This window comes from Hyaena hyaena, unplaced genomic scaffold, assembly GCF_003009895.1.
Source record: "Hyaena hyaena isolate Hyena2069 unplaced genomic scaffold, ASM300989v1 scaffold_474, whole genome shotgun sequence".
Classification (NCBI taxonomy): Eukaryota; Metazoa; Chordata; class Mammalia; order Carnivora; family Hyaenidae; genus Hyaena; species Hyaena hyaena.
In genome coordinates this window covers 715167-970320 of record NW_024081104.1, presented here as the reverse complement: position 1 = coordinate 970320, position 255154 = coordinate 715167, and the positions used below count along the sequence as shown (strand labels likewise).

Genomic DNA, 255154 nt, shown 5'->3' with positions numbered 1-255154 from the left:
GGCTCTGTGCTGACAGCTCAGAGCCTGGAGCCTGTTTCAGATTCTGTATCTCCCTCTCTCTCTGACCCTCCCCTGCTCACGCTGTCTCTCTCTCAGAAATAAACATTAAAAAAAAAAAAAAAGCTGACAGCTTTTTCACCATTTGTATATTTCCTTAGGAGAAATGTCTACTCAATAGTTTGCCCGTTTTTATTTTTTAATTTTTATTTATTTTTATTTTTAAAAATGTTTATTTATTTCTGAGAGACAGAGAGGGACAGAGAGAGAGAAAGACACAGAATCCCAAGCAGGCTCCAGGCCCTGAGCTGACCGCACAGAACCCGATGCGGGGCTCAAACCCACAAGCCGTGAAATCTGACCTCACGGCTGATCTTAACCGACTGAGCCACCCAGGCGCCCCTAGGTTGCCCGTTTTTAAAGGAGGTTGTCTTTTTACTGCAGAGCTGAACAAGCTGTTTACGTACTGGGGATGCAGTCCCTTATCAGATGGCTTGTGACCATTATCTCCCATTCTGTGGATTGTTCTTCCCTTTCTTCGCAGTGTCCTTTAAGTGCAAACGTTTCAGGGCTGCCTGGGGAGCTCAGTTGGTTTAAGTGTTCAACTTGATTTCAGCTCAGGTCATCATCTCAGTTTGTGGGATTGAATCCTGTGTCAGGTTCTATACTATTAGCACGCAGCCTGCTTGGGATTCTTCTCTCTCTGTCTCTCTGTCTCTCTCTCCCCTCCCTTCCCTTGCTCGTGCACACACACACACTTTCAAAATAAATACACATTAAAAAAATAAAAGTACAAAAGCTTTTAATTTTAATGAAGTCCAACTTATCTACTTTCCCTTTTGTATGCTTTTAGATGGTGAAATTTTATTTCTATGTTTTCTTCCAAGAATTTCATAGTTGCAACTCTTAAATTTAGCTCTATGGTGTGAATTAATTTTTGTACATGGTGTTAGGTAGGGGCTCAATTTCACTCTTTGGCTTGTGGGCATCCAATTGTCATGGTACCTTGTCAGAAATCAAGTAACTTTAAGTGTAATGTCTCATTCTGAACTTCAGGGTCTGTTTTATTGACCTGTGTCTATTCTTACATTGGTACCAGTACTGCCCAGTCTTTTTTTTTTTTTTTTTTTTTTTTAAAGTAATCTCTGTGCTCAACATGGGGCTTGAACTCATGGTCCTGAGATCAAGAGTCACATACTCCACCAGCTGATCCAGCCAGGACCCAAGTACTGCCCAGTCTTTTTTTTTTTTTTTTTTTTTTTTTTTTTTTTTTTTTTTTTTNCATCTTCTCCCATCTTTTCCTGCAAGGACCCAATTACTCCCCTTTTTTTTTTTTTTTTTTTTTTTTTTTTTTTAACGTTTATTTATTTATTTTGAGAGAGAGAGAGAGAGAGACAGAGAGAGAATCTGAAACAGGCTCCGGGCTCTGAGCTGTCAGCACAGAGCCCAACGCAAGACTTGAAATTAGAAATGCGGAGATCATGACCTAGGTTGAAGTCAGACATTTAGCCAACTGAGCCACCCAGGTGCCTCTGTTTTTATTTATTTTTGAGAGAGAGATAGATGGAGAGAACAAGCGGGGGAGGGACAAAGACAGAAAGGGACAGAGGACCCAAGCAGACTGCGCTGACGGCAGCAAGAGTGGGGCTTGAACTCACAAACTGTGAGATCATGACCTGAGCTGGAGTTGTACATTCAACCGAGCCACCCAGACACCCCAGAAAAAGGCAGAATCTTAACTCTTACACAAATACAAAATAAACATAAAATAAACACATGTTAAAGATCTTAAGTCCTTTTAAAAAAGAAATTCAGGAAGTTATAACTACTTCAAAATCCATACAGAATAAAGAAATGTTGAAGTTAATGTATAAATGGATACAAAACTTGGCTTTTTCCACAACTGGAGGAGGGAAATCACTTGAACTTCCATGGGGACAGAATTTGTTTTCAAGTCTATGGAAAACAATTATTTATATTGCTACTAATTATCTACGAAGTTATAAAATGGATTGCAAACAAGAGACACCCACCTCATAAATCAGGGACCTTGGGGCTGCTTTAAACAGAGCATAGCTTTCCTCAGACACCAGTATTCCACTCTGCTCATTTTTTTTAAAAAATAGGGTTCACACCCAGCATGGAGCCCTGCTGAGCCCTGAGATGAAGTGTCACAGACCTGAGCTGAGATCAAGTGTCTGACGCTTGACCAATGGAGCCCCGGCACCCCTGCTCATCGTCCCGAACTTCTTCCATCCCAGACCCCGTTCCCTAAATACCTGATTCCCAGACTCCCAGTCTCTCCCCAAACCCTGCTCCAGTCTGTCCCAGCACCTCCCCAGACCCCAAGCTTCGTCTCCTGTCACCCCAGTGCCTCATCTCCACCTGCCACATCCTCAGGCCTCAGTTCCTCAATGTCTTGGCCCTCGGACCCCCCACTCAACTCTCCCGTTTGCTGCAGCACCAGCTCTGATGGCAGCTCCCAGGCACTGGAAGCCAGACAGCCGCCCACCCAGCCTAGAGCCCCGCTGCTTCTGGCACATCCGGGGAGAGGGGAGGCCCAGTGATGGGCGAGCTTGGCTGACCTCTGGTGTGGTAGGTGGATGGTGACCCTTCGTTCAGAAAAATAATGTGTGATGTGATGTTCTTCATGTCAAGAGTCCTGGAGCCAGGTGCCATGACACTGGCGGTCCACCCTCAGCACAGTGGACCCTCGAGAAAGGTGAAGCCCTCCCCCTCCCCCCGCCATGCTCCGTGTTGAGGAGGGCTCAGTGGGAGGGGGTGAGTGGCTCCGGGCTCCTGGCCCCACACTCCCCTCAGCACCAGCTCAGCCCACCCCGAGGGTCGCCAGCCACCTCACCATCTCCCTCCCCTCTCTGCACTGCAGCAAAGGCTTCTGGGGACCTTTCTTTCCCTCTCTGCATTCTTTGTTTGGCCCGGATGTGAACACCTTCTCTTCCCTGACCTGTGTTCTCATGCCTTCTGGAGGCTGGCATGGGAGGCCGGCTGGAGGCCTGCCTCCCCCAGAGACTAGCAAGCACCCGCCCCTGGCAGCCACACCACACTCTCAGCGGGCACCACCCACAGAATGGCTTTTCGGAGGGAACATTCGGAAGGCTCAGGGGGTGTCAGGCGGCGCCGGGCAGGAAATCTCTCCCAGTCTGCTTTCAGAACTAGCTTAGTTTTCTCACTGCCCTTGCAAAGGGGTGGAAATTTCAAGGTTGGTCGTTGCTTGTTTTTCACCAAGTTAAAATGCTCATACTTTTTTGCAGACCAAAACAAACAAACCAAAACACCACCAAACAAAAACCTTCCCTGGGAGCAGGCTGGGGAACTAGCCTGGGTAGTCAAGCTGAGGAAGTCCCCACCTGCCACCTGCCTGGCTCGGCTTGGCTCCGGGTGTTCTGAGAGTCAGGTGCCCAGGGAACTCTCCCTTGCCCGTCAGGAGAGGTCAGGGAAGCGCTCTGCTAAGGAGCGGGGGACGGATGTCTACTAGAGGAAAAAGGCATGGGAGCTGTGACAGGGAGAGTGGCCAGAATGACGGACTCTCCCCCAGGCAAGGAAAGGCGGACCACTGCTGGGTGTCCGAAGGTCGGAGCTGTCCTGAATGCTTCAGGGAGGGATGAGGGAGGCTCCCACGAAGCCCTCGGCTGGGACAGACCGCAATCTGCTCCCCTTTGCTTTAACAAGCAAGAAATCGTGGGCCCACGTGACTTAGAGGTCCAAGGGTCTGGCCTCAGGTGCAACTGGATCCAGGATGTCTGGGTTCTTCCTCTCTTCACCTCTCCCCGGCTGCCTCCAGGTGCCTTTGCTCTCAGGTGCTCCCTGAATAGTCTGGGTGCTCCCATAGCTCCTGGCGTGACAGACATTCTAGGGCAGATGTCACTGTAGACCCTAACTTGCTCCACAGGCGTGATGGCACTCAGTTCGGTCACCATGGGCAGGAGGCTGGGCACCCTGACTGGACCATCTGGGTCACCCACCCAACCACAGGGTGGGGGCAGGCGGTCCCGTGATGAACACCCCACCAGAACCCCCTGGAAGGTGCAGTGGAGAGAACAAAGCCAGTGCTTGGAGTAGGGGGCACCCAAGTGGCTTATAGTCTCAGGGTATGTCCACCCGAGATGGGGTGGACACGACCACAGCAGCTGATTCTGGAGACCCAGATGCTCCCACGTTCCCAGTTTCTGGTGCCACAAAAGCCTAGAAGGCCCCTCTGAATCCCATGGAGGAGAGGAAGCCCCTTAGATGATCACCCTGCGTCCCCAGTCAGGCAGGGGGCCCTGAGCAGACGCTGATGGAAGAACACGAGCACCTTACTATCCGGGTCTTGCCACACCTCCCCAGGGACCCTGCGGGGCTGAGGACAGCAAAGGCTCTACCTTTGCTCATTCCACAAAAGCCAGGTGAGGCTCAACCGGACATTCTGAGCATGGTCTCAGGTGCAGTGGCCACTCGCCCGGGAAAGGGGGCTGCATGGGGCAGGCCACACCACGGTCGGCCCTTCTCTCGTTCTGAAGAACCGAGGAGCCTGCTGCCGGTGATGGGACAGGAAACGGTGGCCCTGAAGCTCAGGCCTCGCTCTTGCCCAGGGAGTGCCCTCTGGGGACTGCCAGGCGCCAAAGGTCCTGTCTTGGCCACCGCTTCCCCTCTGGGGGCTCCTTCAAATTCCCCCCAGCCCTGAGTTTGAGAGAGCCTTTGGGCAGGGCTGTGAGCCCGAGTGGCCGGCTACCTGCTGTCCGGCTGGGGGTGCGGGCGCCCTGGCAAGCAGCCTCAAGTAGGAAGGGCGTGCGTGGCAGCTCCCTCCCCTAGTTACTTCCTACAAGGCACTAATGGGAAGGCCCTTGAAGGCTTCCAAGGGCAGTGGCTTCCTCAAATTGTCTACCTCCAGCCCGGGCCCCCAGCCCAAGGTCACCTGCCCTCTCTCTCCAGGAGACCATGCACGTCCCCCAGGGCCTTACTCCTTTGTGGCCCTTGGGCCTGGCACAGCCGGCACAAATGCACATGTGGGCAGGGAGGAGGCTCTTGCAAACACCTCTGACCGATGCCTGGAAGACAAGGCAGGATGGAACTGGGAGGCACCTCCACCAGCGCCAGCCCCCAAGGTGGGCAGGGGAGGGTGCTGACAGAGGATGAGGGCAGAGTGTAGGGGGAGAGGGTGTGCCGAGGCCATGGCCACCCCCCACCACCCCACCCCGTGTGCATATGCTCCTCGCTCTGAATCTCTCCTCACAACCGCCAAAGGCAGCTTCCGCAGCTCACACCCCACCTGCCAGCCCCCATTCCCAAAGGTAAACAGCCACGTGAACCCCTCCCGCCGCTACCCCTTTTCTAGGCCATCAGCATCCTGGGAGGCTAGGGCTGGGCTGTGTCTGAGCTACTTGGGGGCCTGGCTACACCCGATACTTGACGCAGCCCCAGACCAGAGGCTCAGTGGTTAGGGCCTGGGGTCCGTCCCTCCCTCCTGCTCAGCTGGTCCTGTTAGGGCGGGGAGGAAGAGGAGAACTTCAAAGGCCCACGTGTAGGCCAAGTCAAGGACAGGCAGCTTCTGAAGTTTAGAAAGGGCATGCGGAAACCAGAACAATCGTGGGAAGGCGCTGGGGCAGCAGGGGCAGGAGCCACTATTCCCAGCCCCTACGGTCATTCGGGTGACACCCTCGAGGCTACAGGCTCCCTGCTGTGGAAATGGGGCCCCTTGTCTGGGAGAATGAGATCTCAGTGCCACACCAGTCACATGAGACCACAGCTCGCACGTCCTGCCTCCCCTGGGGAGCTGCGTCCTCTGTGGGTCTCGGCTTCTTGCCTGCCTAGGAAGCCGAGAGGAGGCGGCAGAGGCCCCAGCCCTTGTTCACCGCAGCTTCCATCCACACGTCGTCTCCTGAGCCCCAGCAGGCCTCTGTGCAGGAGAGCCGTGCGGCCTGGCACAGGCTGCGGTCAGGGCTACGGCTCTTCTCCCTGGGGATGCAAGCCAAGCAGGGGCCCAGACCACCGTCCCACGGCTGGGGCAGATGTCGGTTGCTCAGGGACAGAGGCCGTTTACCAGAAGCCCAGGGAGAAGGTGGTGGCCGCCTTGTCTGTCTGAGTAAAAAGTTTGGGGTAGTTACAGGTTTGATCACACAAGGAGCTAGAAACTAGAGGCTCGTGGCTTAGGGAAGGAAGCAACACTTCTGACTGGAAGGACCCCAAGGCTGGCTGAAGCCTTATACCCCAGTCTCTTCTAAGCCCTGCTCACTGACCCCGTCTGCGCCCGCACCTGGCGAGAAGTCCCTGGCAGGGTGCTCCCACAAAGGAACAGACACTTAGATTGCTAGATCACAAAGGGACAGCCCGTCCTGCCTGAGCCTCCCAGCAGCTGGCCCAGCACGGCCCCAGCCTAGCCGTGCTGGCTCAATAGCAGCCCTGACGGAAGGGCTCGCCACACGACTGCAGGTCCTGGAAGAACTGGTACTGGGTGGGTGCCACGCCGCCTCTGACCGCCACTTCCAGAAAGCAATGGGGCGGGGGGGGCAAGAGTTTGGGACTCAGAGGGCACAACCCAAGGATCTAGGAAAGCAGCCGGCCGGGGGTGGCGAGCCCCTGGCAGACAGTCCAAGTCACCACTCCAGCTCCCCAGAGGTCTGTCTGCACAGAGAAAGGTGCCACAGGAGTTCGCTACTCTAACCCCCAAAACGACGATTTATTGTGCGAATCCCACACAGGCTCCAGGCCTGGACCAAGCCCAGAGCTCTGGCTGGGCCCTGGCTCTGGGCCTGTTCTGTGGTCCCCAGCCTGGCCAGTGTCTGCTGTGGAGTGTGCAGGTGTCCGTGAGAGTGCCCGTGTGTGAAGATGCCCTCCTGGGGTCATGGGCACACGGGCGCCGTGGCATCCCAGGCTGAGATCAGGTCCCCATCTGCCCAGGCTTAGGGACCACACTGGTCCACGCAGTCCTTCCCGCTGCGGAACACGTGATAGATGCTGGTGAGAGGAAACATGGCGACAGCACCGAGCAGGGAGCCCGCCTGGATGGCCACGCCTGCCGCCAGCAATGCCGGCCGGCCGCCACCATGCAGCAGGGAGCTGGCGGCCACCTTCACGTACGAGAACACACCCAAACACAGCACCCAAGACAGCACCTGGGAAGGCGGACACGGGAGCGGGCTAAGCGTGAGATGTCCCCGCTCTGGGGCGGACCCCCTCCCCACCGCCACCCTCTTGGCTTCAGTGTCCCGGAGTACTTACCACAAGGACCACCCCTGCAGAGGCGCCCACCAGGGGTGGGCAAGGACTCAGGATCGCTAACGCCACCAGGTAGGCCCCAAAGAGCACGCCCAGCATGGAGAGACTTCCCAGCCCTGCCAGAGACCTGCAGGGGTGGGGCAGAAACTCAGGGCTGGCTCCAGGACCCGGCCCCCACCCCTGAACTCCACCCAACACGGCCTGGGCACCCACGTGTACCTGCACAGCACGCCCATGGCCAGGAAGCAGGCGAGGGGGTTGGCGGCGCTGCCCAGTACCACTGCCAGGTGGTAGGCCAGGCGCCCGTAGGGCAAGGAGGAGAAGCTCTGCACGGCGGGCAGCACGCCGTTGGTCAGCGCGCTGGTGACGGCCAGCAGGCCCAGCAGGCAGGCGCTGTGCGCGGAGAGCAGCCGCTGGGCCTTGGGGTCCGGGCTAGCGGGAGCGCCTGCTGCCTGACTCGGTGACTCCTGCAGCGGCAGGGCCTCTTCCTCCTCCTGCTCCTCCTCCACTCCGGGGGCTCTCACCGGCAGGCCAGACCCTGGACCTGCTGTGGGTACAGACGGCAGTGACGGCAATAGCAGCAGCAGGCCCTGGAAGACGGCAGCTGAAGTGACCAGGAGAGCAGTCAGCATCCAGAAAAAGGTGCTGGCGGGAAAACGCTCTGGGAAGTCGTGCGGGAGCCAGAGGGTGGCATTGGTGGAAGCCGGCAGACATTCAAGGTGACCTACGCCCTGCACCAGGGCCAGCACGCAGGGCAGCAGGGCACTGAGGCCCTGACCCAGGAAGAAAGAGCGCAAGAAGGGAGGCGGCAGGTGGCTCAAGAAGGGCAAGAAAGTGACGTTTGAGGCACAGCAGGACAGCGCCAGCACCAAAGCCAGCGTTAGGAAGGCCACAGAGTGGAGCTGCCCCGCCACTGGGGTCACATAGTGCCACAGCGGGGCCAGGAGCGCCATGCCCACCACACTCAGCGCCTGCACCACCTGGATGGGGGCCTGCTCGCTCTTCCCGGGAGCCAGCCGCCTCCACAGGGTCACCACCAGCAGACCCAAGTTCCCCAGCGCTACAAGCACAGAGAGGTAGGAGGGGAGGCTCCAACCTGCAGGGAAGGAAGATCACGTCAGGGGCTAGGTGCTCAGGGGCAAAGGGCAGCTGCAACCCACCTCACCTCAGACGTGTGTCCCCCCACTTCCCTGCACACACGCACTCACCCTCGGGGAGGTCTTTTACTACGACAGGCAGCTCCACCCAGATTCCGTTGATGGCAGCCCAAGAGCCCATGCCAAAGAGGGCCACCAGCAGGTGGGTCAGCACCAGACGGCACAGCGGGGGTGCTGCCATTCGGCCCAACGCTGGGCTCTGCAGGGCAGGGCAGGGTCACAGTCTGCTCCTCTTTCGCCACCTAGGTCCGAAACAAACCAACCACAACCACGCTTCAGTTCTTCTGGCAACTGATGACTTCTACCTTGAAAGTAGCAGACCCGTATTCGGGATCACAAATCAGAGACACAAAACTGGACTCTGAAGAGAACCAGACCGCCTAGAGCAGGAAAACGGGAGGGTGCCCGGGCGTGGGGGCGGGAGGAGACGGCCAAACATACCAAACAGCACGGCTAGGTTTGCAGGCAGAGAAGCAGGAAGCCGAACCCAGGGCGCCCCCGAGGAAGATGAGGAAAGAAGGATCCGATCTTCGGGTCTCAGTAGCCCAGACCACCACCACCCTCACTCCAAAACGGACACGGACTCCAGCACACGGACACCCCTCGGGCGCCGCGCACACCTCCGCGGCTTCTGCGCCCAAACGGGGAGCCCGAGGCTTCTGCAAGACCCGGGGCCGCAGGAATGAGGACCCGCTCCGCGGGGAGGGGCGGGCCTGGCGCCGCCCCTCTTCGCGTCAGGCGGGCGGCGAGGAGCCGGCCGGCGCGCGGGGGTACTTGCGTCTCCTGGTCCGGCCCTTGCGCGCTCCCCGACCCGACGGCCACGCTACGAGGGCGCTGCCTCCAGCGCAGGATCGCGGCCTCAGCCCAGAGCCGGCGGAGCTGGGAAACGCTGCCCGCACGGAGGGAGAACTCCTGCTCACCCCGCCAGAGAGGAGGGACCCGCGGGTGCCGGCAGCCTGCATGGCCCGCCGCCGGAAGTCCCGCCTCGCAAGTCAGGGCTGCGCCGGCGCGGAGGGGTGGGCCCGGGGCTCAGGCCCCGCCGGACGCGGGCACGCCCCGCCTCCGCGCCGCGGCCTCCCCTGTTCCGCCGCAGGCTCCGCCCCTTCCGCTCCCCTGGGGCGGCCCTGGAGTTTGGCGGGGAGCTATGGCTCCCGCGGCGGCGCGGCGGGCTCGGCGGCGGGCCCCGCGCCGTGTACGGGGCACACAGCCGGCCGGGGCGCGGGCTCGCTCGGCCGAGGACTGGTGGTGGGAGCGGCTGGCCCCGAGCGGCTCCGGGTACCACCTGCTGCAGGCGGACAGCATGCTCCTGGTGCTGCCCGGCCCTGGGCCCGCCCGCACTCGCGTGCAGAGGCGTGCAGCCCGCCGCACTCAGCGGCCAGCGCCGCCAGCGCCCCGCGCCCCGGCGGTCAAGGCTAGGCCTAGAGCTGCGCCGGTTTCGGAGCCGCAGCAGGGGCCCGACCCGGGCTGGGGCGACCGCATCCCCCTGGAAATCCTGCTGCAGATTTTCGGGCTGCTGGTGGCGGCTGATGGGCCCGTGCCCTTCCTCGGCAGGTACCCCCGGCCCAGCGAGCGCAGCAGGGTGGCTCAGGCTGATCTCTTGCCCGCCGCGCGGGTGGCCGAGGCGAGGGCCGAGGGCGAAGCCGTCTGAGCGCTGACACACGCAGGCGAGAGAGCACAGTCTCCCACGGGGTCCGGTTAGCTTTGAGCTGAGGTGTCTGCAGCGTTGTGAGAGTAAAATGGGATAGGTTCCCCCTCTTAGAAAACCCCACAGCAGCGGCTACGAAAGGCCCAGCCCCTCAGCAGAGACTTTCTCCCAGGGCTGCACGCGTGTGCCGCCGCTGGCACGAAGCCGCCTCCCAGCCAGCACTCTGGCACACCGTGACCCTGTCGCCCCCGTTGGCTGGCCGCCTCGCCAAGAGCGGAGCCAAGGCCGAGAAGAAGCTTCTCGCTTCTCTGGAGTGGCTTATGCCCAATCGGTGAGACGTTCCCTCTTTTCTTTATCCCCTCATTTCATCTCTGAGGCTTGTCCAAAGCCCCAAGCCCCTTCCTGTCTCCCTATACCAATGTGATGGGTGGGGAGGATGCTGACAGAGGGGCACCGTGGGAACACTGCGCAGCTCTGCCTCTGCTGTCGGCCCAGGTTCTCACAGCTCCAGAGGCTGACCCTCATCCACTGGAAGTCCCAGGTACACCCCGTGTTGAAGGTGAGAGCTCCAGGCTGCCCTGCACACCAGCCATGACACTTTGGGGGTGCCCAGTACTTCCAGGGAGTGGGCCAGGCACATGAAGCCCAATGTCGTCCCATGGGGATACCTGCCGGCTTCTCTTTTCCCGTCGTTTCCTTCAGGAGAGAGGTGTTAAGAGGTGGGAGCACCCACGTTGGCCTGGCATGGGCAGGAAAGTCATGGTTGAGTCCGTCGAGAGAGTGTGGTGTCAGCCACTGGTTACCTTCCACAGCTGGCCCGCCCCCAGTCTTTGCTGGTGCTCTGTCTTCCGCAGCTGGTTAGCGAGTCCTGTCCTCGGCTCACTTTCCTCAAGCTTTCTGATTGCCACGGTGTGACCCCTAATGCGCTGATCGTGCTAGCCAAAGCCTGCCCCCAGCTCCACAGCCTGGATATACAGCACTCCATGGTGAGCTCTGTGTCCCCAGGGGTCCTGAAGAAGCCTGGGCCAAGGTGACACGTACCCATGTACTGGGTTCCCAGGTGGATTCCACAGCCGTGGTGAGCTTCTTGGAGGAGGCAGGGCCCCGAATGTGCAAGCTGTGGCTGACTTACAGCTCCCAGACGACAGCCATCTTGGGTGCACTGCTGGTAGGTTGGGGACAGGTAGGAGGAGAACGAGACGCTGAGCCAGGGACTGTCAGGCCGCTGACCCTGCGCTCTTCCATTCTGTAGGGCAGCTGCTGCCCCCGGCTCCAGGTCCTGGAGGTGAGCACCGGCATCAGCCGCAACAGCTCTCCTCTCCAGCTGCCTGTCGAGGCCTTGCAGAAAGGCTGTCCCCAGCTGCAGGTACCTGACACCCCTCTTCTCCCGCCTGCCACCCTCCCTCCCCACCTGCAGCCTGGGCCTTGCTCCAGGTGCTGCGGCTGCTGAACTTGGTGTGGCTGCCCAAGCCTTCCGGGCGAGCGGTGGCCCCTGGCCCCGGCTTCCCCAGTCTTGAGGAGCTCTGCCTCGCCGGCTCCGCCTGCAGCTTTGTAAGCAACGAAGCCCTGGGCCGCCTGCTCCACGGCTCCCCTAAGCTGCGCCTGCTGGATCTTCGTGGCTGTGCCCGCATCACCCCTGCTGGCCTGCATGATCTGCCATGTCAAGGTCAGCTTTCCCTGGGCAGGAGGGATGTGGATACCCTTGCCCGCCCCGAAGCTCATGCCTCGTTCTTTATTTCCAGACCTGGAGCAGCTTTACCTGGGTCTTTACGGCACGTCCGACCGGCTGACTCTCGCGAAAGAGGGCAGCTACTTGTTGACCCGGAAGTGGTGCCATGCTCTGCGGGAGCTGGACTTGAGTGGCCAGGGCTTCAGCGAGAAGGACCTGGAGGAGGCCTTGGCCGCCTTCTCAGTCACGCCTGGGGGCTCACACCCAGCCTTGTGCTCTCTCAACCTCAGGGGCACCCGGGTCACACCGAGCACAGTCAGGTCAGCATCCCTTCCCTCAGTCCCTGGAATCGATATGGCTTGCCTCCCTGACAAACCTGCCTGGTTTGGAAGCTTCAGGGGTCGAAAAGGGGAGCAAATAGGGGCCAAGCCCCTGCTTGGGGTTGGCCTTAGGGACACCAAGGGCACTGGGTTTGGGCCTCAGTGGCTGTGGGTGACAAAGCCAGTTGTGCATGGGCAGAGAGGGCTCTTTGCCCTGGCCTAGCCCTGCCAGGGCCTGGGTCTTTTGGGAGCCAATGGCTCAACTCCCCACGGCCTGCCCGCACAGCTCTGTGATCCGCGGCTGCCCAGGCCTGCTGTACCTCAACCTGGAGTCCTGCCGCTGCCTTCCTCGGGGCCTGAAGCGGGCCTACCGAGGCCAGGAGGAAGTCCAGTGGTGCCTGGAGCAGCTGCTCACCAGCCTCCCCTCCTCCAGCTAGGCAGTTCCAGACCTCAGACCCCCAGGCAGCCCCAGCGCGCTCCACCCTTTTCCAGTTTGAGACGTTAGAATGTTTTGTTACAATAAAACGTTTTTAGGAACTCTGTGTGGTCCTTGGGGTGGGGTTGCAAGGACATTGCTTGCCTGAGGGACCATTCAGGGCTTGCGTGGTGAGGGTGGGGGGGGGGGATCTGCCAGGGCTCTTGAGGCTGCCTGTGTTCCTGCCTTGCTGACTCACTGCTGGGCAGGAATCTTGGACTGAGTGTGCACATCCTGTCCTCAGGGACACTGAAATGCATTTGTGTCCTTGGTTGTGTTTGAAGCTCTGCCTGGGCACAGTGGCCCTGGGGGGCGGGGCTGCTCAGCCGTTGGGTTTGGTGTGAGGTGCTTGCCTGCAGATACCTACCTCCACAGCTTAGGCCTGGGACATCCATCGTCCCCTCTGGTGAGGACTGTGAGCCGGGCTGCTCAGGGAGGCCGATAGCGGTGTGGGGACCGGCCAGGAAGTGCAGGCTCACTCCAGGGCCGGGCCTGAGGACTCCCCCACAGAAAGGATAGTCAACAGAACAGCCCCTTCTAGAATGCGCCGTGCAGAACTTCTAGAACCCAGGCCTCCCCTGGCCTACACCACCACCGGGTGTCTGTCCTCTGCTCTTTGTCTGAAAGCTGCTCCTTCCGGACCGCAGCCCTGGAGCCTTTCTTCTCCCAGGTAGAAGTGCAGCCGTGAGGCTCCGGGCGGTGCCAGCCCCCTCGCAGCCCAGCTGACCCTCTGTGCCTCCCCCAGACTCCCAAGGGCCGGGTTAGCGGCCTGCCCACCACCTCCGGCGGCAAGCGCTTCCAGCTCTGGGCCCTAGGCCTGTTCTGCAACGAGCGGCACCTGGCCAAGCGCCTTAAGGACAACAGCTTCTACCCGTTCACCCAACAGCAGCCCGACGGTGCGCGCGGACCCGGAAGCGGGCAGGGCGGGCGCGGGCGGAGGAGGGGCGGGTCTGCCCCCGGGATCGGGGGGGCGTGGCCTGGAGTCAGAAGGGGCGGGGCCGAGCCCTGCGCTGGCGCCAGAGCGGCTGCGCGCGGCGGGCGGGGGGCGGGGCTCCCGCGCCACCACCCGCGGCTGCGCGCGGCGACAGGCCGTGCTCACGCCCCGCCCCCGCGCTGCCCCCAGTCTTCGTGCTTGAGTACTACCTGGACACGCTGTGGAAGGGGACGCTGCTCTTCTTCGTCTGCCTCTTCCTGGTCAGCTTCGGCCTCGTGAGCCAGGTCTGCGCTCCCGGGGCCGCCCCCGCGGCCTTCCTCCGGGGGGGCAGGACCCCCTCTCGGTGCCCCGGCCCCCGCGCTGCTCAGGGCCCTGTGGCTGCCGCAGGTGCGGAAGCAGGAGACCTGGGGCTTCCCTGCGTGCGGCGTGGTCATCGGCCTGTGGCTCATGGTTTCGTCTTTGCCGCGGCGCCGCCTGGTGCTGAACCACACGCGTGGCACGTACCACTTCTCCATCCAGGGCCGCACCGTGTGTCAGGGCCCTATGCACCTGGTCTACGTGCGCCTGGCGCTCAGCTCCGACGGTGAAGCCCGGCGCGGCCACGGACGGGGTGGGGGAGGCCGGGGAGCCCCCGGTGCAAGGGAAGCCGCTGGGGGTTGTGGCGGGGCGGGCGAGCCGGCGCACTGCCCCCTCCCCTCCCCCCGGCCCTCGGAGCCGCACGCACGCCCCCTGCCCCACCCCCACCCCGAGCTCTCGCCCCACCAGAGCCCCCATCCGGCAGAACCTCCGGGCTGAGCCGCTTGCCCCTCTCCAGCCTACGGGCGGTGCTTCTTCCAGCTGGTTCTGTGCGGCCACAAGCTGGAGCCGCTGGTGCTGGTGCAGCTGTCCGAGCGCTATGAGGTGGGTCCCGCCCCAGGCCATCCTGGGGCCCCAAACACACCCCCCTTCCCTCCTCGGTTCCACAGGAGGCCTGCCACTGCTTAGGGTCTTCGGATGGGGGCATTTCCCAGGCAGAGCGTGAATCCACGTGGTCCCTGGCTCTGGCCTCAGTGCTGGTAGCTGGTGGAGAGGGCGCGCCAGAGCCAACGTCCTCTGGGCCCGGGCTCACCGGCACCCATCCCCACAGCAAATGGAATACCTGGGCCGTCACATTGCCCGGAAGCTCAACATCAATTACTTTGACTGCTTGGCCAAGTCATACCGGCACGTGGTCCGCCACTGGCCGCTGGGGGCCACCTTCAGCCCCGGCATCGTGCAGCGCCAGACCCGCACTTACAGCAAACAGAGCCTGCAGTCTGACCTGGACGTGTGATTCTGAAGGCGGGCGCCCCAGCGCTGCCCCCGCCCCCAGGGCTACAGTCTCCCTTTCCCTGTGATCTCCCATCTTCACCCAACCTTCGTCTTCCCCTCCATAAAGCTGCCTCTTGCTTCCAGGCAAGTGTTTCCTCTGAGGGGCAGGGGATGGGGGGCGGGGGGAGACGCAGCTCCCAGGGCCTCAGGGAGCCAACCTCGGAGTTTGAGTTGGAAGGTTGGGGGTAACGGGAAGAGCAGGGTGGGTGATGAGCAGCAGCGCCTCCAGGGCTTGCAGTCCCCACTGCACAGCTGTGGGACACACGGCCTCCCTTGAGCACCAACACTCAGCTGGTCCTGTCCGACCTCAGGGCTGCAGGACAGCGGGCAGCATGCGGGAGTCAGAATCTGACCCATCAGCCTGACTCGGTGCCTAGTCCACCCATTTACCAGAGGGTGGGGCACAGCCACAGGCCCGGTCTTGTGCCCGGGTACATCTCGGCTTGGACAGTCCCCAGAGTTGCTGCTACAGTGCTCCTGGGGAGTAAGCTGTAGGGCCCTAAACCGGGGCTCAAGGCCTGCTGTGCGGGGCAGAGCCGTGTGTCCCTGGCGCTTGCTTCCCCACGCCTGCTGGAGTGCCAGCCCCATATGCCCCCACCTCCTGGGGCCTGGGAGCTGCTGTGGGTGCAGAGAGGGCAGCATGCCTTTGGGGACCCAGGAGGTGTGGCAACAGGCGCTATCCGCGTGGCTTTCCTGTCAGCGTGGAAGTTCCCTCAGGGCCGTGCTGGTGACCCGAGTCTTTGGGCATCGTGTCAGTGAGCATCCCTGGAATCCAAGCTGTCAGGGCCCATGTAAACTGAAAATGCAGAGCCCCTTGTTAAAAGTTATTGGAGGGGCGCCTGGGTGGCTCAGTCTGTTGGGCTGCGGACTTCGGCTCAGGTCATGAGCTCACGGTTCGTGGGTTCGAGCCCCGCGTCGGGCTCTGTGCTGACAGCTCAGAGCCTGGAGCCTGTTTCAGATTCTGTGTTTCCCTCTCTCTGACCCTTCCCTGCTCATGCTCTCTCTCTCTCAGAAATAAATAAAAAAAAAATTTTTTTTTTTTTTAAGTTATTGGAGTGCCTGGTGGCTCAGCCGGTTGAGCATCCAACTATTGATTTCAGCTCAGGTCATGATCTCAGTTTGTGGGATTGAGACCTGCGTCAGGCTCGGTGCTGGCAATGCTGAGCCTGCTTGGGATTCTCTCTCTCCCTCTCTCTGCCCCTTCTCTTCTTGTGTTCTCTCTCTCTTTCTCTCTCTCAAAATAAATAAACAAACTTAAAAAAAAGTTATTAAGAACTTCCAGGAGGAGACACTAGAGGATCAAACCCAGTATGGGGATGCCTGGCTGGCTCAGTCAGTAGAGCATGTGACTCGTTCCTGGGTTGTGAGTTCAACCCCCACATTGTTGTTGAACAACAGAATGGGCTGGGATTGGGGCCCTGTGTGACTGACTGCCCGGGTCACAGGCCATGAAACTGGTCCCTTCTGGAACCATCGCTCAGAGTCACTCACTGATCAACTCCTGATCCCAACACTGGTCAACCCCAGCCAGGGCACCCGCATTCCTGCCTGTCTCTGGCAGGGTCCAGGGACGGCTGGGTTGCTTGGGCAACCCCAGGGAGCGGTTGTTACTCATGCCACAAGTGCAGGGTCCTTGCCCCTCAGAAGATAGGGTCTAAGTTGTCTCCAGACAGTGCTCTGTTTTCACCAGGGGGACAGACTGGAGAGGGTGGACAGAGCCCAGCAGTGACAGGGTTGGGACAGGTTGGGGGACAATGTTATGGGGGAAGGTGACGAGTGTAGGCCATGGGGCTAGGCTCACTGGGTGAGTGCTGTGTGACTGGGACGTCCAGGCTGCCTGTCAGATTTGGGTGGGTTAGAAGGGCATGCCGGTCCCTTGGGCGCTGGGAGGCTGCTCAGATCTCTCAAGGGTTCAGGTTGGGGACTCAGTTTCATCTAGGAAGGCAAAGTTCCCTCCCTCCTGGAGCTGACAATCATAAGAGACATGTACATTGAAGAACTAACTTCTATACTGCCAACATGACTGGAAGTGGGGTGGTGTCCCTCTAGCTGGTGTGTGTGTGTGTATGTGTGTGTGTGTGTGTGTGTGAGGGAAGACCTTTCCAAAGACAGCATGTGGGCAAGGGGACAGGAAGTATAAAAGATATGATACAGGAACAAATTTTTTAGCCGGGCAGAAGAGGAGAGGATTGGGGAAACATCGTGATTGTAAGCAAGCTCTCTTTGCCCATCCTCCACGTGTTCGTTAGAAAGAACCTCTCATGTTTACCTAGGAATACAGTCCCACAGAGTGAAGACTGCATTTCCTAGTCTCCACTGCAGATACATATTTGTGGTCTTGAGACTAATTCCTGGCCAATGCAATATAAGAATCAGTATGTATAAGTTCCAAATGTGTCCTTAAAGGGAGGGGTTTGGCTATCTTTGCCATTTCCTTTTTTTCTTATGGCCTGGAATGAACCCACCATGACTGGAGCTCAAGCAACCAACTTAGACCATGAGGTAGAACACGTGTGTTGAGTATAGCAAAGCAACAAGATAGGATTGTGGAACTTGAAGACTGTGCAACTGATGTAGAACTCTGGGTGGCTTATGCAGAACTCTATGCAAAAGAGAAAGACTTGGGGCACCTGGGCGGCTCTGTTGGTTGAGCATCTGACTCTTGATTTCAGCTCAGGTCATGATCTCACGATTTGTGAGTTTGGGCCCCGCATTGGACTCTGTGCTGACAGCATAGAGTCCGCTTGGGATTTACTTTCTCTCCCTCCTGCTTTCTCTGCCCCTCCACTACTCGCCGCTTGTGCTTTCTCTCTCTCAAAATAAATAAACTTAAAAAAAGAGAAAAAAACTTCTATGGTTTAAGCTATTGTTATTTGATATTTTCTAACTCTTGCAGCCAAGCCCCTGATTAAAAAAAAAAAAAAAAAAAAAGATTGTTAGCTTCAAGAGGGGGTGAAGTGGGTGGAGATTGGGAAGCATCAAGGAAAAATGGCAAGGTGTGAACTTAAAAAAAGAGAAAAAAACTTCTATGGTTTAAGCTATTGTTATTTGATATTTTCTAACTCTTGCAGCCAAGCCCCTGAATAAAAAAAAAAAAAAAAAAAAAGATTGTTAGCTTCAAGAGGGGGTGAAGTGGGTGGAGATTGGGAAGCATCAAGGAAAAATGGCAAGGTGTGAAACAGTCTTTGCAGAGGATGAGGGAGCACCTGGCTAAGGAGAGTGTAGGAAGATGTCCTTGCAGTGGGCAGAGCTCACTTGGAGATGCATGTGGTAAATTTCAAGGGTGATGAAGTCAGTTAGGCGACCGACTTGATTTCAGCTCAGATTATGATCTTGAGGTTCATTGCTTCGGGCTCTACATCAGGGACACTGTTTCTTGGGGATTCTCTCCCACTGTCTCTTCTCTTGTGAGGCCCTCCTTCCCCTGCCTCTCTCTCTTTCAAAATAAATAACATTTTAAAAAGTAGGGACACATGGGTGGCTCAGTTGGTTGAGTGTCCAACTTCAGCTCAGGTCATGAGCTCATGGTTCTTGAGTTCAAGTCCCACATTGGGCTCTGTGCTGACAATTCAAAGCCCAGACAGCCTGCTTCAGATTCTGTGTCTCCTCTCTCTGCCCTTCCCCCTGCTCACACTGTCTCTCTCTCTGTCTCTTAAAAATGAATAAACGTTAAAAAAAATTTTAGGGGCGCCTGGGTGGCTCAGTCAGTTAAGCGTCCGACTTCGGCTCAGGTCATGATCTCACGGTTCGTGGGTTCGAGCCCCGTGTTGGGCTCTGTGCCGACAACTCAGAACCTGGAGCCTGTTTCAGATTCTGTATCTCCCTTTCTCGCTGACCCTCCCCTGTTCAGGCTGTCTCTCTCTCTCTCTCAGAAATAAATAAAACATTAAAAAAAATTTTTTTTTTAAATTTAAAGTAAAGGATGGGGCCACCTGAGTGGCTCAGTTGGAAGTGTCCAACTTTGGCCCAGGTCAGGATCTCACGGTTCATGGGTTTGGGCACTGCATCGGACTCTGTGCTGACAGCTCAGAGCCTGGATCCTGCTTTGGATTCTGTGTCTTCCTCTCTTTGCCCTTCCCCGTTCGTGCCCTCCTTCTCTCTCTCTCTCAAAAATAAACATTAAAAATAAGTAAGTGAGGGGCGCCTGGGTGGCTCAGAGGGTTAAGCATCCAACTTCAGGTCATGATCTCACAGTTCGTGGGTTCGAGCCCCGTGTTGGGCTCTGTGCCGACAACTCAGAACCTGGAGCCTGTTTCAGATTCTGTATCTCCCTTTCTCGCTGACCCTCCCCTGTTCAGGCTGTCTCTCTCTCTCTCTCAGAAATAAATAAAACATAAAAAAAGTAAGTAAAGGATGAGTATGGTTTTGTGTTTTTCTCTAGCTAAGTTTTGTGGCTTGGATGTAGGTGTGGAGTAGGCAGATAGTTTGGTCTACCAAGGGTTGGGGATTAGCAAGGACGGTATTGTAGGAGTGTGGGGTTCAAAGGAGTGATTATAATTTTGGACCAGGGGATGTGAGCTGGGAAGGCAGGAAGTGAGGACAGGGGTTGAGGGGAAAGAACAGGGGCCTCAGTTCTCTATTGCTACATAAGCAATCACTCCAAACATAAGGGCTTAAAACAGCAGAAACCTACTCATGGTTTTGTGGACTGGGTGGGTGCAGCTGTGTGATTACTCCACTGCATTAGCCGGCAGCTCAGCTGGGGCCCAATATCCAAGTTGAACCCCATCTTCCAGGGCCTATTTTCAAGTGGTGCCTGATCATTCAGCAGACTGTTTTGCTGCTGGTTTCCAAGACAGAGCTACGAGAGGACTAGTCCCAGTGGGCTACAATCCCATCAGGCCTCTGCACGCATCACTCGTGCTGATGTCCCAGGGGCCAAGCAGACCACAGGGCCAAGCCCAGGAGTCAGTGTGGAAGCGGTCTATCAAGCCAGAAGCTTTATGGGGGGTCAGGAATGCAAGCAGTCCATGACAGACCACCCTCTGGCCCCTCCAAGATCCCCTAGTATGTCATCTCAGCACCCAGCTCAGACCTCAAGTCTGGGATCTTGCATCCAAGTCAGGACCAGGTGCAAATGAGGTTTCTCAAGGGTCCTTCCTTGGGTGCAACCCAGCTGTGTGTGCTCAGTGCAGGGACCTATGAACTGAAAAATCCAGATTCTCTTCTCCTCACCCCATGTGCATTAATGAGACAGACAGAATATTTTCAACATACACTTCTATGACAATATGGGGGAAGCCTTGAGTGTCATGTTGACCTCATATACCCTCTGTTGTGACACAATGAGAACTATGTCACCTCTGTGATCTCCCCCCAAACCCTGAAGTCCAGGCTAACTACGGGAGAACCTCATACAAATCTCAGTCGAAAGACATCCTACAAAAGTGACCATACTCCTCAGCACTGTCAAGGTCATGAAAAAGAAAGACTGAGAAATCGTCAGACCACAGGAGACCAAGGAGACTAAATCCAGTGTGGTGCCTTGAATTGGTTGCTGAAACCAAGAAAATATTAGTATGTAAAAAAGGGGGGAGGGGACGCCTGGGTGACTCAGGCGGTTGGGCATCCGACTTCGGCTCAGGTCATGATCTCGCAGTTCATGGGTTCTCGAGCCCTGCTTCGGGCTCTGTGCTGACAGCTAGCTCAGAGCCTGGAGCCTGCTTCAGATTCTGTGTTTCCCTCTCTCTCTGCCCCTCCACTGCTCATGCTGTCTGTCTCTCAGAAATAAACAAAACATTTAAAAATTTTTAATAATTTTTATTAACATTTAAAAATTTTTTAATAAAAAATTTTAAATAATTTTAATAAAATTAAAAATTTTAAAAATTTAAAAAAAATTAAAAATTTTTAATAATTTTTATTAACATTTAAAATTTTTTTAATAATAAAAAAATTTTAAATAATTTTAATAAAATTAAAATAAAATTTTTAATGTTTATTTGTTTTTGAGAGAGGGAAAGCATGAGTGGGGGAGGGGCAGAGAGAGAGGGAAACACAGAATCTGAAGCAGGCTCCAGGCTCTGAGCTGTCAGCTCAGCCCAGACCCGGATGAAGGGTTCAAACCCACGAACTGTGAAATTATGACCTGAGCTGAAGTTGGATGCTTAACTGACTGAGCCAACCAGGCGTCCCTGAAGTAAAAAAAGTTTATTTACAAAAAAGGGGTGGAAAGTATGCAGCAATCATGGTCAATAGAAATTCTGAAATGCAATTCGCGTATGTTGCTAGTCGTCTGCTCTAGCCCAGGAAACCTGCCTTGATAAGGGCCCATCTGTGCTCTCTGGTAGTAATTGCCTAGTTGCTTGTTCTCAGGGGCTGTTGACTCTGCTCTCTCACTTCTTGGCTCCCTCCTGAGTCATCCTTTCTTTTCCATGGGAAATGGTCCATGTTCCTGACTTAGTTTCTGCACACAGAAATTTTGAACCCTAACGGTCCTTTTTCATTTTAAACAATCTCTGTCTCTTTTAATCCAAGATAGTATGATTCCTTTAAAAACCCAAGTAGGTTTTCTATGTATCAAATTATAACCCAGTACATTGTACAAGATTTACATCAAGAGGTCTCTTCTAGGAGGCTCATTTTACTTGGGTTGCAAATCAGAGTGTTGCTGGGTTTTTATATAATTTATTTAAGTAATCTTTATTCTCTACACCCAACATGGGGCTTGAACTCATGGTCCCGAGATCAAGGGTCACACCTCTCCTGACTGAGCCAGCCGGAAGCCCAGAGTGCTGTTGACAGTGTCCTTGAGATTCTTAGAAGCACTTTCTCGAGCTGAGAGGGTCTACAAGACACTGCTTTATGTCTCTTAGGGGTCGGAATGAGAAGTCTTATGGCCCCACTTTTAACTTAGCCTCTACTGAGAATGCATTTCTGTGGTGGTGCTCCGGACCTGATCTTCACTCAGAGGCCATTTCTTAGAGTACGCTCTGCAGGCTGGAGAGACTGGAAATGAAAATATATTTTACTTTTCAATCAGCAAGCCCTAAGTACGAAATATTTTCTCTAAATTCTTCGTGACAACTAAACAGTTCTCTCTCCAGCCCATTCATCACTTGTGATATCATTCATTGTGAAAATAAGCCAACTGGCACCGCACTGCTTGCCCTCGGCTGCTGGGCGGGTTAGAATAACAGCACTTTATTTTCTCGCGCTTCTGGAGACCAGCAGTCTGACGTCAAGGTGAAGGCAGGGCTCGTTCCTGCCGGAGTCTCCGAGGGAGAATCTGTTCCAGGCCCCTCTTCCAGCTTCTCATGGTGCTGGCCGTCCTTGGTGTCCCTTGGCTGATCTCCCTCTGTCTTCTCATGCATCTGTGTCTTCGCACGTCTTGTGTGTGTGGTTTGTTTCCTCGTAAAGGCACTGGTCCTATTGAATGAAAGGCCCCCCCACTCCAGTTATGACCTCCTCTTAACCACATCTGCATGACTTTATTCCCAGGTGCGATCACGTCCTGAAATACTAGGGGATAGGATGTCAACAGAGGTTTGGTTTGGTTTGGTTTTGCAGGTGACACAGTTCAGCACATGGCAGGCGTTCTCACCGTTTTCTTGGAAATCTCCTTGCCCAGAACCAGTTCATTAAGTACATTTTCTATCTCCACATGATGGTAGGCAACCGTCTCACAGGTTTTTCTGCTCACGTGGGTCCACTTTCTCCAGCCTCTGCTAACAGTCTCCTCAGTCTGAGTGCCCTGGGAGCCACCGTGGCCGCTGAAGCTGAGCTGAAGCTCAGTGGGACTGTAGCCGTGTCCCTGGCCGAAGCGCCCATCCTGGGGACTGGCCCTGGAGCCGTGAGGACGGGTAGGCCAAGCTCCCAGTGATTCGCTGGGGGGCTGGTGGGGAGCCACTCGTGCTCTGCAGTTCCTGGACCCATGTGGCCCTCAGGCAGGGACAGGTGTGTCACATGTTAGTAGTGCACCCCCTCCTGGACATTTCTTAAGAACACTCTAACCCGCTGTAGCTCCTTTGGGGTTCAGCGCTTGCTCCCCTTTCCATGCCCACAACATGTGCTGGGACGGTCAGGCTATGGCTTTCATTCGAGCCACAGGCTCTGAGGTGGGAAGTGGGGACTGACCCCGAGGGTGTCTCTGAGGTCCGGAGAGGGCAGCCTCCCTGTACCTCTTCAAGGAGAGGAAGCCCTTCCACAGGCCCAGATCAGGGGGGCTAGGAATCCAAGATGTCAAGCTGTCCCCATCCCACGTGTCAGGATGTCATTCATTCCCAGCCAGGCTGTGGTCCTGGCACAGCTTCGGCCGTAAGTTTAGGCTTCTTTGAAATAACCCTCTCAATCCTGGGCAACATTCTTTATTTAGAAATCTGCTTTGTCTGGTATGGACACAGCCACTCCTGCCTTCCTCAGGGCTTATGTGGCATAACTTTTCCCATCCTGATTCTAACCTGTCTTTATGTTCACGATGGGCTGCGTGGTGGCGGCCCACAATTGGGCCCTGCTGTTTCCATGCCTCGGCGCCACCTCTGCCTTGCAGTTGAGGTGCTTGGATCATTTACATGTAATATGATGACTGACACAGTTGGCTTCGGATCTACCATCTTGCCGTGTGCTTTCCTTTGCCTCTTTCTCTGCCTTCTGGATTTGTTGAGAATTTTCTATGATTTCTCTTCCTTGTTGGCTCATTACTTACCTATAACTGTTGTGCTGTTTTCATTTCTTTACTCTTTACAGATACACCATTACCTTAGCACAGCCCAGAGCCAGTGACTCTGGCACGTTGTTTATGCTGTAAGAACTTTGCCTCCTGTCCTTCCATTTCCCCGCCTGAACACTATTCTTTTTTTTTTTTTTTTTAATATTTTTAATGTTTTTATTTCTGAGAGAGAGAGAGAAAGAGAGAGAGAGAGAGACAGCGTGAGCAGGGGAGGATCAGAGAGAGAGGGAGATACAGAATCTGAAACAGGCTCCAGGCTCCGAGCTGTCAGCACAGAGCCCGACGCGGGGCTCGAACCCGCGAACCATGAGATCATGACCTGAGCTGAAGTTGGACGCTTAACTGACTGAGCCCCCAGGCGCCCCACCTGAACACTATTCTATCTAGTATACACTTTACTTCGATATGTGTTATAAATCCCACATACACTGTTAATTCTATTGAATCATTTGCTTATCTTTTAAATAAAAAGAAACAAAATTTTTTTTAAAGTTTTATTTATTTACCTAATCTCTACACCCAATGTGGGGCTCGAACTCATGACCTCAAGATCAAGAGCTGAGTCTGACCCAGCCAGGCACCCAGAAACAAAGTTATTATATTTACCTACTTGGTTACAATTTCCATGCTTTTCATTTCTTTGTGGAGATCTAGATTTTCATTTGGTGTCACTTTATTCTGTCAGACTCTCTTTAGGATTCTTGTGTGGGTCAGCTGGTAATGAATTCTTACAGCTTTTGGATGTCTGAAAAGTCTCTTTATTCTGTGTTTTTGAAAGATATTTTCATTGGGTATAGAATTCTAGGTTGGCAATGTTTTTCTTCCAGCACCCCCCCTTTTTTTTTTTTGAATATTTTTTTATTTATTTCTAGGAGAGAGAGAGAGACAGCGTGAGCAGGGGAGGGTCAGAGAGAGAGGGAGTCACAGACTGAAACAGGCTCCAGGCTCCGAGCTGGCAGTCAGCACAGAGCCCGACGTGGGGGCTCGAACCCACGAACCGCGAGATCATGACCTGAGCGCAAGTCGGACGTTTAATCGACTAAGCCACCCAGGTGCCCCGTTCCAGCCCTTTTTTTTACTTAAACAATATTTTTAATGTTTACTTTTTTTTTTTTAGTTTTTTTATTTTTAATGTTTTTTTATTTATTTCTAGGAGAGAGAGAGACAGCGTGAGCAGGGGAGGGTCAGAGAGAGAGAGGGAGTCACAAACTGAAACAGGCTCCAGGCTCTGAGCTGGCAGTCAGCACAGAGCCCGATGCGGGGCTCGAACCCACGAACCGCGAGATCATGACCTGAGCGAAAGTCGGACGCTTAACCGACTAAGCCACCCGGGCGCCCCATTAATGTTTACTTTTTTTGAGAGAGAGGGAAAGAGAGCAGGGAAGGAGCAGGGAAAGAAAAGGAGACACAGAATCTGAAGCAGCTCCACGTTCTGAGCTGTCAGCACAGAGCCCGACGTGGGGCCCGGACTTGTGATCATGACCTGGGCTGAAGTCAGACACTTAGCCACCTGAACGAGGCAGGCGCCCCGCTTCCAGCACTTTAAACTCTTGCCCCGCTGTCTTCTAGGTTAGCTCTTGCTTTATTTCCATGAGGAATCTGTTGTCACCCTTATCTTTTCCCCTTTGTACACAGCATGTGTTGATTTCTCCCCCGCCTCGGCTGTTTGCACTTAATATTTTCCTTTATCCTTTGATAATGATGTACCTTCCTGTGGTTTTCTTCCTATAACATATGCTTAGGGCTTGTTGACCTTCTCGGGTTTGTAACTTTATAATTTTTATCAAATCTGGAAACATTTCGACTATCATTTCTGTATTTTTCCCCCAATCCTCCTCCCTCCGGGGACCCCATCTCATATATAGTAGGCCACAGCCCACAGTCCTGCTCTTCCTTCTTCTCTTCAGTCTTTTCTTCCTCTGTGTTCTATTTTTTTTTAATATTTTTTTAATGTTTTATTTATTTCTGAGAGAGAGAGAGACAGTGTGAACAGTAGAGGGTCAGAGAGAGAAGGAGACACAGAAGCTGCAACAGGCTCCAGGCTCTGAGCTGTCAGTACAGAGCCCGATGTGGGGCTTGAACCCACAAACCATGAGATCATGACCTGAGCCGAAGTCGGACGCTTAACCGACTGCGCCACCCAGGTGCCCCTGTTCCTCTGTGTTCTAGAGCAAATGTTGAAAGTGTGCAACCCCATGGGCAGGTCGGGGAGGTGGGGGAGGGAAGGTCCCCGCTGGATTAAGAACTACAAAGTTGCCAGGTCACCCCATGCCAAGCGTCCAAGGAACACAGCCTGCTCACTGCTCCCAGAGCCTCTAGGCTGGTCACCCTCTCTTCCCTGTACTCCCTCCCACTCAGGGCTCACTCACCTGTTCCCCCTCCCCTCTCAAGTTTCCTTTAAAAGTCCCCCAAAGAACTGTCCTGGAGGGGGATGGAAGTGTCCTGTGTCTTGATAATAGGGGCATTGGTTAAAAGAGCAATTGTTTGTTACAACTGCTAGAACTCCACACTTAGGGCATTTTACTGCACAGAAAATCTATCTCAGGCTTGAAATGAGGCCAAAGGGTCTGAGCAGATCAGGCAGTTAGACCCCTTGGAACAAAGTAGGACCTGGGTCGCTTAGGGCTGCTGGCCTCTCTGATGGCCCTAAACACAGGCGGCTGAGGGCACATCCTTCCTGAAGCAAGAAGGAGGCGGTGCCCCAGCATATCTGGAGCCCCAGCTGGAGCTTCATCAACTCAGGGCAGGAGGCAGAGGCCCTTCCCACAGCTCCGGGGCCACTCTGTGCTCTCTGGGTCATTGTTTACGTGCTAAGAGAAAAGTGGCATTTTGTGATATGACAGCAGGGATTTGAGGGAGGGAAGGGGGCAGGAAAGAAACCAGACTGGCTGTGAGCCGGCCTTGGGTGAGGGTGGGGACGGCTACATGTGGACCATCATTATCTGACTTTCTACACTGTTGTGTACACCTGATATTTTCTATAATAAAAATATTTTTTTAAAAACCCTGACATTTGCATCTTGTTTAATTTGCATTTTTTTTTTTCTGACAAGGTCTCTTATTTATTGTGTAGTAAATTGCCTGTTAACCCCTCGAGGGTCTCAGCATAGCAACTACTCCATAATCAGAATATTAATTCCTTGTTATACAAATACTTTATTTCCTGCTACTTTGATATTTGCTCTTTGTTTCAGTAGACATTTTTAGTTGCCTTGTGGTCTCACCTCTTCCCCGTAGCTCCAAAGCTCCTCCCCCAGCAGGCACCCGTCCTGCCTCATGCCCTTGACCTCATGAGCCTCACCTAGCACACATCACCTGTTCTGGACTCCACTCAGTCACCAGCAACCCCTCCCACCAATGACCTCAGCCCTGTGGCTGGGCCTTCGCGCTCCCTTGGGAGCCCCAGCACCCCGGCACCCCACTCCCTTCCCACCAGCCTTCTCTCCCCAACCTCAGTCCCCTTTCCTTGCTGTGGCCTGCAGCCCCCTCCCCACTCCCCTCTGTAAGAGTCCGAGCTGATGGGAGCCATCTGCTGTGCCAGCCACCTGCACCAGCCCTTGCTGTGGGCACCACCCCATCTCCGCACCAGGTCTGAATTCCTGGTGGTCTCAATACTCTCGTGACCACCTTCCAGGCCCTGCCCCTCGGTCTAACCTCCCATCATCTCAGCTCAACACCACCATCTCAGACCATCACCTGCCAGCTCAGTCCTGCAGAAGCTGGTCCCAGCACTCGAGAGCCCCCAAGCTGTCATGTCCTCACCTCTTTCTCCCTGTTTAGAGGCCACAATCACTGCCGCCTCTCCCTTGCACACCCCCTTGGCTCAGATGCCCCTTTCAGAAACTCACTTGGCAAAAGCCCAAACCTGGATAAACCCAACCACTTTGCTTATCCCCACTGGGCTCCCTGCTGCTCCTCAAAGATATGCAATCCCATCTCCTCTGGAATAGAGGCCAAAGCACACAACTGTCTCCCAGGCCTGGTCTCTGCGCCTTCCTGCTCTCACAATCCAGGCTATCACCTGGTCTACTCCTCTTTCTGATTGGCATCTGTGTCCTGGGCTGGACCACCGGCTCGAGGAGCAGGTGGAGAGTGGATGCTCGGAGCTGTGAGTCTCTCCTCACAGATGGGAAACTGGGGGTTGAGCCAGACTGAGCAGGTCAAGGGCAGCCCACTATGCACACAGGCTCCAAACTGGCTTCCAGATAGACATGACACCCCTCCCCCATTCTACAGAAGAGAAGGCTGCGAAAGGGGGTTTTGGGTGCCAAGGAGCCAGACCGAAAGCGGCTCCTAACCAGGGTGGGATCTTGGCAGCGGGGAGAGGGGTCCTGAAGGAGGAATGGGCTCTCTAGGCTACACTGGCCTGAGCTCGCCTAGAGTGGAGGCAGGTGAGAAGGTGACCACGGGGCCCACAGGTGAACACACACAGGGCCCCTGGCTCTGCTGGAGAGGAGCGTGCTGGGGACATAACACCGAGTCTCTCCTTTGAAACCTGGCCTTTTGGCAACATGGGACCTGCACAGGGCTGGAGACGGCACACCCAGAAGCAGAGGGACCTAGAACCAATCCCACATCCCCCCGTCCCAGGTAGGTAAGAGGCCGGAGGTCAGAGGGAATAGAGTCTCTGGTCCTCAGAGACGCTGTGGGGACAGGGCGGAGAGACCAAGCACGCTGGGTGCTAAGGCCCTGAGGGTCAGAGTATCCCTCAACTGGCTGGGTCCTCTGGGAGCCAAAGCAGCCTTGCCTTGGACCCTGTCCTCTCCTGCAACAAAGCCCCCCCGCCCCCAACTCTCAGTGGGAAATTCAGGGTGACCTCCAGTGCAGGAGAGCTGAGACTTTCCACAAGCGTGAGAATCACCGTCTCTCCTAGCTGGACCTCAGGACTGGGGCACGGTGACCTTGGGGGTGTCGGTAGGGGCGGGAGGGGTGCCAGAAAGGAGATGGAGCGAGGAGGCCCCAGTAATTGAGCCTGGGCCGCATGTGTGCTCTACACCCCGGCCACTGCGGACTGATGGCCAAGGCCTGGGCCCACCTGCCCCTCCCCGCCAGGCGCCCCGAGGGGCTGCAGACTCCACCCAAACTAGCGGATCAGGGGCTGCCCGAATCGTCCCCTCGGGAGCACGCGGCCGTGGGACACATGTGTCCGTGCTCTGACGCCTCGTCCGTCAAAGCTTTGGAGCCAAGGGGGCGGGGAAACTGACAGAGAGGCAAGGACGCAGACAGCCAGCTAGGGCTGGAGGGACGGCGAAGTCGGAAGAAGAGATAGAAAAATGACGAGAAGTGAAGGAGGGGCACAGAAGACGTGGGGGGACAGGCAGCTGAGTGGAAGAATGAGGGAAGGGGTCGGGGAAATGCAAGCACAAGGCTAGGGCGACAGGGTGGCTAGGACCGGCGGGGGGGACCGGGATGTAGTTAGAAAGGAAGCAGGGGCGGGTCGTCAGGGAGAAGACGGCCGGGGGGGGGGGGGGGGGGGGGGGGGCGCGCTGGTGATGGGACTGCGCCGGGCACGTTCCTCCAGCGCCCGGAGGGTTTGCCCGGTAATTAGGCCTCGGTCCAGATGGGCCCCCAGTCCCGCAATCAAAATGCTAATTGGCCCCGCGTCTCCGGCTGTGCCTCGGCCCGGCGCCCCCTGGGAGCGAGCGGGGACGACAGTCTCGACCGAGGGGGGGGGGTCCCCGTCCCCGCCCCCACTTCGGGGCTCGCCGGCTGCGGCTCTGCGATAAGAAGGCGGCGGCACCCCGCCCCCGCCCCTCGGGGACTCCTGCCACGCAAGATGAATATCCAGCCGCGGCCACCGCCACAAAGCGAGCCTGTGGTCTCCGCCGCGCCCCCTGCGCGGGGCCAGCTCGCTCACGCCCGCACTCGCTTGTCTCCGGGGCGAGGCGCGGGCGGAAGCGGGGCGCGGGCAGCAGCGGCGCGGCTCCCGGAGCCGCACTCCCGGCGCGCCCCCGCACGCACGCTCCCGGGGCGGCCCGCCCGCCGCGCGCTCCCGGCCGGTGTCCGCGGCCCCGCCGAGCCGCCCCGCACAAGGTCACTGCGTGCGGCGACGGGTGCGCGCGCGCCCCCACCCTGCACGCGCTCCCGGCTCGGCCGCGCCCGGACCCTCCCCGGAGCCACCCTGCGACCTTGGTCCTCAGTGACAGCGGGCGGCGCGGGGGCGCGCTCCGGGAGAGCGTGGACACCCGAGCCGTCCGGCGCAGGCGAGGGAGGGGACAATGGCAGCTCCGGGTCCTAATTGAGGACATATGTCCCCGCGAGCGGCCATTGTGAGGCCTGGAGCCCCCGACACCCCCGCTCCCGGCCATTGGCGGCTGGGCCTGACGTCATGGGGGCTGCAAACTCGGGGCGGGCGGCCGCGGGAAGGGTTATCCGCCTGGTTGCGGAGCCGCCGGGGGGAGCTGCAGCCACGCGGGAGGGTGTAAAACCACCAGTGAAGTCGAATTTCTAGAGCAAGGGCATGGCAGCCCCTCTCCCCCTTCACAGCCCGCTCTCTGCGTCGCCGCCGCGCCCGACATCCCCCCCTGGGGAAAGAGGCGGGGGTGGAGGGAGGCCTCTCCGGCGGGCACGGGGTCAGCCCGGGTGACCGGGTGGCAGGGAGACACTGCGGCACGGGGCGCGCGCCGCGCTTCCACACTGCGCTTTCGCTGCCTCAGCATTCGCTCCTTCGCCTCCCGCCTCCCCCACTCGCCCCCGAAGATCCCCAGCCTCCGTACCCGAGAGCCAGGCAGGCGGACCGGCCTGGGATCCGCCCTGCGTTCCTCCCCCAGAGATCCCCGGTCCGGGGCGCAGGAGTCCCAGGCCTGTTTCCGCCGTCCCCCCCCCCCCCCCCCCCACGCACGGCAAGGCCGCAGACCACTGGGCCTCCGTTCCCCAAGCTGCCTGGGGAAGTCCACACATGCGGGGGCCGCGGCATCCCCAAGACCCCTCCCAGGAGACCCGGTACGGGCCCGGCCCGGCTCAGCCATTTCCGCCGGCCTCTCCCCCCTCCCCTCGCTCCCCCTCCCTCAGCTTCTGGGCTTTAAAAGCCGGAGGCTGGGCCCGGCCGCAGGCAGAGGCGGCCGCGGGCGCAGGAGGCCGGGCCCCGGAGCTGTCCGAGCGCCGAGCCCCGCCCCCGGAGCCCCCGTCCCTCCCTCTCCCCTTCCCTCGGCCCGCCTTCCCTGCGCACCCCTCCCCCCGAGGACCCCCGCCCCCCGCTCGCCGCCGCCGCCGCCGCCGCTCGCTCGGGCTGCAGAACAATAAAGCAAGCCTCCCAGAGACCCCCGCCGAGGACCCCCGCCTGGCGGCAGAGCCCCCGCGGCCCGCCCCTCGCCGCCCGCGCCGGCTGAGCGCGCCCGGTCGCTGGCCGAGGTGCTGGCCGGGCCGGCGCTGGCCGCGGTGCTGAAGCTGCTGGCGCTCCCGCCGCCGCCGCCGCCGCCGCCGCCGCCGCCGCCGCCGCCGCGTTCCCCGGGCCCGGCGCCTCCACCCCCGGGGGCATGGGGGGCCGCTGACTGAGGCTCCGCCGCGGCGGTGGGGGGGAGGGGAAGGGGGCCGCGGAGCCGGGCCAGCCCTGCACCCACTCGCAGCCTCCGGGCCCGGGACGGAGCCGCTCCCCCCTTCCCCACCCCCCACCCCCCGGCCTCCTCCCCCGCCTGTCCAGGGGCGGCACTGCGGGCTGGGAAGCCGGGACCAGAGGAGGGAAGGGGAGAAGGAAGGAAGGAAAGAAGGAAGGAAAGAAGGAAGGAAGGAAGAGAAGAGAAGAGAAGAGAAGAGAGGAGAGGAGAGGAGAGGAGAGGAGAGGAGAGGAGAGGAGAGGAGAGGAGAGAAGAAGGAAGGAAAAGAAGAGGAACCCAGAGGAGCAGAGGAGGAAACGCAAGGCAGCCCGGCAGGCGAAGAGGACGGCACCCCGGCGGCAGCACCGGGAGGCCAGAGTGGGGACCCGCGCTGCCCCCGCCGCCCCTCGGATGGTGACGGGGCCCCGCCGCGGCCGCAGCCCCCCCGCGCCCCGGCCCCGCAGGCCCGCAGCGCCGGAGCCCCGCAGGAACCATGCCCAGGTCCTTCCTGGTCAAGAAGGTCAAACTTGACACGTTCTCCTCGGCGGACCTCGAGAGCTCCTACGGGCGCGCCCGCAGCGACCTCGGAGTGCGGCTGCACGAGAAAGGTGCGAGCGGGGCTGAGTCTGGGGGCAGCAAGGGGCCCGAGGCAGAGCCGGAAGGGGCAGAAGGCCAGATCGTGGGGACGGAAGGGTCGGGGACCCCAGCAGATGGACCCGAGGGAAGCAGAACCAGGAGGAGGCAGTGGCTGCAGCCGGACTGTGGAGGAGGGTGGGGAGAGGCGGAGGCAGAGGCAGGCCAGATCAAGGCCAAGACCGCGGCAGGGAGCGTGTCCGTGCAGGAGAGAAGGAGGGGAACAAAGGTCAGGAATAGGAAGTACCCCACACCTTGAGCGTGCGAGGACATACACGGTCATACGGGCATCTGCTGACATGACAGGACCTGCCGTGCATGCAAACCCACGCCCAGAACCTGGGCCTCCCTCAGTATCCTCCTCTCTTTTCTGGCTGTGGCTAGCAGGATGCTGTGAGTTCCAGAGAGCAGGCAGGGTGCAGTGGGGGCCGCCACCTGTCAGGACTAAGGTACCAGCAGAGGCAGCAGCGGTGCTTCCCCTGTAGCCAGGGTCGGGGAGGACGACGTGAGCAGGAGGGAGCAGGAGGGTTGTAGGCAGGGAGGCCCACAGTGCTGGAGTCGGGGGAGGCCCTTTGTGTAAGGGTGCCCAAGTTCAAGGACAACTGTTAGCATGCGGGCGAGAGAGCTGGGGGGTGCCAGCAGCGTGGGGTGGCCGAACAAGTGTGACCTGAACCTGTGTGAGCACGAGCCTGTGTGTGAGCCTGTGTGCGCCCATGTGACTGCGTGCAGCCATGTGACTGTGTGCGCTTGTGTGTGACCCTGTATGAGTGTGTGCCTGCCTGTGTGCCACTACATGGGACCATGTGACTCTGAGGCTGCTGTGCACCCATGTGACTGGTGACCCTGGCTAAGAGTGTGTCCAGGGTGGCCGCATGTGTGACCCTGCATGAGTAGGTGGTTTGTGCAACCCACCCTGTGAGGGCACTCCAGGGTTGACCGTGCCTGCGAGGCTGGGTATAACCCCGAAGAAGCCAGAGGCTGCATCGTGTGGTGTGTGCACTTGTGACTTTGAGGCTGTGAGATTTGTCTTGTGCCTTGAGAACAACTGCAGTTACCGGCATGAACGGTGCCGTCCCTCTGATGGTGTCCCCTTGTGGAATGCCCCGGCATTCTCCAGCACAGCGGCTCCCTGGTCACTTGTCCTGAGGCTTGTGGGGAAGGCCCCCCGCAACGGGTTAGGGACTGGGGGAAGAGGGCAATGTGGAACAAGGCAGGACCCAGGGGTGCAGGATGACGGAAGGGAGTTGGGGAAGACGAGTGGGTGGAAGAAGATAAGGCTGGCGCTGGAAGGGGGTCAAGTTCAGCGAGCAGCAGGAGACCTGGGAGGTAAGGAGGAGATGCTAGAGAGGGTAGGAGGGCTTGCCGGAGGGAGAAGTCTTTAGGGCTGGTTGGGGGCCCCGAGGACCAAGGAGGGGCAGCGTCAAGGCTGGGCTCGAGTTCCAGGTGCCGAGGGGAGGAGCAGGTGGGAACCTCGAGAGGCGGGAGCGACGGGGTCCCTCGGTGGGCGGTCCTGGCTTTGTGCGCTGCGGGTCCGCAGTGTGTTGCATAATCAGGGAAAACTGCTGAAGTGGGGAGAACCCGAGGGGGAGGAGGGGTGGAGGAAGGAGGGCGAGGGAAGCGCCGCCCCTCCCCCCTGACCTTGAGGCTCCGCGGGAAGGGGGGCAGCCGCGCCCGAGGATGCGCCTCTTCCCCCCCCCCCGCGAGGGTGGGGCCGGCGGGCGGCGGGGGCGGAGCCGGGGCCCGGCCCGGTCTCATCTCTCCTCTCTTCTCTTCCCCTCCCTGCCTCCTCCATCCCCCCTGCCCCGCGGTACCCCGGCCCCTTCTCCTTTGTCCTTTTTCTTGTCGCCTCCTTCCCGGACCCCGTGTCTCCCGCCGCCTGCCTGTGTGTGTCCCGCCCGCCGCCCGGCTCCCCTCCCTCTGTGTCTGCCTGTCTGTCCGCCTCGGCCCTCAGGATACCTCAGCGACTACGCGGGGCCCGCCTCCGTCTACGATGGCGATGCCGAGGCGGCCTTGCTCAAAGGGCCGTCCCCAGAGCCCATGTACGCGGCGGCCGTGCGCGGAGAACTGGGCCCGGCGGCCGCGGGCTCGGCACCGCCGCCCACCCCGCGCCCAGAGCTGGCCACGGCCGCGGGCGGCTACATCAACGGCGACGCGGCCGTCAGCGAGGGCTACGCGGCTGACGCCTTCTTCATCACCGACGGGCGCTCGCGCCGCAAGGCCGCCAGCGCCGCGGCTCCCTCCACGGCCTCCGCCGCGGCCGCAGTGGCTCCCGACTGCGACGGCGGAGGCGGGGCCGGGGCGGGCGCGCGCGGCGCGGGGTCTGGGGCCGCGGGCCGGGGCGGCGCGCGCGCGGGGGTGAGCGCGGAGGCGCGCGCGGGGCCCGGGGCCGGCGGCGCAGGGGGCCGGCACGCGTGCGGCGAGTGCGGGAAAACGTACGCCACGTCGTCGAACCTGAGCCGCCACAAGCAGACGCACCGCAGCCTGGACAGTCAGCTGGCGCGGCGCTGCCCGACGTGCGGCAAGGTGTACGTGTCCATGCCGGCCATGGCCATGCACCTGCTCACGCACGACCTGCGCCACAAGTGCGGCGTGTGCGGCAAGGCCTTCTCGAGGCCCTGGCTGCTGCAAGGCCACATGCGCTCCCACACCGGCGAGAAGCCCTTCGGCTGCGCGCACTGCGGCAAGGCCTTCGCAGACCGCTCCAACCTGCGTGCGCATATGCAGACGCATTCGGCCTTCAAGCACTTCCAGTGCAAGCGCTGCAAGAAGAGCTTCGCGCTCAAGTCCTATCTCAACAAGCACTACGAGTCTGCATGCTTCAAGGGCGGCGCTGGCGGCGGCGGCCCCGCGGCCCAGGCGCCCGCCGCCTCGCCGCAGCTCAGCCCCGTGCAGGCCTAGGGCGGCGGGGCCTCCGCCAGCCCAGCCGGGTCGGCTCTCAGCAGCAATACAGGCCCCCAGGGAAGTCTCCGCCAGCGCCCGGGCGGGGGGGCCGGAGGGCGGGCCCCTCCTCACAGCAATAGAGGGAGGGGGCCCGGCCCCGCCCCGCCCGCCAGGGGCCTTGTCGGCCCCTTCAAGCAATAGGGTCCTGAGGGGAGACCCACCCCGAACCCCCTCCCTTCCCCTCCAGGGTGCCCCAGGCTTTTTCCCAGCAATAGGGTCGAGGAGACCCAGAACCGAACCTCATCTCCGAGTTAGGTCTCTGAAGACGGGGGTGGGGTGAGGTGGGGAGCACCCCCCTCCTCCCTCCTCTGCGCCCCTGGATCGCGTCGCAGAGACTCAGGTCTTCCCCACCCCTTCCCCAAGCCTTCCAAGGGCCAGGCCTGCGGCCTAGACGTCCAGGGAGCAGACCCGGGGAGGAGCAGGAGGGAGGGGCCTGCAGAGGCATCCCTACTCCTCGGTCTTCGCTGAACCCCAGGAGTGATAGACGCGTTGGGGGTCGGGGAGAGAGGCGGACGGCGGCACCCCTCTCCCTCGGGTTCTTTCTGGGGCCTCAGTCCAAGCCGCTCTCCCACCCTCGCCCCGCATCCTCTGCCAAATCCGAATTCTTCCAGCCCAGCTTCCCGGGCTCTGTCCTTCATAACGAATAATAATGACGCATATCGAATCGCATGGACTTATCCGACCTCCTCAGACCCCACTCCCGCCCTGCCCCGGGGCCCCTTCCCTCGTCCCCGGGCATTCGGTGTTGGAGGACGGATCCTGGGGCCCGGCAGGCAGGCCTGGGCACGGCCCATTACACACCTCTCTGTATTCGCTTTGCGGGTAAAGCCCCCTGGGGGGGTTGCGGATGCGTCGGGTTTCTTTCTTTCTGTATTTGTACGTTTTACTTATGAACGGATTGCACTCGGGTCAGGGAAGGGGGCGCTGAGGCCCCCATCCTTCCCGCCGACGCCCGGGGCTTGGGATGTCCGGGATCACTTTCCCCGCCCCCGAACCCCGCCCCCACCTGGGCCCCACCCTCGAGCCCCAGGCCCCGCCCCCACTCTGTTGCCAACTTTCGCCCGTCTATGCCAAAGCCTCGGCGGCGACCCCGCCCCAAGGGCCCGCCCCATTGGCCGCCGCCTTTGTGACGTCACTGCATGCAGCCCCAACCCTCCTCCGGTCCCTTCCCGGGGCTGCCCGCTCCCTCTCCCTCTTAGTTAGTCCGATGCCGACTATAGAGCAATAATGCGCACTGCATGCGAAGCTGCCGCCGCCTCTAGAGTTACTGAGAATCAGGTATCCCCCTGCCCTACCCACCCCATAGGCCCCTAGATCAGGGACATTGCGCGGGGCCGGACGCGCAGACTTTCTTCCCCTCCTCCTCCCTACTCCCCCACGGCAGAGCCCTGCGGGTGTAATGGTTCCAGGGCAGGGGCGGGGTGGTTGCCCCCAACACCCCTCCTTCCGTCATCCATTACCCACCAACCGTTCATTGGGCACCTACTATGTGCCAGGCCCGCTGCAGAGTCGGCGCGGCTGCACGCTCGTGACAGGCGTCCATCAGGCTTGGGTGGGCCCAGGAGGGCTGCACATGCAGAGAAAGGCCTGGTCCCTAGACCCAACCCTGCATCCCCTTCACCTCTTCCTCACCCGACCCCGGGTCCAGTGCTGGGTGCAGTTGGGCTCTACCTTTGACTTGGGCCTGGCGTTCTCACCTCAGGTGGCACAGACCCAGGGCCCCCAAGGCCCAGTGCGACCAGGGCCACCCATACTGACTCTCAGCCCTTCCATCTCCTGGCCACTTGGGCTCTGCTGTGTGGGGTCAGGGCCCCAGGCCAGACAAAAGGTGCACACTGCAGTGCATGACCTGGTCAGCGCCATCCCGGTGGGCACCGAGCTGCTGCCGCGCCGCACCTGCGGGAGCAGACGGAGGGCCCAGCACAAAAGGGCCCATATCCAAAACCCTCTATACCACAACTCGTGTCCACACAGCTCCCAAGCTGGGGCCTGCCCTCCTGTGCTGGGCACACCCGCATGCACACGCACACACAGGCGCCCCACCCAGCCCCCACACGCCTGTCTACCTACCTAAGGAGAAGGCCAGAGGGCCATGGGCCGGCCAGGGTCTCCCGCTTCTCCCTACACCCCGCCGCCGTGGAAAGCCATGGGCCCCCTCCCGCCCCCATAACTAAGCAGCACAATAACCGACTTAGCGAATTCAGGTAGAAGGAACGTTTAGGTAGCACCTATTTTGTACTGATTCTACGAGTAGGGCCCGAGATGCGGGGGCCCTCGGGTGGGGGTTGCGGCCGCCGGCCCGCCCCGCCCCCACCCCCGCCTGCGCCCCGCCGCCTTGTACATACTCCCACCCGGAACAGGCCGGGATTTTTACTCGGGCCGCGCCCCTCTTCCGCCCCCGTTTGGGGCTGGGCCGGCCGGACAGACGGACGGACGGACAGACCTCCTTCCTAAGCACAATAGCACCAGCTCCCCGGAGCGCCGCACCTCCACGAGGAGAATAAATGCCACTCTTGATAGAACTTGGAGTGTTGGGTTGATGTATCCAGCGCTGGGTCCACGCCACAGGGGGCGCTGGGATGTCTGGGGGGCATCATCCCAGCCCTGCTGCATCCCAGAGGCAAGGCTGGTGCAAGCCCAGTGCTGGGAGTGGCAGCCTACCCACAGAGCTCTGGGGTCACATCACTACCTTTTGGTAGGGTGTGGCACTGTCTCCTTGCCCCCGAGGGCTATCTTCTTCCCCATGGGAGGGCCAGCTTGGCAAGCCTAGACTCGGGAGAATCATCCCCACCCCCCCAACAAGGCAAAGCAGCTGGCAGGCTAATCTGCTCTGTGCCAGGAACTGGGGGAGCTAAGGACCTCCAGCCTGAATTCCAGCCCAGCCCAGGAGTGATCTAGAATCACCAGAGTAGCCACAGCAGGGCCTGCAGAGGTACGTCTACTCTTCTTGTAGGAGCTCCTGCTGCTCCTCAGGCTTGACAGCCACCAACAAACCCGCCTCAATGGCAGTGGAGAAAATGGGGACAGCAGAGGGTGCAAGGTCTGGCCTCTTCCTGCTGCCCACATCTTGACCCCCATGTCTGAGGAGGCCTCCGTGGACAGCTGACTCGTGCTGCTTCTTGGGAGGGGCCACCCAGGGGACAGAGAGGCTTCCATGGCCACCCACAGTCCTCAAGCTCTAGACAGGATGAATCAAGTTGAGATGAGGGGTGGGACTGCGCTGGTCAGGGACAGGCCAGGAACGGGGACCCCCTGCCCCAGCAATGCCCCCTGATACTCACTCAGGTTGGTAGGTATGAGCTGAGAGGCCCAACGTCTGCGAGGTCATCCCAGAGCCAGCTGTCTGAACCCCATCAGGGACAGGTCTGCCTAGACTTCATCAGGGTGGACGGCAGGGGAGCCTGACCTTCAGAAGGGTGTCAGCTGGTAGGCTGCTCAGGGTGGGGCTCACACGGAGGTGGACACCCTCTTCTGGGGAGCACTGTCAGCAGTAAAAACCTCAGCAGTGAAAGCCCCTATTATTGGTAGAGGTCAGGGATCCTTGAGTCTCACTGTCCCTAGGCTGGGGAAAGCATCTTTGCCACATTTGTGTGTGAAGAATCGGTGTCTGGGAGAACAGCCGATCCAAGGCCTGCCTTTGATACAAGCTCTGTCCTAGTACCTCACTGACCCTCCACCTGGAGTCACACCTGGGTGGGTGCCAACGGCAGGGAGAATGCCCATCGCTTCCAGCTTCTGGGTCCAGACTCCTGGTTCCTGCTTCTGCAGGACCCTGAGGGGCAGTGGGAGTGGAGGGATGAAGGCGGCCTCCCTGAGGCCTGGAATGAGTCCACCCTCAGTCTTCACAGATGTCCACAGACAGAACTTTCTATCCCACAACTGGGCAGCATAGTCTGCTAACCACCATGTCCTACGTCACCCTTCACAGGCCTCAGTGGCCTGTGGCACCTCGGCCACAGGTTGAGGTTCTAAACTCTGAACCTCTTCCAGCCAGGCCTGCAAGGGTCCTGGCCTCTAGTCTCTTAACCAGTTGCTGCCCCTGGCAGAGAAATCTCCACTGACCTCTCTTCCACGACCCTCTTGTATGCCTTTGTCACCAAGCAACCCCACCTGCCTTAACCTTTCTTTCTCCTCTCTGGCATCCTGGGCCTCATTTTGCCCTGGATCCTAAGGCAACTGGAGCTTCCGGGGGAGGGGGAATTCTAAAGCTGCTGCGTTGGCCCATTCTCCCTCCCAAGGCCTGGCCCACGCTCTCCCACAGGCCATTGTCCCCTCCAGGCCCGGTCCACGCCTGTACTGAGGCTCTTCCTTATTGGTGTTCTCACGGCCCATGCCTGCCTCTTAACTTGATGCCTAGCTTTCCTCTCGCTCAACTCCAGTGCCAGAACCTTGGCTGTCCCACCGGTTACCCACCAGACTGGTCCTTCCTGGTGATCCCTTGTCCACTCTGGTCGCTTCACTCCCACTGCCGTTTGCCAGCTGACAGCTTGGAGCCGGGACATGGGCACAGGCAGCCGCCTCCAACATGACTTTTCATTCATTACTGACTACTGCACTCAGCCTCTGCAGGCCTACTGGAAGCCTGAGTCCTCAATCTCTGCCAGCCTGGGCAGGCCCTCTAGTTCTTGGCGCTGTACTGAAGGGTGGCACGGCCAGAAGGGATGCAGAGACACGTGGGCACATGTGGCAGAGCTCCCAGGGCTCACTCCTCTATGCTGGGCTCCTGAGAGGACCCTCTCCTTTGTTCGCCCTCCCTTGAGATCAGTACTCAGAAAGTCCTAGCTCTGCCTGGCCCAGGCCACCCCATGAACAGATGAAAGTTCTGAAAGACTGGATAGGAGACGGGTTGATCCTGACTCACCGAGGTTGAGCTGCGTGGACATGTGGGAGCAGCTCTCCTGCCCCAGGCAAGGCAGCCCCGTTAGCACGTTCCTCGAAGACAACCTGCCAGGTAGCTCCAGCCTGCTAGGTAGGGATGCCAGGCCGGTTTCAGTCCCAGATGGCTCAGTGGTGACAGGAATGCGTCACTAGGGGGCCCAGGCACTGTGGTGAAGGTGGTGGAACAGGGGTGTGCCGGGAGGAAAGGCAGTGGCCAGTCCACTGAGAGGCCACTAATCTGAGGCTGAACCTTTCAGTTTATTTGCTTCTAAGAGGTGCTCTTCTTCTTCCTGCTCACCTTGGGAGTGAATGGCTAATGCATTTTGCCGCTGGGTAAACCCTCCCTGAGTCTCCAGTGAATGCTCACTCTGAAATCCAGGGTGTTCACACCCCATGCCCTATGTAAAGATGCGTGTTAAACTAAGGTGGAAGGCGCACTTGTTTGCCAGCGGGTTGCACCGTGCAGTTGTGCAGACTTGGAAGCCTCTGGGTCCCCACAATCCGACACTCCAGGCACCACACGCCCTGGCAAAACCAGCCCGAGTGCAAATGAGGGAGTCCCGGCCGGTCTGCGGACGTGGGCGCAAGGGGGGCCGGGTGGAGGCGGGGCAGACTGGCCGCCTGGGGAGGGGAGTGGGGGGTTGCACCTTCCCTGTCCTTGCTGTGGGCACTTTGAGGGAGGGTCAGTGGGCGGGGCGGGCGTCCGGGGACACCGGGCCTGGGAGCTTCCTCCTGCTCCATCTTTTGGTCTGGCGCTTGTTGAAACAACCCAGGCCGAGGAAAAGAGGGTGCTTCTGCGGTGGTTACCAGAGGGCCCGTGGTGCACAAGTGCGCCGTGACGTGTGCTCCGGAACCAACCCGCTGGGTGGTGGGCGAGGCGAGTCCCCAGGGAAAGGGCCTCGGCAGCCAGGCGGTAGCGCAAGAGGCATTTCTCCGTAAGGTGCCAAGCCCACACTCCGCGCCTGGGCTGAGGGATGACGAAACCCCGTGTTTACAAAAGCGGTCGGGGCGGCCCGCAGCTGCCAGGAAGCCTGACGAGTTCCGCAGAGGCGCTGGGGCCCGGTCTGCACACGCCCGCAGACACTCTACCTCCCGAGCCCGGCGACGGCCGACCGCAGCTCCCAGCGTGCGCCGCGCGGGGCGGCCGCAGCTCCCAGGGTGCCGCGCGGGGGGAACCACGACTCCCAGAATGCCCCTCGCGCCCGCGGACTACAAATGGGCGCGCGCCGTCGCGGCTGGGCTGTTAGAGGCTCCCAGAGCGAGCCGAGCGCGGTCTTCGGGCGGCCTGGAGGGCGCGCGCTGATTGGCGGCCCGGCCTGCGCGCGGGCTACGGCGTCCGGCAGGGGGCGGTGGCGGCCGTTGGCCGAGGGTCCGGAGGCGGGGCCGCGGGCCTCGGGCGCTGCGAGCCCAGCGGGCCACGACTCGGCCGGGACAGGGTGCGGACTGAGGCGATGGGCGACCGCGGCGGCGCGGGCGGCTCCCGGCGCCGGAGGACCGGTTCACGGCCTTCGAGCCAGGGCGGCGGTGGGCCCGCAGTGGCGGAAGAGGAGGCGCGGGACGTGGGCGCCGGGGGAGACCCTCCGGCGCCGGCAACGGCCCCGGACAAGGACGAGGACGGAGACTCCGCCGTGGGCAGCGGCCACTGGGACCTGAGGTAGCCAGGCGTCTCACCCTTAACCCCTGCCCGACACCCTCCCCAGATCCCCGGGCGTGACCACAGCAGCGCGGGCTCCGAGTCGGAGAGCCTGGCTCCCGGACTTGGCTGGACAGGTGTGCCCCTTGGGCCCCTGCGGGGAAACTGAGGCATAGGAGTGGAGAGTCACTGGTCAAGGTCACCCACGTGCGGGCGCAGAGGGGAGCGGGCGACAGTCCAGCTTTCAGACCCCCACGCCTCTGTCTACACATCCTCAGGCGGGTCCTTAGGCTCTTCCTCAGGGTAACCCAGGACGCTGACCCCGCGGCGCGGGCTTCTGCTCTGCGCAAGTTTTCCGTGTGTGGAAGGAGAAGGATGGGTTCAGGTGGCTTATAATTAAGGAGGTCTCTCCTGAGGGCTACGAGGGGTTCCTTGTTGGTAGGCGGTCTCCCCGAGGAGGAGGGCGGGCCTGTGCGGGAGGCAGCCAGCAGGAGCCTGGCGGTGCCGGAGCGTGGGCTCGGGTTCGGGGCAGTCTGAAGCTTTCTCGTCCCTGCAGACCCTCCCAAGAGTTGTCTTCGCGGGGGTCCCTTCCTCCTTCCCTGACCCACGGGTCCGTCCCTTGCCCTGGGCTGGGGCCCTGATTACATCCTCAGAACAAGTTGGGTCCTATATTGGGACTCTCCCCTGCTGGTTGGGGTACAGGAGAGGGGTCTGAAGTGCCCACGGGTGGGCACCCTGTTTAGCTGAAGGTCTGGCAGGAAGCGGGTGGGGGAGCAAGCCTGGCTGATGGGGACGGCCTGGAGGGACGGGAAAGGCTCCCTCCTTCAAGCTGCCTCCAGCCTCTCTCTGGCCTTCAGTCGGGCCCAGGTGTCCTCGGGGGTTCTGGGTTTGGAGACACCGGTGGGGCTAGAGGTTATCAAGGAGGAAGTGGGCAACTGGTCAGTCTGTTGGCAAGGATCTGCTCCCTCAGTAACCCAGAGGTTGGTTCAGCTTTCTTCACTGTGCTGAGAGGATGGGTGAAGGCAGCTGGGGTCCTTGCCCTTGGGGTGCGCACAGTCCACCTGAGAGATAAGATAATCTCAGCACTGAGCAGTGCGAGCAAAGGTCAGGCGCAGAGTCCGTGAAGGCGCCGTGGCAGAGGAGGGCGCTTTTACTGAGGGGGTGCTTGCTTCTTGTGGGCCAGGGATGGTGCTGAGGGAGGCTGCAAAGGACAGGAGGGTTCTAGGGTCCCCTCTGCCACTCTGGAGGCAGGGGCATGGCCGGCATGATCTCCTCCAGAGGTGGCAGGAGTTGCGTCCTTTTGTGTAAGAGTGCTGGCTTTGGGCCAAGCTGCCACTCTGGAATGGGCAGTCACTTCGCTGCTCTGCTGGGCCAGCTGTCTAGAAGCGCGTCCTGTGTTCCTGAGAGCTGGGCCCCGCGAGCGGAGCCTTCACGTCCGGCCTCCCTGGGAAGAGGAGCCAGAGCCGGAAGGGACGGGCCTGCCCAAGGCAGAGGGAGCTGGCAAGGACCACCCTCCCCTGGTCCCCAGGTCTTGCAGGCCCTGTGTGCTTGTTTCTCAAACTCCGATGACCCAGGCCCGGAGGGCCACCAGGGTCAGAGCTTGCTCTGGCTGCCGTCCTGGGATTCTTCGGCCCCCACTCACCTCCTTGTCAGCCTCCTGGTGCCTGTCTCCCCTCCCTACACTTCCTGCTCACCTCGCCCTGGGCAGGTGGATCAGGCTCTGGGTGTGAACACATTTCTTCCAGGCCATGGCAAGGTGTGGCTGTGGGGCAGGAAGGAGGGCACCTCATACACTACCGGTTCCCAGGCCGTCTGGACCCCTGCTCATGGGCACCAGGCAGGGCCTTCGAGTCCCAGGGCTCTCCTAGGGTGTTTGTTCCTGGGCTGCCCTCTGTTTCTTCCTCTCCACCAGGGTCTTCCCAAGGGCAGAGCCTGCCTGCTTACCTTGCACCCTGGGGCTCGGCCCCCAGGCCGGGTGAAGGAAGTGCTGCGGCAGTGGCAGCTGGGAGGAGAGCTGGCAGCCTGCCCCCTCCATGGTCCGCTTGGCCCTGGAATTGGACCAGGTGGTCCCCAGTTGTGACCCACACTTTGCCTTGCCCTTGGGCAAGCTTTGAACTTTGGCAAGACTTAGTTTTCCTTTGCACTTACCTCCCAAAGCTGATGTGAAGATTAAGTGAGATAACACGATGCGTTACAGCGACCCTGGCGAGTAGGCGTGGGACCGCTGGAGGGCACAGAGGTGTGGGTGGCCCTGAGGCAGGGGAGAGGGTGATAGAGTTAGCTCTGGGGAACTATGGCCACATCCTGCCTGCCCTCTGGTCCAGGGCTGCTGAGCGTGCCGGGCCGGCAAGGCTGGGCCCTCTGGTCCAGTGCCGCTAAGCACGCCAGCAAGGCTGGGCCTTGTGGGTTTTGGTGGGTGGTGGGCTTCCTCCCCTGGGCCTTTGACCTGTGTGGAAATGGGGGTTGCCTGCAGTAGGCGGGTGGCCAGGAGCCCTGTGGAGGGACCTAGGGTGTGGGTGTGAGCAGGTTGGGGAAGGCTGTAGGAGCGTGACAGAGGGATCTGGAAAAGCTTTTATGATATTATTTGGTGTCAGACTTGGAAAATAATACCCATTCTCAGCCCTGTTTTCATCTTAGAGATTGCTGAAAATAAAGCCAGCATGGTCTTCCTGGTAGCCCAAAGTGGGCAAGGGGTCACATTGTTGTGAAACGTTGTGCAGATGGGGGTTGTGGACCGGGACCTCTGGGACACTTCCAGTGAAAGTGGACGGACTCAGACTTGGCGGAAGGGCTGGGGAGGCCCCGGTCTAGCGGGCAGGCCAAGACGGTCCCCTCTGGGGAGTGAGGCCCTGGAGCTGTGCTGGCCTCACAGGGAAGCAGGTGCAGAGACTGGAGGAGAAGAGGGCCTCCGGTGGCCTCACCTCAAGGCCCAGAACAGGCCGGGCAGGTGGACACGAGGAGGCCAAGCCTGTGACTGGCAGAGGCTGGTGGGCCGGGGGGTGCGGTACACACCCTGCCGCTGCTCTCGTTGGAGAGTGCCGAGTAGCCTCTCAGCCTTCCCAGCCCCTCACTTCCCGTTGAGCCCGACCTTGTCAGCCCTGAGAAGACAGATGTGCTGCACTGGACACCTGGGCCCACTTCTACCTGGGTGCCTCAAGAGGTGGAGATGTGTGTCCCTGGCCTCATGTCTTACGAAACTGGAGGCCTTGCTCAATGCTGTGTGGGGCTTCCTGGTGGCATGGCAGGTGGGGGTGGGGTGGGGCCGCAAACTGAGAGAGCCGGGAGCTGGCTCTGGGCCTTGCCCCAGTCATGTCTACCTCTGTGTCACCCTGAGGCTCAGGCAGGGATGTGAAGATCTACTTATGTGTCACCCACCCCAGCAGTAGGTGGGAACTCTCATGGGTGGGCACCGAAGTCACCTTTTTCTGCTTCTGGGGGAAACCTCTCTGCCATTAGGCATCTGGCATCTGGTGGGCTCCTCTGGGCCCCCTCGCTCTGGGCAGGAGCACAGTGCTTACCCTGTGGCCGAGCTGGGACAGGTTATAATTTTTTAGAAACAGTTGGAGGCTACATGAATGTATGAGGGCTGGGCCCCTGATACCATGCACCGGGGAGGTGCATGCAAGTCCAGGTCCTCGGCTGGCCCTTGGCCTGAGTCCCTGTGCGCACTCAAACCTGTGTGGGCCAGATGTAGGGAGGAGGTTGTCTGAGGTGGGCGCCCCCTCAGTGTGCCGAGTGTAGGATGGGCTGACTCAGCGAGGCCCTCACTTCTGTACAGCATTGCCAGGTGGGCCTGTAGATCCCTGCGGTGGGCCCATCGCCACTCCACCATTCTGTAGCCGGTGTGCATGGTGGCAGCCAGAGGCCTCTGGGGAGCGAGGCCAGGCTCGGGGCTGGGGTGCTCCGGCTCCACGCAGCCCTGGGCCGGCCAGGGCCAGCCGTGCTGTTCCTGTTCGTGGCATGACCCCGCCCGCTGCCTGGAGGGCAGGCTTCTGGGTGGTCCTGAGAGCCCGTCCCTGTCTGGCCCTTCTGTGGTGGTAGATGGGGAGTAGGATGTGTGGGCAGAAGAGAGGGCTGGGTGGGCACGGACCATCCTGCTGGGCCAGGATGCTGAGAGCCGCTCAGAGGAAGGGGCTGGGGTCTGCCCTGCCCTGGGCCCTGAGGTTGGCTCCCGAGGCGCCGAACTTGGCTGGGCTCTTGGGCCCTGACCTGCCCCTGGACGTGGAGGGGTAAGCCCGCTCTTGGTCCTGCCCAGGGTCCTCATAGCTGGGGGTGCTGGGGTAGGGCCAGCGCTGCTTAGGGGGCGTCTGTCTCCCGTCCTACCAGGTGCCACCGCCTGCAAGATTCTTTGTTCAGCTCTGACAGTGGCTTTAGCAACTACCGTGGGATCCTGAATTGGTGTGTGGTGATGCTGGTGAGTAGGATGGTATCTGGGAGCCGGTAACCCTGTGGTCAGGGCTCCGCCCTCTGGGGGAAAGGGGCCAGAGCTTGTGTGGCTGGACTGCGTGGGGCACTGGGCTGGCGGGGGGACAGTTGTGGTGATGGTCCTGCATCAGCCACACACTCAACTCTCGTTCCTGTTGAATCCCAGGAACGGCACGTATGAGGGGTCTTGGGGGTCCAAAAAAGAGTTTCTTCCGCTGTTCTGAGTGGCCCTTGTGGGCGTGGAACCCTGGCAGTCCTGGGGGGGGGGGGGGGGGAGCCAGGGTCCAGCAGCTGGCTCCTGGGCTCAGCTTGGCAGCCCCGGGCCCGGACTCTGAAGGCACCCGGCCTCTCTCCCGCAGCCTGGTCCTTGGTGGCCCCCAGGAAGGGATTAGAGCCCTGGCTTCCACCTCCCCGCGGCCTGGCTGTAGCCCCTGGCTCTGGGGCGCCGTTCCGTTCACCTTGTGGGGGTGGGGCCAGCAGTCCTGGCCCAGAAACAGCTGGAGCCAAGCCCGCAGGGTGGGGCAGGGGGCAAGCTCCTGTCGGGGCCCAGCCCCCACCTCTCAGACTGATGTGGCCAGAGGCCTTTGCCCTTTGCCCTGACATGGCTGCCTCGGTCTCCTTGGAAGGGGCTTCAGGCGCACCCACACACCCCCTGCCTGTGGCCCCAGGAGGCTCTCCAGGGAGCTGTGGGGGGCAACGCCTCTGTTTGGGTGGGGAGCTGGCTAGGCAAGGGGATGGCGGGCCAGACGCCTGCCTGATGTCACCTCACGAGGTGTCGTGTCCTTGTTCTCTGAGGGCCGTGCCTGGGCCGGGTTTGTGGCGGCAGTCTGAGCAGCAGTGTGTGTTCCCTGGAGCCCTCAGGGCCCGCCTGGCCCTTCGGCCCAGACCCAAAACCTTTCCCCTGCGTCCAGTGCCTCCACCGCCCCCTTGCTGGAGACTGTGTCCCGCCGTGGCCTGGGCCTGGAGGTGCGCGCTGCCCGTTAGCAGCTCTGGCCCCTGCTGGCCGTAGGCTCTCAGGACAGGCCACTACCGGGCGTGGCGGCAGCACGTCTGTGCCAGGCGGGAGGTCAGGGCACTGGTGTCTCTGTTTGTCACCTCCATGTGAAGCCCTTACCTGGTGGCCAGGGGACCCATGAGTGTCCCCTTGCTAGCATCACTTTCCCACAGGGCCTGAGCTTGGGGCCCTTGGCCGGGTATGTGTGTTGGGGGTGGAGGAGGAGGCCCTCGGGCTTGCAGAGGGAAGCCATGCCCCAGCCCCAGCCCAGAGCCTAGCTGCTCTGGGGCCACGTGCCCAGGCTTGGAGTGCTACGGGGACAGTGGGAGAGGGGCAGGGGCCCTGAAGACTCAGGTCAGCTTCTTCTCCCCACACTCCCCAGGGTGTGGGTGCCCGTGGTGTAGCACTTGCGGCCCACCCGGGCACTGCAAGGACGTTCTTGGGCAGGTTTGGGCCTTGAGGGCCGTCACCAGCTCAGTGGGACAGATGAGGGCTTCTAGGCGTCAGGTCATTTTGTGCCGCTGCAGATGCCAGTATCTGGTGTTGGGGGGATGGGGGCAATGGTGAGACGTGCTGTCCCTGCAGCAGCATGGGGGGAGGTGGATGGTAAGCCTCAGGGCTGGCGTGGAGGTCACACAGGGCTTGCATCCTGGGTTTGCAGGTGCGGGTTGCCACCCGGAACCGGGGCTCCTGCCCCTGCAGGTGCTGGGAGGAGCTGGGGTGGGTACCCTGTGGCCAGGGCTAACGGGGCTGTGCCCTCCTTCTCTCTTGCAGATCTTGAGCAATGCCCGGTTATTTTTAGAAAACCTCATCAAGTGAGTGTCTTGCCCAGGGCCCCAGCCCCGCCCCTGCGGCCCCTCCCCCCCATCTCTCCCGAATAAAATCAATTAATTTTAAAAATACGTTAAAAANCCCCCCCCCCCCCCCCCCCCCGCTCAGACCCTCACCCCCCGCCCCCCAGGTACGGCATCCTGGTGGACCCCATCCAGGTGGTGTCCCTGTTCCTGAAGGACCCCTACAGCTGGCCCGCCCTGTGTCTGGTTATTGGTGAGCCGGGAGCCTTGGAGGGTTGTGGGTGGGGACAGGGCTTGACCTGGGACTGAACCGCCCTACGGCACTTCCATCCTCAGTGGCCAATGTCTTTGCCGTGGCTGCATTCCAGGTGGAGAAGCGTCTGGCAGTGGTAAGCAGTGCCCTCACGACCCCTGCCCTGCCCACAGCGCTGCTCTCCTCATTAGGCCTGCGTTTCGGGCTGTGTGTAGCTCTCCTGGGGAGGCCTGTCCCCAGGGAGTGGGGGTGTTGGCTGAGCACGCTGCCCCCGCCCCCACCCCCCAGGGTGCCTTGACGGAGCAGGCAGGCTTTCTGCTGCACGTGGTCAACCTGGCCACCATTCTCTGCTTCCCGGCTGCCGTGGCCTTGCTGCTCGAGTCCATCACTCCAGGTGTGCCCCTTCCTTCATCCCACCCCTGTCCCAACCTGTCTCGGGCCCGAGGGAGGGACCTCGGTTCACCACAGGGGCTGTGCCTGTGGCGGAGGCTCTCCTGTGCGTGATGTGGGAGGGCTGTGGCCTGAGCCTGCCTCTCCTGCAGTGGGCTCCGTGCTGGCTCTGATGGTGTACACCATCCTCTTCCTCAAGCTCTTCTCCTACCGGGACGTCAACCTGTGGTGCCGAGAGCGGAGAGCTAAGGCCAAGGCCAAGGCCACGTCTGGTGAGGGGCTGCCTGGGGCTGGGGCCTTAGAGCCTGTGCCACCTGCCACTGGGCCAGACCTGGGCCGCAGCAAGGCCTCATGCCATGCCCCCCCCCCCCCACTTGCTTGTAGCTTCTGCAGGTAAGAAGGCCAACGGGGGAGCTGCCCCGAGCACCGTGAGCTACCCAGACAACCTGACCTACCGGGGTGAGGACCCTTCCTGGGACGCGGCTGGAGGGCGGCGGGGGGGGGGGACAGCAGAGGCCTGGCCTCCTAGCCCCACCCTGCCGTTCCAGATCTGTACTACTTCCTCTTGGCTCCCACTCTGTGCTATGAGCTCAACTTTCCCCGTTCTCCCCGCATCCGAAAGCGCTTCCTGCTGCGGAGGCTCCTTGAGATGGTGAGGATGGAGGCGGGGGTGGTGGTGCCCCGAAGGGTTGGGGTCTGCCCGGAGCTGGGGACTCAGCCTGCTGCTCTCTGCTTCCTCCCTCAGCTCTTCCTGACTCAGCTGCAGGTGGGGCTGATCCAGCAGGTACGCGGGGCCAGGCCGGGCTGGAGCGGGAGCTCAGTGTAGCCAGGGAGCTGACGCTGTGCCCTCTTTTGCAGTGGATGGTCCCCACCATCCAGAACTCCATGAAACCTTTCAAGGTGAGGGCTTGGGTTCTCCTGTGGCGGGGCGGGGGACGGGTCGGGGTGCGGCTCGGGCGGGGGCCAGCTAAGCTCTGTCTCCGCAGGATATGGATTATTCACGCATCATCGAGCGCCTCCTGAAGCTGGCGGTGAGCGGCACGGCTGGGCAGGGTGGGGGGGCGAGCAGGCCGGTGGGCGGGGTGTTCTGGAACCTGGCACCTGCCTCCCCCCCCAACCACAGGTCCCCAACCACCTCATCTGGCTCATCTTCTTCTACTGGTTCTTCCATTCCTGCATGAACGCCGTGGCTGAGCTCATGCAGTTTGGAGACCGGGAGTTCTACCGGGACTGGTGGTGGGTGGCCTTGGGCGTGGGGCTGGGGGCTGGGCTGGGCCAAGGTGCCAGCTGGTCACTTGCTGCTGCTGTCCGTCCCCAGGAACTCTGAGTCCGTCACCTACTTCTGGCAGAACTGGAACATCCCTGTGCACAAGTGGTGCCTCAGGTGGGCGCGGGCAGGGGTGTGACTGGTGGGCGTGCAGCTTCGTGTGCGCACCCGGGCACCCTTCCCACGGCCCCCTCCCTCCACAGGCACTTCTACAAGCCCATGCTTCGGCGGGGCAGCAGCAAGTGGGTGGCCAGGATGGGGGTGTTCTTTGCCTCGGCTTTCTTCCACGAGGTCAGTGCTCCGCAGGCACGACGGCCTCATCCTTAGGGTGGGTGTGGCCTGACAAGGTGGCTGACCCTCTGTCGCTCCCCCTGCAGTACCTGGTGAGCATCCCCCTGCACATGTTCCGCCTCTGGGCCTTCACGGGCATGATGGCTCAGGTGAGCATTCCCTCCTCAGCCACCCTCTGCCCCGGGCCCCGGGCGCCACCGGCCCTGTGGTCACTGTGGCCAACTGACCGTAACCCTGTGTCTCCAGCTCCCCCTGGCGTGGATAGTGAGCCGCTTCTTCCAGGGCAACTACGGCAACGCGGCCGTGTGGCTGACACTCATCATTGGTCAGCCCGTGGCCGTGCTCATGTACGTCCACGACTACTACGTGCTCAACTACGAGGCCCCGGTGGCCGGGGCCTGAGCGGCTCCACAGCAAGTCCTCACTGCCACCTCCTCTCACCTCACTGCCCGCAGCCAGAGCCTGTCCCCTACCTGTGTGCTAGGGAGGGGGCTTGGCTGTCCATTGCCTCCTCCCAGATACCCCCTGCACCGGAGGCCCTCTCTGCCCCTATGGGGCTCCTTCCTGCCCTGCTCAGGGATGGCAGACCAGGCACAGGCCGGTGCTGGTGGAAGGTGCCAGCGGCCCAAGACTGTGCCAGTCCTGCCCAGGGGTCTGAGGGAATCAATAAAGTGCTGTCCAGAGTGGCTGTCCTCAGCCTGCTGGGGTTGTGGTTGCTAGTGGTGCTCTTGGGAGAGGGATCTGGGTCCCACTGGCCTTCCTGGTGCCCATCCCCAGGTCTCCTGGGGTGCCGTGTCCTGGAACAACAGTGGGCAGGGCCCGGCCCCAGTGACGCAGAGGCTGGGGCCGGGCGCAGGTACGGGGGTCAGGCAGACTTGCTCCCTCCACACGGCTCAAGGCACCTCCCATTTGCCTAACAAGGCTCAGCTGAGGTCACACTTCCTGTCCTCGTCACCGCCCTTGTTAACCTTGTGTGTTTGTGGCTGGGAGGGTGGTTAGCTCAGAGCTCCGCGGTCCCTGTGACAGGGACTTGGAAGAGGTCTTGGACTTCCCAGCAGTGGACCTTGGCTTGGGGCCGAGGCCGGAGACTGGGGTGTGTAAGTGGGTCAAGAGTCAGGAGCAAGCAGGGGGCTGGTGGAGCCACGTGTCTGGTGGAGTTCTCAGACAAGGCCGAGTCTGCCGGCCCCTGGGGAGCTGCCCCTGGAGCAGCCACGTGCTGGGGTGCTCACCCGGGGACAGTCGCAGAGCCTTGGGGGGCGGGGGGCTTGGCTTGCCTCTTGGATGAGGCAGGAGGCCTGGCCCAATTCTTGACCCGGGTCTCCCTCACGAGTGCATGCACCCACGCCCAGCTCCGCACCTCCCGGGTGCTGCTGGCGCACGGCCTGGCCCTCCTCCATGCTGTGAATCCCGAGGCCCTGGCGGGTCAGATGTGCCCTGAACCACAGATGTGGCCTGACGGGCAGGGGTCCTGAGCAGGTACCTGGGCGGCAGCCTCAGCAGCTGCACTGTCCCACTCTGCATCCTCACCCCCTCTGGCCGTGGCAGAGTTGGGGGTAAGGCTCCCTGGGGAGGGTACCCTTTGGATTCCAGGGTGGAGGCAGCATCTCCCCGGCCCCTGCTGAGGATGGTGAGCAGGCAGTGAACGGGGGGGGGGGGGGGTCCCCTGGGAATGTAGGGGGGCAGGATCTGGAATGGGGAATTCTGGTCAATACATTACAGCTCTAACTGATAAACTCGCTAGCTGATACATGGGCNAAGAGCAGGGGGCCTCTGCCGAGATGTGTGCGCCCGGCCTGTCCGTCCGTGCCCCACCTGGTGCCCTCGTGGGGAGGCCTTGGGCAGGGCATTTCTGTGGGTCCATCCCACAACCCCCGCCCCCGGGCCTTTAATAAAGAATTTTGAGCACCCACGGGTCCTGTGGAGTCCGGCGTGCACGACTACGCCCTGGACATCTACCTTCCCTCCAAGGAGACCATCACGGCCCAGACTTCCAGCGCCCTTCTGAGACGGCCTCCCCGCCCCCCTCGCCATCCTGGGGGGCGGCAGGAGGAAACAGACACGAGAGGCCACCGTGTAGAGCCTGTCGTTTATAGGTCTCTGCCAGTCTCGTCCGTCCGTCTGTCCGTGTATGTGTTTATCTCTACCGAAGGGGCAGGGGAACTCTTCTGTAAAAATCCAAAATACGATCCTGACTGTGAACACCCGCAGCGCAGGGCAGTCCAAGCGTGGCTGTAAAGCCTCAGGCAGCCATGGCCCATGGGGCTGGGGCCTTTGCTGCTGAGCGGGCTCCACGCCCAGCCCCTTAGCCAGCCTTCGTCCTGGGGCCTCTAGGAGACAGTGGGGTCCTTGGCTTTGGGGGGTTCAGAGCCCGTCAGCAGGGAGATGGTGGGGTCATCTGTGTAGTCGTCCCCCTCCGAGAAGTAGGACCCCTCCCCCAGCTCGAAGAGCACGGGCAGGTCGCTGCTTCCCATGTCGACGGAGCCCGGGTCCACCAAGAAGAGGGGTTGCGCCGTGTAGTGCACCAGCTGCTTCCCTGGGGGTGGTGGCTGGGTCAGGGCACTGGCGGGTCAGGGCACTGGGCTGGGGCAGGGCAGGGGCTCAGGGCTTGGCTCACCTGAGTCGGGGCTGCTGCTCTCTGCCTCGAGAGGCCTGGGGGGCTCCTGGGGAGAGAGGAGCTCCTGGATCTGCTGGGACAGAAGGGGGCAGAGTGAAGGTTCCTGCGTCCTGCCCGCCCCACGCCCCCCCGCTCGCCCTGCCCCGCCTACGCACGCTGGCCAGGCTGCTGTCAAGGTCGGGCAGGCTCATGTCGGGCACTGTCACCGAGGGGCTGAACAGCTGCAGGGAAGGGAGGGCGGTCAGGCTGCGCCTGAGGGCTGGGAGCAGGGTGGGGGTAGGGAGGCACTCACGTCCAGCAGTGCGCTGGTGTCCACGCTGAAGCCGTGGCTTGTCAGCATGGTCTGCAGGTTGTCCAGATTGGAGTCCATGGCATCCAAGTGGTCACTGAGCTCGGTCCTAGCCAGAACGAGGGGAGCAGGTAAAGTGGAGCCCTAGGCACCCCCAGCCAGGTGCCCTCCTCTGGTGATCACACTCACCATCCAGAGAGGGGCTGTCCTCAGCTAAACCCCCGCCCCGCTTAGGCTCACGGGAGGCCCTCCGAGGTGGGGGCCCATCGCACACCCGGTGTGGGCCCGGGGGACGTGTGTGGGGAAGGGCAGGGTGCTTGGCCACTGGGACGAGAACAGCTGAGGCCGTGCCAGCCGGTCCTGTCGCTGTGAGGCCCAGTAAGGCCTCTGGCAGCACAAAATGGCTGAGTCAAGGTGGCCGGGGAGCCAAGGAGGGGTTTGGTGCTCAGGATGGGCTGGGGGCAGTTTTTCAGGCTTGGCAAGGTCTTGTCTCTATGTCGGAAGACAGCAGGGAGGGGGAGAGAGAGGTGCAGGCAGGGTCTAGAGGGCTGGTCTCTACGCTGGGGCATGCCGGAAAAGAGACCTGGGTCTGGAAGCTGTGGCTGAGAAGGCTCTGGGCCACCGGGTGGACCTGTGCCATTGGACGGGTGGCCAGGCTGGCTCTGGGAGGTGTCCACAGGGCCAAGCCCCAACCTGAGAGGAAGCCAGTCAGCACAGCAGCCAGGGGCCTAGCGGCACCCCTGGCAGTGCCAGGCTGGGAGGCCCATCTGTCAGTCGGTGACCTGGGGCACGGGCCGGGGGCTGCTCCCTGCTGCAGAGGGCCCGGGACGCCCGTTCACCAGGCAGGGCCAAGTGCTCATGGCCAGGCCAGGGTCTGGTCCGAAGCTGGGGAGGGGCCTGAGCTCTGGCGGAGCCCTCCTCCCTCCCCAGTGGGGACAGCGCTAACCCTGGCTGGACTCGGCCATGCAGAGAGGAGGGGCAGGGGAAGAGGCGGGCGACCCCAGACATCTGTGGAGCGCGAGCCAAACTGCAAGATACAAAGACAAGAGCCCCCCGATTGCAGGTGGGGGCCAGGTGGACTCCGTGGCCCCCGCCCTTGCTTGCCTGGCCTCTGGGGCAAGCCCTCTGAGGGGCAGGGCAGATGCAGCGGGCCGTCATGGGAAGGGGTGACGGCGGCAGCCAGAGTAGCTCAGAGAGCGGGTGAGAAGCCTGCAAGGCCGCACGCCCTTGGCTCCTGAGGCATGGGGGATGCGGGGTAACAGGCTCTGAGCTCAGGGCCAGGTCTGCTGGCTCAGCCCCCAGCGACTCCTGTGCCCACAGCCCGACAACCGCCCCAAACCAGCCCTCCAGGACAGTCCTAGCTAGAGACCCGGATGCGCTTCCAGAGGCTGTGGCGGAGGTGGGGGGCGGGGGTGGCGGCACTCACTTGTCCAGGCAGGCTACGCTGAGGCACTTCTCAGGGGCCGAGGCAGGTGGGGGCGAGGGTGAGGGGCGACGGCCCCCCGCATCCGTGAGGGGTGCGGCCGGGGCAGGCTCGCTTTCCCGAAGGATGGAGTCAATGAGGGCGGTCGGGGACAGGGGTATCTCCACGACAGAGGACGGGCGTCCGGGACTGGCCTCCTCCACCCGGGGGCTCCGAGGAGGACTGGGCGGCTCCTCCTTGACGCGTACCAGGGGGCTGCTGGGCAGTGGCCTGCACACCGGGGGGGGGGGGGGGCNGGGGGGGGGGGGGGGGGGGGGGGGGGGGGGGGGGGGGGGGGGGGGGGGGGGGGGGGGGGGGGGGGGGGGGGGGGGGGGGGGGGGGGGGGGGGCACACATGTCAGCAGCCGCCGCCTCCATGGGCCCACCCTTCTGACAGTTGGGTGATGTGGCCCCCACCTCTCATCTACGCTTCTGCCCGGGGAGGCCAAGGGGCTGCTGGGGGCCAGCTCGGTGATGTCGGAGATGATGGGTCCGGAGCTGGCGACGGCGTCTGCGGAGTAGAGGCTGGAGCTGCTGTAGGCCGGGGAAGGAGCCTGCCATCAAAGGGAGGTGGCCCGTGTGGCAGGAGCTGCAGTGGTGCCCGCCCCGCCCCGGCAGCCCTGCCGCCCCCGGCGCTCACCGAGTAGGGGCCCGAGCCGTGGATGTGCTCCAGGGAGTACTGGCGGCCATACTTGGGCATGGAATGTGCCGCGCTGCCGTCGTTCAGCATCAAGGGGCTGCGGGGGGAAGGCGTGGGCTTAGGTGCCTCCCCGAGACCTCAGGGCCACCCGGGTCTCGGCCAGTGGGAGACAGGGTGGCCCCGGGCCCTGTGCTGAGGGACGGGCACCCCCCGCGCCTCACATCTTTCTCTTCACCCCCAGGATCCGGTTGGACTGCACCAGTGAGATGAGGAACTGGATGAGCTGCGGGCGGAAAGGTGCAGTTAGGCCGGCCCCGCAAGGCCCCCCGCCCCCCCTGGCCCGCCGCACACCTTGTTGACGACTTTCTGCTGCTGGGCGTGCTTCTGCCGCAGGCTGGCCACTTCCCGCCACAGGGCCTCGTTCTCGCTGTAACACAGCGGGCACGGTCGGTAGGGCTGCGGGCCCTCCACAGACCTCCCACCCACCGCGGGCAGGCGTAGGGGCTGGGGTGTGGGTGACCCCGGAGGGCTGCGAGCCTGGCTGTACCAAGGCTGGGGGCGGACCGAAGCTGCGCTCTGCCACACCGCTGGGCGAGGACACACAGGGGTGTCAGGCAGGCGGTCAGTTGGGAGGGGCCCCTAGGGAAGGGGCTGGAGGGCTTCAACAGAGCACAGGACTGGGTAAGCTGGGTGGGCCCCAGGGTCCTGGCTGAGACCTCCTGGACACCCTTGAGTGTTGGCCCCCAGTCCCTCTGAGCCACCTCTGCCCCCCCTGAACCTGAGGAGAGGAGGGAAGGCCAGGGGTGCAGAGCAGCATATGGGGGTGGTCCTGTGCCTGTGTGGGCCTTCTGATGGGCCCGCCCTGCCTAGCCCCCTGAATGTCTCATTCACGTGGACTTGCCCCTCTTGGCCTCACCCTGAGGGGTACCCGTGTCCTCGGAGGCCAAGTTCACCTGGCCCCACACCCAGGTGTCCTACAGCCAGTGGCTTTTGCCAGACCCAGATGTGAGGAGAGAGCCCAGGAGCCTCTTCCTGGACTCGGGAGTCATGAGGGTCTGCCCCCTCGAGAGGGTTTCAGACCAAACTGAGGACAGCCACCCTAGGCTGTGGCTCCTGAGGTCGCTGTGGCTCCTGAGGTCCCTGGGGCCCCCAAGTGCATAGAAAGAGGCCTAAGCCAGCCCTCTTAGGGGTCCTGGTTGGGGAGGGGAGCATAGGGCTGGTTACTAGTGGCCACACGTGCCTCAGTGGCAGTGGGGGCCAACGGGAAAGTTGGCGCTGTGGTGGTGGTGAAGACCAGCCACCCCGGCCTGTGGGGTGCATGCCCGGGACGCAGGGTGAGGAGCCTAAAGACAAGCCAGGTGCCAGGAGCCCAGCTCTGCCCGCCGGGGAGGGAACTGGGTTAGACCCTTTCTCCCGGGGAGTGCACACAAGTCCAAGCCAATTCTGCATTTGGGGACAAGTCCAGAGCGTCCAAACTGCAGGAGGCAGGGCTGGTGGGAAGGGGCCCCAGGAGGGAGCGGCCAGTTCCCAGGCCTGCACCTCCCCTGTCGGCTCCTTCCTTGGGCTGCCTCCCACGGGTCCCCTCGTCCCACCGCCTCCCCTGCCAGGCGCCCCGCTGCACTTGCTGCGTGGAACCTACTGCTTCATGGCCAGGAGTTTGGAGTCCATGCTCTCCTGCTTCCCCTTCATGAGCTGCACATCGGTCAGCAACTTGGTGACACTGTCCTGGCGAATCTTTATGTCCTCATTCTTCAGGGTGGATACCTGAGATCCCGGGGGGGGGGGGGGGGGGGGGGGAATAGTCACTGAGATGCCTCCCTCCCCCCCCCAGGGAAGAGGGGAGGGCCTGGGATGCAGCGGAAGGGCCAAGGGCCGGCAGTCTGGAGAGGGGCCTTCACTGTGGTGGCTGATGGGGGAATGGTCACGGGGAGTCCCAGATGGACGAGCGGGGAGGAGAGGGCCCACTGGGAAGAGGGTGTGGTGTAGCCAGGCCAGCAGGTGACCGCCCGTAGTAGTCATGGGCCCAGCGGGACAGCGGGCGGCCGCTGCTCCCGCTCAGTCTGGAGGAAGGGGTGAGGAGGCAGAGGCAGGGCGACTGACAACTCACACTGGTCACTTTCCTCTTGATGTTCTCAAGGAGCCGCTCCTGGCCACGCAGGAAGCACGGGTGCTGGAACTCAGTGTCGTCCCGCTCGGGCTTGACCAGGCCGCCCTGCTCAATGTGGACCACCTTCCGGAAGCCGTCTGCACATGACAGGGTGGGAGCAGCTCTGCCTCAGGGCTGGGTACTGTCCCACAGAGGGACACAGGGAGGGCCCCGGAGGAGCCTGGCACGGCTCTGGTTATACCACTGCCTGCAGCAGCCGGGTGGTCTTGGTCTAAGGGAGGTCCCACACCCCAGGCGAAAGCCCTTGCCAGTGCGCGGGCCTGTGTCTGGCTGGGTTTTAGAGACTCTTCCCTGAGGACTCTTACCCCTTACCCCGCCTGGGAAGGGACTCCCTGGCTGTAAGCCCCCCCCCCCCCCCCGACGTGCCCCGCCCCACACGCCCGGGCGGCTGTGTACTCACACATGTTGAGCTGCCGCACAAAGCTGGCCATGTTGTTGTGCTTGAAGTACTTGGGCAGCACCTCCTTGGCAAACTGGCCCTGGTCGAACACGTGGAAGCTGTTCCCGCTCTGCTGGGAGGCACGTGGCAGAGTCACACACAGCCCGCGAGCGGCAGCCTCTGCGGCCCCCCCCCCCCCGTGCGTGCACTGCTGGAGGCCCGGGACTGGGTGACAAGCCCCACGGCTACAGAGAGGAGGGGACCTTGTCACAGCCAGGAAGCCCTGCACTGGGGTTCCCGAAGTTCCCCGGAGCGCACGGCACTTCACGTCCTGTCTTTAGGGGATCTTTAATCAGATCTCCCCCGGGAAGAGCCCAGGCCCAAGGGGAGGCAGCCAAAAAACGGCAGGAGAACACAGTTGTATTCAGAAAGGCAACCTCATTCTTTCAGCATCTGAGATGGGAAAGAGATCGTGAAAGAGTCACTATGTTGCTCTTCTTCCATCTTTAAAAAAAAACAAAAAACCCATACATTTTAAAATTATTTATTTATTTTTGAGAGAAAGAAAGGGGGGAGTGAGGGAGGGGTAGAGAGAGAGGGAGAGAGAGAACCCCAAGCAGGCTTCGCACGGTCAGTGCAGAGCCTGACATGGGGCCCGGACCCACAAACTGTGAGACCGTGACCTGAGCCGAGATCAAGAGTAGATACTCAACTAACTGAGGCACCCAGGCGCCCCCATTTTTCTTCTGACCTCAATCCAGAAGCTACCAGGAAGCCCCTGCTAGAAGGGCCCTGGGGTGTGGGGCAGGGTGCTGGAGCAGGGACAGAGAGTGGTGAGGGGAGTGGGGTGGAGGGTGACAGCACATGCTACCCTGGAGTCCACCACACGTGTGACAATGAACCCCGATGTAAGCATGTGAAGGGGTGGAGAAGGTGGAGGCAGGGCCTCTGAAAAGTTCCCCAAAGAAGCAATTATAAAACCGGCAAAAAAAAAAAAAAAAAAAGAAAAGAAAAGAAAAGAAAAGAAAAAAGAAAGAAGACTGGCAAAAACATTACAGTGCACTTTTTTAGAACTCTGAAAATCAACAGCAACATGGGGAAGCGTTTATTCAAGACAAATGATTCTCCTGCGATGAGACCAGTGAGCTTCGGGGCCCTCGCCTTGCCCTGTTTCTGCCTCCCCTCCCGCTGCCCCAGCCTGGGGGTCACCCTCTGACCAGCCACACGGCTCCCCGGGGGACTCCGCTTGCAGAACTGGACTCACAGCTCCCGGTAAAAAGCCTTTTCCTACAGATGCCTGTTGGTAACATCAAGGGAGGAATTCAAAGCTCTGTGGTGCCCGAGGCAGAGGGTGACGGGGCAGAAAACAGGCTCGCTAGGAAAACTCAAAAGGAAGATCCAGGGAATGAGACATCAAGAGGGGTTTTGAAAAGCTCCAAAATATTCCTGGGCATCTGGAAGTCATACACACGTGCAGTGCTGTGTGGACAATCAGGAAAGACCTGATGCGGCCCCAGGCGTGTACCCCTGGTGGCTCGGAGGCTCCACACAAGCAGAAAGCAGGGGACAAAGCAGGGGTGTCAACTACCTGGCTGCGTGTTGAACACAACGCCCCAATGCCTACACAGGGTCCCCTAGAGAGAACGGGGCTCCAGGAAGAAGGGGAAATTTCTGTCCCCTTGACCAGCTGACTACTAAACTAGCCAGCAGACGTCAGTGGTCACGGACCACAAGGACTATAAGTTGTCCAGAATTCGTGCAGAAATAAACAAACGAACACCAACAACTACAAGAAATAGCAGCAGCGACAAATCCTGGGGAGGGAAAATCTGATACCCAGAGCCTAACACACACCACATCGTGTTAATACAATGTCCAGTTTTCAGTGAATAACTATGAGGTATGCAAAGAAACGAGATATGGCCCGTACACCGGGGGGAAGGCAATCAATTGAAACCATCATTAATGAGGCTTGGAAGTTGGATTTACTAAACACAGACTTTAAACCAGCCTTTTCAAATATGTTCAAAGAATCAAATGAAACTGCATCTAAACAAATAAAGGAAAGCATGAGAACATCATGTGGAATGAAGAATACCAATAAAGATAAAAATGAGCCAAATCTGAATTCTGAAATTAAAAAATATAATTATACCAACCTACTCATAATGGGAGTCCCAGGACAGAAAAGGACAGAAAGCAAAGCTGAAGAAATAATGGCCAAAAATTTCCTAAATTTGGGGTGCCTGGGTGGCTCAGTCGGTTAAGCATCTGACTTGGGCTCAGGTCGTGATCTCACAGTTCGTGGGTTCGAGCCCCGTGTCGGGCTCTGTGCTGACAGCTCAGAGCCTGGAGCCTGTTTCTGATTCTGTATCTCCCTCTCTCTCTGACCCTCCCCTGCTCATGCTCTCGCTCTCTCTCAGAAATAAAACATTAAAAAAAAAAGACGAATTAAATAAAAATTCCTAAATTTGATAAAAAATGTCCAGGAAGCTAAACAAACTCCATAAAAAAACACACCAAAGCTCAAAAGATTTCTCATCAGAATCCATGGAGGCCAGAAGGCAGCCAATTACATTTAAAGAGGCTGAAAGGAGGGGTGCCTGGGGGACTCCATCAGTTAAGTGTCTAACTCTTGACTGCAGCTCAGGTCTTCATCTCACGGTTCACGGGCTCAAGCCCATGTGTTGCTGACAGCACAGAGCCTGAGCCTGCTTCAGATTCTGTGTCTCCCTCTGCCCCTCCCCTGCTTGTGCTCGGTCTCTCTCTGAAAAATAAACATTTAAAAAAGTTTAAAAAAAGAAAAGGAAGGACCAATTTTCACTTCTGGGATTCAAGTGTGAGGAGATCTACTGAACCACACTCCCAAGTGGAATAAAGCTTATTTATTTTTTTTAAATTTAGAAGTTTATTTTTGAGAGTGTGCTTGTGTGAGCGGGAGAGGGGCAGAGAGAGAGGGAGACACAGAATCCCAAGCAGGCTCCATGCTGTCAGCAAGGCGGGGCTCCGTCCCACGGACCATGACATTTCCCCCAGGAGAGAGGCAGTCAGAAGCAAAGAGAGGTCTGAAGGTCTCCCCAAGGGAACTCGCCTTATTTGAAATAAAATGTAGGGAAGTTCAAGCCTAAGGCTGCTCTTGAGAACAGCACCTCTCAGTTCAGAGTAACCAGCTCAATCAGGGCCAGCCTGTTCCTGCAGGAAAGAGGCAGCTCAGAGCCCTCCCAGAGTCAGACCAAACCTCAAAGACAGACTGCTACCACCTGTTGAATCGAATTGGGTCAGACTGCTCTACGATGTGTGCCCTGGGCCACTGTCAAAACCCAGCACAATCGGGCAGTAATTACAGAGCCTAAAGTCTGGGTGTAATGCCCAGGGAGGCAGTGGACTAACACTGAGGTCAGAGCCGGAGAAGACGGACCTCACTAAAATAACCCGGCCAAGTCACAAAACAAACCAGCACAAACAAGAACGAGCCGGTGGGGTGGTCATCCAGAAGTACTACAATACCTAAAATGTATTTTTCAACAAAACTATGAGACACAAAGAGAAACAGCAAAGTGTGACCTGTGCACAAGGGAAAAGAGAAAAACCTAACAGACACTGAGCTGTGAGAGGGACAAGGTTTCAGGTTTCCCCCAAGACTTCGAAGCAAACATCGCACATGTTTACAGACATGAAGGAGATCACAAAGTACCGGAAGATGAGGTGACAGTGCCTTGCCGGAGAGAATCACAACAAAGGCACAGACTCATAAAGCAGAGTCAGACGAAAGTTCCAGAGTCCAACAGTACAATAACCAAAATGAGGAATTTACTAGAAAGACTCAACAGCAGCTGTGAACTGGCAGAAGAAATAATCAGCAAATTTGAAAATGGATAGAGATGATGAAAGCAGGACAGAAAACAGAGTAAAGAAAAATGAAAGGAGTCTCAAAAAAAAAAAAAAAAGTGGGACACCTTTAACTGCCCCAGCGTACGGTAAATGGAGTACATTTCCTTATACAAAAGAAAGGACCAAAACCAATATTAAAAGAAACAAGGCCTGAAAACTTCCCAAATTTGCTTTAAAAAAAAAAAAAATCAACAAACATGGTATGCCATTCCTTAAGTCAACTTTGCTTTCTTTTGTATTTTTATAATCTTATAGTTTTGGTATACAGATCTCTGCATGTTTTACCATGCTTGTATTTGTTTTAATGATTGTTTAAAAAATGTAAATCTTACTTAAAATTTTTTTTTTATGTTTTTATTTTGAGAGTCAGAGATAGAGAGTGAGCGTGAAAGGGGCAGAGAGACAGGGAGACAGAATGTGAAGCAGCTCCAGGCCCTGAGAGTCAGCACAGAGCCCGACGCGGGGCTTGAACCCACGGACTGTGAGATCAAAACATCAGGTTCCTATTGTTCATTAGAAATGCAACTGACTTTTGTGTGTTGACCTTATATCTAGTGACCCTGCAAAACCCAATTCTTTAGTTCTGGGAGTGTTTTTGTAGGTTTCTTGAGATTTTCTAGGTGGACAATTATGCCATCTATAAATAAGGTTTTATTTATTTATTTATATTCAGTTCTTTCTCTTGCTCTCCAGTATATATTCCTCTAACTTCTTTTTCCTGTCTTCAAGCACTGGCTAGGACTTCCAGTGCAATGCTGACTAGAACGGTGGAAATAGACACTGTGCCTTGTTCTGATCTTTGGGGAAAGCATGTGGTCTCTCCTAACATTAAGGATGATGTTAAGTGTTGACCCTTTTTTGGTATCAGGCTAAGTTCCCCACTATTCTCAGTTTCCTGAGTTTGTTTTTTTAAGGATCGACTTTTGTCAAATATTTTTTCTGCAAATAATATCATCATGTGGCTTTTCTTCTTTAGGCTGTTAACACAGTGGCTTATATGGACTTGATTTTAAAATCTTGGACCGCGCTTGTGTTTCTGGAGTTGCTTCCTTGTGTTGTGACACCGCTCTTTTTACGTATTGCTAGATTTGCTTATATCTTACAGGAAACATTATGAAAAATGCTGGTCCTTAGTTTTCTTAGACTATTTTTATCTAAGTTTTTAAAAAGTTTATTTTTAAACAACCTTTACAGCAAACATGGGGCTCAAACTCATAATCCTGAGATCAAAAGTCATGTGATTTTCTAACCGAGCCAGCCAGATGTCCATGTGTGTTTAATGTTTACTTATTTTTCAGACAGAGAGAGACAGAGCATGAGCAGGGGAGAGGCAGAGAGAGAGGGAGACACAGAATCTGAAGCAGGATCCAGGCTCTGAGCTGTCAGCAGAGCTTGATGCAGGGGGGCTTGAACCCACGAAGTGTGAAATCATGACCTGAGCCGAAGTCTGTTGCTTAATCAAATGAGCCACCCAGGTGTCCCTGTGTTTGATATCAAGGTAATGCTTGCCTCACAAATAGAGTTGCAAAGTGTTCCCTCCTCTGGGAAGTTGTGTATAATTGGTGTTATTTCTTCAAATGTTTTTTTTTTTTTAATTTTTTAAACGTTTTATTTATTTCTGAGAGAGAGAGAGAGAGAGAGAGAGAGAGACAGCGTGAACAGGGGAGGGTCAGAGAGAGGAAGACACAGCATCTGAAGCAGGCTCCAGGCTCTGAGCTGTCAGCACAGAGCCCGACGCGGGGCTCGAACCCACAAACGGTTAAGATCATGACCTGAGCCGAAGTCGGAGGCATAACCGACTGAGCCACCCAGGCGCCCCACCAAATGTTTAAATTTGGCAGTAAAATCACTTGGGCCTGGAGTTTTCTTTTTAGGAAGGTTTATTATTAGGTATTCAACTTCTTTAATAGTTTCACCTTGGGCAAGTTTTGACAGTTCATGGTTTTCAAGGAATTGGTCCACTTTCTCTAAGTTGCTAAATGGACATGCACACAGCCGCTGAAAGTACTTCCTTCTTAGCCTCGTACGGTCGGTGGGGTCTGCTGTGACACACACTCTCTTTGTTCCTGAGACTGGGAATTCAGTTCTTGTCTGTCAGTCATGCTACAACTTACCGATTTTTATGTTTCCAAAGAATCAGTTTTTGAATTTATTCTACCCTTTTACCATTTTCAGTTTCAGTGACTTCTTCCGTTGTCTCTGTCATTTCCTTCCTCATGGCTGCTTTGGGTTTACGTCGCCCTTTTTTTTTCTACTTTCTTAAGGTGGAAGCTTAGAAGCCATTCTGATTTTCTAATAGAATCACTCAGTTGTGTAATTTGCCTCTAAGCACTGCGTCAGGCGGCTCGCACACATTTGCAGGGAGCAGCCATTTGGTGGACGGCTGGGGGACGTCCGTGGCACCAGAGACGGGCTTCCTCTCGGATGGAAGACGGAAAGCAGAGACCGCGCCTTCTGAGGCCGCACACTCTCTCAGTCCTGAAGGAGGCACTCCCTAGGCTGCATCTGTCATCCCTGCACATGATGCAGACCGTGTCTTGTCCTGTCCCCGGGACACAGTGTTTGCTGAGTTACACTCCTGGCGACTCTCTGCATAGCTGGCCACCGGGGACACCCCCCACCCCACGTTTCTAAGAAGGAAGATACAATTTACATCAAGTTTATAACTTAAAATGCATCGCTTGATAAACTGTTGACATACAATGGTTTCCCACCATATGCGAGAATAGACAGCATTCCCATCACCGCCTAAGTTACCCTAATGTCCCTCTGTGGCCCAACCCCCGCGCCAGGCAAGCACCCACCTCACCTTTGCGCCCCTGGTTGTGCCTCTGCCAGAACGTCATGTAAATGAAATCGCAGGGCGTGCAGGCTTTCGTGTTTGGTACCTTGCACTTAGCACAACAGCATGCTCTCCAGGCGTGGCCACAGCCATACGGAGCGCCCGCTCGGGCGCCGGGCAGCGCCCCCCACCCACCGCTCTCCAGCTGGCTGACACATGGGGCCTGTCTTGCTTTTGGCTCTTGTGAACACAAGTGCTACAAACATTTGCATTCAGGTTTTTTCTTTCTAGAAGTTTTCTAGTCTTAGCTTTTACATTTTAATCTGAATCGTTTCAGCCAGTTTTTGTACATGGTGTGAAGCAAACGATGGGCTCATACCTGTGCTTCTGGACAACCGATTACTCCAGTACCGTTTGCGGAAAAGACCATTCCTACGGAATTGCAATGGCACCTTTGTCGAAAATCAACCAACTTTAAACAGGTGGGTCTATTTCTGGATTCTCTAGTCTGTTCTGTTTACAATTATGCCGATTTCACTCAGTCAGTGTACTGATTATTACAGCTTTACAGTAAATTCTGAAATTAATTTGTGTGTGAGTACTCAAACTTGGTTCTCCTTTATTATTTTTTAAACATTTTTATTTAAAAAAATTTTTTAATGTTTATTTATTTTTGAGAGCGAGCGACAGAGTATGAGCGGGAGAGGGGCAGAGAGAGAGGGAGACACAGAATCGGAAAGAGGATTCAGGATCTGAGCTGTCAGCTGAGAGCCTGACATGGGGCTCGAACCCACGAACCGTAAGATCATGACCTGAGCCGAAGTCGGACGCTTATCCAACGGAGCCACCCAGGTGCCCCAGTTCTCCTTTAAAAAAAAAAAAAGTCTGAAAAAATAAAAATAAAAATGAAAAAAAAAAAAGTCTGGAGGGGCACCCGGGTGGCTCAGTTGGTTAAGTGGCCAACTTTGGCTCAGGTCATGATCTCAGCATGTGAGGGTTTGAGCCATGCACTGGGCTCTGTGCTGACAGTGCAGAGCCTGCCTGGGGTTCTCTCCCCCTCCCTCTGCCCCTCCCCCACTTTTGCCCCCTCTCTCTTCCTCCCCCCGCCCCAAAGTGAACAAATTAAAAAAAAAACCTGGCTATTCTCTGTTGGGAATGTTTGGCTTTGCTTTTTCATATAAACTCTAGTAGGGATCAGCTTACCAACATTTACAAAGATATCTGCTGAGATTTGACTGGGATTGTATGAAATCTATTTTCATCTTACCAACACTGAGTCTTCTGTTTATGACCATGGCATTTCTTTCCATTTACTTAGATCCTCTTTAATTATTCTCAGCAGTGTTCTACAGCTTTCCATGCACAAATTTTATACAGTTTACAAGGTCCACCCCCATGGTAACCAGTCTACAGACAGCCCCCAATGGTACTGCCTCTGGGGGCTCACACCTTGAGCGGTCTTCTCCCGTGCTGTGGCTGGGTTATTCTCGTCAACAGGTGAGATGGTATTTGAGAACACGAGACAAAGGCCACGCTGGATACCCTTGATCTGGGAGAAGCAGGCTGACTGGCTGTAAGTTGCCCTGAGGAGGGGCTCCTGAAAATTTTTTTAATTTTATGAAAAGCCACTGGCCACCAAACACTCTAGTGAACTTAAAGCAGGTCTCTCTTACCAGCTGAGCCTTGAAATGGCTGCAATCTCGTGAGAGACCTTGCATCAGAATCAGCATGTGGCTCTCAAAGACTGTGAGCTGTTTGCTGTTCAAAGCAGTTAGGTTTGGAGACAACTGGCGACACAGTAATAGATAAGTTAGCCAGTAAACAGTTTGTTTTCTTGATGCTGTTGTTAAGTATTTCCACTTTCAACAGCTGATTGCTAGTGTACAGAAATGTAATTGGTTTTTGTATGTTAACCTCGAGTCCTGTGACCTCACTAAACTCACTTATTAGTTCTAATAACTTTTGTTTTCTTTTTTTGTAGATTCCTTGGGATTTTCTAAGTAAATGACAACGTTTTCTATAAACAGAGACAGTTCTATGTCCTACCTTCCAATTTTTCGGTCTTTTATTTACTTATTTGCCGTATTACGTGACCAGGTGTCACACACGTTGTTGAAGGAGTGGTGGGAGCAGACCGCGCAGCCTTCTGCGCCAGCGCTGGAGGCAAGGTGCCCGCTCTTCCAGCGTGAAGCACAACGCCGGCTGCGGGTTTTCGCAGGTGCTTCCTATTACACTTAGGAACCACCCTTCCCAGTTTGCTGAGCTTTTACCATGAAGTGGCTGTTGAGTTTGTCCAATGTTTCTCCTGCCACTGTTGAGATGGGAGTGTGGTTTTTCTTCTCTTTGTCCACTGACGCGGTAAGTTACAGCGAGTTCTAAATGCTGACCAGACCTCCATCTACGGAGCTCCACTCCAGCCTCGCACCTCACAGCTGCTGAGGAGTCCGTGTTGTTCTGGTCTGTGAGCCTCTGTGCAATCCTCTTTCTTTTTCTGGCTGCTTTATGATTCTTCTCTTCACCTGTTTTCAGCAAGTTGTTAGTGATATGCACATTTTTTGGTGCTTATCCTCCTTGGGAATTCTTGTAAGTCTTGGATCTGTGTGTTCACAGCTTTCCAAAATTGTGGACGACTCTGTCTTAAGCATTCCCACCTTTTACTGGAACCTCACCTGCGTGTCAGGCTGTGTGGTATCATCCCTGCGAGGCTCAGCTCATGTTTTCCAGTCTTGTTTTTCTCTGTAAATCACCATGGACAGTCTCTGTATTACTCTAGTTCAGCGATCTTTCCTTCTGCAGTATCTAGTCTGCTACTCATCCCCAGCAGTGACTTACAGAAAAGTTGGGAACATAGGACAGAGCTCTCACGTGGCCCTCACGCTGCCGTTAGCAGTGTTAACACTGTTGTCACAAGCGAAAAATCAATATGCAGGTTTCCCCTGCTACCCAGAAGTATGGCGTTCCTATGCCAACTTCCGCAAAGCCAAGAACCACTGTTAATTGACATGGAAAAATTTAGAGTATGCCCAGACCCAAAAAATCATCTCTCTTTGGCTTTTCTGATACCTTAGCTCACACCTTGCAAACAGATGCACAAACCAAGCAGAGATAACTCACTGATGCTCACAGGCCCAGTGCAGCAGCCCTAGCAGCCTGATGGCGAGATCTGAACTCAGTTCCTGAGTGAGGCGCTTGGTGCCGCCTCCCTGGCTGCTCGGAGCGTAGGCTGCCTGTGACGGCTCGCCACAAATTCAGTGCGGGTGCCATTTTTGCTTTTTGCCTTTTTTTTGTAAAAATGAAAACCCTCTTTGGATTTCTTTCAGTTAGCAAAAACAGATACTAACGGAGGTCTTTTGTTGTAAAAGCGAAATACCATAATGTGAACTTTCAAAAAAATGTGGGATACCTACATTTTACTATTAACTAAGTAAAGTTTCTATTTTATTCAGATCTCCTTAGTTTTTACCTTCTGTCCTTCTGTCCCAGAACTTCATCTAAGAGATTACACCACATTTAGTTCTTTTGGTCTCCTTACGTTCCCCTGACAGCCTCTTAGACTTTCCTGGTTTCTCATGACCTTGACAGTTTAGAGAACTCATCCAGGATTTTGTAGAATTTCCCTCCATTTGGATTTGTCCCGTGTCTTTTCCTCATAGAAGTTTTTGGAGAGAAAGACCACAGAGATTAAGTGCCCTCGTCGTCACACCACAGCTGTACAGGCACCACGAGGCCACGTCTGTCAGGCGTCTCCCGGGTATTCACCCCCCACCCTTTCCCACTCGGTGCTTCTTGGAAGTCACTATGTGTAGCCCACAGGTGCAGGTGGGAAGATACATGTCGTCTCTCTGGGGGGAGTGTCTACACAAACAATGTGAATTCTTCTGCGTGGCAGACTTGTTCCATCAACACTTTATTCCCCTTCCTTCTTTTCTCTACCTTCCACGCCCTCATCTTCATGGAGGCTTTGCTTCTTTGAGCACAGAGAATATTTTTACAATTGTTTTAAGATCTTCGTTGGCTAGTTGCCGTCACCCCTGGGAACACAGCTACGGCTCCCCTTGTTAGTCACAGGATGCACTCTCATGCCCACTGGCTCATCTGTCAGTTCTGATTGGGCCCTGGACACGAGGGTCTTTACGCTGTGTCTGGGTTTGTGGTATTCCTACTGAGAGTGTTTCGTGTGGGTCAGCCTGATCCTTTCGAGGCCAGTCTTTAAACTCGATTACGTTGCATTTAAGGCAGCCTTTCTCAATTTGGTCCCACCTCCAAGCTGTAGCTCATCTGGTCCCTGCTGAATCCTCTAAGTGTTCAACGTGGCTCCTCCGCTCTGGCCATGAGAACTCAGGTAACGCATGGCCCTGTCAGAGCTCTGCAGAGCGGCAGTTCCTTGCCTAGAAGGTTCTCAGGCTGGCTCCTCCTACAGACCGGCGAACCAGAACTCTGCCCAAGACCTGAAGGGGCTCCAGTGCAGACTCCTGGAGCTCTTTCTCAGTGCAGCTCTCTTCTCTAGTATCACATCTTGCAAATTCTAGCTGCCTCAGTTTCTCCAAAGTCTGGACTGTTAGGTTTCCCCTTTCTGTGCTGGAGTTTGAAAACCACCTCTAGGTTTGGGGCGCCTGGGTGGCTTAGTCGGTTAAGCGTCTGACTTTCGCTTAGGTCATGATCTCGCGGTTCGTGAGTTCGAGCCCCGCGTCGGGCTCTGTGCTGACTGCCAGCTCAGAGCCTGGAGCCTGTTTCAGAGTCTGTGTCTCCCTCTCTCTCTGACCCTCCCCTGCTCACGCTGTCTCTCTCTCTCTCTCTCTCTCCTAGAAATAAATAAAACATTAAAAAAAAAATTTGAAAACCACCTCTAGGTAGAAAGAATGGCACCTGTCCCTCGTTTCCAATCCTAACACTGTTCAAGGGTTAAGCCCACATTGCACGTGTCCCCACATTGCACAAGCCCCACCTTAAGGGCCATCAGGAGTTTGAGATGTTCTCTTGGTGAATCTCTCACAGAACCCGAAGTTCTCCCTCCCTGCCTCGTGGTTCAAGGTCCCTCCTTCTCTGCTGCCTCCAGGGAATCCTGGAGGTGGTCTTAGCTTTTCCTAAAAATGCCCCTGATTAGAAATATGGAAGGAACAGGGAGCAGTGAGTGCCCGGCTGCTAGCTGGTAACCAGTGCTCTAACCTTGAAATGCGCTTATTTTTAAAAGTAAACTCTGGGGGCGCCTGGATGGCTCAATTGGTTGAGCATCCGACTCTTGGTTTTGACTGAGGTCATGATCCCATGGTCATGGGATTGAGTCCTGTGTTGGGCTCTACACTCAGGATTCTTTCTCCCCCTCTGCCCATCTCCTCAGTATTCAATTGCTTGCTCTCTCAACAAAACAAAAACAACCCACAAAACTCTACACCCAGCGTGAGGCCTGAATTCACAATGAGATCAAAAGTTGCATGCCCTGTGCACTGAGCAGGCCGGGAGCCCCAAGATGTACTTCTTGGGGTAACAGCCAAGTCTGATCGTAAACTTGGAGCCTCTGGCCTTATTTTTGATGGCCCTGGGAACAACCTAAAATGAATCCAAAATTCTGCAGGGATGTATGTTTTTATAGACAGGCTCTGTGTCTGAGTGTTTTCTCAGAGGACTCCACGGCCCCAAAGGGTTAACAAGCCCTGTACCCGCGAGGGGCGCGCCGCTGCGCTTCCTGAGCACCTGCCCCAGGACACCTTAGTCCCCGCTCTTTGTTCCCCGAAAGCCAATCCAAAGGCCAGTGTGCAGGACGTGTTCCTTTCTCCTGAATGTGGCCGGCCGACCACTCTCTGGGGTCCAGGAACACGGGCATTTGTGGTGGCGAGTGTGTGCCTGGAGCCATGCAGCCACAGAAGCAGACACATCCAGGCTGTAGAGTGAGCTGTCAGGGGCCACGAGGCTGGTCCGGAAGGGGAGAGCCACTGGGCCCCCTCCTCCGTCCTGTCCTCGCCTGAGCTGAGACCACCTGCACCATCATGTCCTTTCCTTGTTTCTGCTGAAGTTTGCTTTATTAGTTCCTCCAACACAGGCACCAGTACGTCCTTCCTAATGTCTAGCCGTCTGGCCACTGGCCCCCTGTACTCAGACCTCTGGGCCATCGAACACGTGCGGGTTGGTGACTCTGCTCACTCTGCAGCTTTCAGGGTTCAGAAAGGAGCCGGTGGTGGTAGCTGCTGTGTTGCCAGAACTGGGAAGCATCTGAGGGCGGGCCTTCCTCATCTCATAGCCCCTTCCAGAGCTGGGGGGGGCCCTGCGGCCGGAGCTGGAAGGCCCGGGGTGTACGCAGGTGAGGATTCTGGCTCAGGCCCTGGTGACACACGATGGGAGCTCTCTGTGCCTCCCAGAGTGGGTCCTGTAAGTCCCACTGCCCCTCCCCGGGCCTTTAATAAAGAATTTTGAGTGCACACGGGTCCTGTGGAGTCCGGCGTGCACGACTACGCCCTGGACATCTACCTTCCCTCCAAGGAGACCATCACGGCCCAGACTTCCAGCGCCCTCCTGAGACGGCCTCCCCGCCCCCCTCGCCATCCTGGGGGGCGGCAGGAGGAAACAGACACGAGAGGCCACCGTGTAGAGCCTGTCGTTTATAGGTCTCTGCCAGTCTCGTCTCTCTGTGTATGTGTTTATCTCTACCGCAGGGGCAGGGGAACTCTCATGTAAAAATCCAAAATACGATCCTGACTGTGAACAACCGCAGCGTGGGGCAGCCCAAGCGTGGCTAGGGTCTAAGAAAGCAGGTGAGGGTGGGGCCAGTGTCTTGACCCCCTGGGCACGGGCAGGGGTCTCCTGCTGCTGAAATATGGAATGCCTGGAAAAGGTAGTCAGAGGCAACAGCTGGTCATCACCGGAAAGATGGTGGACTTCAGGTCTGGTTTAACCAATCCCCAGCTTTCTTTGCTAGGTTTCCTAATGTCTTTGAGACTCGATTTTCTTCTCTACAAAATGGCCACTTGTCACCTTCTTGCATGGCTGTGGATGGAGGAGAACAGATGCACAGAAAGGCACAGTTTAGCCTCATGCCGTGGGTAAGGCCCGGACAAGCACACCTGTGCTACTTTGGCAGCTGGCACTGCAGCTGTCTGGGTTCGGGGAGACCCGGGAGCCTCCAGGCCCTGCAGTGTGCCTCCCAGCCTGCCCCTGGGGAGCACTACCCCAGGGTGCTCCTTCGGCATTTTGGCTCAACTGACAGATCCCCAAGGGCAGGACCCAGAGGGCCTGCCGGGTCCTGCGGGCTGTCCAAGAACAAGCTCAGCGGGCCTCAGCTGGCTCCAAGCGCCAGGACGGGAGGGGTGTTCTTGGCGGTCACAGGAACTCTGGAAACATTCCGCGGGGAACTCTGGGCATCCGCGTGCACCCAAGTGGTCCCGCAGGTTGCTGAGGACCTGACTGCGGGAAATGCTGTGCCCAGAACTCTCCACCCAGAGACCCAGCCTCTCCAGAGCGAGCCTCTGACCATCTGACTCTTCAAGGCCGCCTGGACGGGCCCTGGCCGCGGCGCCGCCCTGTCCCTAGGCCTCCACCTCCACACAGTCCTACTAGGCTCATTCCTGCTCCCAAAGGAGAGAGAATTACACTGATCAGACTCACACTGGGGGGGGCCAGAGCGGCGCCTGAGGCCAAAATTTAAGGAGCCCCCCTCCCCCAGGGCCTCCAAGTGGCCCTGAAAAAAGTGCCTCCTTAAACTGTGCTGTCAGGCAACTCCCAGCCTCACCCAGGCCCTGATCCCCAGGCCAGATAGGTCTGATTCACAGAGAATCCCAGTGGGTGTGGGTGGTAAGGGGAACAGCACAGGCTGTAGGTCAGAAGCGCTGGGCACACCCACAGGGCACACTCATGCTCACCGACTTCCATCCCCACAGCAGCAGGAGCTGAAGGCTCTAAAGACTCTCTGCTTATCCAGCTGAGGTGCCATGGCCACCGCGTCTTTAACTGCATGAGGGTCTGAGGGTGAGTAAGCCGACACAACTGTCTGGGGTCAGTGACCTGTTGGTCTGTCCCTCAATGCTGTCCGGATCTGGACCCACTGGCCCGGGTTTCTGGAGTTGAACCCCTTCCCCCATCTTATTCACCCTTGAGAGTCCAGCACCATACCTCCGACTGCCCCCTGTCCCTTAGGTCAAATGTGGGGAGTCTCTCTTGGTAGAACTGTGAGAAAACTTCCAACACCAAGGGAAAAACACCAAAAGCAAAGACATCAGAGTTTCTCGAGGGAGAGCCAGACTCTGATCACAAGTCTGCAGAAGACACTGTGTGAACTTTTTTCACAGAGTACAAACAGACAGGTACAGAACTGTCTCCTGTCTCTGAGCCAGGCAGCTCCGCAGCCTCCTGCATAGCCCGGAAAAGGGATTCCTTCCACTGCTAAGCTACCGTTTTGATATCTATATTCATTGCTGGTACCAGCCCTTACCCCTGTGTCCTGCTTGAACTGCACCCAGACCAGGAAAGATCAAGTACTCGTGCTCCAGCTGGCTCCCCACGCCCCTGCCTGGGGCTCCTGGGTGGCGCAGCTACTCTAAGTGAAGGCTGTCACAGGCCTGACCGTTCCTGTTCAAAGGCCTTGCCCAGAACACAGGCTGTGGGTCCTGGAGAGTATGCTGGTGACACTTCACCCACTCGCCTCACACTCTAAGCAGAAACAGAGAGCAGATTAAGGGGCAGACTAGCAGGTGGGGTGGATCACCCTAGCAAGATTAGAACATTTCTGATGCCCCTCCCTGGTCTGGGTTAAGAGTGTTTCCTGGGAGTGAGGGGAAGGAAAAAGAGGAAGAAGGAAGATAAAAGAAGACAGAAATGTCAGACCACTTCCTTTGCTGGGAAAAATGCAAGGTTGGGAAAGAGGAGATGGTATTAACCAGGTAGCCTTTGGGAAAGCACTCCGGCAGCGCACGGAGAGTGGAGAGTGCCCACACAGGCAAGTCACGAAACCAACACAAAGTGTCACCAATAAGAACGCTCCATGACATCCAGTCTCTTTATTCCCAAACAGTCTTCAGGCAGCAAAACTTGAGCAAACAGACCACCCGAGAGAGAGAACCTGGCCTCCAGCTTGGGGCTAATTTCAACCTAAACGTTTCTTTATTCCTAATGGCTTAAAAGCATGAAAGAGAAGTACTTAACAAAGTCTGAAAAACCCAGCATTTTGGCCCTCAAGAAGTCAAAGCGTATTTGGGGGCACCCATAGGCTCTGCAAGACCAGAGTGGCCTTTCTTCAGGCCACCCATTTGCCCGCCTGGGTTATGGCTCTGGTCTTCCCTAGACACGACATCACAGCCAGGATGGGAACAGCAGATTCTGAGCTTCAACTCCAGACACACTCTCTGATTTACCTCTGCAAAACCGGAGTGGTCCGGTCTTGCAGGGCCAAACCGTGTAAACAAGCCTGCTGCCAGGCAACTGGAGACGGGGACTTGAATAAAGTCTTCCTGTGAAGAATGAAAACCAAAGCTGCTCTAGGGAAACCCAACTCCACTATCTCTGGACATGGGTTCAAGACCAATCTGAACTTTATGACGTTTTACTTTCTGTTTTCGTTCCTTTTCCTTTCGCACTAGAGTAACGCCCTCCAATTCACGCGCCACGTCCTAATTTTCTCCGAATAGATGCCGACCACACCGCCCAGGCAACTGACTTGAGGAAATTCAGATGATCACCTAGGCAGAATGTTTGCCAGCGAAACTGGGTACGGCTCCAGGACAGACACACTTCCGCGACCGTCCAACACTTAGGAAAGACCGAAGAAGAGGCCCTTCCTCCCCAGCCCGGGAACACTCGGCGTGTCAGGGGCCGACAAGGAGCGGGCCCCGCACGTCTTCCTCCGAACCTGACCCTCGGCTCCAGTCTCCACATCCCACCCCCTACGGGGACTCGCCCCAGCCCCTCACCGGGCTCCAGCAGATAAGCGCGTCGGTGTCCGGGTCGCTCACGAGGGTCCACAGCTTGGTCAGGAAGGCCGGGACGTTGCTGGGCCCCGCCGCGCCGGGGCCCACGGGCAGATCCATACCGTGCAAGGCAGGGAGAGGCGGTGGTGACGACCGCGAAATGGGGCCGAAGGCCGCGCTAGCGCCGGCGCCGCACCTGCCGCCGGGGTAGCGCCACCGCCGCCGTCCGCTGCGCACACACTACCCCGCGGCCTAGCATGGCCGCCGCCATCTTGCGACGGGCGCGTTTCCGCCGGCGCCGCCCGCCCGCGTCACCCGGGCGCGCGCACGCCGGCCCCGCCCCGCCCCGGCCCCGCGCGTTCCTGTCGCCGCGCGCCTGCGCCTGCAGGCTCCGCTCCGCCCCACCAATCGCCCCGGGCCGGGTGGGACCTGCCCCGCCCCCTGACCCGGCAGGCCCCGCCCCCAGACCCACGCTGCCTGCGCTGCCGGAAGTGGCGGCGCGGGTCGGATCTAGCCGGGTAGCATGGCGGGTGCCCGGGCCGCGGGGCTTGCGGCGGCGACGGGGGCGCGGCCTGGGAAGCGGCCGCCGGAGTCTGAGCCGGAGTTGGAGCCAGAGGAGGTGACAGCGGGCGGCGGGGTCGGGCGGCGGGGCCTAGGGCTGCACGTGTTGGCGCCTCGGCACTCGGCAAGGCCGCCCGGCGCGCGGCGGGCCCTGGAATGCGAGGAAGAAGGGGCCGCCTGTCCCCTGCTGGAGGTGGGCTCGTAGGGGGCATCCTTGGCAGCGAGCACCCCCTGCGCAGGGGCGGCTGGAGAAGGAGGCGGGTAGAGACCAACGGGAAGTAGAGGTGGCGTCCTGTGCAGCAGCCTCTCAGATCCTTTGAATTATGCATCCTGTGGTTGTGTAAATACTTACGCACCTACAGGTCACTTAATGCGATAGGCATGTTCTAACAGTAAGAGAAGAGGTGGACAGAGCGTGAGGGGAACCCAGGGTTTACTGCATTGGACGTGATTTTAAGTGGACTCACGGGCACGCCTGCTGTCCAGCGGAACCCCGCATCGGTTGTGTGACGTCATTACATCTGGGTTGTGGAAAGTCTTAGGAGGCCTGTACAGCTTTTCTCAGTCGACCGCACTTACTGTGTCGTCAGGCTTCCCCCCCACCTGGTCGGTTGCCCTCCTGCCGGCCGCACGCTGGAGGCAGCTCTGGGCACCAGACTTGGTTGCCTCCACCACTTGGCCCCATTCTCCGAGGTGCTGTTTGTGTTTGTGCTCAAACCAGTTTTGCTCTTTTTACTTGTTTTTGTAACTGTGTATCTGAGTAAATATTGGAGATAAACAGTGTGAGTGAGCTATAGCAGAGTCGTTTTTTTGGAAACTAAGCTGAGTGCTGTGGATGCTTTTATATGTCCAATTAGGTGAGAGAATTGCCAACTGTTGAAAAGTAGTGAAATCCGCGATTCTGTGCTCAGATGTTTCCTAAAAGTCTACAGTTTTTTGTTCTTCAATTTCTTCTGGTAAAAGGAACTGACAGGGCTCACCCACTATGCTCTGTATCCTGCAGAGTTAGGGGTGTGATGGTATCTGGGGAGCAGACTGGGGCCCTCTCCTAGCAGGGGTGAGTGGGCGTGTTCTTAAGTAAAGCTTGTGTAGTCACTGTTGCCCTTAACCCGCCTTACAATTTACTGATCAACTGTTGGTCCCGATCTAGTTGGATATGGAGGCTTCTCTTTCAGGGACAAACCCCCTCCGCGGTCTTGCTCCGCCTCCGGCCCCAGCCTCTGCCCTAGTGCCCTCCGCCCTGGAGTTCGCCAGCATGGGGTGGAGGCTGGAGAGCCTCTCTTAGCAATGCGGTGGGAACTGACCTTTAAGAAAGAGATGTTGTCCCGGGCGCCTGGGTGGCTTAGTCGGTTAAGCGTCCGTTAAGCGTCCGACTTTCGCTTAGGTCATGATCTCGCGGTTCGTGGGTTCGAGCCCCGCGTCGGGCTCTGTGCTGACTGCCAGCTCAGAGCCTGGAGCCTGTTTCAGAGTCTGTGTCTCCCTCTCTCTCTGACCCTCCCCTNAACATCGGTAGAAAATACAAGGGATCGCCTAGTCGATCTTCCCTTCAAACCATCTTCTGGTGCTCTCTGCTCTGAGGGCTGTGCACCAAAGCCTTCTGAGGCTTGGTCTTGTGGTTCTCGCGTCACGGCTAAGTTCGGTTTGATGAGCAGTTAATAACGATCAAGGCGGGGCGCCTGGGTGGCTTAGTCGGTTAAGCGTCCGACTTTCGCTTAGGTCATGATCTCGCGGTTTGTGGGTTCGAGGCCCACGTCGGGCTCTGTGCTGACTGCCAGCTCAGAGCCTGGAGCCTGTTTCAGAGTCTGTGTCTCCCTCTCTCTCTGACCCTCCCCTGCTCACGCTGTCTTTCTCTCTCTCTTAGAAGTAAATTTAAAAATATTAAAGAAAAAAAAAGAGATGTTGTCCTTGAAAAGTCCTTGCTTTGTGAGATGCAAATTACATGTCCCTTTCAGGGGCAGGTGGCCTTGCTGTCAGTGGAGGTGGACAGTGAGGACGGTCCCCCCCACCCAGCCTCCGGTTTGATTGGGTGGTTTTGGTGGAGGTAGAGTCTTGTGACCTGAGGGCTGTGGCCTTGGAGGGTGGCCACACAGAGCAAGCAGGGGTCTGGTGGGTGGTGGGTGGGTTGGGCGTCCAGCTGTCACCAACACTGTGCTTCTTTGCAGACCTCCCTCATCTGTGCCTCTGCTCCGAGCCGCCAGGATGGCAGCGATTCTGGCCTGTCTGAAAGCGAGGAGAGTGTGTTCTCAGGCCTGGAAGATTCTGGCAGCGACAGTAGTGAGGATGACCCAGCCGAGGGAGAGGATGGGGTCAGCAGTGATGAAGGCCACAGCAGGATGGAGAAGACCTGTAGGCAGCAGGTGCAGGTGGGTGAGCGAGGCTCCGGTAGGCTCCCCCGTCCACATGAAGATGGACAGGAAAGACAGCTACTAGGGGGTTCTCCACGATTGTGCGCTGGGTCCTCAGGAACTCCAGAAGTCCACCCCCCTGGGCCTCCCCCTCAATAATTCTGATGTCACCTTTCCAGGGGACTCGCCCACTTTGCTAGACTCGGTGTGGGGGTGTAGGCTGAGTGTCCTAGGGGCAGAGCCTGAGGTGGGGATTCATGCACGAGGGAGCGTCCGGCCGGGAGCTCGCAGGGCACACACGAGGGGCCAGCCGGACAGGAACCCCCTCCACCTGAGCCTGGCCCCGGGGGGCCTTGCTGTCGACCCCGTGCCCGGCCCTGTGAGGATGGGGGCGCACATCACTCTTGTCTCAAGTGAGCAGCATGAGAGAAATACTTAATTTGACTAAAATACGACATGTGCTGTTTTGAGTGTTTTATTTGTTTTTTTAAAGTTTATTTTGAGAGAGAGAGATAATATTACAAGCAGGGTCCCTGCTGTCAGCACTGAGCCCAATGTTGGGCTCAAACTCATGACCCTGAGATGATGACCTGAGCTGAAATCAAGAGTCAGACTCTCAACGGACAGCCACCCAGGTGCCCCTGGATTGTTTTAGAAAGTAGTTTATAACTATACTTCCAGTGCGTCTGGTGTTCTGGAAGTTACAACCTTGAATCATACAGAAGCCCACCCCCATCACAGGAACCAAAAAGCCATGCTTGTTCTGTTTCCCAGGAAGATTTAAAGATTTAAAGGCACATTGCAGCCTTTCACTCCTTCAAGCCTTGGTTGGCATGCTGGCGTGCACGGAGAGGTGATGTGTTACCTGGAGTGACTGTCGTTTGTAGCTGACGATGGCCAACTATTTTCCCCTCTTTTTAATTTTTTAAAATTACAGAGTAGGGGCGCCTGGGTGGCGCTGTCGTTTAAGCGTCTGACTTCTGCTTGGGTTATGATCTCGTGGTTCGTGAGTGGGCTGACAGCGTGGAGCCTCCCTCGGCTGCTGCGGCCCCTCTCTCTGCCCCTCTTTCGCTCGAGCATATGTGTCATCTTTCTCTCTCAAAAATAAACGTTCAAAAACATTACAAGATATATTTTCCATGGCAAAAATTAAATCTTTTCTCAACACCGTTCAGTACGAAGTCAAAGTTCTCACTCCCTGCTTTTGCTGCAGTGCATGACCACAGCTAAGAATTTCATCACCTTCCCACGTCTTTTTTCCTCCTTATAAAATTAAGGATCTATATGCTGACGTATTTAATTATCTTAATTAATTAATTAATTTTTTAATCAGGTTACACGCGCAATGTGGGGATTGAACTCATGACCCTGAGATCAAGAGTCACATGCTCTACCTACTGAGCCAGCCTGATGTTTCAGTATTTTTTTTGAAAAAAAATTTTTAGTGTATATTTTTACTTTTGAGAGAGAGAGAAAGAGAGAGAGACAGACGGAGAGAGAGCGCGCACACGCTTGTGTGCAAGCTGGGGTGGGGCAGAGAGAGAAGGAGAGAGATCCAAAGCAGGCTTTGTGCTTACAGCACAAGAGCCCAATGTGGGGCTCAAACTCACTGTGACCTAAGCTGAAGTCAGATGCTTAACCAACTGAGCCACCTGGGTGTTCCCAAATTTTTTTTAAAAAAAGGGTTTTTTGTCTTTTTTTATAAACAGAATTTTTTTTTTAAATTTTTTTTAATGTTTTATTTATTTATAGGAGAGAGAGAGAGAGACAGCGTGAGCAGGGGAGGGTCAGAGAGAGAGGGAGTCACAGACTGAAACAGGCTCCAGGCTCTGAGCTGGCTGTCAGCACAGAGCCCGACGCTGGGCTCGAACCTACGAACCGCGAGATCGTGACCTAAGCGAAAGTTGGATGCTCAACCGACTAAGCCACCCAGGCGCCCCTATAAACAGAATTTTAAAAGTAATTTTTAAAAGTTAAACACCTTCGGGGGCACCTGGGTGGCTTAGTTGGTTAAGCGTCCGACTTTCGCTTGGGTCATGATCTCACGGTTCATGGGTTCAAGCCCCGCGTCGGGCTCTGTGCTGGCTGCCAGCTCAGAGCCTGGAGCCTGTTTCAGAGTCTGTCACTTCCTCTCTCTCTGACCCTCCCCTGCTCACGCTGTCTCTTTCTCTCTCTCTCCTAGAAATAAATAAAACATTAAAAAAAAAAAAAAGAACTTGTTAAAAGTTAAACACCTTTGGAGACACCTGGCTGACTCAGTCATAGGTAGAGCACATGGTCTTGATCCTGGTCCTGAGTTTAAGCTCTGTGTTGGTGTGGAGCCTGCCTTAAAAAAAAAATAAATAAATAAAGGGGTGCCTGGGTGGCTCAGTCGGCTAAGCATCTGACTTCGGCTCAGGTCATGATCTCACGGTTCGTGGGTTTGAGCCCCGCATTGGGCTCTGCTGACAGCTCAGAGCCTGGAGCCTGTTTTAGATTCTGTGTCTCCCTGTCTCTCTGCCCCTCCCTTGCTCACGCTGCCTCTCTCTCTCTCAGAAATAAATAAAAAATATTAAAAAAATTTTTAAAAATAAAACATTAATTTTTGAATAAATATTTTCTTTGTTTTATTAAAAGTATTTTTTAATCTATTATTATTTTTGAGAGAGAAAGACAGAATGTGAGCAGAGAAGGGGCAGAGAGAGGGGGAGACACAGAATCTGAAGCAGCTCCAGGCTCCGAGCTGTCAGCACAGAGCCCGACGCGGGGCTCGAACCCATGAACTGTGGATTCTGACCTGAGCCGAAGCCGGATGCTCAACTGACTGAGCCCCCAGGTGCCCCTTTAATAAAAATTTCCTATTTAAGTTCTCTCAACGAGGTAACGTGTGCAAGTATCTCAGGAGACCGCATGGAATCTGGTGGAACGGCCTGCACGCTGTGCGCATGTTAGGTGTCCCCTGAGCTGCCGGGCACATGCTCGTCCACGCGGGTTCTTCTCAGCTTTCTGTGCCAACGTGGCTGGGTGTCCTCTGCAGGGCCGCCTTCTCCGCTCCCCAGGTGGCCCAGCAGGGACTGAGGCCACAGCCCAGGAGAGAGCAAATGCCCTCCCTCCTCAGAAGGTGGGGTGCGGCCCTCCGTCGTGGGAAGCTGGCTCTGCAGCAGCCTGAGCGGCCCCCTACTTGACGCCAGGACCGTGGCCCCTCCCGTGTGTGCTGTGCTGGGGCGGCTCCTGCCTGTCTCAGGGCCAGGCCGTGAGGACCATCTCTGGACATGACCCGTGAGTGGTTCTGAGTCCTGCACACACCTCAGGGCCCTGCCCCGCATGAGCGTCCACACCTCTGGCTCTTCTGTGCTCTAACTGAGAGGTACGGTGGCCTGTATGGGAGTGCTTTCTGTTCTAATCACAGTTGTCGTTTGTAGGTTTGAGCTCCTCTAGGCAGAGAGAGGATTGAAGCGTAGGGGGAGTGTTCTCGGTCCTTAGCGGAAATCCCATTCCCCGTCTCTCCTTTTTTCCAGCTGTTCCTTGAGCTGCCGCACCCATCCACCTGCATGAGCTGGGTCCCCACACCCTTTCTGTTCACACCCCCTCTTTGGGTGTTCTGAGCCCCGTCTAGCATGTAGCCTCATGGCCAGGGCTGAGACAGCCAGTTACCACCTACTGTGTGATCCCCTGTCTTCCCACAAACGCGGCCACATGGGGCGTCCAGAGTGGCCCCCATGATGCCCTGAGTCAGGCCCGCCCTCTGCTATCTGAAGCCAGTCCAGGTGCCCAAGTGCAGAACCTCCACCATGCTGGGCGGGGTTCCCCTGGGTCACCTTCACCTGCTGTAGCCGGGGGCTTGTCACCTGTCACACCATGGAGGCTTCCAGCAAGATGTTCCTATCACCCGAGACCCACTTCCGTCGAGCAGCTTCTAGAGTTAGTGTCTCCCTACCTGTGTCGGTCCCGCCGGCCTGTGCCAATAGTGACGCCACCTTCTGCTGTGTCTTTGCTGGGTGTCCTGGCCTTTTAACGGGAAGCCCCCAGAGTTCTTTGGCTTCTGGCTATGGCTGCCCATGTGGTCTTGCAAACAGTGGCTGTTCGTGAGCTACTTGTACGAGTTGAAATGGTGTTTCCCCGGGGACCCGCTCCGGCTTGTACAAACCAGCAAAATGCCCTTCTGCTCTTCCTTCCACTCCTGTGCCTCCTTTCTGGGGCCTGGTTCTTGCCAGGCACTGACGGCCACCATGCATTGGGGCTTCCCAGTAACTTCTCTCCCACTGCGTGCTGTCGTCTGTGACTTTGATCCTGTCCCTGTTTCTTCCACGTTCTGTATGTAATGTGTCTCCAGGCCCCAGCACTTTCAGGGGCAGCTGGGTGGCCACCCAGCTTCCCGTGTCTGAAGGGCACCCTGCCTCGTCATCAGGCTGCGTTCTGACGTCACACCCAGGCTGTGTGTCACGGGGCGGAGGCCAGCAGGAGTGGGTGCTCATCGTGGGTACGCTTCTCCGGGCTTTACTGGCCGTCTCTGAAGCCCCTGGCCCAGACACACCGATCAGGTGACGCCGACTGCCATGTGCCTTGCCGCTGATGGGTCATTGTGTGGGGACCCTGCCCTGTAAGTCCTCGGGTCCCGGTGCGGCTGCCACAGGCCATCCCGGGCAAGTCACGAACGTCCTGCCGAGACCTCCACGCGTGATCGTGGATGGCCGGGTGTCCGGACACTGCCCCCAGTGTCCGCCTTCTCTCTCATGGGGAGAGAGGGGGCTGCGCGGCCCAGGTGCTCAGGGTCACCCTCAGGAGACCCAGCCCGCTTCAGTGCCTGGCTGCCCTGGGCGCCGCCATGGGTGAGTACCCCTTCCTCCTCCACTTTCTCCACTGTGTTTGGTGGCCGTGTGGACACGTCCACTACTTTATTATTCAGCACTGTGGGAATACGTGACGGGCACGGTCGGGGCACGGCAGAGCGCTCGTTCGGGAGTCCCTGAGCCTCGTCGCTCCCGTGCTGCCTTGCCTCTTGCTCCTGCGTGAGGCTGCGGGCTGTTTCCGGTCCCCAGCTCTTTCCAGGGTGTTCTTTGGACCTCCAGGCGTCTGTTTGTGTCATGTCTGGTGGCTTCCTAACCTCCGTCTTCTGCTCTTCTGTCTCTTGAGACCACCCTTGCCGCTCGGTGTCTGCAGCCTTGGTGGGGCGGGCACTCGTGACCTTCTGCTGTCCCAGTTGTGCTGCGATGGTCCCCTCGTTCACGCTCTCTCACGTGTGCAAGCAGCCTTCCGGACACACTGCAGGAAGCATCTCTGGGTCAGAGGCTGATGCAGTTTTAGCAGAAGGGAAGTGTGCTGCTTTGTGCTCGTGCCCCCCCCCCCCAGGCCGCTCCCACCCTGCGAGACCTCGCGTGGCTAAACCTCGTTCTCTTTCCTGCTCTGATACGTGGCAGAAGCGGCCTCCTGTTGCCGCTCTGTGATTTCTTTTTACATCAGAAACAAGGCATCTTTCCCTATGTTTCCGGAAGGACTGTTCCGGCTACATTGGTGAGCGAGTGCCCAAGACCCCACGTTTCCATCACTGGCCCGTCTCTTGAAGGTCGGGCTCTGCGGGTCCCACTGGTGTTCCCCTTCGCGTGGACCCTCGGCATTTGCCACTCCTGACCTCAGGCGTCTCCGCCCGGCGGGGCCTCACGTCCGCTCGCTGTGCCCGGCCCTCCGCTCACCATGGGCTCCAGCTCAGTGCTGAAACCCAGCCCCTGCCCCTCGCTCTGCGCACAGTGTGTCTGCAAGCCTGCCTAGCTGGACAGCCCTCTGCACACGTGTCGCCGAAGGAGGCTGCCGAGGAGCCCCGTGCCGCGTGGTCCCGTGCGCCACGTGTCACCCCCCTCCACACACACGGCTCCCTTGGCTGCTTTCTGCCGCTCCTGGCTCTCTGCTGACTGCCTGCACCCCCTCCTGTGTCCCCCCCGAGGCCCCCCCGTCCCCAGCAAGCCCACCCCTGCCCTCCCCGTGCCCAGGTCCCGGCGTCCTCCCAGCAGCTGTGCGTCCCTGGGAAGCGTGAAGACTTTGTGCTGTTTCTGGGTTACTTGTGTTGAGTGGGTTTGTGTACTGAAGGCCGTTTTCCCCTTTTGTGGTTGTTTAGGTTCATTTTTCTTAGTTGTCATGTTTACTTGGGTCCTTCTTAGTCACGTTGGGTTTTCCTACTTTGTGTTCTCTCATTCAGAAGTTCCATTGTCAGCTCATTAGTCTGCTCGCCACGTTGGCAAACGGGACTGTAGTAGTGATTGTGTCCCAGGTGGGGGTGCTGTTCTCCAGGTATTTCAGGAAGAGTCCTGCCTGCTGTGTGCTGCGTACCCGCGGGCAGAAGGGGCCCTGGTGCCGGCGGGCTGTGGCCTATGGGAGGTGGTACAGGGGGCACCTCGGTGACACTCACCAGCTAGTTCACAGAGCGCCTGCTGTAGAGTCGAGGACGCGACCCCCGTGGGGGAGGGGAGGCAGCCTTCCCTCTACCCGCCCCCACACGTCCAGACGTCACACAGCCAATTGATGGCACTCTCATTTCTGCGGATCAGAGTTCAGGCACGGTGAGGGGTTGTCATGTCCAGGTGACGTGGTCAGTGGGATTGGGGGAGTCCCACAGCTTCCCTCAACTGTGTCTCTCCAGGGTTCTAGTATGTTCTGTCTAGGAGGACCGTCAGTCATCACACCCCTTGTTTGGGGGCTGAGATGAGGGTCCTAAGGAAGACATCTGGGGCCTTTGCACTCGCATTAGGCCAGGGCAGCCTGAATGACTGGCACTCCCTGCGCATACCTGCCTGCCCGTCTGGGATGCCCTCACTCTCAGGGCTTGGGGCTCTGAGGACACATGCTCTGGGACGCTGGGCAGACGCGTGGGAGCTTCGTGCTCTTAACCCGGGATTCATGCTTTGTCGTCGGTCGGGGCTGCCCTCCTCGGACAGGTGAGCCGGCCATAAGCCCACTTGGGAGGGGCATGCAGACGGCCCCTCGATGGGAGGAAAGTCAAATGTTGGCAGCCGTGGTTTGGAACTGCTCCAGCCAGCCCTCTCCGAACCTTGTCTCGTGGCCACGTTGGATGTGGTCTCGGCCCAAGGGTCTCATCTGAATCGGGCCCAGGCGCCGGAGAAGGTCCCCGGCCTCCTCCCCCACAGCCACGTGCAGCGGTGGCATCAAGTCACACGTACCGCTTCTGTGGGAAACGGGGAAGCGGGTCGCCCCACTGAGTCACTGGTCTCTGGTGCCCTGGCATTGGCTGTGCGCAGGCTGCCGTCACCTTGTCGAGGCCCCCGGGTCACCCTCCTCCTTCCCGAGGGCACAGGGCGCTTCCCCAAGCCGGGCCCGCTGAAGAGGCTTGGCAGCCTGAGGCCCAGTCTGGAGGGGCCATGGCGTCAGGTTCTGAGGCTCCTTTGCACGGGCGTCTTTGCCCCTCCCTGGGTCTCTGGGTCACTGCGAACGTGTTGCCAGCAGCAGTCTGGAAGTGACCTTTGCTCTGAGACATCGGGGACACACGGGCCTGACGCACCTCGCGGGGACCTCCAGGGCGTGGTGGCTGCCGTCTCCTTTCTTCTGCGTCTCTGACAGCCCTCCCGTGAGCGGTCCTGGCCTGGAGCCCGCAGGGAAGGCGGTGCAGGAGCGGCGTGCCAGCCTGGCTGACCTAGCCAGAGCCACCCTGGCAGCTGTTGCGGCCTTGCTTGCCTTAGCGGGCGGGGCAGCCGTGTGGTCCCAGGCTTGCTCGGCGGTGGGGGTGAGGTGTGGCTGGGCTGTGTCTGTTGTGGCTGCAGTAAGTTGCCATTTAGGCCGTCAGAAGCCGCTTCGGGGTCCCCGCCGTTGCCCTCACAGTAAGGCATGGTCTTGGTGGTGCATAGAGGACCAGGCCCAGCGGCCGCCCAGGACTCAGGGACATGGCCCGGCCCAGGCTCATGGCGCTGTGTGCCCTGTGGGCCTTCCCCCAGGCGCACCCCTGCTCTTCCACTGTGAGGCGGTCCTGGCCTGCGGGCCAGCTGTCAGTACAGCCTCCCTGCCCCTTCTGTGCCTCCGGCCCTGCCTGGACACTGGCCCCCAGACTGCCTGCCTCCTGCTGGCCTCCTCCTTGCTGATGCCCCCTGGTCCCCCACGCCGCTGGGCGCCAGTCTGCCCTTCATTCCTGCTGTTCCCTGGCCAGAGCTGTCACATGCCCCTGCCAGCGGATGCCCATCCTGAGGCCCCTGGTCGGGGGCACTCGTCAGAGGGGCTGCTTCTCTTTGCATCCACCTGGGGGCATGTTGAGGGGCAGCGCCACGCAGGGTTGTGTCTGTCTTCGGGCGGGTGCTCGTGTCCTGCAGACTCTGGAGTGGGTCTGGGCGGACCCCGACTGCCTGGAATCTGCGCCCGAGGACCAGGGGTCTCTGATGTTGGTGACCGAGGCTGGGCTGAGTAACAGGTGGCAAAGGACGGTGGTGCCTGTGTCTTTGCGTTCACGTCCTTTTGTGTTTTAAGTTGTCTTTTTAAGTTTCCTTTTTCCTGAATGCCCAGCACTCAACTGCAACAAAGTGTCTCCAGGCTGTGAAGGGGTCGGCTCCCGCTCCTGGCTCCTGGAGCTGGGCTGGGCCCCGTACCTCTGCTGCCCCCTGGTGGCCCCTGTGCTGCCTGCAGCATCACCTCTGGAGGGAGACCAGGGAGGGCTGGGGGTCCAGCTCTTTTGTGTGGGAACTTGCTGCCCGCTGCTGGGGCGCCCCCTCCTTGTGGGGAACCTGCCTGTCTCTGGCTCCCTGCGCCTGTATGCTTGTCTGGGGGGCCGGCCCCACCCATCAAGGGGCAAAGTGGGGCGCACTGGAGGACAAGGGGACCCCATGACCATGGCCTGAGGCACAGGTGATGTGGGCTCTGCAGGGTTCAGTGCTGGCAGAGAGCATCCGGCCTGCTGCTTGGGCAGCCGTGGAGCCTGGCCGGAGGCCGCCGCTGTGGATCTGCTGGCCGTGGCGTGGAGGGGCGCTTGCTGAGGAGGCTTGTTGCTCGGCCCTGGGCCTGGGGCAGGGGTAGGGCTCCCTGCAGGCGAGGATGGCAGGAGAGCTCTGAGCCCTTCTTGCCCCCCACCCTCGCCCCGCACCCATCAGGCGGTGCTGACCCACTTTTAGCGGGCACGGCTCCCACAGCGCGTGCAGCATGGGGAGCAGGGTGGGGGGTGGGTGGAAACCGAATCCCGCCTTGTTCCTGGCCTGGAGAAGAACTTAGTCTCCCACCCTCCTTATACTGAGGGAAAAAACAGGCGAGAGGAAGAGCCGCCTCGCAGGCCCTTGGCTCCTGCCCGGTCAGGGGGAGCAGGGCTCTAGCGGGGGTGCCTCACTCGGGGGCTCCTGCTCCTGAGCACTTTACTGCGCCCAGGAGTGAGAGGTAGGGCTGTTTTCCCCATCAGCCCTGGTTCCGGTACACCCGGTTCCCCCCACCGGAGAGGGAGGAATCTGTTTTCCAGGTTCGGGTGCGAACGTACAGTGGCGCCCACTCGCTGACCTGGTGGGCCGGGGTCGGCCTGGGGCCGTGGATGTGGTGGGTGGGGCCACTGCCGGAGGGCTATGTCCCCGCAGCGTTCTGTGGGTTAGGGGGTGGGGTGCCTCTTTGGGCCTTTGGCCCACTGGGCGGAATGTGGCTCTCAGCTGCTGCAGACCGGAGGCCTCCCTGGGGGAGGGTCTTGCCCAGGAATGAGCTGGCGGTGGCCTTGTGACAGCGGTTGGCAGCAAGTGCCACGTGCCTGCCTCTAGAGCGATTGGCCCAGGTGTGGGTCACCCCGCTGCCCTGCCCTCGCTTGCTGATACCGAGTGGCCGCCCCCACCTTGCCCCTGGACCCGAGGCTCTCCTGAAGCTGGCGGGGCCGGGTGGGGTGGTTGGGCCAGGAGCCCTGCAGCCGGTTTCTTCGTCAGAGGGTGCGGGGCGGCCCGGCCCTCAGCTGGTGGCTTTGTTGCTGGCCGTTCCTTTTTCAGTCTGGCACCAGGTGTCAGCCTTTCCCTGGGGTCTTTTCTTTCTTTTTTTTTTTTTTTTAATATTTTTATTTATTTCTAGGAGAGAGAGACAGAGACAGCGTGAGCAGGGGAGGGTCAGAGAGAGAGGGAGACACAGACTCTGAAATAGGCTCCAGGCTCCGAGCTGGCAGTCAGCACAGAGCCCGACGCGGGGCTCGAACCCACGAACCGCGAGATCATGACCTAAGCGAAAGTCGGACGCTTAACCGACTAAGCCACCCAGGCGCCCCATCTGGGGTCTTTTCTTGGAGGAGCTTGAGCGTCGTGACGGGGCTGGCCCTTGACAGGACGCCGGGTGAGGCCCCCGAGGCCCACTTAGACCTGGGGTGTCCCTGATCTTGTCTTGAGGCCCCGGGCCAGGTCGGAACTGCTTCGAGATTGGGGGCGGCAGGAACCTTGGCCTCAGCATCAGCAGGCCGAGGAGGGGACAAGGGACCTGGGGCCTGAGCCCTGGCTGAGGTCAGAGGGCGTTGTGTCCCGACATAACCCCTGTTCCTTCTCTTCACAGGCTGGCATCCCTTCCCCAGGGACGGAGGTGGCGGAAGCGCAGGGCTACGAAGAGTATGCGGAAGACAGCTCTGACGAGGAGGTGCGGGCTGGGCTTGCCTCTTCCACGGTTTGGGGGGGGGCGGGGAGGAGAGGACGGGGGTCCTCCCCCAGGGGGCCTGTGCTGCGCCGGGTGCAGAGGAGTCAGGCCACAGTGAGGGGCCCCGCTCGTGGTTTGGGAGAGCAGTTTTGGGGTCAGGACACCTGTCTGCGGGCGGGCGTGTGTGTGTGTGTGATGGCCGGGGACGGAAGTGGGGGGACATGGCGCGGTGGGCCCCCGGCGTGTCTGTGCGGCGGCGCTCTGCGCAGGCTGTGCTCCTTTTCTCGGTGGGGACGGAGGGCAGGGGCGGCTCCTGTCGCAGCAGCTGGCCCGTGCTGGGGCCCTGTGGGGTGATGGGTCTGGGTGCCGAGGGCAGGAGATGGGTGGCCTGTGGCTGTTCTGCCCCCACCCTCCTTGGTGTCTTCAAAGTGCAGACCAGTGTGGCCCCAGGGAATCCGGTCGCTCCTTCACGTTTATGGTCTGAAGGGACAAGTGTGGTGGTGGACAAGGGCTGCCTGGCCTGGTGTCCCGAGGCCTCAGTATGCGGGGCAGAGGCTCAGCTTCCCGGGCCTTCCTGATGTGTGAGGGCTGGAGGCTGAGGAGCTCTGAGGCCGGGGGTGCCCGTCTCCTCCTGCCTGTCCCTCCCACGTGTGTCCCAGGCACTGGTGGGACCGTGGCCCCACACCTCCCAGTGGCCTGGTGGGCGCCCCAGGTGTGAGCCTCTTGGGGCCGCAGGGCACGGCTTTGCTGTAGAGCTTGCAGGGACAGCAGCCCCCAGAGCTGCCTGTCGGGGGCTGTCCCGGGGCCTGAGGAGGCACGCGCCCCCCCCCCCCCCCCCCCCCCCCCCCCCCCCCCCCCCCCCCCCCCCCCCCCCCCCCATCCTCACGCTCTCTTGGCAGCGGCTGCAGGAGCCTTGGCTGTCCGCCCGATCTGGCCTCTGTGCGTTTAGAGAACAGAGACAAAACAAAATAAATTGGTTTCCTGGCCGGAGCAGCGGGCGCACACGGTGAGGGGGGGGCAGCGCAGCGCGGCTCCCTGCCTGTCTCCCCCTTCCCAGGGGCTCTGGCTGTCGGCAGCCACATCCTGTCGGCTACTTTTTTATATTTGGTATTTTGAGAAATCGATGATGGTTGTAAATGGAGTGCAGAGGCGGGGGAGGGGCCTCGGCCTGCCCACAGGGAGGCGCTCCTCGGCCCGGCCTGCGGGGGCCGCTTCGCTTCCTCTGGCAATGACTATCCCATATGTGTGAGTGACAGGAGGGGGCCTGATGCCCGCCTTCCCGAGCTTCTGCCAGCACAGCCGGCCTGCGGCTCGAGGGGGCGGCAGAGCCCAGCCTTCAGGAGCTGCGCCAGGCCCAGTGGACGCGTCCCTGAGCAGCACATGTGCCTGGGGTGCTCCGGTTCCTTCCACTCTGATGTGGGTGTCCCTGCAATTGGAGCAAAGCGGGGTGGGCTTCGGGGAGAGGCCAGGGAGGCCAGGCAGCGAGCGTTCCCGTTGGGCACCTGAACAGACACGGCGCGGAGCCTAGGGCTTGGGGGCCACAGGCCGGACACGTCCTGGTGTCAGGGTCGCCCCTGCTTCTCGCAGCGTCCTTGGATGTGGTCAGTGCTGTGGCTCTGGCGGGGGGCAGAGGTGTCCTAACAGGCTTTGTGTTGCTGGGAGAGAGAACCTTCACACACCTGGCATCCCTTCCCCTGGGCCCTGCCCTGCTCAGCCCCCGGGTCTGGATCTGAGGCCTGAGCTGGGGTTTGTTGGGGCTTCTGGACCCTCCGACTGCTGGCCTCGGCTTTGGGGAGCCCCCCACCCCAGATGCTGACTGATGGGTGACAGTCTACCCTCGTGGGATGGTCAGAGTCCCGTTTCCGTACGTTTGCCCTCCTCAATCCCCAGACTCACATCCCAAGCCACGTTGGGGCCCAAGTCCCCTGGATGTGCTGCTGGTCTGGCGGGGGGCCTGGAGTGGGGGAGTTCGGAGCAGCCGCAGGCTGTGTCCACCCCACCCCCACACGTCCACCTCACTCCCCTCCCACGGCACCGGCACCTCACAGACGTGATCTCATCCAGCCGCCGGACCCGGGGGAGGTGGGGCGGGGTGGGGGGAGGGGGCCGGCGGCCTTCGCAGCATTGGGCCCCTCTTTGTTCCAAGCAGCTGGGAGAAACTGAGGCCGGCGGTAGGTGGGAGGTGAGGGATGGCTGTGAACTCCGGCCGGAGAGGCTGGGAGCCATCCTCCTCCTCATCCTCGTCCCTGAGCCCTGGGGCCCGACCCCCTCCCGTCCACTGTGGGACCCTCCTGTCTCCTGAGAGACCTCTGTGGCGGTGGGGGCCGGGCCACAGCCCTGGCCGGCTCCACAGCGCCCTGGCCTCCCAGTGACTCGGGGTCCCGCGGGGACGAGCCCAGGCCTGTCTGCATCCAGAGCCCGCGATCCCCTCTGCTCTCTCGCCAAATGGCCGTTAATGGCTTCTCCCAGCTACTGAACCGGCAGCTGCCTCCAGCCTGGCGGCCTCCCGCTCCTCCCGGGGCCGCCGCCCCGCCCATCCTGGCCGCCCGCGCTCCGCGCGCTTGCGCCTCTGCTGGCGGCGGGAGCCTGGCGGCTCGGGTTTCGGGCTGTTTGTGGAGAGCGCGGCGCTCAGCCTGCCCGTGTGGGCCTTACACCCCCGCAGCCGCCCGGCCCTGGTCTGCCCTTCCCGCCAGTCTGACCCACGGCCTTGCAGGTGGCCGCAGGGTGCACTGGGTGTGACCGCAGAGTGCCCCTCGGTGCCCCTGCCCGGCTCCACCTCCGAGCCAGGCCTGCGGTGCTGGGTGGGGAGGCACGCCCTCCTCCCCCCACCGCTGCGGCCCCCGCCCGCCCCGCGCTGCATCCTTCCTCGGAGAGAGGACTCCCGGGCGGGGGGCAGTGAGGAGCGTGTGGTGGCCGAAGTAGCTGTCCCTTAAGAGAGATGTAGTCAGTGTCCAGGGACAGTCCCAGGTCTCTCAGTGCTGGGCCCGTGCGGCTGCTGGCAGGTGGAGGTTGGGCCGATTCAGAGCCACGGTGTGTGGGTGGTGGAGGAGACCCCGCCTGCTGCCGTGTGCCCGCGTGGAGCCAGCTTCCCTGGCAGCAGGAACCCAGGGGGGCAGGTGTGTGGAAGAGTGGAGGTGTGGCTGCTGGCTTGTTGGAGGGCAGGTTCTGTGGGGAAGGGGGGGGGGTTGTGGCTGCGGATCGGGCTGGGGCCAGGGGCTGCGGGCCACAGGTAGGGGCTGGCTGTGTGCAGGCAGTGCCTGGGGCTGCGGTGAGTCCTCCGGAGTAAGATCCTGGAGCTCGCTGTAGAGGAGCTCTGGGGACCGACTTGAAGCAGGCAGCAGCTCTGTCCTTGAATAGTGGGTCTCGGAATGGAGTCTCCACCACCCGGCCGGGGGCCCCGAGCCTGGGCCCACACCCAGCACTCCGGAGGGGTTTCTGGGAGCCCTGCCGGCAGGTTGTGGCCCCACGTGGGACTGCCCACTGCACCCTGATCAGCCCCAGGGGAGGGGCGGGTGGGTGGGGGTCTGGGGTATCCGAAGACATGGGAGCTAGGGCGGCTTTGGTGCCCCTCCCCATCCCGTGGGCCCCATAGAGGCACTGGCAGGGGGCCAGGCAGGGGGCTGGAGGGGTCCCGTGCCAGCACGTGACTGATGGCTCGGGTGGGCCTGGCCCGCAGCACGTTCAAGAGGGACGGGCAGAGGGAGGTGATGGTGTTTGGGGTCGGCGTCTGCGCAGGTGCCCTGCTGCCTGGGTTGCCAAATGTAAGTGGTAGTCTGATGGAGGAGGTTTGGGAAGGTGGCTCTGGGCTCCCCGCCTGGTCCCCCGGGCCTGGCCAGCTGGTCTGTGGGCTCTGCTGCTGGCCCTGTCGCCTGCTGGGGTCTCCTCACCTGGCTTTGGCCAGGTAGGGCCTGGCTTTCTCCCGTTTGGTGTGTGAACCAGGACTCCTCCTCCTGGAACCGTTGATGGGTTCCAGCGCAGCAGGTGAGCCTGGGGCACACGGCCCGGCCTCCTGTGCCCAGTCCTCTGACAGATTAAACACCGTGGAGGAGCAGGGAGAGGCCGAGGCTCAGGAAGGCTGAGCGGTGCTTGGAGACAGGCTGCAGCTTCGTGCAGGGGGAGCAGAGCGAACACTGCCGGCATTGTAATCGGAGAGGGGCAGGGGAAAAGAGAGAGCTTGAGCGAGGGCGGCTGACCCCAGGCTCCCAGGGGACAGGTGGGAGAGGCAGAACGAGGAGAGAGTGAAGGATTCCAGAGGTGGGCCGGCTTCCTCTCTCGCAGACAGACACGGGAGGGAGGTGGGCAGCCGGCCAGCGCCCTACCTGCACTTCCAATCTGCGGTCCTGACAGCTGCAGCCACTTTGGGGAGGGGGAGGGGAGGGGCTCCTTGAGAGCGGAAAAATCCCAGCCGACAGTTGTTGCTTGCCGCTTATGTCCGGTGCAGTCTGGGGGGTGGGGTCCCCTGCTGGCCTCATCCCGCAGGCTTGTGCTTGGGGCAGAGAGGCCCCCCGGGAGAGCACGAGGGTGTCTGTGTCCTCAGTCTGCGCTCCGAGCTCGGTGCCTGACCTGGAGGGGTCGGTAGGTGCTTGCCCCCATGGGGTCACATGTGCTTCCTGGCAGCCCACAGGTGCTGAGCAGGGTGGGGGCCGGCTGGCCTGCGGGCTGAGGCCTGGTGATGAATCATGTGGTGCCGCCAGCAGCTCATTCCCCAGGCCGGGGACAGGGAGCTGACAGCCGGGGCCGATCAGAGTGTTTCCAGCCCAGCTTGGCCCACAGAGGCGGCTGCCGGCCCAGGGCGCGGGCTCGGCCCCTCCTTTTCAGCTGCCTCTGGGGCGCACACGCGAGGAGCCCAGGTCTTTGTCCCTCTCCGTGGAAGGGGAGGATGGCCTTCTGGGAGGGAGGCAGGGCCTGCCATGGGCAGAGAGCACCTGCCACCCCAGCCCAACCTCTGTAGTCGCCCAGTGGACAACTCCATGGGGCTGCTGGGCTCAGGCTCTGGCTGCCACCCCCCCCCCCCCCCCCCCCCCCCCCCCCCCCCCCCCCGTCTGGTTTGAATTTCTGGAGCAGTGAAGGGTGACGGAGCGCTCCTCCCCCGCCCCTCCGCTTTCTCCTGTTGGCTGGCGGGCCAGGCCCTTACCGCCGCCGCCGCTGCTACCGGTGCAGCTTGGGGAGCACCGGGCGTGCTGCCCAGGCCTGAGTCGGCCAAGCTGCAGCCACTGTTGGAGCCACAGGCCCGGCCATGGAGAACTGTGCGCCCCATGCCCCAGTGGGCCAAGTCTCTGGGGACCATCCCAGTGGCCTATCTTCTCCCAGTTTTCCAGATTCGCAAGACCCCCTGCAGGGGCCTCATGACACCCCATCAGCCCTGGGGCTCAAGGGGTCTCCTCCGTTTGCACTCTCCCCTCAGCCATGTGCGTGCGTGCTGCCTGTCTGTCTGCAGCTCCTGTTGCACTGCTCTGTGACCACAAGGTGGGCGCCCACTCGGGTACTCAGCATCGTAGGGGGCTTCCTGAGGGGAGTCTGCAGCCCCCATCCAGGCTCAGGTGCTGAGATGTGATTTTAGTCCAGGAGGGGCAGGTGGACCATGCCCCCCAACCCTGCCCCCACAGAACTGGGCCCGGTGCCCAGTGAAGCGGGGGTGGGGGGCAGGCGCAGAGGTCCTGGGGGTACACCCGCCTCCCTGGATGCTTCCCTTCTCCCTCAGGCCCCGCCTGGGAGGAGGGGGATTCCTTTCTCAGCCCCCATCTGGACCCCCATGTCTCCGGCCTGGGTCCTGGCTCCCCAGGCAGGCGGGCAGGGTGGGGGCTTCTGCAGTGACCCAGCTTGCCCTCTCCCTCCTTCCTCTGGCCAGCTGTAGGCTCCTGCAGGATTAAGGAAAGGAAATTTGGGGTTGGGTTTCTCTCTGAATGGAACCTGCCGTGGCGACTTTTTATCCCGTTATATTTCTATCACGTTGGACGCAGCCCCCCTCTAGCCCTTAATGGCTCTGGCTTTGAGAATTTCCTCCAAAATTACTCCACCACTTCCTGCTTTGCAGTTCCCCGGAGCCCCTCCGTGCAGAGGAGGGGGGCAGCTCTGGCCCTACCCTGTTGGGGTGCCCACGTGGGGCTCAGCACCTGGCCGCTCCCTAGGGCCCAGGAGAGCGTGTCAGTGGGGGCCCCTGAGCCTGTGCTGAGGGCCGGGAAGGCCCAGGGCCAGCACCTGGCGCCCTCGGCCATTCCCTACCCGGTCTGGCCGGAAGTCAGGCTGCTGGCCCGCCTGGCCAGCGTGGGGGAGGTGGCTCATGGAGGGCCACCCCCTGCCTTTCTTCTGTGTTATGCCAGCAGAGCTCGAGCCACTAAACCGTAATTGTCACCTGCAGGATTTTAATGGTCAGCCAGCTGTGCACAGCTCGGGGAGGGGGCCTGAAGTTGCTCTCCTCACAGGCAGGTGGGGCCTTTGGAGGAGCTCGGTGGGGCAGAGCGGTAGGCGGCCAGGGCTCCTTCCCTCGTGAGCAGTGCTGCACGCGGCTGAGTGCAGGGCAGCCGTGGGCGCCCCGGGTGGGTACAGGTGGGTGCCATCTGGCCTGCACCCGTAGGCCCACCCAGGCCCGGAAACCCGCTCCAGTCGCGGTGACCCTCACTCAGCCTCTCCCAGGTGTCCGTTTCTTGGGTTTCTGTGGGCAGAGGCGGAGGCCCCAAGGTTTGGCATGATTGTGCTGCCGGCTCTGGCCTCCTCACCCCTGCAGGGAGGCCTGGGCGCCAGGCAGGCCCTGGGAGTGGACGCTGGACTGCTTGGTCCCCCGCCATGTGGCAGTGGGCTCCCTCTCTCCTTTCCTAGCCTTGCTCGCTCTCACCTGTCTCCTTCAGCTGCCAGGACGGGAGGTGCCTCACTCTGCTCAGGCCTGGGAGGGAAGGCCCAGCCCCTGGGAAGTGGCGCCTCTGGGCCCAGGGAGGATGGAGCGCGAAGAGACCGCCCTGAGGGCTGGGAGTGGGTCTTCCAGAGAACAGTACTTCCGTGGTTGGACGATATTGTTTTGTTTTTAATTATACAAAGTTTCCAGACTTTATATTATCATATCAAAGACACAAAATACCAGCACGTAGTGACCAGAAGAAAACCCAGGTAGGAAGCCAGCACAGAAGGTTCCAGTGGACCTGGGCCAGCTGGGGCCAGTGCAGAGTCCTGCCGCCGCCTGTCCGTCCACTGGCCCCACCAGAGCCAGAGGTGCCCTCACAGGAGGACTGGGCCTGAGTCGGGTCCATGGCGGGGGTGGGGTGGGGGTGGGGTTCCTCCGTGGAGAGCCCAGCGGCGTCCACCTCTAACTGCGAATCGTAGTCTTTCTGTCTCGGTCCTTGCTCTGCAGAGGGGAGGGGACAGTGTCAGGGCCTGGGCGGAGACCCCGCGCCAGCCCACGCCTCTGGGCTCCCCCACTGGGTGCTGTCTCAGGTGGCGGGTGCTGAAAGCACCCCCTTCCACGCTCACCCCGGCTTCCCCGTGCACTTTGGGGAGGAGAGCACACTGCTGCACAGCCGAAATTGTAAAATTAAATTTCCCAGATGTTCAGGCCCCAGGAGCTCACGCGTGCTGTCTGGAGAGGAAATGGGGATCGGGAAAAGCCGCGCCGCGTTTTCTCCCTGCTCACCCTGCTTTTCCGGTGCCACCGAGCGCAGCAGGAGCTGTAAATCACAGCCGGCCGGCGCTCCCGCAGCGCGGCCCTCTCCCCCAGCCTGTCTGCAGACCCCGCAGACACATGGGGGTCTGAGTGGGCAGCCCAGGGGCATCGGCCAGGGCCAGGGGAGAGCCAGCAGGTGCCTGTAAGCTTTAGCCCAGTGCCAGGGGCTGTGGCAGGGCAAATGGATTAGGGCGGGGGTGGTGTCCCCTTCCTTTGGGGACAGGGTGGGTGGCCAGAGCTGCTTGAACTCCGGTCTGGTCCCCCAGCCTCTGCCAGTTTTAGTGTCCTCCCTGCTTCACAGACCCCCACCTGGCCCTGGGTGGCCCTCTTTAGCCCCCATGGGAACCTGTGTCCCTGGGGGTAAGGCTCGCCTGTCCCGGCTGGGCGCTTGCTGTACCGCCCTCCCTGGGCCCCTGGGGGCACACTAGGTCACAGGTGCAGAGGGGGCATGCAGGGGTCTCTGCCTGCCTCTGGCCCCACTCTCCGCCCAGCAGGTGTGGGTAGCTAGGGTGACACGGAGGCAGAGGCCACCATATCCTCCTTGCCTCTCCTTCCACGGAGGCCCAGTGGGTGACACTCACCAACTTTCTCTGGTTGCTGAGGCAGAAGGTACAGATCTGTTTGGGCTGGGCGTTCTCTCCGTCGCGCGCGGGGGGCGGCGGGGGCGGCGGCGGGGGGCTGCCGGGGCGAGCAGCGTGGAAGAAGGCAGGCCCCGAGTGGCACGGCTGCCCGTCGCCGCAGGCCTCGCCCACCAGCAGCACGTTGCCCAGGTGCGAGATGTAGCTGGAGGCCAGGCGCAGCGTCTCGATCTTGGAGAGCTTGCGGTCGGCCGGCTCCGTGGGGATGAGCGTGCGCAGCGCCGTGAAGGCCGTGTTCACGCTGTTGGTGCGGTCCCGCTCGCGTGCGTTCGCCGTGTGCCGCTGCCGGGGCTCGCGGCCCGGCCGCCCCCCGGGCCCCGGGCCGCCGCCCCCCGCCCGCCTGCCCCCGGCCCGCCTCCGGGCGCCCTGGAGGCCGCAGCGCGCCGCGTGCACGCGGCAGGGCTTCTCTTCGGAGCCCGAGCTCTCGCTGCCGCGGTCCTCGTCGTCCGACAGCGGGCTCACCTCGGGGTACAGGTAGCGGCCGGGCGGCGCCGAGCGCAGCATGGCGAAGGACATGGGGCCGGCGGGCGCGCCGTCAGCTCCGCCTTGCGCGGCGCATGCCGCCAGCCGCGCGGCCGCCCGGGGGCCGGGGAGGCGCGGGTCTCGGTGGCCCGCGGTGGCGGCTGCGGCGCCGCGCGCACGTGTGCGTCCCGGGCTGGAGCTGAGCCTCGGGCCGGGCCTTTATAGTGGCGGCGGCCCCTCCCCCGCGCCGGCCCGCCCTCCTCCCCGCCTCCCAGCCCCCGGAGGCAGCTCGGAGCAGGGGCCCTCGTCCCTCTGCCTCCTCGCCGCCCGCCGCTGCCACGCTGAAGAAGCCTGGGGCATCTCGCGGTCTCTAGGGCTTGCGGGGAAATGGGAATCCCCTAATGGCTGGTACAGGGCGCTGCAGCTCCCTCCCTCTCCCTCAGCGGGGGTGGGCCAGGAGGGTCGAGCGGGACCCGCGACCCAGGCTGGTCTGCTCCCCTGGCACAATCAAGTTAACTCAGATGCCCTGGCCCTGGTGCCTGGCCACACCCTGTTTGTCGGTCTCTCCTGTGTACACTTGGGCCTTTTGTGCCAGGCAGAGTGGGGAAGGGGTGCGGAGGAGCCCTGAGGGGTGAAGTTGTGTGTGGGGTCACCCCTGGGGGCACAGCCTTCTGGTGTCAGCTGGACCCTCTGCCTGGGACCCTCCTCTTTCCCAGCTCCTGCCTGTACTCGTGCTCTGGCAACCCCCCCCCTTCCCTTCCTGCATATTCCAGGATCTGTTCAATTCGGGGATGGCTGCATGGACTGGAATTGGGCCTGTATAGACTGGAAGTCGTCCCCCCCCCTCCCCCCCCCGCAATCCTGTGCAGAGGACGGGGCACAAGGGATGTGCCTGGGACGGGCTTGCTGGGAGGGGAGCACAGAAGTTGGCAGGTCTGGGTGGGCAGGTGCAGATGGGCAGAGCCCAGGGGGTCCTGTGCTGTAAGGGGACCTCGGGCTCCCTGCTGTGCTCAGTCTCATCTGGGCCCCTCCCCCTGTGGCCACTGTTCAGGAAGCGGCCGCCTGGGCAGCAGTCTCCGTGCTGGGTGGAGGGAGGGTGGTGGCTGGCAGGGGCCTCGACCAGGAATGTGTGTCCAGGAATGTGGCTGTTCTGGGGTGGGGGGCGGGGCCAGGGAGGGCTGAGGGGGTCCCTGCACGTCTGCAGGGCAGAGACAGTGGATTTGTCCTCCCCTTGGAGCGGGTCGTGGGGTCTGCCCTGAGTCCCTGCCCGTGGCTACCCGTTTCTGCCTAAGGCCCCCGCCAGGGGAGGGAGCCCATGGGCGATGAGGTCACCCTTGTCTGTGGCTGCCCAGAGTCCTGGCCAAGGAATCCAGGGGGGAGGCGCTGGGGTTGGCACCACTTCAGTGGAAAATGTGAAGGTACAGCTCCGGCGCCTCTGAGGGCCAGTTAGGGGGGCAGTGGGGGACAGCACTGGCCGCGGTGCCACGTCACACCCCGGGGAGAGGGCATGTGTCAGGGTGCCTGGGGACTGTCCCACCGGCCTCCTTGGGGACCCACCCGTGCCTGTGACTTCGGGAGCCTGAAGGGAGGGGTAGACACAGTGGGTGCCTGCTGCCGACGCGCTGGCCTGCTGCCCCCAGGACATCCGGAACACGGTGGGCAATGTGCCCCTGGAGTGGTACGATGACTTCCCCCACGTGGGCTATGACCTGGACGGCAGGCGCATCTACAAGCCCCTGCGCACCCGTGACGAGCTGGACCAGTTCCTGGACAAAATGGACAATCCTGATTACTGGTGAGCAGGCTGGGGGCAGGGCCTGTGGGGGCAGGGCGGGTGGCTCTGAGCTTGGCTCTGATGGGCAGCTCCCCAGGCGCACGGTGCAGGACCGGACGACGGGTCACGACATGCGGCTGACCGATGAGCAGGTGGCCCTGGTGCGGCGGCTGCAGAGCGGCCAGTTCGGGGACGTGAGCTTCGATCCGTACGAGGTAGGTGGCCGCGGCGCGCCCTGGGTGTCTGGGGGTGGCTGCGGGGCCTTGGCCCTCACGCCTGTGCTTCTTCCTCCAGCCGGCTGTGGACTTCTTCAGCGGGGACCCGATGGTCCACCCGGTGACGAACCGCCCCGCAGACAAGCGCAGCTTCATCCCGTCCCTGGTGGAGAAGGAGAAGGTGGGTGCAGCCCTGTCTGTCCGGGCCGTGCACCACCTCCCCCCCCCCCCCCCCCCCCCCCCCCCGCGCTGACCTGGGCTGCCCTTGCAGGTCTCTCGCATGGTGCACGCCATCAAGATGGGCTGGATCCAGCCTCGCCGGCCCCGGGACCCCACCCCTAGCTTCTATGACCTCTGGGCGCAGGAGGACCCTGACGCGGTGCTGGGCCGACACAAGATGCACGTGCCCGCTCCCAAGCTGGCTCTGCCCGGCCACGCGGAGTCCTACAACCCACCCCCAGAGTACCTGCTCGGCGAAGACGAGGTGGGCCTTTGCGCCTCGGTGGGGCCCTGGTCCCCGTCTCTGGCCCCAGCCCCCAGCTCACCCCTGTCTCCGCAGCGTCTGGCGTGGGAGCAGCAGGAGCCGGGCGAGAGGAGACTCAGCTTCCTGCCGCACAGGTTCCCAAGCCTGCGGGCCGTACCCGCGTACGGCCGCTTCATCCAGGAACGGTTTGAGCGCTGCCTTGATCTCTACCTGTGCCCACGGCAGCGCAAGATGAGGGTACGTGGCGGGGGGAGGGGGAGGGGACGCGCCTGGGCAGGGGCACAGGATGTGGGGATGGGGTGACTTTCTGCTCTCCTATCCCAGGTGAACGTGGACCCGGAAGACCTCATCCCTAGACTGCCGCGGCCCCGGGACCTGCAGCCTTTCCCCACGTGCCAGGCCCTGGTAGGCGGTCGGGGTGGTGGAGGGGGAGGCACGTGGGCGGGGCGGTCCATCTCCTCACTCCTCCTCCTCCGTAGGTCTACAGGGGCCACAGCGACCTTGTCCGCTGCCTTAGTGTCTCCCCGGAGGGCCAGTGGCTGGCTTCAGGTGAGGCTGAGGTGGGGGCATCCCCAGCTTGGGGGGTTGGGTGGGGTGGGAGGGCCAGGTGGCAGAGGCCTCGTTTGCTGTGTCCAGGCTCCGATGATGGCTCGCTGCGGCTCTGGGAGGTGGCCACCGCGCGCTGCATGAGGACTGTGCCCGTGGGGGGCGTGGTGAGGAGCGTCGCCTGGAACCCTCACCCTGCCCTCTGCCTGGTGGCCGTGGCAGTGTAAGTGTGAGGCCCTGAGGGGCGCTGGGGGCGGTGGACGCAGGCCTGAGCCTCAGGGGTTGCATGTCCCTCTGGCCTGCAGTGAGGACTCGGTGCTGCTGCTGAACCCGGCCCTGGGGGACCGGCTGGTGGCGGGCAGCACGGACCAGCTGCTGAGCACCTTCGCCCCCCCCGAGGAGCCTGCCGTGCAGCCGGCCCGCTGGCTGGAGGCCTCGGAGGAGGAGCGCCAGAGGGGCCTGCGGCTGCGCATCTCCCACGGGAAGGTATGGGGGCTGTGGGGTCAGGATGTGGGGGAGCAGCTGGGGGGACCCAGCTCAGCCCAGCCCGTGTTCCTTCCTGCAGCCGGTGATGCAGGTGACCTGGCACGGGCGTGGGGACTACATGGCCGTGGTGCTGGCCACCCCTGGCCACACACAGGTGCTGATTCATCAGCTGAGCCGGCGCCGCAGCCAGAGCCCCTTCCGCCGCAGCCACGGACAGGTGCAGCGGGTGGCCTTCCATCCTGTCCGCCCCTTCCTGTTGGTGGCTTCCCAGCGGGGGGTCCGCCTTTACCACCTGCTGCGCCAGGAGCTCACTAAGAAGCTAAGACCGAACTGCAAATGGGTGTCCAGCCTGGCAGTACACCCCGCAGGTGAGGGCGTTGGCGGGGCGTGAGGGCGTTGGTGGGGGGAGCATGCGCCCCGCAGGTCCCCACAACCTCATCTGCCCCCAGGGGACAATGTTATCTGTGGCAGCTATGACAGCAAGCTGGTGTGGTTTGACCTGGACCTTTCTACCGAGCCGTACAGGGTGCTGAGGTGAGGCGCCTATGCGGGGGTGGGTGCTGGCCCGTCCCTCCCCTGCCCTAGCTTGCCCTCACCCAGCCCACGCCCTGCAGGCACCACAAGAAGGCCCTGAGGGCTGTGGCCTTCCATGCCCGGTACCCGCTCTTCGCATCTGGTTCTGACGACGGGAGTGTCATCGTCTGCCACGGGATGGTGTACAAGTGAGTGCTGAGCCCGCCCCCTGCCCCCCTCCATCCCGGGGAGCTGTGCCTCCCTGACCCCACTCCCTCTCCCTCCCCCACAGCGACTTGCTGCAGAACCCACTGCTAGTCCCCGTGAAGGTGCTGCGGGGCCACGCGCTGACCCGCGACCTGGGCGTTCTGGACGTGGCCTTCCACCCCACCCAGCCGTGGGTCTTCTCCTCGGGGGCCGATGGCACTGTCCGCCTCTTCACCTAGGCCACCCTGGGTCCCAGGCCTGTGTGTGCAGGGGACCCTGAATAGAGGTATTCTCCCTGCTGACCATTGGTGTGACCTTGACTCGGGCCTCTGGACCACCTACCCGTCCCCCCATAGCTTGGGGCCTTCATGGGGTCCGCGGAGCCTTCCTGAACAATCGGGTGTGGGGGCACCCCACGCCCCTGCCCCACGAGGGCAGGCTACATCCTGGCATGCCACGCCCACTGCCGAGGAGCTGATGGCTTTATTGGAAACCCAGGGTTACAACAGCTTGCCCACCCCCCCGGCTCCAGTGGCCTCGTGTGGAAGGGCAGGGGTTGGAATCCCTGGTAGCAGGGGGCCCCTTGGGGCCCCATCTTGGGGGTTTAGGCGCAGGCCTGGCTGATGCTGCTCGGAGAGTAGAGCTGCTGCGGGAGCCTCAGGCGAACTTCACCAGGCGGCCCAGGGTCTCAGCAGCCTTCATGCGCACCAGGGGCGCTGGGTCCTTGAGCAGGAGCTGCAGCGCTGGGGGACGGGGAGCCACTGCCAGGTTGCCCTGGGCCCCCCCACCTTCCTGGTGCATGGAGCCTGGGGGGCCTGGACCCATGGTGCACCCCCCGCCTTGTGCAGGGGGCCACCCGCCCACCGCCTCCTAAGACAGGCCTCTGCTGGGAGTGCCTGGGAGCCAACGGAAAGATAGTTTTTCCTTTTTTAGTGTTTTTTAAGCTCTTTTGGAACAGTTAGGAAGTTTCCGTGAATTACTAGAGACGATGAGGTCACCAGTGACAGGGGAAAAATCCTTGAAATCCAGGAAAATCACTTAGTCCCCTGGTGCCCACAGGTCAGTGAGGCCCCACTCAGCCGACAGGTTGGGGGCGGGGGGCGGGGGGGACGGGTTCGGGGCTCACCTGCTGTGATCTGCTCCAGGTCCACCTGTGGCTGGAGCTCGGGCTCCGCGTGCAGCACCAGGAAGCCTGCGGCGGGGACCGCGGGGCAGGGCTCACCTGGGTGGGAGGGGGCGGCGGGGACCGCGGGGCAGGGCTCACACGGGTGGGAGGGGACCGCGGGGACCGCGGGGCAGGGCTCACCCGCGAGCATGGGGGCGGCGGCGCGGACGTCCTCCCAGCTGCTCTTGAAGTAGAAGAGGCTGGTGGCTGCCAGGCGGCCCAGCAGCTCCGGGAAGTGGTGCATCTGCAGAGAAAGGCCGTCCATCTTGGCCCCCGGCCCCCAGTGCGCGCCCCCCCCGGCCCCAGTGCGCCCCCCTCACCAGCAGCTTGCAGGTGGCATTGAGGAACTCCCCAAAGTGCAGGCCCCGGCCCTCCTGTAGGTGCTTCTGGAAGGCGGCCGCCAGCTCCTCGTGCTGCAAGTTGGGGCCGCACATGCGCAGGGCGAACCTGCAGGCCTACAGGGCGTGAACTTGAGTCCCTGAGCCTTGAGCAGGGCCGGCCCCCCAGTTCCCGCTGGCGACTCACGTTGGTCACGGGGGCCTGGGGGTCCCGCAGGTGCAGCAGCAGGGGCACCAGCCCAGCGACCACCTGCTCCAGGAAGACGTCCTCACAGGCCCCGTGGCACGCCTTGTTGAGGTGCCCGAAGAGGCGGATGGACGCAGAACGGAGCTCCACCTTCTCCTGGCCGGGGGCGGGGGCGGGGGGGGGGGGAAGGGGTCTGCGGGCGCCTGCTTCCAGGCCCCCTCCCCCTNGGGGGGGGGGGGAAGGTGTCTGCGGGCGCCTGCTTCCAGGCCCCCTCCCCCTCCCAGCCTCCTTGCCCCTGGGGCATGGGCACAGGGGCCCCGCGGGAGTGACTTGAGAGGCTGGCGTGGGGCGCAGCTGGGACCGAGCGTCAGCAGCCCCAGCTCCAGAGGGTGTGTCGGGGTGCCACGGCGGCACAGCCCAAGGGGGACTGGGGAGCAGGCGCCGGGCCGCCCGGCCTCTTGGAGCCCCTGCTCCGCGCCCGACCTACGCTGTCGAAGAAGGGCCGGATGCGGATGGCGACGTGCAGCAGCACGGAGTGCAGGTCCCGGCGTTCCACCAAGTCCAGGAGCCTTGCCAGGCCCGTCATGGCCTCCAGGGCCACCAGGCTGTGCGGGTCGTCCCTGTCGTCCAGCCCGCCCATCATGGCTGTTAGGAGCTGGGGGCCGTGGGCCCGCACCTGGGGGTGCCCCACACTTAGCGGTCACGGAGCCAGGGGGCCCCCGCGCCCCACCGTGCAGGCTCGCCCCCATGGTGCCGCTCGGTGGGCCACCTCCGTGGCATCCCCACGGCCCGCGCGGCGTCTGCGGGCCCTCCCCGCCCCCGGCTGGGCCCCGGGGCGCCGAGTGCCCGCTCACCTTTTCCGGGGAGCCGGAGGCGACGTTGGCCAGGCCTCGGAGCACCAGCCGCCGCACGCTGGCACACGTGTCCTTCTGCCGCGCCGCCAGGTTGTCCAGCAGCGACTCCAGAAGCATTAGGTCGTTCACCACGTTGGCGGCGAGCAGCTGGAGGCAGAGGTGCCGTGACCGCCTGCGGCCACGGACACCCCCACCCCCCCAGCCACACCGGACCCCCTCCACAGCAGCGCCCCGCTCCCCGCCACTGGGCGCTCACGCGTGTCCTGTGAGGAATGGACGTGGCAAAAGCCCACCCGGGGCCTCCCTCGGTTCTCCCCAGCGCCCGACCCCAGCCGCACCCGGGCTCCCAGTGCTGCGGCCTTTGGGCAAACTTTTGGCGTGTCAGCCACAAGGGGGCTTCCAAGGGCGGCTGAGGCCTTGGCTGATGGCGAGTCCCCCTCCCCTCCGCCCGCACAGCTGAGGCCACTACTGAGCAGAGTGGGGTTGTCACCAGGCCTGGGCCTGTGGCCTCTGGACCCAGCAGCACCAAGCAGGAGCCGGGCGATGGCCCTGGCTGGGGAGGCTCGGCGGCCTCCCCAGGCCCGGACGAGGGGCAACTACCTCGGCCAGGAAGGCTGTGGAAGTGACCCTCTGCGTCTCGTACACGCTGCTCTGTGTGCACACGAGCGCCTTCATCACCAGGGGCAGCCGGGGGCCTGCAGACCTGGCCATGGCGCTGGGGGAAGGGGCCACGTGCTGTGGGTGCTGGGGCCTCAGGCTGCTCCGAAGCCACCCAAGTCTACATCGTCTTCTGCCTCCCAGCCCGTTTGGCCAGAGCCTGGGGTCCATAAGGCCCTGCCCCCCGAGGGGCTGAACCCTGAGTCCCCCCCCCCCCCCGGAGATTGTCAACAGGGCCAGGAGCTCAGAGCTGCCTTGGTGGCCTCTCCACCACTTCCTCGGCTCCCCGGTGCCCCGAGTATCGCCTGTCAGAGCCTGGCCTCCTGGGCCTCGGCAGCGCCGGGGTCTGTCTGCAGGGGCCCAGGCCACCTACCTGGCCAGGCGGGTGACGCCTTCCTCGTGCCCTGCTGAGCTCCCGAGCAGCCGCCAGCCCCCCTCCAGCTCCATGCGCTGCACCACGTCCTCACTGCCCCCCCGGAGCAGCATGGCCTGCAGGGCATCCACTGCGGAGCTGCAGGATGGGGGGGGGGGATTTAGGGAGGGTGAGGGCAGCAGAGGCCCTGCATGCCGATCCGCCCTGTGCCCCCCACCCCTCCGTGCAGATTCCTGCTCCTGGGGAGCGGCCCCCCCCCCCCGGTGGGCAGTGTCCCCAGGACCATCGGGAGGCAGGCAGAGCCGCCAGCAGCTTTTGTCACTTGTCTTAAAGACCTTTTAATTAAACTAAGAAAGAAAATAGAAAATTGTTAACAAAAGTGAACCCAAAAGACAGGTCAGTGCCTGTCGTGCCAGGGCAGCGCAGGGTCTCCAGAGGCTGTGGCTGTCGCTACGACGCGTCTGGCCTCCGACATGCCTGACGCCCTGAGAAGCGGGCCCTCGTCCTGACCTCTTGAGCCCCGTTCTCGCCCGTGTACGGCCACACCCAGCCTGGGACACCCCGGAGCCCAGGGAAGGGACCACAGGTGGACATCTATGCGAGAGAGGAAGGGCCCCCACCTGGGGCAGGACGAGCCGGGCTCCCCCTGCAGACTCAGAGCCAGGGGTGGGCCCAGCTCTGCCCCCCGCCTCCCCCAGCCCTGCAGGCACTGGGCTCTCCGGCTCCCTGGCTGGGGGCGCCGGAGCCTGTGGGGCCCGGCTGCAGCCCAGCCTCTTCCTCAGCTCAGGCAGAAGGACTCGGGGCTGGCAGCGGGCAGGCCGCAGGGGCACGGCCCGTGGTGCTGGGTCTGCAGGGAGAGCGGCACCCGGGAAAAGCTCACAGGAAAGCCTGGGAGAGCTTGGCAGGGCTCCGGGAGCCCCCGTGGAGGGCCTCGGGGCCACGGCAGCCCTCGCCCGGTGATGACCTTGCCCTACGAGTGGCCTTAGGGTGGACACTTGGCCTGACGCGGCCAGGAGCCAAAGTGGGGGCATCCACCAGCAAAGCCGGCAGGTGCTCTGCCTCTGACCGAGACAGCTCAGTCAGGCCGGTGTTTGGCTACGTCAAGCCTAAAGCGGGGAGACACAGGTTTGGCTGAGAAGTGGGCTCCCAACTTAGATGAGGGCGCGCCCTGGCCTGTCCACCCCACTGCACAGGGTCTTTATGGATGTGGCCTGAGCCACGGTCTGACTTCCCGGCTGCCAGGCCTCCTGCACCTCCGCCTGGCCCTGCACACGTCTCAGCTCAGGGCGCGGCAGCCTGGGACACCATAGCCCCCTCGGCTCACGAGCCATGGCGTGCAGTCCCGGCAGCGTCTGCTAGTCCCCTCACTCCCCTCTGTGCAGAGCCGGGCGGGCGCCCCTGCCCCAGTGCACAGGCCGCTCCGGCCGTGGGGCAGCTTCAGCGGGGCGGGGCGAGCTGCCGCTGCCCCGTCTGTCCCCAAGGGGCACGAGCCACGTCCGACCCCATGTGCCTGGAATGGGTGGGGAGGTGGCCTGAGCTGTGTCCCTCGGGCTCTGGAGGGCCTGGGGGGTCAGCCTGTCTGGCCTGTGGCCCAGGGCAGTTGTTTGGGGCCCTGAGGGGCCACTGTGATGGGCCTAGGGCTGACCCTGGAGACGGCCGCCCAGGCTGCTGACGCCCTCCACCCACAAGCAGCCCCGCCCTGCCTGCCCTGCTCACTCGACAGACCCCACCAGGGTCCCGTACCCCAAAAAGGGCAGAGGGGGACGGTGGCTGCACAGGCCAGTGGTGTGGGGCTGGGGGGCTGGCCCTGCAGGCAGGCCCTCGGGGGAGGCGGCAAAGCCATGCAGACTTGCAGCCTGGAGAAGGGGCTCTGACGGGGGGTGCAGAGGGAGCAGAGACCCACCGGTGAGCACCGAGGCTGCAGATGTGGGGGTGGGGGCTTAGCCCCACCTGCACCCCAAATACCCCCCGTAGCCCCTCCTTCCTAAGGGTGACGCTACTCTGGACCCACCCGAGCGTCCCCACACAGCCCCTGCGGGCCACTCCCCCAGTGCCCATCCCAAACATGGCCCAGGGAAGCCGCACCACTGGCACGGACGGTGTGGCCTAGACACCATCACCGGGGTGCAGGGAGGGGTGTCCCAGCTCCCCAGGCCCCCAGTGCAGTGCCCGCCCTTCCCCGTTCCCCCTGCTAGGATGCCAGGCAGCCTCATGCTCACACGCGCACGATGCCGCTGGGCGGCCTTGGAGGACCCAGTTACCTGCAGGGCTCGAGGCTCCTGGGGGCCAGAGCCGAGCCCACGCTCCTCCTCTCCTTGGCCTGCAGGCTCCGGGGCAGCAGGACGCCCAGAGTGCAGCTGACCCGCAGCAGGAGCGTGGTGAACAGCTGTGGGTACAGCTCGAGCACCACAGGGCCCGACGCGGGGACGCTCAGGACCTCGTACAGGGCACACGTGGCCTGGGGACAGGGGCTGCTTCAGGGTCAGTGCTCCCCCGCCCCCAGAGCCCTTTCTAACGAGGCTGGTGAAGGTCCTCCGCGCCCCAGAACCACGCCAGCCCGAAGCCCCTGCTGGCACGCGCCCTGTGTTCTGGGGAGGAGTGGGGGACCCTGGAGGGCGCACCCCAGACAAGGGCTGCTGCCCAGCCTTGCTTGGCCCTCTGGGGCGGGAGGCAGGCACAGCGCGGCACGACCCCCTTGGGGACAGGCGTCCTACCATCTGCTCTTGGCTGCACAGCAGGAGGAGGAGGAAATTCTCGCAGCTGCTTTTACTGCTGGAAACGTGGCCGAGCCAGGCGTGCTTTCCCCGCGGATGAAACGGGCGGTTTCCCGTGGGGACCAGCACCTGTGAGGCCTTTACGAGCCGGGCTCCGGGCCGGCCTGGCTCCGGCGCCCCCATTAGCTGCCAGGTGCCCGAGGGGTGGCGCCCAGGCCCCCTGTGGGGTCCTCCCCCCGCCAGCAGCAGCGCGGCCCCCTCGCCACGCAGGGAGAAGGCAGAACGGGGTGAGGCGCGGCAGCCCCGGGGCCCCACTCACCGCGAGGGGCAGCAGCGTGGCCTCGCGGCCGGGAGAGCTGCTCAGCAGGAAGGCCCGGGTCTCCTTGAACGGGACGTCCCTGCTCACCTTCTCCAGGAGCAGCGCCAGGACCTGCGTGCTGAGGCTGGGCTCCGTGGCCAGCGCCCGCCAGAGGCTGCAGGTGTGGCTGCCACGGGGCAGAAGGACAGTCACCTCCAGGCCACTGCCGGCTCCGCCCCACACCCCACAAGACTCCAGGGGCGGGACTCTGGGCAGGTGGGAAATGGCGCCCCAACCTCACATCCAAACAAACCCATCGGTCCCATCCCCCGACCGTGGGGACCGATAACAGTGGTGAGCGGTGTGGGGAGAAAAGTCTCTGCCGTAACAGAGGCCCTGAGGTCCCCTGGGAGCTGCCGGAAGCAAACAGGTGGCTTTTCTGCATGAGACGTGTGACCGCACAGAAGCTACAGCTCTTCAGGCGCTAACGGACAGAAACGACAGCCTTTTGATATTTAACGGGAACTGGAAATTCTAAAGATTGATAAGCGCCTTTTAAAATTTATTTTGAGAGAGAACAGGGCAGAGGGACAGAGCATCCCAAGCAGGCTCCACACTCCTCACAGAGCCCAACTCGGGGCTCAAACTCAAACTGAGTTCATGACCTGAGCCAGAAACAAGAGCCGGTCACTTCAGCAGCTGAGCCCCGGCAGGTGCCCCTCGAGCGAATCTGACAGGGAACCCGCGGCCCTCAGAAACGAGACAGAACGCCATGCTCGGCAGCGGCGCCAGCCTGAGCAGAGTAGGGGCGAGGAGGGAAGGCAGAGGGTCGGGGGGAGAAGTCAGCTTGGAGTCCGCAGGGGAAAGACCACAGTGGGAATTCAGGAGCCGGAACAAGAGGCCCGAGGGGCGGGGTGACCAGCGGTAACAGACACCCGCTGGGCATGTCCCAGAAGCGCAGGGCGCGGGGGGCGCGGGGGCGCGGGGGGCGCGGGGGCGCGGGACGAGGAAGAGGCCGGCCTGGGTGAGGGACGGACTACAGACCCGCAGACTCCAGCAGCCCAGCGGCCAAAGTAGCGGAAGGAAGGCAGGCGGCCCCAGGCCCCTGCCTGTCATGCCGGGCGCCAGTGACGAGGGCCAGCGGGCTCCCTTCAAAACGGCAGCACCACCACGTCGCGTGGGAGCCAGGAAACAGCCACGCGGCCCCTGCGGACACCAGAGACTGGCCCGATGGGAACCCCGACTCTACAAAGTAACACCCCGGAGGGTGGCCAGAGCCCGTGTCTCCCGACGAAGCAGTAGCGCTGGCTGCCCGCAGAGTCTGCAGGATCGACTTCAGGTGAAGAAAAGTGACGGGGCCGAGATGCCACCGGGAGGGAGGCCGTGCCGCGCACTCGGGGGACAGCGGGGACGGGGCAGCACGCTTCTGACACAGACACCACGTGGAAGCAGACGGGTGTGCTGCAGCTGCTTGGCTTACAGGCAAATTTTAATTTCGTGCGATTTTCACACGTCAGGAGGTATTCTTTAAAACTTGTTTTCTAGGGGCACCTGGGTGGCTCAGTGGGTTAAGCCTCCGACTTCAGCTCAGGTCATGATCTCACGGTTCGTGGGTTCGAGCCCCACGTCGGGCTCTGTGCTGACTGCCAGCCCAGAGCCTGGAGCCTGTTTCAGAGTCTGTGACTCCCTCTCTCTCTGACCCTCCCCTGCTCATGCTGTTTCTCTCTCTCTCCTAGAAATAAATAAAAATATTAAAAAAAAATGTTTAAAAATTTTTTTAAATAAAAAATAAAAAAAATAGAATTTGTTTTCTAACCATGTGTAAGTTTAAAATCCATTCTCGGCTCACCAGCCACACGGAAACAGGTGGTGGGCGCATTAGACTGCCGGGCTATGACCGTTCGGCCCTCGTACGCGGGCGGTGTGGCGCCTCGGCGGTGGCACAGTCCTGCACCCCGGGGACAGTGCGCTCTGCCAGGAAGCCAGGAGAAACTTCCGTATGATTCTCTTTACACTGATTCTAGTTGAGGTTCGAGATCAGGTAAAATGTGTGTCTGACAACAGCAGTCAGACAGCGGTGACCTTTAGGGGCTTCAAGAAGGGGCACGCGGGGGCCCCGGGGGGACGGCCACCTGCGGGCCGGGAGCCACCGCGGTGCTGTCAGTGTGAGCTCCTCGGCGAGGAGCAAAGCGCAAGTGCGTGCGCAGAGCCGGAGGGGCACTGACGGCGGGCGACACGTGGCCTGTCCTGTAGACGAGGACGGGGGGGGGGGGGATGGGGGAGCACGCAGGGAGGGGTGTGAGCCAGGCTTGGCACGCATGGGGTGGCTCCGGGGGCAAGCACGAGAACACAAACAGGGCGGGCGACCTCCCAGCTGCCGCAGGGAAGACCGGCCTAGAAGGAAGGCCCGTCAGGTGCCAAGAGACAAGATCAGAAGAGACCAGGGCAAGAGGCGGCCGGGCTGAGGCTGCTCTCCTGTCCCACCGCGACGGCGGGGGGTGCAGCCGCTGACGCCGGAAGGACAGATGGACAAGGAAAGGTTGGCGGGGACGGGATGGAAGAGGAGACGCGGGGTGCACGAGGCACCCTTGGGGGGGCGGTGGCGAGAGAGCGCAGGCCCGCCCGCGGCACACCCCCAGAGCAGACGGGAGTCAAGGAGAATGAGGGCACCCGGCTGCGGGGGCGACGGGACGGCCGCCGTGGGGTCCGAGACCGGTCCCAGCCACGGGCACCGCAGAGGCAGGACCAGGGCAGGGGCCTCGGCAGGGAGGGGTCCTCTCCCCTGAGGGTCGCGGACAGGAGCTCGGGAGCTGGGCGTGTGTGAGTGGGGGTGCGGAAGAAGGGGGGCTCACAGATGGCGGCAGGCGCCCGCAGAACAGAAGCTGGGGCAGAGAATGCAGGAGGGGCGCCAGAGCGCCAGGCGGGGCAGGCGGGGCCCTCGAGTCCTGCGCCGGGGCTGGCCTTGGCTTCGAGCCCGCAGGCCGGGGCCCCACCACCCCACAGGCCGGCAGGTGCAGGGTACCTGTCGAAGGGCAGGGGGCTGCCCAGAAGGCTGGACACCACGGCGGCGCAGTGCTGGGACGCCAGGAGGTACACGCTGTGCTGCGCGGCCTGCAGGACGTGCTCCTCTCGGGTCTCCTGCAGCTTCGAGCGCAGCACACTCACGATCTCGGGCACCTGCGGGTCACGGGCCACGGGGGTCAGGCCCTGGGCACACCCGCTCCAGCGCCATCAGCCCCACTGGCCAGGGTCACAGGAGGGAAATCCCACGGGATCACGGCCGGCCACCGCGGAGAGAGAAGCCGCGTCCCGGTGCAGGGACCCAGACTGCACGCGGGAGGCCACCAGAGGTGGAGCGGGCGCCGGTGCACAGGGCACGGAGGCTGGGAGCCACGATGACCCCTCACGCCCCCACTCGGGGACATCGGCCCCGGCCCCTGGAGGCAGCACGCGGCCGTCCTCACCGAGCGAAGGCGGGGGATGCGCTGGGACAGCGAGGACCAGGAAGGGGACACGCGCTCCTCAGAGCGAGACTGCAGGCGCCTGCGCCCCAGCCCAGGCCCTGGCGCGGCAGCTGGGCCCTATTCTGGGCGTGGGCTCGTCACCCAGGGTCCCTGGGGAGGGGGTGCCAGGCCCCACCACGGGGATCCCCTACTGCCTCGCCTGCACAGCTGGTAGACACCTCGGTCCGAGACGACGACAGACAGACAGCTGCAGGACAAACCCCTAGACGGGGGCCATGGACAGTGGACTGGGCCACCTCCAGGGCCCGGGCGGAGCTGGCGGAGGGGCCCGCCGGACGGCCAGGCAGCAGGAAGGGCAGGAAGGAGCGCCTGCTCGTGGGGCGGTCTGGCAAGCGTGTGGGGGACAAGCGGTGCGGCTCTTGGCTGTCTGGGGGCTGCGGGAGGGCAGAGGTCCCCGACCGGGGCCACAGGGACCCGTGTCCTCACCACGGGTTCTCAAAGGACCTGTCACCATGAGGACACTCTCCGTTCACAACTGTGAGAGAGGGAAGCGGACGCTCCTCCCACTGCCCTAGCTTCCCGGGCCCCCGCATCTCCCCGTGAGAGACCCCTGGCCGCGCCCCCTGACCCCGGCCCCGGGGCCTCTGGTGGGAAGTGGGTGTTTTCCACACCAGCTGGGTTGGGGCCATGGGCCCTTCCCATCCGAGTTCGCTGCTGAAGTGGCCACAGCCCGCAGCGCTCCCCGCTCCCCCCGGGCTCCTGGCCTGGGCACACGCCTTGCTCGTGCACTTGACTTTCCCGTCCCCGTGCGCTGTAACCACCTATCTGCCCCACGCGCGTCCCCCAGGGCGGATTTTCGAGCCCAAGTGCAGCGGCTCTTCCTTCCGCTCCTTCGCGGCTTCCTCTCCTGGACGTTGGCTCTTCTCTGACTCGTCTCGTTGGAGATGCTTCTAGTTGGTTCAGCAGGTTTATCTGTCTTCTCTGAGGTCTTCTTGCTCTGGCGGATTTCCTCCAGCAGCCAGAACCCACTGGTGCGTGCGAACAGCTCCGGTCAGGACAGCTCGTGCGCGTGGCGGCAGGCCCTGGTGCTCGGCTGTGGGGGACTCTTGGGTTGGGGTTCGCGCCCGTGAGCCAGGTCCGTCCGGTGCCGGATGAGAGTCTGTGTTCCGACGGCCCACGCACCCTTCGCCTTCACCGGCCGCACACCTGTGCCCTGGGCTGGGGTCCGTGCCTTCACGGCGCTCTCGCTCTCTCGCCGTGTGCTCTTCACGGTTCCGCTGAGGTAGGCCTCACACCACGCAGTCTCCCCCTGGGGGTCTTCAGTACATTCACAGGGTCGTGCGGCGTAAGGACACTTCCATCGCCCCCAAGGAAACTCTGCGGTAACCACCCCCCCGGCCCTGGGGACTCACACACTAGGCGGCGTTTGGCGGCTGGTGTATTTGCACCATGTTTTCAAGGTCATGCACATGTAGCGTGTTTCACGTTTCATCCTCTTTGGTTGCCGAGTGACATTTCAGCGCACAGATCGGATGTGTTTTAGTTACGTTTATTCACTGACGGACACTCGGGTCCTTTGGTTTGGCCATGAACGCCATGAGCGTCTGCGTGCAATCTTTGCATGGACGTCTGTTTCTGCTCCTGTTGGGCATGCGCCTGAGCTAAGAGCTGCTGGGTGGGAGCTGCTGGAAGCTGCCAGAAGGCCTTCACCGTAGCAGCTCCGTTTTGTTTGCATAGAGTCTCCTCTGACCTGTTTCCCTGGACTTCCCCAGCACGTCCGTCGCAGAGGGGACCCTCATCCCCCCTTCCCACATGACCGAGACAGGGGCCGCCACCCTCCCGTCCGCCCTCTGCACTCGGTGCTACGACGTGCTCTGTCTCACCACCATCGCACACTGGGGCCGGGCCCTGAGTCCAGTCACGCGTCACCTGCCAGGACACAGTTTCTGATTCCAGGTCAGAGAAACTTAAAGCCTAACAGTGTCCTGGTGCCTCCAGGAGCCCTGCCGCGGTGTCTCAGGGCCGTGAGCTCTGTGGGGGCACGATGCCCGGTGCCCCGTCACAGGGAGCCGGACGTGCGGGTCCCAGACGCGCTCAAAGCGTGCGCCTGGCAGTCAGAAATCCCACTCCGCGGGGGGGCGGGGGGTGCATGCCGTGTTTGTGCGCCGAGGCCAGAAAGGGGATGTGCCTGCGGCAGCACCGAGTGCCCGCCGACCAGTGCAGCACGCGGGCCGTGAAAGGAGCCCGCGTCTATCGTGAATGGGGGGACTCGAAGCTGTCAACCTCCAAGAAAACAGGGCAAAGCTTCACGTCAATGGATCTGGTGGTGATTTCTTGGCCGTGACACCAAGAGGACAGGCAGCAAGAGCGGACTCCAGGCCTGAGTTGGATTTACGGCCTTTTAGTGCGAGGGGCGCCTGGCGACTCCTGACCTCAGGGCCACAGGGTCAGCGCCCACTGGGCACAGAGCCCTCCAATAAAACGACAACAATGACAACTTCCGACGTCACAGGACACAAGCAACAGGCTGAGGAGGCAGCTGCAGACGGGAAAACACTCGTGGCTGCCACACCCGATACGGCCTCGGGGTCCGGGACACACGGAACCGCACAGCCCGGCAACGACGAACCTAACAACGTGATCTGAAAATGCGTGAAGGTCACCGACAGACAGGTCTCCCAGAAGACAGACAAACGGCCGACAGGGCATCAAAAGATGCCCGCCATCAGGAGTCCTGAGGGAAGTCCAGTCAAAGCCATGCGGAGGCGCCACCTCACACCCAGCAGCACGGCCACGATCAACAAAGCAAAAATCAAAACAACAGCAAGTACGGGTGAGGACGCAGGGAAGGGAGCCCTTGGCGCCGCTGGCGGGACGCGGAGCGGTGTGGCCGCCGTGCAAACCGCAGAGGCTCAACACATTCCCAGAGGACCATACGAGCCAGCGCTCCCGGCCGTGGGCAACTCACCCAAGGGACAGCTGTCTGCACACCCGTTACAGCCACACAGACGCACAGAGCGCGTGCCCCTCTGCTCACCCGGAGTCCCCAGGGCGCCTCTCCACCCCTCAGGTCCACGCTGGGGAGCCCTGCTGAGTGCGAAATAAAATCCAACCTTCCCCCAGCAAGCCCACCACGGCTGTGCCCTCCTCCCACGTCCAGACTCTGCCACCCCCGCCACCCCCGCCACCTCCGCAGCCCTTCGCAAGTGACTCGTGAGGGGATGCTCTCCTGCCCCAGGGGTCATCGCACACAGCTCTCTGGTCACCTGGCCCTTCCCGATGCTCTTCCATCTTCTCCATCAGCCAATTCCCATTCGTCCCTTCCTGAGAAGGTATTTGTGATGTGCGCACATCCATGTGCATACGTGCGCGCGCGCGCGTGCCTCTGGCACAGACAGTGTAAAGTACTTCCACAAATCAATAAGCACAGACAACCCAGAAGAAAAAAGGGCAAGACACGGGTGTCTTCAGTTGTGTACAGGACGCACGTACAAAAGCATTCAAGTTCACAAGCGCTCAGAGAATGCAAATCCCACTCACAGGAAGCCGTTACACACCCACAGGAGATACCAGGAAACAACACTGGCAAGAACGTGGCCTCTCCCGTGGGCCCGGGCCTCCTGCCGCGGCCCCAGGAGAAACGCACCCGCACGCAGCCCACGTCAACACAGCCCATCCCGGAACCACCCGCGCGTCGACTGAGGCCGGCAGCCCAACGGACCCTGACGCGCTCGCTCGCATGAAGAACAGTATGTGACTGAGCGGGGCGCGGGCACAGGTGGCGATGTGCGTGGCCTCGCACCGGCAGGGGCGGCACACAGGGCATAGAGGGTGTGACCCCACCTCTGCAGGGGCCGGGCCAGCCGGGGCCCCACGCTGCAGGGACACGGCGGGGGCTCGTGGGGTGGCGGCGGGGGGGCCGGCAGGTCAGGAGCGGGCGGATGTGCGTGCGTGTCCGCGGGAGCCCCCAGACCTCTGGGGCTGTGCCGCCGGGCGGGCGTTCCAGCAGCCACCTGCGCCCCAGAGCCTGCCTCTCACCTACGAGGAGCTGAGCACCTGAGCGGGGGACCCGCACTGACGCGGACAGCCGCCTGCGCTCCGGCCGAGAGCACACGGAGGTGACACGGTGAACGGGGGGGCGACTAGGAGCAGGTGGCACACGAGCATCCTGGGCAGGGACCCTCTGGGCCGGTCGGCTGTGCGAGTCCCCGAAAGCCAGGAGCAGAGGGCCCGGCCAGTGCCGACCCGCCGCGGGGCTCCGCACCCAACGTTTTCCTTCCCTTTCCTCTTCTCCCCTCAACTTCTCACTGGTTACTTGTGCCCGACTCTAACCCGTCTTCAGTCAGAAGATAAAAGCTTGAACTTGTCAGGCCCGCAGGAAGGGACAGAGCAGTGTACAGTGCAGAGCAGGGGAGGGGAGGCAGGGGAGAGGAAGGGCGGGAGGAGGGAGAAGGGAGGGGAGGGAGGCAGGGGGAGGCAGGGGGGAGGCAAGGCAGGGGAGCCCTAACTTGCGCCGCCCCGCCCGCCCCGCCTACCTGCGCCCCCACCCCAGGGTCCCGCCCTGCCCCCTGCCCCCGGCACCTTCTCCTGGAGCATGCTCCCTCGCTCCCTCAGCAGGCAGTTGATCATGACGGTAGCCGCCCTCGAACAGTTCTTGTCTGAGTCACCCAGACTCTCAAACAAGGTCAGCAGGAGGCTGATGAGTTGCTCTGGCGGGAGGCGCTTGGCAATAATCTAGGAGGATGGCTGTGTTAGAACTGAGCCGGTGGGAGCACACACACAGCGCCCCGGGGTCGGGAGCTGCCGGGTCCCTCCTCCAGCCGTCCTCACGCCCTCGGGGCTGCGGAGGGCAGTGGCGGCTCACACACGGGAGGCGCGTGGGGCTGAAGCCTGGCCCTGCTGGAGAGCCAGCCTCAAGGGCCTGCCCTCCTGACAGGCAGGGCGGCCTGGAGGTGTGCAGACTGCAGGGTCAAGGGCAGAGGGTAGCTCATCTGCCCTGAGCGGCCCAGCCGTGGGCCGGAGCCCCCTCCTTGTCCGGTCAGCACAGCAGAGCAAGCCACCGGTCACAGCAGGCGAGCAGCACACGGAATAGAGGGGACAGGAAACCACAGACGGAGGAGCCCCACCGGGCCTGACCACAGCCACCCCACCCCACCTGGACTCCCCCAGGGCCGGGGCTTTGCCTCCCACTGAGCCCTCCCTTCCCACCCAGGAGGGGTCCTGTTGACCCCCCTCCCTTCCTTCCTCTGCAGGAAAGAGAGCCTCTGGACCCGAGGGCCGTGTCCAGACACCGTGGAACATGAGCACCGCCCTGGCGCCCTGGCGCGGGGGCCCCGGGGCAGGCTGTGCAGCGCTCTCCGCTCTCTGGAGCCGGCAGCCGAGCTCCCATCGCCCCTGTTGCTGGGCCTGGGTGGGTCGACCCCAGGAACATGGAAGCGACTAGCCCTCCCTGTCCCCCGCCCCCCAGCCCACTGGCCCCGTGGCGCCCGGCGCCCGGCAGAGCCCATGATGCGCTCAGTGCTGGGCAGCGGCAGCGCCGCTCCGGGGGCACCTGGGCTGTGCCGTGGTACCTGGGCTATGCTGTGGCATGTGTGGAAGAGGACAGCAGGGTCGGGCTGCACGAGGCCTTCCTGCAGCGTGAGGAGCCGCTCGGCAACATCATCCCGGTAGTCACGGGAGAAGCCTTCAGGGGCGGGGCGGGGAAGGGCAGGGGGGCGCTGGGCAGGTGCTTCCCCGGCCCCCAAGGCCCAGACTCTGCCCCTCCTCCCTCCAGCACCCCTGCCCAGCCCGGAGCTCACCCTCGTAGCCCAGCTGGAGGTACAGCAGGGCATGGACGCAGCTCACGGCCTCGCGGCGGGTGGCGGGCCACAAGTCCGCGCAGCGCGGGGAGAAGAGGCCTATGAGGAGGCCCAGGTTGTGGAAGGGCACCAGGGCCTGGAGGGGCGGAAGGAGGGGGCCCTGGAGCAGCACTGGGGGGGACGGCCAGAGAGGAGGGCCGGGGCCCCCTGGACGTCAGGGCTGGGCAGGTGTCCCTGTACCAGCTGGACCCAGATGCAGGCAGGGGTGTGGCCAGTACAGCTCCCCGGGGAGCTGCTTCCCTGCCAGGACCCCTAAGAGGAGGCGGATCCAGTAGCAGGTGTGTGTGGACAGATAACGAGTCCCCAGGAGCAGCGGGGGGGTGGGGGGAAGGGCTCAGCTAAGCCTGGCCAGTGGGTGCGGGAAGTCCCCTCCCCGGGAACACAGGTCCCCTGTCAGGTGAGGGGCTGCGTGAGATCCCCTTCCACCCCAGCAGGGTCCCAGCCCTATCTTCCAGAGCCCAGTCTTCAGCCCCCAGACACAAAGTCCGGCCCACCCTGCGCTAAACAAAGGGCCTGCGGCATCAGTTACACCCCCTGGGTCCCCTGCCTCCACCTGCCCCCCTTGACCCCCACTCATGAGGCCTCCTGGGAAGCGTCCCCACCCTGCTCCAGCCCCTGCCTGTGCACAGGCACCTTTAAGAAAGAGTTCACAGGCTCAGCTGCGAGCCCTCACCCCTGCCATCAGGCTGAAGGGAGGACCTTGGGGGCCAGCCACCCAGCCACCGTTCCTCCTCGTGAGGCCAGACATCTGTCCCCTCACACGCAAAGGTGAACTCTACTTGGACTGGGTTTATGTGAAAAGCAGGCCAGGAAAGAATGTGTGGGAGAAGCCCACCTAAGCACGCTCAGGAGGCAAAAAACATCCAGACACAGGCAGCAGATCTGGCCAGACAGAGCATCAGGGTTTGGGTTTGTCAAAAAACAAAGCAACAAGAGAAAAGACCACAAGCATCTACTCTTGATAAATGTCCTCATTAGACAGACAGACGAGGGCCACCTCGGCCGCTCAGTCGCTTAAGTGGCCGACTTTGGCTCAGGTCATGATCTCACTGTTGACTGTACACCCAGAAGCACAAGAGAATTAACTAAAGCTCGTTAGAAATAACGAAGGAGTCTAATAAACCTCCTCGCCTCTCAGAATCCACAGACCCCACTTTCTGTACGTGCTAACAACAGTCAGATACTACAAACGCCTGCAGAAAGCACTCCACTGACAAAGGCAACAAAATCTCCAACAGCAGAGCCACGTGTTTCTGAGCCGCCTGGGTGGGAAGATCCATTATGAAGGGTGCTGTTGCTCAACACAATAATCTACTAATAGCATGCAATCCCTATCAAAATTACAACAGGAATGTTTTAGGACTATGTGAAACTGATCCTAGAATCACCGAGGCCAACAGCCTTGTACAAACGGCTACGAACCCTGGACAGCACAGCACCGAGCCCCCTCCCCTTGGCAGACGCTGAAGTGCTGGGGAATGTTCCACGTGCTCAGGACGCCCCTGCCTCTGCCCAAAGGGCCGCTCTTGCACCAAACACCCTGGCTTCCTTTTACCGCCCCCGTCCCCATCCCCCATTCCCCACATTTAGGGGACACGGCACACGTTAATCCCAGCTGACGTGGGGGCTCCCAAGGAGAGGGGTGCCCATCGGATTCTATTCTGAGTGGCTGGCCCCGAGGATGGCTCCTGGCCCTGACCGGTCCTCCATCTGCGTCTCCAGAAAGAGGGCAGGGGGACTCGTGGGACGCGGGGGCCACACACAGCTGTCCCCAGGCCGGGGCAGGGGAGCCGCCGGGGACTCACGCTGACGTGCAGGTGCTCCAGGAAGTGGTGCAGCAGGCAGGAGCTTAGGCCCAGGGCCCGTACCCTCTCATGGCCCCGCGGGGACTTGATCCACGGGCTCAGGTGCTGGGGAAGAGGGGGCTTTGCGTGGGTGCTGGGTTGGGGGTGAGCCTGGGAAGCAGGAGCCTGTGTGGCCTGACCGTGGCCAGGTCAGCATCCCTTCCAGGCCACCCCTCCCGGCTGTGAAGGCCGGTGGGCCAGGTCACAGTAGGTCACCCACTCTAGCTAGGGCTCCACCCCTGTCCTGCTGGTCTGGCTAACAGACGTGGCCACACCCTAGGTGGACAGAGAGTGAGCCAGGCCTAGCAGGGGACGGGCTGTTCTTAGAAGCAGATCAGTCTGCTATGCTGGAAAGGGCAGGGAGGGGTGCGGCGTGGCTACCGCATGCCTACTCCACCATCCCGACAGCTCTGGACAGTTGGGAGCTCATATCCGGTGCCTGCATGGCCTCTCCATGGCCGTGCCATGCAGCAGAGAGGGGGCGAGGCCCACCCCCATCCACACACCTGTCCAGGTAGGAAGGGGCCCAGCCTGCCTATTCACACACCACGCCCCCCATACACATGCAGAGAGCACCAAACTCCCCAGCACCCCCAGAGCAGGCAGAGCCAGGAAAACCAGGCATGAGGCCGGCTGCCAGGTGGGGTGCCCCCACCCCAGGGCAGGGCACGCCCACTGCGCACCTCCACCATGATCTGCAGGCCCTGGGGGGTCATGTTCCGCCGGAGGAGGCTCGTCAGCAAATCTTCAAGGGCGTGCATGGTGTCCAGGTACAGAGACTAGGAAGGAATGAGGCGCCAGCCCCACCAGTGACCCTGGCGCCTGCCTGCCACCCCCACCCCCGGGGGTGCACGGTGGTACCTCCTGGCGGTCGTCCTCGGCCTCGGGCTCGGGCGGCACAGCCATGACGCTGTGTAGACAGCCATGGACCATGTCAGCCTGCACTTGTTCTTCCAGTGCTGGCTCCAGGGAGCTGAACCCGCAGTCAAGGCCCCATGCCACACCCCTTGTCCAGAGGGCACATGCACAGAGGGCACCCCCTCAACGGGCTCCCCTCACACCCAGAGGAAAGGATACACCAGGTAAGTGCAGGCGAGCATGGCCTTCTTCCGAATGGGCGTTCTCAGGGAGTCTGGGGGCTCTGCCTTGATGAACTCCTAGGGGAGCCAGCCCGTGACTCAGCCCCTGGCCCAAGCACCAGCTTTCCCCTGGTCAGCCACCTGGCTGGCACTGGCTTCCGGCCAGCTCTGCCCCCCAACCTAAGTGGGTGCCAGGGCCCCTTGCTGCACGCGCCCCCCCCCCCCCCCCTCCTTCCCCGGCCCGCCTCCCCTGTGGGCCCAGCGCCCTCGGAGCCGCCCTAGTGTGGGCCGGGCCCCGCCCAAGGGCTCACCATCATCTGGGCCACCAGCTCGGCTTTCCTCGAGAAGTGGAAAGAGCCAGCTTGTGCACTGCTGCAGATGGCCTGGCTGGCCATGCAGACGCTCTGGACGAGACACAGCTTCAGAGCCGGGTCCTGGAAGGGCGCGGGGCTGCAGCGGGCGGCCAACACCAGCCCCCGCAGCGTGGCTCTGCCCCGGGGCGGCGGCCGTAGCCTCTCTGCCCTTGGGGCAGAACACAGGACAGGCGGCCACTCACAGCGACAGCAGCCGGACCACGTGGCTGCCCTCGGGCCACAGCCACGCACGCTCCTCCCTGAGGGGCTCCCGGCCTGTCCCCCTCCAGCTCTTGCTACAGCCCCTCAGACCAGGGCGCCTGCGCTGCAGCCCCGCGGCACTCAGCTCCCACGCTGCGTCCCCCGCACCCTGCGTCCCCCGCACCCTGCGGTGTGGCTGGAGGGGCATCTCCAGGTGAGAGGAAAAGGCAACACGCCCAAGTGCTCCAGCACAGCGGGAGTGACCCCTGCCTGTCCATCAGCTCGGCCTCTGGGGAGTCAGGAAAGGGGGTGTGGGTAGCTGTTCTGGGGACACAAAGGGCCAGGAAAAGAGACAAGTTTCGGAATATCCTCCCCCTCCCCCCCCAGCCAACCCCAGGAGACCCCAGAGGGTCTGCTCTTCAAGCGGAAGGCCCAGCCGCTTCCAGAGAGGCGTTACTGCCCAGTCAGTGCCAGAGACCCCGGAAAGGAAACACGTTAGTGAGGCCTGGCGGGAGGTGAGCGCCATGAGCATCAGGGAACAGAGTCGCAGCCCACGCGCCTGCCACCCAGCCACTCAGAAGCCCTCCTGTCGTCCTTCTGTCCACCCGCCAGCAGCGTCCAGGCTGGGACACTAGCTCCTGGGCCCTATCGTGGCCGCAAGAGGAGGAGCTGCTCCCAGGTGAGTGGGGACGGGCCCCGACTCCGTGCTCCGGAGTCCCCTGGCTTCCGCCCCTGAGGCTCACAACCAGGCCAGTCCAGAGAAGAGAGAAAAGGCATAGCTCGCACTTAACTCCTACACACTGTACCTTGGTCTCTACCTTTATTCCCAGAACCTGAATGACAAAAGTGAAACGAGTTAAAATGTGAGGCTCTGGCAGGGATGCCCCTGCCCTGCTGGCATGGCACCCTCCACGCAGGCGGTCTGCCAAGGCACCCACCTTGGTGCTGAAGTACTGGAATATGTTCCGGAGGATGTCCGATTCGACCTTGGCCAGCACCAGCTCACGGGGGGCCCGCGCCGCCACGTGGCCGTAACACAGGATCACGGTGCTCCTCACCTTCTCCACCTCATTCTCATTTCGGTCCTGAGGGGTCGGGGGGCCGGCGGGGGGGGGGGGGCGCAGGGCCTCGGTTATAGTTCATTGTCTGCCCCCAAACAGGAAGCCTTGCGCTCAGAACCCCCAGGGCCCTCCGGAAGAAGGACTGAGCTGGCCAGCAATGTCAGAGGCATAATCGAAGGGGCAGATGGCGCCACCAGAGCCCAGGGAGAGTCCCTCCATCAGGGACAGCAGAACAGGACAGGCAGGCCAGCCATGGGCCCAACTGGGGACAAAGTGGCAGAAGGGAAAGCACCGAATAGTCGACCATGGTGGGAGGGGCAGGCAGAAGGGGGAGCTGGGAGCCACAGGAGGGCCTGGGCAGGGGTCCCCAGGGGTCCCCTGCCCCCCCCCCCCGCCCCTCTCGGGTGGCTGCACTGGAGCCCTTCCATCCGGCCCAGCTTGAGAGTCTGCAACCGCAACAGGCACCAGGACACGGAGAGCCTGATGACAAGGGCTGGGGTGGCGGGCCGGGCAGTGGCCTGCATCTGCTTCCCCAAGACTGCAGCCTCCTCTGGCCACCAGGGGGCAGAGGACACACAGACAGCAGGAGGGCAGCCCCCCTGCCCCCCTCCCCGGGAGCCCCTCTCAGAGCCCAGGCTGGCACAGGGCTGCCCCTTGCTGCACCTGGGGGGGAGGCCCACACACACCAGCCCCACCCACGAAGCAGCATGGACTGGATGCCACCTCCCTGCCCTACCCCCAACCAGCAGGGTACCCTGAGCCCAGGAAGCTCCAGAACCCGTGCCCCTCAGGACCTCAAATCCAGGCACCACAGCCAAGACAGAACGCGCCCCTAGCGGCCCCAGCCAGACGCGCCCCCCGGCGGTCACCCTGAGCCCTGTACCTTAAAAATGTTGAAAATGCCGGTGGATTTCCTGAACACATCTGACCTCATGAAGTCCTCCAGCTGGGCCAATACATCATCCAGGTGAGAGATGGCACAGATCCCAAAGCAACAGGCGAGGCCCTAGGGACACACAGGTGCACTCACGCCTGGGCAAGAACTGGTGCGACGGAGCACTCTGCACACACACACTCCGGAGAGGAACACACACACGTGCACACTCCAGAGAGGCAGTCACACGTGTACACACACACACACGCACACACGCACACACTCCAGAGATGCAGTCACACATGCACACACGCGCACACGCCCACACTCCGGAGGAGAGTGTGCGTGCGCGCACACACACACATCTGAGTGCCTCAGATGCACGCCTGCTCGCGCGTGCGCACACAAACACACCCATCTGAGTGCCTGAGATGCACGCCCGCTCGCGCACACAGGCTGAGCGCCTGAGGGCACAGAGGGGCTGCGGGGGAGGGCGCACCTCGCGCTCCGCCTCCACCTGGTATCTGGCCGTCTCCAGCAGCTCTTGCAGATGCTTCCTCACCACCTCCTTGCTTGAAGCGGCGCCTAACGTGGTCCCAATGCATTTATACAGGAAGTTCTGCAACACATCCAAGGGGTGCAGCTGCGCCTGACGCCTGAGTGCAGGAGTGCCCACTGGACACAAGAGCTGCCGGGCACGCACGACACAAGGAGAGGGGGCGACGGGCTCCTGCACCCCCTGCCAGGAGCCGCTGGGGGGAGGCTCACAGGCCCTCCCTCTCTGGCTCTCCCAGGGCCACAGGCCACTGGAGACAGGTTGGGGCAGAAGATCACACGGAATCAGGGCAAAGGAACAGTAGCCTAAGGACCCTGCCCGGAATCCCTCCCCCTGGGGCACCCCCCCCCCGCGTCGTGCACCTTCTCCTGGGGCGTCCCGTTGTAGCAGGGCAGCTGCCTGCACATCTCTAGGCTCAGCTGGCAAATCCACGTGTTGTCAGACACAACAGCCAGAGTGTCCCGGAGGAACTGTGGGCAAGGCAGGGGCTGCAGCAGTGAGGGGCCGAGAATGTGGCCCTTCACGGGGCTGGAAGGGCGCTGAGGCCCAATAATGTCACATGCAGTGACCTCAGGGTGGTCCTGTGCCGTGGCTCTGAACGGTCTGTCAATGACCATCAAGCCTAGGCAGAGCACACCCCGGGTGGTCAGGCGTGCGGCGGGCCAGGCAGGGACAGGAGAGAGGATTCCCGGGCTGCAGGAGCTCAAAGCCCCTGAAATTCGCCTCTGTCACCACAGGGTGAGGAACCAGGCGGTCGTCCCCAGCGCCCCCAGGCCTCCCCCACCCCCCACCCCACTAGTGCCTACTGAGCTCCCTGAGCTCTCCTGACCCAGGCCGGAGAGGCCTCTGCCCCCAAGACAGGCCACGCATGGCCTTGCCCCCCAGTCCTCACCGCCAGCAGCTTTTCCTCCCACTCCTTCTGGGACAGGGTCTCTTCCGTATGTTCTAAAATGACCAGTCATGCAGTCAGCCCGGCCCATCCCCATCAGTAGAAGGGGGACCCACCCAGAGCTTCCAGGCTGGCGTCGCCTGACTTCGGGAGGACCAAGGTGCTCCCATACCCCAGACGCTCCCAGGGGACACCCCACAGGGAACACTGTTCCCGCCTTGGGTCCTGAACCTCCGTGGGGGCCATTTCTTCCACCTCAAAACACTTGTCTCCACAACCCAGAGGCAGACCGGCAGAAACGGAGGCAGCGGAGCGCGGCCCGCGGCCCAGAGCCTCACCGTCCAGGTGCGCCAGCAGCAGCGGGACAGTCGTGGCCCACCGCTGGCCCAGCAGAGGGTGGATGTCACGGTGCAGGATGTTCAAGAGGCGCAGCGACGCGGCCCCGCGGCCACCCCCCAGGTAGGGCGTGGAAGACACAGTCTGAGGGAAGTAAGGGTAGGAGCTCCGGACCTGAGGGGTCACACAAGGGCCCCCTAAGGCCACCCTCCCGGGAGGTGGCGGGTCAGAGACGGCTCTGAGACGCAGGTGTGAGACAGCATGAGGCAGGGGACACGGGGACCGAAGGGGGTGCCCGGTCCTTTTCCGGACCCCCTCGGCGTGCTGTGCGCACAAAGTGCTGGAGCGCGATGCTTACCAGGAGCCTCGTGGTTATGGCGTAGGGTGAGGGCAGGGTCGCTGGAAAGGAGGAGGGAGGAATGCTCAGGGGGCTGCGTGCCCACAGAGCCCAGCCCCCGACTGCACCCTGGGGCGGGGCGGGGCGGCGCAGGGGGGGCTGCAAGGGCGGGGCGGGGCGGCGCAGGGGGCAGGGGCGCACCGTTGCTGTCGTACGGGAGGAGGAAGGCACCGGCCCCCACCTCCTGCCTCTTCTGGGCCAGGTGCGCCAGGCTCCTGCAGAGTGGGGTCAGCGCCCCGGTGAAGCGCACGGGTGTGAGAAACTCCAGCAGGTACGGCCAGAGGACCTGCGGGCAGAGCTGCGGTCTGTGTGCGGCACACTGGCGGCACGGCCGCCCCGAGCTCCCGCCAGGCACCTCGGGGGGCTTGGCAAGGTTTGGGGGGGGCGGCGGGCAAGCGCCCCTGCCCCCACAGCTGCCCACCACAGGGGTCGGCGGTCACAGGGCCGTGAGGTCGGGAGGGGCGCGGTCACTCACAGAGGCCGGCCTGCACACTCACGTCGCTCATCCTGTCCACGGTGGTGCTGAGCAGGTAGAGGGTGCTGACGCTGATGGCCCGCACACCGTCCCCGGTGAGGTCCTCGCCGTCGGCACCCGGCTTCTGAGGCTGGGGTGGGGGAGCAAGGGCAGAGGCAAGCATGCGGCTGCTGTCACTCTATGCGCTTGTGGGCTCTAAGCCACGAGGACGGACCCTGCCCGGCCTCCACCGAGGGGGCACCTACGGCACCCGCCGCGGGCAGGGAACACCTGAGCTCTCGTCCCCAGAACAGAGGAGCCTTGCGCACTCCCTGCCAGCCATGGGCCCTAAGAAACAAATGACTTCACCCTGCACTCGGCAAGGGTGCCGTGCACGGAAACGGGAGGGCCTCTGCGGAAATGACAACCACTTGCGAAAGCTCCCGTTTTCTTTTTTTTTCTTTTTTTTAATATTTTTTATTTATTTCTAGGGGGGAGAGAGAGAGAGAGAGACAGCACGAGCAGGGGAGGGTCAGAGAGAGAGGGAGACACAGACTCCGAAACAGGCTCCAGGCTCCGAGCTGGCAGCCAGCACAGAGCCCGACGCGGGGCTCGAACCCACGAACCGCGAGATCATGACCTAAGCGAAAGTCGGACGCTTAACCGACTAAGCCACCCAGGCGCCCCAGAAGCTCCTGTTTTCTACCAAGAATGGGCTACGATGGGTTCCACCCCATGGGGCTGACAGTCCCCTGGAGACACCTGTGTCCTCGCTGGTGGGCCTGCGCCCTGGCGCCCAAGCTCCCCGGGAAGTTTCCAGGCAAGAAAACCTGTCCCCTAAGTGTTCTGGCTGGGCCTGCCGCCCGCGCTCTGAAGTCCCGACAAGCAAACACCGAGCAGCAGAGACAGCAGAACGCTGGAGACCCGCCGTCCTCACATGGACGTTACAGGCCAAGCAGAAAACACAGGGGACTCAGGGCTCGCCTGACAGTTTTTAAAGCACCTTCTTACAAACATAGATAGAACTCCATATCAAACAAACGTGAGCAACTTTGTGAGTCTGATCATCTACTAGGCTGAAAAGACTGTCTCAACAATTTTTAAAAAATTTTTTAAATGTTTTATTTATTTATTTATTTATTTCTGAGAGAGACAGCGTGAGCAGGGGAGGGTCAGAGAGAGAGGGAGACACAGAATCTGAATCAGGCTCCAGGCTCTGAGCTGTCAGCACAGAGCCCAACACAGGGCTTGAACCCACGAACCGTGAGATCATGACCTGAGCTGAAGTCAGACGCTTAACCGACTGAGCCACCCAGGAGTCCCTCAACAGTTTGTTTGGTTTTTTTTTACTGATTTTACTTTTTTAAGTAATCTGTGCCCGACATGGGGCTAGGATTCACAACCCCGAGGTCAAGGACCGCCTGCTTCTCTAACAGAACTCGCCAGGCAGCCCTCCCAACAAACTCTTAAAAGCAGAATTAAACCTGGCCAGATTCACAGTAGGCAATACAATGAAATTACAAGTCCACGGTGGCCACAGAAAGCTAGTTACCTAGAAAAAGTCTAATATCCGAATAGAAATCTTCAAGTCCCTAAAACACTAGGAAATAAGAGACTAAATCAGAAGTCTCAATTCTCTCCAGTGTAGGCCCCACAGGCCCAAGGCGGCAGTGGGAACACAGAGGCCAGCAGCAGCCCCCTTCCTCGCCCCCCGCCCACGGGAGCAGCTGCGAGCGGTACTCCCTCCTGAGGGCCGCCAGGCGCTGTTTCAGAGACAAGGCAGCAGCATCCACTCGCCTGGGGGCACCCCAGTGTTTCAGCCTAACCCAGAGGCCCCACGGGGACACGTGCACGTCCCCTGTACAGGGCTGCTCTGCTCTAAGCTGACCCGGGCAGGCAGGTGGCTCTGGGCACAAGACCACGCAGTCACGCCTGTGTGTTTCTGCCGCGTCCATCTTGCTCTCCCTCGAGAAGAAACTTGGATTTACTCAGTAACGTTTTCAATTCAAAAGCGCCGGGAAGGACCAGGCATCTGTTCTGCCTCTTTCCTGAGGCCTGGGAGCCAAGGAAGCAAGTGTCGCAGCGCGGAGGTCCCAGCTCAGACTCGGGAGACGGGAGACGGCCGCGCACACGCCCCAGCCGCCTGCCCCCGGCCGGGCCCGGGCACACCCTTACCTCTGTCTCGGGCGGCAGCGCACACTGCTGCACGATGTACTCGACCATGGCCTCTCCTCCAGGCTGTTCCAGGTAGCCGTGGTGGGCCATGGCGCTGATCACCTGCACCACGGCCCGCTTCACCTGCACAGGACCGAGGGGGATCAGGGAGCGGTCCCAAGGGGAGCCCACGGCAGCCCGGCTCTCCCTCCCCTCCCCTCTGCCTGTCCCTGCAGCCACACCTGGGCCACAGCCAAGCGCGCGCTGCAGCAGCACCCACCGTCACACCGGGTCCGCCTCTGCGCCTGCGGCCACCTTCGTCCCTGCCCCAAGGCCACACGGGCGGCCTTCTCGCCAGTCTGCACACGTGCTCCCCTCTTCCTGTCCCCCACGCCTCCCTCGCTCCTGGGCCTGCCCCACCCCGGCACAGGGCTGCTGTCCCTCAGGGCAGGCACCTCTCTGGTGCTTCGGGGCGAGACCCCAAGTCTACAGCTGCTGCCCTGACGCTCCTGGGAGTTGAGCCTGCTGCCCAGCTCCCCTCGGGGGCCCTGCTGGTGGCTCAAAGGCACATCCAGGTCACCGTGGCAACTCTTCCCCGGAGCTGGCTCTCCCCACTGACCATCCTGTTTCTCCCTGAGCCCTGGGGCACAGACCCTGGTCCAATGCCCCCTCCCTGGCTCAGGTCCTCTCCTCCTTTGCACATCAGGTCAAATGTCACTGCTCTGGGCCTCCTCGGCCACTCACAGCTCTGTACCATCCCGTTACACGTGTGCCCTGAGCGACCGTGAGAAGAGGGAACAGCGATCCGGGCGCATGATGAGTGCTCAGGATGAGCGCGTCAGGCCGTGGGCACTGTGAGGGGCACACGGCATGGCCCTCTCAGGAGTGTCCAGAGTAGTATTGCTGAGCGGGAGGGGGTTCCGGGGACTGTGCATGGGGGTCTGGGACACATACGGCCTCAGTGGTTTGGGCTCCATTTCAGTAGTTTCTGAAATTGTCAGAGAAGGTCTCAAAGAGCAGGCCTCCCTGACGATGCAGCCCCTCAACCTGGTGTGCAGGAAGGGCTGACCCTGCCCTCGGCTGCTGGGAGGTCACTGCCGAGCCCAGAACATTCTGAGTCCAGTGTGTTTGTCCCCCGGGGGCTCTGGGCCACACTGCATCGGCTCGGCCTCCCGAGGGGCTGGAGACTGAGGTCAGCCACGCGGGCAGTGAACCAGCTCTACAGGACGGAAGCCAGACAAAGGCCTTGGGCGTGGGGGCTCGGGGCTTTCCCGTTGGCGACACTGGGGCGCGCCATCTCGTCGCTGCCCAGGGAGCCGACGCTGCCCATGACCCCGCGGGGGAGGGGACGGTTCGCACCCTCCTGGGCCCTGCCCCATGAGCCCCTTGCCCTGGCCAATGGTGGCGAGTCCTTTCCCTGTGTTAACCATAACCTTGAGCATGACGCCTCCCGGGAGCTCTGGGGGTCCTCCGGAGGGTGATCCTACATGAGGGGCCGGGGACCACTGCCCCACTCCGTGTCTGGTTGGCTGCATACGGAGTAGGATGTGGGAGTGCTGACTGCTCAGGGATGTGCCTTCCCTCTGATGTCTGGGTCTGGCTGAGGGGCGGCTGCCTGGTCAGCGACGACCTCCCAGCCCGGCCTGGCCACCCTTCCTGCAGCTTCTCCCGGTGGGGCTCAGGTGGTACCCCCTCCCCCCCCATCTACCTTGCTGTTGGTGTCCAGAAGAGGAAGTCTCATGGAGGACAGAATAAAGGGCTTCTTCACTTCCATCTGAGAAGCTGCAAGAAACCAGCAGATGGCTCAGTCTCCCCAGCATGACTGAGGCTGGCCGGCCCATCCACTCCCCCAAGGCCCAAGACCTTCTCACCAGGGTCCGGCCTGGCGCGGCCCTCATCACGGGGCACGGGCGGAGAGGGGGTGGTGCCTAAGCACACTTCTTTCCGGGGGACAAATGACCTTCTTCCCAGATAACATTATTTTGCCCAATAAGAAGCAACTACAAGATTGCTAATTTAGGGCAGCAGGTGAGAGAGTGTACTGTCAGGTCAAGCCAGGTTCAAGGACGGGGCCTCCAACCGCATCCCAGTCCCAGCAGGCCTGGTGAACACCAGCAGGTCCGCACATTCCTGGCTGTGCGGATGCTGCTGGGCTGAGGGCCCCACCCTGAGAACCACCAACGTAACCCTTTGTTTCCTGGTATTTCTTTCTTTTTTTTTTTTAAATGTTTTATTTCTAGGAGAGAGAGAGACAGCGTGAGCAGGGGAGGGTCAGAGAGAGAGGGAGTCACAGACTGAAACAGGCTCCAGGCTCTGAGCTGGCAGTCAGCACAGAGCCTGACGTGGGGCCCGAACCCACGAACCGCGAGATCATGACCTAAGCGAAAGTTGGACGCTTAACCGACTAAGCCACCCAGGCGCCCCTCCTGGTATTTATTTCTTTTTTTTAATGTTTATCTTTGAGAGAGAAAAGGGGGGGAGGGGCAGAGACAGGGGAGACACAGAATCGGAAACCGACTCCAGGCTCCAAGCTGTCAGCACAGAGCCCGACGCGGGGCTCGAACTCACAAGCCTCGAGATCATGACCTGAGCCGAAGTTGGACGCTTAACCGACTGAGCCCCCCGGCTGCCCGCTTCCTCATACTTAGGTGGGGAGTAAAAGCGGCTGAGAAGCGGTGCTGAGACCCGTGTGGTGCCCACAGCGCAGGCCCTGCAAGGGCACACTGGGGATGCCACTTTTTGTTTTTAAAGATTTTATTTTTTAAATAATCTCCACACCCAACATGGGGCTCAAACCCAAACCCCAAGGTCAAGAGCCGCACGCCCCGGCGACTGAGCCGGCCAGGCGCCCCAGGGGCGGCACTCTCATTCCACGTGATGGCCCCTCACACCACGAGCGCCTGTTGCTCTCGCCCGCGCCCAGCGCGGCACCAGGCGGCCATGAGACCAAGAGTGGGCTCCCGGCCACGTAAAGTGACAGCAGAACACGCACACCACACGTGCCGAGAAAACACGATTCTAGACCCAACTGTAAGACAAACCGCCCCTTTTATAAGATGCTGCAAAGGACCCTCGTGCATGCCCAGCAGGAGAGCAGAGCCGGAGACACGGGGCGGAGGAAGGCTGCAGAGGCTCGGGAGGGCAGAGGCGGCCTGCAAAGTGGCCGCCAGGGCGGACGAGAGAAACACAACACACAACCGGAGCCCCTGTGCCCTCGATGCGCAGGAGAACCCCAGCAAGCTGATGAGGAAACTAAGGCGGATCAATAGAAAAATGGGCAAGAGAGTCAACCAAGCCCCCGCGGCCAGCCGCCGGACCCGCCACCCGCCAGGCAGACAGGGGACGGCCACCAGTGGGCAAAGACAGAGGTGGGGCAGCAAGCACGGGAGAGCACGAGCCCCCGCAGACCCCCACGTGCAGCCCAGAGACGGCGGGAGCCTTCACCACCGCCGAGGGTCCTCACAAGTCCACTGAGGCCAGGACGTCCGTGCGGGACAGCAAGCCCGACTGGTCCAGGCTGCGGGCGGTGAGCCAGGAACATCCTGCTGGGTGAAGACGCAAGACGCACCAGACGCAGCTGCGTGGGTCCCCCTGCGTGACACGCCCTCCCACCGCGGGAGCGCACAGCGGGGCTGGGGGTGGCCGTTTCGGGGCTCGTGGGGGGGGCCCATGTCCCCGACCACACACGTGCTCTGGGAGCTTTCGCTCACATTTACATTCTCAGGAAGAGGTTACAAAAGAGCACAGAATGCAAACCACCCGATAGAAAATAGTGCAGACTGTGACAGGAAAAAGGATGTGGGGGCTGGGGGACACCAGACCTGGGCTCAAGGGTGTGGGGACACGCCCAAGGACTGACATCAGTCCCGAGGCTCAGGTCGACAGACAAGTATCAAAGTGCGAGCAAACACAAGAGCCCCCCCCCCCCCCGGTCTTCCTGCCACGTGGGTAAGGACACCAGACACGCGGCGCCCCCATCACTCACAGCTTCGACCGTGGCTCGAGTTTACGTGGAGCCCAGCTGTGAGCCAGGCACTTATAACGTGCCAAGAGCGCGGCACAGAGCAAGGCGGACGCAGCACTGCCCCGAAGCGGCATGTGTCCTAACGGGACAGGAGACATGAGCAGACAAAGAGTGAGACCATCACAAGCTGTACCAATGTCACTCAAGTACAGACGAGAGGCAGAGAAGCAGAGCATGAACGGGGCTCCCGGTCTGGACAGGCAGCCCGGGGCTGGGGACCCTCCTGAAGAAGGCACATGTGAGCTGCGATCCCGGCGGGGTGCAGCAGCAGGAGCCTTCCAGGCAGGAGGAGGCCTGCGGCGGCTGAGCAGAGCCCTCACCGCAGTCTGCAGAGGGGCCGCTGGGGCCGTAGCGGCGGGGAGGCCGAGGTCCAGGAGGAGCCGACTGTCTCCACGGTGCCTGACCCTGAGTGACCAGCACCAGGGCCTTGGGGACAATTACTGGACTTTAGAAATAAAGAAGAAACCCTCTGGATGTCTGAAAACAGAAACAAAACAAATGAGAAAAAACCCCACACACCTCATCCAAGAGGAAAGAAAATCAGGTTGACATTGGCTTTGAAGGATCGCTTGCACCAGAGCAGGGCTGCGAGGTGAATCTGAATTTCAGACAAACAGCAAATCGTTTTTTGGTACGAGACGTCCCACGTAACATCCGGGGCATCTCGTCCTGCTTAGCCCTGCAGTTCCGCAACAGAAGACGATGGATGTGAGTGGAGGATTTTATAATCATCAAAACCGGGCGTCAGGTACAGAAAGCACAAATAAGAGCACGAACACGCGCCTTTCCCGTGGACTCCGCCACGGAACGGGCCACGGGGGGAGACGCGTCCTATCTGCAGCTGCAGGAGGACGAGGTCACAGGAGGCCCGGGGAGGGGAGAGGACAGCACGGGCTGGCCGCCCGTGGGGACCGTGCAGACGCAGCTGCGGCGCACAGCTGCTACACCCGGAGCGCAAGGACATCGGCCGCGTCCCTGGTGGCAGCATCAGTCTCGAGCCTTGGTCACGTGTGTAACAGGAGGACAGGCAGGGCGTCTGACATGTTCTAAACCTGTGACGCGTGAGAAGCAGGTTGCTGGGGGGGGAAGAAGAGGCACAGGCGTGACAGAAAGGGACGGAAAGGCTGGCCGTCCGGCTGTGCGTCTGGACCCACCAGCACGACTCGTGGGTTTTCTACCTTCTGTCTCTACTGCTCACGGTATTTGGTTCTGTCTCCCAAAAAGGCCTGGAAACAGTGACCACCTAGAAGTAGCAGGCACCTGACTACGGTCTCTGAGGACAGTTTCTCACTAAGGAAACAGGGCTTTTTGGAGAAATGGCTGATCCCAGGTCTGGGCGACAAATGCCTAAGCCGAGCCTCGAACACCAGCTCCAGAGAGCACTGTGGCCGTGACCCAGGACTCGCCGGGAAGAGGCTGACAAGGTCCGGAGGTGACACAATGTGAGTATCGATGACGGTAACGACTGCACTGAACTGAAATCCATCAAACGTGTTAAAATCCATGAACACTTAAGGTTCTTTAAATGGGGCACGTGGGTGGCTCAGTCGGTTGAGCATCTGACTTCGGCTCAGGTCGTCATCTCACGGTTCGTGGGTTTGAGCCCCACTTTGGGTTCTGTGCTGACAGCTCAGAGCCTGGAGCCTGTTTCGGATTCTGGGTCTCCCTCTCTCTCTGACCCTCCCCTGTTCACTCTCTCTCTCTCTCTCAGAAATAAATAAAACATTAAAAAATTTTTAAAGGAGTCATTAAGCCATAAGTTAATATTTTGTGTGACTGCTGCCTGCGATCTATCCTATAGTAAAAAGATTTTTTTAATGGAGACGAACAATCTTGAACAGAGTTGAAGGAGATACGCTCCCAGATTGGAAGGCCTCCTACGAAGGCCTACGACTTAAGAGTGTGTGCTACAGGTGTGAAGTCCGTGAAACAGAAGAGCCCCAAAAGGCACCCGCTAACACATAATGTTGAATTCCTACTCTTTGTACCTCAGAATGTGATTTTACTTGGACACAGGCTCACCGAAGGTATAATTAGTCACGTCAGGATGGCGTCACACTGGAGCAGGGTGGGGCTTTACTCTAATACTACTGTGCCCTTATGAAAGGGGAATTTGGACAGACACCCAGGGAGGTGCCTGCAGAGATGACAACAGAGGCAGAGGGCAGGGCAGGGCCGCTACAAGCCAGGCGATGCCAAGGACCCCCAGCCGCTCCAGAAGCTGGGTAGGGGGCCTGGGACAGGTTCTCCCTCGCCCTGCTGACACTTTGATCTCTGACACATAGACTCACAGTGACACCGTGAGACAACACACCTCTGTTGCTCAGCCCCCCAGTCGGCGGTCCTTTGCTAAGGCAGCCCTGGCAGACTAGTGCATCTGGGCACCTTATTTTCCAGAAAGCACTAGAGCAATGGGGAAAGGAAAGTCTTTGCGACGAGTGACGCTGGAACCATGGGGCGCCCATATGAAGATAAACCTTCACTGCCTACAGCTCACGCCACACCCCAACGTGAGTTAGAAATGAATCAAAGAACTAAATGTGCAAGTCAAACAACAAGTTTCCTAGAAGAAAAAGGAGTATCTTCACGTCCTCTGGCAGGGGACAGTCTTCTCAGACACAAAGGTGCCGACCCCAGGAGGAGGCACACCCCATCTACACAGATCTGATGCACGATTTGTAGAGATGACCGTAAGAAAAACAACTCAGTTTTAAAATGGGCAAAAAGATGGGGCGCCTGGGGGGCTCAGTCAGTTAAGCATCCAACTTCGGCTCAGGTCATGATCTCACAATTCATGGGTTTGAGCCCCACGTTGGGCTCTGTGCCGATAGCTCAGAGCCTGGAGCCTGCTTCAGATTCTGTGTCTCCTTCTCTTTCTGCCCCTCCCCTACTTGTAATCTGTCTCTCTCTGTCTCCCAAAAATAAATAAATGTAAAAAACTAAAAAAAAAAAAAAGTGAAATTCTGAAGGAAAAAAACATGAACTAGAGGCCAAATAACTTTAAAACATTTGATGTAAAAAGCACAGAAGACAGGCAACAAGGCAAAAACAACACAGCACACATGACAAATCTGGAAACCGCAGATACTGAAATCCTGTTTAAAAAATCCCAAGGTAAAGTAAGATTTGAAACTGCATATGGAGAGGGCACATCCCAGATCTGGGCAGAATACCGCCCCCAGGACAGCCAACACAGGCAATAAAGTTTCTGGACTCAGAATAAATAAAAATCCTTTGGACAGCCAGGCAAAACAAACCAAATCGCTTGTAAGGAAAATGAGTATCAGATTTCTCAGTGACAGCAGCTGACACTAGGGGACGTGAAGCAAGGAGGGAGGGACAGAGAGAGGTAGGAATTTCACGTGTGGCCAGTCTGACCTGATGGGCACTGCCCGCCCACACAGGACATGGCTTCCCGGACCACGGTGCGGCGGAACCCACCTACGGCCCGACTTCTTAGTCAAATTACAGTATTTTACTTTTTAAATTTAAAAAATTTTTTATTTACTTTTGAGAGAGAGAGAAAACGAGTGGGGAGGTGCAGGGAGAGAAGGGGACAGAGGGTTCTAAGCAGGCTCCCTGCTGACAGCACAGAGCCCAACGCAGGGCTCAAACTCATGAACTGTGAGATCGTGACTGGAGCCGAAGTCAGACACTTGACCAATTGAGCCACCCAGGAGCCCCCATATTACAGTGATTTAATTCCAAATTCGAGGCCTTCTAAAAACCAGGGCCCCGGCTCAACCCGAGCAGGGCATGCATCCTAGATCCTCTGCTCGTGCGGACACAAGGCCAGGGGCCATCCCTGAACTGCACCGAGCCTTCCTACCTTCGTCTACAAGACACACAGGGGCCCAGACACGGCCGGCCCCGGGGACACGCACCTCCCGCGACAAGTGAGGTCTGGAGAGTGGGGTGGTTCATGCCCAGGCTGGGCCGCCACCCGCAGACACCTTAACACTGTGCGCTGTTACAGGTCAACCGTGTCTCGATAAAGTTGAACAGAAAAAGATATAATCCAGTTGCCTTTGAGGAACTTTCGACAGATCAACAAGCTGTTAATGATTTTCTCATTGTAAGTCAAACTAAATATGGTTTTTAATTTTATAAAAACCAGAACGAGATACAATAACACACCCACCAAAATGGCTACAACGACAGACCAACAGGCGCTGGCGAGGACACAAAGCCGCACCACTCACATGCTCCCCGGGATGGCTACGGCATGGGCCGCGAACCGGGGTGCAAACTCTGGAAAACGGATGGTTTTCTTCACCGAGGTGAGCACATGCATACTTTACAACGTGAGGCTCCACTCCACGGTACACACTCAGCCGCATGTGCACGGACAAACGTCACTGGCAGCATTGTGCACGACAGCAGACGGCACGGGACACGGCCCGCGTCCGGCCTGCAGTGGGACGGATGTGGTGTAGACTGCACTCACAGCTCGTGTCTGAACCAGGCTGCAGACCCACCACACCCCGTGGCCAATGTTTATTGACCAAAACTTATGGAAAAACACAAGCTCGGGGGTGAAAAGTGTCCGGGCTCGTTGCTGATTAACCCTAGAAGCAGAAGACTGGGCCCTTCCATGTGACGGTGAGGGGTCATCGCAGGTGGCAAGGCGCTCCACAGCACAGCTGGCCCGCACCCCTCCCAGAGGCCAGCACCCGAGAGATAGGTCACCAGTGTGTGTCCCTGACTGGAACCCCCTAGCTGGGGGCAGCCGTGACAGACGACATCAGGCCAGGGGCCTAGCGGTGAGTGGGTGGCCCAGCACCAGCACCTGCAGCCACCTGTCAAAGGCCAGTGTCCATGAATCAGAGCAAGACGGCCGGGATCTGCCTGTGTCAGGCCCTGCCCCACGCTGGACACTCACCAGCTGAGTTGATGACGTGCCTCACGACCTGCAGGGTGCCCACGCGGATCCTCTCATTGCTGGCATCGAGCTTGGGCAGCAGGAAGGCCAGCAGGCGGTCAGGCGCGCAGCACGCTGCCGGGCAAGCACGCAGCCAAATAATTATTTGTAATAATCTCTGCTCCCTGCCCATTGTCGGCACCTATAAACCCGAGGGCCAGGAGGGATGGAGACTGGGCCTCCGCAGTGAGGCCCCAGACCCGCACGCAGGCCCAGGGACAGGGAGACAGAGATGCCTCCTCACCTCAACCCACGGCCAAAGCTGCCACCACCCCCTGCACACGAGCGGTCCACTGGCCCCCACGTGAGCAGACATTCGGGGGCCGCCGCCGGCTTACCCAGCACGGTGAAGCAGCGTAACACCTCCTTTTGGTTGCTCACCACCAGGGGGCTGGACGACTCCACGGGCACACAGATCTGTTCCAAGGGACAGAGGACAGCGGTTACAGGGATGCTGCTGTCTTCCAAGGGCTCGGCTGGCGTGGAGGGAAGGACGCTTGTACGGTCCCTGGTCCTCGTGGCTTCCACCTCCCCCACGGCCGGTCAGGTCACTCCGGCTCTTCCTCACGGGGCTGCAGAAATGCACTTTCCACCGCGGTCAGAGGCCCTCAGGTCTCCAGGGGAGAATGTCCTGGCTCCTTCGCTCTGCCTTCCCTACCAGCAGCCAGGGCACAGCCTCCTACCTCCTCTGTGCACAGGCTAGACACCACTAATCTCCAGAATACGAAAGTACTAGAAACCAAAACACCTAGTGTTAGTTCATTCAAAATTGTAAAAAACAAAACACAAAAACACAAACTGAAGCTGTGGGTAGATGTGTCTCTAGGGTCCGTGGCACCTCAGCAGACGACATGGAGACCCCCCACCCCCCAACCCCGTCATGGTCATGACCCCAGCGGGGCCTCTGCACAAAAGGCTCAAGGGCAATTCTTCGGCACAACCCATCTCACGAAGCACAAGAGGTGACCGACAGAACAGAGCAGGTCCCCAGAGCCACGGACCCCGCCCCACGCCGGCCCCTGCTAGCTCTCAGAGAACAGGGGGGAAGAGGCTGGGTGCGGGCCCCGGCCCCAGGGCTCTGCTGCAGGCCCCCGGGTACCTCCTTGTCATTCCCGTTGTGAAGATTCGTTGGGTCCCGGGAGGTGTGTGGCAGCCACCCATCTGCTCCCAGGGGGGCTCTCCCTCTGCTGGGGACTGGGTGGGGGGGGTGCTCAGCTAGCTGCCAGGCGGGCGGGATGCTCAAGCAGCCCCGGGGAGAGAGGCCTCCGGCGCACAGCCAGGCGAGGGCACCATCGTGGAGACAGACCCCCAGCCCCGGTTGAGCCTTCAGGCTGCAACCCCGTGAAACCCCAAGCCAGAACCGAGCAGCTGAGCTGTGCTGAAGCCCTGGCCTGTGGTGACCGTGGATAATAACGTTGCTGCTTCAACTTTTAGAACACTTGGTTACACAACAGAGGAGCGGTGCAAAGGGTGGTCATCTGGAAAAAAGATGAAACTGGACTCTCACTCACTGTTTCCCTAAAATAAATTCCAGATGGATTAAACTATAAAAGTATATTGGAAAATGGGAGAATCTGAAAAATAGTTTGCAGAATTCAAAAGGCTTTTCTAAATATAAAAAAACCTACACTGGAACAGAACAGACACGTAATGATGTAAAAATTAAATAATTTTCATGGCAGAAAATATCATAAATGGAGTCAAATGACTAAAAACAAAGTATTCTACACGAATGACAATAAAAGACTGGACCTGACTGCCGCAGATCAATGTGGGAAAGCCCAAAACCCAACGGAAAAACAACACACACGAAGGGGCAGCTCTAAGAAGGCAGCGTCTCTTCGTGGCTTCTCCCTTCCCAGCCGTGGTCCACCTGCGTTTCCCCTCAGCCCCTTCTCTGCAGACGGTCACTGCTGCCCCCCCGCCCCCCCCACCACACACCATTTCACGCGGTCAGGGCTCTACGCAGAGGGAATGACACCGTGCCCCAGCTCTTATTTACTGTTATTTCTTCGGAGTCGTCAACCTTCTCTCCTGAGGTCACAGACGCTCTTAAGAGGTGAGGCTAGTCCTGAGACACTTCATAGTAAGTCTCTGTCACTACTGTAAATGGAATTTTTTGGACACTTTCTAGCCAGTCGCTCACTTACTCCCGGTAAAGACGGCTGTTGAGGTTTGTACGTCACTCTTGCAACTGGCAACCTTGCTGAGTTTATTACTTGTTCTAAGGGGTGTGTACTGTTTCATTTTATACCTGAGTGGATTTCTAGATGTGTGAGTCACTCACCCATAGCACAAATATTGAGTACTTGCAAGTGACAGGTAGCATTCTAGGTGCCGAGAGACAGGAGTGAAAACTGACAAAACCCCAACTTACACCATGGACATCGTAGCTGGGGAGAACCAAGCAATAAGCAGTCGGTTACAGAGAAACAAAGCAGGGTCAGGGATGGCGGGGGTGGGGGTGGTGGAGGGTGGGGGTGGCGGGAGGCTGAGCAACGGCCAACAAAACCCTGTGCCTCCCATTTCTGATTCTCCCCAGCAGAACTGGCTCTGGGCCCCACTGGGAGTGAGGGTGAGGGCTCTCCTGCCCTTGACTCTAGGGAAGGAGCCTGTTTCCCATTCACGATGAGGGACGCCGGGGCTTTGGGCGCACGAACTCTAACACGTTAAAGAAGTTCCTCTCCAATCCCTGTGGCTAAGAGTTTCAATGACAAATGGGTGTTGAACGTCGTCATCAAAAGCTTCTTCATCAACTGAAGCCACAGGCTCTTCTCCCTAATCTATTCCTGAGATGAGGCAAGCTGACAGCCTCTCAGTGTGCTGACCGGCCCGCCGTCCCTGGGCTGGGGCCCGCCAGCCCTCGTGTTTTGAAAGCAGTGCATGGGATCAGTTAGCTTTACTGTGTACAAGATCCTCACATCTACTGTCAAACTACAGACAGGTTTTCCTGGACAGTGCTGACTTTTGTACCTTGGGCTGATCTCCAAAGGTATCTGTATGGGGCAGAAATTAGAAGGTGGATAGAACTCAACCTCAGAGCCAGGTGGGCCTGTGTCTGTTTGAAGGAAGGAAGGTCTTGGAAGACTATTTCCGTTTATTTGTTGGTTTAGTTGAGATCTCTGTTGCTTCTCCTGCCAGTTTTGACTTTAATTTTTTTTTAACAATCTATCCATTTCACCATTTTTTAAGTTCACTACCATCATTCAGTCTCTCCACTGCATGCCTCCCCTCCCCCTGGCTGGGAGGGGCTGCGGGCGGGGGTGCAAGGAAGGAGACCCACATCTCTCCCCTCTGCTCTCCATGGGCAGAACTCCCCCCCACCACTCCCCCCACCCGCCTCTGCATTCCTGTGACTTCCACACCTCCCCTCCCACCTGGAGAGAGGAGACGCACAGCAGATGGGGCTCCTGAAGCCTCTGCTCCGGCATTTTCCAGGACCCTCCCCTTGCAGGTTTCCCTCTGCAGGCTCCGTCCAAGGCAGCCCCAGCTGGCCTCGGGGACTAACAGCCAGTGCAGATGCCCCCGGAACATCTCGGGCCTCCCTTGCCCTGGTCCCCAACCACCCCCCACCATGGGTCCTCACCACGGGGAGGAGCTTCATGCTGGGGCTCCCTTCTCACCTAGGGCCGCACCCACGACTCAGGGGACACCTTGCTTCAGCACTACTAGGCTGGACCAACCATCTGGCTCTTGCTCCCTGCAAGTCTCAGCAGACCAGGACCTGCCCCTGCCACACCAGCGCCCCTGCTGCCAGCGCCTCACCCCCAGCATGCCCTCCTGTACCCGCCCCAGGAGCCCCAGGCTGCCCCATCTCAGGCTCCCCCCCAGTCCTGAGCCCCCCGTCCTTTCCCAGGCGCCTCCTAATCCCGTCCCTGTCGCCCCCCCCAGTCCTGTCCTTGGTGCCCCCCGTCCCGTCCCCGGCGCCCCCCCAGTCCCGTCCCCAGCGCATCCTACCTGAGCGTGCAGAGCAGCCAGCAGTGTGTCCAGCTGGGCCTCCAGCGTGCGGCTTCCCACACTCACCGCAGCCTCAAGGATCTGGCCCAGGCTCTGTTCAAGAGAGGGAGGAGCATGGCCATCAGGCCTGTGTCAAGCCCCCACCCCCACGTCCTGGCCACAACGACCCCACCTCAGGGCTCAAATAAGGAATCCCTACCTCCACGTCAAGAATAGAGACAGGAGGAGAAGGCTCAGGATGGAGGGCACAGACTTGGGGTAAGGCCAAGGTGAAGGTCCCCTGGGCAGGGCAGGGCATCGAGAAGACACATGACTGGGCCCCACCCACCGCTAAACCTAACAGCACTCTGAGCTCCCCTCCCACTCGAGCCAGGTGGGGACTGGTCAGTGGACAGAGCTCTGCACAGGCCGCAGCGGGCAGAGGCGCACCTTGGACACGTGGAAGGTCTCGGCGTGCTTCCTGTAGAGGGCCAGGACCCCCGGCAGGAGCTTGGGGAGCTGCTCCTCCAGCCGCTCACTGGGCAGCAGGTGGCTCATGGGCCCCAGGGCCTCCACCACGGCGAGCCGGAGCTGCGAGGGAACGGCAACATGGTGCTCCCGTCCAAGCCGGCACGGTGACGCTGAGAGTGGCCCCAGTGGAGAGGCAGAGGCCTCACGAGAACCCAGGATCCGAATGAGGAGACCCTGGGCACCACATGCCCAGGGGGTCCGAAAGGGGTCCAAAGGCAGAGAGGTCAGAGTGACCATGGCCAGGGTCTGGACAGTGGCCGGGCCAGAGAGACCGTGAAGGAAGAGCCCACAGGGGACTCATCACACCTCAGCTCAGCCCAGCACTCGGGGCGACTTGGCAGCCTCTAGGCGGAGCGGAGCCAGGGGCAAAAAATAGGCCAAATTCTGTGAAGACCTTCAGAAGGCCGCCGCCACTCCCTGATGAAGCCAGTGCTGGGGGGACACAGACGGGGGACTGGGAAGTGTAGATGGCTGTCTCCATCCCCCTCTGCTCAGACCCCTCCCCAAAAGCCTGCAGAAGAGGCTCGGGCCTTGTGAATGTTGTCGAGCTCGGGGGTGGGAGGGAGCGGCCAGCGAGCCGAGACCCAGGGTTTCCAGCTCCAAGGAGCCTGTACCTTGGCCTCACGGCTCTGCAGCCAGTGGTTGAAGAGGATGTCGTAGGCACTGAAGATGTCAGCGGCAAAGGTGTCCCTCCTGACCGTGGGGTCTGGGGCCTGGTCCCGGCTGGCCAGGTATTCCAGGGCGCTCTCGCTGAAGTTCTGCAGGGCTGCCACAGCGGTGTGGCCGTGACACATCTGCACCGCTGCCCCTTCCAACCCCTCGCCGCCTGCAGGACACCCCCCCTTCCTGGGCTGGGGCTCCGGAACTTTGTGGGGGCAGAGGGGCCCCCCACATCCGTGTCCTTCCCACACCTCAGAACCGGACCTTTTCTGGGAACAAGGGTCTCTGTAGGTCTAACTACATAAGACGTGATCGTGGGGGGAGGGCGGGCCGTGAATCCGACACGACTGACTGGAGAGAACACACCGGCACACAGAGAGGACGGCAGAGTGACACAGGGCACAGGCAGGGGAGGGACAGAGAACAGAGCCTCCCTCTGAGCCCCCAGGAAGGGCTCTGAGTGACACCTTGATCCGTAAGAATACATTTTTTTTCTCAAGATTTTAAGTAATCTCTACATCCAACATCAGGCTCGAACTTACAACCTTGAGCTCAAGAGTCGCTTGTTCCGCCGACTAAGCGGGCCAGGCGCCCTGCACTTCTCTTATGCGCCCAATCTGTGGGACTCTAACAGCCACCGTAAGGTTCACGGCGCCCACCACGAGGCAGACCTCACCCTTCGCACACAGACACGAACACCACACAGTTTGCCAGGGTCGCTGTGCCCAGAAGCCCTGGGTGCAGGGGGCTGGGAGGGCACTGGAGGTGGAGGGTGTCAGGGTGGGGCGGGGTAGGCCTAGACAGTGGTGTCCACGAAAGTGGCTTCACTTGGGGACACGCAGGTGTTCAGGAAAACAGGGCACAAATGAAGACCTATAAATGGTAAGCAAGGGCTGAACCCGGGGTCAAGGGAGAGGATGGGGACTAGAGCAGAGAGGCCGAGGCCAGACCCCTGTCACGCAGCCCCACGAAGGGCCAGGTCGCAGAGGAGCTGGCGAGGGGGCTGCAGCAGCCCCTGCCCAGCACAGCTCTCACCCGGCTCTCACCAAGGCTAACTTCTCAGCCTGGGCTCCCCAGCCCAACAGAGAGAATAAGCGCGACCCCTATGAGTACGTGAGAGCAATCAGCTACAAGTTCCCAAGAAACAGGATTTAAAGAAAAAATTTTCTGAGGAAGAGTTCACATGTGTACAAGTGCGTGAGTGAGTGGGGGAGGGGGCAGGGAGAGATGGGGAGAGAGTCCAGGCAGGCCACACACTCACTGCAGAGCCAGATGCGGGGCTCAGTCCCACGACCCTGGGATCGGACCTGAGCCGACTGAGCCACCAGGCACCCCAAGGACTCTGAGAAGAAAACCACCTCCCTGAGCACTTCTGCGCCACCGGCCGCCCTTCTGCTCAGGAGGGGCTCTTCGAGGGTCCAGCCCAGGCCGACTCTGGCCCCATAGAGCACGAGGAGTCCTCACGTCCCACCTGCCACACGGCCGCTGGCCCTGGAGAAGGGACAGAGCCCGGCCCTCCGACCTCCTTGAGCTCTGTAACCAGGAGGCTGCTCAAAGGGACCAGCGTTTCTTGACACCTTGTAGCCAGTGTTTCAGGAAAATAGGCCGCTCCGTTGCCGGAAGCAGGAAGCAACCTCCCCAGGTTGTTACTAGGTTTTTACTTTCCAATCAGTTATGCGGCACAGCTAGGGCAGAGCGCGCTCTCACACGCCCGCCCCCACCTCAAGCCCCCCTCCTGCAGAAGCCGCTCGCTGTCTCCCTCCTGCTAACAAGGCTCGCTTCACACCAGCGTCGTTTCCCTTGGAGTCTTGCTGCTTCTCCAGGCAGGGGTCACTGATCAACCGCCATCTCCCCCCGGCACCCTGGGTCTCCCCTGGCCACAGCCGCCGGGGCCACGCCACTCAGACAGCCCCAGGCAGGTTCCGGCCAGAGGAGAAGGCCGGCCCACTCCTCCGTGTGCTCCCGGACCATTTTCCCCACGAAAGCGTCCTGGTGCGGCAGCTGGGAGGCCCCGTCCCTCCGGAACCCGCAGCTCCAGGACGTCTGCCACCTGACTGCGGCCACACGGGCTGGCCGGCCAGGCCTTCCTCCTTTGCCTCCTACTTTCCATGTTCATATCTTCGCTCCCCTTTTATGGGACTTCCTCGGCCTTCTCTTCCATTCTCGCTGCCGTCTGTCGTCAGCCTCTGGCCCCGAGAAGCTCAGCGGAGCTCCCTGAACGCAGACGCTCCGCGGCAACATGCCCCGCTCGCACCTCACCCCCCGGGGGGCCATCACGCCTGGTCTTTCCTGCCGTTTTCTTCTCCCCGGACCATCTGCCCGCCTGGGGCTCGGGGCTCTGTTCACGCTGCTGCCGTGTTGCTCTCGGAGACGGGCAGCCGTCCAGGGCTGCCATCAGCGCCACGCGGTGCGGGCAGGCTGGCCGCGCACCGGCTCCCTGGGGACGCCGTCTCCAGCTCTGGGTGTCCGGCTCTTCTCCCACCGGACGCAGTGTCTGCAGACTCAGCCGCTGAGGACCTTGGAGCACACACTCCGGTTCGTGGCCAGGGCCGGTGGGCACAGGAGTCCTCAGCCCGCGCGCTCTCTCCTCCGATGGCAGGCCAAAGTGTCCGTCCGCGGAGAGCAGCACACGCCCCGCAGAGAGGACGACCCGCGCAGAGTGACCGCTGCTCACACACGACAGACATGGATGCGGTAAAAACCATCAGTGGCGTCAGAGGGGTCGGTTCGGCACCACGGGCCGGCCTCCTGCGCGGGGCCTCGGCGGCTGCGGGGACAGAGCCACGTCCTTCCTGAGGAGCCGCGCGGGGCAGACAGGGACGGAGCCCTCAGCTGTGACGTGGAATCTTCTTGTTCCCCCTCCAGCCCGGATGTGCTGTCCTCAGCGACTCCCGGCTCCCCTTTCCAGGACCTGCAAGCTCGCACCCAAGCCTCGCACCCCTCGCCCCATAGGGCCTGGCCCTTCTGGGTCCTGCTCCCAGTCCAGCCCAGGGGGAATTCCTGGCTCAGCTGTCCCAGGATCCTGAGCAAAATTCTCTTTTTACCCAAAACCAGGTCAGGGAGGATTTCTACAGTTTAACCTGGGGGTCTGCCACCACCTGCGGGGGGAGGAGCGCGTGAGAAGACAGGAAGGAGGCCGCGCCAGGGACAAGGGACGTGGGAACAAGGGATCACAGGACGGCCGGCAGGAGCTGGAGCCCCTCCCCAGAGCCCCAGGACCCGAGGCCACCGTGAGCAGGGTGGGCGAGGGCCCCAGACCCCAGTCCGCTGCTGTGAAAGGCCCCAGGTGCCCCCAGTACATAGCAGGGAGAGCAGGCAGGCCAACAAATAGCCGACAAGCCCTCACCTGAGCTCCGGGTGCCCCGAACCTGTCCTGTCCCCACACCCGTCCCTCAACGAGGACCCTCCTAACCAGAGTCCTGCTCCCCATCCCCCGCCTTCCCCGATGCCGGAGTTGCTGGCCTTTCAGAGGAAGCCACGCTACGAGGCACCTTCCTACGAGGCACCCAGCCACCCGCAGCACCTTCCTTGCTTCCCCTCCCAACAGCAACGCCTCCCTTTTCTCTAAGGGCCCAACCGTGAGGAGCCATCCCCCCGCCCCCCAGCCCCGCACGGTGCACAGCCCCCGCACTGAGGCACCGCCCTCTGGGTGCACACAGGGCAGTAGACATGGGAGGGAGGGGAGTAAAGACACCTTTCAGAGATGCCCAACACGGAGCCGGGAAAGACACAGGAAGTCTCTGCGGCTTTGTCTCTTCCCGACCCCCCAGAAGTGTCCGAGCCTCGGGGGGCTGCACCATGGTCTGCAGTCATGCTAGGCCCTCCTCCACAGCCTAGAGAACTCAGGACCCTCCCCAAACCCAAGTGGTGGGAGGCAGCACCCAGACCCTGCCCCAGGACCCCATCTTACCAGAGCAGAAGACCACCCTCATCGTATCGTGCTTGGCCATGCCCAGCATGGGCAACATGGTGCTCAGGATGGGTGTCAGGAAGGGCACCATGCCGAACACTGCAAAAGGGGGGGGCGGTGTCAGGGAGCCTCTGCCTGGCCCGGCCTCGGTGCACCTGCCCCGTGCCCTGGGGAGAGGCACAGGGTCCCGGGGCTGTGTGGGCAAGCGGTGGAGAGGCCCTCCCAACTCGCTCCGGAACGCCGGTGGGGACAGGCCACGCGCTGCCTACCGTTGGAGGCCGCGAGGTTGGCAAGGGTCTGCACGACGAAGTAGTGCGGCAGGGCCCCCGGCTGGAACTTGCTCAGCACCTCCTCCATCACCTTGCCGATGAACTGCTTCCCAACAGCCACCAGGACGTTGCTCGCAGCCTGCTGCCAGTCACACACCAATTCCTGTACCCACCCCACCCCCGCCAAAACATGCACTGATGTCCTGATCAAACAAAGGACACAGGGACTTCACCCTGAAAGTGCCCAAGAGGCAACAACGAGACAGTGTGCCCTGTTGTCAGGCTCCCGGTGAGCGCGCGCGAGAGAACTCTCCCAAGGCCCTCCCGCCCAGGAACAACACCTGCCACCCCCACCCGCAGGGAAAGGAAGTGCTTTCCTGAGCCCGGCACCGCCCTGCACGCTGCCCTGAGAGCTGCGCAAGTCTTTCTCCGCTTCAGCTCCACCTCTAAACTTACGGGTGGGCCTCCCCACCCCAGCAGGGCAGCCACGTTCCTGATGTGCTTGGGCAAAAGTCCTAGGGAAGGAGCTCCCTCCCCAAGCAGGCAGGTGCCCCCCATACCTTCACCCTGGTCATCTCGCTGGAGGCCAAGAAGATGACAGCCCTGGCCATGTCCTTGTCCAGCTCACTGAGGTGACTGCTCACAACCGTCTCCATGGCCCTCAGGATCATCGTCCGGTAAGGATGTGCCAACTGAGCAGAGAAACCAATGAGGAAGGTCCTGGAAGGTGAGCCCATGCGCTCTGGCAACCTACTGACACCTCCTGCTTTCTCTATAGGGCCGCCTCAAATCACAGTCACCCCTGGCTGCGCCAGCATGGGAGGACAGGGGCACACCTGGCCATCCATGTTGCCCCCAGGCTCTCAGGACCTCGCACGGGAAAGGACTGTGAGAAGCAGGCCTGGGCACGGGATCTCAGCAGGGGCCAAGTGTCTGTGCAAGATCCGTGGTGAGCAGATGGTGCTGGGGCCGGGGTCTCCTGGCCTGAAGCTCTCCTGCCCCGAGGGGTCCTATCACAGCAGAGTCCTCTGCCACCAGGAAGTTCTGGGGCTCCCCAGTGAGACCCGTCAGGGGAGACAGCTTGGCAGGCCCTGTCCTCACTGGGGCGTGGCCCGCCTCCAGGGCACCTTGTCTGTCACACCCCTCCCCAAGCTTCTGCACTCGCCTCAAAGTGCAGAGGCTGGAATGTAAAATGACAGCACTGCCCGCCCTGTCCTACGCTCTCTCCCCTGCTCTCTCTCTCTCTCCAGACACAGTCCTCATCGGCACGCGGCAGCTGTGACCCCACCCGGCACTCATCCTCACCTTAACTGAGGATGTGCGCGGACGCCTGGTCGGGGGGAGGGGTTCAGGGCAAGGAAGCCAAGGCGCCTCAGTGCGAGGACAGACTGCAGCAGAGGTGAGGTGAGCAGAGCACAGCGCAGCCAAGGGAGAGGCTCTGGCAGGCCAGGAGCCCCAGGGCACTCAGAGAGCCTAGGGGAGGGCAAGTAACACGCAGGCGGCAGGAAGGACCAAACTGGCCTTTCTGTGAGGACCTCCCGCCCCCAGGAATGGAGCATCCAGGTGGAGGGGGGCCCGGCACGCTCTCCAGCAGGTGGTGCCCAGGTGTGCGCTGGGACGGGACTGAGCCTGGGCGACCAGAGGAAAGGTGGCCAGAAAGAAAGGCAACTTGGGCTGGTGGAGGGAGCTCTGTAAAAGCAGGGGCTCCTCCCACGGAGGCCACAGCGGCCTCCTGCACCGCGGGGCTCATTGATGGATGCAGTTTTTATTCCTGAGAAGAGCCGACTCAGGTGGGAAGCAGCTCTCGATTGACTAACAGATCACATGAAACCTGCTGCGGTCTCCTTGGGGAAAGCTCCAGGTTTAGGTTTTGTTCCCTGGGTAAGAAATTGTGTGAAAATTCACTTGACTGTATACACGAAGGTTTATTCCTGGGCTCTTGATTCTTTTCCATTCATCCCTACGCCCATCCCTACCCGGTCTCTACTCCGTCCCTACCCAGTCCCTATGCCTGTCTTTACACCCGTCCCTACAGCCACCTCTCTGCTGGTCTCCACCCCAGTGCTTGTCCCAGTGGCTCAGCAGTAAGTCTCGAAGAGTCAACAAGTCCCCAGCTTTGCCATTTTCAAGGCTGCCTTGGCTATTCAGGGTCCCTTGAGATTTTGTGTGACTTTTAGGATGGCTTTTTCTATTTCTGCAAAAACCATCCCTGAGACTTTGATAGGGATTGCAACAGTTGCTTATTTTTATTTTTATTTAAAAAAAAAGTTTTTATTAATTTCTGAGACAGCATGAGAAGGGGAGGGTCAGAGAGAGGGAGACACAGAATCCAGAACAGGCTTCTTGTGCTTGCAGCTCAGAGCCTGACACAGGGCTCAAACCCACGAACCGTGAGATCATGGCCTGAGCCGAAGCCAGACGCTTAACCGACTGAGCCCCCCAGGCGCCCCTGCTGCTTATTTTTAAAGAGAAGGGTTTTCCACTTCCATTTTACATGGCTCCTAAAGTCCAACAGGCAGAACACTAGAAGATGCAGCTGGCTTCCCGCAGGGATGCTCCAGGGCACGCAGTGATAAGGCCACAGCCCTGTCATCTGAGCACCGGGGGAAGTGCATGGGACAGCCCAGACTGCTCAGAGCGGGCGTGGGAGAGCTCCGCTCCACAGTCTGATGTGCTGGCACGCTGCCAAGGAGCCCGCCATTCTGCCCTTCCCCCCAGAACTGACCGATTCTGCCCAGGAGACTGACCTGCACTGTGTCACCTGCAGGACGGGCCTCCACCGTGGACGCCAAGGTCAGACAGTCACCACGCGGCCCCAGTGCACGTGTGACTACCACCACCCATCTAAGGTCCCGCCTGGGTCAGTGAAGGAGTCTACTCACTGCTGGAGAACACTCAGGAGGACAGAACTTCCCACTGAATATGCTTTTACCACAAACATGCAAACGTGAAGGCAGAGCTTTCTTCTTAAAGTGGCGAGAAACCAAAAAGGCCGGGAGAGCGCAAACTCGTGGACGACCCAGAAAATGGTGAGCACGGAGCGCACGGCATCTCACTGAGGGTCGCCAGCGGTCACAGAGGCTCTCAGCCACCTTTAGTGAGTCTTCTCCAGGGACACCAGATGACGGAGATTGGGGCCATGTCCTCTAGCAGCCAGGGCGGCCCCGTCTTCTCTGACCACGAGACAGCAGTCCAGGGCATCACCGCGGTGAAGCCACCCCGCTGCACCTGAAGGGCCCTGACGCCACACATGGCAGCAGCGCGAGGCGCCGCGCAGCCACGGAGGAGCCACAGTGGACACGCCCTCCCCACTCGCGCTCTGAACGGTCCCCACCAGCAGCCCTAATGCACATGCAAACATAAAAGCCAGAACAGCGAAAAGAGCCAAAGCAGGATGGAGAGCCCTGGTCACGAGGGGTCACAGAGCTGCAGTACCAGCAGTGGGACCGAGCTAACGCCCCAGGAGATGGCGGCTGACAGATGGGAGGCATCAACTCCCGTGGTACAGAGATCCCTTTTTCCATCTCCAGGCATTAGCGCAAACAGAAACAAAAATGGTCTTTTAAAGCTGTTAAGAGTGTCTTCCCCTTCCGGGAAGGGCCCAGAGCACACCGAGAACACCTAGAACCGCACACAATGACTTCAGACCCAGGGGGCGGCAGCAACCCGGCCGCGTCCCTGCAGGGCTGCCCTGGGCTCAGCCCGCACGTGGGTCCCTGGGTCCCGTGGTCTGAGGGAGGGGAGCGCTGGAGAGGGTGGGGCTCCGAGGGCAGCCCCCCCTCAAGCCACACCCTCCACCTGTCTCACAGCGCTCCTCCACCTGCCCCTTACTGTCCCTGACGGCAAGCAGCCTGCTCTCTCTCCCTTGGTGGACAGTAGAGATGAACGGCTGTCTGTTCTCCAGCCAGCGAGTGAGTGCGGACAGCAACACGGCCTGGGCATGTGAGCAGCTGGGAGCTGTGCTGCTGACCGCCAGCCGTGCCCGCCCGGTCCCCCCCCGCCCCCCTGCCACGGGGACTCGCCACAGGACACAAGTCGAGGCAGTTCATCTGTCCTGGAAATGCCCCATGTCGAGGGAAGTTGGACTGGAAGGTGTGGCTCCCCACCCACAGAAACCAGGCTCCCCAGCTTTGGAGCCACCCTCCCCTCCCCTACAGCCCCCCCCCCCACGCCAGCCACGGGCAGGGAATACCTTCTCGTGCTGCCACAGGTGCTCCTCACAGGCGCTGAGCACCTCCGCTGGCTGCGCCTCTCCAAGGGCACACAGGGCGCCACACACCTGCTCCTGCACCAGAGGCTCCCTGTCGGTGATGGCCTCCAGCAGGATGGCAGTCAGCTCTGCGGGACAAAGCCCGGCGCGTGCTCAGCCCCGGCCGACCCACCTGCCGCCGCCTCGGCCCGTGAGCCGCGGGACGCTTGCCCTTCCCCTCCCGTCCCCCCGACTCCTGCACATTCCCGCTGCCCCGGCCATCCCAGCCCCCCACCCCGGCCTGCACCGCCTGGCCGCCCTGCACACCTCAGCCGCACACACCGAGACACTCTTGCACACACAATGCCTCCCTCCATCCCGCTCGCCGGGGTCTCTGTTTGGGACCCACCGGCCACCTGCTCCGAGGGCACTCTGGCTAACCCCATCCTGACCTTCCGTCCCAGGCTGTGTTTGCTTTGTGTCCCCTGCCCCACTGGACCGTGGCTGCTGGGACAGGCAGGTGTTACAGACTCAGGGAGGTGGGGGGTTGTCCCCAGATGGCCATCTGCCCCATGCTGGGTGGCACCCGAGTTCCACCACTTGCTCCCAAAGACAGCTCTGCAGCACCCCACCTCCCCTGTTGGCCAGCACCTTACGCTCAGAGCCAGACCGCCCCTGCTCATGCCCCCTGGACAGGACCCTGCCATCCTCGGGGTCTCCAGAGCTCCGGGCGCGGTGCCTGCACGTGGCGCTGACGGATCCTCGCTCCTGGGGATGGAGCTATGTGGGGCAAGGATGCCTCTCCCCTTGCCTCGGCCAACTCCTGGCCCTGGGGGCAGAGCCAGGCCGGCAGCCAGGGTGGCTGCTGGACCCAGGTTTTGTGCAGAAAGGGGCGGAGGCGCGGGGCCCCGCTGCACGGAGCACAAAGCCCCCTCTGCCCGACAAGCATCACTCCCCACACGGTGAGCCTGCAGCCCTCTTGGCCCCTGATCCAGCATCTACACAGACAATGGCTTCGTTTTCTTTTTTTTTCCGAGAGCTTAGAGAGAACACACTCATGCCACGCGACGGTCCTTCCTGTTCACTCAACTCCGTGAGCCCGGCTGCATCCTGAACCCCAAAGCTAGTGGGAACCCCGCCGTCCTGCGCCCCTGCCCGCAGCCCCACCCCCACCCCAGGCCGCACACTCACTCTTTGCGTAGGACTCCGTCATCTCGGCCACCTCAGCGGTGTGAGCACGGGCGGCTGCTTCTCAAACCTGGAGTAAAACCACATTCAGATCATAAGCCTCCTGGGCTTACAGGCCTTCACTGTGTTTGCATAAAACATGACTTCAGGGGCACCTGGGTGGTCCTGTTGGTTAAGCGGCTGACTCTTGATGTTGGCTCAGGTCATGATCTCACGATCTATGGGATCGAACCCCTCATCGGGCTCTGTGCTGACAGCGCTGAGCCTGCTTGGGATTCTCTCTCTCTTTCTCTCTCTGACCTTCCCCTGGTTATGTACCCTCTCCCTCTCTGTCTCAAGTATAAATAAACTTTAAAAAGTATGCGTAAAACATGATGTCAGTGCCTCCTCAGGAGGGAGCCATCTGGCACATGGCCTCCCTCCAGTCTCCAGCTCTCCTCTGCGGCACATGGCAGCCCTGCTGGGATGATGTCAGCCCACACAGCAATGGGGACGGGGACAGGGCAGGTGCGCTCCCTGCCTCTGCCAACAGCATCTTCCTTTGCTCTGTAAACAAGAGGGGGCGCACATGAAGCTGGCAGCACCCGCAGTCCATGCACAGCAGGGAGACCTGTCCCTGAGAGCCAAGAGCAAGGCTGCTCACTGCAGGCTCAAGACACCCCGTGCCTGAGAATATTAGCACAATAAGAGCCTGCACGGGCAGCATAGGGATCTGGCGGGGTCCCCAGCAGCGGAAACCAACCATCCAAACAGCCCCTGGCATTTGAGATGTGGCTTTCACAGACCGCACACCTTGAGGCAGCCCCGGCAGCAGATGGGCCCAAAGAATAAAGTGCATCAGGGGGCAGGTGCCTCTGCCTCTTCAGCGCACAGTCCCACGCTCGGACCTACGTCACAGTCTGCGAGGTCTGATAAGGTCAGAGGGACCTCAGGCCCTCAGCGCAGTAGCTGACGGCTTTCTAACACTGGCATCTTCTGTGCGCTGGCAATCCCACCTCCCTTCGATGGATCACCTCCATCTTGGACCCTCTCTCATCACCTCTCATCCATAAAAGTACAGAGATAATAGAGGAGAGTTGCCATGACCTCTCCTGACCAAGAAGACACTCGTCTGGCTATGGACACACAGGAAGGAAGGAAGCCAAGTGAGAACCACGCGTGAGTGGTGGCAGAATTATGAGTGTGTGAGAACACTATGCAAGTTCAGGAATGCAGACTGGCCCCAGGCAGGCATCTCTCCCACCAAAACCTCAATGAAATGACAGAAAAGATGCAAATGCTTGCTTTCGTTTTTTAAAGAGATTTTATTTTTAAAAAATTTTTAATGTGTATTTATTTTGAGAGAGAGAGAGACAGTCAGAGTGTGAGTGGGGGAGGGCAGAGAGAGAGGGAGACACAGAATCTGAAGCAGCTCCAGGCTCTGAGCTGTCAGCACAGAGCCCGAGGCGGGGCACGAACCCACGAACAGTAAGATCATGAAGTCGGATGCTTAACCGGCTGAGCCACCCAGGCATCCCAAAAAAGATTTTATTTTTAAGTAATCTCTACACCCAACATGAGGCTCAAACTCACAACCCCAAGATCAAGAGTCACATGCTCCACCAACTGAGCCGGCCAGGTGCCCCAAAGATGCAAGTTTTAAAAAGCATAAATCGACAAGAGCACTAGAAAACAAGATCAAATTAGCAGACCAGAAATTTCCAGGAATCCCAGGCAGAGAGAAAGCAGAAGGAGAAGACGCTGGTTCAAAGATGCTGGCATCAGCCAGGTGTTCCCCCTTTCTTCCTGGAAAGCATCTACAGTAACAAGGAAAACAAGAAATAGAAACACACATTTCATTTGTGGCAGAGCAAGAAGGCAGCAAACATCCCCAAACCCCAAAGGATGAAGGGCTAAAAAGTGGCAGCCGTCAGACAGGGTATGAAGTACGCTGGCGGCAGGTTCCAGAAAGAGTCCAAAGATACTTCTCAAAGGTGGTGGCCACACATGCTCAGACAGAAGCCAAATCCTGATGCCTAGACCTGGTCTGCATCTACAAGGCAAGTGGCTGTCCCCCGAGGGGACGCGGCTGCCTGTCTCCACTACCTGGGAACAAACAGGGTTAAAGCAACTCAAATTCCACCAAGTTCGGAACACTCTTCCTGCAAGTGCAAAAGGCCACGTGCACCCAACTCAACAGGCCAATTTGCTCTCCTGACCAAAACAACTAACAAGCTGCACAAAACACATGAAACTGTAGTTCTCAGGGTAACAGGCGCCAGGAAACGAAGGACAAGAGCCCTGCAGTCACTCAGGCTCACGGCCCGGAGGGCGCGTCCAGGCTGAGGAGGACTCACCAGCGCCCAGCAACAGCCCTGAGTTGAGACAGACTGGGGGTATCTTGGGGGACTAGGTCCTGCCAGCTTGTAGACTCTACTACCAGAGACCTGCAGAGGGTCCTTGGTCACTCTGGGGACTTACTGGTCAGTGCTGAGAAGCAGAGTAATGTCCCCAAAGATGCCTACGCCCGGAACCCGTGAATATGTTACCTTACATGTCAAAAGGGACTCGGCAGCTGGGATTATGGGCACAGACCCCGAGGTGGGGGGACTGCCCTGGCTCATGGGGGTGAGACTACCCAAAGCATGTAGTCCTCAAACTGCAGAGAACCCTTCCCAGCTGGGTCCCAGGACATGGAAGGGGTGGGGAGGAGAAATTCGAAGTGTGAGAAGGACTCCGCCCACCCTGGCTGCCTTTAAAGACAGAGGAAGGAGGCTCTGGACCACGTGATTCGGGTGGCATCTAGAAGCCAGAGGTGTCCCTTAGTGTACAGCCGGCAAGGAAACAGGGACTTCAGTCCTACAGCCACAATGAACCAATTCTGCCAACAACGTGGAAGCAGGAAACAGAGTCTCTCCGGAGACCCCGGCAAGGGGCACAGCCCTGCCGACTCTAGACGAAAGTCCTCGAGAACCCTAGGGTTATGAATAGATATCACTGAAGGCACGGAGTTCATGGTAATTTATTAGAGCAGCAATAGAAAACTAATTCGAGCACCATGTTTGAGAAAAAACTACCAAAGCCAGGGAAAGAACTACCTGAAAAGATTAGCAGCAACAACCCCCAGAACTCACAACAGACCGGGATGGGGCTGTTCCCAGCAGCCAGGGGGGAAAACATCAAAATTCACAGAGTACTGGGAAGAGCATTCAAAAGGGTTTTGTCTTGATAAAAAAAAATAAAATAAAATTAGCCACAGGCTGAACCCTGTCTGGTCTCACCTAACAAAGTTGAAAGTAAGACCTGAAGGGGCCATCTGGGTGGCTCAGCCAGTTAAGCATCTGACTCTTGATGTTGGCTCAGGCCAGGATCCCACGGTACAGATCTAGCTCCACATCGGGCTCCGTGCTAACAGCGTGCAGCCTGCTTGGGATTCTCTCTCCCTCTCTCTTTGCTCCTCCCAGGTGCACACACCCTTGGTCTCAAAATAAATAGCCTTTTTTTTTTTTTTTTTTTAAAGTTTAAAAGTAATACCTGGGTGGCTCAGTCAGTTGAGCATCCAACTTCAGCTTATGCTTCGTGAGTCTGAGCCCCACATCGGGCTCTCTGCCGTCAGCTTGGAGCCCACTTCAGATCCTCTGTCTCCCTTTCTCTCTGCCCCTCCCCAGCTCAAGCTTGCTCTCTATATATGTCTTTCTCTCTCAAAAAATAAATAAATATTAAAAAAAAAGTAAGACCTGAAAAGATAAAATTGTTCTCGAGTTACCTACATCTCAGCAAAGTTCAAGAATAATACTAGGAGCACAAAAATACCTATCACCAACAAGGTAAAAATAACAATGTCTGACATCCAATAAAAAATTACCTAGCATGCAAAGAGGAAAAAAACAACAACAACCCACAATGAGAATGAATCAATCAATACAAACTGATCTAGAAATGGTGCAGAAGAATCAGTAGACAAGGATGGTTAGACAGTTATTCTAACTGTATTTCACAAGAAGCCACAGGAAAGACCGCATATGTTAACATGAAGAGGTTAAAGTAAAAGGGTGGGAAAAGAAAAATGAGGCTGACCCTAGTTATAAGAAAGCTGGGGTAACTATATTAATATTAGAGTAATATGTTAATATGTTACTATAGTAATATATCAAATAATATATTTTAAAATATGTTAAATAACATACTATTTTACTATAGTAATATATTAATATTAGACATAACAATCCTAAACATTTACATGCCTAATAACAGAACTTGAAAACACACAAAGCCAAAGCTAATAGTAATGCAAAATGAAATAGAAATTATAGGAAAGATTTCTCTATAACTGACAAAACAACTCTACAGATAATCAGTGAGGATACAGAAGACTTGAACAACAAATACTGTCAGCCAACTTGACCTAAGTAGTATTTACAGAACCATCCATTCATGAACAGTAAGATATATATTCCTTCCAAAAGCACATGGAATGTTAATCAAGACTGACTATATTCTGGGCAGTAAAACAAATCTCAATAAATTTAAAAAGTTAAAAAATCTCCCCATAGAGGGGCGCCTGGGTGGCTCAGTCAGCTAAGCGTTCACTTCGGTTCAGGTCATGACCTCACGGTTCATGAGTTAGAGTCCTGCATCGGGATCTGCACTGGTGGTGCAGAGCCTGCTTGGGATTCTCTCTCTCCCTCTCTCTCTCTGTCCCTTCCCCACTTGTACCCTCTCTCTCTCTCAAAATAAATAAACTTAAAAAAATAAAAAAGAAATCTTTGCACAAGAAAGCTCTAGATGAAAGGCCTAAATGACGTCCCTGGGGAGTTCTATCAAACATTTAAGGAAGAAATCATACCAACTCTACACAAATTCTTCCAAGAAAATTGAAAATAAGGGAAACCATCCCAACTCTTTTTCTTTTTTTTCTTTTTTTTCCCAACTAATTCTATGAGGCCAGTATTACTCTGATAACAAAAGCATGCAAAGACATTACAAGAAATGAAGACCATAGACCAGTACCCCTCATAGACACAAATGTAAAAATTCTTAACAGTATTACATCAGATCATATCCAATCACATATAAAAAGAGTAACACTTCAGGGGTACCTGGGGGACTCAGCCGGTTAAGCATCCAACTCTTGGTTTCAGCTCAGGTCACAATCCCATGTCAGGCTCTGTGCTGACAGCAGGGAGTCTGCTTGGGATTCTCTCTCTGCCCCTCCCCTACTCGTGTTATCTATGTTTCAAAATAAGTAAGCAAACTTATTTAAAAAAAAAAAAAGAGGAGTGCACACCTGGGTAGCTCAGCCGGTTAACGTCTGATTTTCTCTCAGGTCATGATCTCATGGTTTGTGGGGGTTCGAGCCCCACATCGGGCTCTGTGCTGACAGCTCACAGCCTGGAGCTGCTTCGGATTCTGGGTCTCCCTCTCTCTCTGCCCCTCCCCCACTTGTTCTATCTCTCAAAATGAATAATTTTTTTTTAAAAAAAGTATAATACCTCATAACCAAATGGGGTTTATTCTATGAATACAAGGTTTTGTATTTTTAAGCACAGTCAATATAACTCACATTAACAGACCAAAAAAAGAAAAAACATATAATTATTTCAATAAACGCAGAAAAAGCATTTGTCCCAATTCAATGTCCACTTGTTAATAAATATTATCAGCAAACAGAAATAAAAGGGACTCCCTCAACCTGATAAAAAACACCTAAAGGAAACCTATAGGAACATCTTTTTTTTTTTAATTTTTTTTTTTTTAATTTATTTCTAGGAGAGAGAGAGAGACAGCGTGAGCAGGGGAGGGTCAGAGAGAGAGAAGGAGTCACAGACTGAAACAGGCTCCAGGCTTCGAGCTTGCAGTCAGCACAGAGCCCTACTCTGGGCTCGAACCCATGATCCGCGAGATCATGACCTAAGCGAAAGTCGGACGCTTAACCGACTTAGCCACCCAGGCACCCCAGGAACATCATCTTAATGGTAAAAGACTAAACATGATCCCTTTCAAGTGGGGAACAAGGCAAGGACGTCAGCTCTCCCCAGGCCACGTCTATTTGCTATCATAGTAGAGGGCCTAGCAAGTGCAATAAGATAAGAAAAAATACTAAAATCGTTCAAATTAAAAAGGAAGAAGAGAGTCAGTTTTTATTCACAGGTAATATGACTGTTTATGTAGAAAATCCTACAGAGTCCACAGGTGGGAGTAAAATCACTAAGGCAGCAGTAAGAATACAGAATGTAAAGTCAATATCAAATTATCAACCATATTTCTATTTGTTAACGATAAACAATCAAAAATGGAGGGGCACCTGGGCAGCTCAGTCGGTTAAGCGTCCGACTTTGCCTCAGGTCATGATCTCACGGTTCGTGGGTTCGAGCCCCGTGTGGGGCTCTGTGCTGACAGCCCAGAGCCGGAAGCCTGTTTCAGATTCTGTGTCTCCTCTCTCTGCTCCTCCTCCACTCGTACTCTGTCTGTCTCAAAAATAAATACAAAAAAATTTAAAAAAAAAAAGGAAAGTCATGCCATTTGCTGAGTTTTAAAAAATGAAACATTTCCCCCACCCCCTAAAATATGAAATATTTAAAAATAAATTTGACAAAAGATGTGTTAGACAATACACTAAAACTATCAAGCATTTCTGATATTAAAGAAAACTTGGCGTGGCTCAGTTGGTTAATTCTCGATTTCGACTCAGGTGATCCCAGAGTGTTGGGATCGAGTCCTGCATCAGGTTCCTTGCTGAATGTGGAGCCTGCTTAAGAGTCTCACTGTCTCTGTCTCTCTGTCTCTCTCTCTCTCTCTCTCTCCCCCTCTGCCCCTCTCTCCCGCTCATGCTCTCTCTAAAAAATATTTGTTTTAAAGTCAAAGAAAACTTAAATAAATGGAGAGATATACTGTGCTAAGATATCTGTTCTCCCTAAATGGATCTACAGATGCGTCCCAGTCAAAACCTAGCAGGCTTTTTGTAAAAAACCAATGGACAAATTCTAAAATTCATCTGGAAGTGTGAGGACTTAGAATAGCCAGAACAATTCCAGGGGAAAAAAAAATTGGAGGACATACACTACCTGACATCAAGACGTATATGGCTAACTGATTTTTAACAAAGGTACAGAGTCTATTCAGGGGAGAAGGGATAGTCTTCTCAACATATAGTGCTGCACAACTGGCCATCTACATCCAATAAAACAAACTTCAGTCTATACTTCACACCACGTATAAAAAACTCAAAAAGTGATTTACAGACCTAAATGTAAAAGTTAAAACTATTAAACTCCTGGCAGGGGGGGCGAAGCAACACAGAATAAAATTTCCATGACTGACACCAAAAGCAAAATCTATGCCGGGGCGGGGGTGGGGGGGTAAAAGTCATTAAAAAACCCTTCTCCTCCTCTAATACACCGCTAAGGGAATGAAACTGATGGCAGCAAGGCCCACCCCTCGGTGACAGACAGTGTAATAAACGTCAGCGCTCCCCACTGCTCTCCTCTCCCTTCCTCTGCCCTTCGCACCAGGCACTAGGTGCCGCACTCCCCCGCTGAGACCCAGTACCCGCCTGCCTCCCTGGCCCATCCTGCCTTGGCCACCCCACTCCCATGCCTCCTCGTGCCCAGAGTGCTGACCCCTGCAAACCCTGACCCCAGTGCGCCTCACTGCCGCTTACCAGTCCTGCTGCCCACAGAACCTAACTAGCGCCTTCAACATGGGCTGTCGCCACCCAGACCCCTCTCTGCTTCCCTCTCTCTCCTTTACGGGCTAGACATCCTGGCCACCTGCCAAGGCCTGGCCGCGGCCCGGACTCTCAGCACCCCTGCAAGGACGTCCTGCCTGGCCTGTCTTCACATGAAAAATATGAGATCAGTGGTATGCTCCAGTCTCCGTCTTCTCCACTGCACTGCAAGGGGAAAACTTTTGCTTTTTATCCTCAGTGTGCACAGATTTTTTTATAATACCGTTCATTGAAGGAATAGAATCAAAGTCCTCCCATATGACTCAATATTGTAAAACTGTCAGCCTTCTTAATCTGTATATATACAGAGAGTACTTGATGAAATGGTTCCAAAATTCATAGAGAATAATTAACGGGAGCGCCTAGGTGGCTCAGTCGGTGGAACAGCCGACTCAGTTTTGGCTCAGGTCATGATCTCACGGTTCATGAGTTAGAGCCCCACATCGGCCTCCGCACCATCAGTGCAGAGCCTGCTCGGAGTGTTTTCTCTCCCCTCTCTGCCCCTCCCCCACTCACATGCACTCTTGCATTCACACGCGCATGCTCTCACTCAAAAATAAATAAACTTAGGGGCACCTGGGTGGCTCAGTCGGTTGAGTGGTTGAGCGACCGACTTTGACTCAGGTCATGATCTCGTGGTTTGTGGGTTCGAGCCCCGCCTCGGGCTCTGTGCTGGCAGCTAGCTCAGAGCCTGGAGCCTGCTTGAGATCTGTATCTCCCTCTCTCTCTGCCCTTCCCCCTGCTCACGCTGTCTCTCTCTCTCTCTCTCAGAAATAAATAAAACAGAGAAAGAATGAAATCTGGCCATGTGTAGCAACACGGATGGAACCTGAGGGTGTTATGCTGAACAAAGTAAGTCAGGCAGAGAAGGGCAGATACCATATGTTTGCACGTATAGGAGGATTAGGAGGAACTTAACGGAGGACCATGGGGGAGAAGAAGGGGGAAATAGTGGCGGAGGGGGAGGGAGGCAAACCAATTGAGACTCCTGAATGCCGAGAACAAACTGAGGGCAGATGGGGTGGGGGGCAAACGGGAAGGGGGGTGATGGGCATGGAGGAGGGCACTTGTGGGGATGAGCACTGGGTGTTATGTGGAAACCAACCTGACAATAAACTATTAAAAAAAAGAAATAAATAAAACATTAACATTTTTTAATAAATAAACTTAAAAAATTAACACACAATAGCCAATGAAAGTTCTTAAAGTATATGAAGAGGAGAATTTATCCTATATTAAAGTGTATTAAATCAACAGAACTATATAGAAGGTCCAGAAATGAACACCAGTAAGCAGGTAAACATATTATACAAAAAAGGGTTTTATATCCTACAGATTAGTCAATAACAAATAGTGTGGAAATGGCTAGTTAAACACTCAGGGAAAACATTAGCCTCCCCACATCTTTCCTTATCGCAACATGAATTCTAGATGCACGTAACAGGGGGAGCCTGGGGGGCTCAGTCGGTTAAATGTCCGACTTCGGCTCAGGTCATGATCTCACAGTTCATGGGTTCGAGCCCCGCGTCGGGTTCTGTGCTGACAGCTCAGGGCCTGGAGCCTGCTTCAGGTCCTGTATCTCCCTCTCTCTCTGACCCTCCCCTGCTCACGCTATCTCTCTCTCTCAGAAATAAAACATTAAAAAAACTGTAGAGGGGCACCTGGGTGGCTTAGTCGGTTAAGCGTCCGACTTTCACTTAGGTCATGATCTCGCAGTTCGTGGGTTCGAGCCCTGCATCGGGCTCTGTGCTGGCTGCCAGCTCAGAGCCTGGAGCCTGTTTCAGAGTCTGTGACTCCCTCTCTCTCTGACCCTCCCCTGCTCACGCTGTCTCTCTCTCTCCTAGAAATAAATTAAAAAAAAAAAAAAAAAAGAACTTTAGACGCACGTAAGAGTTAAATGGAGAAATGAGAAATGAAATGTACAAGTCCTAGTAGAAAATACAGGTAGGGGTGCCTGGCTGGCTCAGCCGTGGAGCATGCAGCTCTTGACCTTGGGGGCGTGAGTTCGAGCCCCACACTGGGTGTAGAGATTGCTTAAATAAATAAAGTTAAAAATATATAGATAGATAAATATTTTGTCATCTTGAAGTAGGAAAGGCCGTTCTAGGCCAGACACTCTCTGGCGGTAAAAACTCTGACACCTCAGTGAACACTGTTCAGTTTGACAATATGACAGTTTAAAGTTTCTGAAGGTCAAAGACATACATAAGACTTGAAAACCATATACGTACACTTATACCCAAGCACACAAGCCTCCATGCTCGCACACCTCATCCAATCACCAGAGAGGAAGGTAAACAAAAGAGAAAGTAGGACAAGTCATTCACAACAGGTGTAACAAGAGGTCAACGTGTCCAACGTTAACATGCAAAGGAGCTCAGCTACATCAAGAAGACAAATAGGAAAGTGGACAAAGGAGGCTACAGAATTCCCAGAAGACACAGCCAGCAGACAGAGAGGCAGCGCTGGCCTCTCCTGCACCGGCGGGCAGCTTAGTTCAGGACACAGGCACCAGGCTCTGTGTGCGTCACAAGGCTTGGAGGGGGGCCTGCTGCTCCGCCAGCATCGGACATCATCGGTGCTGTGGTCATCACGCGGGGGGACAGTCAGCAGAGCCTGCGGAACATGTGCTGCAAGCCCTAAGGGCCACACCGTGCGATGGGGTCACCCACCTTCTGAAATGTATCTACAGAGATGTTAAAGAAACACAAACACCAAGCAGAGATCTGGTCAGACTTGCTAAAAAACATCTAACGGGAGAAAGTGGTAGGTGGGTGAGTTCATATAAACCATAGAGGAAAGAGTGGAGCTTGACCATCAAATGGAAAAGAAAAGTGTGCACAGCTGAGTAAGACCAGTTTTGTGAGGTCCCGTCCGCTGCCCGTGACCCAGGCCGGGTGGCCTGTGTACTGACACTGGACACACAGGGAGAGCAGCACAGACCCTGCTCTCTACGGTGACAAACCACGAGGAGGCTGCTGATGGCAAACCAGGACTAACACTCTGCCGGGGTAGAGGGTGCAGAGATAAGGAAGGGTCTGGAAGGCATCCTGCATCTTGCTACCTTCCACGTAAGGTACTGCCCAGGCAGCACCTTAGAGGTACCACCTCTTTTTACACACACAGAGAGAAACATTGCTAGTCAGCAGCTAGTTAACAGCAGGCAGGACTCAGCCAGGACTGGGTCCCGCAACGCTCGGCGCCCACGCCATGATGCGCTAGCAGAGGTCATGAGGCAGGGTTGACGGGGTCTTCCCTCTCAGGATCCTACACGTGGTAACTCAGTGATCAGTCACCTAAACCACGCAGTCACTGAACCACATTTAGTAAGACGACCAGGCCCCCTCCAGGCACACACAGTTCGAGCCTCTGGCTTGAAGGGCGCCCACGTGTATCACGGCTGCCACACGACATGGCAGAGGGCACAGAGGTGCTGGGCCGAACACACGTTAGTGTCAGAGGGGGCACAGGAGGTAGGGCACCATTGTCTGATGGTCAGGCGTATGCAGGGAGGCTGGAAAGTCAGACGCCCTGTGGGGTCACGGGAATGCCCCACCCCCACACCATGCCCTGGGACTTCCCCTCCTAGAACAGGAGCCAGAGGAAGAACAGGCTTCCAGAGTCACCAGGAACCTGGGCTGACGGCCTGGGAAAGGCAGGCCACAGCTCATTGCTCAGTCACTCGAGAACACTATTTCTCAACATCAGCCGTGCCACGCTGTGTCACTGGGTTCACGTGCAACCCCCCACAGCCAGGTAGCCCCCCAGCTCAGCAAGGAAACACATTCCTCACGACTCCGGCAGCCAGTGTCCCCGAAGCACCAGCCAGGAGCCCACAAGAGCCACCGAGGCTTCCCTGGAGCCCCCGCCTCAGGAGACCAATAACTGAGCTCATGGAAGGGACTCACGAGATCTGGAGCTGCAGACCCTCAGTCCGGCTGCTCACCTGGGCCTCAGCGGACCCTGGCCTGAAAGCTAAGCACAAACACCTGCTTCCAAGCACACAGGGCCTAGCGATGGATGCGAGCAAGCATGTCCCCTCCACCTCTGATCCACTGGTGTTTGCAGGCAGCAAGCAGCCCCAGGGAAATGAGAAACAGTGAGATGCAGGTCTCAACAGGCTGCAGCAGCCTGCATGTGGTTTCAAGGTAATCGAGGCGGCTCAACTCAGGTCATTCCACTGTGACACCACAGACCGTCCGGTGAACCAGGACAGCCTGAGGCCTGAAAAGGAGGATCCTGCTGACAGCAGCATCCCCAGACCCCCTGGCTGCCAGGACCATAGGCGTGGATGGAGCCACATCACAATCAAGCCACTGCCAAAGTTTCCCATGACTGATGCTTCCCAAGAGGGTCTGGTGCCCAGTGCCCGCCGGGCATCCCCACCCAGACCACTCAACCCCGACAGCTCTAGCACTCAACTCACCACGTTTACCCCTAACCTCTCCGTGACCCCCAACTCACCTGCCATCTCGACCCGTCATCATGCACTCAGCTATCTGGGTCAGGTATCAGCATCACCCCTTCCTGTCCCTCAATCTCCCTCCCCACACCCTACGGGCCACTCACTCACCCTCTTCACCCCTACCACCACCCCTTTCCAAAGTGGTCCCTGCCTCCGACACTGTTGCCCCAAAGCCAGCCTCCATCGCAACCCCACCTTTTCCCCGGGGCCACCAGACAGCCCCTCGGCTTCCCACCCCAGGCAAGGCCACTCCTCTGTGCCCCCGCCCCCACCCCTCTGTACTCAACTCACCGCCTTGAGGGGTCAGCCCCGCCCGAACCCTGGTTAGGCTGGCGAAAGGGAACGTGTGTGCAAGTGTGTTGTCGAGCACTGCCCGCGGCCACGAGCCCTCTCCTGGGGCCCTACCGCTGCACTGCAGGAAGATCGGAACCCAGCATTCGGGCCGGGGGTCCAACCCGGCCGCGCCCCACCCAGCTCTCCGCTTGACTGGAGAGCGGCGTTTCCTGCGGCCCTCCAGCGTTCCGACCTACACTCTGTGACCAATAACCCTCGTGACTTTGGACAAATTATTTCCCCGCTCCGGACCGCCTCCTCGAATGTCAGAGAAATCGGAAATACAATGCCCCCCGCGCTGTGGGGCTCTCAGAGCTTGGGCTTAGCTTGCCCTAAAGGACACCCCGGTGTCCTCGCGGCAGGGAGCAGGGGCACGGACCTCACGCCCCCCACCCCCGCCCCAGGAGGGCACGGGCACCGGACCCGGCACCCCGCATGAGGAACCGGGTGAGCGGCCAGGCAGCCGGGCCTCTTCCGGCTTGTGACGCTGCAAATCCGGCTCCTCCGGGGACTGGACGCACCTGAGTCCAGGGGCGGGCTCGGCCCCGCGACGCCCAGGACCCTCCTCGCGCTCGCCCACTGACCTTGGGGAGGCGCCTCCCGACTCGGCTTCCCGCGCGGCCCGGCCGAGCGGGTGGCCCCCAGACTCTCGGGCCCAGGCTCCCTGAGGGGCACCTCTCCGGGAGAGCTTCGCGGGCCCCCGGCTCCCGGTCGCCGTTTACCTGAGAAGCTGCGGCCGCCGCGGCCAGGGCGCCGCCCTCCCGCCAAGCCCCGGACCGGAGTGGGCGGGGCCGCACGGCGAGCCCGCCCCCGCCGCCCGCCACCAACCGCGGCCCGGCGCGCGGCAGTCCGGCCCCGCCCCCACGCGATCTCCACGCTCATTGGCTGGAGTCGCGTCCCTATCCCCCCTCCACCCCGCCCACCAGGCCCCTGCGAGCTCGAGTGCGCAAACTCCGCCTCGTGCTCCGCCCCGCCCCCGGCCGCCCCGAGCCCGCAGCTGCTGACAGTTGGGCCCGAGCGTGGCCGGGCTGGCCAGCAGGGGTGCGGCCGGCCACTGCGCAGGCGCGGGGCGTACACTTCCTTCTTCCTCCGCGCGGGACCTGGACTCCTCCCGCGTTGTGTTCCCGTCCGCCTGGGGTGCTGACACCGCGAAGATCCCTGCCGGCAGCTCCCCGCCCCGGAGAAGGCGCCGGGGACGCGGGCTCGGCGCGCCACCGTCCTCAAAGCCAGTCCCCTCGCAAACACACACCTGTCCAGGCGCACACGCCAGGTGGGCCCAGCCTGGACACACACGGGCAGTACTGTGCCCTGTTGTCTCTCACTCAGAACTGTACCTACTGAGCACGCAACAAATACCCAGAGACCCCGGGCCGCCGGCTCCGCGAGCAGACAGTGCACGTTGTTTAGTCGGCCAACAAGATGGGCAGGTCTCCGGGGACTCGGGGCTCTGGCGAGGGGCCGACAGATGATGAGCAAACAACACACCGGAAGCACTGGGAGGTGGCAGGAGGCGCGCTCAGCGCAGAAGGGAAGAAGCTGGGAGAGGGCTGCACCCCGGCCAGGGGCACTGGCACCCGCACGACCTCGGAGGCTAAAATCGGGACGTGTTTAACAGACCCAAAAAAATGAGCGGCCTTCCAGAAGCTCAGGAGGTGAGAAGAGCGACTTGAGAAGGAAGTGGTCAACGGCTACATCCAGGGCCCAACAAATGTCTTCATCTTGCAGCAGGTTGCGTCTGCAGAGAGCTGTGAGCAGTGGTGTGCGCTGCGCACACTGGGGCAGGGAGGCTGCTCAACACTGCGGGGAGGCACATTCTTTGTCCAAAGAGAGAAGGGATTCAGGCTGTTTCTGCTTCAGGGATGGAGCCCGAAAGACAGGGACAGAATCCAGAAGGCTGACAGTGAGATGCTCTGCAGATGGGGCCTGGCTCCTCAGGAAGAGCCCTAACCATCCCCCCCACCACCACCACCGGGTGGAAGGGGGAGGGGGTAACCACCGTTTGTAGAAGTTGCTAGGGCAGGAGGCAGGCCTTTTCGAAGCTCACATCTGGAGGACTCCCTTTCCTTACCAAGCCCTGCCTTAGTACCCCATGGCCAGTGCCCAGCATGGCCCTCTGCCCTCCCCCCCCCCCAGCCAGACTTCACTCCCCAAGGGCACAGGCTGCCCCAGCACACATCACTGCTGTCATTCAACTTTATTATATTATATATACTTTTAATGTTGTCTATTTTTGAGACAAAGAGTGTGAGCAGGTGAGGGGCTGAGAGAGGGAGACATAGAATCTGAAGCAGGTTCCAGGCTCTGAGCTGTCAGCACAGAGCCCAACACAGGGCTTGAACCCACGAACCGTGAGATCATGACCTGAGCTGAAGTCAGGCGCTTCACAGAATGAGCCCCCAGGTGCCCTGACTTTGTTACATTATTAATGCCAGTCTCCCTTCTACAATTGGAAGCTCTAAGAGAAAGGCCCATGTCTGTGGCTTGCTCCCAGGTGCTAAGCACTGAGCCAGGCACATGATGGGTGCTCAGTGAATCTCATCGAATTGGTGAATGACTGAGAGTGCAGAGAAAGAGGAGGGCAGGAAAGACTTTGCAAAGGGAGGATGGACAGAGAGGGGTCCTGCCTGTCTCCTCACATTCTCACTGGCTTCCAGTTGTGTCCTGGCACTGATGGGAGCTGGGAAGCTTAGAGGGACAGGGTTCCCAGGCTCCACAGCAGCAGCTCAGCGGCACAGACACCCCTGGCCGGAGCCACACGGTGCTCCCTTTTTCGGACACCTGAATAACACCCCTCTGCTTGAAATCGGGAGCCATTTCTCTTTTCTACCCCCTATGTCAGCAGGGAGCCTGTTAATCTGTCTGTATTGTCTATATCCCAAGGCAACTTAGCAAACGGGCGATGGGGTGGGTGGGCAAGGGAATCTTAAACAGAAACCTTACTCTAAGGCTGCTCTGGTCCAACAGGGATAAGAAAATGGGTCTGTCCTACCAGAGCGTCCCCAGGCCTTCACTGCAGCAGGCACACTGTGGCCGCTGTGGATCCCGGCGGAGAACAAGTCACAGGTTCACCAAGCCTCCTCCAAGACGCAGGCTCTCCTGAGGCACTGCCAGGACAGCAGTCCACAGCCACCGTGCCCTCTAGCTCACAGCAGAGAGACCGCATGTTTGGATCTCTGCTGCCCAAACTGTCACCCATAAAACAGGCATCACTTGCTTGCGCTCCAGTTTGAGATCCCGGATGTGAACAGCTACCGTGGGATGGGCACGCTGGGCACGGAAACACCAAGGGAGGTGGCAGCCGCAGCACCCGTGACTCCGTAGCGGTGCCTGGTGCAAAGCAGATGCTCAGGAACGTTAGCCGCTGCCACCCCGGGCAACAGTAGACTCTGGAGGCCAGGGGAAGGGGGCACGGACCGTGTTGGCTTCAGTCTCCTGGAGCTGGACAGTTTGAGGGGGGCCCAGATGTAGACCCTTGCTTGCCTTGGGGATGTGTCATCAAGTCTACAGAGCTCTGGGGACAAGGTCTCTTGCAGCAAACCTTGGCCTGGGCAGGAGGAGCTTCAAGGTCACAGCAGAGGAAAGCCAGGTGGCTCCCACCCCATGCCCTTCTTTTGGCTCAGCCTCTACTGCTGCCCGCCTGGGTGCCACCTTGGTACCCTCTCAAAGGATGAGGGGGCTTCGCTGAAACGGTTAAGAGCTCGTGTTGTGCTTCTTTTTCTTTCTTTATGTCCCTAGAGACCCTGCTCACCTTTCTGTGCCTACCCTCCCCACAGGCTCCCCGCTCCTTCCCCACAAGCTTCCTTAAAGGTCCCTTGTGGCCAGTCACATTTTGGGTGGCCCATAGAGGCCTCACCCTGCCTGGAGGATTCTCACCCCACAGAGTGGGCCCTATACAGGATAAGGCCGGTTCCAGCAAGATGTTCTCAGGAAAGCAGGTCCTGGGGGACAAAAGGACACCCCTCTTTGAGGGCACAACGCAGGGGCAGCTCTAGAACCTTCCATTCTAGAATCTGCCCCTGCTTTCCCAGAGTCTGCCCTGCCCCCCACCAGTCCACACCTGTGTTACTTCCCACCCATAGCTCTCAGCCCTGCTCAATGCCCCCATCCCATCAGCCTCCTCCAGCCCCGTCTCACTCTAGCCCTTCTGACACAAGTCAGGCCTCAGCCCTGCTCCTCCACCCCAACTCCCTGCACTGAGCTGGCGCACCCCGTCCCCTTCCACGACACCCTGCCCTCCATGAAGGGCAGTGCCAGGCGAAAGCTGGGGCAGCAAAACTTCATGGAGCAGGTGCGCGAGTGCAGGAACAAGGGCTGCCCGCTCTCTCCCAGGAAGATCAGCTCTGGGACCTTCTCCAAAGTCGACCTGGCCTCCGCCTCACGTGAGCGCACGCAGCACAACGCCAAGCTGGCCTCTGACCTGCGGGCCAAGCGCCGCGCCATGGTGAGGCGGGCAGCAAGCCGGCAGCCGCCCTCCAGCCCAGCCCCGGCGGGCCCCTCCCGACCCCACTGAGGCACCTCCCTGCCAGTCTGGCACCCTCTCCGGAGGCCAGGGCTCCTGCAAGCTGGCCACTCCCGGTTCAGAACGCCTCGAGAGCACCAGTGCCAGAGAGGAAGGGGAAGGCCAACACTGCCCCCCAAGGATGCTGCTTCCCAAGCTTGCCTCAGCCAAGTTCAGAAATGTGCACATGGGGCGCCTGGGTGGCTTAGTCGGTTGAGCGTCCGACTTTCGCTCAGGTCACGATCTCGCGGTCCGTGGGTTCGAGCCCCGCGTCGGGCTCTATGCTGACTGCCAGCTCGGAGCCTGGAGCCTGTTTCAGAGTCTGTGTCTCCCTCTCTCTCTGACCCTCCCCTGCTCACCCTGTCTCTCTCTCTCTCTCTCCTAGAAATAAATAAAAATATTAAAAAAAAAAAAAGAAATGTGCACAAAGGACACGGGGCCTGTCCATGTCCCCCGCCAGGGGCTGGGGTCTGGACACAGTGGCCACCCTCCACCCCTGCAGGTGGCTATCAAGATCATCTCCACTGCTGAGGCCCCTGTGGAGTTCTCCCAAAAGTTCCTGCCTCGTGAGATATCATCACTCAACGCTACCTATGAGCACCTGAATGTGGTAGGCAGAGGCCCTGAGGCAGCCGGTGCCCGTCCTGCCCGTCCCCCACTGCCAGCCCTCCCCACCCCAGCTGTCCAGCCCCCCACTCCACCCCCCGCCCCTGGGGACCCTTCTGCTTGGGGCCCAGCCCCGTCCCGAGACCCTGATCCAAGGCACTGGACAGCCCTCCTTGGGCGACAGCAGGTGGGCGGGGCCTGGCAGGTGCAGCTCTACGAGACCTACCAGGGCTGCCGGTGCTCCTACTTGGTGCTGGAGCTGGCAGCCCGCGGCGACCTGCTGCAACACATCGACTGGGTGTCCGAACAGCGCTGCAGCCCGGGGCTGGGCGAGCAGGGGGCCCGCGGCCTGTGCTGGCAGCTCGTCAGCGCCGTGGCCCACTGCCGCGGCTCCGGCATCGCGCTTCGGTGAGGGCGCTGCCCCTCCTCGGCCTGCCCCACACCTGAATCGAGGCCACCCGCCTGAGCCCAGGGCCAGCACCTCTTCCCCTTCCCCACGCAGGGACCTCAAGTGTGAGAATATCCTGCTGGGTGACCGAGGCCTCCTAAAGCTGACCGGTGAGCCTGCGGCCCAGCCCCCACCCCCCTACACTGGTGATCCCAGCCAGGCTGGACCCACAACCCTCCCAGGAGGCCCAGTCTGACCCCTGCCCACAGCTGCACTTACAGACACCCACGCACAGCGTCCCCCCCCCCCTGGCCAGGGCGCTCTCACCCTCCTGCTCCTCACGCGGGGGACTCCCTGGCCTGTGCCCCCCCCTCCACACACAGACTTTGGCTTCGCCAGCCAACCGGGCTTCAACAGCTCGCTGCTGAGCACCTTCTGCGGCTCCGTGGCCTACACAGCCCCGGAGTTCCTCCTGAGCAAGAAGTACAACAGGGAGCAGGCCGACCTGTGGAGCCTGTGAGTGGCGCCCGCAGGGACCCCAGCGTCGGCAGGCCCCGCGGGAGGGCAGGGGGGGACGCACGCCCTGAGGAGTTTGCGCCCCCAGCGGCATCATCCTGTATGCCATGGTGACCGGGAAGCTGCCCTTCAAGGAGCGCCAGCCCCACCACATGCTGCACCAGATGCGCCGTGGCCCCACCCTCAGGCCGGGCATGTCCCCAGGTGAGTGAGAACACCCTGGGTCCCTCCCGAGTCCCAGCACGGGCCTGGAAAGCAGGCAGCCAGAGAGACACCCGGGTCCAGAGAAGGGTCATGCTGTGTGGGGGAAGGAGTGGCATGGGTGACTGACCTGCACCCCACCCCCAACCCAGGCTAGGGTAAATGTATCCCAGCAACCAGGGGCCAGGGAGGCTGAGCTGGAGGAGGCCTGGACTCAGACTGCTCGTCTGGAAAGGCAGTAGCCCCACCGGGCTCTGCACCAGCCCAGGGCACGCTGCCCTCCCTCTCTGAGCCCCGACCTCAAGACTGGTGAAGCACAGACTCTCTCAAGGCATTTGGGGGGGTCCCAGTGGGCTGACTCCTCTAAGCTGCCAGCATCGTTGACAGTGACAGACATGGCTGGGGACGGAGAGGGTGGGCAGTGTGAGGGAGGCCACAGCTGTGAGCCCTCGCCCACAGAATACCAGGACCTGATCCGGGGCCTGCTACAGCTGCGCCCGTGTGCACGCCTGGGCCTGCAGCAGGTGGCCACGCACTGCTGGATGCTGCCCGTCACACGTATGCCCTTCGGCACCATGCTCAGGATGCCGCCAGGTGGGATGGAGGCCTTGGGGGGCGGTGGGCAGGTGCTGGCCCCTCAGCACCCCTCCTGATCCCCCACTGCTGCCGGTTGCTGGGAAGCCGGCTAAGCTTGAGCACACAGAGCCTGGCAGAGACTCGGAGCCTCCGGAGCCTCTGAGGCAGTGCCCCCAGCAGAGGGGACCTCACCTCGAAAGCGCTTTTAGGCAACCGCCTGAGCCCCCTGAGCCCACAGAGGCCGGCTCAAGAGGAGGCACAGGCTCTGCCCAGCTGGGGCTCTGGAGCATGAGGCCAGGCAGCCTGGGGGTGGGTGCCTCCAGGTAGCTACCATGGCTGAGCTCCCCACCTGCCATCAGGACCATGCCTGGGCACTACCTGGTCAACTGAGCACGGGTGGGCACAGGCGAGGCCAGATAAAGCTTTTATTTTGTGGAGGGGATGTGGATGTCTCTGTGCAGGAAGGGGCAGCCAGCCACAGGGAATCATCCCGAGAGAACACGAGTCCACACACCCCCACGCCAGACCGTTAGTTGGGAGAGAAAACTAGAGGGTACCGGAAAGGAAGGAGATACCTCGTACCCACGAAGCACCCAGCCTCGAGGGGAGGAGCCACAGTGGACCCCCGGCTTCACGGGCAGCGCCAGGACTGAGGACACAGGGAGTGGGGGTGCTGGGAACGCTCGGGGCAGCAGGCCGCACTCCAGTGCCCGAGTGCGAGGGACCTGGGAAGGCCAGGACTCTGGGCACAGCAGGGGGAGCGCCACGCTGACCCGCTGCCAGGCCTGGCCTGGCGGCTGAAGAACTGAGGGACCACACAAGGAGCTGGGGGAGAACAAGTCTCTTGAACCCATAGGAGGCACCAAGGTGGCGGAGGGTGGGCAAGGGAGAGGTTTGGCAAAGAACAAGGATGCAGGCACATCGGGGAGATGCTCCGAGTGTGTGTCAGGCAAAGGGCTCGGACGCTCAAGGAAACCGACCAGGGGTAGGGCCTGGTCAGTGGGGACAGCAAGTACATCACACCAGGCCAGGGCTGGAAGCCACCAGCAGGCGGCTGAGGGCCATACTGTGGCACAGGTCAAGCAGGAAGGTGGAGAGGATGATGGGGAGACAGCGCCCAACAAGCGCTCCAAGGACAGACCAAGGGGTGCACCCAGGACAGGCTGACGCTGGTCAAAATCTTACCAGGTCAGTCCTTTGAAGCTGGGTCTCAGGCAGGGCACGCTTAGGACCCCAGAACGGAGGACTGGGGGGGGGGGGGCTGGCAGCAAAGGACATCACTCCCACCTGGACACCCACGGGTGGGCAGACCTCGACAGCGCCCTGGGAGGTCGCTCAGGCTTACACCGCTGATCTGTCCAGCCCATCGGCCATCTTCCTGGAGGCACCCAAGAGTCCTAGAGCGTGGCTAGCTCTGGCTGACAGTGCTGCTCCACGGGGCCGAGGTTCTGGAAGCCAGGGGGTACACAGAGGTAGCCTCACCCTCCCAGGCTCATTGGACATCGCCCTAGAGATCCTCAGCAGGGAGCAACCGCTGAGCAAGGACAGAGGCCTGCAGCTGAAGCTCAGGTGGGTGTGGCCCCTCCAGCTCGGGGCTCCGGGGCCCGTGCGTGCCGTTCCTGCTCCTGGCGGTCCAGCTGCTGCAGCTGCCGCTCCACGTCCTCAGGCACCTGCACCTCCAGCAGGTTTTCCATGCCCTGCTCTGGCTCATCCCCAATGAGCACCTGCCAGCAGGGGAGGCAGGTGAGCAGCTGGGTGGCATACCACAGACACCCAGCCCCTTCCCCACAAACCCTGCACCCACCTGAATGAGTTTCTCACAGGCCACCCGCACGTCGGGCTCTGGCTCCCAGCTGTGTAGCTCACGCAGGATCAGGTAGGCTCCCTGGCTCCTCACCTGCTGCCGACCAGGTGCTGTGGCCGTCAGCTGAGAGAAGGCAAAGGTTATCTACACATCAGTGTGCCCGTGTTGGGGGCGGGGGGCGGGTATGTTAGGAGTGGGTGTGAACACAGCAGGGCCTCTGCTCACCAGCATGATGGCTTCAATGAGCATCTTTCGGATGTCGGCATCAGGCTCTCTCTGCTTGTCGGGCGGCAGATACTGCAGGTCTACAGGCAGCCCTGGGTGGATGGGGGGAGCCACTGGGTGCAAGCACTGGGTATCCAGGCCGCCCCTGCCTCTGTAAGCCCCATCCGTGCTCAGCAACTCACCAGCTGGAAGGTTTCAGAAGGGGTCCTGACCTGGCATCTTCTCCCCCCCACCCCCCCCACTGGCGTGCCCTTCTGCCCAGCTAACGTGCGGCTCCACCCAAGCCACTCACGCTCCATCTCCTCCTCGGAGAAGTCCTCAGGGCCAGCCAGGGGCAGCAGCAAGAAAGGGAGAATGTCCACCTCGGGCCCGAGCAACCACTCGTGGTGTCCTGGGGGGGGCAGAAATGCGGGCCCGTCTAGCAAGGCCCCAAGCCATCTCTCCGTCTCAGGCCCCCAACCGTAACACCCCCACCCCTACTCACGATGCTCGAAGCAGCAGTTGCGAAGAGTCCCCACCACCCCGCCCCTGCGCACCGAGGAGTCTGGGAACTGGGTAAGGGGCAGCAGCCGCTGGACCACGCACCTGAAGGAAGGGGTCACTCAGTGCCATCCCTGTTCACTTCGACCCCCTCCCCGCGGGCGCCCCGGGCCTCACCTATCCGGGTCCAGCAAGAAGGCGCGCGCAGCGGGACGCTGGCTGAGGTTGGAGAGCATCGGCCCCAGGTAATGCAGGGGCGCGCGGGCATTGTACCCAGGCGTGCAGAGCGCGCGCACCAACCGCTCCAGGCGGGACTCCCCCGGCTCCGCGACCTCCAGCGCTGCCATCAGTGCGGCACACGGTGCCTCTTCGCGGCTGAGGTTGGCCAGCACGGCGGCCGCCTCCTCGGCCCAGGGCCACTGTGGGTCCAACGCGCGGCCCAGCAGGCGGGCGGGCAGCTCGGGCTCGGCCTCCAGCAGCGGCCCGTGCAGGCCGGGCTCGGCAGCGAGGTTGACGAGGGCGCGAGCGGCGTCGCGCGCCGGGGCCGGGGCCGGGGCCGCGGCCAGCTCGACCAACGCCCGCAGCAGAGCCGCCTGGCCGGCTAGCAGCGTCCGACCGGGCTCGGAGCCGGTCAGCTCCAGCACGTGCCGCGCCGCCTCCGCCTGCAGGTCCGCCCGCGCCCCAGGCGCCAGGAAGGGCAGCAGCTTCGCCACCTCCGCCTCCAGGCCGGCCTCTGGCCTCGGCGGCCCTTCGGAAGTTAGCCCACAAGCCGCCGCGCCCGCACCGGCCCCTGCTTCGCCCATGCCGCCGCGGATCGCCCCCGCCGCCATCACCAGGGCTGAGGCCCCGCCTGCCAGAGGAGCGGAAGCTGCGGCGGCCAATCGGGGGGCTGGCGGCTCTGCGCGCGGGGCGGGGCCGGCGTGCGGGGGCGGGGCCTCACGCAGGCCCTGCGCTTTGTGCCGCCCGCGCTGGAGCGGGTGACCCTGGCGGCGCGCGCACTGAGGGAGTGAATGCAGTGTGACCCCAGTCCCCGAGAGGCCAGCCGGCCACTGGTAGCTGACGGATGACACGGGCCCTCTTCCTTCGTGGGTGGGGCAGAGATCCGTCCTCACTGGAAAAGTCACATGGTCCATTACTTTTATCTTTTCTTAAATTTCAGTAATTTTTTTTAATCCTTATATTTTATTTTTGAGACAGAGACAGAGCTTGAGCCGGGGAGGGGCAAGAGAGAGAGGGAATCACAGAATATGAAGCAGGTTCCAGGCTCTGAGCCGTCAGCACAGAGCCCGACACAGGGCTCGAACCCACGGACCGCAAGGTCATGACCTGAGCCGAAGTCGGCCGCCCAACCGACTGAGTCACCCAGGTGCCCCTAAATTTCAGTAATTTCTACCCCCAACGTGGGGCTCGAACTTACCACCGCAGCATCAAGAGTCACATGCTCCTTAGACTGACCCAGCCAGGCACCCCTGGTTGACTAATGTTGGACCAGCCTGTATTTCGTGACGTCATCTTCACCTGGTCATGATATACTTTTGTTTTTTGTAATGCTTCTTTTGAGGGACGCCTGGGTGGCTGAGTAGGTTAAGCGTTGGACTGTGGCTCAGGCCACGATCTCGTGGTTTGTGGGTTCGGAGTGCCAGGTCAGGCTCTGTGTTGACATGGAAAAGCCTGGAGCCTGCTTCGAATTCTGTATCTCCCCCTCTCTCTCTGCCCCTCCCCCGCTGGCGCTCTGGCACTCAGCCTCTCTCTCTCAAAAATAAACATTAAAAAAAAAAAGAGAGAATTCGTTGGTGGGTACGGGAGTGGGGGAGGGGCAGAGAGCCGGAGAGACGGTCCCAAACAGGCTCTGTACTTTGCAGTGATCTCATGACTGTGAGATCATGAAACCAAGAGTTTCAAGCTGAAACCAAGAGGTGGACACTTAAGTGACTGGGCCACCCAGGCAACCCTCTCATGTTGGTATTTTCACAAATATATTTTTACTTATGTTCTTAAGCTCTATGCCCAATGTGGGGCTTGAACTCCTGAGTTCAAGAGTCACACGCTCTACCGACTGAGCCAGCCAGGTGCCCCTCTCATGTTGGTATTTTAAGAAGAATTTATTGGTTTTATAACGGATCTCACGGTCTGTGGGTTCAAGCCCCGCTTTGGCCTCTGTCCTGACAGCTCAGAGCCTGGAGCCTATTTTGGATTCTGTGTCTCCCTCTCTCTCTGCCCCTCCCCAGCTCGTGCTCAGTCTCTCTCTGTCTCAAAAATAAACAGACATTTAAAAAAAATTTTTTTTTAAAAAAAGGATGTAAAAGCTAGACTGGCCCTTCACAAAGGCTCACCCCACAGCCGGTGCACACCTGGGCCCCACAAGTTGTCTGACCAGTGTCCTGGGAGGTTCCAACAGCTCAGAAGGAAGCCAAAGCCCTCTGAGACCCTGTACTTCACATACAAGGTATGTCGCCTGACATTTTTTAGGTAGAAGGGTCCAAAGGGTTGCTGTCCCTATTGCATCCTGAATAAAGCGCATGGGACCCCATCAATTCCTCTCCCTTCCAACCCAAGGGTAACAAAGGCACCAACAGACTCTGGTCTCACCTGCAGCAAATGACTGCAGGCTCCCTTTAATACACACACACACACACACACACACACACACACACACGCACGCACACACACACCAGTGGCCACCTAGTACCTCTCACTCCCTGCATGCTTGGCCACTTGCTGGCCTACAAGTTCCTACTTCCAGCTTGACCCCAGTAATTTACTGACAAACACTGGCTGAGTGCCTGAGCAGGGACATGCCCGCACGGGACAGGCCCGTCTGCAGGCAGACAGGCCCACCCCCACCAGGAATACTGCTGCACCAAGTGCTGGCCATGCCAGACTCCAGCATGGCCCCAGCTCCTGCCTTGCGCATGCAGCTGGCCACTGGGAGATTCACAAGACGCCAACAGGACCTCCCTGTGCACCCTTGCAGCCCCCAAAGATGAAGGTGGCATCCAGTTTTCTGGCCATGACCTCTGGACTGTATTTTCAGGGGAGAGCATTTGGTTGGAGAGCCACTTCCCGACTCCAGGCTGGAGGGAAGAAGAGACTGGGGCCACCAGCCTGGTCAGCTGCAGCTGTCAGGGTTCGTGTCACCTGGTAGAAAGTAGCGCTGCAAGGTGGGCTGCAGGAGCAGTGGTGGCAGCGGACGGGCAGGCCTGGGCCAGCCCGGGGGGAAGGGCCGAAGCTCCACCCTTGGCAGGGGCAGTTTCAGCATCCGGATGGAGCCGTGGAGGGTACTGCCCACCTGGACCCGGGACGGCATCTGGCCTGTGGGGCAGCAGGACGGTGAGGTCTCAGGCTGGGGTGAAGCCGGAAGTCAAGGGCCAGTTCTCCCCCTGTCCCCACTCACCCCTTAGTCTCATTGCACACCTCTGGACCTGGGCCTCCTGAAGCCGGGGGATGGGAGAGTGCCTGGAGGGGCAAGGAGATGGGTTGGGCCCCGCCGGCCCCTCAGCTGCCCCACACAGGCCCTGTCCAGCCTGGTGGCCTCCTCACCGGCCATCGCAGGGCTGTGGGAGCACCGTGTTGGGTGCAGGCAGGCGCAGGCTCAGGCGCGGGCTCTCGGGCTCCTCCTGCAGGAGACTCTGCTGCAGGGCCCGCTGCTGCTCGCAGAAGAAGTTGAGCGCATCAATTGGCTCCATGTCCAGCATCTGTGACCGTGACCAGTCTGTCTGCTCCAGTGGCGGTGGCTCATCTGGCAGCGCAGTGGGGGCTGAGGAGCGCAAGTGGCCCTCAGACAAGGGGCAGAAGTGCAGCAGCATCTCTGACAGCGAGCGTCTGGTCCGCCAGAAGCCCACTGGTGAAAGCATCTGCTGGGTTTGGGACTCAAGGGTGGCCATGTCCAGCTCCCCAGGTGAGACCACCAATGAGGGGGCCCAGGAATGGGCCGAGGATGTCCCTGAGACATGAGCAGGTGACCCGGAGAGCCGGGAAGTCTGAGACGAACACTCCTTGGGAGGAGAGTAAAGCTCTGAGGTTTTGGAGACCTTGGGCAGCACCTCTGACAACCTGGCTACATGAGGCTGCAAGGACTCCATCTGTGGGGGGAGCAGCCAGTTGACAGCACCGCCAAGCCCAAGGCAGAGGCTCTCCCTCCCCCAGCAGAGAGGCCTGGGTGGTGCCATCCCTGGCCCCGGGCTTGGGGCTGCAGACTGCTCCCTGGGGAGGAGGAGGAGGACCCCCACAGGTGGGGGTGGGGGTTGGGAGACAACAAGAGAGGACCAATGAGCACAGGTACAGAGCAAGGCAAAAAGCCAGACAGCCTTACCTGGACCTCCCCCCCCCCCCAACGGCCTTGGGAAAAAACTAGAGTCTCCACTGGTACGGGCCCCGCCCCACCCCTGTCTACCCAGACCTGCAGCCGCCGGATCATTTCCTCCAGCTTCTGCCAGCAGCATTTGCGCAGTGAAGCCTTGGAGCTGGCGTCCGGGCCCTGGACCCAGGTCATCTCCTTGAACAGGAAGCCCTGTGGATCCTGAAGGCCTAGCGCTTCCAGCAGCTCCTTGAGCCCGGGCCTGGGACAGTGGTGAGCCGCTGGCTTACCCAGAAGCCTTCCCCAGCTGGCGGTGAGGGGAGCGCGACTCACCGGCAGGAGTCTGGCGAGTAGAGGAAGTAGGACATGAGCTCCAGCACCACCTCGTGGGAGGCCAGGGAGCAGGCCAGGAGGAGCTGCAGGGCCAGCATCACGAACTGCTTTTGCGTCTGGTCCTGAGCGCAGAGGAGCGGAGAAGCCCCATCGGTGCGGGAGGCCCGGGGCGGGGCTGGGGCGGGCCGGTGGGCGGGGGAGGGGTGGGGCTGGGGCGGGGCGGGGGGGGGGGGCACCTGGAGGCTGGGGGCGGGCCGGGGGGCGGGGCAGGAGGTGCACCTGGAGGCTGGGGGCGGGGCTGGGGGGCGGGGGAGGCAGGGCTGAGGCGGGGCTGGAGGCTGGGGGCGGGGCTGGGGGCGCACCTGGAGGCTGGGGGGCTGGTCCAGATTGAGCAGACGCAGCAGGACGGCCTGCAGCCGGTCGCAGAGGTCCTTGCTCAGGTCGGGCCGCAGCCGCAGCAGCGCTCGCAGGAGGCGCACGCAGTCGGCCCAGGAGGCTTCGTCCAGCAGATCTATGAACAGCGAGGCCAGGCCCTCCACCGTGCCCGCCTCGGGGTACGCCTGCGAGACCGCTTGCTAAGGCCCTGTTCCCCGGGCTGCCCGCCTCCTCACCAGCCTGTGCTCCCCAGGTGCCCAAGACCCCGAACCTTCAGGGTGAAGATGGGGAACAGCTTTTTGAACCAGTTCTGGCAGACAAAAAACTGCAGGAACTGGGGCAGATGCCCGTAGCGCTCCTCCCAGAGCGAGCGCGCGTCGGGGTGCGGGAGGCCGCGAGACCCCTGGGTCCTGGCGGAGGCTTCCTGAGAGGGCGCGGGCCGCCGGGGCTGCGGGGTCGAATCCTCGGAGGTCTGTGGGAGCAGCGGCAGCAGCTGCAGGCCCCTCCTCTCCGCTCGGCCCCGGGCAGCCCCGCGCCCTGGCGGGGGCCTACCTCTGCCTCCTCCCACTGCACGCGTGGGCTCGGGAAGTCCGAGGCCCAGTCCAGATACAACTCTTGCTGCTGCTCCTCCTCCTCCTCCTCCTCCTCCTCCTCCTCCTCCTCTTCCCCCAACCACCACCGGATCAGCTTCTGCTCCCACTTGGTGTGGCGCCGCCGCCTCCTGCGTCGCCGCAGAAGCCACATGTCGTCCTGGCTCCCACCTGACTGCAGAGGGGAGAGCACGGGTGGCCGCTGGCCCCTTTCCACAGAGCCCGAGGGCGAGCCCCCCAGCCTCCCCTTGCCTTGGATCTGGCGTGGCTGGTGGGCGGGGTGAGGGCTCCGGGGCCGCTGACCTCCCCCTGCGGCCACATCTGCTGCAGCACCGCGGAGTTGGGCACGCTGCCGGGGAAGCGCACGGGCCTGCGCCAGTTCTGCGGGTGACACGCGGGGCGGGCTGAGAGCCCAGCTCCACGCACCCGGACCCTGGCCAGTCCAGCTCGCGGCCGGGTCTCCGGGAGCCGAGCCGGGCTCGCACTCCCGCGCATGTGCACCTGTGTGCAGCCTCCGGCCGGCACAGACCAGGAACTAAAACTTCATCCTGTTTTTGAAAGAGGAACTACCGGGAGCTGGGCAGCGGCCCAACAGCGGGCTGCCCCCTGCATTCTGCGACACAAGGGGACACTCTGCCCCCTCAGTGGGCAGAACGTGCAACTCTTGGTCTCAGGGTTGAGAGTTTAATCCCCACACTGGGTGTGGAGATTACTTAAAAATAAAATCTTACAAAGAAAAAACGAACACTCTGCAAAAGCTGTTTTCCTGTAACCAAAGTGACCAGAAAGCCAGTGGAGTATACAATGTAATTACATCTTCTAATCACAGCTTTTAGAAAGCAACTTGCGGGAGTTTCCTAATACTTCTGCAACTTGCGAATGAAGAACCCTGGCTTTTGCTCGTCAACGGGACGCAATCTGGGTTGCTACCAAATCTGTGCCACCCGGGTTGCAACTGCCTCTTTTCTCAGTCAACACCCAAACACCCATGCAGACAGGCAAAAAGAACCTTTAGAAACCAGACAGAAGGGCAGTCAGGGAGGCATCAACTGTGATGACTGAGTAGGAAATCTGGGCAGCCGCTGGCCTCTGGGGCGCCCTGTCACCCCCACACTCTCTCTCCATAGGAGCTGGCCCCCGGCCTGGAACAGGGATGTCTTTAAGAGCTGTACTAGGAGCCTGGAGAGGGGGGGCTGAGGGTGTGGCCGGACGGTACAGCTGAGGGACGGATCAGCGACCCCCTGGCCAGATGACAGCGGCAGAGTGTGCAAGGACTCAGGTGGGAGACGCTGGGAAGCTGGCAGATTGTAAGGGGCCAGCTCCCACAGACTCTGCTCCTCTAAAGGGAGAGGACTCTGGTCTTCCAAGCAAAGTCTATGTGGCACCTGCCCACCCAGCACTGTCGCTGGGGAGGAGGAGTGCGGGCACAGTCAGAGGCTCTGGCTTTGCCCAGTGTCTTCTCCGGGCGTCTCTGGGCCTCTGGCAGCTGGTTCCCGAGAGCACGGGGTCAGGGGCACCCAGAAGAGCAGCACCATAGCTGAGCCGGCCAGGAGGGGCGGGGAAGGCTGCGGGCGGCTCGTAGGTCAGCTTGGACCAGGAGATTTCCAGCGAAGCAAGATGGGGTTCACGAGAAAGTTGCCCTTGGGGGGAGGTGGGCCTCTCTCACCTGGTAAGCCTGAGTGGTGGCAGGGAAGAACCCTCGGAGGTTGGAGAGAAGCTCTTTGGGCCGCCTCTTCATCAAGAGGGGAATCTGGGGACGGGAGAGGCGCTCAGAGCCGAGCATGGACCCCCAGTGCCCCTGCAGCCCCGCTCTTGGGTGGGCAGCGCCCACCCGCTGGGTCCCTCACCCTGCGCTCTATGTGGGGGGATGGCAGGTCCGCAACCACGGGCTTCTCCCCTTGGAGCCGCTCCAACTGCAGTTGCAGGTCCAGACTGAGGCCCAGACGGCCGCTCAGGGAGGAGCGGGCCAGCAGCTGAGTGACGGAGAAGTTGCAGGGCGGGGGGGCAGGGTCACGGGGGCAGGGTAGAGGTGGGAGGGGTGGGAGGCCTTACCTGGGAGGCCCTGCTGTGCACCCCCCGGTGGGAGGGCGGGCTGGGCAAGGGGACTCGGGGAGGGTGGGCAAAGCGCTGGCCCCCGGCTCCCAGGTCCTGGAAGGGGAGGGCAGCTGGCCCTGCCGGGGTTTCAGCGCAGACCTCAGCCTGCCTAGGACTGAGGGCAGCTGTGGGCAAGGCACACACATCCCAGCTCTCCCTCTCCAACGTGAGGGTCACAGTGCTCCATTGCTGGGACTCTCTTCCAGAATGCACGCCCTGGAACGGGTGCAAAAGGGATAGGCAGCATCTGAGGCCCCGGGGTGAAGGGACGGGCCGGGGTCCGGGCTGAGGCTGGACGGAGGCTTTACACCCACCAGGAAGCCAGGGCCATAGACCAGATGCATATAGTTGTCAAAGGCCTCCTGGCGCTGTTGCCAGGAGGGTGGGCGATGGGCTTCTGGGACCACCAGCCCCAATCTCAGCAGCTGAAGGTCTCGATCCCGGGAAACCAGGGCTTCCAAGTCCTGGGGTGGGGGGTTAGGAGTCAGCCCATTCCTCCTTCAGTCTTGCCATCTGCTTCCCAGACAACCACGGGAATCCCAGGCCTGCCCCACGGACTGAGAGAGAGTGGCCCGAGCCCAGGGAAGGTTGAGGGCTGGGGCCTTGGGGCGGTGAAGGGGTCAGGGATTGGGGGTCGGGGATTGGGGGTCGGGACCCACCCCACCTCCACCAACACCGGCTGCTGAGGTGTTGCCGTCTGGTGATGGATGAAAGACAAGTCCGTGCTGCAGACAGGGATGGGCACAGGTGGGACACTAGATGTCATCACCAGTGGGGACTGGGCAGAGGCTGGGACAGGCACCGGGGGTAGGCCCGGCCAGGCCTCTGTCAGGACACAGCCAGCAGCCAGGAGTGGGGATGCCGGGGCTGGGACGGGACTGGGGCGGCCTAAGAGGCCCGTGGGCTCTGGTTCCTTGTGCTGGGTGCACGCAGCCAGGCCCGGACTCGGGGACGCTGGGCAGGGGCCTGCAGCACAGCTCAGCTGGGCCTGCCAGCACACCTGAGACCGGCCACCCCGTGTAGGGTAGCGAGCCTCTGCAGCCGGGCCGAGGTCAGCGACTCCTGGTTGGTCAGTGGCAGTGGAGGGTCATCCACCACGTCAGGGACCGTCTGGCACAGCTTCTGAACAGGAGAAAGGAACCTATAGCTCTGGCCTCAGGGGGCTCATCTGCCACAGCAGCCTCTCCCTGCCCATCCCGTGCTCACTGAGTACCTTAACCAGGTAAGATGTGGGCAGGTAGAGCCTATGGGACACCAGGCAGAGTCGGGAGCCCAGAGCCAGCACCAGGTCCCCACTGTCGCTGCAGAAGGTCAGGGCCTGAGGGGCGCCATTCAGCTGCAGGAGCCTGGAGGGAGTGTCCAGGGCAAGAGACCAGACCTGCTCCAGAGTAGGAAACTGAGGCACTAGCAGGAGCAAGCCCCCTTTCCCCTGTCCAGCCTCTGGGCTCTGCTGGGGGCAGAGGCAGGGGAGCCCAGCTGGCTGCCCACAGGCTCCCAACCCCTCCCTCCCTCCTTCCCAGCCCCAACCCACCTCAGCAGGCGGTTCTTGGCTGTCCAGATGCGAATGGTGCAGTCCAGGCTGGAACAGGCATACAGCTTGAGGGTGGGACAGCAACACAGGCCTGAGGGACCCGGGCTCGGGGTGAGGGGCCAGGGCCAGCTGATGGCCTGGGCTTTCCTTGTGCCCTGTCCCTCACCAGTGATGCGGTCCATGGGGTCGTCCTGGGGCCGGTGATCATAGCGGAGGCTGTTGCCCAGGCCAAACTGCACCAGGCCATAGGTGGCGCTCTCCGGATCCTCGAAGCCGACAGTGACCCGCTTCCCCAGCGCACAGAGCGCGGTGGCCGGGTGGCGGCAGGAGAAGGTCCGCAGCAGGCTGAGGCTCTCCTCGGCGTAGGGGAAGACTCGCCACATCTTCACCGTCAAGTCTCCGCCTGTTCAGGCAGTGGCAGGGGCTGCGCCCTTGTCAAAGGAGGGGAGGGGTTCCCAGGCCAGCTCCGGGGGGGCAGAGGGGGTAGGGGAGGAGGGATACTGACCAGAGGACACGATAGAGTTCCAGGTAGATGCAATGGCAGTGACCGGGCCCGGGCTGTGTGCCTCGGTTTGGAAGACAGTCTTCGACCAGCGCCACTCGAGGACCGACAGGGTGCCATCCGTGTACCCCGCCACGGGCAGGTACCTACGCATGACATCAGCCAGTTGGCACGGGCACTATCGCGTTGCCCCACGTCGCCAGCTCTGGCACCCACCGGTTTTTGTCCTTCCGAGCCTGGGCCAGGTCACTGCCGCACAGCTCGCCCCCGTGTTGGCGCACGATCTCCCAGTTGGCAAACGCGCTGCTGGGGTCTATGAGGTGGCTGTAGAGGTGCAGGCAGCAGGGCCTGGGCGCAGGGGCCGGCGGCGGGCACACCCGGTTTAGCACGCGCATGGGGGAGCGTGCAGCGTTGGCACACACCAGGTGTCCGGCGCGTGTCAGCAGCCACAGCGCTTCACGCGGTAGGCAATAAAGCACCGAGGCTGCGCAGTCGTCGGGTTCAAGCAGCAGCGCGCTCACGGTGCGCCCCGTCGCAACCGACACCAGGTAGACCGAGCCATCGGCGCATGCGCACACAAGGCGCGCGGGCAGCGCGGGGCGCGCGGGCGCGGGCAGCGCAGGCACCGTCTGCAGGTGGAGCACCGGCGCTGAAAGCTGTGCCAACGGCGAGTAGAGCTCGCGAAGGAGCCACAGCCCCACGCTGCTCGCGCTCAGAGCGAGCACTGGCCAGCCGGGGCCAGCGGGCGCCAGCAGGCGGTTCACGTGCCCCGACGACACCGCTCGGGCGCTGCCGCTCAGCGCCACCTCGCCCACCTGTGCGGACACCTGCAGGTCCCACGTGCGCAGCGTCCCGTCCTGCGAGGCTGACAGCACGAGGGCGGTGTGCGGGAGCACGGCCACAGCCGTCACTGGGCCTGTGGGAGCGGCGCCAGGGGTTAGCGAAGGGGACCCCGAGACGCGAGCAAAGGAGCTAGGCGAGAGCAGGCGGAGATCCGGACGGCCCAGGGCTCTTACACAGGGCGGAGGGAGAATGGGCCTAGGTGGAATGGCGCACCTGTGTGGCCCACGAACACCATCCGGACCTGCCAGTCCGCCTCCCACACCTTGACGGTGCTGTCGCGTGAAGCCGTCACCACAGCCTCCACTTCCTTGCAGTAGGCCAGGTCCGAGATGGTGCTGAAGGGGAAGGGAGGCCTCTGCACACTCAGCACCTCCTGGGGTGGGAGCCCCCGCCGCCCTGCTGTGACTTGCTTTCCCTCCTGGATTCACCTGTCCGCCCTCACCCCACCTTCCTCCGGGTCCCTAGGCACCCCTCACGTTTTATGCAGGTCCCGGCGCACATCTACGAGAGCCCAGCTATGCAGATCAAAGGTGAGCACAGCCGAGCCATAGGCCGCGAAGCAGCCTGGGACTTGGCGGGAGGGCAGGGGTCCGAGAACCAAACGGGTGAGTCCACCCGCAGGGCTTGGTGGCAGCTGCAGAGGTGACCCACAGGGCACCAGGCGGCGACCCCCGGAACGGAACTTCCGGAGCACCAGGCTGCCGCCTGCCTCTGCCACTAGCAGCAGCCCCAGGCTGGGCACCGGCAGACAGCAGATGGGCTGGTGGCCTGGCCCCCTGTCCGGCCCTGGCTTGCTCAGCCACAGCAGGCTGAGGTCAGGCCTCAGGATGGCCAGCCCCTCGGGGCCCCAGCCCACAAAGCGGCCCACAGCACCCAGCGGGCCTGGCACTGCCACCAGCCCCGTGAGCACTGCTGGGGCACAGAGCTTCTCATAGGCCCAGCCGTCTTCTCTGTGCAGGTGCAGGCGGCCTGCGCCGTCCAGCACCACGAAGCGTCTGCCCGCTGGGTCTTGTGCCACCGAGCGCAGCCCAGCCGCCACTGTCAGGTGGCGCAGCGGCTCCAGCCCGTGTGTCAAGCGGGCCACGCACAGCTCTGCTCTCTTTTCCTGCGGGCCAGGGTGAGCAGGCCTGCATTCAGCTGGGGGAGGGAGGCACTGGGGGCTTACTAGGGACAGCCAGGGGAAGAAGTGGGCCAGAAGAGGCCTCGAGGCAGGTGCCACAGGCAAGCCCCACCTTTTCCACGAAGTCACGGAGGCCTGCACGTAGCAGCAGCCACAGCTGGCGGGCACGGGCGCGTGGGGCCATGTTCTGCCACTGCCAGCTGCTGGTAAAAAGCTGTGGGGCTGGCTCCAAAAACGACTCTGCGGGTGGCAGTGCAAACTATCACAGTGTGGTCTTGCCTCCAGAGGCTGGAGGCAGCCAGGGGGCCTCCTGAGGGCCCCACCGGATTAGGGGACTACCCAGGGGGTGCTGTGTCATGGCAGACAGAGCTGGTGCCTGAGTGAGACCCGTCGGGTGGGCGTCTGGGGCGGCGAGGCCAGGCCACCTCACCGTTCTTTTCCTTGAGCAGCCCTGGGTCCGGGACATCATAGCTGTCGGTGTCATACAGGTCGAGGTCCTGGATCAGGCTGTCACCTTCTACTGAAAAGGGGTTGCTTGCATCGGACACTCCAGTCTCCATTGCGGCGCCCGCAGGTCCAGGCCGCTCAACAGCCTCCACCGGCCGTTGCTAGGATACGGGCGGCAATAGGCCCCGCCTTCGACGCAGACCCCGCCCCACACGCAGCTCGGAGACTAGGTCCCCACGAAATCACAGAAATTTTTTATTGGAAACAAACCAGCTGCAGCAAAGTGACACTCAGTGCACGCTGCCCAATGGGCAAGGTAGGGGGGAGGGTGGTACAGGCGGGCGTCAGGGGCTGGCCAGGACCAGGGTGGTGACCGCAGGGGCCTGCTTACTGGGTCTCGGGCCCTTGGGCTGGAGTGTGCAGGCCCAGGCCTGACCCAGCACAAAATACAAAAATAAACTCTGTAGTCCAGCTGTCCCTGCCTGTGTCAGTTCGTCGGCGCAGGGCAGTGGCCCTTCCCACCGGGCCCCGTGCTGTCCAGCCCAACCACAGCAGGGCAGCTAGAGCCCGTGGGAAGGAGCAGACGTCTGCGGGCGGGAGCCGAAGGGCTAGGCGGGCGTGGCCTTGGGCGGCGCCGGAGCCGTGGGGCGCCCAGGGTCCGACCACCAGCCGGGGAGGCCTTGGGGCACCCTCAGGTGGGGGTTCCAGGCACTGGCTGAAGCTGAAGGAAGCTGGGGCCTCTGCTCCTCGTCCTCACATACAGATCACTGGGACCCTGGGCGGAAGGCGGCACACAGTGAGCTTCCGGGAGCCAGCTCCCAGCAGGCCAGGCAGAGAGGCGCCCACTCTGTCCCGTCCACCCTGGCTACCGAGAGCCAGGCCACCGCCACCGCCTCGCACCTGTCCTCCTCCATGGCGCTGGTCTCCTCGGGTCCACCCTCGCTGCCTCCGCTTCCGCTCTCCTCCTCCTCCTCCTCCTCCTCCTCTTCCTCCTCCTCCCCCAGCTCCATGTCCAGCTCGTTGCCCGCCTCCGAGGGAGTGTAGGTGGATCCGCTGGGGAAGGCGTGGGAAGGGGTCTAAGGACTGCCCGGCCCCAGCCTGTTGCTGACCCCAGGGAGGACAAAGTCGGGAGCGGGGTGGGTGCCGCTGGGGGACTGGTGCGGGGGCCGAGCCGGCGGAGGGCAGGGGTCGCGGGTGCAGAGCCCTCTGCGGGCCAGGGGGCGCGGGGGCACAGCCCTCTGTGGGCCAGGGCGCGCGGGGTAGAGTCAGCTGGGAGCCAGGGGGCGCAGGGGCTGAGCCCTCTGTGGGCCGGAGCGCTGGGGGCAGAGACGGCTGCGGGGCAGGGAGTGCGGGGGCCGAGCCGGCGGAGGGGAAAGGAGGCGGGCAAGTGCCAACCTGATGGAGCGGCAGCTGAAGAAGACAATCCGCTTCAGCCGCTTGTTGTAGAAGAAGTAGTTGAAGGACCAGAGGCTGCCATCTTCCCCGAAAGGATCTGAGTCCAAGTCCGGGTTGTAACTGGGGAGCGTGGGGCAAGAGGTGGCATGAAGGCCCAAGCACCACACACACCCGTGGCCCACCTGCAGGAATGCCGGCCCACCTGTAGATGTCACATTCGGACAGACAGATCTCCTCATCTACTGCATTCCAGAGCTGTGGCTTCAAGGCCTTGAAGTCCTCCCGTACGGCCGAAAACAGACTGCAGTTGACTGCGTTCACCACCTAGGATGGTCATAGTTGGGACTGGCTGTGACGCAGGACAGGAGGCATGAACCGGGCAGAGCCCAGGGGCCACTATGAGTCAGGAGGACAGTCGGGATGGCTGTGGGGCTGCGGATCCCTCCCCCCACCCCCCCCGACCCTCACCCAGCTGAGGCTGGGTTCCCTGCTGAACTCATGGCTTCGGGCTGTGCTGAAGTCATAGTCAGGCCGGAAGGACTCGTTGAGCGTGGCGATCAGGTAGAAGAGGGTCTTGCGGCTGCACTTGTCACTCAGTGGGCCCTCGTCCTCACCACCTTGGCTCTTGCTCAGTCTGCAGAGAGAAAAGCATCAGCCCAGCACTGCCACGTGTCCCACAGCCCACAGCAGACACACTCTGCCCCCACTTACCTGCTGGGGCTGAGGCCTGACGTCTGGGGGGGAGACAGTGCCTCCAGCACGTGGGGCTGGCCCTCCTGGCAAAACTGCTTAAACATGTGCTTGTCATCTCCCGCCATCTTACACGAGTAGCTCTCGATCCTGCAGGATGCAGAAGGGACCACGGGGCATGCCACCCATCAGGTTCAACTCGAGGGTCTCTGAGACACCAGCCTACACAACCGCCCCCCTCACCTGCCAATGATGTGGGCGTCTCCAGTCTCCACTGTCAGCTGCGAGTTGATGGCTTCGAAGCTCGAGTTCTCCAACAGCTTCATGTCCTTGGGGAGGGTGTCCTGTGCTTGGAGGGGCTAGTGCTGCCTGAGGATGGGAGGCCAGTCCATGAGTATCAGCCCCTGGGGCTCCGCCTCTAGCCTCCCAACTGGGTAAGCGGAGCCGTTGTAAACGAGCCCGGTCTCTCCTGCAGCTTACTCCTAAGCCCTCTGCACTGGCAGGAGAGGCAGATTAGATCCTGTTACCTGCGGTGGCGGTGGCGAGCTGAGGCTCCCGATCGGCCAGCCTTTCTCCCCGCCCCCACACTTGGGGGCGCACCGGGGATCTTGCTCATGCTGGGCCTCTGGTTTATCTCCCTGGACACTGCCCACCCCGACAGAAGTGCCTCCCCCACCGTTAAGGGTGAGGTTCACTGGGAGCCCGCGAAAGCATGAGACCCCTGCAGTACCCCTCCAGCCAAGCTCCTCAGCTAGAATAATAACCCCCACCGGGTTGGGATCCAGGACACCTGCGGATGGGGCCCTGCGGTCACCTGGGCACAGCGCTCTTCCCTGTTCTACAGACTCTCTCTAGCGAGGTAAAGAGGGGACCCATAGGCTTCCTCCGTTCTTCTCCGTAAGTGCGCCTAATTTCTTCGGAAATTAGTGACGCCACGGAACACAGGCAGACACCAAGACCCCCGAAGGGCCTGTCGACTGACCGCTAGCGCTCCAGCGTTAGCCTGGCCGCACCCGCCTCTCCGCCGGAGCTAAGGAAAACCCCAACTTAGCCGCGGAGAACTACAAATCCCAGGAGGCAGTGCGCCCCGGGATACGCGCACGCGCGCCGGCGCGAAGACCTCTGGGGGCTGAAGTTCTGAAGGCCCCGACACGGCAGCGGGCACAGAGCGGACACCTACCTGCCTGCGCAGCGCTGGGTCGCCGGGCCGGGTCTGGTCGGTTGACCTCCGCGCGGGTGAGGAGGCGGTGTGGGCTCCGGGCAGCGCGGACTCCTCAGGACCGGAGGGCGGCGCCGCGGCCTCCGTTCGGGCCGCACTGTATCCGGGGGAAGAAGCTCCGCGACGACGTCCCGTTACTCCCGGCCTTGCCGGCCCTGCCGGGCTGCCACCGCAACATAGCCTCGCCCCTGCAAGGCGACCGACTATCGCGACCGACCTGCCCGCCGACCGCCACAGAAGGCCCGAGAGAGCAAAGGACCGAGCAATCGACCTCTGCCTCTCCGGGCCGGACAACAACAAGCGTCCGCAAGGCCCGGCCCCCCGCCCCTGAATGGTCCGCTCCAGCCGCCGGGATCGAGAGCTCGGATAGCCATTGGGGGCGACTCCCGCCGTTCACCCCTACCTTCCACGTCTATTGGCTGCCCTGTCTGTCCGTCACTCTTCTAGCCCGAGCGATTCCCACCTCCTTTCCTGGCGCTCATTGGTTGCGGCTTCTCGCTTGTCCTGCCCCTGGTGTCAGCCCGCCTTCCCAGGAGTGGCTGGCCGACCGACGCGGGGTGGGCCTGCCCGCCGGGCGGCTTGCGGCTGGGAAGGATCCTGGGAACAGCGTCCAGCTCCGGACCGGCGCGGGGGGTAGACACGGACCGTTGGACTGCAGCCCCCGCCCGCCAAGCGTCTAGGTCGTGTCCATCCTGGGTAAGACAGGAGGGTCCGAACCGGTCCCCGACGCTCTGGCCACGGCCGGAACCTCAGTCTCGCGGTCCTAGTTTCCGGTCGGCGGAGGCGCTCAGGGGCCCGAGCCCACGGAAGCGAGCTTAGGGGACGGGACCGGGGCGGGACAGGAGATGGCGCCGCCTGCGGGCGGCGCAGCGGCGGCCTCGGACCCGGACTCGGCCGCGGTGCTCCTGGCTGTGCACGCCGCGGTGAGGCCGCTGGGCGCGGGGCCGGACGCCGAGGCGCAGCTGCGCAGGCTGCAGCTGAGCGCGGACCCCGAGCGGCCCGGGCGCTTCCGGCTGGAGCTGCTGGCCTCGGGACCTGGCGCGGTGAGCGGGGGCAGCGGGAGCGCGGGGCCTAGATCAGTCCCCTCCGCTAGCCCGCTTTGTGCCCTTGAGCGGTTCGCTTTCCCCATGTTGTCGTTTTCTCGTCTGTAAAATGGGCATGAGTTGGCTGTCAAATGGCTGTACTGCCAATCTCTATAGGAGTTCTCTGAGGGTTTCCTAAGGTAATAGGAGGAAGGGTCTTAGGACGTGCATCCGGCCTATAAACGTCACGTCGTGCTCCTTTGGCCACCAGGGTGTGCTGGCCGGAGGCACTGAGCCCGCACTCTCCCCTTCCTCAGGTCAGTTTGGAGTGGCCCTTGGAGTCAGTTTGCTACGCGGTCCGAGGCCCCAGCCAGCATGAGCTGCAGCCCCCGCCCGGAGGGCCTGGGACCCTCAGCCTGCACTTCCTCAACCCTCAGGAAGCTCAGCTGTGGGCAGCTCTAGTCCGCGGTGCCACCATGGAGGGTCAGAATGGTTAGTGCTCTCGAGCGAAGATTCCGTGTGGCTGGCCGGGCACTGCGAGTGCTGGGAGACAACTAGAGGAGCCCAAGCCCCCCGGCCTGGATGGGGGGAGGGAGTGGGCAGAGCTGGGTCCAGCGAACCGCTGTGGGGTTCTGGGAAGGCTCTCAGGAGGGAGAAGGTGGAGAAAAGGAGAACAGGCTGGAAAACTTGAAAGGCTGGAACCTGGAGTAGCAGACGGATATGGAGGCGCGCAAGCAGGCCCTCGGGGTCTCAGGGTCCGGGTGAGGAGACAGCCTGGCTCAGGAGCGATGGAGATGCACTCTGGGAGAGTGACAGGCTCATATTTGATCTACTGAAGACTGGTTGAGGGGCGCCTGGGTGGCTCAATTGGCTAAGCTTCCGGCTTCAGCTCAGGCCATGATCTCACGGTTCATGGGTTCGAGCCCTGCGTCGGGCTCTGTGCTGACAGCTATCTCAGAGCCTGGAGCCTGTTTCGGATTCTGTGTCTCCCTCTCTCTCTGCCCGAAAAATAATAAACTGTTAAAATTTAAGGGGCCCCTGGGTAGCTCAGTCAGTTAAATGTCTGACCTCGACTCAGGTCATAATCTCACGGTTCATGGGTTTGAGCCCTATGTCGGGCTCTGTGGGAACAGCTCAGAGTCTGGAGGCTGCTTCAGATTCTGTGTCTCCCTCTCTCTCTGCACCCTCCCCTGCTCACACTGCCTCTCTCTCTCTCAGAAATAAATAAAACATTAAGAAAAATTTTAAATGGAAGGTTTAGTGGTTGGGACAGAAAGCTGGAGAAACAAGGTTCTGTGGAGCTCCCAAACACATGACCTACGTGGAAGGGCATGGAGGTGGCTAGGTTCTTGTACATCCGTGGGGAGAGGGGCCAGGAGAGGTAAAGATTGGCAGTAGAAAAGGTCAACCTGGGTCACCAGGCGAGAGAAGCGAGAGAGGGTGCGACAGGTAGATAATGCAGCAAGGAGGGGAAGGGCCCACAGATGTGTCAGGAGAGCTGCCAGAGGGGAAAGAAGAAAACTGTGTGGCGTGGAGAGGCCCAGACGGCCTGGCGCTCGCGGGGGGTGGCAGACGGTATCCCGGCACCCGCTCTGTGCTGGCACGTTGGGCCTTGGGAGGTTCAACAGGGACGAGATTGGACTTCCTGCCCTCTGAGCTTGCGTTTCCAGAGCAGAGGAAAACACATATTCATGGGCGAGCATACACTTGTGGTGCCCGCAGCGTGACATACAGGCTTGTGGAATCGCTATGTTGTATGCTTGGCACTCGGGTAACCTTGTGCATGGAGTAGGAAATATTTAAGTTGGAAAAAAATTAAAATTTTGTCTGGTGGAGGAGATGGGAATGCTGGAAGAGAGGAGTTTGCATTTTACACACGTCTTCAAGTTTCTTCTTTATGAGAGACAATCCCAAGCAGGCTCCACGCTGTTAGCATGAAGCCCAACACGGGGGCTCAAACTCATGAACCCGGTGAGATTGTGACCTGAGCTGAGATCAAGAGTCAGATGCTTAACCAACCGAATCACCCAGCCCCCCCTCCCCCCCGGGGTTTGCAGGTTTACAGTTTAAAATGGGGTGGCAGGGAAGGCCCCTTAAGGAGACAGTTGAGTGAAATTTGATCCTAATGTGATCGCGCCCACGTTGCCTGGAAGGAGCAGGTACCAAAGCCCCAAGGCAAGTGTGTGTGTGTGATCTTGGGGACTCGGCACAGCCGGGGCAGGCCTGGTCCTGGGTGCTCAGGGGTCCCATTTGTTCGTCACTGTGGGCAGACAGCTCCGAATACTGAGGGCCTGAGGGCATCGCGACGGGTAGGCAGGGCCTGGGGGGGAAGGGAAGGGGAGACGGCGGCACAACAGCGCTGCACGGGTTCTCCCAAGCAGGCATTGGTCCGGGGGGGTCTGTTGGGGACGGGGGTAGAGCCATTCAAGAGGAGGGGTGTCCCTGAGGCTCCAAGAGACCACCCAATTGCAGGGCTCCTGGTGAGCAGGAAGGGGCAGGCTTCTTCTGAGGACCTGCTCTGGTTCCTCTGTGAGCCCAGCGGCCATCCCCGGCTGGCCTAGAGGGCTTGTAGAGGCCAAGGGAAGTGGCTTGGCCTTTTTGGAGGACGGGCATAGGTGGGACTAGACAGTAGAAGAGTGCAGACGCATTCCAGAGCCCAAGGAAAAGCCAAGTGCAGCTTCAGCCCTGAGAGGAGTTGGTAGGGACCTTTTGGGGGGGGGTTGAGGGCCAGGGCTGAGTGGGGGGAAGCCTGGCTTACTGTGCGCCCATCCCAGGGGGTGGGATGAGGTGAGCAAGGAGGTGGCAAGTCCGGGAACCTGAAGTCAGCAGAGGCCTGGGTGAGTAACTCGGCTTGGGGGCCAGATCACAAGAGACCCCAGCCCAGCCCGCATCTTCCCTCCTAGGCAGCCTGGCCCAAGCCCCGGGCCTAGAAATGTGCCCCGCTTCCCCGCCCAGTCCCCCTGGCGTGCCCACACTCCGGGCCCCACAACCCAAGGTGGATCTTTGCTGGAGCCCTGGAGACTTGATGGAGAAAGGTAAAGGCAGGCGGCTGGAGGGGGTTGGAAGCAGCAGTCTGTGCTCAGCTCTGATGGCTTTCTGTCTCCCCCTGCAGAAGAGCTGGTGGGGCGCCTGGCCCAAGCCATCAAGGAGGGGGACGAGAAGGGGGCAGGCCAAGCAGCAGCCGCCCTGGCCCGACATCACGTGGCTCTCAGTGTCCAGCTCCCGGAGGCCTGCTTCCCTCCTGGCCCCATCAGGTGAGGTCTTCTTCACTCGGGCAGCCCATTCCTCCCGGCTCCCCGTCCTTCCCCCTGACCTAAACTCTGGCCCAGGCTACAGGTGACAGTTGAGGATGCCGCGTCCTCTGCCCACGTCTCACTGCATGTCCACCCCCACTGCACCATTGCGACCCTCCAGGAGCAGGTAAGCATGGGGTCGGGGGAGCCCTGTGGGGAGCAGGGGGCTTCTGAGTGACACTGCCTGGCCCTGATGCTTCGGTCCCAGGTGTTCTCGGAGTTTGGCTTCCCACCAGCAGTGCAGCGCTGGGTCATCGGGCGGCGCCTGTGTGTGCCTGAGTGCAGCCTCGCTTCCTACGGGGTCCAGCGGGACGGGGACCCTGCTTTCCTCTACCTGCTCTCAGCCCCTCGAGAAGCCCCAGGTCAGTCCTTGATATGGATGGGATGAAGAGGGGAGACGCAGCCCACCCGAAGCGCCCCTGAGCCCCGCCTCCTCTGCCACAGGACGCAGCCCTCAGCGTCCCCAGAAGATGGACGGGGAGCTCAGTCGCCTGTTTCCTCAGTCACTGGGGCAGCCCAGAGCTTCTCTGCCAGCCACCTCCAGCCTCCCCAGCCCCCTGCAGGTGGGTGAGGGGCTGGCCAGGGGGGCCTGGGAGTCTCTGGACACCGGAAGGAAGGGTAAGCAGCACTCTCCCCACGCCTGCAGCCCGGCTGGTCCTGCCCTTCCTGCACGTTCATCAACGCCCCCGGCCGCCCTGGCTGCGAGATGTGCAGCACCCAGAAGCCGTCTTCCCTTCCCGCAGGCTCCACGCCACCGCTGGCGAAGGTACCAGAGGCTGAGGGGGAGGGGCGAAGGGGGCGCAGGGGCAACAGAATGACTTCTCTTTCCCTCACCCCCAGGTCACAAGGAGAGAGGATGGCCCCGTCCCTCCAGGTCCGAGGTCCCTGGATCCCCTCCTAAAACTCTCAGGAGACCTTTGCTGACTGCTTGCTTGCTGGGGGTCCAGCCGGGACTGTGGAGGGGCCACAGTCCAGAGTCATTAAAGACACTTCTGAGCCAGCCGAGTCCCCTTCCCTGTGCCTTTGTGCAGCGGAGCTGCCGGGAGGATGGAGTATGAGGCACAGCCCCCCCGGGACTAAGTTCGGCAGAGGCAGGGCCTGGTCGTTGTCGGCTGGCGGGGCAACCCAGCCAGGCCCAGGTGGCAACTTCGACCCCAGGGACCCTAGAAGCACACGAGGCGGAGAGGTCTTCCCAGAAGCCAAGGGCATGCAGAGCCCCCACCCCATCCTGGCTGTTGACAGCTGAGCTAGGGCCCCTCCCTAAACACCCGGGCACACCTCCCGTCACCCGCGGGGACACCCTCAGGCGCAGGCTCTCCTCCTTCCACCTGGCGCTCTCCCTTCCCAGTGGCCACTGGTCCTGGGCTGTTCCCGCCAGGACGCTCCTTACGGTCCCCTGCCGGGGACAAGAAAAGCTCAGAAGCTGGGAACCCTGAAGCAGGGCCCCGGCCACCCTCCCTTTGCCCTCGCAACACAACTGCCACTTGGGCTCTGACCCACACTCACCCAGCTGCCCTGTGGGTGGCCAGGAGGTGCCAACCCAGAGCGCCTGCACCCTGCCCCCCCCCCCAGCTGTCCCAGCAGGAGACCAGAGCACACTCCGGCAGAGCTCTGCTTCCCTAGCGCTGCTGGCGGCCGCCTCCCTTCCCCAGCCACTGCCCGGCCCCAGAAACCCCACCAGCAGCTCCTGCTTTAGGCAAGGGTTCCCTGCGGTCCTCAGGATGGCGGCCAAACGGCCCATCACTCCAACAGGCCCCTGGGCCACGTCTGGCCAAGCTGGGCCCTTTTCACCTTTGTGGCTGGCGACTCCCCACCCTGCGTGCTGCCAGTCCCCAGTCTGCACATGGCAGTGTCGGTCACACCGCGTGGGACAACCCTGAGAGCTGGAGAGCAGAGGTCTTAGTCCCAGAGCAAACGTGTGGTCTTATCACACAATAGCTCCAACGTGTGTTGAGAAACTTAATTTATTTCCATGACGGGGGCTGAAGGATCTGGAGCTAGAACCTGGTCTCCTGCCCCTTTCCCTCTTGTCCCAAAGAAAGAGGAGCCTGGCCAAGAGGGCCAGCTGAGGCCTGAACAGGTCCCGGGTGGCTCCTCAGCTTGAGGGCCCGTTCAGGCAAGACGGCAAGCAGACGCTGGGCAGGCTCACTTGGGGGGCCGATATGCCAGCTTCCGGCTCTTCAGGACTGACCACTTATGCCGCTTCATGGCGTAGACCAGGGGCAACAGCAAGCCCATCATCATCAACATCTGGGGGTGCAGCAGGCTCAGGGAGGAAGCAGGAAGCACCGCTCGCCAGTTCCCAGCCCCTCTCCCACGCCCGGCCGTTTTACCTTGAGCCCCATGCGTTTGCGATGGTCGTGCTCTGGCTCGGATGCCCAGCGCAGGAAGGTGCACACGTCCTTGGCTACCTGGGACATGGTAGCTGGGGTGCCTGAGCCAAGACTAAGTGTTAAAGGCTGCCTTTGGGGGTCCCTCCCCAACCTGGGATAGCCCTAGAACGACCCCCTCTGTGCAGCCAAGATGGGCTCCTAAGGCTTCGAAAGCAATGGGAGGACCCCCCCCACCCCCAGCACACAGAAGCCTGAGTCAGACAGGGCTGTGAAGGCTGCCTGTAAGCTGGCTCAGACACAGTGCCGGAGACAAGGACCGTGCGTGACCTCGGGTCAAGCCACAGAAAGCGTTGCTGGCAGTGGGAAAAGGAAGACCCAGCTTTTCTGCCCCTAGGGTGGGGGCTGCTCACCATCATCATACTCTAAGACCTCGTTGTAGATGGGAGGAGCCATGCCAATGGCCTGGCCAGGAAAGTAGGGGTTGAAGTAGAGGCCTTCTCGCAATGACACCCCGGTGGGTGGGTCACAGTAGCCGGTTAGCAGGGAGAAGACGTAGTCCTCACCACCGTGCCTGGAACCAGATCCAAGCCTCCTCAGCCCTGGCGCGAGCTGGACCTTCCTGCCCCCTCCCCACACCGCCCTGCATACCTAGCTCGCACGATGTAGCTGAGGTCAGGGGGCAGTGCTCCATTGTTGGCGGCTCGAGCGGCCTCAGGGTTGGGGTAGGGTTTGGGGAAGTAGTCAGACAGCTTCCCTGGCCGCATGAACATCTCCCCATCCTCGTTGGGGCCATCCTGAACCTCCACCTGCCACCGAGAGCCCCGTCACAGCCCTGCTGTCCACCACAGCGGGAGCCCCCATCCCGGGGTGGTCCTCACACCCCGCCCGCACCTCCTCTGCCAGCGCCTTAGCTTCATCCTCTGTGTAGCAGACGCCCACCAGGTGGCGGTAGGCCACGTAGTCCATGCTGTGGCAGGAGGAGCACACCTGCTTATACACCTGGAAGCCCCTCCGGATACTAAAGAAAGGACAGAGGGTTAGGGGCGCCGAGGACTCCACCCCACCTGTCCTCCCAGAAACCACGCGTCAGCCGGCAGCACACCTGGTGTGGTCCAGGGAAGACAGGAGGCCACGGTGGGACCACGGGTAGCTGGGGGGGTGCAGCTCCAGGTCACTGGCGCTCACGGCAGAATGCAGAGCCACGGCCAGCCCCGCACCCCCTGCCGCCAGCATGCCCAACGCTGACAGCATCACTTTCCGGCCCCGGGACAGACCGGCCTTCGACGACAAGGACACTGCCTGCAAGAGCCCCGCTCAGCGCCTGCCAGAACACCACCCGGCCCTACCTGGCGATCGGACTCTCAGCGCCCGCCTCTCCCCACTCATCCCCCCGCACCCGCCAGCTCCTGCGGAGCACCCCGCCCACACCGCCGCTCCCCACTGCGGGCTTTTCCACCGTGATTCGGCCCCGAGGACGGGGCGCAAGGCATGGTTTTGGATTCGGGGCTGGGGAGGAGATCGATGTCAGCCAAGGGTGCCGGGGCAGGCCAAGGTCACAAGCCGCGGTCCGAGGTCAGGCTGAGGTCACTTCAGGACGCAGGCCCCGTCTGGAAGGCCGGAGCGGGAGCGGGCCTAGGCGCGTCCCCCGGAGAAAGCCCCCAGCCCCGAGCCGGCAGCGAGCCCGCCCCGCCGCCCCCCACGCTCGGCACCAGGCGCCTCTGCTGGTCGGGGAGTGGGCACCTGGTCCTGCTCCCGGGCGCCCCAGATCTGCCGGTGGCGGGGGTCCGGCGGGGGCGCGGGCAGCGGAGGCCGCTCCCTCGCTGCCCGGCCCGCGCCCAGAGCCTCCCCGCCGTGACCTTCAGGAGCTGGGGGGCCACACGGAGGCCGGGGTCGCGGCCAGCGCTCACCTGAGGCGTCCTCAGCGGGAGCTGGCCCGGTCGCGCGCCGCACAGCAAACCCCGGGCCCGCGCGCCCGGCAGCCCGGCGCCCCGCGGGCCCAGCACTGCCCCACGAAGCGAAGCCGCCGCCGCCGCCGCCATCTTGGCCCTCTCCAGCGCGGCCGCAGCTCCCGTCGGCCCCTGCGGCGCCACGGGAGCCCAAACGTCGCGAGAGCGGACCGGGGCCGGTCCGTCAGGTAGTCGTGGAAACCGGAAGTAAGGCGGGGACCGGCGGCGTCTTCCTGCGGCAGGGAAGGCACCTGCTCTGCTCGTCCCGTCCCGTCCCCGGACGCGGTTCCTGCGGGCCCGGCGGCCGTTAGCCCTTGACGCTCCGGCCCCTAGTCCGGCGTCCACGGCTTCTTCGAGGCCATCGATCACTGTCGTCCAGCAATGTTTCCAGACCTGGCACGGTGGCCATCCGTGTCGCAGCGCCTACAGACCCCCGGAGCGAAGGGGCGGCCTGCCGGGGCCGCTCCGCGAGGTGGGGTGCGGATGTCGCGGCCCGCCGCCGCGGTCTCCTTCGCCCGGGACAGGGTCCCGGCTCCAGCGCAGAGTGGGCAGCGCCGGAAGGCTGGGGGCCCCGGGGCTGCTGTGCCCACCGCCGTCCCGGCCCACGCGCGTGGGTTAAGGTGGCGGTTCTCCGGGATGAACAAGGTGTGACAAGGGTTTATTAGGCACATATTATTGTGCCTAATATTAAACTGCCATGAGCAGACGCCATGACTATGACTATGAGAAAGGGTCCCTCAAAAAGCTACTATCACTCTTCAGTGAGAATGGAGGAGCAAGGACCTCGGAAAATCTGCCTCCCTTCCCCCTGTAAAAGCAAGGAAAAAACTAGCAGAGGTTGTTGGAGTCAACTTTTTCAGAACTCTGGAAATTAATCAAAGGATTGCATCATCCCGACAGTATTTACTGAAGAAAAACAACCGAACCTGGGTAAGAACAGTGAGTTTTGCGGTGTTTTAATTGTCCTGGTTAAAGCTACTCTCCAGCCCAGTGGTAACCCTGGAAATTACAGCCCTCGTTCCTGGCAGAGTGGAGCAGTACATCTTGGAAATAATTGCCGTAATTTAACTTGTCAGAGAGCCCTCTGGAAAACCCCTTTTACAAAGCTCACTCAGCCTGCCTAGGGCCAATGGCCTGTGCCCTGACGCTGTTTGGTGAAGGCAGTAACAGGCAAGTTGTAATTTCAAAGCTGCTGGAGGCAATGGATAACAGCTGCAACTAATAACACAGTAACCAACAAGCTTAAAAGGAAGAGTTGGGGAATACAATGTCCACAGGGATGTTGAAAAGCCCTACATATTTCTGGAATATCAAAGGTCACAAACATAAATAGGGTGTGCACAGCCTCCTGAAAGACCTGAAAAAGCATCAAATGCTTACCTCTGGCCGGCCTTGAGGCTCTGCACACAGGGAAGTGAAGCCTAATTCCTGGCGCAAGTTGCTGAAAGGTGTATGGCCCAACAAGTACACAGAGCTATTTGGGAAAGACTGGGAAGTTTGTGGGTTTTAGGCATTTAAGGGAATCTCTGTCATCAACTGAGCGTAGACTTCAGTGGCTACACTTGCCGTATCACAGACTAGACAGAATTCATTCAGAAAAACCACTACACAAATACAACTACCTACTCACAAGCAGCAGCAACAAAACCTGGTATCTGATTTCCAGAATCACCACGTTACATTATTTAAAATGTCTAGTTTTCAACAAAAAGTTCTAAAACACTAGAGAGCAAAGTGGAGTCACTCAGGTCAGCGGGGCCTGTGTCAGGCAGCGACGCGATCCCGCCCAGGCCGGCGTCAGCGGACACCCCGGAACTGAAAACGGGTGGAAGCGGGGTAGGTCCTCCGGGGCCCGAGGCCCATCAGATGCCCTTCAAAGGGGCAGGACACCCGCCTCGCGGGGGCAGCTGCGGCCGAGGCCTCTCCCGATGGACCTCGGAACCGACCTGAGACCCTTCGTGGCTGTAGGGAGGGAGCAGCGAGCGCGCGAGCGTCTCCACCGAGCGCCCAGGCCGCCCAGGCCGACTTCGCGTCCGACTCCCTCCTGTTACCTTGTTCGGGTGCGTGGCCTGTCTCGTGTCCCGCTCCGGCTGCCCTGCAAGGCGCCAAGTTAATCACTTGGCAAATTGTCCCTGAGTCTGGAATCCTGAACCTGCTTCGTGATTATGTCCGCCTTGCTGGGCGACCGAATAAAGCTGTCATTGTGGAAGGACACGGCCGTGTGTGCGCCTTCACCGCGTGCTCGTGACAGGGCTCTACTGAATATTTGAATAGGTAGGAGAAAATAAACTTGAAGCTAGGTCAATTGAGATTGTCCACTCTGAGAAACAGAAAGAAAAATGAAGACCTGTAGGACACCAGTAAGCAAACCAACCTATGCAGAATTCTCAGGAGCAGAGAAAGGGCCAGAAAGAATATAAAAAAATAATGCCTGAAAAGTTCCTAAATGATGAAAAAGTTCCTAAATGATGAAAAACATTAATCTACACTTCAAGGAAGCTCCATGAACTCTAAGTAGGATAAATTAAAAAGGATCCATACTTAGACACATAATAAATTATTTTTTTAATGTTTTATTTATTTCTGAGAGAGAGAGACAGACAGACAGCATGAGCAAGGGAGGGTCAGAGAGAGAGGGAGACACAGAATCTGAAGACAGGCTCCAGGCTCTGAGCTGGATATCAGTACAGAGCCCAATGCGGGACTCAAACCCACAAACCATGAGATCATGACCTGAGCTGACGTCAGACACTTAACCGACTGAGCCACCCAGGTGCCCCTGACACATCATAAATTATTGAATGCCAAAGAAAAATACAAAACCAGGAGAGAAGTGACTCATCATATACAAGTGATCCCCAATAAAATTATCTAGTTCACATCAGAAAACATGGAGGTCAAAAGGCAGTAGAGTGACATATTCCAAGTGCTGAAAGAATAAAGCGATGGTGGGGTGGGGGGCACCTGGGTGGCTCAGTTGGGAGCATGCGACCCAATCTTGGGATTGTGGGTTGGAGCCCTATCCTGGGTGTAGAGTTTACCTAAGAATAAAATCTTTAAAAAAAAAATGTAAATGGATTAAAGTCTCCAATTAAAGGGCAGAGATTGTCATAATGGATAAATATATATATATATATTTTTTTTTTATGGTGTCTGTAAGAAATAACTTTTTTTTTTAAATTTGAGAGATGGGGTGTGTGCATATGCATGCACGCAAACAGGGGGGCAGAGAGAGAGAATCCTGAGCAGGCTCCATGCTGTCAGCATAGAGACTGACGTGGGGCTCAATCTCATGAACCATGAGATCATGACCTGAGCTGAAATCAAGAGTTGGATGCTTAACTGACAGAGCCACTGAGGTAACCCCTGTAAGAAACAAACTCTATTATTATTTTTTTAAAGCTGGCTTTGTGCCCAGCACAGAGCCCAACACAGGGCCTGAACTCATGACTTTGAGATCAAGACCTGAGCTGAAATCAAGAGCTGATGCTTGGGGCACCTGGGTGGCTCAGTTGGTTAAGCATCCAGCTTCAGCTCAGGTCATGATCTCACAGTTCATGGGTTCGAGCCCCTCGTCAGGCTCTGTGCTGACTGCCAGCTCAGAGCCTGGAGCCTGTTTCAGATTCTGTCTCCCTCTCTCTCTGACCCCTCCCCTGCTCACACTGTCATTCTCTAAGAAATAAATTAAAAACATTAAAAATTTTAAAAAAAAGAGTCGATGCTTAACCAACTGAGCCACTCAGGCACCCCAAGAAACAAACTTTAGAATCAAAGACACAAATAAGTAGCTAGTAAAAATGTGGAAAAAGATATACCATACCAATAGTAATCAAAAGAGACCTGGAGTGACTACAGTAATACCAAATAGTATAGACTTTAAAACGCAAATTGATACTAGAATTAAAGAAGGACATTTTCTAATGAAAAAAGGACCAACTCCTCAAGAAGACATAATCATTATAAAGATATGCTTGCCTAACAGTGCCCCAAAATACATGAAGCAAATGTTGACAGAATGGAAAGGAGAAATAGACAATTCAACAATAATAATTGGAGACCTCAATATTCCACTTTCAATAATGAATAGAACTAGACAGAAGTTTAGCAAAGAAAGAGAAGACTTGAACAGTCCCAACTAGACTTAACAAAGATCCATGAAACACTCTATCCAACAGTAGAAGACTACGTATTCTTCTCAAGTGCACATGGAACGTTCTTCAGGATAGACCATATATTTAAAAATAAAATCAACAAAAACAGACACATAGACCAATGGAATAGAATTGAGAACTCAGAACTGGACTCAGAAATGTACAGCCAACTAATCTTTGACAAAGCAGGAAAGAGTATCCAATGGAAAAAAGCCTCTTTAACAGATGGTGCTGGGAGAAGTGGACAGCAACATGCAGAAGAATGAAACTAGATCATTTTCTCACGCCATACACAAAAATAAACTCAAAATGGATAAAGGACCTGAACGTGAGACAGGAAACCATCAAAACCCTAGAGGAGAAAGCAGGAAACAACCTCCTTGACCTCCACCGCAGCAATTTCTTACTTGACACATCCCCAAAGGTAAGGGAATCAAGAGCAAAAATGAACTATTGGGACCTCAGCAAGATTAAAAGCTTCTGCAAGGCAAAGGAGACAATCCATAAAACTAATAGACAACCGACGGAATGGGAAAAGATAGTTGCAAATGACATATCAGATCAAGGGTTAATATCCAAAATCTATAAGGAACTCACCAAACTCCACATCCGAAAAACAAACAATCCAGTGAAGAAATGGGCAGAAGATATGAACAGACACTTCTCCAAAGAGGACATCCAGGTGGCCAACAGACACATGAAACGATGCTCAGCATCCCTCCTCATCAGGGAAATACAAATCGAAACCACACTGAGATACCACCTCACACCAGCCAGAGTGGCTAAAATGAGCAAATCAGAGAATTCTAGATGCTGGCGAGGATGTGGAGAAATAGGCACCCTCCTACACTTGGTGGGAATGTAAACTGGTGCAGCCCCTCTGGAAAACAGTGTGGAGGTTCCTCAAAAAGTTAACAATAGAACTCCCCTATGAACCAGCAATAGCACTGCTAGGAATTGACCCAAGGGATACCGGAGTGCTGATGCATAGGGGCACGTGGGCCCCAATGTTCATAGCAGCACTCTCCACAATAGCCAAAACATGGAAAGAGCCTAAGTGTCCAACAACGGACGAATGGATCAAGAAGATGTGGGTTATCTACAGGATGGAATACTACATGGCAATGAGAAACAATGACATCTGGCCATGTGTAGCAACATGGATGGACCTTGAGGGGGTTATGCTGAGTGAAATAAGTCAGGCAGAGAAGGACAAATACCATATGTTTGCACGTATAGGAGGATTAGGAGGAACTTAATGGAGGACCATGGGGGAGAAGAAGGGGGAAATGGTGGGGGAAAGGGAGGGAGGCAAACCATGAGAGACTCTTGAATGCTGAAAACAAACTGAGGACTGATGGATGTGGGGGGGGAGGGGGGAGATGGGCATGGAGGAGGGCACTTGTGGGGATGAGCACTGGGTGTTATATGGAAACCAACTTGACAATAAACTATTTGTAAAATAAATAAATAAATAAATAAAATCAGTGTCAATAACTTTTTAATGTTTATTTATTTTGAAAGAAAGAAAAAGAGAGCATGAGCAGGAAAGAGTCAGAGAGGGAGAGAGGGAGGGAGAGAGAATCCCAAGCAGGCTCCACTATGTCAGCACAGAGCCTGACACAAGACTCCAATTTTAGGATGCCTGAGATTATGATCTGAGCCTAAATCGAGAACAGATGCTTAACCAACTGAGCTACCCAGGTGCCCCTCAATAAATCTAAAAGTGTAAAATCATAAGAAGCGCATTTTCTCACCAAAACAGAATGAAATTAAAAATCAGTAACAGAAATTTGGGGAATTTGTAAATACGTGAAAAGTTAAATAACATATTACTTTTTTATGTTTTATTTATTAACAATTTTTAAACATGTATTTATTATTGAAAGACTGAGGCTGAACAGAGAGGGAGAGACACAGAATCTGAAACAGGCTCCAGGCTCTGAGCTGTCAGTAGTGAGCCCAATGCGGGGCTCGAACTCATGGACCACGAGATCATGACCTGAGCTGAAGTTGGATTTTAACCCACTGAGCCACCCAGGCGCCCCTTTAATGTTTTATTTCTTTTTGAGAGAGAGGGGAACAGAGGATCTGAAGCAGGCTCTGCAGTGAGAGCAGTGAGCCTGATGTGGGGGCTCAAACTCACAAACCATGAGATCATGACCTGAACCAAAGTCGAATGCTCAACCAACTGAGCCGTCCAGGTGCCCCTAACATATTGCTAAATAACCAGTTAGTCAAAGAAGAAATCACAGGGCAAATTAGAAAATGAGGTGAATGAAACTAAACCCGGGCACACCACAATGCACGGGGTGTGTCAGGAGCAGTGCTGGGGGAGCTTAGAGTTCTACACTCCACCTCCAGGGATGTGCCCAAGAGAAAACATGTCCCCACCGAAACTTGTTCATGAATGGTGACAGGCACATCGTTCATAATAGCCAAAAAGAGGAAACAACCCAAATGTCCATTGCTGACAAATGAGTAAATAAAGTGTGGCATGTCCCTTACATGGAACAGTATTTGGCCATAAAAAGGAAGTTGTGACATATCCCAGCACCCGGATGAGCTCTGAGGGCACTGTGCTAAGTGAAAGAAGCCAGACACAAAAGACCACGTACGTATGAGGCCATTCACATTAAAGTCCAGATTAATCAAATCTGGAATTAGAAAGTAGACTCATGGTGTCAGGGGCCAGGAGAGAAGAAGCGGGGTACACGTTGTTTTGGGGGGCAAGGACAATGTGAAGAGCAAGCGCAGGCCTTGGAGACCAAGGTAGGGAGTTTGGTTCTATCCTGGGGGTGACGGGCATCCCCTGGAGACCAGGTTGACCCTGGGTCCAGGTCCTGAGTCCTGGCTGTGCGTGCTAGGGGAGGTGCAGGCAGGGTGGAAGGTATTCAGGTTGGATACTGTGACTTAGAGGTGACCATCACACATTCAGGAGGCAGAGGTGACACACTGGGGCCTCAGAAGAGGGGCCTGGGCAGGAGACAGGACCTGAGCGTTGGGGCATGAAGGCAGTTGCGACTTGCAGGAGCAGCTCTGGACAACGGTGTCCAGAGCAGTCCCCGAGTCGTCTACATTGAAACCCTGGGGGGCGGGGGGTAACCAGGCAGGTGGTTTGAGAAGGCACAGGAAAGCCGGGCCACCCAGGTGAGGTGCTAGAGGCGTCCCAAGGCCAAGCAGAGCACCTGGACAGAACCTGGCTGTGGGGAGACTGCTGGGCTTCGTGAGGCGGGTGGAGGGTGGCCTGGCGGCCGGGGGCCTTCACCTCACCTTCCTGTGCTCACCCTACCTGGCAGGCGACAGGCCGCCCTCCAGGCCCCTGTGGCAGCTGTCAGGTCCGCCCCCGGCGCTTCCTTCTGGACCTCCAGGGGGGGTCTCCCTCTGACTTTCACCCAACAAATCCAGACGACCGTTCTACTGTGTATCTGGCCCTGAGCTGGAGAAGTGGTAGCAAATAAGTTAGCGTCCCTGCCCCCCCCCCCCCATGACACTTCTATTCTGGGGCCTGAGAAGCAAGCAACAAATGAGTGTGTACTATTAAGTACTGATGACCGATCCATCCGGCGGCCAACCCCCCAGGCCTCACGTGAGCCGGGCTCCGCAAGTCCCTCCCGTGTTGGCTGGAACTAGATCCGAATGTCAGAACACTCCACACAACGGTGCCTCACAAAGGGCAGAAGTTTGTTTCCCTTTCTGGTAAGTGAAGCCCAGCTTAGCAACCCAGGGCTCTGACGCGCACGGAAACCCCGCTCCTCTGCGTCCATTCGCCACGCGGGCTGGACCTCACGTCCTGGACACACTTCACGTCGCAGCCGTCGCTTCCACACCCCCCGGGCAGGGGGGAGGGTGGGGCTCAGAGGGCCAGCCTCTCCGTTTGGTGCTCACCCTGCAAGTTTCTGCTCTTATCCTGTTGGACACGGCGCAGTCACGTGACCACATCTCAAAGCGCGGGAATGAAAGTCGGGCTGTAGGCCTGTGGAGGACGGCTACTGGGGACAAGGTGCAGACCCGGCCACACCATCAAGTGGAGCATTTATGACTTATCCTCACCCCTTGGACACCTGACCTGCATTTCCACAGCCTGACATTTTGTTTTAAAAAATGTACAAAAGGGGGCGCCTGGGTGGCTTAGTCGGTTAAGCGTCCGACTTTCGCTTAGGTCACGATCTCGCGGTTCGTGGGTTCGAGTCCCGCGTCGGGCTCTGTGCTGACTGCCAGCTCAGAGCCTGGAGCCTGTTTCAGTCTGTGACTCCCTCTCTCTCTGACCCTCCCCTGCTCTCTCTCTCTCTCTCCTAGAAATAAATAAAACATTTTTAAAAAAATGTACAAGTGACATTACTGAAAATCAGAACAAACCCTGCCTCCCTGACAAACCAACTTTGTCACTCCCACATCTCAAATCTTATGTCCAGACAGGGATTCTGCACAGGTAAGTTCAGAACACAGTTGAGTTGATCTCTCTGCTTCTGCCCCCACTTGTGTGTTCCACGATTTAATGTATTTTCATGCTTTGTGCCCTACGTGACTGCCTGAGTGCAGCAAGATATTGTGGACAAGGCCGAGCCTGGGGAGAAGGCTGGGGAGGGATTCTGGAGTGCTCTGGAAGGGACACTAGCCCACAAAGACAGAGACCACAGACCGAGGCAGAGCAGAGGTTTCTGTGCATCTTAGAAGACAGGCTCGGGGCACCTGGGTGGCTTAGTTGGTTAAGCGTCCGACTTTCGCTTGGGTCATGATCTCGCGGTTCGTGGGTTCGAGCCCCACGTCGGGCTCTGTGCTGACTGCCAGCTCAGAGCCTGGAGCCTGTTTCAGTCTGTGACTCCCTCTCTCTCTGACCCTCCCCTGCTCACCCTGTCTCTCTCTCTCTCCTACAAATAAATAAAACATTTAAAAAAAAAAAAAAAGACAGGCTCTTGCCCTGCCCTGTGACTTACCCAAGCACAGAAGTGACAGAAGCCAGACTGGGAGGCACCCCGGGGAGGGTGGGGGCTGCAAGCCCAGCCCCAGGGGCTGAACAGTTTAGTTCCCTCAAATGTGAAGGGACCAGAGGTTCCAGCCGGACGTGGGAACAAGCAGGGCAGACAGGCTGCTCGTCCCAGTGGGGTGACCCACGCTGCACCCCCACCCCCAACAATGCTGGCCCCAGGGCACGTGGCCCCCTCAACAGAGAGCCAGCCATGGCCCACAGAGGGCTGGGTCTAGGGGCACTGGTCCTGAGCTGGCTCTCCAGGCAGAGAAGCTCTGCCTTCCTTCCACACTAAGGCCTGCAGGAGGCTGGCCTAGCGGCCCCATCGGGTGGCAACAGGGGCACCTTGGCCCTCTAGTGAGGAGACGCCACTTCACCTGATGCGGCCCTGGCATCACCGGAAAGCCACATTTTGCTTTTTTCTTCCCTCTGGAATGGACGCTAGGCATTCCAGCTCCTTTCGGGGGTCTCGGTGTGTGGCCCGCTGGCTCCCAGGCGGTGCTGGGTGGGCTCTATGGCTCCACCGTGGCCCTGTCTCCTTTGGGTGACTGGCCTGGGCCAGTTAGGCTTCAAGGAAGCAGGGGCCAGGTGCCGCTCCCAGCCCCATGCCCAGGTTCTGGCCTTGGTGGGTGCCATTCCCCACGCCCCAGGGTTTTTCTGCGGGGCTAGGCTCAAGCCCTCTCACCCCTTCAACTCCAGTGCTGAAGCAGAGCAGCATGGTCTCTGAGAACGTCAGAGAACGTCAGAGCCATGCCCAGCACAGCGTTTCCTCCACCCTGCACCACGCCTCCCGCCGTGATGCGCAGAGAGTCCCCGCGATGCTCGTGGGGCCGGGGCCGGGGCCGGGCCTGCACATGCCCTTCCCAGATCCCAAGCGCAGTGGCCCCCCGAGGCTCCCCTCCGAGACTGACGCGGCTGGTAGGGCCCTGGTTTCTGCCACCAGCAGGTGGATCAGAGCAGTGCCCTCCAGGAAGGAGGTATGTGGGAATGCCAGGCCCTCACAGCTTTTTATCCATGTGCCTAGGGGCCCCGGACAGACAGCAGACAGTGCGCCACGAGCCCTAAGGGCAGCTGAAACAAAACGCCCCATTTATTTCCCAAGAGGGAGAGACCACGGGGTGCTGGGGGAGCTCCCAGCCCCATCTTTATACCGCAGGGCGGCCACACGTCACTTCCAGAAGAGCACGTTCCAGAAGAGCAGCCAGCAGGGATAGAGGCCCAGGGCCAGGAGCGGAAAGAGCAGGGCGCCGTACGCGTGGTGGTCCAGCACGCCCTGCGCCAGCGCCGCCAGGAAGAGCTGCCAGCCCTCGGCCAGTGACATCGGGGCCTCCTGCAGCTCCCGCCATAGGAACAAGCACCCCAGGAGAGTGGCCGCGGGGCTCGTGAGCACCAGCAGGGTGGCATACAGCGGCCTGGGTGGAGAGGCAGGGTCAGGCTGGGCTTTGGGGCGGGGTGCGGGCACCGAGTGGAGGGATGGGGGGATTGCTACGGGCAGTCTGTGGTGAGGGGCGCGGGGGGTCCTGGGCTTGGGGTCAGGGCATCTCATACCGAGCTCCGTGACAGGGGCTGACCACACATACCGGGGCCCACAGGGGTGGGCGAGCGCGGCGGCCGGCACCATGGTGGCAGCCAGCAGGAAGCCCAGCGAGAAATTGGTGAGGGCGACGCAGGCCAACTGCAGTGCCAGGTAGATGAGGGCCACTAGCTTCAGGGCCATCCAGCCTCTGTCTGGGGCCTGCGCGCTCACCACCCTGCAAAGACAAGGGGCTCGGAGGCAGCTGCCTGCGTGCCCAGGGTACCCTCTGCCCCCACCCAGCCAGCCCAGCTCCTCACCGGTGGGTGCTGTGTGGAAGGGCCAGGCCGGCTGCATAGATGGCCAGCAGCGTCAGCACCACGGCCTCGGCCTCGGCCACGGGGAAGTGCTGGGCAGCCACGTGCTGGCCCAGCACTGGCAGGATGTAGAGGGCCAGGCCCATGGCCTGTGAGACCAGCAAGGGAGCCACCAGGGAGGCCAGCCCCACGCTCTGCGAGGGCACATGGGTGCTCAGGAGCCGGGCCCCATGGCTCCTCACCAACACCCCACCATTCAAGACTGAGGGGCAGCAGTCCCAATCACCGGAACCCTAGGAGCCCACTTAGCAGCAGGAGTGGGGGCCGTCACCTGTGCTGGAGGGAGCGGAAGACTAGGTCCATAGGCAGCCCCGGCCTCCTGAGGGCTCGCTCCAGCCTCATGCAGCTGCATCCACAGCTCCAGAGCGTGGGCTAGTCAAGGACCCTGATGAGAGCTGTGACAGGGTGTGCCAGGTGAGGGCCCAGGGCTCATTTCCACCCCCCCACTCCGAAGACCACGGAGCCCCCAGCCCAGAGTGGAGGGGACCCGAGGCTGGCTGCCCGTCACAGGATATCTTGAGACCAAGGACCAAGAGCAAAAAGCCGGCGGCAGGCATGTAGAGGCCGATGGAGACGAAGCGCGAGAGCGCGGGCAGCAGGTACAAGAAGAAGGACTGGTGCAGGCGCTCCAGAAGGTGGTTGAGCTTGCGGAACATGCCCTCCAGGGCCCTGGCGGCGTGGGGCTGCGTCAGAGCCGGCCGGACCCCCCAGGCACCCCCTCACCCCCCCTAAGCAAGGAAGGGGGGTCCAGAAGCCACTTACTTGCCCACTGCCACTAAGTCATACTTATACTGTCGGAAACTATTGATGCCACGTATGGTCAGGGCCTCCACACGGTAGCGCAGGAAGAGGCCGTGGGCGCCATGAGGGCGCCCAGAGGCCTGCTGCAGAGCCATGAGCAGCAGCGTCTGTAGACCCTGCAGCGGCCCGTCTACCGACGTCCAGTCCTGGGGCTGCAGCTTATAGGGTTTGGGGACAGGGTCAGATGACCCCCATGCAGGCCCCACCGCTGCCCAGGCAGGCAGCCCCCCCTTACCTTGCCCTGTAGCGTACACAGCAGTCCCCCTTTCTGACAGAAAGTCTGGAAGAGGTTGAGCAGATCGAGATTGGGAAGCTGCCCATTGAGCCCCTCCACGGCCACATCGAGGCTAGTGACCACATCACTGCTGAGCTCCAGGGCCACGGCTGCCTGGATGGCCCCCGCCCGGCCGTGCAGAGGGGAGGACTGCATGCCTGTGGGAGCAGGTGAGTGAGGTGCCAATGGAGGGCTGGCGCGGGCAGTGGCCCTGAGAGGGGTGGGGCAGGGCAAGAGCACCCACCGGTGACATTGGTGTCGTGGTAGGCTTCGAGCCAAGCCTCAGTGCCCAAAAGGTCTTGTTCTGTTACCAGGAAGATGATGTCTTTGGCCCAGTAAATCTGCCCTGAAGACCAGAAGCTGGTGAGCAGGGCCTGGGACAGTGGCCAAAACCTCCCTTGCCAGTAGTAGCCCCTGAGCCTCACCCCGAAAGTGGGCAGCAAGTGCCAGCAGCAGCCCCACAGCCTGGCTGTTGGCAGAGTCAGGGCCACAGGGTACGGTGAGCACCAAGGATTCGGTGCTGGCAGCACGTGGGGCCCGCAGGATGCCATACACGTTGGTGCCCGACACCATCTGTGTGCAGTATGGGTGGGGAAGCCTCAGCACCACCCCTGCCTAGAATGCTGAGGCCTCTCCCCTCTTCGCCCTAGGGTCCCGTTAGGAACTTCCAGGGCCCCGGGACATGCCACCACTGAGCGTCCCGGTCCCAAGCCGCCCTCTCAAGCTGTTTTTCGGTCCCAGACACATCCCCTCCCCCACAATACATAGCGCTCGCGGGTCTCGTCAGGAAAGGGCAGTTTCCGGGAGAAACTCTGCGTGTAGACCTCCAGCCCCACTGACCGCATCGTCCGCTCCAGCCAGGCCACTGGCAGAGCCCTGGAGACACAAAGAGAGCCTCTAGGCAGAGCTCCCTGGCTTTGACCACCCCTATTTACCCCAGACCCACATCTCTACCGCTCACCCCGCCTTCCTGCGGTGGGCAGCGAAGTCTCGGGCGAAGCCCCGGGCACGCTCCCCGCCCGCAAACTGCTCCTCCACCATGGTGGAGCCCATGGCGTTCTCCGACATGTAGGTGCGCTGGGTCAGGGGCGGGAAAGCCAGCGCCAAGAACCAGGCGATGCCCGCCACGTAGCTCAGCACGCTGTTGGGAGAGGGGACGGAGACCGCCGGAGCTTAGGGGGGGTCTGACGCCAAGGCCCGTGGCCTCCACCTCTGCACCGGGGGTTGGCGGGGGCGTGTCTGAGGGACCTGGCCCTGGAGTCTGGGCACCCGGGACGTCGGACCGGAGAGCGGAGCCCCGGGCCTGATGCCCCCAGCGACGCCGGCGGGAGCGACGCGGCCGGCGGGCGGGCAGCCGGGGCGCCCAGTCCTCCGGGGCCCACTCTTACCAGAGCGGCGCGTTGAGGCGCAGCACGAGGCGGGCGAGGGCGCGCCGGCGCACCGGGTCCGACAGGAGCCCCATAGCGGGGCGGGGCGGCTCCGGGACTGCGGTGTCCCGGCGCGATACAATCCCGGACCCGGCGCCGCGCGCCTGCCCGACCGGAGGCGGCGCGCACGCACGCGCTTCCGGTCCCGAAGGCCAGCGCGCCCCGCGCATGCGCGGAGCGGGACTGGTACGCGGCCGCGCCGGGGGAGGGGTCTCCAGGGGAATCGGCCGGAGGTATTCGGCGCCACAGCAACGCAGTGCAGGCGACCCACTCCCCGGACTGGCTGCGAGTAGCGAGAAAGCTCCGATTTGCGGAGTCAGAGAGGGGAATGAATAGGACAGGAGAGAAGAAAACTGCAGAGCAAGGAGGCTGCTGGTAGTGACAGGCCCGGATTTCCCCCGGGGTGGGTAGGCAAGAGGGCTTCCGTGGACCGGGGGGCCAAGGCGTTGCCTGATTCGGTTCTGTGGATATCGGTCAAAAGTGGCGGTGGGTGCAAGAGTGAAATCAGTGTGAGGTCATCAGGGCCAGATGACCACAGGGAGGAAGGTACAGATGGTACTATTAGCCCAAACGGGTTTCAGCGCAGCTGGGACATGGGAGTCGAAAGCGGGGAGATCAGGAGATGCCAAGAGACCTTAGGGGAAAAGCAGCCGCTGCGTGAGGGCTGCAGGCGCGTAGGTGCACGTGCACGTGTGTAGAGAAGATCCCATTAGGGAACGTGTATCTGTTGTACTTTTGGAGCCTGAGGTTAAGTGGGCCCAAAGGGCTCCTAGATTGAAAGGGGCCATTCAGTCCAAGCCATCGACTAGAGGATGTGGGACATCCTCACATCTCCATGGTGGGTGCCCAGAGCCGGCTTGATTTCCCCCCCAGCCCTTGTTGAGCTCAAGGCCCTGGATGTGCTGGGGTGAAAACAGACTCCACCGTCCACTGGCTTGGCCATTGCAGGTCATGCTCAGCTGCCTTGAACCCTCCCTGGCACGACTGCTCTCTTCATCCAGGGACACAGTCCCCCCACCTTCTTGATGGTTTGGATCTTGACTTTGCAAGAGGGATGCATTTCATGTGTGGGAGACGGTCTCTAGTCACCCTCCGGAGCATGTACCAAGCCAGGCTTGGAGGGCATGGAAGTGCTGTGGGGAGATCAAAGTACAGCGCATTGGGTGTGAGTTTTATTCTGGGCATAGGGGGGCCAGACGCTCAGTCCCCTAGCAAAAGAGAGGCCTCCCGCACATGCTGCCGAACCACACGGTCCAAAAGGGTGTGCACGTCACGGGCAGCCCGGGCAGCAGCCTCCAGCACCTGCTCCAGGTGATCTTCATGCAGTCTGGCATCCATTTCAAGCAGTGCAATCTGGCCTGAGGCTGGCAGCAGGGCCAGGGCTAGCTGGGGGCCACCAGCTGCCTCCTCCACGTGGCTGAGGTCCGCCAGGGCCGTGCTGTCCACAAAGCCAGCTGAGCAGGCGCATACAAAGTCCCGCATGGGTATCCCGGCGTCCAGCACTGCCAGCGTGGCTGCATTCACACAAGCTGCATAGGTCCCTCCGTCGGCCTGCAGCACCTGCAGGAACCCAGCCCACCAGCAGCATCAGCCCATCAGGCTCCTGACCACTGACTCCCAGCCCCCACCCCGCCCCCTCCCTGCCCAGGCTGATGGATGCCGCTTGCTCACCTGCACATATATATCAATCTGGGAGCGTGGGTGCAGCTGGGTAAGGATGGCTGCCTCGAAGGTCTGACGCAGCTGCAGGCCCATCTCACAGGACTTACGGTCCCCGTGTGGTCGCCGCTTCCGTTCGCCTGTACTGAAGGTCGCAGAACTATACTGACAGTTCACCAGGGCCCTGTCAGGCAGGGCTCGTGCCCGGGAGCCCCGGATCTGGGGGAGGAAGGACACATGAGCCAGGCTCACTCCTGCCAGCTCACACTACACCTTCCCCTAGCTCGGGCCCTAGACCTCAGGCTCCTTCCCACCCCTCCTACTTCCATCTCAGTAACACAGCTACTTTACCTTCAAAACGCCCCGCAGGAGGGCCCCTTGCCCGTCTCTAAGCCACCATCACCCCTCAGGTCTCCCTGTGTCCGTTCTCGCCTCATCCCCTCCCAACCCATTCTCCATCTGTAGCCAGGGCCGGTATGTTCACAAGTACCAAAGCTGATTTTTGTCTCCTCTACGCACTCAAATATGGTTCTGCCTTCCCAAACCTTCCCCATCACGTGGGAGATAAAATCATAAATAGCTTCCCTGGTCTGTGAAGCGGTGAGTTCTTGCCTCCCGAGACACCCCTCAATCTCATTTCGAGTAATTCCCCACCTCCCACCAGCAGCCTTTCCACTCTGCCAACGCGCCCAGCGGTCACCCCTCGCCAGCAACGGAGACACGGCACTAAGAAATCGGGATTTTATTTCAAGTCCCTGTCCTCACGAAGTGTAAGTTCCAGTGAGGAGTCGGACGAGGAGTTAGATTGCTGTCTGAGGTGACTGGCTACAGAAAGGCACGTAAGTGTGTGGATGGAGGGGAGGGGGCTTGCCACGGGGGTAAGGTGGCCTGGGGAGACGTCACCCAGAGGATGACGTCAGAGTAGACAGCTGAGAGGCGACGAGGCGCGGGGCGCTTTGAGGAAGAGCAGAGAGGGGTGCAGGGCGGAGGGGGGAGCGGCCGGGGGGAGAGGTGGGGACCACGGTGCAGCGCACCGCCAGGACTTCGGATGTGGGGCCGAGTGAGCGGCGGCGGCCCTGAAGACGGGCTGGCCTCCGCGGCTTCCGCTCCGCCCCGAGGCCCCGCGCACCCCGCCCGGCTCGCGCGCGCCCACTCGCCTCGTGCGGCCCGTAGACCACCGCAAGCGCCTTGGTGTTGCCTTGCTCGATGTAGGCCGAGCCGTCGGCCTGCGCGAACACGCCCATCCGCGCCTGGATCTTGCGCAGCTCCCCGGCGCGCCGCCCGTCCACCCGGTAGCCCTGATCCGACAGCAGCTCCAGGCCCGCCATGTCGCCCGCCGCTGGCCACGCTTCCGCCTCCAGCAAAACTACAGTTCCCGGCGGCCCACGGTTTCCGGCGGCCGGACCCCTACTTCCGGCCTCGGAGAACTCCGGCTCTCCCGGGGGGCCGGAGGCTCCGCGTTCCCTGCTTCCGGCCCCGGGACTCCGGCGCTGCTGGGCGAGGGCGGGGGCGCTGTGCCACGGCGGCCAGCGGTGGAGACCGGCTGGAAGAAGAGCCCGCCTGCCGCGGCCCTGCGGCCTTGTCGCGGGGGCGGGTCTTATGCCCCCCGGGACCTCGCGGGACGGTCCCGCGGCCGTGAATGCCTGCGGCCCCCCAGACTGAGACCCCCTTTGTGTTTTCTTACCGTTCCGTTTTTACGGTTGTGCATTGAGAAGACTTGGCACCTGGTTTGTGTGTACACACGCACGCCCGCACTCCTCGTAGGTAGGGCGTCTAAGATTTTCTTTCCCATGTTGGCCTGGTTCTGCCCGCACACCCCTTACCTTAATAGACACGGAGTTCTTTCCGTGCTTTCTCCACGCTCAGGTGTGGTTACGTGTGCATCAGACACGGGTACACACAGTTGTACAGCCACGTAGCGTTTGATCCCTGGGTATTGTTAATTTTTAGTGGGATCGTTTTATACGCACTTTTCTGTTTTTCACTCAAAAAATGCCTCATGAAATCCACGCAAACAATCCTGTGAAACTCTCATTAACTTTTATCGTCGGATGTATCCCGGCTACTGCCCCACGTGGGCAGTGGGTACGTGTCGAAGGGCTTAGATGATGGGCATAGAACCCCACAATCGGGATTCTCTGAAGAGTAAGTGTGAGAGTTCCTTTCCCCTCTGTTCCCACCGTGAGTGTTACATTTTTACATAACCCTTGCCAGCCCTGCGCGAACTGACTCCGCCTCACTCTTTCCCGTGTCCCGACTGGGTGTATTTCCAGCATCTGGTGGCAAGAAGGGGGTTCCTCCCCGGGTACCTCCTGCCCCACGTGTCTCTGTTTCCCAGGGGTCATAGCCCCCAGCAGCCCCCCTGCAGCCGCGCCATTCGGCTCCCCTGCGCTGCTCAGGAAGCCAGAGCCCACGCTCCAACTTTCAAAGTGGGGAGATGAGCGAAAGGATTGCAACGTGCACTGAGATCCTCTGGGGCTTAGGAAGGTGCGCAGGCCCACTCCCAGCATGCCTTTCCCTTCCGCCCAGCGCGGAATGTCCTCTGAGAATGGATACCCTCACCCTTTCCAAAAGGGGTTGAGTAGGGCTTGCATGTCTATTTATCTCTTGCTGCATAACCTTAGCGACTTCGAATAACAAAAAATAATTCTGTTATTAAACCTTGCAGTCCTGGGGCGCCTGGGTGGCTTAGTCGGTTAAGCGTCCGGCTTTCGCTTAGGTCATGATCTCGCGGTTCGTGGGTTCGAGCCCCGCGTCGGGCTCTGTGCTGACTGCCAGCTCTGAGCCTGGGGCCTATTTCAGTCTGTGACTCCCTCTCTCTCTGACCCTCCTCTGCTCACGCTATCTCTCTCTCTCTCTCCTAGAAATAAATAAAAATAAAAATAAAAATAAAAAACCTTGCAACCTTGCAGTCCAGAGGGTTGCCTGGCTCATCTAGGTGGTTTGCACTTGGGATCCTTCCTGCCTGTGGTCGCTGTGAATGGCGACAGGTGTGGTCTTGAGGGCTTCCTCTCCTGCGTCTTTGGTGGTGGTTGCTGGCTGTTGGCCTGTGGGACGGCGCACCTCCCCGTGGCTTCTCCATGCAGCCCCTGCTTCCCGGAAGCATGGTGCCCGGGTTCCTCGGTGACCTCATAAGACAAGAAAGTGGACACGTGTGGTGTTTTAAGACCTAGCCTCAGAAGTCACTGTGTTCTTCCCAACAGACTACATGGGTCAAGGTGGTCACAGAGGTCTGCCCAGGCTCAAGGGGTAGGGACACGGCCCCTGCCCCTCAAAAGAAACAGGGTTTGTTGTGCCCGATTCGCGAGTTCCCAGAGACCTCCAAGGAGCCGGCACCGATGCAAATACAAAAGGGTCTTTATTACAAGCTCGAACAGGGGCTCACCCGCCTACCGGTGTGGTGGCAGCAAGATGAAGGGAAGAACAATAGCGAACAGGGTTTTTAAGGAGTGAGGGACGGGGGTGTTACAGTACACGTAGCATCATCACATAAGCACCAATTACAATTGTCCAGCACCCCTGGTGACAGCTTTGACCAGTCAGTATCCGTGAGGTGTTCATTACTTTTGGTGGGACCCAATCACGACTTTTGAGGATCCTTTGAAAATGACCAATTATGAGGTGAGTTCAAAGGGCCCACGTGGGGTTCAGGCAAGCGGTGAGAAATTGGCTAGTTTGTATCTGCAGTTCCCAGCCTTGACTCAGACCATAGGAATGTGTCTTGATTAGCCGACCTGAGGGCGGTCCGAGGATGGCGTTAGCCTTGAACAGTCTCAGGCTTTTCCTGGGCTGGGGCTGCGTCCAGCCCGAGGTTGCTCTTAATGGAGGCCTTAATGTTTGGCTCTTCAGGTTAACATCAGGCCGTAAGAAAAGCAGGCAGAATGGACACACTGTAGCAGGAAGAGCCCAGTCCTGCAAGCACAGGGTCCCCTCCGAGGCAGCGGTCTCCGAGATGAGGGCAGCGTAAAGGCTGTGAGCCGGCCTCGGCCCTGCCGCTGCCCCTGGTCTAAGGCTGTGATGGCCCCCGTCCTTCGCAGCTCCCCACCCGCAGTTCTTCGGCCGGATCCAGCTGGTCGCTGATGCTGTGACTGGGCCTTTTTCCCTCAGCAGTCTGAGCTCACAGTGTCCCTGTTCTTGTAGGGTCTACACTGCGGTGGCTGTTTTCCGACACGGTGGAACCCACACAGGGGTCCCCACGTGTGTCCTGCCCCGATTTCACAGCATGGAGAGCAGTAGCCCAGGACAATCGGAATAACGTCGGGCCTGGGCCTGAGGAGCCCCGAGCTCACAGTGGCCAGGCGGTGGCTCTTCCGTCCACGACAGTGGACCCCCTGCTGTGTCCTTCGGGGGACGTGTTCCCTCCACGCCTGCCTCCACGTGGCAGCATCTCCAGTTTAGGTGCCCACTCGTGCCCCCTTAGATCTCTGACCCTTGTGTTACAACCACGGGGAGATCCAGGTTTGGGGGGCCTCACACTCATACAAATTTGGGAGCTGCGTCAGGGGTCCCGGGCCACTCCTGGATTCAGTGATTTGCTTGGAGGACTTGTAGAATTTGGCACAGATTGTTGAACCTGTGGCTGAGGCTCTATTCCAGAGAATGGGTAGTAATCAAAGTCAGCAAAGGAACCTTGTGGCAAAGTCAGGGAACCAAGCACAGCTTCTGGAACCCTCTCCCAGATACCCCACAGGACACACTCCCAATTCCCTCAACAGCATGTGCTTGACAGCGTGTGTGGGCTGTTGCCCACCTGGATGTTCACAGGACACTCAGCCCCCGGGCGTTCACAGGGGGCTGGTCACGTCGGCGCCCTCTGCCTGGCGCATACCTCGATTCCTGATGCCTAGGAGGAAGTCAGGAGTTCAGCATAAACCCTGTTAGTTTGTTCACTTAGGCTCAGTGAGCCACTCTCGGGGAATGTCAGGAACCTTCCCGAAGCTGAAGCTCCCGGATGCCAGCTAACCCTGTGACACAGTTAACGAAGGAGAGCCATCTTAGCCCCACTGTGTTAACTCTTTCCTGCATAGTGCTGTTTTCAACAAATAGAAGACAAAATCACATGCATGAAGTTAAGCAAATAGAGTGACAAAAGAAATCCTAACACATAATGTAAATTTTTAAAGTTGACCAATAATCACAAACACCTGAAAACCAACATAATGTCATTAGTTATCTTCCTGAAATATTTCTCTAACATGTTTCCCTTATGCTTTGGGGGGGGGGGTTGTTTGTTTTTTGTTTATTTAGACAGGAAGTAGGATTTCTTGGTGGGCATGAATAGGGAGGGGCAGTGTCGAGATTCTCAAGAGTGCAGAGCCCGCCATTTGTCCAAGGAGCCGCGATTAGGGATGTTTTTGACCCCACAGCCATCTGGGATGAGCCACTTTTCAGCCACCATGTCTTTAAATTTGTCTTCATTAAATTTAGTAAAGCGCCACTTCTTGGAGATGTGGCTCTTCTGATGGCCAGGGAACTTGAACGTGGCCCTGCGTGGGGCCCTGCTTGGAATGGATGGACATGATGACCTGGCCAATGCGCACTCCGGCCACTGTGCCCTGGGGCTTTCCGAAGGCACCCTGCCTAGCTGTCTGGAGCCTAGACTGGAGATAGCATGAGGTCAGACATCAATGTCCACTGGAAAGTGCTGTCTCCCGGGTCCCTTAGGGCAACTGTACAATCAACAGGCTGCACACACTGCACACTGGCCTCCGTGGGGAAGGAGAGCGGCCGGCTCCCTCGTGCTTTGTGGATGCGTCCTCTGATGGCCTATTGAGATGACAACACCTTGGGGCCTGGCTGGCTCAGTCGGTGGAGGACACGACTCTTGACCTCGGGTGGTGAGCTGGAGGTCCGTGCCAGGGGTAGAGATTACTTACAACAAAATATTAAAAAAAGATGACAACACTTCCATGCTGTCATCCTCTCTGTAAATGAGAGAAGATAATTCAGTCTCTTTTCTAACACGTTTGATAAGGTTTATTTTTATTATAGCTTGGAAAAAAGTTGTTTTCAGGTAATGGCTCTTGTGGGTAATGCTGTGCGAATTTTTACAATTGTTAAATCTGAGGAGCCCTCTGTCAGATGTATTTTACACACGAGTCCTAAGATTTCAGGGCCTAGAGGGTTTTCTTGTTTGTGACGAAATGACTTTAGATACTTTTTGAACTGATAAGACTCATTAGTCAATTCCATCAGCCCAACTTGTCAGGACACGCGGCACAGAGGGAGGCAGGTGTGTCCCTGGAAGCCATTTCTACACCAGCATGACAGCAGTAGCTTAACCATACCAGGAAGCGAATGTTCCCGCGAAACCCAGACTAAACGCAGCCCCACCTCAACACGGTGAGCATTGCCCCTCAGCTCCGTCAGCAGTGAGAGAGGGACTGAAAGCAGTAGAAAGAGAGCTTTAACTGATGATGATTATTTTACTCTCACAAATTTTACAAAATGTGACCTTGTAGACCCTCTGCCGAGGCCCCGCCCTGGGAGGGGCTGTGTGAACGAGGGGTGAGCCTCATGACTTCACAGTGAAGCCCGTTCCCCAGAAACCCGGATGCCCGAGGCCAGTACAAACCATGTCCCAACAGTGTCCCACCCTCAGAAGGGCTAACAGTCAGCTGAGAGGGTGCAGGGCCCTCAGCAGACTATCCCTTTTCCATTAGACCGATGAGGAACTTGGGAAGATAGGTGAGTCCCAGCGTCGTGAGCTCATTGCCACAGGCAGTCAGCTCTCGCATGGGTCCCTAGTGTACAGCACTAGCTGCTGGGAAGCACGCGGGCCTGGGTAAGCCTAGGATGGAGGTGCTAGCAGATGAACTCTGGGTGGGAGGGATCCAAGGTCACGGGTCCCTGCTGCCCGGGTTGGGTGTTCAGCAACAGCAGCGCAAGCTGCACAGAACCACCCCCTGACCCACAGCCATGCCACTCACGGGCAGTCGCCTAAGCAAAGCTATGCTGTCCTTTTCTTTCTTTCTTTTTTTTTTAATTTTTAAATTTTTAAAATTTATTTCTGAGAGAGAGAGAGACAGTGAGAGAGAGGCAGCGTGAGCAAGGGAGGGTCAGAGAGAGAGGGAGACACAGAATCCGAAACAGGCTCCAGGCTCTGAGCTGTCAGCACAGAGCCCGACGTGGGGCTCGAACCCACAAACTGTGAGATCATGACCTGAGCCGAAGTTGGACGCTTAACCGACTGAGCCACCCGGGCGCTCCTATGATGTCCTTTTCTGCTAAGTCCAAAATCTGGGCTTCAAAAGCAGTGACTATTACTTCTCTCTCCTAGGCAACTACCACACTATCCTGTTTCTTGGCACATTTCCTAATTTTTTGTTGAAAACTGGACATTTTAAATTTTTTTTTAAGTTTATTTATTTTGAGGGATAGAGAGAACATGTGATAGGGGCAGAGAGAGAGAGAGAAATTCCAAGCAGGTTCCGCACTGTCAGCATGGAGCCTGACACGGGGCTCTAACTCATGAACTGTAAGACCTTGACCTGAACTGAGATCAAAAGTCAGAGGCTCAGCTGACTGAGCCACCCAGGTGCCCTGAAAACTGGATGTTTTAATGAGCTATTATAGTGACTCTGGATTGTGATTAACCAGTCCCCCCTTAGGCTTGTTGATCTTGCTGTTTTGTTAGTTTCTTAGTCCAGTGGCTTCGTTCATTACTATTTTGTTAGTTAGTGTGTGTGCCTAGTCTGGACAGTTCCGTGAAATCTGTTCCCCCCCGGTGTGCAGCCTATGATGTCACTACTCGGATCCCCACCACCGGGTCTTATACTGAAGCCTGGCTTCCTGGAGGTCACATGTGGGTCAAGACAGCTTGGGGTTCTTCCCCCCCCCACTCGGCAAAGATTGTGCTTAAGCTCCGCCTACCAGTGAGGCGCCAGCCTCGGCTGAGTGTCCAGCCGCCGGGAGAGGCTGAGGAGCCCCCTCCAACGTGATCCAGGCCTCGTCCCGCAAAGCTCTGAATGTCCCCTCACGTGGCAGAAGGAACCTTGCGGGTAAGACTAAGTTGAGGATCCCGAGGCGGGAAGACTGTGGTGGGTTCTCCAGGCGGCCCTCAGTGTAATCACCAGCTTCCTGTTAAGGCGGAGGCAGAGGGAGATTTGGGGATAGAAGGGAAGGCAAAGTGGGAGACGGAGACGAGGGATGTAGCCCCGCGCGCTGAGCCCTGGACCCTGCACGCGGCTCGGACCGTCCAGGAGGAACGTTCCTGCCCTTGATTTTAACCTGAACGACTCATCCTGAGCTTCCGCCTCCACAACTGCAAGGGAATAAATATGTGTTGTTTTAAGCCTTCAAGTTTGTAGTCATTTGTTGGAGCCTTTTCATAACTTTTCGGCATGAAGATCTCAGCATTGACTCCTACCACACCACGCTCAACACTCAAAGAAAGCCAGCCCGCTCAGCCAAGCTTCCTGGGTGCCTCTCGCCCTGGGGGGGGAGGGGTGAGCGGGGGGTGGGGCGGGTCAGAAGCCTGCTTCTCCCAGAGAAGTGCCCCTGGCCTCCAAGGGCGCTTGTGTTAGGGGGACGGTAGCCTCAGCCTGTCCTGCCCAGTGTGGACCCTCCACCCTAGGGCCGGGGCCCGGGGAAGTCCCCACGTTCTTGGCTAAAGCCTGTCAGGATGGAGCTTTCGTGGTTTGGAACAGGGCCTGGGAGGGAGGAGGCTCTGACTCAAATGCCACGCATTCTGCTCTTCTCACCAAGACTTAGCAGACCTTGGAGAATAAGTGCTGTTTGCCCTTTGGTCAAAGCCCGGAGCGAGCGGGTCCCACAGCCCTCCTGACGTCCTGCCAGGCCTCTCAAGGTCAAGGGCTGATGCTGTCACTTCTACCACATCCTTCTGGGCTTTTATTCTGTTGTTTTTAGATGGAATGTTCTGTGTATATCTACTAAGTCTATCTGTTCTAATGTATCATTTAAGGCTGTTTCCTTATTGATCGTCTGTCTAGATGATGTATCTAATGATATAAGTAAAGTTTTAAAGTCCCCTAGTATTATTATACTGTCGTCAATTTCTCCCTTTAGGTTTGTTAATACTCGCTTTACATATTTTGTTCTATGTTGGTGCACATGTATTTATAAATGTTATATCTTCTTGTTGGATTGACCTTATTATTATTATGCAATGCCCTTTTTTTGTCTTTTATTACAGCCTTTGTTTTAAAGTCTATTTCATGTGACAACAGTATAACAACCTCAGCTTTCTTTTGGTTTCTGTTTGCATGAAGTATCTTTCTCCATCCTCTCACTTTCAGGTTGTGTATGTCCTTACATCTGAAGTGAGTCTCTTGTAGGCAGCAAATAGATGGGTCTAGTTTTTGTTTTTGTTTTATATCCAGCCACTCTGTCTTTTGATTGAAGATTTTAGTCCATTTACATTTATTATTATTATTATTATTATTATTATTATTATTATAGAGAGAGGGGACAGGAGCAGGGGAGAGAGGCAGAGGGAGAGAAAGAGAGAAAGAGACAGAGCATCTCAAGCAGGCTTCACACTCAGTGCAGAGCCCAGTGCTGGGCTCAATCCCATGACCCTGGGGTCATGAGCTGAGCTGAATTCAAGAGTCTGATGCTTGACCGACTAAGCCACCCAGGCAGCTATGGTCCATTTACATTTGAAGTAATTTTTAAAAATTTTTTATTTTTGAGAGAGAGAGAGAGAGAATGAGAGAACACATGGGGGAGGGGCAGAGAGAGAGAGAGGGAGGAAGGGAGAGAATCCCAAGCAGGCTTCACACTGTCTCAACATGGGGCTTGAACTCATGAACCACAAGATCATGATCTGACATGAAATCAAGAGTTGGACGCTCAACTAACTGAGCCATCCAGGTACCCCTAAAGAAAATATCAATAGGTATGTACCTATTGCCATTTTTTCCTTAAAAATTTTTTAAAAATTTTTATTCATTTTTAAGAGGGAGATAGCAGTGGAGGAGGGGAGAGGGAGAAGGAGACAGAATCCCAAGCAGGGTCCACACTGTCAGCGCAGAGCCTGCTGCAGAGCTCAGACTCACAAACTTCAAGATCATGACTTGAGCCGAAATCAAGAGAGCCACCCAAGCGCCTCCCCATCCCCAAATGTTCTTAAGTAGGCTTCCACACCCAATGTGAGACTTAAACTCTCAACCCCAAAATCAAGAGTCACACACTCCACCGAATGAGCCAGCCAGGCACCACTGCCATTTTTTCAATTATTTTCTGGCTACTTTTGTATTTTCTCTGTGTTCTTTTCTTTTTCTCTCCTCTGTGGGTTGATGGCTTTCTTTAGTGTTATGTTTAGATTCCTGTCTCATTTTCTTTTGTATATTTACCATAAGCTTTGGCTCTGTGGTTATCATGAGGTTCACAAATAACATCCTATGTATGTGATGCTCTGTTTTAAGTTGATAGGAATTAAAATTTAAACACGTTCCAAAGGTTTGCATTTTTACTCTCCTTTCCCATGTTTTGTATTCCCTTAGTTATTTTTAAGATTTTATATTATTTTATTTTACTTTTTAAATTAAAAACATTTTTAAATGTTTATTTCTGAGAGACAGACAGAAACAGAGTGGAAGGAGGGGAGGGGCAGAAAGAGAGAGGGAGACACAGAATCCAAAGCAGGCTCCAAGCTGTGAGCTGTCAGCACAGAGCCTGATACAGGGCTCACACTCACCAACCGTGAAATCATGACCTGAGCCAAAGTTAGACACTTAACTGACTGAGCACCCCTATTTTTTTTTTAAAAAAATTAATATTTATTTTTATTTTTGAGAGAGAGAGAAAGAGAGAGAATACACAAGCAGGGAAGGGGCAGAGAGAGAGAAACAAAGAATCCAAAGCAGGCTCTATGCTGTCAGCAAAAAGCCAGATATGGGGCTCAAATCTACAAACCATGAGATCTTGGTTGGATGCTCAACCAACTGAGCCACCTGGGCACCTCCAAATTTTATTTTTAAGTCATCTTTACACCCAACAGGGGGCTTGAACTTACAACCCAAAATCAAGAGTTGCATGCTGTACAGACTGAGCCAGCCAGGTGCCCCCTTGTTTTATATTTTTGACGTCACATTTTCCATCTTTTCTATCTTTTGTATCCCTTAACTAATTATTATAGTTTTGTTCCTTACTACTTCTATCTTTTAAGCTTCATACTTGTTTTATAAGTGATTGACCCAATATCTTTAGTATATATATTACCTTTCCAGTGAGATTTTTACTTTCATATGTTTTCTTATTATTAATTAGTGCTATTTCTTTTCAGTTGTAAGCAATCCCTTTAACATTTATCGTAAGTCCAGGGGCTCATGGGGGCTCAGTCATCTGGGAGGATCCGACTCATGATTTCAACTCAGATCATGATTTCATGGTTCATGGATTCAAGACCCATATTGTGCTCTGTGCTGACAGTGTAGGGGCTGATTGGGATTCTCTCTCTACCCTCCTTTCCCCCTTCTCCTCTCTTTCTCTCAAAATAAATAAATAAACTTTAAAAAATTATCATAAGTCCAGTTTAGTGGTGATGAATGCCCTTAGTTTTTGCTTATCTGGAAAACTCCTTTAAAAAAAAAAGTTTATTTATTCTGAGAGAGAACAGAATTGGAGGAGGGTCAGAGAAAGAGAGGAACAGAGAGAATCCCAAGCAGGCTTCACCCTTGCAGCTCAGACCCCAATGCAGGGCTTGATCTCACAAACTGTGAGATCGTGACCTGAGCCAAATTCAAGAATCAGATGCTTATCTGAAAAACTCTTACTCTTCCCTTCAATTCTGAACAATGACTTTCCTGGATAGAGAACTCTTGGCTGGACGTTTTCTCCTCTTGGCACTTTGAATATGTCATGTCACTCCCTTCTGATCTGCAGTGTTTTTGCTGAGAAATTTGCTGATAGCCTTAGGGAGTTTCCCTTATACATAACAAGTTGTTTTTTTCTTGCTGCGTTTAAGATTCTCTCTTTAACTTTTACCACTTTGATTATAGTGTGCCTTGGTGTGTATCTCTTTAGGTTCATCTTATTTAGAACTCTCCAGGATCCCTAGGTCTGGATGTCTGTTTCCTTCCCCAGGTTGGGGAAGTTTTAAGATTATTATTTTTTATTTCTTAAGATAAGTTTCCTGGATCTCTCTTTCTCTTCTTCTGGGATCCTCATAACACGAATGTTATTTTGCTTGATGTTGTCCCAAATTTCCCTCAAGTTATTTTCACTTTTTAAAAATCTTTTTTCTTTTTGCTGCAGTGTCTGGGTTCCACTGTTTTATCTTTCAGCTTACTGTTCCATTCTTCTGCTTCATACAGTCTTCTGTTGAACGCCTCTAGTATATTTTTCAGTTTAGTTATTGTATTCTTCATTCAGTGACTTCTGTTTTGTATTTTCTAGTATTTCTTAAAAATCTTTCAGGGGCGCCTGGGTGGCTCATTCGGTTAAGTGTCCGGCTTCGGCTCAGGTCATGATCTCACGGTTCGTGGGTTTGAGCCCCATGTCAGGCTCTGTGCTGACAGCTCAGAGCCTGGAGCCTGTTTCAGATTCTGTATCTCCCTCTCTCTCTGACCCTCCCCTGTTCATGCTGTCTCTCTCTCTCTCTTTCTCTCTCTCTCTCTCTCTGTCTCTCTCAGAAATAAATAAAACATTAAAAAAATTTTTTAATCTTTTTGTTGAAGTTTGCACTGTCTCCTTCATTATTCTCCTGAGTTTGCTGTACATCTTTGTGACCATTACTTTGAAATCAGATTGCTTATCTGTTTCATTAAGGTCTTTTTTCCTGAGGTTTTTGTCTTGTTCATTCCTTTGGAAGATATTCCTCTGTCTCCTCATTTTCTTGACTCTCTGTACTTGTTTTGATGTATTAGGCAAATCAACTGCCTTTCCCGGTCTTGAAGCAGTGGATTTGTGGAGAAGATGTCCTGTGGGATTCAGAAACACTATCCCCTCTGGCCACCAGAGCCAGGTGCTCAAACAGTGTCCTCTCTGTGAGCGACAGGAGCCCACCTGCTATGGTGGGGCCACACTGTGGCTTAGAAGTGGGCAGGGCTCTCACCTGGCCCAGCTGTGGGGTGGTCATGGTGGTGGCAGGTGGGCAGGGCCCTCAGCAATCTGCCCTCTGGTGCTAACGAGTTAGAATGAGATTACAAAAATGGTGCCTGTGGTTCTCTGTTCCTGGAAAGAGTCTCAACAAACAAGTTCCTTCCTCTCTGGAAAAAAACTTAGGATTAGTAAATGGGTCTCATTCATATATCGTCTATGTGCTTTTTAAACTGGTGTTTTTCTGCTAGGTCCTGGGATGAGTCAGTCTGTGTGCAAGGTTTTTATTTATTTTTTACAATGTTTATCTATTTTGGGGAGACAGAGAGAGACAGAGTGTGAGTAGGGAAGGGGAAGAGAGAGAGGGAGACACAGATTCCAAAGCAGGATCTAGGCTCTGAGCTGTGAGCACAGAGCTTGACGTGGGGCTCAAACGCACAAACGCCCAACCTACTGAGCCACCCAGGTGCCCCTGTGTGTGAGGTTTTTAAGAGCATCCCCAAAGATCTATGGTTTTTCTGGACAAAATCTCCATTGTTTTTCAAAGCCAGGTGGTCTAGGACACTCATTTCTTCTATTTAGGATTTAGGGATTGGGGTGTTTGATGTTGACATCTCAGGGGCAAGTTCCATATTTTTGAGATCCCTTCCAATTGTGAGATGATGCTGTGGCTGGGGTGCCATTTCTGTTTGTTTGTTTGTTTTGTTTTGTTTTAGTTGTTTGTTTTTTGTTTTTGTTTTGATGGGACTATGTCTCTGACTCTCCTACCCATTTCTTTTAAGGAATTATTTTTTGGGGGACACCTGGGTGGCTCATTCGGTTGGACATCCAACTTTGGCTGAGGTCATGGTCTTGAGCTGCTAGGTTTGAGCTCTGGATCAGGCTCTGTGCTGACAGCTCAGAGCCTGGAGGCTGCTTTGGATTCAGTGTCTCTCTCTGCCCCTCCCCTGTTATCTCTCTCTCTCTCTCTCTCTCTCTCAAAAATAAACATTAAAAATTTTTTTTTAAGAAATTATTATTATTTTTTTATTTTTTTATTTTTTTTAAAATGTAGGAGTTCTTTTTTTTTTTTTTTTAAATATTTTTATTTATTTCTAGGATAGAGAGAGAGAGACAGTGTGAGCAGGGGAGGGTCAGAGAGAGAGGGAGTCACAGACTGAAACAGGCTCCAGGCTCCGAGCTGGGAGTCAGCACAGGGCCCGACGCGGGGCTCGAACCCACGAACCGCGAGATCATGACCTGATCGAAAGTCGGACGCTTAACCGACTAAGCCACCCAGGCGCCCCTAAGAAATTATTTTTTAAAGTTTATTTATTTATTTCTTTTGAGAGAGACAGAGACAGTGCCAGTGGGGGAGGGGAAGAGAGAGAGGGAGAGAGAGAATCCCAGCAGCCTCCTCACTGTGAGTGCTGTCCGTGCAGAGCCTGATGCAGGGCTCGATCCCATGAACTGTCAGATCATAACCTGAGCTGAAATCAAGAAGCTTAACTGGCTGAGCCCCCCGGTGCCCTTCTTCTACCAATTTCAATGCTGCCTTTTAATCCTTTGCTGTGGAGGCTCTGTTCATCCAGGTTTCAGGGCTTTTTCAGAAGAACTCTCTTCGTATGTAGTTGTAAATTTGTTGTGTTCTTGGAAGGAGATGAGGTCAGGATCTTCCATGCCTCCATGTTGTGAAGAACTTTCTTTAGTATTTCTTGTAAGATAGGTCTTCTAGCAGCAAATTCTCTGTCCTTGTTTATCTTGGACTGTCTTTATTTTACCTTAATTTCCAAAAGATCATTTTCCAGAATCTAGGATTCTTACTTGAGTCATTCAGTAACTTTGAGTGTGTCATCTCGTTTCCTGCTTTCCACTGTTTCTAAGGAGAAGTTAGGTGTTGACTGTCTAGACTCTGGGTCTAAAGTTCTCTCTTGTCTTAGCAAGAAAGCAGGACACAGGATTAAAAAGTCGGAGAGAGAGAGATGGCTGATGTCCCGGAAAAGACAAGGGCCCGGAATAAGGGTCCTTGCCCCGTATTTATTAAGATCAGAAGGCTTACAAACGTGACGGGCGTGCACAAAGAGACAAAGAAACTGTGAACATTAACTTATGGGCATGAGGGAAAGGGGTTTTTTGAAGGTATACAGTGTTTGGGGTTTGGGTCAATATAAAACAAGATCCAGGCGCCGGGCAGAGGGGCAGATGGTTGTTAAGGGCAGATAGGAGGCGCCGTGTCTGTTTATCTTAGGCGGCCCAGGGGAGCAGGCCGAGAGGGGAGATAACCTGGGGTTCACCAGGCACCGTCTCCGCTCCGGCTGCTTTGCCTGCAGGCAGCGGCCTCTAGTCCAATGCACTTGTTTCGCCTCACCTGGCCCTGCTCTCCTGGGAAAGCAGCTTCTCTGCTACAGGACTAAACTGGGGGGCGCTTCCCCCCTGCCTGCCTCATCTGCTTACCTCATATACCTTAGTATTGGGAGCCTTTGCGCCCGTTCCTGTCTTGGGCCTGTGCCCGTCCCTCTCTATCTTTGGGGTTCAGCACCCCCTATTCTCGGGGTGCCAAACTTGGATGGGAGCATCCTACGGCTGCTTATTTCTCTAAGCCTTGTTAACCCATTGCTATAAGGCCGGGGGACCCCTCAGCCGATCCTCCACAGTTGATGTTATTGGCTTCTTTCATGTGTGGAGTCATTTTTATCTTGTGACTTTGGAAGTTTTCTCTTTGCCTTTTAGTATCTTGACTATGATATGCCCGCTCCTAGAGGCCACGCACGCTCCTCGCCACGTGGCCCCTTCAGCAGCGGAGAATCTCTCTTGCGTGGAATCTCTTTCACCAGGAAGACACCCATTCCTTTAAGGACCCACCTGACTGAGTCTCATCCAAGATCGTCTCTCTTTATTCCTCAGCCACACAAACAACCTGATCACAGTGTAAAGCCCATTTTATTCTGGGACCACACAAGGCACACACACCAGGGCCGGAAACCTTGGGGGCCTTAGTGTCCAGCCTACTGACCAGTCTCCCCCGAGAGTGTCCGAGTGGGAAGTTAGCTGCCCTGAGCCTGTCATTCCTTTGAGGCAAGATCTCTAGTCCTTCGGAAACACTCTACTCCATAATCATCAGAATTAAGACACTTCTTAGTTATAGGAACTGTTAAAATTGTGATCATTTCCTTTGAGATTGAGTGCGGGTCCCACCCCGTTCCCTGGAGCGCTGCCATCAGAGGCTCCGCTGCACTCGCTCTGTGAAACCCCCCCCCCCCCGGAGCTCGCCAGGCCGCCCTGAGGGGTGCAGACCCCAGGAGGACGTCCTGGTTGACAAGTGGCAGCTGTGCTGAGCGGGGCCAGCAGGCAGGAAATGGTGGCGCTAATCACGATATGTGAAGAACACGGAAAACGACAGCAGAGACACAGAGCTGTCCCGTGGAGGACACACCGCATGGCGGAGGACGCCCTTCACCCGCTCTAAGATGTAGGCCCAGTGGTGACGCTTAGGGGTGGCCCCTGCCGTGGGGAAGGGGCTGTCAGACCCTCCGCGGGGTCTCCGTGCCACCTGCCCTCCGGGTGACGCGGCGTCTCCCTGCGGTCCCTGCCCCACCTGTGCCTCCAGGCGGTCCTAACGCACCTGCCGACCGGCCGTGTCCCCTGAGCCCCGCGTCCCCTCAGCCCCGCCCGCCCGGGCCCTGCTGTGCAGCTCCCGCCGCTTCTAAGCCAGAGGCGCCCTTTCCGTCAGAGCAGCTCCAGCAGCCACTCTCTCGGCCCCGTGAGATGCCGTGCTGGCTGTGACCACCTCGGGGATCAGGCCCGATCACCCCGCCCCTTGAGCGGGCATGGGCGGGTGGGGACGCCGCGGCTGGTGGCCTGCGGGGAGGCCTGGGTCTTTTACCCCCTCTCCCTGCGGCACCTCCGTGCCAGGCAGGCAGGAAGAAGCTTCCATCCTCCAGGAGGGGCATCCCAGAGGGGCTCCAGGCCCTCGGCAGGTCTGGGCTCCTCTAGTCGTTTGGCCCTCAGGGGCCAGAGGTCAGAGGTCAAGTGGTCGGAACCCCTGGGCCCTGGCCCTGAAGCCTCGGAACGCGGCCGAGGCCCGGGGGCAGGGGCAGCCGCTGACCTCACAATGACGGGGCCCGCTGCCCCCCGCCAGCCCGCCCGCTGCCGTCCGCTGCCACCCCCGCTGCCGGGCATGTCCCTCCTCAGCAGCTACGAGGGTCTGCGGCAGGAGATCCAGCGGCTGGCCCAGGAGAACGAAGAGCTGCGGCGGCTCGTGCAGCTCATCCAGGAGAACCAGGAGCTGAAGCTGGTGCTCCGGAACCGGGGCAGCGGCCTGGGCTTCTGCGGCTCCGGGCTCCTGGCCGAGGTGGCCGCCAGCCCCCGGCTGCCCCGGCGCAGAACCATAAAGTTCAAGGATGCTGAGAGAGGTGAGGCGCGCTAGGGCCTGCGGGGGGCTCTTCTCGGATGCCCGCGAAGCTTCACTCATTCGAGTTCGCGCCAAGACAGTGAAAAGTGGGGGGGGGGGCCCTGCTCCCCTGGGGCGGTGCCGCGTCCGGTGCTGAAGGTGCTGAGGAGCAATACGGAGGCGGGGGGACTCTAGGAAGGGCAGCAGGGAGAAAGTGACATCCCCGAGAAAGTGACGTTGGAGCAGCACTGGACCAAAGTGAAGGAGCCGCCAGGCTGAGGGAACAGTCGGCGCAGAGGCCCTGGGGGGCTGCAGGCCGGCGAGCGGAGCCCAGCGCTGGGGAGTGGAGGGCAGACGACGACCAGGAGCGCCTTACAGACCAGGGTGCTGGGGGGGCCTGGGGAGAACGACAGGCTTGGTGAGGGCCGGGGGGTGGAGAGCGCTGGGGGCTCTGGATGTACTTCGGCAGGTCGGGCAGCTCGAGGCTTTGAGCGCTGCTACCAGGCCGAGGGGACCCCAGCTCACATGGGGACGGGCACCACGCTTCCCGGAAGCCTCTGGCGGTGCAGATCCGCCGGGAGATACAAGCGGCCAGGGAGCGCGTGGGGCCACGTCAGTCCTGGCCCCGGGTCCCATCCCCGCCTCCGAGGGACTGGAGACGTTACCAGGGCAGAGAGGTATCTCTGGAGAGCTGGGCTAGGGAGCGGGGGCCGCGCTGCCAGAACACCGCAGGCCGGACAGCTTCGCAGTCCACTTCCCAGAGTCCTGGAGGCCGGAGGCCGGAGGTCAGGGCACCGGCACGGTTGTTGATGAGGCTCTATTGCTGGCTGGTGGCCACTGTCTAGCTGTGTCCTCACAATCTGGGGATGTGACATCGAGCAATCTCTTCTGTCGCCTCCTATAAGGGCACTAATGCCATCATGGGGACCCACCCTCATGACTTTGTCACCTCCCAAAGGTGCCGCCTCCAGATACCATCACATTGTGCGTTGGCTTCACCATAGGAATTTGGGGGGCGGGACACAATTCAGGGCAGAGCAGAGGGGAACTTCTCGGGACACACGCATCAAGAAGATGTGGTAAAAGAGGCTGGCAGGAGGAGTCGGTGACACGGGTCAGGACCCCAAGCAGAAGGGGCTTCCCAGAGACAGAACTGGAAACAGGCAGACACACAGGGTGGCCAGCGGACTGGGCACTGGGGCGGCTAAGGGGCCTTCTTTGGTCTTACCTGATGTGATTTCAGGCATGGAGCCAGGAGGCGAGTGGGGGTGGAAGGTGCACCCCCAGGAGCAGAGCCCTTGGGGGTGCTGTTGGAGGGGTGTGGGGGCAGGGCCTCTAGAAGATGCGGGTCACCAGCCATGGGCTGAAGATGGGTGTGGGGGTGGCCAGGGTGATGCCCGTGGGCAGTGAAGAGGCTTGGCCGAGAGACCACAGGCAGCTGGGCTGCGTACGGAACCCCGGGGCTTGGTGGGTGTGGCTGGCGGCGTGAAGTCTCTCCGGATGGGTGCCCAGCTGGGCGTCAGGACCAATAGGCTACACGGGGGGTTTTGCCGGGACGGGAAAGTGGGACAGTCACCCAGTCACGGGGTAGAGCAGGCCGGACGCACCTGCTGCGGGGGCATGAATGGAGATGCGGTGGGGGCTGCAGGCGGGGGTCCTGACTGGCGGGGGCTGACCGCCATCTCGTGGTTAGAGCCGGTGTATGGTGGCTACAGTGGCGGTCTAGGTGCCCAGCTGGACACGAGGGATGGGGAAGGTGACAGGGAGGTCAAGGGGGTGGGATCTGGGGGCAGTGCCATGGCTGGCGCCTGCTGCTGGGCACACGGTCCTCTGGGCATGGTCACAGCCATCCTCTGCAGCGGCCCGTGCGCTGAGGAGCTCAAGTCCTTGGCCCAAGCAGGGCTGCAGGTGGGGAGAGGCTGACTGGAGCCTGCGCTGGTGGGGGAGGCCACAGGCTAGGGGAAGGAGGTGGGGTCGGAGGTCACAGACACTGCCAGTGCCCTGAGTCCCTGGGTCTCCTGTGTCTCTCTTGGTACAGTTCTTTCCAAACCTCTCATCCCGCACCGCAGCAGAGGACGCTCAGGCTGCCAGAGGCGCTGGCCAGAGGGAGCCCCCGCAGCCCGGGCGCGGCCCCCCTCGCTCGCACCTGCCCGGCTGGGAGGCCTCCAGGCCCAGCAAGGCCCCGGGGTGGGGAAGGCCAGGTTGCGAGCGTGGGTGCCTCTGCCGGTCTGTCCGTCTGGCCGGGTGTCACAAGTCCCCTTCACCGGCTCATTTCTCTGCTTGGGACCCCTCCCTCGCCCCATCCCCGCCTCTCCCTCCTGGGGGCTCTAAATGGCCTGTCCACGCTAAGCTTGGACACCTTTCCGTCCCTGGGGAAACAGGCCAGGGTGGGGCTCCCTTCGCCCCATCGTCAGGGCAGTGGCCGCGGCTTTTGGGGACATCAGCCCCGCTGTTGAGGGTCCCGCAGCGCCCAGCCTAGGCTGCGGCAAGGTTGGCCTTGGGGGGGGCACCGCGGGGGCTGATGGCTTGAGGAGGGGGCCTTGCCGGAAACGCCTCGAGCTCGCGGGGGTGGGGTTCTGCGGGGCGCGCGCCCGTGGCCCCTCCGCACGTCCCCCGCCCCTAGCCCCGTCCCCCACGGCGTAACTGCCTCGCGCCAGGGCGCAGTTCTAGCCCGTCTGGGCTCTTATTTCTTGGGGGGTGGCCTGCTCCCCCTTCCCCGGGGCACCTAGAGCGGCCGCCCCCCGCGCAGCTCGGCCGCGCGCCCCGCGGCTCCCCGGCGTGGCTCCCGGCGGGGGAAGGAGGCGGCTCCCGGCGAGCCGAGCCTGACGCAACCCGAGGGCCGTGCGCGGCGGGACCGGTCCGGCGGGGGGCGGGCCCGGCTTCCGGGCGGGGGGCGGGCGCGGGCAGGGCCGGGAGGGAGCGCCGCCCGCACGGACCGCGAGCGCCTCGGAGCCGGGCCGCCAGGTGGGACCCGCACCGGCCCCTCCCGGCCCCTCTCCGACCCACCGCACCCCGCGCGCCCCGCTTCTCCCCGCCCCCCGGCCGCGGGCCCCGCCCCCGCCGCGGCGCAGGCCCCGCCCCGTCGCCCTGTCCCACTCGGCCTGGGCCCCAAGGTCGAGCCACCGGGAAGCCACCTGCCCTCGGGCCCCGTGCCCCCTCGCGCTAACGGAGCCCGGACCCGCCAGCCCGTGGGCTCCCGCGACGCCGCCGCCTCTGCGAGGCCTGCTCCGGCGCCGGGGTTTCCGCCGCACCCTGTCCCTGCGGCAACGAGAGCGGGTAACGAGGGTTTAGGTCTGGCGCCCCCGCCTGCCCGGCTCTGGCCGTGCCTCGCGCTGCCCTCCGGGCTGCCCTGCAGCCCTGGCTCTGCCCACGGCCCCTCCTTGGACCTGGAAGCCCCCCATGCCCTCCGCAGCCCCGAGGCCACCAAGGCGCATGACCCCCCGCCTGCCGCCTGATCTGCCGTCTCTGTCCAGTTCTCCCAGGACTGCCGGCTGAAGAGTCACTGCTGGACTCCAGCCCTGTCACCATGGGCAGCCCTGAGGGGCGTTTTCATTTCGCCATCGACCGTGGGGGCACCTTCACAGATGTCTTTGCCCAGTGCCCCGGGGGGCACGTGAGGGTCCTGAAGCTGCTCTCAGAGGACCCTGCCAACTATGCAGACGCACCTACTGAGGGCATCCGCCGCATCCTGGAGCAGGTGGCCAGGGCAGGGCAGAGTGGCGGGGGGGGGGGGGCCTGGGGAGCAGGGGACTCATGCTGACCGTGTGGTTGCCAGGAGGGGGGCCTGCTGCTGCCGCGGGACCGGCCGCTGGACACCAGCCGCATTGCCAGCATCCGCATGGGCACCACAGTGGCCACCAACGCGTTGCTGGAGCGCCGGGGGGAGCGGGTGGCGCTGCTGGTGACACGCGGCTTCCGAGACCTGCTGCACGTGGGCACCCAGGCCCGAGAGGACCTCTTTGACCTGGTGAGCGCACCCCCTCCAGCCGGGTCGTGCAGCTCACAGTGTCCCAGGGATGCCATGGGCCCTCGGGAGGGCAGTCCTCGGAAGGGTCAGTGCTGGCCCAAGGCCGGCAGCGTATAGGCAGGGGGAGGGCCCAGGCACCCCTAGCGGGCACTGTGTCCCCCAGGCCCTCAGGGTGGTCACACGTTGTCTTGTTCCCATCTGTCACCATGCCCTGTCCTGGATCCTGGGTATGGAGCGAGCCAGACATGCTGTTCGGGGTGAGGGGGGTAGGGGCCCACCCCTCCCCACCCCTCCCCACCCCCAAACTCTCCCACTCCCCTACCCCCACACCTACTGCTGGGTTCCTCCGGGGAGCTGCCCTTGTGGGGGTGGGGCGTTTTCTGCACTCAGAGAGCCGCCCCCGGTATGGGCCTTGCTGGGGCTGCCCCGTCTGTGTCTCCTGGGCCCGCGGACCTGCCTCGTGGGACACATCCGCCCAGCTGCGCTGCCCCGCCCACGCAGGACCCCAGCAAGGACCCTCTGGCCTGGGCGTCCTCTGAGCCTCTGCCTGCCCCCAGGCGGTGCCCATGCCTGAGGTGCTGTACGAAGAAGTGCTGGAGGTTGACGAGCGCGTGGTGCTGTACCGCGGGGAGCCAGGCGCAGGGACACCCGTCAAAGGTGCGGGCGCCCCAGGGGGGCTGGGGCATGGGGGCAGAGGGCCCTGATGGGCTTTGGCGCGGTGGTCATGGGCTTCCTGGCAGGCCGCACGGGGGACCTGCTGGAGGTGCAGAAGCCTGTGGACCTTGGGGTTCTGCGGGGGAAGCTGGAGGGGCTCCTGTCCCGAGGCATCCGCAGCCTGGCCGTGGTGCTCATGCACTCCTACACGTGAGTGTGGCCCGGCGGGGGGCTCTGGGCTGGGGCTGCCGGTGGGGGGGGCGTGAGGGCTCCCTGCCTTGGGCTGTGGGGGGGAGGGGGGCGAGGCCGTGGGCACGTGCGCAGCACCTCGCGGTCGTCGTTACAGGTGGGCCCAGCACGAGCAGCAGGTGGGCGCACTGGCCCGGGAGCTGGGCTTCACACATGTGTCACTGTCCTCTGATGCCATGCCTATGGTGCGCATCGTGCCCCGGGGGCACACGGCCTGTGCCGATGCCTACCTTACACCCACCATCCAGCGTTACGTGCAGGGTTTCCGCCGTGGCTTCCAGGGCCAGCTCAAGGTGAGCTCCCCTGCCTGCCTGCTCCCGGCCGCCCCCACCCCTGCCTGCCCGGCCCCTCACGGGCTGCTGCTCGGCCACAGGACGTGCAGGTGCTGTTCATGCGCTCCGATGGTGGCCTGGCGCCCATGGATTCTTTCAGCGGCTCCCGGGCTGTGCTCTCCGGCCCTGCTGGGGGTGTGGTGGGCTACTCAGCCACCACCTACCGGGTGGAAGGTGGCCAGCCTGTCATCGGCTTTGACATGGGAGGTACGGAGGCTGGAGGGGTGGGACCAGGAGTCTCCATCGCTGCCCCAGGGCCGAGCGGTGCCAGGAGGGCGTCCAGGTCTGTGTGGTGACTCCTCACACCCTCCCTCCTCCAGGCACATCCACGGATGTGAGCCGCTACGCTGGCGAGTTTGAGCACGTCTTTGAGGCCAGCACGGCTGGTGTCACCCTCCAGGCCCCCCAGCTGGACATCAACACAGTGGCAGCGGGTGGGGGCTCCCGTCTCTTCTTCAGGTCAGCTCCCGCACCTGGGCTGTGCCCCCCCACCCCCAGCCCTGCCTCCCAACCCACCTCTAAGTACGGCCCTCCCTGTCCCAAGGTCTGGCCTCTTTGTGGTGGGGCCTGAGTCCGCAGGAGCCCATCCCGGCCCCGCCTGCTACCGCAAAGGTAAGAACTGGTATGTGCCCCCCCCACCAGGCCCCTTCCCATGCTGCCCAGCCCTACCTGCCCCCCCCTCATCCCTGACTGACCCTGCTGCCCAGTCCTGGACCCCATCTTCAGCCCCCAACCCCCACACCGTGCACCAACCCCCACACCGTGCACACCTCCCAGGGGGCCCCGTGACAGTGACGGATGCTAATCTGGTTCTGGGTCGCCTACTGCCTGCCTCCTTCCCCTGCATTTTTGGGCCTGGAGAGGACCAGCCACTGTCCTCTGAGGCCTCCCGAAAGGCCCTGGAGGCTGTGGCCACTGAGGTCAACAGCTTCCTGACCAATGGGCCTTGTCCGGCCTCCCTGCTGAGCCTGGAGGAGGTAGCCATGGGGTTCGTGCGTGTGGCCAACGAGGCCATGTGCCGGCCCATCCGTGCACTCACGCAGGTACGCTGGCCTTTGTCCTCGCCTTTGCCTGCCCTGCCCTCCAGCCCTGCCCCCCACCCCACACCTCCCACTCAGGCGGCCTCATCAGGGTGAGGGATTTGGTGGGGGGGCAGACAGGGCAGGGTGCGCCACCGACCCCCTCTGGCTTCGCAGGCAAGAGGCCACGACCCCTCGGCCCATGTGCTGGCTTGCTTCGGGGGAGCTGGGGGGCAGCACGCGTGTGCCATCGCCCGAGCCCTGGGCATGGACACTGTGCACATTCACAGGTGTGTCTGGGAGCGGTGCACCTGTCGGGGTGGGGGGCTGGCTTTGGGAGGCACCCCCACATGGCTGAGGCCCCCGTCCGCGCAGGCACAGCGGGCTGCTGTCCGCACTGGGGCTGGCCCTGGCCGATGTGGTCCACGAGGCGCAGGAGCCGTGTTCCTTGCCCTACGCACCCGAGACCTTTGTGCAGCTGGACCAGAGGCTGAGCCGCCTGGAGGAGCAGTGTGTGGACGCCCTGCGGGCCCAGGGCTTTCCCAGGTGGGGTTGGCAGGGGTGGGGGGGCTCGGCCAGGCGGGGGGCTTACGGCCTCCCAGCCCCCTGCCCCCGCCCCGGCTGGCTTTCTTGCCCCATGTCCCAGGTGGCGTGGTCTGGGAGGGCTGGCGTGCCGCGCGTGGAGGAGGCAGGCGGGGCGCCCCGGGCCCAGGTGTGACTGGCCCACCCGCCCCGCGGCCGCAGGTCCCAGATCAGCACCGAGAGCTTCCTGCACCTGCGCTACCAGGGCACAGACTGTGCCCTCATGGTGTCTGCCCACCAGCACCCGGCCACGGCCCGCTCGCCCCGCGCTGGCGACTTTGGGGCCGCCTTCGTGGAGAGGTATGGCAGCTCTGCGTCCCGGGAGCCCGGCGGGTGGCCTGGCCGCCTGGCGCTGATCTGTCTCCCGGGGCCGGTGGATGCGCAGGTACATGAGGGAGTTTGGCTTTGTCATCCCTGAGCGGCCGGTGGTGGTGGACGACGTGCGCGTGCGGGGCACTGGCCGCAGCGGCCTTCGCCTCGAAGACGTCCCCAAAGCTCAGACCGGGCCTCCCCGTGTAGACAAGGTGGGTGGCTCTGCCTTGGCCCGTGCACCCGCAGGGACGTGGGGAGAGCCGGGGAGGGGCTGGACCTAGGAGCCTCACCCATCCCAAACCTCCTCAGGTGACCCAGTGCTACTTTGAGGGGGGCTACCAGGAGACCCCCGTGTACCTGCTGGGAGAGCTGGCCTGTGGGCACAAGCTTCAGGGGCCCTGCCTCATCATCGACAGCAACAGGTGAGCTGGAGCCTGGCTTCTGGGGCCACAGCTGCCAGGGCCTGGGTGAGCTCAGGACTCTGGCAGGGCCGCTCTGGCCCGAGGCTGCAGGGGTAGCAAGGACGCCGGGGCCCATTATGGTTGGGGTGTCCCTCGGCCTGGGGACGCGGGGTCCCTACTTGGGATGGGGGAGGGGTCTGGCTTGGCGTCTCCAGCCTCAGGCGCCCCTGCCCTCAGCACCATCCTGGTGGAGCCGGGCTGCCAGGCAGAGGTGACTGACACCGGGGACATCCGCATCACTGTGGGGGCTGAAGCCCCGAGCATGGTGGGCGCCCAGCTCGACCCCATCCACCTGTCCATCTTCTCACACCGCTTCATGAGCATTGCTGGTGAGTGGCTGCCCTGGTGCCCATGGCCCTGCTCCCGGTGGGAGGGGCACACACTGGGGAGAGGTAGTGCAGGCACGTGGCTGGCAGGGCGTGCAGAGAGAGACAACGTGTGACCCAGGGGAAGGGGCAAAAGGGGAGTCCCTGCTGGCGACAGGGTGGGCGCGGGCCCTAGGACTGCACCCGGGCTCAGGCAGTGTGAGCACCTAATTCCCGCCAGCCTTGATGGGGCCTGAGGTCACCATCCTGTGTGTGGACGAGGAAGAGGCTTGGCATAGGGGGCCCGTCTGTGCGGGGTCAGGCTGGGGTCCTGTTGGGGGTCCCGAGTCCAGTGCCTCTGCACTGATTTCTTACTGTGCTAGGCAAGGTGGGGGGCTGATGTGGGGTATCAGGTTCTTGGTGAGGCTTTGAGCAGGGATGGAGAATTAGGGGGTACGTCTCACACGGGCAGGACATGGCCTGGCTGCAGCCTCACCGCGTCCAGCAGGCCACCACCGCGTCTGGGTCCTGGGTCTGGAGGCAGAGGCCTTGAAGGCAGCTGTCCTGCCTCTCCATCCCCGAGGGCCGCGCTAGGGGGGTGGGGGTGGGGCCAGCGGGCGCCTGGTCACTCTGTGCCCCCAGAGCAGATGGGCCGCATCCTGCAGCGCACGGCCATCTCCACCAACATCAAGGAGCGTCTGGACTTCTCCTGTGCCCTCTTTGGGCCCGATGGGGGGCTGGTGTCCAACGCCCCCCACATCCCCGTGCACCTGGGAGCCATGCAGGAGACGGTGCAATTCCAGGTCTGGCGGCCCCCTCTCTGCTTTCCTCAGCCCACCCCTTCCTCGCCCCACCCCTCGGCTCACCCCTGCCATCTCCACAACTGTGTCCTGGCCTCAGATCCAGCACCTGGGGGCTGACCTCCACCCTGGTGACGTGCTGCTGAGCAACCACCCCAGAGCCGGGGGCAGCCACCTGCCGGACCTGACCGTCATCACGCCGGTGAGGGCCGCTGCCTGGGCATCTCCGGGGGGTGAGGGCGGCCCACACAGCTCACTGTGGCTCTCCACGTGCAGGTGTTCTGGCCGGGCCAGATGCGGCCTGTGTTCTACGTGGCCAGCCGCGGACACCATGCGGACATCGGGGGCGTGACGCCCGGCTCCATGCCCCCCCACTCCACCACACTGCAACAGGAGGGCGCCGTCTTTCTGTCTTTCAAGCTCGTCCAGGGAGGAGTCTTCCAGGAGGAGGGTGAGTGAGTGGGGTTGGGGCGACGGTGAGGCTGGGGGAGGAGGAGTCAATGGGCCAGCCACCGGCCAAGGCCTGCCTTGCTGAGCCAGCCACTGACCCAGGTGGTTGCGGATCATCTCCGAGGAATGATCGGAGGAGCTGAGGCAAATTCGTTCTGGGCCCAGGAAGGCCTCAGTGGTTTTGGGGGTGGCGAGTGGGCCGCGACGCCCACGGAACTGGGGCACAGGAGGGAGAGGAGCTGCCTCAAGGTAGGCACTGCTCACAGTGGCTGGTCTGCAACGTGTCGGCACTGGGCCTGTGGGCTGCCGAGCGTTGAGGACGGGGGCCGGGCCTGCAGGCTCGGGGGGAACGTTCCGGGCCCCTACACCATGAGAGGCCCCCCGCCCACGTGCAGAGCAGATGGGGGTTGGAGGGTGGCCCAGAGGCCAGGCGCGGAGCGGGGAGTGGGGTGGGGGCAGCAGCAGGGGTAGGGACAACGGGTTTGGAGACCAAGGCTGGTAAGTGATGGGATCTGGGGGTGAGGGCTTGGAGTCAAGTTCAGACAGCCGGAAGGTGGAGGGAGGAACTGAGTGGGCACTGAGTGGGCACAGAGCAGCGAGGTCGGGCAGAAGCTGCGGTGTGGCCCGGGGACGGGGCAGTACAAACACAGAGCTGGTCTGTGGCTGCAGGTGTGCGGGGCACCAGCGGGTGAGAGGAGGCAGGGTGGCGGGGGGATGAAAGAGCCTCAGGCTGCCGTGGATGCGGAAGACACAGGGTGACCCAGGCTGGGCTGCTCCCTTGCCCAGTGTGTGTGGTGGGGACAGAGGGCAGGGCCAGGGATCATGGGAGGAACGTGGGCAGGCACGTGGCAAAGGACACGTGGCCAGGGAACCTCAGAGAGTCCTGGGAGCTCTGCTGGGGAGAGGCCTTCCCCGGGTCCCTGGGGCTCGCCAGGGGGGCAGAGGCCTGGGTGGGACGTGTTTGGAGGTAGGGCACGAGGCTCGGAGAGCTAGCTGACGCTCTTGCAAAGTGGCTGAGAGGGGCCAGTGGGTGCCATCTGACTGAGGGCAGTGGGGAGGTGGGGCAGAAGGAATCAAAGGTAGGAGGACCCCCCGTTCCTCCCCGGGCACCTCCAATTCCTGTGAGAGCGCAGGCAAAGCCTAGGGTGCCCTGGGCGCTGGACTGTGGGAAGGAGAAGGTCGAGCAGATGGGAAGAGGCTGCAGGTTTAGGGGGTGCCGGGGCGGGGGTGTCAGCAGGGTTGTGGGAAGCCAGGGAAGGGTCAACATGGGGAGCCCCCCACAGAGCCCGGCAGAGGCGAAGTCGGCGCAGAGCAGGGCCGGGTAGTACCCCCCTCCCCCCGGAGGCTGGCTCAGCGGTGACCCCATCCATGCAGCGGTAGCCGAGGCCCTGCGGGCTCCAGGCAAGATTCCAGGCTGCAGCGGCTCGAGGAACTTGCACGACAACCTGTCAGACCTCCGCGCCCAAGTGGCCGCCAACCAGAAGGGCATCCAGCTGGTGGGAGAGCTCATCGGGCAGTATGGCCTGGACGTGGTGCAGGCCTACATGGGTCACATTCAGGTGGGGCTCGGCTCAGGAGCCGGGGGGCGCTCTGGGCGTGCCCCCGGCCATGCGGGGAGGCGCGCGCACCTGGCGGCCGCAAGGCAGCGGGGCTGCGGCTGAACGCGCCGTCCGCCAGGCCAACGCGGAGCTGGCCGTGCGGGACATGCTGCGGGCCTTCGGAAGCTCCCGGCAGGCCCGGGGTCAGCCCCTGGAGGTGTCAGCAGAGGACCACATGGACGACGGTTCCCCCATCCGGCTCCGCGTGCAGATCAACCTGAGTCAGGTGAGGCCGCGGGGTCGAGGCCCCGGGCATCCGCGGCGTGGGCTGCTGCTGACCTGCGACGCCTCCCCGCCCCCCGCGCACAGGGCAGCGCCGTGTTTGACTTCAGCGGCACCGGGCCCGAGGTGTTCGGCAACCTCAACGCGCCGCGGGCCATCACGCTGTCGGCGCTCATCTACTGCCTGCGCTGCCTTGTGGGCCGCGACATCCCGCTTAACCAGGTGCCTGTCCTCCTGGCGAGCTGGGGCGGGGGTCAGCCCGACAACCTGGGGGCGCTGGTCGTAGGGCCACGTTGATTTCCCGACGGCCCTGAGAGCTGCCCCCCCCCCCGCCCCCCAGGGCTGCCTGGCGCCGGTGCGCGTCGTGATCCCCAGAGGCTCCATCCTGGACCCGTCCCCGGAAGCAGCCGTGGTGGGTGGCAACGTGCTCACGTCGCAGCGCGTGGTGGACGTCATCCTGGGCGCCTTCGGGGCCTGCGCCGCCTCCCAGGTGTGGCGGGGGGGGTGGGCGCGCCTGGGCGTGCGGTCGGGGAGGGCCTCGGGGAGCCCCTCCGGCCTAGCGCGAGCGCCCTCGCCCCTGCCAGGGCTGCATGAACAACGTGACCCTGGGCAACGCCCGCATGGGCTACTACGAGACGGTGGCGGGCGGCGCGGGCGCGGGCCCCGGCTGGCACGGGCGCAGCGGCGTGCACAGCCACATGACCAACACGCGCATCACCGACCCCGAGATCCTGGAGAGCAGGTGAGCGGTGGCGCGGGCGGCCGGGGCGGAGCCCCTCCCGAGCCGCGGCCCCGCGCTGAGTCCCCGGCTCGCGCAGGTACCCCGTCGTCCTGCGCCGCTTCGAGCTGAGGCCGGGGTCCGGGGGCCGCGGGCGCTTCCGGGGCGGCGACGGCGTCATCCGCGAGCTGCTCTTCCGCGAGGAGGCGCTTCTGTCCGTGCTGACCGAGCGCCGCGCCTTCCGGCCCTACGGCCTCCAGGGTGAGCGGCGGCGCCCCTGGGTCCCCGACTCCCGCCGCGCCCGCCCCCTGCCTCCCTCCCCGGACTCCCGGGCCAGCCTCACCTGGCCTCCTCCCGCAGGCGGCGAGCCCGGCGCCCGGGGCCTAAACCTGCTGATCCGCAAGGACGGCCGGACGGTGAATCTGGGTGGGAAGACGTCGGTGCCCGTGTTCCCCGGGGTAAGGACCCACACCTGTCCCCCTCATTCCCGCCCGCCCTCCCGCGGCCCCCTTTCCGCAGAGGGTGAGCAGAGTTGCAAAAATAACCAGAGTCTGAATTTAATTTGGTTTCCGAAGGAGAGAGGGCGCACAGTGGGGCCTCTGTGGATGGATGCGCTGTCGGGGGGGGGGGGGGGCTGCAGCGAGAGGCCGGCTTGGGGGCGTCCATGCTCTCGCTGAGTCTGCCCCTCTGCTCCACAGGACGTGTTCTGCCTCCACACACCAGGGGGTGGGGGCTACGGGGACCCGGACGACCCCGCCCCCCCGCCGGGGTCGCCCCCGCAGCCTCCAGCCTTCTCTGAGCGCGGCAGCGTCTACGAGTACCGCAGAGCCCAGGAGGCGGTGTGAGGGAGGCCCCACAATAAAGAGCAGGCTGACGCTGCGCGTCCGTGTCCGTCCGTCGTCATCCGTCGCCTGGGAGCCTGTGTCAGGAGGGCACGGAAACTCGGAGCCGAAGTCCCACGGCCAGGTGGTCTGTGAGCCCCGCCAGGGCCGTGCTGAAGGTCACCTGTTCCGCTTCCTGGGGGCGGGAGTCAGCCTGAGGAGTCGCCCCAGCTGCAGCCCGCCCAGCGCCCTGAATTCCGCCACTGACCGGGCTTAGCGGGCCTCCGGCCGCTCCCCGGTGCACGATGTAGTCCAGGCGGCGGCCCCGCCAGGGCTCCGCCCGGTGGCCTCCGCCCGGAGGGCCCGCCAGGTAGCGGAGGCGCCCTTTCTCCTGCTCCAGGGCCCTGAGGAGGGATGGTGTCACCAAGGCCAGGGCACCCCAGCGTTCCGGGCGGTGCCTGACCCCCAGGTCGCCACTCACCTCCTTAACATCTCCGGGGAGCAGGCCTCGGAGTGGCGGAGGGTGGAGGCGGTCAGCATCGTGCCTGGGGGAGGGCGGGCGACGGGCGGAGTGTCAGCGGCAGCCGCGGCCCTCGAGCCGCACCCAGGTTGGCTCCCCGCCCGGGCGCCCCCGTACCCAGGGCCCAGGGCTGATCCCGGCGCGGGCCGAGCCGGCAGGGGTCTCGGAAGTGGCTGAAGAGCGGGTGCTCCTGCTCCTGCGCGTCCTCTGCGGGGAGAGGCCGGGGCTTGGTGGGCGGGGCCAGGGCGCCCCGGGGCTTGGTGGGCGCGGCCAGGCGCCCCGCCCCGCCCCGCCCCGCCCCGCCGCCGCCTGCCCGCACCTAACGAGCAGTTGTCGAAGTTTAGGTCGCCCAGGAGCACGCTGAAGGCTACGGCCTCGCCACTCTGGCGGCTCTCGGCTTCAAACTGCTCGATCCAGTCCAGTAGGAGCGTCAGCTGCTTACAGCGCAAGGGCCCATCCTCTGCGGGGGCGGGGACGCAAAGCTCAGCGGAGTCGCGCTCCCCGCCGCTCCCGGGCGCAGACCCTCCCCCGGGCTCGCGGGGCCGGGGGCAGTGGACCAAAGGTTTGGGGCGCAGAGAGGACAGACGGCCTGGCCGCGCGCTGACGATCGCGTCCCCGGGGCTCACCGCTTGGCGCATGCAAGTGCGTGCCGTGCAGGAAGCCCACGACGCGGCGCCCGTCCAGGATGCCCACTTGCGCCTGCAACACCACGGACGGCCCCAGCAACCCTCGCCAGTTCGACCCCACACCAGCCCTCTCCCCGGCCAGGAGGCGCCGCGGGGCGGTTGGGCAGGTACCTGTGTGGAAAGCAGTCCCTTGGAGGCCAGCGCGTCCTCGCGACGTGCGTGGGGGAAGGGTCGGAAGGCGGCGCGCAGCAGAGGGTAGCGCGAGGCCAGCAGCAGCCCGCTGCCGAGCAGCTTGAGGTGCGGCCCGCGTTGCAGGCCACACGAGCCTACGTCGTACAGCACCGGGCCCAGACTGGGTGCCAGGCGGCTCACGAGGCGGTGGGCCGAGCGCAGGTCGAACACCTCCTGCAGGCACACGAAGTCCAGACCTGCCGGGACCTCGGCCGTCAGCACCCCGCAGGGCGCCCCCGGCCCCGGCGGACTGCAGCCCGTGGCCCCGTAGCGCGAGGGCCGCAGGCCGGCGAGCAGCGCGGCGCCCGCAGCCTCCGCGCGCCGCTGGCTGTGTTTCAGGTTGCTGAAGCGCGCCAGCCCGTCGGGGAGCAGGCACAGGTTCGCGCTGAGGAAGCTGAAGCAGCGCGCGGGCTCAGCCGGGGGGCGCCAGGGCGCTGGGGGCGCCCAGCACTGCGGCGGCGGCTGGTAGCAGAAGGGGCGGCGCCAGGTCTGCAGGAGCAGCCACAGCGGCAGGCCGGGCAGCGCCAGGGGCAGGCCGACCAGCAGCAGCAGCAGCAGCGCGGCCCCGGCGCCCGCCGCCGCCGTCAGCCACCGCAGGCCGCTCGGGCGCGCGGCCGGCGCGCAGCGGCCCAGCAGCCGGTCCAGGGCCCAGTAGGCCGGGAAGAGCAAGGCTCGAGCAAGGCGGTGGAGGGCGTGCAGTCCAGGGTGCGGGAAGGGAGAAGGCCGTAGGGCACCGGACGCCGGGGGCCAGTCGGGAGGGGGCTGCATGGCGTGCGGGGCTCCTTCGCCTCGGGGCGCCCCTGCGACCCAGTCGCTTCCAGCGTGAGAATCGGTTCCTCGCTGCGTCCTCGGGAGCTGCGGGGGTTACAGGCGTCAAGGCTACGTGGCGCAACCTGTGCGCGGAGCGGCGTAGGTGCTGCGCCCCGGATCGTGGGGGCGCGGGCGCAGGCGGCGACCAGCGCGCGCGGGAAGCCGAGCTCTCCTCCCCCGCGCGGAGTCTCGGCGGCCGTAGGAGGGAACAAAAGGGAAAGCGAAAGAGCCCCTGGCTTCGCAGCCCCGCCCCAGATCCTCCGTGCCCGCTCCGCCCCGCCCTCCCCTGTACGCCGCCAGGAGAGCCCCCAGACCTGCCGGACGCGAGCGGTGATTGGGGTGCAGCCTACAGCAAATGGAGAGCGACCCTCCTTAGTGGAGCGGGCGCAGCGCTGGCGGAGGGAGTGCGGTGCGGGCTGCGTCCCGCTCCCTCCCCTGTCCCGCAAGCCCGCGCGGAATTGTCCGGGCCCTCCAGCGTCCTGACTGAGGGGTCTGTCCTGCCCCCACCTGTCTCCCGGGGTCGAGGTGTCCTGCAACTGAGTTCAAAGACACCATCCCCAGAGGAGGGATGGACTCAGAACGCCCTAAGCTGCCATCCACTGAGAGCCCCGCAGAGCTGCCCTAGGAGGCCTGTCCCCCGTGGTGACAGACGGCTCCGTGACCCTACGCCGAGGACCTTCCAATTGATTGGATTGATGGACCATCCAATCAACGGATGAGGGACCGTTGTTAAGGATTTGCGCCGCCCCTCCCTCGGAGCCCACATCTTAATTTGAGCTGTGAACCACACCCCACGGATCTCCTGGTTGGCTCTTAAATTGCCCAGGAGTTCGGGTCCGGACAGCCGTTCACCACTACCTGCAGGAAGGAGGAGGGGCTTCTGCCTCCCCCGCCCCCAATTCTCCTGGAATCCTTGACGGATCCCCTTTAGAAACCCGGATCCGGCGCTGGGTGTGTTCGCCGCTCCTGGTGCATCTTGCCCTATGCTAGGCCTTGGCAGCAGGCAGAGCTGGGAGAGTTCTATCTATAGATCTCACGTTTCTCTGTGTAGAGTCCTTCCCTGCCTGTCCCCGGGGATCTGGCTGGATGCCCTGAAGTAGCAGGCCTGGGAGTGGAGAGGGCAGGGAGCCCCAGCACACCCCACAACCCTCTCCTTCCCTGCCTTCCTTGCTGGCTGCTGATATGATGCCTCTGGTCGAACCCTGCGGCTCCTCTGTTCCCTCGGAGCGCTCTGGCTGGCAAGCACTCGGGTGCCGGGAGCCACCTCTGCTGGGGTCCTCACTCCCACCTCCGGCCGCCTTCTGCCTCCCTCCCTTCCCCGGCGGGCCCTGGCCTCTACCCCTGGTAGGCCCGAGGCCACTCTGTGGGCTTCACCCCACTGCCCGTCTCTCACGCATGCGAGCCCTGGCAAGGACCCCCATCCTGGCCTCGGTCCTCAGGTTCCTGCACTATCTGCAGGCCCCTCTCGGTGGTCGGCAGGTTACCCCGGAGGGTCCAGCTCACGCCCCGTGCCCCCTCCGGCTCTGGTCTGCTTCCGCCCTCTGCCTGTCCTGCGCCCCTGGCCGCGGCCGCTGGTGGGTTCTGCCCGCTCCAGCTCCGAGGCTCAGAAGCCTGTGGAGCCTCAGCAATCAGCCACGTCTCCCTGGGGTGCCCCTCGCTCGGGTTTGGGTGAGGCTAGTTTCTCCAGGGTCTCGCCTGTCTTCTGTCTTCTTGCCCTCAGTGAGGGTCCAGGAGCCCACCCCCTTCACAGCTTAGGACGGGGAAGGGTTCCCACATCCACCTTGTCTCCTGCCTTCCGCTCTGCACCCAGGCTTTAGCTCCCGGCACAGCCACGGCCCTTCCCTGCCAGGTGGGCGCCTTCTGGCTGCCTGCTCTTCCCGTCCCCGCCCCAGGGGCCCCTGCTGCTGCTCCGCCCCCGCAGGCACAGCCTGGGGACCTTTAGACACCGCCTCCCTCCGCCAGACAGCAGCCAAACTTGGGTCTTGGGGCTCTCGCCAAGGACCCCGGATGGGCCTGGAGTCCCAGGGCAAGCAGGATTGAAGGGATGCGGGGAGGAAGCGCTGGTGGGCCACCCCAGCGGAGGCAGCACCCCAAGGAGCTCTGGCCGGGGGCCCAGCGGCTCGCGTCTGTGCGGAGCTTTAATGGCCTGGCACCGGGGAGCGGGGCGGCGGGCCTGGCTGGCGGGAGCCCGCGTCACCAGATGAACATAGGCTTGCCGTCGTCGTGCGCCAGCTGGTTGAGGCAGGAGAGCAGCAGCAGCGCGTCGGTGAGCATGCTGGGGTGCACCGTCTCCACCAGCACGCGCTGCAGGAAGTCCACGGTGTAGGAGCCGCCCTCGGACGCCGCCAGCTCCGGCCTCTCGCGGAGGATGCCGTAGGCGTTCACCAGCTGCTCGGCGAGCGCCGGGTGCACCCGCCCGTTGTAGCCCAGGCTCTGCAGCCGGTTCATGATGCTCACGTAGCGCTGCGTGAGGGTCTGGCACAGCTCCTCGTCCAGCTTGTGGCCGCTGGGGCTCAGGGAGGCCTGAGGGGAGGGGGGGCGTCAGGGTCCCTCCCGCTCCCGCCCGCACAAAGGCGAGAGAAGCGCGGCCGAGGGGTGTGGCCGAGGGACCGTGCTGGAGGGACGTGTCCTGGGGGAGGGACCTGGGTGGGTCTCCGCCCCCTTCCTCTCTGCCCGTGCCCTCCGGCCCCGCGGTGCCTGCACCCGCCTGGTCTCACCGGGAAACCAGCCCCTCCTCCTGGGCATGTGACAAGACATGGACATTCACTCGGGCCCCTGCTCAGAAGGGCCCGCACGCAGCTTAATGCCCTGCTGTCGCCGTCTTGAAGTTCTTTCCAGTTTTTGACCAAAGAGCCCTGTATTTTCATCTGCACACCTGTCACAGTGCCGCTGCCCCCAGGCCCACAGAATGACGGGGCTGAAGTAGATGGGGTCTCTGCTTGCCCGAGGCCCTCCTACGCATCCCACCTCCCGGGGCCAGGGCTGACCTGCAGGGTCCCCATCCTGGCCCGCTCACCGCCCCCCACCTGCTCCCTAGATGCCCCGGGCTGGCTCCCGGCCTGCCGGCTGCCGAGGCGTGGCCCTCTCTGGGCATATCCCGTCCTCTCCTCCCCAGCTGGTCTTGTGAACAGAGCACTGGACTCCCGGCTGGGCTCAGCCAAAGTGACGCCTGGCCTCTGGCCGTGGGGAGCGGGACTCTGGAAGGGAGAGGGTGCTGGGCTGAGGTGCGAGGGATGAGGACCCCAGGAGGAGAGAAACTTCCAGGACAAGAAACAGATGCATGGCATGGAAGGTACCAGGAGGCAGAGCACAGAGCAAGGGGAGGGGCCCCCAGGGAGAGCCTAGTTCAAGGGCTGCTTCCATCCCCACACTGGGTCTGAGCCTCCGCTGCTCAGACACAGAGGAAAGCAGACCACCTGACAGGTGATTTGAAAAGTAGAGGCCCTGTCTCTGGGGGGTGCCGAGCACACCACCTCGCGGGGGTGCCGGCACCACGGGGCACATCACTGGGCGCTCACGCTGAGCGGAACTGGGTTTCAAAGGAATAGAGGCGGAATGATGCAGTTGGCCAGGACGAGGCCAGAGTATAGACAGACAGGTGGGGGGAGACAGGCCACCTCAGGGCCTGGCTCCCACCCTCGGACTCGCCCGCCCCTCAGAGCGTGTGTCACCCCCGGGACCGGTGGCACACATCTTTATGGGTTTTCTTATTTACTGAAGGCCTCCCCAGGAGTGGGGGAGCTCCCCGAGCGCAGGGACCGTCTATCTGACGTAACCCTGGCACGCACTGAACGCCGCACGGTAGGGAGTGAAGACATGGAGGGGCATCGGTGAATGCAGGTGCAGACGTACACACGGGAAGCCTCTTCCGAGGGAGACCCAGCGGGGGGCCTGGCGTCGGGCCTGATGCGGGGACAGAACAGGCGGTCCCGAGCATGCACGCGTGCTCACCACCCAGACCTGCCCTCCCGGAAACGACGCTGGCCACGCGTTCAGTGATAAGGGAGGCGGGGCGCACGCGGCACGATCGGTGCGGCTCAGCCCCTGTCCGTAGAGCAAAGGGCAAGTGCGAGAAATCAACGCTGCCGGGGCGACTCCGGAGCAGCCCGCCGCGTCCTACACGCGCACAGCCCCGCGAGCGCAGCGGCTGACGTCACCGAGCCGGGCCAATGGGGTGAGACTGGGGCCGGGAGCTCCGCCCCTGGGCGGAGTCCGGGACCCAGGGCGCCCCCTGGCGCCGAGGGCGGCGCCGGCCGGCGCTCCCCGAGGGGGCGCCCCTGGGTCCTGACGCGCCTGCTTTCTGTCACAGCAGCTCGGCGAAGCTGCAGAAGTCGTAAATGACCGCAAACGGCATCTCCAGGCAATAAAAGCACCAGGGTGGGGCGCCCAGGGGGCATCAGCTGGTTAAGCTCAGGGCATGATCTCACGTTCGTGGGTTGGAGCCCCGCGTCGGGCTCTGGGCTGACAGCTCGCAGCCTGGAGCGGCTTCGGATTCTGTCTCCCTCTCTCTGCCCCTCCCCCACCCGCACCCTGTCTCCCTCTCCCTCTCTCTCAAGAAACAAACAAAACAAAACAAAAACACCAGGATGCAGTGCGGTTTACAATCAGAATACCTTCTCGTGTGTCCTTCCGAAATGTTAAAAGGGAGGGAGGGAAGTGTCATCTTTTCAACGAAAGACAGAAAATACATTCTAAAAGATCAGTATTTGTTCATGATTAAGAAAACTCCCCAAAGGTCTCAATAAATGAGGAAGAGGATAAACTTAACGTGATCTGGCAGGTGCTGAAGCTTCATCAGGCTCCTGTTCTAGAGCTTCCAGTGCTTTTCTGAAGCTGGAAGCCTCTTCAAGACTCCCCTGGGGCTTAGGGACCCCGGCGACCTGGGCTTCTGCCCAGCGGGCACATGAGTGGAACTTCCAGGCGGTGCCTCCCGGGGGGCAGGTGCCCCGGAGACTGAGTGGCTGTGACCCTGGTTCTTCAGGGTCAGCGGTACTAACTTTTGTGCCCAGTTTTGTGTCCTCACCTTAACATAATAAACCTCTTTCTGTTTACATCAGCTAGCGTCGATTCTATTATCTGCAACCAAGAACTGACTGAAGAAGACCTGGCAAAAAGCCGGGACACACATCCCCCTCAGCGGGCGGCCTGAGATGCGCGTTTGTAGTCACGTCAGACACAGGACGAGGTTGCTGTATTTTCTGCTTCTTTTAAACACTGTGCACTATGACTGTCTACATAGAAAAGCCAAGATGATATACAGGCTATTAGAACCAGAGCAAGACTTTGGCATGGCAGCCGGAAGCAAACCATTAGGCAAAACCCAAAACCGTAGTCAGCAGAAAGCACTGGGGGGTGGGGGGGCTCAGGACCCAGCCGGACCCAGCCACGAGGTCCCCTCCGTGGCACCGGCACTGGTGCGGCTGGGCGCAGGTCTGCTGTGACTGGGACCTGAAAGGAAGATGCTCAGAGCACCCCCTCCACACACACACCCGAAGCAGAGTATGTTTGCAGCTGAAGAGAAGAGGTGACAGGTCTGGGCACTGGGGCAACTTGTAGTTGAGCTTAAAAGATGGCACAGGTGACCGTGAACTTATAAAAAAAGATGGCCAAATTCGTTGAGAACAGTCTGCAAGTCCTCCTTCAGCAGTGGGTCTCTATGAAAGCTTTTCAGCTGTCACGCTCTACGGCATTCGTGAGACAAAGGAGCCAGGTTCGGCCACCAGGTGTGACCAGGGTTACAGAATTAGGGATTCTAGCGACGACCGACACTGGAGTTCAATGTGCAGAAAAACAAGATGTTTTGAGGAAAGGAAATAAAAGTCTGGGCAAAGTGGAATTGGATGCTGATAGGAACCAACACACGGGCCGGGCCGGCAGGCAGGCAGGATGGCCTAGAGAGCGTCTTTATGCTCCTCAGGTGGTACCAGACATGGCCAACCTGCAGGGGGCCAGCCGGGGGGGGGGGGGGGGGCGGCGTTTGGCCCCTAAGACAACGTCTGTGCGGGCGGGCTCGGCGGGGCGCTTCTCAGGAGCTCGGGCGGAAGGTATGACCCTGGCAGCACTGGTCATTGTTGATGGAAGGTGAATGGGGCCAATGCTCCTGGGATTGGAGACGGCATGAGCGTTCGGTGCCAGCCACAGCCCCTCCCCCACAGGCGCTGGCCGAGGGGGCGCCAAGCTCCTTGACGTCCTCAGACGCCAGGACAAAGGTGGCTTCCTGCTCTCCTCGAAGAGTTCTCACCTAGTGCTGTGACTGTGGGGTCCTGGGCAGACGCACTGGCTCCCGATAAGTGGAGAGGGGCCGGAGAGGGAGCAGAGAGGGGCGAGGGGCCGGGCTGGGCAGCTCCCCTACCACTCTAGGTTTAAGGGAGACGTGAAAGGTAAAGTACAAACAAGTAAAGGGAAACGGAGATCATTCTGACCACGTTAAAACTGAAAACTGAACCAAAGGACACACTGATCAAAGGAAAAGGCGAGCTCAAGCCTGGACACGGATGAGCCCACGGTACCCGGGCTATTCCTGCCAGTCACACACCAGGTCTGTGGTCTACAGATAAAGACGCCGGAGAGAAAGCTGCCAGGAGCACAGAGGCCTGTTGCCCAGGGAGAGCCCAAAAGGCGTTCCTCTCCCGCCCCAGGCGTGGGGTCTCAGCCAGAGCTGGTGCGTTGGTGGCGGAGGGGGCACAGGCGATGGTTCTAGACAGCCGCCTCTGGGCCCCCAGCCAAGCACAGCCCGCACCCCCCGCCTGCCCCCCTCCCACGGCCGTAGAGAGCGTCCCGCAACTGATGCCAGGTAGGGGCGCCCAGGACGTTTGAGAAGCCCCGTCTGCCGTGCCCCTCACAGGAACCAGGCTCAGTGGATGGCGTGCCAAGAATGTACTGGAATGAGCCTGGGCCTGCGGTCCCTGAGGCTCTGGAGGGCACCCGTCGGGTGGGGAAGGCATCGATCTGTTAGTGGGGGGAGTGAGGGCTGGCCAACCGGAAGCCACAGCAGTGACAAAGGCGGGGGCAGTGCAGACCGGACCATGCTCGGGGCCCCACCCTGCCCTGTCCCTGGGGAGGCCACGTGGCGAGGACCGCAGGCTCCTGCTGCCAGATGGCGTGGACACCTTTTGGCCACTGCACGCCAACTCGCCAGAGTCCGAGGGCGCCCTGACATGGAGGAAGAACGGTGTTCAGCCCCGTGCGTCCCCCCCACCCCCACCCCTGGGCAGCTCCTCCAAGGCCAGCACCTCCCCACCCCTGCTGGGTGACAGGGCAGGGCCTTTGGTGGTGAGTGGGACCGGGCACCTGGATGATCTTCTCTGGGATGTTGGAGACGGTGAAGCCATAGAGGCGCACGCGCTCCGGGAAGATACCGGACAGGATCCTGCGGTCCAGCTGGAAGGCGATCTCCCCCACCAGCCGCTCCCAGGCCATCTGCCTCGACTCTGGGGACAACAGGGGTGGGGAGTGCTCAGCGGCCAGGCTGGGGCCTCAGGGGAGACCCCGGCACTTGTGTTGAACTTGCTCACTGACCTCGGGGGCTGTCGGGGAGCTTGTTGCTCTTTCGGTGGGCCAGCTTCCGTTCCAGCTCCATGATGCTTTTCCGAGATGGTTCTGTGCCGCGTGGACCCCGGGGGTCGTTCACCGAAGCCGGGGAGGATGAGGTTCGAGGTGGGGAGTGGGGATTTCGTGGAGGGGAGTGGGGGGTGGGCGAGTGGTGCACCCGGGTGGGGGATGGGGGTGGGCACTGGGCAGCGTGGGCGGTGCTGGCGGAGGTGTAGTCGGTGGCGGCAGCTTGGGGAGTGGGGGGCGGGGCGGGGACGAGCACTCCGTCAGTGGGGGCGGCAGTTGGCGTGACAGGGGCGGATGCAGGAACTGCTTGTCCCTGGGGGGCACCGGGCTGGCTCTCAGCGTCTGAGGTGCCGTAGGAGAAGGCCTTCCCGGGGCCAGATGCAGCCGCGGTCCCGACGGGGGTGGAGCTGTGTATGGGCGCGCCCACAAACGTCATGCTGAGGGGCTCCAGGTTCTGGATCGGCGGCGGGTGCTCGGCAGACATTGGGACTAGTGACGTTGTGGGACAGAGAGGAGAGAAGGAGGGTCAGAGCAAGGCAGGACCGATGACCGGCCTTGCGGGGGCTGGGGGTGCCCTGCTGCCCCTCTCCTTGCACCGGGTACCTTTGGTGGTGCCAGCAGGCCCTGCTGCAGCGGAGGGATGGAGTCCAGAGGGGTATCCTCCGATCGGCTCTGTGGGCCGCACCCTCGGGGCCTCCGACAGCACCTGATTGCTCATGGGGTTGGCCAGAAGGTGCTGAGAAACACCTAGAGGGGCAGCTGTGGAGGTGGGCAGGGGGCTGCTCAGAGAGATGGCCACTGGGCCTGTCACAGGGCCCATCGGGGCGCCGCCCAGAGTCAGGGGGCCGGTGGAGGGCTGGCCCATGCAACTGCCCAGCGTGCTTCCTGGGGGCGCCACCCTGAGGCCGGCCAGGGCGCTGGTCGGGGTCAGGGGGCCGGTGGACGGCTGACCCATGGAACTGCCCAGCGTGCCTCCGGCGGGTGCCACCCTGAGGCCGGCCAGGGCGCTGGTCGGGGTCAGGGGGCCGGTGGACGGCTGACCCATGGAACTGCCCAGCGTGCCTCCGGGGGGCGCCACCCTGAGGCCGGCCAGGGCGCTGGTCGAGGTCAGGGGGCCGGTGGAGAGCTGGCCCATAGAACTGCCCAGTGTGCTTCCTGGGGGCGCCGCCAAGAGGCTGGCCAGGTGGCTGCTCCAGGAGCTCGGCAGGACGCTGGTGAACGGGCTGCTCTGTGGCATGGACCCTGGAGCAGGCAGCAGGGTGCTGAGGGGGCCCGTCAGGGGGCTCACGAGGGGGCCTGCCGCGGGGCCGGGCTCCGGGCTGTTTAGCATGTCGGCCAGGGGTGCCAGAGCCATAACGCCCACTTCTTCCAGGACAGGCTCATTTGCTGCTGCTGGGGACGGGGGCAGGAAGACACCTGGGGGACACAGAGAAAGCACTGAGACCCCTGGCAGCCCCACTCGGGGAGACCCCAGGGTCTTGCCTGCCTCTGACAAGCTGACCAGCTCTGAGCCTCGTCTCCTGGGTGGGCCGGGCAACGATCCTCCCCCTCAGATGGGGACTGCGGGGTGACGCGGCAGATCCCACCGAAGGGCCTGGCCCTTTGCCTCTCCAGCCTCTGAGGCAGTCTTGTTCCCCTCGCTCACTTCTCTGCACCCCTGCCTCCTCCCCAAGTCACTGGGACCGCCCACAGCTGCCCGGCCCTCCACGTGCCCACTGCACTGAGCTGCTGACCCCTCACTGAGGAGGGTCTCCTGGTGGTGCCCCTCCAGCTTGCCAAGTTGACCCATCCATTCCCGGGGTGGGGGCGGGAGCAGTGGGCCTGGGTCTCCTGACCACTGTCCGGTGGGGACAGCCGAGCTTTGCCAGGTGGGGGACCCGCCGGGAGGCCGGAGCTGCAACAGGCACAGGGCCTCGGCGGGTCCCTGGCTGCGCGGTGTCCCCGGGAACAGTGAACGCACATTCAGGAGGACCCGCCCAGATGCGCCACTTCCCGCTCCTGGGTCCCTGTGGGGGGCCCGAGAGCCCCTTTCCCTTGAGTTCCTGAGGAGAGTGCCCTTGAATGACCACTGTTTTTGGGGAGAAGACCCCTGGGGGCCCGGAAGCTGGGGGCAGTGCAGTGTGAAAACTACCCCGCACAAAAGCAGAAGGCGCGCACCGCAGAGAGCGAGCGGAGATACCCCGGGAAAGTCGGAAGAAAGAGGAAAAGCGGTTGGTAGTCCTAGCTCCTCCCGCCGAGTCGTCAGGAAAAGCTCCGTGTTGACTTGACTTTCTCCGCGAGTTTAGCCATCAGGGGTCAGTGGACCTTGTCTGTTAAGGGCGGGAGGTGAACACGGCGTCGCAACCGGCCTCTCTTGTAACCACTCCCCTCGCGGCTGCGGTGCCAGCACGTGCTGGGGTCTGTGCCAGTAAAACTCCATTCGGAGACGCTGATACTTGAATTTCCCGTACTTTCCACATGTCCAGAAATAGTATTACTTTGATTTTCTTCCAATCAGTTAAAACCGTAAACGCCGTTCTTCGCTCCTGGGCCTTCTCTGTGGCCCGTGTCCGTCCGTCCACCTCGTCGTCCAGCTGGGCCCTCCCGGGACACCCTTGTCCGAGGACGGCACTCCGTGGCCGTCGCGGTTCCCAGGCTCGGGCACGCGCCACCACATGGAGCCTCCTCAAGTCGCTGGGCATCAGATCGACTCCAGTTTTCCCAACGACAGTTAATTCTACTACAGACATCTTTTTTTATTAAGTTTTCAATTTCCATTCCAGCCAGTTAACATACAGTGTAATATTAGATTCTGGAGAACAGCATAGAAAACCGACCCTTCCATACATCACGACAAGTGTGCTCCTTCATCCTCACCCCCCAGCTCACCCATCCCCCACCCCAGCTCACCCGTTCCCCACCCCAGCTCGCCCGTCCCCCACCCCGCTCCCCTCTGGTGACCAGCAGTGTCATCTCTGGAGTTCAGAGTCTGTTTCTTGCTTTGCCTCTCTCTTCCTTTCTTTTTCTTTCTTTTTCCCCCCATTTGCTTGTTTGTTTTGTCTCTTAAATTCCACATAGGAGTGAAATCATATTGTCTTTCTCTGACAAGTGATTTATCTTGGTTAGAACAATACTCTCTAGCCTCATACATGTTGTTGCAAATAGAAAGGTTTCAGTTTTGTATGGCTGAATAATCCTCCATTGTGTGTATATACATACATCTCCTTTATCCTTTCATCCATCGGTGGACACTCGGGCTCTTTCCACAACTTGGCTATCGCTGACAGCGCTGCTATAAACATCGGGGTGCATGTGTCCCTTCGAATCTGATTTTTGTATCCTTTGGGTAAATACCTAGTAGTGCAATTGCTGGATTGAAGAGTCGTTCTGTTAACTGTTTGAGGACCCTCCATGCTGTTCTCCAGGGTGGCTGCACAAAGCAGCGCACGAGGGTTCCCCTATCTGCACGTCCTCGCCAGCACCTGTTGTTGCGGGTGTTGTGGCCTCCGGCCATTCTGACAGGTGCGGGTGACCCCTCCTGGTGGTTTTGGTTTGCTTCTCCCTGACGGTGAGTGATGTTGGGCGTTAGACCACATACATCATTAGTATCGATTCCTCCCCCTGAAAATAGGCGTTCTAGACGTCCTTCATGCGCACCCCTCAATCCGCCTTCCTTAAGGCCCCTCGGAAACGTCGTCACATCCCCCTTCCCCGAAGTCCCTGGGCTGATGTCTGCCCAGGGACTGTGTGGCAAGAGGCACCTCACTTTACTTTTGTTTCAAGTTTTGTTACTTGCGTTTTCCAAATGAATACATTAAAATTGCACAATCAAATCAACCAGTCGGATCTTTCATGATTTCTCATTTTAGCTTTTTGGAGATTTTTGCTTTAGGGTCAGACACAATTCAAGTGTGGGCCAACGGGCGCGGAGAGGGAGAGCCCGAAAGGGAAGGGCAGGGTGCGCAGGTCAGGGGGGGCCGGGCGGAGCCGGCAGGAGGAAGCAGGGACACAGATGGGGCCCGGGGCGCCTGGCCAGCCGGCGTTTCCCCCGAGGGTCCGGGTGACACGGGAGAGGAGCCGCAGAGCCAGGAGCCGCAGGAGCCTCAGCACAGCCCGGGCCCCCCGGGCAGCCGCGCCCCCACCCAAGACCTGGGAATCAGGTTCCCGCGTGGGGGCCCCCACGTCTCTCCTCCGCGTCCGTCTAAGGTGGATCTACTCGTCACCTGCCTCCTTTCCTCCTCTTCCTCCTCCACTCTCTCCAGCCAGGCTTCGGCAGGGGCGCCCACACTGCAGGGCCCACCTCCGCTCTCGGCCGCTTACTGGCCGCTGGGCGGCACCCGTACAGCGGGGCGCCCCCCTGGGCGGAACCGTCTGGTTCGGCATCAGGCCCCTGGTCACCTGGTTGCCCCGGATGCCGCGGGTCCCACCTCGTCTGCCCTCTGCTCGTCCTCAGCGAGCCGGGTTTCGGGGGCACCGGGGACCAGCTCCACGCCCCGCCCCTCCGCGGCCTGGACCCCGGACTCCGGTCCCCCGGGGCGCACCCGTCGGCGGACTGTCTGCCCCAGGCGAGCGGTCGGCCTCAGCACTTGTGAGTCCCGCCCGCGCTGCCTCCCACCCGCCAGCCGCACCTTCGCCTGTGCCCAGGGCCCGCACGTGGCCCATCATCGCGGGAGCCTCCCGGCTGGCCTCCCGATGCCAGCCTTCCCCCTCCAACGTCTGCGGCGTGTGCCAGTTAAAATGCCCACCAGCTACGGTCCTGTTTTAAGTGCTAGATCATTCAAGGCCCTCCATGATCAGTCACCTCTCTGACTTCACCCCCGCCCCCCCCACACTCTGCTTCA

The 255154-nt window shown here is 60.3% G+C and overlaps 21 protein-coding genes across 43 annotated transcripts in view; 9 read left to right on the top strand and 12 right to left on the bottom strand.

Moving 5' to 3' along the window:
* Window positions 1-6749: 6749 nt before the first annotated feature.
* SLC52A2 (solute carrier family 52 member 2) lies at window positions 6750-9371 on the bottom strand. 4 transcript variants are annotated; one of them, XM_039254215.1, is made up of 6 exons: window positions 8811-9370; window positions 8421-8611; window positions 8193-8308; window positions 7432-7802; window positions 7216-7339; window positions 6750-7109 (listed from the first exon to the last, which is right to left on the bottom strand). In XM_039254215.1, the coding sequence occupies exons 2-6, from the start codon at window positions 8548-8550 to the stop codon at window positions 6897-6899; spliced, it is 954 nt and encodes a 317-aa protein (XP_039110146.1). In that variant the 5' UTR covers window positions 8551-8611; window positions 8811-9370; the 3' UTR covers window positions 6750-6896. The 4 variants fall into 4 exon arrangements, with proteins under 4 accessions (XP_039110146.1, XP_039110144.1, XP_039110143.1 ...); XM_039254213.1 differs by having other exon boundaries at window positions 7432-8308; window positions 8421-8674; window positions 8811-9371; XM_039254212.1 differs by having other exon boundaries at window positions 7432-8308; window positions 8811-9371.
* A 120-nt stretch (window positions 9372-9491) lies between these two features.
* FBXL6 (F-box and leucine rich repeat protein 6) lies at window positions 9492-12540 on the top strand. Of its 2 annotated transcripts, none has more exons than XM_039254217.1 (9): window positions 9492-9920; window positions 10187-10345; window positions 10510-10573; window positions 10869-11000; window positions 11075-11182; window positions 11267-11299; window positions 11449-11680; window positions 11757-12003; window positions 12290-12540. In XM_039254217.1, the coding sequence occupies exons 1-9, from the start codon at window positions 9514-9516 to the stop codon at window positions 12438-12440; spliced, it is 1533 nt and encodes a 510-aa protein (XP_039110148.1). In that variant the 5' UTR covers window positions 9492-9513; the 3' UTR covers window positions 12441-12540. The 2 variants fall into 2 exon arrangements, with proteins under 2 accessions (XP_039110148.1, XP_039110147.1); XM_039254216.1 differs by having other exon boundaries at window positions 11267-11380.
* A 192-nt stretch (window positions 12541-12732) lies between these two features.
* On the top strand, window positions 12733-14847 carry TMEM249 (transmembrane protein 249). The gene is made up of 7 exons (XM_039254027.1): window positions 12733-12818; window positions 13034-13148; window positions 13224-13374; window positions 13602-13696; window positions 13800-13995; window positions 14227-14312; window positions 14539-14847. The coding sequence occupies exons 1-7, from the start codon at window positions 12733-12735 to the stop codon at window positions 14722-14724; spliced, it is 915 nt and encodes a 304-aa protein (XP_039109958.1). The 3' UTR covers window positions 14725-14847.
* A 14143-nt stretch (window positions 14848-28990) lies between these two features.
* LOC120246499 (uncharacterized protein C10orf95-like) lies at window positions 28991-29668 on the top strand. Its single transcript, XM_039254026.1, has one exon. It carries the CDS (start codon window positions 28991-28993, stop codon window positions 29666-29668), a length of 678 nt encoding a protein of 225 aa, XP_039109957.1.
* Window positions 29669-31231: 1563 nt separating this feature from the next.
* Window positions 31232-35392, top strand: SCRT1 (scratch family transcriptional repressor 1). Its single transcript, XM_039254160.1, has 2 exons — window positions 31232-31570; window positions 33547-35392. Exons 1-2 carry the CDS (start codon window positions 31456-31458, stop codon window positions 34491-34493), a joined length of 1062 nt encoding a protein of 353 aa, XP_039110091.1. The 5' UTR covers window positions 31232-31455; the 3' UTR covers window positions 34494-35392.
* A 5294-nt stretch (window positions 35393-40686) lies between these two features.
* DGAT1 (diacylglycerol O-acyltransferase 1) lies at window positions 40687-50143 on the top strand. Of its 4 annotated transcripts, none has more exons than XM_039254188.1 (17): window positions 40687-41067; window positions 45373-45460; window positions 47240-47280; window positions 47427-47512; window positions 47596-47648; window positions 47801-47906; window positions 48055-48174; window positions 48287-48361; window positions 48451-48554; window positions 48648-48668; window positions 48761-48802; window positions 48889-48933; window positions 49026-49138; window positions 49221-49286; window positions 49373-49460; window positions 49547-49609; window positions 49707-50143. In XM_039254188.1, the coding sequence occupies exons 1-17, from the start codon at window positions 40865-40867 to the stop codon at window positions 49860-49862; spliced, it is 1470 nt and encodes a 489-aa protein (XP_039110119.1). In that variant the 5' UTR covers window positions 40687-40864; the 3' UTR covers window positions 49863-50143. The 4 variants fall into 4 exon arrangements, with proteins under 4 accessions (XP_039110119.1, XP_039110120.1, XP_039110117.1 ...); XM_039254186.1 differs by having other exon boundaries at window positions 40689-41067; window positions 48648-48686; XM_039254187.1 differs by lacking the exon at window positions 40687-41067 and adding an exon at window positions 45087-45275 and having other exon boundaries at window positions 48648-48686.
* A 1389-nt stretch (window positions 50144-51532) lies between these two features.
* HSF1 (heat shock transcription factor 1) lies at window positions 51533-73874 on the bottom strand. 2 transcript variants are annotated; one of them, XM_039254078.1, is made up of 14 exons: window positions 73577-73874; window positions 57032-57140; window positions 56572-56708; window positions 56104-56228; window positions 54816-54891; window positions 54686-54747; window positions 54465-54561; window positions 54242-54378; window positions 53790-54056; window positions 53310-53390; window positions 52367-52472; window positions 52230-52295; window positions 52075-52144; window positions 51533-51993 (listed from the first exon to the last, which is right to left on the bottom strand). In XM_039254078.1, the coding sequence occupies exons 1-14, from the start codon at window positions 73691-73693 to the stop codon at window positions 51788-51790; spliced, it is 1656 nt and encodes a 551-aa protein (XP_039110009.1). In that variant the 5' UTR covers window positions 73694-73874; the 3' UTR covers window positions 51533-51787. The 2 variants fall into 2 exon arrangements, with proteins under 2 accessions (XP_039110009.1, XP_039110011.1); XM_039254080.1 differs by lacking the exon at window positions 53310-53390.
* A 203-nt stretch (window positions 73875-74077) lies between these two features.
* On the top strand, window positions 74078-100300 carry BOP1 (BOP1 ribosomal biogenesis factor). Its single transcript, XM_039254076.1, has 16 exons — window positions 74078-74192; window positions 76297-76497; window positions 86944-87024; window positions 97413-97567; window positions 97644-97761; window positions 97841-97942; window positions 98033-98245; window positions 98321-98482; window positions 98570-98650; window positions 98725-98794; window positions 98882-99014; window positions 99097-99277; window positions 99357-99645; window positions 99727-99811; window positions 99892-99999; window positions 100083-100300. Exons 1-16 carry the CDS (start codon window positions 74097-74099, stop codon window positions 100234-100236), a joined length of 2229 nt encoding a protein of 742 aa, XP_039110007.1. The 5' UTR covers window positions 74078-74096; the 3' UTR covers window positions 100237-100300.
* SCX (scleraxis bHLH transcription factor) lies at window positions 94019-97477 on the bottom strand. 2 transcript variants are annotated; one of them, XR_005532072.1, is made up of 3 exons: window positions 95254-97477; window positions 94483-94588; window positions 94019-94357 (listed from the first exon to the last, which is right to left on the bottom strand). XR_005532072.1 is itself a non-coding variant. In XM_039254077.1 (2 exons), exons 1-2 carry the CDS (start codon window positions 95824-95826, stop codon window positions 94319-94321), a joined length of 612 nt encoding a protein of 203 aa, XP_039110008.1. In that variant the 5' UTR covers window positions 95827-97477; the 3' UTR covers window positions 94019-94318. The 2 variants fall into 2 exon arrangements, 1 of the variants encoding a protein (XP_039110008.1); XM_039254077.1 differs by lacking the exon at window positions 94483-94588.
* Window positions 100301-100461: 161 nt separating the features above from the next.
* On the bottom strand, window positions 100462-163022 carry MROH1 (maestro heat like repeat family member 1). 8 transcript variants are annotated; one of them, XM_039254068.1, is made up of 43 exons: window positions 162957-163022; window positions 149735-149801; window positions 148547-148692; window positions 144915-145046; window positions 144355-144517; window positions 144086-144184; window positions 140130-140281; window positions 139435-139575; window positions 139006-139098; window positions 135387-135465; window positions 135010-135123; window positions 127812-127885; window positions 126125-126247; window positions 123993-124100; window positions 123637-123781; window positions 123457-123497; window positions 123101-123242; window positions 122766-122818; window positions 122236-122343; window positions 121817-121936; window positions 121327-121449; window positions 120321-120467; window positions 120189-120215; window positions 119140-119262; window positions 118827-118906; window positions 118611-118722; window positions 118433-118528; window positions 117711-117815; window positions 115846-115981; window positions 115618-115730; window positions 114629-114781; window positions 109606-109760; window positions 106605-106770; window positions 105833-106029; window positions 103572-103709; window positions 103142-103256; window positions 102542-102688; window positions 102175-102363; window positions 101688-101843; window positions 101483-101617; window positions 101304-101406; window positions 101124-101189; window positions 100462-100740 (listed from the first exon to the last, which is right to left on the bottom strand). In XM_039254068.1, the coding sequence occupies exons 2-43, from the start codon at window positions 149754-149756 to the stop codon at window positions 100655-100657; spliced, it is 4923 nt and encodes a 1640-aa protein (XP_039109999.1). In that variant the 5' UTR covers window positions 149757-149801; window positions 162957-163022; the 3' UTR covers window positions 100462-100654. The 8 variants fall into 8 exon arrangements, with proteins under 8 accessions (XP_039109999.1, XP_039110005.1, XP_039110003.1 ...); XM_039254074.1 differs by having other exon boundaries at window positions 100462-100732; XM_039254072.1 differs by having other exon boundaries at window positions 120201-120215.
* A 312-nt stretch (window positions 163023-163334) lies between these two features.
* LOC120246545 (testis-specific serine/threonine-protein kinase 5-like) lies at window positions 163335-169456 on the top strand. The gene is made up of 9 exons (XM_039254149.1): window positions 163335-163886; window positions 165199-166675; window positions 167235-167342; window positions 167544-167746; window positions 167841-167896; window positions 168110-168242; window positions 168331-168446; window positions 168903-169037; window positions 169120-169456. Exons 2-9 carry the CDS (start codon window positions 166472-166474, stop codon window positions 169344-169346), a joined length of 1182 nt encoding a protein of 393 aa, XP_039110080.1. The 5' UTR covers window positions 163335-163886; window positions 165199-166471; the 3' UTR covers window positions 169347-169456.
* HGH1 (HGH1 homolog) lies at window positions 169431-172404 on the bottom strand. Of its 2 annotated transcripts, none has more exons than XM_039254148.1 (6): window positions 171706-172404; window positions 171533-171633; window positions 171341-171439; window positions 171049-171140; window positions 170824-170946; window positions 169431-170467 (listed from the first exon to the last, which is right to left on the bottom strand). In XM_039254148.1, exons 1-6 carry the CDS (start codon window positions 172356-172358, stop codon window positions 170417-170419), a joined length of 1119 nt encoding a protein of 372 aa, XP_039110079.1. In that variant the 5' UTR covers window positions 172359-172404; the 3' UTR covers window positions 169431-170416. The 2 variants fall into 2 exon arrangements, with proteins under 2 accessions (XP_039110079.1, XP_039110078.1); XM_039254147.1 differs by having other exon boundaries at window positions 169431-170743; window positions 171706-172401.
* A 2129-nt stretch (window positions 172405-174533) lies between these two features.
* WDR97 (WD repeat domain 97) lies at window positions 174534-183818 on the bottom strand. Of its 2 annotated transcripts, none has more exons than XM_039254035.1 (24): window positions 183644-183818; window positions 183326-183453; window positions 182570-183198; window positions 182307-182428; window positions 181467-182166; window positions 181254-181396; window positions 180915-181151; window positions 180749-180839; window positions 180431-180563; window positions 180218-180339; window positions 179882-179942; window positions 179532-179681; window positions 179176-179433; window positions 178971-179096; window positions 178790-178873; window positions 177376-177504; window positions 177086-177298; window positions 176805-177005; window positions 176521-176718; window positions 176159-176280; window positions 175928-176087; window positions 175069-175610; window positions 174923-174984; window positions 174534-174840 (listed from the first exon to the last, which is right to left on the bottom strand). In XM_039254035.1, exons 1-24 carry the CDS (start codon window positions 183771-183773, stop codon window positions 174638-174640), a joined length of 4944 nt encoding a protein of 1647 aa, XP_039109966.1. In that variant the 5' UTR covers window positions 183774-183818; the 3' UTR covers window positions 174534-174637. The 2 variants fall into 2 exon arrangements, with proteins under 2 accessions (XP_039109966.1, XP_039109967.1); XM_039254036.1 differs by having other exon boundaries at window positions 174943-174984.
* An 84-nt stretch (window positions 183819-183902) lies between these two features.
* Window positions 183903-187282, bottom strand: MAF1 (MAF1 homolog, negative regulator of RNA polymerase III). 2 transcript variants are annotated; one of them, XM_039254040.1, is made up of 8 exons: window positions 186926-187281; window positions 185989-186114; window positions 185767-185895; window positions 185524-185689; window positions 185258-185379; window positions 185056-185175; window positions 184561-184713; window positions 183903-184435 (listed from the first exon to the last, which is right to left on the bottom strand). In XM_039254040.1, exons 2-8 carry the CDS (start codon window positions 186069-186071, stop codon window positions 184414-184416), a joined length of 795 nt encoding a protein of 264 aa, XP_039109971.1. In that variant the 5' UTR covers window positions 186072-186114; window positions 186926-187281; the 3' UTR covers window positions 183903-184413. The 2 variants fall into 2 exon arrangements, with proteins under 2 accessions (XP_039109971.1, XP_039109972.1); XM_039254041.1 differs by lacking the exons at window positions 183903-184435; window positions 184561-184713 and adding an exon at window positions 184721-184842 and having other exon boundaries at window positions 185032-185175; window positions 186926-187282.
* Window positions 187283-187788: 506 nt separating this feature from the next.
* On the top strand, window positions 187789-192279 carry SHARPIN (SHANK associated RH domain interactor). 2 transcript variants are annotated; one of them, XM_039254037.1, is made up of 9 exons: window positions 187789-188007; window positions 188304-188478; window positions 190890-191021; window positions 191099-191240; window positions 191316-191406; window positions 191488-191641; window positions 191724-191842; window positions 191926-192045; window positions 192120-192279. In XM_039254037.1, exons 1-9 carry the CDS (start codon window positions 187810-187812, stop codon window positions 192201-192203), a joined length of 1215 nt encoding a protein of 404 aa, XP_039109968.1. In that variant the 5' UTR covers window positions 187789-187809; the 3' UTR covers window positions 192204-192279. The 2 variants fall into 2 exon arrangements, with proteins under 2 accessions (XP_039109968.1, XP_039109969.1); XM_039254038.1 differs by lacking the exon at window positions 190890-191021.
* A 949-nt stretch (window positions 192280-193228) lies between these two features.
* LOC120246568 (cytochrome c1, heme protein, mitochondrial) lies at window positions 193229-195680 on the bottom strand. Its single transcript, XM_039254193.1, has 7 exons — window positions 195520-195680; window positions 194715-194911; window positions 194504-194630; window positions 194261-194418; window positions 194023-194183; window positions 193613-193713; window positions 193229-193529 (listed from the first exon to the last, which is right to left on the bottom strand). Exons 1-7 carry the CDS (start codon window positions 195649-195651, stop codon window positions 193425-193427), a joined length of 981 nt encoding a protein of 326 aa, XP_039110124.1. The 5' UTR covers window positions 195652-195680; the 3' UTR covers window positions 193229-193424.
* Window positions 195681-205750: 10070 nt separating this feature from the next.
* On the bottom strand, window positions 205751-209200 carry GPAA1 (glycosylphosphatidylinositol anchor attachment 1). Its single transcript, XM_039254210.1, has 12 exons — window positions 209032-209200; window positions 208605-208784; window positions 208408-208519; window positions 208069-208216; window positions 207888-207989; window positions 207605-207801; window positions 207331-207527; window positions 207084-207237; window positions 206840-206935; window positions 206512-206702; window positions 206259-206429; window positions 205751-206090 (listed from the first exon to the last, which is right to left on the bottom strand). The coding sequence occupies exons 1-12, from the start codon at window positions 209103-209105 to the stop codon at window positions 205847-205849; spliced, it is 1866 nt and encodes a 621-aa protein (XP_039110141.1). The 5' UTR covers window positions 209106-209200; the 3' UTR covers window positions 205751-205846.
* Window positions 209201-210220: 1020 nt separating this feature from the next.
* EXOSC4 (exosome component 4) lies at window positions 210221-212096 on the bottom strand. The gene is made up of 3 exons (XM_039254020.1): window positions 211887-212096; window positions 210742-210948; window positions 210221-210630 (listed from the first exon to the last, which is right to left on the bottom strand). Exons 1-3 carry the CDS (start codon window positions 212055-212057, stop codon window positions 210271-210273), a joined length of 738 nt encoding a protein of 245 aa, XP_039109951.1. The 5' UTR covers window positions 212058-212096; the 3' UTR covers window positions 210221-210270.
* A 15765-nt stretch (window positions 212097-227861) lies between these two features.
* OPLAH (5-oxoprolinase, ATP-hydrolysing) lies at window positions 227862-240634 on the top strand. Of its 3 annotated transcripts, none has more exons than XM_039254122.1 (27): window positions 227862-228122; window positions 231574-231797; window positions 231876-232067; window positions 232625-232724; window positions 232808-232931; window positions 233068-233263; window positions 233344-233509; window positions 233623-233761; window positions 233847-233914; window positions 234080-234345; window positions 234499-234611; window positions 234697-234867; window positions 235066-235203; window positions 235289-235427; window positions 235525-235637; window positions 235854-236005; window positions 236624-236784; window positions 236882-236983; window positions 237058-237232; window positions 238606-238790; window positions 238909-239055; window positions 239139-239273; window positions 239392-239541; window positions 239636-239793; window positions 239870-240030; window positions 240130-240227; window positions 240468-240634. In XM_039254122.1, exons 1-27 carry the CDS (start codon window positions 227888-227890, stop codon window positions 240612-240614), a joined length of 4155 nt encoding a protein of 1384 aa, XP_039110053.1. In that variant the 5' UTR covers window positions 227862-227887; the 3' UTR covers window positions 240615-240634. The 3 variants fall into 3 exon arrangements, with proteins under 3 accessions (XP_039110053.1, XP_039110054.1, XP_039110055.1); XM_039254123.1 differs by lacking the exon at window positions 227862-228122 and adding an exon at window positions 231005-231064; XM_039254124.1 differs by lacking the exon at window positions 227862-228122 and adding an exon at window positions 231242-231376.
* Window positions 240635-240641: 7 nt separating this feature from the next.
* Window positions 240642-242963, bottom strand: LOC120246537 (sphingomyelin phosphodiesterase 5-like). The gene is made up of 7 exons (XM_039254125.1): window positions 241908-242963; window positions 241737-241809; window positions 241430-241570; window positions 241228-241317; window positions 241072-241135; window positions 240859-240994; window positions 240642-240786 (listed from the first exon to the last, which is right to left on the bottom strand). Exons 1-7 carry the CDS (start codon window positions 242733-242735, stop codon window positions 240694-240696), a joined length of 1425 nt encoding a protein of 474 aa, XP_039110056.1. The 5' UTR covers window positions 242736-242963; the 3' UTR covers window positions 240642-240693.
* Window positions 242964-244959: 1996 nt separating this feature from the next.
* Window positions 244960-255154, bottom strand: part of SPATC1 (spermatogenesis and centriole associated 1) — a 21007-nt gene continuing 10812 nt past the window's right edge. Inside the window, exons 2-5 of the mRNA XM_039254174.1 lie at window positions 250938-251750; window positions 250296-250823; window positions 250068-250207; window positions 244960-245300 (exon numbers count right to left, since the gene is read on the bottom strand). Coding sequence (XP_039110105.1) covers window positions 244971-245300; window positions 250068-250207; window positions 250296-250823; window positions 250938-251750 — 1811 coding nt within the window. The 3' untranslated portion in view covers window positions 244960-244970. The remainder of the gene's footprint in view (window positions 245301-250067; window positions 250208-250295; window positions 250824-250937; window positions 251751-255154) is intronic.

Excerpts from the sequence above, each read along its gene's own strand:
- SHARPIN (XM_039254037.1), top strand. The coding sequence starts at position 187,810 with ATGGCGCCGCCTGCGGGCGGCGCAGCGGCGGCCTCGGACCCGGACTCG. Across the intron at positions 191,241-191,315 it reads TTCCCTCCTGGCCCCATCAG|GCTACAGGTGACAGTTGAGG; the intron begins GTGAGGTCTTCT and ends ACTCTGGCCCAG. Across the intron at positions 191,642-191,723 it reads AGCCCCTCGAGAAGCCCCAG|GACGCAGCCCTCAGCGTCCC; the intron begins GTCAGTCCTTGA and ends CCTCTGCCACAG.
- LOC120246537 (XM_039254125.1), bottom strand. The coding sequence starts at position 242,735 with ATGCAGCCCCCTCCCGACTGGCCCCCGGCGTCCGGTGCCCTACGGCCT. Across the intron at positions 241,571-241,736 it reads GCACTTGCATGCGCCAAGCG|AGGATGGGCCCTTGCGCTGT; the intron begins GTGAGCCCCGGG and ends CCGCCCCCGCAG. Across the intron at positions 241,136-241,227 it reads GGATCAGCCCTGGGCCCTGG|GCACGATGCTGACCGCCTCC; the intron begins GTACGGGGGCGC and ends GCCCTCCCCCAG.
- OPLAH (XM_039254122.1), top strand. The coding sequence starts at position 227,888 with ATGTCCCTCCTCAGCAGCTACGAGGGTCTGCGGCAGGAGATCCAGCGG. Across the intron at positions 233,510-233,622 it reads CATCGGCTTTGACATGGGAG|GCACATCCACGGATGTGAGC; the intron begins GTACGGAGGCTG and ends TCCCTCCTCCAG. Across the intron at positions 235,204-235,288 it reads GGGGCCGCCTTCGTGGAGAG|GTACATGAGGGAGTTTGGCT; the intron begins GTATGGCAGCTC and ends GTGGATGCGCAG.
- FBXL6 (XM_039254216.1), top strand. The coding sequence starts at position 9,514 with ATGGCTCCCGCGGCGGCGCGGCGGGCTCGGCGGCGGGCCCCGCGCCGT. Across the intron at positions 11,183-11,266 it reads CCATCTTGGGTGCACTGCTG|GGCAGCTGCTGCCCCCGGCT; the intron begins GTAGGTTGGGGA and ends TCCATTCTGTAG. Across the intron at positions 12,004-12,289 it reads GTCACACCGAGCACAGTCAG|CTCTGTGATCCGCGGCTGCC; the intron begins GTCAGCATCCCT and ends CTGCCCGCACAG.
- BOP1 (XM_039254076.1), top strand. The coding sequence starts at position 74,097 with ATGGCGGGTGCCCGGGCCGCGGGGCTTGCGGCGGCGACGGGGGCGCGG. Across the intron at positions 87,025-97,412 it reads AAGACAGCTCTGACGAGGAG|GACATCCGGAACACGGTGGG; the intron begins GTGCGGGCTGGG and ends TGCTGCCCCCAG. Across the intron at positions 97,568-97,643 it reads ATGGACAATCCTGATTACTG|GCGCACGGTGCAGGACCGGA; the intron begins GTGAGCAGGCTG and ends GCAGCTCCCCAG.
- MROH1 (XM_039254068.1), bottom strand. The coding sequence starts at position 149,756 with ATGACGGAGTCCTACGCAAAGA. Across the intron at positions 103,710-105,832 it reads AGGAGCCTCGAGCCCTGCAG|CTCCGCAGTGGATGCCCTGC; the intron begins GTAACTGGGTCC and ends CCCATCCTGCAG. Across the intron at positions 101,190-101,303 it reads CGCCGCCCCCATGCTCGCGG|GCTTCCTGGTGCTGCACGCG; the intron begins GTGAGCCCTGCC and ends TCCCCGCCGCAG.
- HGH1 (XM_039254147.1), bottom strand. The coding sequence starts at position 172,358 with ATGGCGGCGGGGGCGATCCGCGGCGGCATGGGCGAAGCAGGGGCCGGT. Across the intron at positions 171,634-171,705 it reads TTCTTGCTGGACCCGGATAG|GTGCGTGGTCCAGCGGCTGC; the intron begins GTGAGGCCCGGG and ends CCCTTCCTTCAG. Across the intron at positions 170,744-170,823 it reads CCTGTGAGAAACTCATTCAG|GTGCTCATTGGGGATGAGCC; the intron begins GTGGGTGCAGGG and ends CCCTGCTGGCAG.
- SCX (XM_039254077.1), bottom strand. The coding sequence starts at position 95,826 with ATGTCCTTCGCCATGCTGCGCTCGGCGCCGCCCGGCCGCTACCTGTAC. Across the intron at positions 94,358-95,253 it reads TCAGCAACCAGAGAAAGTTG|AGCAAGGACCGAGACAGAAA; the intron begins GTGAGTGTCACC and ends TCCCCTCTGCAG.
- HSF1 (XM_039254078.1), bottom strand. The coding sequence starts at position 73,693 with ATGGATCTGCCCGTGGGCCCCGGCGCGGCGGGGCCCAGCAACGTCCCG. Across the intron at positions 57,141-73,576 it reads CGCTTATCTGCTGGAGCCCG|AGCGGGAACAGCTTCCACGT; the intron begins GTGAGGGGCTGG and ends GCCTCCCAGCAG. Across the intron at positions 54,379-54,464 it reads ACGGCTCGGGCCCCTACTCG|GCTCCTTCCCCGGCCTACAG; the intron begins GTGAGCGCCGGG and ends CTTTGATGGCAG.
- DGAT1 (XM_039254186.1), top strand. The coding sequence starts at position 40,865 with ATGGGCGACCGCGGCGGCGCGGGCGGCTCCCGGCGCCGGAGGACCGGT. Across the intron at positions 48,803-48,888 it reads ACTCCATGAAACCTTTCAAG|GATATGGATTATTCACGCAT; the intron begins GTGAGGGCTTGG and ends CTGTCTCCGCAG. Across the intron at positions 49,287-49,372 it reads GTGCACAAGTGGTGCCTCAG|GCACTTCTACAAGCCCATGC; the intron begins GTGGGCGCGGGC and ends CTCCCTCCACAG.
- LOC120246568 (XM_039254193.1), bottom strand. The coding sequence starts at position 195,651 with ATGGCGGCGGCGGCGGCGGCTTCGCTTCGTGGGGCAGTGCTGGGCCCG. Across the intron at positions 194,631-194,714 it reads TCTTCCCTGGACCACACCAG|TATCCGGAGGGGCTTCCAGG; the intron begins GTGTGCTGCCGG and ends TCCTTTCTTTAG. Across the intron at positions 194,184-194,260 it reads AGCTACATCGTGCGAGCTAG|GCACGGTGGTGAGGACTACG; the intron begins GTATGCAGGGCG and ends ATCTGGTTCCAG.
- GPAA1 (XM_039254210.1), bottom strand. The coding sequence starts at position 209,105 with ATGGGGCTCCTGTCGGACCCGGTGCGCCGGCGCGCCCTCGCCCGCCTC. Across the intron at positions 207,990-208,068 it reads ACTTGCTGCCCACTTTCGGG|GGCAGATTTACTGGGCCAAA; the intron begins GTGAGGCTCAGG and ends TCTGGTCTTCAG. Across the intron at positions 206,430-206,511 it reads CTTCCACACAGCACCCACCG|GGTGGTGAGCGCGCAGGCCC; the intron begins GTGAGGAGCTGG and ends TTGTCTTTGCAG.
- LOC120246499 (XM_039254026.1), top strand. The coding sequence starts at position 28,991 with ATGGGCCCCCAGTCCCGCAATCAAAATGCTAATTGGCCCCGCGTCTCC.
- LOC120246545 (XM_039254149.1), top strand. The coding sequence starts at position 166,472 with ATGAAGGGCAGTGCCAGGCGAAAGCTGGGGCAGCAAAACTTCATGGAG. Across the intron at positions 167,897-168,109 it reads AGGCCTCCTAAAGCTGACCG|ACTTTGGCTTCGCCAGCCAA; the intron begins GTGAGCCTGCGG and ends CTCCACACACAG. Across the intron at positions 168,447-168,902 it reads CAGGCCGGGCATGTCCCCAG|AATACCAGGACCTGATCCGG; the intron begins GTGAGTGAGAAC and ends CCTCGCCCACAG.
- TMEM249 (XM_039254027.1), top strand. The coding sequence starts at position 12,733 with ATGCATTTGTGTCCTTGGTTGTGTTTGAAGCTCTGCCTGGGCACAGTG. Across the intron at positions 13,697-13,799 it reads GCTTCGGCCTCGTGAGCCAG|GTGCGGAAGCAGGAGACCTG; the intron begins GTCTGCGCTCCC and ends TGGCTGCCGCAG. Across the intron at positions 13,996-14,226 it reads CCTGGCGCTCAGCTCCGACG|CCTACGGGCGGTGCTTCTTC; the intron begins GTGAAGCCCGGC and ends GCCCCTCTCCAG.
- WDR97 (XM_039254035.1), bottom strand. The coding sequence starts at position 183,773 with ATGGAGACTGGAGTGTCCGATGCAAGCAACCCCTTTTCAGTAGAAGGT. Across the intron at positions 179,434-179,531 it reads TCTATGGCCCTGGCTTCCTG|GGCGTGCATTCTGGAAGAGA; the intron begins GTGGGTGTAAAG and ends CACCCGTTCCAG. Across the intron at positions 176,719-176,804 it reads TCCCCATCTTCACCCTGAAG|GCGTACCCCGAGGCGGGCAC; the intron begins GTTCGGGGTCTT and ends GCGGTCTCGCAG.
- MAF1 (XM_039254040.1), bottom strand. The coding sequence starts at position 186,071 with ATGAAGCTGTTGGAGAACTCGAGCTTCGAAGCCATCAACTCGCAGCTG. Across the intron at positions 185,896-185,988 it reads GACGCCCACATCATTGGCAG|GATCGAGAGCTACTCGTGTA; the intron begins GTGAGGGGGGCG and ends TGCATCCTGCAG. Across the intron at positions 184,436-184,560 it reads AGCGCCATGGAGGAGGACAG|GGTCCCAGTGATCTGTATGT; the intron begins GTGCGAGGCGGT and ends CCTTCCGCCCAG.
- EXOSC4 (XM_039254020.1), bottom strand. The coding sequence starts at position 212,057 with ATGGCGGGCCTGGAGCTGCTGTCGGATCAGGGCTACCGGGTGGACGGG. Across the intron at positions 210,949-211,886 it reads TGGTCTACGGGCCGCACGAG|ATCCGGGGCTCCCGGGCACG; the intron begins GCGAGTGGGCGC and ends TTCCTCCCCCAG. Across the intron at positions 210,631-210,741 it reads AGATTGATATATATGTGCAG|GTGCTGCAGGCCGACGGAGG; the intron begins GTGAGCAAGCGG and ends GGGTTCCTGCAG.
- SCRT1 (XM_039254160.1), top strand. The coding sequence starts at position 31,456 with ATGCCCAGGTCCTTCCTGGTCAAGAAGGTCAAACTTGACACGTTCTCC. Across the intron at positions 31,571-33,546 it reads AGTGCGGCTGCACGAGAAAG|GATACCTCAGCGACTACGCG; the intron begins GTGCGAGCGGGG and ends CTCGGCCCTCAG.
- SLC52A2 (XM_039254213.1), bottom strand. The coding sequence starts at position 8,550 with ATGGCAGCACCCCCGCTGTGCCGTCTGGTGCTGACCCACCTGCTGGTG. Across the intron at positions 7,340-7,431 it reads GCCATGGGCGTGCTGTGCAG|GTCTCTGGCAGGGCTGGGAA; the intron begins GTACACGTGGGT and ends CCACCCCTGCAG. Across the intron at positions 7,110-7,215 it reads CTGCAGGGGTGGTCCTTGTG|GTGCTGTCTTGGGTGCTGTG; the intron begins GTAAGTACTCCG and ends CCGCCTTCCCAG.